Raw genomic sequence first — 288,358 nt, 5'->3', positions numbered from 1 at the left:
ATCAGTGTTTGTTTTAAAGGCAGTTTGTGGAGGGGTGCCTGGGTGGCTCAGTTGGTTAAGCCTCGACTTTGGAGACTGCTTCGGATTCTGTGTCTTCCTCTCTCTCTCTGCCCCTCCCTTGATCATGCTCTCTCTCTCTCAAAAATAAATAAACATTAAAAAAATAATAAAGGTAGTCTGTAGAGAGTTTGATTACTTGGGGTCAAATCTTAGAAATCCAAATAGTTAAGCAGTAAAGAGTACTAAATTTTCCAAGGTTTTATTTAAATATGTTCAAAACATATGGTGGTTTATAAAACTTATTTGTGAACCAAAAATAAGATTTTAAATATTATTGTTTTAAAGAGTTCAGAACAATTTTTGTGTGTTTTTTAATGTCCTGAAAAATCTTTAGCTTCGTGAGAATAAAATTCATCTCTTACTGGATTCTAATTATGTTTTACAAAAATAATATACATTTTTCTTAATTTGTAATATTTGGGGGCTGTTAATCTGGGTGACTATTATATAAAATACATTATTTTCAATCTAGATAAAAACTACCTGTGTAACATTATAGATTTTTAAAATAATAATCTGAGTGTTAAATTTATTTCTTGGCTGATGAACAAAGTAAAATTACTTTGTTCTTGAAGTGGGTATTTTATTTTAACCATACTTTTAGGTGTTTCTTTTCCTTCCAATGACTTTTCTTTTGCATAGGATGGCAAAAAATGTTTAGAAAATTAGTGAAAAGTCTTCCCATCAGCTATTTTTTTAATACCATCCACCCAAGTTTATTTTTTCAGTCACTTAACATGTTTGCATTGTGAAAATACACTTCATTTTCTTTCTTTCTTTTTTAAAGTTTATTTATTTATTTGGAGAACAAGTGAGCATGGGATAGGGGCAGACAGGGAGAATCTAAAGCAGATGTGGGTCTTTGGCTTGAACTCATGAAACTGTGAGATCATGACTTGAGCTGAAATCGAGAGTTTGATGCTTATGACTGAGCAACCCAGGTGCTCCAGTGTGGTTTATTTTCTTATGCAGGACTGTTTACTCAGATAAAATATTTTCTGTCAGGCAGCCACTATAATTGACAATATACACCTGTGACCTATGAAGCAGAATTAATTTCAGAGTTTCTCCCCCTCTGCATGTTTTGTTTGGTTTAATTTTGACATTTTTTTCTTTGACTTTCTTCTTCATTTTGATTTGCTTTATATTGGTCAACATGACTTATTTGGGGATTAAACTAGAATGACTCTAAGTTAGGCAACATGTAGATAAAAAAAGAGCATCTAGTGTTTCTAATTTTATGAAAGTGGACCATCTCTACTAGTAAACTTAGTTTAGGGGGGACTCGAGGGGAGACTTAGTTTTAGTGAGATACTAAATTAATTCTTAGGTTTTTCAGAGGGGCCTAATTTTATAACCAGGGGATAGTTTAGAAACAGGAAGCATTGAGTGAAGAGGACATTTATACTTCATTCAGTTACCCTGAATGAATTTTTATCTGGCACAATATTTCATGTGATTTTTCTGCCCAGTAATTTCCCAATGGTGAGAAAATTGCCCCTGGAATTGAAGTATAATTTGTATTGCTGGTTTTCTACCAATTATAATAGTAAAATTCATGAAGTACAAAGTTTTTTTTCTTTTTTAATTTACCTATGCATTAGGTAAATGTGGAATAAGCCTGTCTCTCTCTTTCTCCCTTTAATGTGAATTTAATCAGTGAAACTCCAGGTAAAATTTGAGAGGTTTCCTCTTTCCCAGGAGTTAGTTACGAAACTAGACACAGTTTAATATGCCTCATAGCATCTTGGCATTCTATGAAAGTAATAAGGCAAACCCAAGCATACCATGAATACAGTTATTTAAAGTAATTATCAAAATTTGTTAAAAAAGATAAATTATTATATAGTATTATTTTAAAATTATATTGAGAAGAGAAATATTTTCTAGCTGAACTTACCTAATACAATCGTAATTGTCATGGAGCATTATTTTGAATAATAGTAAAGAGATAAAAAATATATATATACCATCTATCAAATAGACCATAAGATGCTTCACATATATTTTCCCTAATTATCTTAACAATTTAATACTAATAAAAAGATACATTTATGCTCAAGTTTATGCAAATGGTAGAGATACAATAGAGGAATGTACACAAAATATTGAAATCCTTTCCTTTGTATCAGGATGATAAATGCAAACTAATGTTTCACTAACATATAGATTTTTGCTTATAATTAATAACTTAATACATTTTCAAGTGTTAAATATTAATTTTATATTTTTAACATTACTTACATTTGAAATATTTTCAGCAATTTGAGCAGATAGATAAGCTAATTAGATCATCAATTCAATTTAGTCCTTTATAAATTACCATATATTATCAATTCAGCTTACTCCTTTACATGAGCATCTGGTCAAGTACCTTTGCTTGTGCCCTTTAAAATAAAGTTTAAATCTATATATCATCTCACATATTTTAAGTTGTCAGTTGTTTTCATTATACTTAAAAAATAATACAAAGTAATATACGTTTTGTGTGTTATAAGAGATTAAAATAAAACTGTTGGTCATACCTTTGAAAGATGTAATGGAATATAAATATAATAAATTGATTCCCACCATCCCTCATTTAAAAAGCACATGAACTAATTAAAAGAAATTTTATATTGTTCCTTTTATACTTTGAGCTCATATTCACTTTCTGTTCGCCCCCACAAATTTTACTATACCGTATTTTAGTTCTAGAAATGTATTACTGATCATTTTAATCATGCTTCTCTATGACAAAAACAAGAAAATAAAGTGAATTTTAAATATATTTTCTGTAACTAAAAGACTTAGTGCTGATCATTTCTCTTCTGGATACAGATGTTACTACAATTATTATTGTAAGATATTGTAAGGCAGAAGTTTTCTGCTTTAGAAAAGTAAGCGACCTTGGGAAAAATATTCCAAAAGTTTACCAACGTGAATGATTAGTAATTATACTTAATTCTTTTCTTATTTAGAGACACCTTTTAAACTTGATTTTAAAAGATTTACAGAAATGGAAATAATATGCATTTTATTATGCCTTTGTCTACATAGCATTTTTTTACACAGTACTTTTAATTAACATTTGATTTATTTTTGCCAAAAATATGGAACTACGTATATATCTCTTCAATTTAATGAAAAAACTTCAGGGGTGCCTGGGTAGTTTAGTTGGTTAAGCATCCAACTTTTGATTTTTGCTCAGGTCATGATCTCATGGTTCATGGGATTGAGCCCCACCTCTGTGCTGACAGCACAGAGCCTGCTTGGAATTCTTTCTCTCCCTCTCTCTCTCTGTGCCTCCCCTGCTTGTGCTTTCTCTCTCTCTCTATCAAAATAAATAAATAACTTTAAAAAAAAAAGAAAAATGTTCACGTAAACTATTTGGTTAAGGGGCACCTGGGTGGCTCAGTTGGTTAAATGTTTGACTGGCTCAGGTTGTGATCTCGCGGTTCATGAGTTCGAGCACCGCATCTGGCCCTGTGCTGACAGCTCAGAGCCTGGAGCCTGCTTCAGACTCTGTGTCTCCCTGTCTCTCTGCCCCTTCCCTGCTCCTGCTGTTTCTCTTTGTCTCTCAAAAATCAATAAATATTAAAAAAAAAAACAACAAACAACAAAAACCTATTTGGTTAAGAGAGTCTGTAGTGTCATGCTAATTAGTCACAAAAGCACTAAGTTGATAACTAACATAGTTTTTCAGCTCAAGAATACACAATAATACATACCCTGTAGGAAGCATAACATATTTGAAATTTAATTCTAAGGAAGAATCAAAAAGATCTGTAACCTTGCTGCCGGTTTGTTGTCTGGACACAATAAGGCTGAATAGACTCTCTATTTCTTCTTATGAATCCTTTTGCTTTGCTTTCCTGGTGCTCTCCCTTCAAGTGATATATTCTTTGTGGTGGAGGCAGAAATTTTCCAGAATTATCTGTTTGCTTGGTACCCAGAAGATTTTTATACTCAAGAGCAAGACATCAAAGTAAGATTCTGAAGGGCTGAGAGTGTATGCCTTTCTTTTGTAAAGTGGGAGAAAAGCCATTGCGAAGCTAGGTGAAAGTGGAGATCCTCTGGGAAGCTAAGGACATGACAATTAGTTCTCTGCACACCTCTAAGAGAGTTTTCATGTACTCCAGTGATACTGTATCTCAATCTGAATATCACTGATATATAAGAAGAACTTAAGTGCTTTACAAATTTATTCAATAACTTCCATAACCCAGTCCCAAATTATTCTTTAAATGTTTCTTCTTATTATAAAATATACATAGCATAAAATGTACTATTTTAAGCATTTTTAAGTATGCAGGTCACTGACATTAAATCCATTCACATGGTTGTGCCAGCATCCCACTGTTTATCTTCAGTACTTTTTCATCATACAAAACCGAGACTGTACTGGTTAAACAGTACTCATAGTTACTTCCTCCCCCGACCCACTGCTAACCACTATACTACTTCTGTCTTTATGCCTTTGACTATTCTAGCTAACTCCTATAAGTGGAATTATATAACATTTGCTCTTTTTCGTCTAATTTATTTCACTTAACATACTGGTTTCAAGGTTTATCCATGTTGTAGCATTTATTAGAATTTCATTCTTACAGCTGAATAATATTCCATTATGTGTAAACACCACATTTTTTATCCATTCATCTATTGATAGTCATTTGCATTATTTCCACCTTTTGGTTACTGTAAATAATGCTGCTTCAAACATTGAAGCTGCATTCAAACATATTTATAAATCCAAATTACTTTTTGAATTATTTCTTCTAATATACCCACACAAAACTTTTCTGTCTATATTTATCCTTTCATGGTATTACTAAATCTGCAATTTTCTTTCTTCATTCATGTTTTCCAATGAAATCTCTCTCTCTTTTTTTCTCAATTTATATTGTTTTTGTTGTTATTCTCCAAAATCTACTTTAATTGAACGACTGTCCACATGTATGGGTGTATGTCAGGTTTAAGGAGAGAGGTTATGTATTTTCACATGTCTTATATCTTTTGTTCCTTTATCCCCTTCAACATCTAGGAGAGTTTAACAAAATGTAGATTATTTAGAGGTGATTTTTGTGACGTTTGATAAGTCTAATTAGTTCATCACCTTGACTTAAGCATTATGAAAATTTCCTTCTCTGATATCTTTTAAGTTCTTACAACTACACTGCGACATTTCCAATCAGTCCAAATTGATGTGTGTCTAGACATCAATTGGAAATTTAATCTGTGTTTATGTATTTACTAATTATTTATTGAATATTCAGGCCATATGGAAATTAGGCTCACAATGCAAATTTTGAAGCACAAATTACCAATATGCACAATGAGTTGTATAAGTTGAGAACTGAATAAATGAATTTATCGGGTAATTGATTAAATTAAGTTTAAGAGACAAAAAAAAAATTGCAATATTTCAAGGACTTAGGAAAAAATTAAAATTTCCAAACAAAATAAATATCTATGTTTGTGTATTTATATGTGTATATGCCTCAAAGAGGCACTGTCATATTGTTTTCAAAATTAAAAGAAAAAGAATAGATTCATTATATTTAAAAGAAAAAAGAGGCCCCCCAGGGTGGCTCAGTCGGTTAAGTGTCTGACTTCAGCTTAGATCATGATCTTGCGGTTCATGAGTTTGAACCCCGTGTCGGGCTATGTGCTGACAGCTCAGAGCCTGGAGCCTACTTTGGATGCCGTGTCTCTCTCTCTTTCTTTCTCTCTCTCTCTCTGCCCCTCCCCTGCTCATGCTGTCTCTCTCTCTCTCTCTCTCTCTCAAAAAGAAACATTAAAAAAGAAGAAAGAAAACAGAAAAACTGAAGACTTCTGCTTCCATCTTGTAGAAATTGCCTTCCATCTGTAAATAATTAGAAAACTAGGGAAAAAAATATGAGGAACAGTTGTTTTTAGGGCACAGGTAACAGCATAGGGGAGTGATCCCTAAAATAAGGGAAACAAATGAGGTCATTCTTCTAGTTGCCCCAGCTTGTAGCCTAAAGATAGTTACCAGGTGTCACTAGAAAGAACAGAATTAGACACAGAACTCTATGCTCTCAGATGGAGAAAAAAGAGATCATTTTAAAGAGGGTACAGATGGCTATATTTTGTGGCAGAATAACAGAGAGAAGAGAGCTGTACCAGAGAGAATATTTTAGAAATCTACAAAAGGAACCCTTTAAGTCTTTTGGCTAAATATTGATATGCACATAGATTAGAAGAAATTGCCCAGGGCTAAGGAAAGATCCACTGATAGCAATTGCTTGCAATACTAATGAGCACTCCCTCATACTATGTTACCAGCAGTGAGAATGGAAACATCTAGTTAGGTTACATTGGTTATTGAGAAGAATCCTCATAAGGACCATACTTAGTAATGGGCACGTTGAGTCCTAGAGTAGAAGTTGCTCTGGAGTCATCACTGTAAAATTTAAAAGCAAATAAATAAAGATGATCCACAAGCAACTGTTCACAAACCAAAAACTCAGTATTTCCAAAAGTCATTCAATTATATGCACCATTCAAAGTCATTCATCTACTAAAAAAAGACTGATCAGAAGAAAAAGCAGGGAAATATGAGCCATAATGAAGAGGGAGAAAAAAATCAGTTAACAGGTACTAACACACAAATGACAAAAATACCAAAATTAGCAGACAAGGACCTTAAGTGTCAATTAAACATACCTATGTTCAAGCATGTGAAGGAAACTAAGAAATATAAAAAGGATTTCTAAAAGACCCAAATTGAACTTCCATTGATGAATAATACACAATTTAAAATAAAAATTACATGGAATGGAGTTAAATAAGATTTAGAAATAGACGTAAAGATCAACAAACTTGAATCCATTGCAAGGAAACTATCCAAGATTAAGTGCAGAGAGAAAAAAGACTGAAAGAAACTGAACAGAGCCTCCATGAGTAGTGAGAAATCACAGATGTTCATCGTACGTATAATTGAAGCTCCAGAAAGAGAGAAGGAATGAAGAGGAAAAAAAAAGAAAAGTATATAAAGAAATAATGGCTGAAATGGTTATAAAATATGTAAGCCCACAAATCCAAAAGTCTCAATGAAGGCCAAACAAAAGAAACAAATCGATACCCACCATGACACATTGTAATCCAATTGTTGAAGAAGAAGAAAGTCCTAAAAGTAAGCAGAGAAAAAGGATACATTGTCCAGAGGAACAAAGATAAGAAAGAGAGCAGACTTCTTGTCAAAAGCTCTGTAGGGCAGAGATAATGACATCTCTAAGTTCTGAAACAAACAAAAACAACAGCTTAGAATTCTATGCCCATAAATAATGTATTTCAAGAGAAAAATAAAGGGGTTTAAGACCATTTCTTCCTGCAACCCAGAATTTGAAAAGATTCTTTGCCAACTGACCCAGACACAAACAAACAAAGAAACAAAAAATAAGTTTTTCAGGATATGATAGAAGTCATAAGACACATGTTTGAAGATAGAAATTTGAATTTATATAAAAGAGAAGAACAATGGAAATGGTGATTATATGGATAAATGTAACAGGCATTTTCCTCAATTTTTTTAAATATGAAATTTATTGTCAAATTGGTTTCCATACAACAGCCAGTGCTCATCCCAACAGGTGCTCTCTTCAATGCCCATCACCCACTTTCCCCTCCCTCCCAGGCATCTTCCTCAATTTTGAAATCATTTTAAAAGATAATTGAATTTTTAAGACAAAAATAATAATTTATTACCTATAACATATGCACCAGTCAAATGTATGGCAATAATAGCACAAATAATTATAATGCTATGAAACTATAAATCAATTACAAAAAAAATATCTAGAAAATTCCTAAATATTTGGAAATTAAATAGCATACTTCTAATAACCCATGCTTCAAAGAAGTAGCCACAAGAGAAATTAGAAAATAAAAGCATAAAACATGAACATGAAAATATAGAATATCAAAGATACCAAAATGTGTGCAAAAATAGCTATCATGGTATTTAAAACATAATCTAGGAACACCTGGGTGGCTCAGTCTGGTAGGCCTTTTACTTTGGCTCAGGTTGTCATCTCACTGTTCATGAGTTCAGGCCCCACATTGGACTCTCTGTTGTTAGTGCAGAGTCCTCGTGGGATCGTCTGTCTCCTTCTCTTTCTGCCCCTCCCCTGCTCACTCACTCGCTCTCACTCTCTCTCTCTCAAAAATAGCATAAAAAAAGAAGCCTAATCAATCCCTTAAAAAAAAAATCTATAGCTTTGAACACATATAAGGAAAGAAGAAAGAACTTACAATATTAAAGATTTACCTTAAGAAATTAGAGAATGTAAAGAAACTTAAAGCCAAAGGAGGCAGAAATAAAGATATAATAAAATTAAGAGCAGGAACCAATAAAATATAATACAGAAAAACAGAGAAAAATCAATAAAACCAAAACTGTGATAAATAATCAAAAAATCAAAAGAATAAAGATGAAAGAGAGCAATTATAAATATTAGTAAAGAGACACATCAGCACTAAATGCACACCTTATGCCTGACCCTGATAATGGATCTGGACCTGGTAAGCATTCTTCCTTTTCTTGCCTCCAACCAACAATGTTAAACCTTGTCATCAGAGGGCACTGGAGGGCGAGGGATTTTCTCCTCAGGGTTTTGGTGAGGTTGCCACCACAGACCCTTACTCAGTACTTTTTCCTCACTGCTATTTCACACAGTTTCTCTAATAATATGTTCCAGAAGAACACAGCTTTCTCCAGAATTTGCTACCCTCCACCCCACCCATCCCAGTGCTTTCTCTAGCTCTCTATTCCAACATTGTCCACAGTGTAGCTGGGAGCTGAGGGCAGTCTGGGTATGTGCTCAGCCCCAGCCCCTCTCCTTAGTCCAATGTCTATGCACCCACACAGAAGGCCGTATGAGGCTGGAGGTGTAACAAGTCCTAGTCGGACCTTCTCCTGGGCCACACTGGCTGGAGTTCTGCACATAAGTACATTGTGTTTTTGCACACAGCAGCCTCTCCAGCAGCCAGTGCCACCCAGTGCCCAACAACTTCCCAGCTTCCCAGTACCAAGTAAGTTTTAAGACACTGGGCCTTTTAGTGAGTGGTCTCCCTTGACTTCCTAGAGGGCAGATTTCCAGCAAGTCTCACCACTGAGGCAGTGAGCAGGCTCCCTACCCAGTGAGCCAAGATGGTGCCATTTCCAACGAGGTGTGGATCTTGGGATCTATGCGCTTTCTAGTAAGTGGTTGCCCTTGATTTCAGCTATGCCTGCATTCTTTAGAATTTTCATTAAATCTCATTAGCCAATTCCCTGTCATTTCACTCCTCTGTTAATTCTTTTTATTAAACTTGAACCTAATACAATCCCATTATATTTAAAACTTGCTAAATTGTATAACCTTAAACAGGCTTATCAGAAGTAAATAATTACCCAGTAAAAATACCTATTGATTGCATGAGAGATCAGAGGTAAATGTTTCACTTCTGGATAACAAAACTTAGAGGACTATGAGTCCACTCTGCCATAGTTTTAGATCAACAGTAAGATTTGTGGACAGTATATTTAATTTCCGTGGGTCTTACTTTCCCGTACATAAAGAAAGAAAATAAGACTAATTGATATCTAAGTTCTACTTCACTTCTAATATGATTCTAAATCACAATAATTCCAAAATTTATCATGTAACCATCTTTTTCACTGGCATTATGAATAGATTTTTAAAAAATACAATATTCTTGATTTTGGATGTAGAATATTAACATCAGGCACATTTTAAACAACCATGAATTCGGTAGTGTATTTAGCTTAATATTTAGTTTGAAACGCATAAATATAAATCAATTATTTTAAGCAGATAGCCTATATAAAAATTGTGTTGAAAATGAAAGGATGGTGATATATTATATCTAACTTTTTAAAATTTGTTAGAGTCCTTAAATGGGTTTTCAGAATACTAATTTGTAACTAGCACTGTGAGGCAGCTATGTGTGGAGGGAGGATATTCTATTTTTATCATAAAGGAAGTGCTCATTCCCTAAATATTCCTGTCTTATAAGACAATATCTGTATATCTCTATCTCCATTTTTATCTCCAATCTACCCATCTGTTCCATCCATCCTGCCTTAGGGAGAAGGCATATATGTATAACTTTAGGTATTAATATACACTTTAAGATTTTATTTTTAAGTAATCTCTACACCCAATGGTGGGGCTCAAACTCAGAACCCTGAGACCAAGAGCCGCATGCTTTTCTGAGCCAGCCAGGCACCCCCTCATATACACTTTTTTTAAAAACCTCTTATTTTCCACAAGATACTCAGTTTGTGGGAGGAGAAAAAGAAGACCGATAAACCACCAGAATTAACTATAAATTATTCACACAAATCTAGTGTCTATCAACATATTTAATATGCATAGGTTACAATGTTAGAATACTTTCATGACTTTTATGGCTTACCCCATCTTGCTGCCATAAGTTTCCTTATTTACAAGATAGGTTAAGATAGATTTCTCTTATTTTACAGATAAGGGCACTAATATACATATAAACATGGCATATCCTTGGGAGTATTCTCTAAAGTTTTCTGAAAGTCAGGTCTCTTTTGTGCTAATTCCTTTTCCATCAAATAGTCCCCATAGCATCCTGGTGCTCTGAGGTTCAAGAAAAATGTGAGTTTAACAGCTTGAAAGCACAGGGATGGGCCTGGGTCAGTCTACCACCTCAGTTTAGATCATGTGTTTTGCACCCACTTAATAACTACAAAATTGGAAGAGCCTCCCAGATTGAATGAAAAATGTCCTAGAGAATTTTTTATTCATTTATTTGAATAATAAATCATTCATGTATTGACAATATTTTAGAAGATCCAATGCCACTATCATGGGACTCAAAATTGAGTAAATATGGGGACTCCTGGGTGGTTCAGTCAGTTAAGCGTCCAACTCTTGGTTTGGGCTTAGGTTATGAACTCACAGTTTGTGAGTTTGAGCCCCACATCAGACTCAGCACTGACAGTATGGAGCCTGCTTGGAATTTTCTGTCTCCCTCTCTCTCTGCCCCTCCCCTACTTGCTCTCTCTCTCTCTCTCAAAATTAAAAAAAAAAATTTTTTTTTAATAAATATGTAGTGTCTATCTTGGAAAAGTGTAAATTCCAGGAGAAGGAACAAGTATGGAATTGATAAATGCTATAGGATCTTGTATCCTCAACATAAAGTTACCATGACATTTGACAGTTTGGCCAGCTCTGTTAAAGTATACAGGCAAGAGGGAAGCAGGGTCCAGCCAAGGCAGGGCCTTGTGTATTTATATTGAGCTTTATTCTTTATGAAGCTGTCATTGGAGGATTTTATTCAGGGAAGGAAAAGGATCTGAAGGCCATTAAAAGAACAAGAAGAAGAAAAAAGAGAGAAAAAAAAAAAAAAACCTGCCTGGCAGCAATGTAGAGAATACATTGGAGGTGGTAATCTTTGATGAAGGAAGAGGTTTCAGGAGATTATAGCAATGGTGCAGAAAAGAGATAACGAGGAACTATATTTAGCAATGGCAGTGGGAATTTTAAAACAATAGGCTAGTTAGGAAACATATTAATGTAGTGAAATGTATGTGGTCCCATGAAATGTTCGGTTAGAAATGGTTTTTTAAACAGTGGTTTGAAGGATGACTTTAAGGCTTCTGGCTCTCCTGGTATCACCATGGAGAAGGATAGAATTAATTAGATTTGTCAAGGAAGAAGATTGCCTTTTACATTTTGACTGTCTGAAATGTTGAATTTTTAGTATTCATTGGCCTGTGAAAAATCCAAATTCATGTTATCCCTGAATCAGACCAAAGTGCTGAAATCAATAAAAACCCTTCAGGGTTGTATGTAAATGTTTAAAAACTCTAAGTGGACATCCCCACAGGCTTTTTATATTTATAGCTAAATTCAGAAGAGTAACTGCTTTAACATTTATGTGTGACACATAGAAAAAAGAAATTTATCTTTGCATATAGTGGTATTTTATCACTGAGTAATTTCACTTACTCTAGCAGAAACTAAGTATGTATTATTCTGAGCATTTATGTCTATATTTTGCCTCAGCAGCACAATCATATTTGGGAAATGATACAATATGATGAAGAAAACATATACATCTTCTAATAAAACTAAAGAAATTCCAGAGGTCTCATATGCCATAAAACTTCATGTGTCTTTCTCTGTTGTGAATGGCACATAAAAATAATTTGTTCTGTTCCAGACTTTATTGCAGATATTATGCCACATATCTTTCAAAATGAAAGGGAAGAATTATAAGTTATGAATTAGATCAACTACAGCACTGGTTGTATAAAATAGTTTTGTTTTTGAAAAATAATAAAATGCAAAGTCTGAGGAGGCAAAGATACATTGTATCTTTGTATAAGCAGGATAATGTGATTCATATTTTAATGCCACTTAAGTGCAAATAAAGTTAACTTAGCCCTATATTCCTAATATAAATTAAAAAGTGAAAACAAAAAGTTTAAAGGCCAACACTGAAAAACATAGCCATTCTCTATATTTTACACTTATAAAATGCAAATATTGGGAAAGCAACAAACAGTCGTAATATTTACATTTTTAAAGCATTTCTTTTTAAATTTACAGCTGTCCTTCTGAAATACCATTTCTTTGAAATCTAGTATCAGATGACAAATACTGCTCAAAGTTATGCCTTGGAGCACATCTATTGAGGGGCAAAGCTGCACCAAACACAGAGTTCTGGTGCCTGTTCCTGTTCGGCTTCCACTGCAGAGAGCTGCCCAATTCCGATACTTATTAGTTGTCTTTACTCCATGCCAGTGGAATGTTGGCTCTGATTCTAGGATTCTTGCACTCCTGGAAGTTATGAATTTGCCCTTTTTTCAGCTACTCTGGTTGACTCTTTAATCCCCTTTTGCTGTAGCTTCTCAACCATTCTGAAATAGCCACATCTCCATTTACTGTCCCATCTTTAGCACACTGCAGAAAGGGCTTTTCCAGTATCTGGCCCTGTCCATTTAGACTGTTCTCTCTTCATCAGAGCAAAATTTTCTATTTCACAGAGGAAAAAAACTGTAGGTAGATAATCAAGAACTATCACACATTAGAATTGTAGCACACTAGTGGAGCTTATTAATATATAAAATACAACTTCCCATAATCACACATATCCTTCATACAGCCTCTCAAATGACAAATTGAACACATTCATTATCACAATCCAAAGCAACAGCCTCTGTACAGCATATTAAAAAAGAAGCAAAACTGTATGAACTTAAATTTATGTGTCCTAATCAATGTTTTGGTATCCTATCATACTTAAAAATTGTCTGCATATCCAGTAATTATCAATTAATTAATTCAATTTATCATTCCTATTCGATTACATTTCAGGATATGACTTTAAGTTACTTAGAGATAAGAAAATGATCTTCAGCCAAAACGATTACTATTGAAATAAAAAGTTTTAAGAATAATGACGGTTTAGGGGTGCCTGGGTAGCTTAGTCAGTTGAGCATCCGGCTTCAGCTCAGGTCATGATCTCGGGGTTTGTGAGTCCGAGCACCGCGTCGGGCTCTGTGCTGACAGCTCAGAGCCTGGAGCCTGCTTCTGCTTCTGTGTCTCCCTCTCTCTCTGTCCCTTCCCCCACTCACATGCTCTCTCTCAAAAATAAACAAACACTAAAAAAATTGTTTTAAAGAATAATGACAGTTTATATATTAGGAAATTTATAATTTTTATAATATTAAACATAATGGAGTAGCATTAACTTGTTTTGATTATTAAACAGTTTAGGAAAAACAGTCAAGTATAAAATCTATGACTTTTATATTTACAACCGGTAACTAACAGAGCTGTTTTCTTTTAAACCTAAATTATTTAATATTCTCATCTGTCAATAATTCAATTAATTATGTGGACCTGGATTCTTAAAATGGCCCTGGTTAGCTTCTATAAGAATTTTATTTTAGTCTGGGCCACCTAGGTGACTCCATTAAGTGTCCAGACCTTGATTTCGGTTCAGGTCATTCTCTCGCAGTTTGTGGGATCACGCCCCACATCTGTCTCTGCGCTGACAGTGCGGAGCCTGTTTGGGATTCTCTGTCTCCCTCTCTCTGTCTCTGTCTCAAATAAATAAATATTTTTAAAAATTCATTTTAGTCTAGTAAACTTAAAATATGAGAAATTTAAGATTCTTTATTTTGGGGGAATTTTAACAATATTCAATTTATATAAGACTTATTCCTATAAAGCAATCAAAGCAGCTGTCCTTTATTTTGACACTTTATCAACCAAAATTATTAATACTGTCTAAGAGATGGGAAAGTATCTCATACTCACATACAAGAGTTAACACCCTAGGGATTTATAGACACATAGTCCTATAGATGCAGAGAGAGCTCGTAGGTCCAATTCTGAACACAAGAACACAGACATCATCAGTCCAGTTATCAAAGTGCTGTTTTCCTTTTTGATAGACCTGAAATTCTTAACTGGTTTGACCCCAGATTTATCAGATATATAAAAAATGAACAAAATGATTAACACACTATTCTCTTTTGGCTCTTTCCCAATAGTTAATAAATATTAATGGTAATAGATTAACTGTAAATCCATTACATCGGTTGATTATCAGATAGAACATAAAACCAAACTCCAGTTATTGTTGCCATAATTGGGTATAACATCAGATGTCTGAGCAAACCATATCCTAAAGGAAACACAGCATTAGCAGAGAGGGGAGAAAATGAAAGGAAAGGAAAGGAAAGGAAAGAAATAAAAACTGGAAAAATATTAAAGTACTTTTATCCCTTAGTTTTCACCCCTGTGAACCAAGAAAATAGATGCCTAGTCTAAGCTTCTCCTAAGAAACATTTCTCTGACAACACATTTGCCTGTTCCTGTCAAGTGAATTTATCAGGCATCTTGGTGGATGATTTCCAAAAACAACATGCAATAATTTTTTAAACAAATGCCTGTTAAATATTTAACTTAAGTTATGAATTAATAAGAGAACTAGTAAGACATTACAACTGGTTCAAAGGAAAATTAAAAGAAATACATGTATAGGCAAATAAGGTAAACTGAAATTTATAAATAAATGAAAAATAGGTTTATCTCTAGGGAGACAAGCAATTAAATTTTGCTGATAAAATTAATTTCTATGGAGAAGAGTCATTTGCCTTGCTATCAGTGTCTACACTTACAGAGTTTGTAAAATGTCTCATTAACAGTGAGAGAATGAGATAACCTGTTAGGGTGACCTACATAGGACATCCATGATCTTTTTGGTTCATTTAAATTTTTCCACTTTTTGTTTTTTCCTACACCTCTGGTAACATAGAGTACAGTACCTACTTCTAAGTAGTTAAGAGTCATTTTGAGGTTTCCTATTATAAACTAAAAAGAAAATGAATAAATGAGATAAATAATTATAAAACTTGAAGTCATATCCTAAATTTTCCTGTTTGAAAGTTCTCTGGAACCTCTAAACATATGGCTCTTTCCCCATCGCCTAACACATTTTAGATTCTTTTCTGGCTCTTCACTCCAACGTTTTGTTTCCCACTCTGAAGATATTATGAGAAACTGAAAAAGAGAAAAAAGAAAACACAAACACATACATAGTAAACATCTGGGATCTTTGGAGAAAAGACATTTACTTGGCTTGTTGACTAGTGTAGCCAGTTAAAGAAGAACCAAAGGTTATCATGAGCTATTGCTTGGAGAATTACTTTGATTAGACCATATAAAGTCTGTATAACCTATATGAATTTTTACTCATACTTAAATCAGATGTACTATTAAGATTTAAGTCTAAATAGTATTAACTGATACATACTAATTTTTGTTTTAGTTAGGAACAGAAGTATATAAACTGTTAGCAAATACTATCAGGTAGATGTAAACGAGAGAGATTGAGTATCAAGGGTACATAAAAACAGCAAATGTAAACTTCAGTGCATGTCTTCCTGACTGCATTTTCCTTCATGACTTTTAAAAGGAAGTTTAGATGTTCTCATGGAAATCTTGTGATGAAATATTAATAAGAAAATTGCAGTAATTTTCATATAGTGATTATGATACATTTTTCCTCAAATACAAATATGCTACAATCCCAATGAAATTTTGGACACAGTCACATCATAATGTCACTGCTGAATTTAGGGAACTTGCAAGGGTAACATGTCAAGAGAACTAAAAGTCAACGTGTGGATATTATGATTTAATACCCTTTGCCTCTGGGAATTCCTGGAGCTCAAAGTAATACGGTCTTCCACATGCTGCATTAATCTTCATAGAAAGTGCAGTTCTTTTGAGAGGAGAAGGAGATAATATCACTGTATATTAATATAAGAAAATTATTAGGTAACATTAGATCATATTATATACATGTTTAATATTGTATATTTGCCATTTTTCGCTATTTTACACTGTTGTAAACTAAAAAATGTTGATTGACTTTCAGTTTAACATTAAATTTTTAAATGACATTTTCCTTTTTTATAATCCAGAATTTAAATATATATGTTTATAAAATCTTTTTAAGTATATGGTTATATTTTATTGTCACATATTTTTGGGGTAATTTGTTGGTTTAATTTGTTTTGGTTTAATTTGTTTTGATATCAAATTAGAATATATAGATAAATATTAACACTTTACATTTTAAAATTGCTTTTATGTGCTCTAAATTATAATTTAAGTTTTAATTTCAGCGCTTTATGGTTATTTGTAATGGTGTCTTTCTGCTTGCAAATATCTCTTTCTTAGGGGAGGATATCAAGTTAAAGATTATCATTTCAAAACTCACAGCAAAAAAGAAATAGAAGCATAAATATATACTCCATGGGATTTTTCTATTGAGCCCTTAAACTGTCCTGTGTCCTAGGTTTAAATCTTAGAGGTAAAGAAGACATTTGGTCTGTTGTAAGTGTAGTTGTAAGAGGTATCTGTACTTAACCTCCTTATCTTAGAGACACTAGAAGTTGGAATTTTCTTGATAAGAGGATTTACAAATAATTCATTTCCACTTGACAATTAAGTTACAGAATAATCTTAAATTTATCATACCTACAGCAGTTGCTTGAAATGGAATTCTGTTCTACCTCAAAACTAATTATAGGGATTTTTAACTTCAAAACTAATGATAGGGATTTTTAACTGCAAGCAAAATACTGAAACTACGTAATTAGTTACCATCCAAGAAAATCTTATAGAATCTGGTTTTTGCTCTTCTAAAATGATTATTTTTATGTGGGACAAATTAGGATCAGTAAAAACATTTTTTAAATCGTGAGACATTGCTCTATTATCAGATATTCTTGAATTTTACTTTAATATATTTTTTCTTTTTTCTCAACATTTAATATTTCCAAAACCTTTCTTGTTTTAGGCACTTAACTGATTCTGGATAATATTAATCATCATGCTTAAATAATTTTAATTATTTTTTTTATAATTTTGCTGCTATTTATGAAGAGAAAAATGCCTAATGATACCACTGAGGTTAAATTAGTCTTATGAAAACAGTTTATAATTCTAGCAACCTTGTGTGGGATTTTTAGTGATGTGCTCAGAATAATATGATGGTTTGTAATACAGATTTTGCAATTTGCTGTGTGTGTGTGTGTGTGTGTGTGTGTGTGTATGTGTGTGTGTTTTAATGTTGTAAAATTATAATGAGTTGTCAACTAGCTCTATGGAGGGGCCCCTGTGGAAAGGAATTAAGGCCTCCTTTCAGCAGCTGGTGAGGAACTGGAACCTCCTTCCAAAAGCTGTGTGAGAGCTCTGGGTTCAATTTTGTTTCCTCTTCCAAAATTCATTGTTGGTATCTTAACCCCCAGTACCTGAGAATGTGATCTTATTTGGAAATCACTGTAGATGTAATTAGTTAACATGAGGTCATCAGAATGAGCTACAATCCAATATGACTGATGTCCATGTAAAAGGAGAAATTTGAACACAGAGACAGATGCACAAGGAGGGAAGACAATGTGGAGAGACACAGGGAGAAGAAGCTACCTATAAACCCTGGAGAGAGGCACTGAACCAGTGCCAATACTGCCAACAACCCACTTGTGAATTTCTAGCCTCTGGAACTGTAACAATAAATTTGTTGCGCTAGTCAGTTTGTTCCAGGAGCCCTAGGAAACTGAAACACATTAAGTGAGGCAATAGTTTCAAGGTGAAATGATAAATTTACTTCAATGCACAAATCTATACATTCAGCATTTTCCATATGGATACATTGGTCATTTTGAAAATAACTTTAACATCCAAATGAGAGTCTCAGAATAAAAATATATTTACTCTGCTCTAGCTTACATTTTGTGATACAGTTGGTGCAAAAAAAATCCTTATGCCTTAACCTCTGCTTATTTGTGATTCTTATTTTGCACAGAAGGGAATAATTGTAAACAAATGACATTCAGAATATACAAAAAGTTGAGGAAAGTACTTTCCAAGTCCTTGTGCATGAAATACTTGCGTTCAGTAAGTAGAATTAAATCTTCCTTAAAGGAAAAATATTAGGCAACGGTAGCATTCGACAGTAGTAATTTATACTCAGCAATTTATGAGTTCCTTACTGACTTCATTATTCGGTGAACAAAATCCATACTTAGTATAGGAGCCTTTATATTCCCTTTATTTAATACATTTAGAAGAGAGAGCACATCAATGCAATGTGATATCAACCAGGAAGGATCTTTTAAGTAGATTTTATTCTAAAATATATATCACACATATTTTAATTCAATTCAGTAAGCATTTCTTGAGGATAAAACTTGGCCAGATTTTTCCCCCACTTTCAATTTCAGGTATAACTAGATAATATGTTAGTAATATTACTTTTTTGAGTGTTTCTTATTTAAGTTGGCCTTCTTCCTATTCGTGAAGCAACTAAGCTATTTAACATCTCTTGTCTTAAAAGGGGGATTTATTAGCAGAAAACGGGAGGTGGGGAAGCCTCTTCCTCCATTAAGCTTTGACTTGCAGAAGACTAGGTTCTTGAATAAGAAAAAAGGTACCCTGACTTAGACAATGTGTTTGAAAGGATAATGAGCACATTTAAACCATACCCTCCTCTCTTTCCCCTCACCTAAATTTAGATAAGAAAAGAATTCTCCCATATTTGACATGAGACAGGTGCTTTTGAAGAACTATCAGGGCAAGCTTAAATGCTGGTATGCCACTAAAGAAAAATGTTCCTGCTTCTTGTTCCTTACCATCAACCAAATCCAAGGGTAAGGAATTTAACATGGAGTTTGAGGAATTAACTGTGGTTGTTGATTTTATATTCAAATTGTAGATCTGTTACTATTAAGAGCTATTCCACTAAACAATCCATCTCCCCCAAGATTGATTGACCTAACTTAATGTCTTAAAGCTAACCCTACTTTCTCATATTGCAAAGTTTTTCTTCAGTGGTACATGATAAATGATTGATAGCCCTGACTCACCATGGGGAAGTATCTCATGTTAATAAATCAGGGTTCAGTGATCCTAATACTTGATCATGTTTGTTTGGGGGAAAATGGACATGATGATGAAGATGTAGGAATTTAATAATTAATAAATACCCAGATAGGACAGGATCATTAACCTAAATGAGAGTCCTTGATTTTCAATTAGAAGTTCTTGCAAATATTTCCTTGTGGTTAGTTTTTGAAAAGAAAACAACTAAGCATGTATTAAACTTCAAGTAATTTTAAAAAATCGTTTGGCAGATAGGACGCTTCAGGAAAAATCAATATTAATTTTCAAAATATTCACCACCTGAATACATCTTTCAAATATATAGCCCTTTATATATCTTTCAAGCTTTAGAATTCAAATGTGCTGATATGCATTATCCCACTTAGCTCTTGAGATGACTCCACAAAATATGACTATTAATATTTTCATTCTGCATGATAGGAAAGCTGAGACTTACTGAAGTTGTTAATAGGCTTGAAAATTGTACAGGAAATAGTTCTTTTTATTCTATGAGCCATTTCCAGAGTACCTTCTTTGTGCTGGGCACTAGGATGCAGAAGTTAATAAGTGGTGGTTTCTTGTCATCTTGTACCTCAGACCATACTCTCAAGTACTTGAAAGATTGCATCTTTTCTAGAATCTAGGAGAGCAAGACAGGTGACGGTGAACAGTATAAAGTGGGGCAGCATTAATGCACTAATTCAGAAAGGTCAAAAGCAAGGGCACTCAACTATTCTGCTCTTTGCTCTTTGCTGACTACTGGGGCCTGGAGGCCCTAGCCTGCTATAAACGTCATAATGGCAGGGTACAAGCATTTTCCTGTCCATCTTCTCTAATAATATCTAATTCTATCAAGCTCCCTAGATCCCCATATAGAGCTAGTATACTTGGGAACAGTGGTTCTAAAAGTGTCCTTCTCCTCACAGGCTGTTCCAGGTCTTCCCACCCACGCACCAATCCCGCTCAGAAGCTGCATCCAAAATTAAACCACAGATTTTAACTTCTTCATCTTTTTTTCCCCCAAATCATAAACATTTGCTTCCTGGTGCATTTGGAAGAAAGGAATCTGAGTCTGTGGATATACAAGTCAGTTTCCACTGGAGGAACGGAACACTAAGCACAAATAGGGAGAAAGTTCCTCCGATGCTTTCTGAAATAGCTAAGCACTTTAGACATTGCTGTGCTTGCCTAGAGACCTCCAGAGACCATCTGATTGAGTCAGTATTGATGGAAACTTGTCAAAATCACTTTCCACTTCACTGTGTACAACCATCCTCCTATGCTGTCTGTGTGTGTGTGTGTGTGTGTGTGTGTGTGTATGTATGTAAAAGCAGCAGAAAACAAAAATATGTGGACATTTTAAATTCTTTCAAGTAGTCAGCCAACAGTTTCCTTTCATCTTGCACTGATGCATATTGCTTCATTCTTGTGAAAAACAAAACAAACAAACAACAAACAAACAAACAAAAAAACATGGTCTTGGCAAAGAGGGCTCTAGAACTGCTCACATCCCTAATGAAAATGTAGGATAAGATAGTAAGCTTTTTCTTCAGAAAACTGTGTTTGAGGGTGCCTTGGTGGCTCAGTTGGTTAAGCGTCCAACTTTGGCTCAGGTCATGATCTCACAGTTTGTGAGTTCGAGTCCTGCGTTGGGCTCTGTGCTGACAGTTCAGAGCCTGGAGCCTGTTTCGGATTCTGTGTCTCCCTCTCTCTCTGCCCCTCCCCTGCTTGTGCTTTCTCTCTCAAAAATCAATAAATATTAAAAAAAAGAAGAAGAAAACTATGTTTGAGCCCCAATGGAGATCACATAGGAAGACACAGATGGTCTATATATTTCGAATCTTTGTAGTTATAACCTGTAATGAAAGATAAGAGACAGAGAGAGAAGAGGAGAAAGAAATTTAAGTGACTACACTCTGCAAAACTGCTTGAAGCCAAATGGTTTTCGTGATGGCGAAAGGCAAAATAGCTAATCTAATTTAGGTCCTTCAGCAGCCTTTGATCTAATATTGAACAAGGTGATGACAGACCATTATAGGAGTATCGGCACAGCATTTGGCTGACTTTGTAGCATAAAAGACAGCCAGGACCATTTTAGATCTAAGTATTTCGGAAGCAATAGTGTGATCTTCATCCTTATACATGGTAGAAGACTGGGAAAATAGCCAGGAGACGATGCATCTTCCTGCACACAAAACATCTCCGAGCCATGCATCACCCCTTCAGTGGGAGGATGTGACAAAAAGTGAAATCTTCTTTGAACTGTGGAAGAAGAGTAGGCATTGAGAAATCAATTAATTGCTTAAAAGTAATAATGAAACTCATCCTGCAGTAGTCAACTACAGATTTAATCAGTCTTGAAAGAATGGCAGCCACGGAAAATGTTATACTTTTCTGCAAAGTTTGGTTTTAGCACGTAAAGTGAATTACCAAGGTGCAAATGTTTAAGAATAGGTAATAACATAACTACTGGGCTTCATTGCTTATTGTGAAGGTGAAGGAGTCACTTCTAGAGTATTGGTTTTCTTATGAGTCAGCATAGGATGAGAAGGGGAATGGATTGCTTCTTTTCATTTTCTTCTTTGAACTTACTTTCCCCCATCCCTGGTAAAATCTTGGCTGGAATCTATCCAATTTAGATTTATGTCAAGGATATCTCTCTGAAATTAACCAAACTTTAACCAAACCCACACAGACAATTTATATTTGAGAGAATAGCAAGCCAACTATTAGGTTAAAGATCATTTATGATTCAGTTTAGATACCATCACATATTTTATTATAAAATCACTGTATATTATTATTTTATAATTTCTATATTTACCATAAAGTTATAAATATTACTAAGAGAATCTAAATTGGTAATCAGCCTTCTGCATTTTTGTTATTGTTGTTCTTTTTGAATTTAGCACATATCTTTATGCCTTCGAAATAAAAATACAAATATATAAAAGTGAAATAAGCAGAGTCATTATGATACTTTCAAATACTTACAGAATATTATCTTAGCCTCTTAAGCATATTAGTCAGCATCAATCTTTTCTAAAGTGGAAAAAATGTTGACTCTGCTTTCATGCTGTGTTAAAAATTACTTTGCACCTAGCAGACTTGCAGATATATATATTACAATTATTTTTAAAAATTTCAGTAAATGAAAACTACTTACTCAAATAATGTTTTCTTAGTTCTTCCCCTTGTGAAGCTACCTCTTGGATATCAATGGCTGGCTTCCAATGCTCTTTTCTTTTGTAATATTCATTTAATTTTTTTTCTTCCTTTTCTCATGAGAGTTAGGTAAGTCTTCAAAAGCCTTCATGAGGACTTGCACCCTGAACAAGTCCCTGACATGAGTTCTATGCTCTTTATGAGACTTCCTACAATTTTCCTTAAGCCTGACTCCTATCACCTCTATAGGGCCCAACCCTAGCTAATGCCTGCTGTGTCCATCTGGCCATTGAGACCTCAGCTGCCCTTGCAATGCTAAAAACTAGAAGTATAGGCTTTCTCCATTAACCTTCTTCTCCAAGCTGCTATCAGTAGTGGCTCTGTACTGTATCCCAATTTCAGAATCCTCCAGGCAAGAAAAACATACCAGTCGCTATGTTTATATATATCTGTAAGTTCCAGAATCCAAATATTAAGCTTTTATAAACACTCTTATAAATGCCCTACTCTTATGATGACACCAGGCCTATGAGATTTTGGATGAAATACTTATCTCCCCATTTTATGTATTCCTTTAATCTCTCAACAACTGGGCTTCAAAAGGGTCATTCCTTCCTTGTTTCATGAGGAAAGGTACAGAAATTCTATAGCATTGTTTATAAGACCAAAAATTCAGTAATCCTTAACATGTTTTCACATAACCATTTGCTTACATAAACTGGACTGGGTTATCAAGTAAATATCACGTGACAACAAGTTTGCCAGTTCTAGGAGGAATATCTGACTTAATTTGGAAGAATAAAATTTTTTTTTAAGATTTTTATTCATTTTTAATTTTTGTTTTATTTTAAGGAGGGGGAGGGATAGAGGGGAGAGAGAGAGTCTTAAGCAGGCTCCACACTCACCGTAGAGCCCAACGTGGGGCTCCATCCTATGACCCTGGGATCATTACCTGAGCCAGAATTGAGAGTCAGACACTCAACTGATTGAGCCATCCAGGTACCCCAGGAGAAGATATTTAGTTCCCAAGTTTCCCATTTGTTTCTCTAGCTAAACATTAGAATCGACATGAAGAATCTCAACCAAAATTATTTTATATGTCAATGGAATAAAATTCATTTTAAATTATCATTCAGGTAATTACTATAATTTAGCTCCAACATCTTAATGATAACTTACTCAAATGATTAGGCTTTTACAATGTTTTAGTGTGATAGTATGTTCAGTGCAAAAGTATAACATGGTGACTCTCCAGAGGGAGAGTCAATATTTACACATATAACATTGCAATTACAGAAAAAACAAAGACAAGCGTTACCACTGTAGACATACTAACTATGAGATTGAGTGTTTGAAGAAGGATGAGATAGGTGTAGACTGGTGAAATCACAGAAACATTGAAGTTAGCCTATGCTTTGAAGGATGCAGAGGACATGGGCCAGTATAAGGGAAGTGTTCGTTCTTGAGCTGTAACAATATATGGATAGTGGAATCAGCAGGCATGGCATATGGAGGACAGAGGGGAAAGTAGTTTGCCTAGATTGCAAGAAGAATGTTGAAAAACAGTGGGAGATAGCTTTGAAGATAAAAGAGTAAGACATATTGGGAAAGATATTAATCAGCACAAAAATATCTTAATAGAGCCATTATATTACTTGTGGGAAATATAGCAAATGATAGTTGAAGGAATGCTCTGCTAATTTCTAGGTATATTCTCGCTAAATTAGTAAAAGAAACTAAGCAATTAAAATCAAAATTACCACATCCTATTGAGCACAATGAGTAAAAACCTAGTGACAGATAATGTGAGACATAATGAAAAATATAAGGTAATGGCTGTGCTTTCAGTATGCTTATATATTTAAGTGAATGGTTGATAAATAAGTATATCTCTGCTAATGTGAAAAAACCTAGAGATTCCTAGAAATAATACTTTTGTACTGTTTAATTGTTAGGGGAAGAAAAATAACTGAATATCATACAGAGTACAAGGTGTTTTTACAAATAGTTCAATATGAATTTATTTATCACACAATTGTTGTGTACCCACATTATGCCAGGAAGTGTTCTAGGAAGACGGAAGGGAGGCAGGAATAAAAGCAACTTCTGTACCCAATAGTGCCTACACTCTATTGTGAGTGGCTGGCACAGAAGACACACAACAAGTATATCATGATATACTTGATATCAGGATAAAGAGGAGCAGGAATACCAAAGAGGGGAAAGGGAAGGTTGCTGTTGTTGTTTTTATTTAGAATACTCAGGAAGATGCTAAGATCAAATTTAAGCAGAGGCCTTAAAGAGGTATGGTAATGAATACTATAGATATATAGAATAATTATATTCTAAATAGAAAGGATACCAACAGATGAACATAGGAGAAGGGGAAACAGAGGGACGGAGAGAGAGAGAGAGAGGGAGGGAGGGAGAGAGAGACAACCATAAGAGACTCTTAACTATAAAGACAGAAGGTTGATGGAGGGAGGGAGGTGGGGGATGTGCTAAATAGGGGATGGGTATTAAGGAGGGCACTTGTCATGTTGAGCACTGGGCGTCATATGTAAGTGGTGAATCACTAAATTCTACACCTGAAACCAAAACAGGCAAACAAACTAAAAAAAAAAAAAAAAGAAAGAAAGAAAGGAAAGGAAGAAAGAAGGAAACCAAATGCAGAAGCCCTAATACAGGAGCTTGCTCAATATGTGTGAAGAATAAAAAAATCATGAAAATCATTGTGGCTGGATTAGAATGAGTGAGAGAGAAGTAGAGAATGAAAGCAGAGAGAAAAGTGGCAGGATACTGGCTGCTGTGTATGTGTGAGGAGTCTGGGGCAAAATTTATTATCTAGAGTCTTGTAAGTCATGGTGAAGTCTTTTGCTTTTATTCTGAATGAGATGGCAGGATATTGCTAGATTTTGCTCAAAAGCATGACCACAGGGAGATCATTCAGGATACTTACTAACAGATTTTGCAAAGTGAAGTCATCAATAATCTTGACAAGTACTACTGAGAGTGGGAGGGAAAAAACACTCCACCTTACTGGGATATATTTGGGTAAGAGAAAGACAAGAGGAACAGGAAAGAACAAGAATAGCTGACTCAAAGAGTTTAACTTATTGAAGATCAAAAAAACAGGTGAATAGCTCAAGAGAATGTGTCTTCAAGACAGGCTTTTTTTTTTTTGGTATATTACTCTAATTTAAAGGATAGGCATTTATTATAGCAAGTTTAAATGCTGACATAAATATAGAAAAGAGTGGGAGATAACTAGGTTGGTGTTGAGTTGGCAAGCAGAGGGATTTATGGGACAAATTGTGATGATGGCTTTAGAAAGGAACATTGAAGTCTCTTTTATAGGGTTCAGAGGATATTCAGAATATATTCTCACTGATGCGGACTGGTTAGTAAATGTGGGAACATGTGGCAGTTTTCTGATGATCATTTCCATTTCTCAAATGAAGCAGGAAAAAACTGAGGATGGAAAAGTGGTTGAAGGAGAGAAAAGCAAGTGTGAAATGCTTGCGTTGGATTGAAGGAGAGGAATGGATTTAGACACATTTAGTAGAATTGCTGGGCAATACTGTCTCTGTTAGAGGTGGTCATCAACTTAAAGTGAGGTCGGTCAGTATGGTTGTGTGTTTGCTTCCTGCCACATTCAACTGCCATGGATGTAGGTGAAGGAGAGAACAGAGGGTCTGACTACTGTGGTGCTGATGTCTGTCTCTAGAGAAAAGGGAGGATAAAGGAGTTCAGAATATGTGCATCAGAGGGGCGCTTGGGTGGTTAAGCATCTGACTTCAGCTCAGTTTATGATCTCGTGGTTCGTGAGTTTGAGCCCCAGGTACTGTGCTGACTGCTCAGAGCCTGGGGCTTGCTTCAGATTCTGTGTCTCCTCTCTCTGACCCTCCCCTGCTTTCTTGCTCTCTCTCTCTCAAAAAAAAAAAAAAAAAATTAAAGGAAAGAATATATGCATTGGAATAGTTTTACTGAAAAGCCATGGAATCAAAGCTTGATAACCAGGATGGTGAGAGTACGGTGGGGAAGGAGGTAGGTCCCGATGGAGATAAAGATGCCTTGCATTTGGAGTACTCCAAAGGAAGGAGTTGGAAAATTAAAGGTGATTGCTGGGCAAAGAATGCTCAATGTTGAAATTATGTGGGATTTACAGTTAGGTAAGTATGAAAATGAAGCTATCAGTCCAGGAATGGAGAGCTGAAGTAGTTGGGGATACTGAGAAAAATCACAGGTATTGGAAAAAATATCTGTACCGTTAATACTAATAAAAATTAAAAATAAGGTGCTTAATTCTCCCTGTTGAAAATAAGGGAAGAGACTCCCTCTCCCTTTTCTTAAAGCATTTACTTTAGAAAACTTGTAAATGTAAATGATTTCTCAGTCTCTTTCGCACGTAGATAAATCTTTTTGGAAACCACACGAGGCTCTTGCCAGTTTTAGGACACAAGACTGTCTTTCTCAAGGACCGAGGAGCCATCTCTTTGAAATGTGAACATCTGTGGGAGGTTAGGAACCTAACTTCAAGGGATGTCTTTCCTGCTCCAAGTTGTAAAAAGATCTGTCATAAAGATATGAGAGGTTGGGTTTTCCTCTGGATGAAGTCAATTAGCTAACACAGATGGTCACCCCAGTTACCAGGTGAATTTAGAGTAAACTATGTGTGACAAATAGTGCTGTCAAGTCTTCTTACCCGAGGACTAGTTACTGTTTATCTTGAGAACACATCTGTATGGGGTTATATAAAAGGGAGAGATTTGTGTTCTTGGAATCTCTTAGCTGATTGCCTGTGATGCACATCACATTCTGGTTTAACACTTATTCAGTAATAAAACTGTTTTCTTATTCTATTACCTTTGTAAAGAAGTTTCCTGGATTGGGAAAAGACAGATACTGTTTTTAATTTTATGTTTCCAACCGCATGAATATTAAGGCCCTGGAGAGTCATGGCAATTAACCATAATCCAAAATCTAGGAATGAGGAGTAACAAAATAGTCTGTAGGTGAGGGCAACAGAAAGATTAGGGGCAAGTACAAATGGGAGACCTGATCTTCAAAGCCCTCCTTATGCTAGGGCTAAAGTGTGATAGCAAAATGGGTATTTCTGTGGTTATTATATATATATATATAAAGATAGTTAGGATTCACTGCCTGTAGCTTTGATAGCATGGCTTGGTGTGGTTCAAAATGCATAGATACACATTAGGAAATAATGAGACAGGAAATTTCCTTACATGAAGGAATAAATATCAATAAAACAGTTCAAGAAATGTCAAAAGCCAGTTCTTGAGTGATTGCCACATGCATTGTACAGACAATTTGTGCTGTAAGTTGAGAAAAGCAAGAGGTCAGAAATTAAATGAGTTGGAAAGATTTTTTAAAATTAATATGCATGGAGGATTCTCTGTATCAAATCAAAGGATCACGTCTAAACTAGCTTTCAAGTAGCACCTAGGATGGGACATATACCCATGGGGGCTCAGTAAATGCTAATTATCATAATATCAAAGGGCGAGAGGCACCTCATCTAATCTAGCCCTCAGGCATCAGGTTTAAGCCATCCTGGATAGATGAGAGGCTGTCTAAATTTGAAACGCTTCCTTAAGAAACCTATTTATAATCATTGCTGTTTGAAACCTTTTCTTGTTTTAAACCTACTCCCATTCTCTGTGCAGTTGCTTTCATTATATATTTTTAGACATTCAAATCATAAAGATTAGATAATACTATTTCCTAGCTACTTAGGATTCTCCAACCAATTATGTTTTTTCTCATGTAATAGATATCAGAATTAGATTAGATACAGTACTCAGATAAAGCCCTGATAACCATTCATTCATCCCTTCATCCATCCATTCATCTGTTCAGTATGTATTTTTGAGTCAAGTATTTTATTATTTGTTGCTATATACAAATTATCTCAAACTTAGAAGCTGAAAGTAGCATCTTTATTATCTCATAGTTTCAGTGGGTCAGGAATCTGGGAGCAGTTTTTTTGGAGGGCTCTGGCTCAGGATCTCTCAAGAGGGCTCAGAGAAGATACTGGCTAGTACTGTAGTCCCTTCAAAGCTTAAGTAGGAAAGGTTCTGATTCCAGCCTCACCCGCTCCTCCTTGAGCAGATCTCAAAATATCCTTCTTCTAAATTTACTCATGAGGGTATCTCCATTGGGCTGCCTTATGACATGTAGCTGTTTTCTTCCAAAAGCATGCAATTCAAAAGAAAGGGGGAACAAACATCTAAGACAAAAGCCACAGTCTTTTTTTTTATAACCTAATATTGGAAATGACAGCCTATCACTTCTTCCATGCTCTATTTTTAGAAAAGTATCCATAAAGCCCAGGCTGCACTCAAGAAGGTAGACATCATTAAGAGGCCACAAAACCACAAGAATTGTTCTGTGGCTTATCTAATCAAGAGTGCAACACAGGTGGGGTGCCTGGGTGTCTCAGCTGGTTAAGCATTCTCTTGATATTAACTCAGGGCATGGTCTCAGGGTTCTTGGGTTCAAGCCCCGTGTGGGGCTCTGTGCTATCAGCACAGAGTCTGTTTGGGATTCCCTCCCTCCCCCTCTCTCTGCTCCTCCACCACTCATGCTCTCTCTCTAAAACATAAATAAAGGGATGCCTGGGTGGCTCAGTGGATTAGGCTTCTGACTTTGGCTTAGGTCATGATCTCATGGTTCATGGGTTCAAGCTTCTCAGCGGGCTCTGTGCTGTTAGCTCAGAGCCTGGAACCTGCTTTGGATTCTGTGTCTCCCTCTCTGTCTGACCCTCCCTGGCTTGTGCGCGGGCTCTCTCTCTCTCTCTCTCTCTCTCTCAAAAATAAATAAGCATTAAAACTTTTTAAAAAATAAATAAGAATCTTAAAAAAAAAAAAGTACAGCCTAGGCAATGTGGTGTAGTGAAACAACAGTAGGCTTTGGTTCAGAGAGACCCAAGTTGGAATTCTGTGCTGTCCTTGTTTCCTTATATGGGGGCACTTAATCTCTTAGATAGCTTTTTCATCTATAAAATAACAAGAATTATAGCTACCTTAAGTGTCCTTGTATGGTTGAAATCACATATCTTAGAAGCTCCATAAATGTATTTGTTTTTGAAGTAAACTGCTTACTGTAGTAAGTTTTCAATAAATGCTAAAGGGCAAAAAGATAAATGTAGAGTTTTCCAAATGAATAAAAATCATATAGGCAATTACAGACTATAGGAGAAATGACTGATTTTTAGAGGACAGTTTGGGAAAAGGTGGTAGTGAAAAATCACTCTGAAAGACACAGCAGAAGATAAGATTTGGAAAAGTGAAAAGCATATCTTCATCAGTTGAACATTTCCCCAGGGGAGACCGAAGAAAGTATTGATGGCTACTTAGAGATTTAGTTACTTTCATGGCTTTAAGGGATAGTCATAAAGAATATATAAAGGTTTCCTTTTCCTTGTCAAATATAGTCACAAATCAGACATGGATTCACACCAAAAGTTGAGATTTTGCATTCAGCCACGGCTCCTCAGTGCTGCAGATCTCACTTTAGGAATGTGAAATTGGTTCTAGGTGAAATTGGATTCCAGTGGTGGGAAACCCAGTGGCATAGAAAGAAAGCTGTAAATATTTTCTAGTGTATGATTAACATACAACGGGTTAGTTAATGTGCAATTGAATCTGAAGTAGAGTTACATAGGTTTAAAAATATATTTAGTCATTTACAAATTGCATCCAGTTTTGGGAAAAATATGTGAGGGAAAGTTAATTTGTTTTATTTCAGGTATTTTCTTTTATATCTTGGTGAGTAGGATTTTGTTTTGTTTTGGTTTGGTTTTGCTTGTATAAGTCAACTAAAAAAATAAACAGAAAGAATTATAGAATTAAAAAACATTTTTGCTTAAAAACTCATAGCAAATTAAATAAAGTATATTTAAACTTTGTTGAGAAAAAATAAATTAATCATGCCACTAATTATTATGATTATTATTATTGACTATTTCTCTCATGAAAAATTAATTTAGAAAACTTTTCTTAAAAAATCAAAACAATAACCTAGCCTTAACAATATGCTAGGAAGAGAATTGAACATTTTTTACTTCATATGCTTGTTTTTAATCATCTACTCAACTGTATTTCAAACCATTGTATCTATTTTTTTCAAAGAGAAATTAATCCAAACCCAGTCATAACTTTGTAATCAAATTATTCCTTTCGGAAACCCATTTGTTTTATGACTATACCAGTGAAATCAGATAAATTTGTAGGACAAAAGTCTCTGAAACTCTGAGTTGTTATAAAACAGAAGAGTTTTTCAGGGCATGTAGGATGCAAACAAAAATGAAAAAGCAACAGAGAAGTTGAAAGAGTTTATCTTGTCATAGACTGTGTATACACAAACCAGGTCAAAACTCGATCTGACATTCAGTAGTATGATTAAAATACTTGGGGTGCCTGCATGGCTCAGTCAATTGAGCACCCAACTCTTGAGTTTGGCTCAGGTAATGATCACAGGGGTGGTCAGATTGAGTGAGTACCACATTGGGCTCCACTCTGAGCATGGAGCCTGCTTAAGATTCTCTCTCTCTCCCTCTGCCCCTCTCCCCTACTGGCACTCTCTCTCTATATATAAAATTAAAAAAAATACCTTTTAAGCCTTCTATGCTCTAGTTATTGAAATTGGGAGTAACTAATAGTACATAATCCATAGGATTGCTATGAATATCGAGTGTGATATTATATGGGTTATCCTAAATTACTGACCTGTCATGTAGTTGATGGTCAAAAATGTAAGCTATTATATTTATCATTATTATTATGACAACTTGAACTTGAAGCAAAAATATGGTTTTACAAATAATGATAAAACAGGGACACCTGGGTGGCTCAGTTGGTTGAATGTCCAACTCTTGATTTCGACTCAAGTCATGATCTAGCAGTTTGTGGGATCGAGCCCCACATCAGACTCTGCACTGACAGTGTGGAACCTGCTTGGGATGATCTCTCCCTCTCTCTCTGCCCCTCCCCCACTCATGCTCTCTGTCTCTCAAAAATAATAAGTAAATAAACATTAAAAAAACCTTTACAAATTAAAAAAATAATGAAAAAATAAATGCATTTTTCAGCAAACTGTAGGGAGAAGGAACTGTATAAAATGATTAAAACCTTAAGAATTGATTAATTCATTAAATAAAAATGTATAATGAGAAGCATAAAGTGAATATCATCGATAAATTGTACCTCATCAAAATTAAAAACTTTTCCTCTGTGAAAGGTCCTATTGAAAGGATAAAGATATACCAGAGATTGAGAGAAGTATTTTCCAATGCTATAAATGACAAAAGATTCAAATCTAGAATATATAAAGAACATTCCAATCTCAAGAGCTAAAAAAAAAATAAACAATCCAATTAGAAAATGTTCAAAGGACATGAAGAGGCATTTTACCAAAGAGGTATGGATGGGACATAAGTAGATATTAAAAAGATGTTAAACACCATTAGCCATTAGAGAAATGTAATTGAAAATAATTACTATATACCCATCAGAATGGCTGCAAATAGAAATAAAATATCAACAATATCAAATGCTGACAAGGATTCAGGAAAACTAGATCTCTTGTTCATTGCTTATAAGAATGTAATATGATATGGCTGCTCTGAGAAATAGTTCATCAATTTCCTTTAAAAAACACAACAAAAAAAATGAAACCTACCCTTGCCTGACAATCCATGAATTGTACGCCTGGGTATTTATCCAGAATACTGAAAACTTATGTCCACACAAAAACTGGTACACAATTGTTTACAGCAACTTTATTTGTAATAGCTAGAAACTAGAAACAACGGGAGTGTCCCTCCATGGGTGAGTGGTTAAACAAATGGTGGTGCATTTATACCATGGAATACTACACATCAATAAAAAGGATGAATTACTGGTACACACAAGTTGGTTGGATCTCAAAGCTATTATGCTAAGAGAAAAAAAGCTGATCTCAAAAAGGTTACAAACTGTATGATTCCATTGATATGACATTCTCAAAATGGCAACATTATAGAGATGGAAAACATATTAGTGGTTACCAGGGGTTAAGAACAGTGAGGAGAGGGACGTGACTGATGAGTTAACATAGTGAGGTCTTTGTGCTGATGCAGTGGTTGTATATCTTGATTGCAGTGGTGGTTATGTGAATCTTCACATAGGAATGACACAGAACTGTATACACCCATTGTTCCATTGTCAATCTCCTGGGTTTTGACATTGTACTGTAAATATGTCAGATGCAACCATTTGGAGGGACCTGAGTGAAGAATAAAGTACACAGAACCTCTTTATGCTGTCTTTGCAACTTCCTGTGAATCTATAATTATTTCAAAATTATTTTTTAAGTGGGTGAAAAACTTAAGCATCTCTAATTAATCAACTCCTTAAAAATGTCATCAGAGGGGCGCCTGGGTGGCTCAGTCGGTTAAGCAGCCGACTTCGGCTCGGGTCGTGATCTCGCGGTCTGTGGGTTCGAGCCCCGCGTCGGGCTCTGTGCTGACGGCTCGGGGCCTGGAGCCTGTTTCGGATTCTGTGTCTCCCTCTCTCTGCCCCTCCCCCGTTCATGCTCTGTCTCTCTCTGTCTCAAAAATAAATAAACGTTAAAAAAAAAAATGTCATCAGAGAAACTTCTCAAAATCTTCCTGAAGAAGTCTTTCTAAGAAAGAAGATACTATTGAAAGTGGTTTTTCAACTTTCACTGTATCGCACACAAAAAATTAGGAGTTATAACAAATGGTATGAATGTTGTATAGTGCATTGTGACACTGTAACATGTTAAACTCTATATATTATTGGTTATTTTGAAATCCAATTTTAGAAAATATTTAAGATTCACTGTGTCCTAGAATATTTCAGGCAAACTGCTAGGTACATTTATCTGAATAATTTACCCTCATTTTGCATGTAACTGGAAAATCCAAGATACCATATAAATATTCCTATATCAGTGAACAGATATGTCATGCTTATGAAGTTCAGTCTAGGTTTGTCTTACTCCAAAGCCTATGTTATTTCCAATACAGATTGTCCTTAATTTGCAATGCAGTTATATCCAGATAAACCCATCATAAGATGAGAATATTGTAAGTCAAAAATGCATTTAATACACCTAATCTACAAAACATCATTGCTTAGCCTAGCCTACCTTAAACGTGCTCAGAACACTTACATTAGCCTACAGTTGGTCAAAATCATGTCACACAAAGCCTAGTTTATACTACAGTGATGAGTATCTCAAGTAATTTATTGAATACCGTACCGAAAGTGAGAAACAATAGTTGTATGGGTACAGAATGGTACAGAATGGTTGTGTTTACACTGTTGACCATGTAATGGTTGTTTACCCTCTTAATTATATGGCCAATTGGGAGCTGCTGCAGCTGCTGGTGCCCAGCATCATAAGAGAGCATCATACCAATATCCCTGGCCTGGAAATGATCCAAATTCAAACTGCAGATACAGTTGCTACTGAATGCGTACTGCTTTCAACCATCATAAAGTTAAAAAATCTTAAGTCAAAGAATCATTAAGTTGGGAATCTTTTGCCTAATAAACCATAGACTCTTTTCTGTTTTATACTTTATGGCTATGTGGTTTACAGTTGCCTAAATATGGTACTTTCAGCCATTTCTAGAAAAAAAAATGAACATCAAACTCTAAGTCAGATTTTCCAACAAATTTTCCCTTAACCAACTCCTATCTCATTGCTTTTGTTTGAAAAGCAGTTTGTCTGATTCTCAGTAACTTCTCTAGGAATTGAAGACAATGTAAGAAAGTGCTGCAGGCTGGATTTTTTTTTTTTTTTTTTTTTTTTTTTTTTTTTTTTGAGGCTGTTGGTTCTTACAGTAGAATGCTTAGACCTCATTAACAGTGGAATCAAACCTCCCTCTCAACTCCCCACAGAGAGACTGATATTCCACTGCAGCGCCCTGGAGCAGCTGTTATTTCTCACTCAGGTGAACTTCAAGCAAGTAGCTAACCTTGCCCAAGAGGGCCAGGATCTCTGGAAGATCATAACAATTTCTTAACAACATTTCTTTTTCTGTCCTCAGTAAAGTTTTCAAAGTGTATACTGTGTCAGTTATCTAAAAAACCCGGGTTGACGTTTTCACCAGTACTTGACAAAAAATTATTATCATCTGTTGAGAAATTTAGACAAATAAATTCCACCATGTATTATATATTTGTGTCTAGTTTTTTGGTGACAGCCAAAAGTAAAATGGGGTTACATCCAGTCTGGGGTTACCGATCTCTGACTTAGTCTAAATTCCGTATGTTTTGGTATTTTCTTTCTCTTCCTAGGTCCAGCCAAACTCCTTCCATCCCTTTCCCCACTATTCTCTACAGAACCTCCATTCCGTGGGCTACCCTCCACCCCCCTCCCATACATCCTCAATAACATTCTCCAACAATCTTTTGTCTTTAACTGGAATCTAAATTTTCTCTAATATTAGTCCATCCCTGCATTCTTCTTGAGTGCTCAATCTACTATTCTCTATTCAGTTCAAGAATAATTACTCAGAGTTGAATTTTCCATAAGTTTCCACTCTTGCTTTCATCCTATATAAATGCCTTCCATCTCTGAAAGCTCATGGTATCTAGCCAGTGTAGCCTGTGTCACTCTTTGCCCTGTTCATCTACCTATCTTCCAATGTATCTCCTATAAACTTTAATGATTAGAATCTCTTCTGGCCTCCTCTTAGGTACTTCTCCATATAAATGAATGGCCCAGGTATAAACCATAAATTATTTGTCAGTTTTCATATCATAGCTTTGTATCTCTAACCTTCTTGTACCACTAATTTCTATCACTATACCCTGGTTACAATCACCATTTTATCTGTGACCATATAGTCTTTCTTTCAAAGTTATTCTCTTTTCCAGCCAAACTATCATCTCCTGTCTTTATCAGTATTTTCAGTCTCTTGCGCACTGCTCCCCCTTCTTTCATCAACTGTATTAGGTGCTGGTTGGATTTGGTAACATTCCTCACCAGCTTAATCCTCATGATCTGTCATCCTTTCCACCATTCATCACCTAATACCACCACCAAGCTTTTCCTTGTTTTTTTCTTAATCAATAAATACAGTGTGGGTGATCAATCCATATATTTACATGTTCAGTTCTTACACATGGGTCATTCATCCAATGTTTAGGTAGAAATCATCCAAATTAGCAATTTGCTCCATTCACACATATGGTCTCCGGGCTCAGTAAGATTTTATTATTAATTGGAGATCTTGGTATGTGTATGTGTCACTGGTCACCTTCTTCTCTCATTCCTAAATCAGCTCCATAATAGCTTTGATGACATTTTTTAGCCGCCTGATCTACCATTTTCCTCATTAATCTAGTCTATGACCAGATTTTTCTTACCCTACTCTCACCAATTTCAGTGGGAGATTTGATTCCTCCCTACCACATTAAAGATAAGTACTTCAACACATACTTGGTTTGCATTTGCTCTCATCTCCTCTGAGACTTCAATCCATTATTCTGTTTTCTCCTCTTTCTTTATTTTCAACTTCTCTTTCTTCTCTTTCAGAATATTTTTGCAAAATCATTCACCTTGCCTATCATGCAGTAGGTTCTATACTAGATGTTTATTTTACATATTCTTTTAACTAATTTTCTATTGTGCTTGTTTCCAATCCCATTGCATTCCAAAAAGGAGTCTCTGCTCTAGTTTTCTCCAAATTCTCCCTCTTTATTTTCAATTTAAGCCATTACATTTTGTTGTTGTGTATCTTCCCCTCTTTGTCAAAACCACTACTGCAAAAGTCATTAGTGGCTTTCCATTAATGGAAACTATTTTATCTTACTCAGTTCTAGCATTAGTGTAGTTAACTTCTTGACTTACTCTTCTTTTGGTTTCTTTGATACCTTCTATTGGGCCAGTCTTTCTCCAGCCTCTTTCCAAGTTCCCCATCTTCTGCTCATCTCTTAAACACTGTATTCTACAAGGATCTCCTCTTCTGCCTTTTTTACCTTCTCTTATAGTAAGAGACCCTCTTAAATGACCTCATTCCTTTAATATGGTTTGAATTACCCTGTGTACACTGATGACACAAATATCAATATTTTCCACTCAAGAATTCCTCTGAAATACATTTAATGTATTTATCAAAAATTGTGTCTCCAAGGAGTATACTATGGTGGATAAGAGCCAAACTTCCTGAGTGTAATTCCAGACTACCATTTTCTGCTGCGTGTGGTTAGACAAGTTACTTAACTTACCTGCATTTAAATTTTCTCACCATTAAAATTTGAGTTAAAACAAGACCTCATTAGTACTGTTGTTTGTAGGGTTACATATATTAGCATATGTAGAACACTTAGAACAAATAATACCTTGCATAGTAAGCCTTCAATAATGGATTTAGGGTTTTAGGGGAAAAAGAACATTTGGATTTACATGTCTATTTACTGTAGGAGTTTTATGCAAGGAGTGATTTATTACAAGAGATTCAGTGCTTATAAACCTTTGGAAGTGCCGATGAGTATTCTGTATGAAGCCTCTAAATAGCCCCTAGAGCAAAACTGTGAGGCTAACACTGAAATCATGCCAGAATCAAGGACCTAAAGAAGCCACCACTGCAGCTACCGCTTGATACCCAAGGATATGGAGACTGGACATTCATAGATACAATCCCAGGATTATAAAGTTAGATAAGATCCTGCCACAACCACGACTGCTTCTGGGCACACAGTAAATGTGGCAAATGGACTCTGGAAAATGACTGCAGGGAAACCTCACATTTTCATGACTGATCATCTGCAAAATAGACAATTAGGTCAGGAAAGCGACTTTGACTTCATTTTTGCCTTTCAAATTTCGCATGAGTACATATAATTGGTAAAATTGAATTTCTGCCTCAACCTTAACCTCAAGCAATTTTTAGGAGTGCACCGTTTGGCTTTCCAGCCTTTCCAATAGAAGGATTGTGAGATAAAATCGAATGAGTAAATGTTCAATAACCCCATAGGGGCATCTGTATTTGGATGTGCCACATGTACTTCAAAGTCAGTTCATAACCAAACTCTTCCTCCTCTTACATACCACAAGTTTGCTCTTTTTTGTTGTTTATTAAATTGTCTCTCTTTTTTTAAGTTCATTTATTTATTTTGAGAGGGAGAGAGGGAGGGAGGGAGGGGGAGAGCGCACACAGTGGGGAAGGGGCAGAGAGAGAGAGAGAGAGAGAGAGAATCCCAATCAGGCTCCACACAGTCAGCATGGAGCCCAATGAGGGGCTCAAACTCACAAACTGAGATCATGACCTGAGCCAAAGTCAGACACTTAACCAACTGAGCCAGACAGGTGCCCCTTGAATTGTATATCTTAATGAAGAATGTCATTGCTAATCTTTTCTAACCTATAATTAGATTTCAGTTGAAATGACTTCTTTGACCTCACTAGTCTTGTCTGGGTTCTAAGTCTAGTGCCCTGGCTTAGATTGGGCCTTCTAGTATTTTACTGGGACTATTAAAATAAGCTGTAAATTTCTCTTTATCATTTATCTTGGCTCCCTCCTAATCTGTTTTCCATACATTGTGCTGATTGCTGTTTCTAAACACAACACAATTAGTGTTGTCATTCTTCTTTAAAGATCTTTCCAAGGATCCTCACTACCTTCAGAAAAATAGACCAAATTCTTATCAAAGCATAGTTCCTCTAGCCTCTCTTCTCAGTACTACTCACTCATGCTCCATGGAATAGTCATACTGAAGCTTTTAAAGTGTCTAATTGGTGCCTTCATAAACATATCTCTGCAGGACTGAAATATTCTGACCTCCCTATTCAGGTCTCTGCCCTTCAGATTTTCCCACCTCTAGCAAGTCTTCTGATAGATTACCTATTCCTATTCAAGATGAGGTACCATTTCTGTTGTTCTTCTGTACACCTCTATCTTACCAGTTATGTTGTGTGTAATCATCCCCAGTAAGCTTCAGGCTTTTGGTATCTGTATTTTACCACTGTATCTCTGGTACCTAACACAGAGCTTAGATCATAGGGAATAGTTTTTATAAATGCCTGTGCAGGGAATGTGATTAAATATACTTTATATATTATCATAGAACTTTATTCTTTACCTTTAATATTCCTGACCATCACATCTAACTGCACTAGAAAATTAATCTGTGCAAAAGACCATTCTTCTATACACTGTGTGAGTATCTGATAGCTGTTTTTCTCTTGGATGAAAGCAAAGATTCTAAAGGAGTGTTTCTGTCTTTTCCTGAACTGACCTCAGCATTTTATAGTTTCAGAAACTTCAATTTCCCAGTGAAGCTTAACAACAGTATTTATATTTACACAATTCCAGAATAGAAGACAGATTTGGACTATAAGAAAGATATTCTGACAAACTCCAGATTATAGTGGTGACTGCTTCTTTATACACTAATCCATTTCCCCTATTTAGGACATCTCTATCCTGAGCAGTGACTGAGCAGATCTGCTTTAATAGCACTATTAAATGTAATCTATGCACTGATCAGATAAGGCCGAACTACATACATGTAAATATAGCTACATTTATCAAATCAGTCAGTAGTTTTAGAGGTTTTATTATTTTTTCCCCATGAGGGATGATCTGACAATGGCAACTGATAATGGCTCAGAATTGCAAGTTTATTGACTTCCCTTCACAGTGTTATTCTTCTCAGAGGAAAACTTTCTGATACCTTTCTTTCCTTGTTCTTATCTCCAAAACTCCATTACAGTACCTATCAAGAATTATTCAGTGCAAAGTCTGATCTTCACTGTTGTGTAAGATGTAAGGTTCAGGGTGATACATCCTTAATTCTGGGCTCCCTATCCCATTGTCCCAAATTATGAATCTTCCAGAGTTTCTTCATGAAATATTCCCAATTACGTGGAACACATGAATCTCGGAATAGAATGTTAAGGGAAAGATGCCAGACATAAAATGGTATATCCTGCATGATTCCATAAATGTTATTATGAGGCACAGAGTAGATAAGGCTAGTCTATACTCTTAGACATCAGGATGGTGGTTACTTCGGAACATAGTGACAGGAAAGGAACACAGGAGGATGACTGTAGCCAAGAACTGTTCTGTCTCATGAGCAAAGTGCTGGTTACATGGGTTCAGTTTGTAAACATTTGCTGTATCTAAAAAAACTAAAACAGTTTTATGAGAAAATAGTTGTTATTATTTCCATTCACATATAGGGAGTCCAAGCTTCTGAGAGGCTGATGCCAGGGTCAAGATTGCACATTCCTTACATAGCAAAGCCAGACTGGATCCAGACTGCCTACCTCCAGGGCCCAGGTACATAACTATTCTGAGGAACCATATCTGCCTGGAAATTATGGCTCCCTCCGGCCTCAGTAAAAGAGCTTGATACTAGGTCTTTCAAATAGCCTATGATATTATAGCAGGTTTTCTTGTATCTTTTACATTTAGTCTTTAATGGAAGTATTTTACTTAGATCCTAATCATGGAGTTTAATGTGTAAAAGTGAGAAACCAACCACACAGAAAGACTGCATTCAAAGTGGCGAATGTATCATACAACATTAAAGAAAGAATCTATATACATAAAAGAGGTTAATAAGACACAAATCTAAAATACATAGAAATATAATGTGACACAAACTGTTTTAAAAAAAACACCTTATTTAAGTGTTCTGTACCATCAACATATCTCAAATACATTAATTTTGATGAAATTATGTCACTATTGTGAATATCATGTACATTTGTTCAGCAAATATTAAAAATACATTTTAGGGGAATGTAACCAAAGAGGGAACATTTATCATTACTTTTGAGACCACAGTTTGCCATAAATACTCCATTGGATTATGTTTAATAACCTGAGTTAGAAACAAGTCATTTAATTATTTTAATTTTTTATAAATGTATATATGACATACATGTACATATATGTCTTATAAATAGATTGAGAAAAGTACCAATTTACTAACTGGTATAAACAATTGTCATAGATTAATATACCATCTCTTTTAACTGGCTGTCTTGTCAACTCTTTCTCATTGAGTTGGGAAATGAAATGTATTATCAGGGTGCACACGGAATAAGTCCTTTTGACTTCCTGGAAAGAAACCTTTGATAAAGTTCTACATGACAGGATGATGAATAAGCTGAAAGCTTCAAAAACTCTAGGCATCTTATCCAAAACACTTAAACTAGCTCAAATGGATAATGGAGATTACTTTCAAAGTGGTTTATGACCACATTCTTTGCTAAGTGTTAAGTGGAGTTTTATAAGGTCATTCTTTTGAACTCCATTACTTTAAAGGCATAGAAACACTTACATTCTTAAATGTAAAAGTAGAAGAAACTTATTCATCATTGTGATATATTTAATAAAGCAACCTTTTAAAATTTATATCAAGAAATAATATTATAAAAATATCCAAATTATAAATTTGCTTTCACTGAATTTAGAATCAGCACATGGACTTTATGTGCTATTGCTTTTTATATACTTAATGACATTAAATTATCATTTATTGAATACTCATGAAAGACTAACTTTATACAAACGTTATTGATTGGAATGTAAGGGCACTACAATCCAATTGGAAAATGTGGGAACTATCAAAATGATACTGAATGTAATTAATTTAAATCCTACTCCTCTCCCTCCAATCTCATAAGAAGTATTAAAGAAGTAAAAAACTCCATCTTCAGGGAAGCTGGGTCATGGGGACAATTCCAAAGCACAAGGTGTGAGAACTCTGTCCACCAAGATAAGGGGAGATGTGGAACAAACTGGAAAAGCCTATGGAGGTATAATAACCACCTCTCAGGACAGGTGCCCCTCGCCTGAAACTACTCTTTCTCTAGAGCATTGCCATTAAAGGTATGAAGCAGCCATAGGAAAGCCAATAATCTAGAAAGATAATTTCACAGAATGACAAAGGAAGAGAGGCTGAGAGAAGGCACCTGTTAATGTGCCATTTTTATTGTTAGATACCCAGACTACTTGAGGATCGCCTATTGGAGGAAGTGGTATTTATTCTGAGAAGGAAAGAAAAAACAGAAATTAGGTGGTAAAAAATGAAGTATTAGGGAATAAAAGGTCACTAGTGGAGAGGGTGTTTGAACTGTGAATTCATTAAGAACAGTCTTACAAAGGTTTTCTAAATAAATTGAATGTGTCCCCTGTTCGACTGGGTGTGTTAAAATCCTCTGTTAGTTTCTTATTGGGTGAAAGCTCTCTTAAGCTTCCCAAAGTAAGGTTGCAAGCTTGTGGTTGTTGCCTTGCGATTCAAGGGAAATTGGCAGTTCTCTGTTGAAAAGACATCATTAGGCAGTAATTCGAGGTGGTAAATAATGAAAGTGACTCAGTTTTAAGTAATGATCTAACTAAATTTGGAACATATTCATCTGTAAATATGGTTGGTTATTGACTACTGTAATCTAGATAATCACAGCAGCTCCTATATACTAAAGGGCTAAGAGTATGCCAGACACAGAGAATAACTGCAAGGCCCAAGGAATAGTTAGGGGGGGAAATGCAAAATAAAGAGATATCGGAAAAATGAAGAGATATTGGATATTTGCCAAACATACTTGGCAAAATTCAACACTCTTTCATGATTTAAAAAAAACACTCAACAAATTAAGAATAAAAAATAATTTTCTTACCCTGATTAATGGATACGTATGAAAATCCCACAGCTAATATCATATTTAATGATGAAAGGCTAAAAGCTTTCTTCCTAAGATCAGAAACAAGACAAAGATGTCTGTTGTCACCATTTCTCTTCAGCATTGTACTTGATCTAATAACCAGTGAAATTATGCAGATGACATACTCTCGCCCATAGAAAATCAAAAGAAATGCACTAATGATCTATTAGAATAAATTATAATAAATGAGTTTAGCAAACTGATAGGACACAGATTCAGTATAAAAAAATTAATTGTATTTTTACATGCTAATATTGAACAATCTGAAAACAAAATTAAGCTGAAAAGAATAAAAGACATAGGAATCTGGAGGTTTTTTTAATTGCAAAATATTTACAGTGAAAACTAAAAACATGCCAAGGAGTTTACAAGATTTAGATAAATGGAAAGATATCTCCTTGCCATGGATAAGAAGACTTAACATTGTTAACATTGTGCTACTCGCCAATTAATCTATATATTATTCAATATAGTTCCCATCCAAATCACAGCTGATTTTTGTTTGCTTGTTTGCTTGCTTAAAAAAATAACAAGATGATTCCTATAATACTTACAGAAATGTAAGAAATCCAAATAGTCAAAACAATCTTATAAAAAAAGAAGTTGGAGGTGTTAGAGTTCATGATTTTATTTTTATTTTTTTTTAAAGTTCATTTATTTTTTTGAGTGGGGAGAGGCAGAGAAGGAGGAGGGGGAGAGAGAATCCCAAGCAGGATTCCAATGTGGAGCCCAATGTGAGGCTTGAACTCACAAATAGTAAGATCATGACCTGAGCTGAAATAGAGTTGGAGAATTAATCAACTGAGCCACTCAGGGCCCCCACACTTCATGATTTTAAAAAACTACTGTAGGGGTGCCTGGGTGACTCAGTTGTTTAAGCCTCTGACTGCTGGTTTGGCTCAGGTCATGATCTCATGGTTCCTGAGTTTCAGTTTGTGTCAGGCTTTGTGCTGGTAGTGTGGAGCCTGCTTGAGATTCTCTCTCTCCCCTCTCTCTCTGCCCCTCCCCTGCTTGTGCACACGTGTACTCTCCCTCTTGCTTTCTCTCTCTCTCAAAAATAAGCATTTAAAAAAAATAAAAGCCTACTGTAAGCTCTAATAATCAAGAATGTGAGACTAAAAGGATAGGCTTAGATGTAGTAGAATTAAGAATCCAGAAATAAACTGATTTATTGAGTCAGTTTGATTGAGTCAATTAATTTCAACAATGTTACTTAGACAATTCAATGAGAGAAAAAGTAATCTTTTCAATAAGTGATACTAGAACAACTGCATATCTACATTCAAAGATTGAATTTGGACCCCTATTTGACATCACCTACAAAAATCAGCTGAAGTGGGTCATAGGTCTAAATGCAAGAACCACAACTATAAAATTCCTAAAAGAAAACATTGGACTAGATCTTTGTAACCCTGGATTAGGCAATGGTTTCTTAGATGTGGCACCAAAAGCACAAATCACGGGAAAAACTATGTAAAGTAGACTTTATCAAAATAAAAACTTTGCACTTCAAAGCACACCGTGAAAGTGAAAAGCCAACCCACAGAATGGGCCAAAATATTTGCAAGTCACATATTTGAGAAAAGACTTACATCCAGAATATAAAGAACTCTTACAACTCAATGATAAAAGACAACCTAACTAAAAAAGAAAACAAACAAAATGAAACGTGGGACAAATCATATGAATAGTATTTCTGTAAAGATATACAAATGGACAACAAGCAAATGAAAAGATGCCTATATCTTTAGTTTCTAGGGAAATGCAAATCAAAACCACATGTGATGCCACTCACAACCATCAGGATGGCTAAAATTAAGACATTAACAAGGGAAGGTAATGATGTGGAGAAAGGGGCAGCTGGATCACTCAGTAGATTAAATGTCTGACTGATTTCGGCTCAGACAGACCATGATCTTGCGGTTTCATGAGTTCAATCCCCACCTTGGGCCCTGTGCTGGCAGCATGGAGCCTGTTTGGAATTCTGTCTCCCTCTCTCTCTGTGCCCCTCCCCAACTCATGCTGTCTCTCTCTCTCTCTCAAAATAAACTTAGGAACAATTTTTTTCTTCAAAGTTAAAAAAAAGATGTGGAAAAATTAGAACCTTCATATGTTGCTGACAGGAATGTAAAATGCAGCTACATGGAAACAGTTTGGTAGTTCCTCAAAATGCTAAACTTTGAGTTATCGTATAGTACAGCAATTCCAGTCTTCAGCATACATTCAAAAGAAATGAAAATATAAGTCCCAACAGAAATTTGTACACTAATGTTCACAGCAACATTATTTCTAAGAGCAAAAATGTGGAAATAATCTAACTGTCCATCAACTAATGAATGGATAAATTAAATCTGCATATCTACACAATGAGTTATTATTTGGCAGTATAAAAGAATGAAGTACTGATACATAAGGGTCAGTCTTCAGAACATGATTTTAGGGCACCTGGGTGGCTCAGTCAGTTAAGCATCTAACTTCAGCTCAGGTCATGATCTCACGGTTTGTGAGTCCGTGAGTTCAAGCACCACATCACACTGTGTGCTTTCAGCCCAGAGCCTACTTCGGATCCTCTGTCTCCCTCTCTCTCTGCCTTTACTCGACTTGTGCTCTCTCTCTCTCTCTCTCAAAAATAAATAAACATTGAAAAACAAAAAACCAAAACAAAACATGTTTTTATCCGTGAAAGGAACCTATTACAAACAGCATATATTGTATAATGACATTTATATGAAATGTCCAGTGTAGAAAAATCCATAGATATAGAAAGTGGATTAATGGTTGCTTGTGACTAGGGTGAAGGAGAAGGAGTAGATACGGGAAACGACTATAATGTGTATGGGGTTTCCTTTTGAGGTGTTGAAATTATTCTAAAATTGTGTGATGGTTGTACAATTCTTTGAATATACAAAAAAAAACCCTGAACTATAAATGTTAAATTGGCTAATTTTGTGGTATGTGAAAGATATCTCAGTTTAAAAATAAAAACCAAAGTGGATTCATTTCCTGATTCATGTGGAATTTTATGGTCCAGGAAAAACCTGATTTAAAAAAAAAATAAAAATAAATTTTTGAAGATTTTCAAAGATAAAGCATCAGTCTGAGTTTGACAGAATAAGATCCTACTTTATGTACACCCTCTGCCTGGGGAAAAAGCTTTTCAACCTAGATGTAGTATAAAAAGCAACTACTTAAATATAAAGAAGACTGAACTTAAAGAGACAGACTTAGACTCTGACGAGAAGTTTATACACACTCAAGAAGGCTCAAGTAAACCATTTCATCTCTCTGGCTAAGAGAACCAAAAAAGTGAAGTCAGAAGTCATGAATGTCCAAGAAAGTGGGGAGATCCTCAGAGAGAAAAAAAGCCAAGAGAGTTATTTAGTCCTGTATGCTTACAGCTCTGATTTACCCTGCAAGCATGCATGCACCCAATAGTCTCTAAGTAGCTCAAAGACAAATAATCTGAAAAGAACTATGATCCATTCATGTAAACACTGGGAAGTTCAGAAGCAGAAAGATTGCATGTGTATATGATGGAGGGGTGCCCTCTTACTTGGTGAAGAAGAGACAGGAGCTCTACAGATAAGTTCCCATCCATCTGGCTTGTTTTTAGTCTGTAGGTAAACAGCAGGGGTAAGGTTTTGAGAGTACATACAGAAACACATTTGCTGGTCTGGGGAATGAGAAAAGAGAAGCTGGGAAACTATGAACCCTGAAGACAGTGAAGGAATCCTAGAAGTCAGGGAAATCCTCAAAATCTGTGTCCCACATCACTATTCTTGGGGGGAAAGTAGTTTGATTTACTGGTATTTTATTTATGAATTTATTTTTTAAAGGGAGAGAGAGAGAATGAGTTGGGGAGGGGCAGAGAGAGAGGGAGACAGAATCTGAAGCAGGCTCCAGGCTCTGAGCTGTCAACACAGAGCCCAGTGCGGGGTGGAACCTACAAACCGTAAAATCATGACCTGAGCTGAAGTCGGACACAATCGACTAAGCCACCCAGATGCCCTTATTTGTGAGTTTTTGACGTATATTCAAGAATGACATGTGCCTTTTAAATTTTCTTTTTAATACTGGTTTATCTGCTTTCACTATCAAGATGTTATTAGCCTCATGAAATTATTTAGGGAGCTTTCCTTCTTTTGTGGTTTTCTGAACAGTTGATACAGCACAAAAACTGTCTATTCCTGGAAGGTTTGATAGGTCTCTTTAGGAAAATTATGTTGGCTGGTTCTTTTTTATAACAAGAAAATTTTGGATGTAGATTAAATTTAATAAATTTATTTTAATAAATAAATCTCATGTATCTAGTTTTTCTTTAGTCATTTATAGTAATTTATGTGTGTAGACTATTCATTTTTATTTCTTTCTGGTTTATTGGCTATGCTATTTAAAATACCACTTTATATTTGAAAATATGTTCTATGTCTGTTATCTATTTTTTCAACTTCTAAATTATGTTTATTTGTGTCTTCTCTTTATACTTAGTCATGCTAAAGAATGAGTTTATTAACCTTTTTGATAGAATAGCTTTTGATTTTATTCTTTTTCTTTTTTTATTAATGTTTTCTTTATCATATCCTTCTTTCTACCTATTGTAGGTTTATAATTTTGTTCCATTCCTAGCTTTTTTGTTTTTTGCCTTTTTTGTTTTCCCATTCTTTCAAAACATTCTTTATTGATGTATAATTGATCCAGCTTTATTGATGTATAATTGATATATTATACATTGTGTAAGTTTAAAATGTATAACATGATTTAATACATGTCACTACTGTAAATACTGTGAAATGATTACCACAGTAAGGTTGGTCAACACCTGCATTATCTCACATAATTACCGTGTGTGTGTGTGTGTGTGTGTGTGTGTGTGTGTGTGTGTGTCTGTCTCTCTGTCTGTCTGTCTCTCTGTCTGTGTGGTAAGAACACACAGCAGCTTTCAAGTATATAACATAGTATTGTTAACTACAGTCACTGTGCTGTACGTTAGATCCACAGAACTTATTTATGTTATAACTGGAAGTATGTACCCTTTGATCAACTGACTCCTGAACCACATGTGTACAGAAGTGACTTAGAGCAGCCCAGCTGAAGGTAAAACATCTGACCAAAGGCCAGAGTAGCAAATAGTTTGCCATTGAAGCTCATCCGAGAAAAATATTTGTTAAAACAAACAAAACAAAACAACATTTGTCACAGAAAAGACACAGAATCCAGAATGTCCACAACCTAACTTTCACAGAGTTCAGTATGCAATCCAAAATTTAGCCAACCAACCAAGAGCCAAGAAATTGAATTACACTTTCAAGAGAAAAGAAAGTCAATTGAGTTTGAGCCATAGATGAACCAGATGTTGAAACTAATTTTAAAAACATTAAAGTAGATATTATTATATCTATCCTCAGTGATGTAAAACAAAATGTGTTTTCTATGCATAAAGCTTTCACAGAGAAATTGGAAGTGTCAGCAGAAATAAAAACAATAAAAAAAGAACCAAATAGAAATTCTAAAACTGAAAATACAATGTTAAAATCAAAACAAACCTGAATGGACTTAACAGCTTGATGGAATTGACTGAGGCAAAAGTAAGTGAAGCTGAATTCAGAAGAAGAGAAATTATTTTGTGTTAGCAGTGGACAGAGCCCCAGGCCCTGTTAAATAATATTGAATGAGAGAGGGAGAGATTTCAAGAACACTGGGGAATCCTGTATGTGAGATGATATCTGAACATCAAGCAAAATAAACACAAAGACACTCCTGCCAAGGCACATCAAAATCAAACCAAAGATAAAGAAAAAATATTGGAAGCAGAGAGAGAAATATGACATATTACATATAGAGAAACAAGGTTAGGATCAAAGACTGCCCTTTCATCAGATAGCAAGGAAGTCAGAGGAGAGTGAAACATTTTTAAAATGATAGAAACAAACAAACAAACAACAAGGGGAAAAAGGTTAACTCAGATTCTATCTCCAGAAAAAATATATTTCAAGATGAAAAATGAAATACAGCATTTTTAGGAAAAGGGAAAATAGAATTTGCAGCCAAAATACCTGTGCTATACAAAATGCTAAATGAATTTATTCAGGCTACAGGGGAATTATATCAAGTGGAAATGCAGATATCCTCAGAAGAGAATACAAAAGCATTGCAACTAGTATCTGGGGAAAAACAAAAGATTACATGTTTTGGCCTTTTCTTTCTTAATTCATTTGTAAAACTGTTTAAAATGAAAATCATAACATTGTCTTATGGGGTTTGTGACATATTTAAATATAATACATATAACTATAACATAAAGGATGAATGAGTATATGGGACTATAAATTTACTAGATGTCTACTTTTTGCACGAAGTTTGACTTTATTTCTTGTAAGTAGACTATGGAAATCTAAATATTTCAGTTTTAATCCCTAGGGCAAAAATTACAGCACCAACAGAAAAATTAAAGTGAAGTTCTAAAAATCTAAAAAAAAAACTAAAATAGAAATAGGAGGATCCAAAAAACGAGAGATATAGAAAAGTAGAGCTTCAAAATCCATAAAGCAATAATTGACAGAATTAAAAAGAAATAAAAATGGACAATACCATAACCACTGTTGAGATTTGAATACCTTCTTCAGTACTTGATAAAACAACTGGACACAAAAATCTGCAAAGACATAGATCTTACAAATAGTATGGACTACCTTGACGTAACTGATACTTACAGAACACTACCCCCAAAATGATAGAATACCCATGCTTTTCAGATGCACATGGTGTGTTTACAAAGGTAGATTACAATTTGCACTTTAAAAATTCCGTATCGATTTTTATATACTAAAATCATACTGAATATGTTTTCTGAGCACAACAGAACGTCATTAGAAATCTGCAAATAAGATAACCAGGACATGCTCAAGTATTTGGAAATTTAACAGCACACATACATTTTAATTGGGTAAAAGAAATTACAAAATATCTTGAACCAAATGACATCTAAATTAACATACTTTTGTTATAGTAAACTTACATTATTTAATGATTTAGTCGTTACAATTAATTACTTCCACTACCACACAGAGAATCTGATCTCTTTTCATCAGTTGTCTTTCACCCGCTCCTTGCTCTCTCACACTCAAGCATATTGACAATGAAATCTTTGTATAGGTATACACTTCATTCACTTGGTCAGACTGTGTGACCTGCGATGAGGATCATGTGAAGTGCTTTTTAAAAGGCCTCTTGTGTTAAAAACTCATATCCTCGGAGAGTCTAATCAAGGAAATTTACAACTTTATTTTTCCACTAAATTTATTTTCAGTGGTCAGCCTAAGAAGAACTTTAATATACTGCACACCTAACTTACATTGTACATACTGACCCTTTCAAATCAGTAACAAGCATAGAATAAACTGGGGACAATTAGTGAAGGGCCTAGTATTTTCTTATAAGTTGAGAAGAAACTAATTATAATGATATTCATGAAATAGCCAGAAAAACTAACTCACAGCTTTTGAATAAGCTGCTTTAGTGTGAGTGATGGACATGAAGAATAGCCTCCACATTTTCCTTCCAAATATTAAGAAGTAGGGGGTTGAAGATTATGAAAAAATAGACTCCTGTGGCCAGGGAAGCGTTGATTTCCAAGTACACTCTAATGTACAGTTTTGTAGCAGATGTTTGTACAGTTTTAGAGCAGATAGAACTATGTTTGACAAGTGCTGCAACCCCAAACATTCGCTGCTGGTCCATTAGAATTCTTTTCTATAATATTTTATATTTACCTTCTAAGATCTAAACACACACAACTGTCAGAAGCACTGGGCCCACTTTGTTCCCTTGGGCATTCCAACACACTCCAAGATGCTGCCAACACCTCAGTACCTGTGGAGGAGACTTCCACTCTGAGTATTCTAGATATGCACACACTTGTCAAAGGAGCCACTGGCTACATATTTCTCATAAGGGCTAAAAGCTACACAATGGGCAAGTTGCTGATGTTTGGTTAGCATGTGGATTCAAATGTCTCGCTCCACAACCCACAGTTGAACCATGGAATTAAACGAAGCACTTGCTAGCATGATGTTGGAATTTGGGTGGCTGGTGGCTGGCCCAGTGGGACTTCACCTTATGGTGTATATTTCCATGCTGTGAGCCTGAAGGTCAAACATACACAGCCATACCAAAGGGGGAAAGGGTGATTTCCACCCAGAACATTCAGCCTGGGAAGCACAACGCCACCAGCTAGATGGTACCTGGTTTGGTTTCCATACTGAACAGGCTCTGATAGCTGAGAAGAGAAAAGAAGGAAAACAACACAAAACAAAACTTTAAAAAAAAAGCTGTGTCAAAAAGGAAACTGCCATGATAACCCAAAAGGGGATAAGGGGACTCTTATCCATGTGGTGGGTTTGTTTTTTTTCCTTAACAATGTGGACACTATAGTTGCTCTCACAAAGGATCTTCAAAGAGCAGTTTATATGGATGAAATGGGCAATTTTGTAATCCCAACACTTGCTATCTTCTAGAATCTTCTTTGTCAGTAGTTTTTCTATTGGCTGGAATCCTGTTGTTTGTGGTCCTTCCCATTGTCTGCCCTCTTCACCTTTCTCCTTCTTTCAGTTGGTCTTGATTTGTAGTATACCCTCAGTAGATGCAGCCTCATAGACACCATGACAAAATCTTTGATGGACAGCTTTCTTGCCCTTCTCTCCTCCCCACTGCCTTCCTCTGCCCCATCACCTCTTGCTCACTGTCTGTCTCTTTCTCATAGTTGCTTTGGGTCTTAGGTCTTTAGGGCACTTTCAGCACATAATAAGTACTTTATGTAATAATGCAAGGCAGGGAAACTTCTTACAGGACAAAAAAAAATACAAGAGAAAAAGCCTGGAGTATTTTTGGAAAATAATATATATCTTTTTTTAAGTTTTAAAAGCAGGGGGTGGGGAGGGGCAGAGAGAGAGAGAGAGAGAGAGAGAGAGAGAGAGAGAGAGAAGCCCAAGCAGGCTTCACACTCATCACAGGGTCTGACTCAGGGACAGATCTTACAGACAGTGAGGTTATGACCTGAGCCACCCAGGTGCCCCCCCTCCACTTTTTTGGAAAAGCATATTTTTATGTTAAAACAATTTTAAAATACTAAAATGGCCATCAGACATAGAGAGCTTTGTATGATTCATATTTTAAACATACTTTAGGAAGATATGGGGAGGGTCTGATGTAGCTTTTCCTTTCCTATCAGCTTCATGAAAGGTGGTTGGAACTCTGCATGGAAAAGGTCAGTCCTGTGGATGGACAACGGGTTTCTGCAGCCAGAGAGAAAAATCCCAGTGCTTTTTGGTTCCAAGCAGAGCATTGCATCTTTTAGGGTGTGTTTACCTATTAGCCGGCAGGAGAGAAATGAAGAACAGTGTCCTCTGACCCCGAGAAGCATTCCTCAAACCAAATGGTATTGAAGAAGCCATTAAAACTGACAGCTGGGCTCGATGTCACCTATTAATGACATCTTATTCACGGGGCTATAACTATCAATGATCACTTCACGGAGAGCAGGTTGACGAGTCCTTGCAAAGCTGTAATAAAAGGCTCCATGATCTCACTTGGTCTAAAATGGATAAGGATAGGAAGACTTTCAGTCCTGAAGGTGAATTACATATGCAGAATGTCATCAGTAATTTCTGCCATCTTCATAATTTCTCTCACAGGAGACTAGGAGAAAGATTTTTTTTAATGATAAATCTTTTTACTAGTTTTAAAAATTAAACATGGCTTTGCCATGTTTAATTTCTTCTTTGAAGAAGAAGAAGAAGAAGAAGAAGAAGAAGAAGAAGAGGAGGAGGGGGAGGGGGAGAGGGAGAGGGAGAAGGAGAAGACATTTCTGAGATGGTACAGGTATTGATGTTGTAAAAGAATAAATCCCATAAGTATCTAGGGTGCACAAATTCTCCAAGCAAAAAGAACAGTAATTGCAAAGCCTTATGGTAGGAGTAAGTAGGGTATTTTACAGAAATGGTAAAGAGGTCAGTTTGATTAGAGCACAGGAAATAAGGGATAATACTAGAAAAGGGTACAGATCATATATTTGCTTGTAGGATATAGTGATTACTTTGGATTTATTCTAAATGTGAATATGAAGCCATTGGAAGATTTGGAACAGAAAAGTGACATAATATGACACACTTTTTAAAGAGATTTAAAAAAAAATTAAGTTTATTTATTTTGAGAGAGAGAGAGCAAGTAGAGGAGGGGCAGAGAGAGAGAGGGAGAGAGAGAATCCCAAGCAAGCTCCACACTTCCAGCATGGAACCTGATGTGGGGCTCAAACCCATGAACTGTGAGATGACAACCTGAGCTGAAATCAAGACTCGGACACCTAACCGACTGAGCCACACAGGTACCCCTATGACACACTTTTTAATGGTTATTCTGGCTACTCTTTGTAGAATACACTCTCCAAGTTGTTCAAGACAGATCAATTGACATTATCCAAGTAAATAATGATGACTTTAACTAGAGTGAGTTCTGGGCAAGCAGTGAATTCCAGTAGAATTTGAAATATATTTTGATTGTACAGTCAATAGGATTTACAAATTAATTGGCATTTTGGTTCTCTCGCGAGCAAATGAGTGAATGCTGATGACGTTTATTGATAGGGGTAATGCTGAAGATGAGAGCCCATTTTAGATGATGAAAACATGGAATTAAATTTTTGTTATATTGAATTTAAAACACTATTTTCCAATGAATTTGTCACATCAGTTATTGGCTATATCAATCTGCAGCTCAGGAGTGAGGTCAGGGATGGTTATATGCATTTGAGATTGATTAGTACTAAGATAATACTTCAAGCCATCATACCACATGAAGCCACCTGTAGAATAAGCATAAATGGAAGGCAGAAAGGATCACAGACCTACCATTAAGGCTTTCCAAACAGTCATCATTTAGAAAAATGTGCAAAAGCTGTAGTTGTGACTTTGTCTTCTGAAAACAAAAGCAAAAATAAAACTTTCATTGGGCATGAGAAGCATCCAGTATGATAGGAAGAAAACTAGGAGAGTGTTTTGTCTTGAAAATTTAGTAAACAAGCATGCCTAGGTGGCTCAGTTAGTTGAGCATCTGACTCTTGATTTCAGCTCAGGTCAGGATCCCAGGGTCTGTGATCAAGTCCCATGTCAGCTCTGAACTGAGTGTGGAGCCTGCTTAAGATTCTCTCTCTCTCTCTCTCTCTCTCTCTCTCTCTCTCTCTCTTGCCCTTTCTCTCTCTCTCTCTCTTTGCCTTCTTTCCTGTTTACTCTCTTTCTCTCTCTCTCTCTCTCTCTCAAATTAAAAAAAAAAGAAACAGGGTGCCTGGGTGGCTCAGTCAGTTAAGCATCTGACTTCAGCTCAGGTCATGATCTCACGGTTTGTGAGTTTGAGCCCCACGTCAGGCTCTGTGCTGACAGCTCAGAGCCTGGAGCCTGCTTGCGATTCTGTGTCTCCTTCTCTCTCTGCCCCTACCCAACTCTCACTCTGTTTCTGTCTGTCTCAAAAATAAATAAATGTAAAAAAAAATTAAAAAGAAAAAAAAAGTTTAGTGAACAAGTATTTGTAGAAGGAGGCAGTAATAAACTGAGGAATTATGCTGAATATTCAGGTGAGATGAAGACTATAAATGACTACAAATTAGATAGAAGTACTTGGTAACTTTGATTAGAGTGCTTTCAAAAGAGTAATGGGAATAAAACACATGAATCAATGAATTTTGTGTGGGATTTACCCCAGTGTTAGTTCCAGAGCAACACCTACTTGCCTTTATCAATAGTACAATCTATTTTCCTAGCCATAATAAATGGCTCCAGGAAGGAAGCAAGACATTCAGGGTAAAAAACAAGCAAAGTGACATTTATTCCAATTTCTCTGAAAGAGCATCTGAGTGTCTTACTCTCAGTATCATGTTACGATCATTGAAGGGCTGCAATAATTTGTTTTAATTATGGATTTTTAATTTTTTATTTTAATTCCAGTATAGTTAACATAAAGTATTATGTTAGTTTCAGGTATACAATATGGTGATTCAGCAATTCTATACATTACTCAGTGCTCATCGTAAGTGTACTCTTTCATCCCTTTCACCTATTTTACCCATTCCTCCTACCCACCTCCTCGTGGGAACTATGTTTGGCTGCAATCATTGTTATGCAATGAGGGAACATCCTGAAGTCACCATGTAGATTGGGGATGGTGTGTGGTGGTGGGAGGTAGGGAAGTACCGTATCTAATATAAAAAGTAGGCCTATCCTAGGAAGGCAGAGGTGAAAGATAAAGAGATCCTGGGCCCTTATTGATATCATTTGAACCAGATAAAGCTGTGTCTAATGATGATCCTGTTTCTGAACTTTCATTTCTCAACGTCAACAAATTCTTTCTTGGTTTAAGCCCATTCAAATTTACCTTTTGTGTCTTTGGAGACATAAAAAAAGTCTTAAGTGTCACAAGCATCTCATACTTTATTATTCATTTTTATTTGAGTGTATTTGACACGGTATTATATTAGCTTCAGGTATACAACATAATGATTAACTTCTCTGTATGTTATTTTTGTTCACCACAAGTGTAGCTACCTTCTGTCACCACACAACCCTATTACAATATCATTGAATATATCCCGTATGTTGTACCTTTTATTTCTATGACTTATTCATTCCATAACTGGAAGTCTGTGTCTCCCTCTCCCCTTTACCCATTTTGTCCATTTTCCTACCCTCTTCCCCTCTGGCAACCATCAGTTCTCTGAATTTATAGGTCTAATTCTATTTTGTTCTGTGTTTTCTTGAATCAAACGTATATTGATGTATTCTTTAATATATGTTATAATGTTATAATGTTTAATATATGTAATATATGTTTACTAGAGGGTAATAATGTATTTTTCCATAAAAGTAAATGACAAATGTGAGTTGGCTAGCAGAAACCTTAAACATTGCACTATGTAAAATTAATTTTAATTTATGCAGTCATACATATGAAAAATATATGTCCTAAAGTCAATTAAATATGATATACAGTCAACACTTGTCATATACTGTATACTTAAATCATAACATCATTTAAATACATCTATTTTTATCTTCATTTAATAGATAAGAATATTTCCCTAAACTTCCATAGCTCATACATAGTGAAGATAATCAATGATTCCATGAGCTGTAGAGACCATTTTGTGTATCTTCTTAGCAAAGTAAGTAAGGAATTAGAGAGGAGACGTTGAAAAGGCAGCAAGGAGAAACAAGAGACTGCTTAAATTAATTTAGACAAGTGGGCTCCTTTTGAAATATACAACTACCAAATGAGCTAGGTAAGCTTCAATTATACCTTGATATAAAATGCACTGATATAAACTGGGGCAGGTATTATCAGAGAATAAAAATTTGAAAGAGCATAGACCAGATGTGGAAGTTTTATTAGCAGAAAATGCATAGAAAATTCAGGGGCAAAAGGAGGACATAGCAAATTTAGAGACAGTTAAAGTGTGAAAATAAATGAATGCTTATGATAATTCACCAGTTAGGAATCTTTGGTATGCAAAGATGTTTTCTATGACTAATGTTTAACCAGGCCAGTTGTTAAAAAAACTAGCGGATAACTGCTTCTATTGGGACGAGAAAGATGTAAAGGACCTTCACACTTGTAGTAATAACTAGAAAAAGTTGATGAAGCAAAATTTGTATGGGAAAGGAGAATACTCAAGCATTTTAAGGATTTTGAACACAAGATCTGAGTTGACATTGATACATCGATACCTGAAACATCATACCCCTTCAGTTTATAGTGGGGGTGGATGGATATAAGGGTAAAGGTGAATTTCTGTAAAATTCTTTTTACAGTGAGGCCCAAAGACTCCACAGAACTACCAGCGAATCATATCCCTGTTGTGTAAGGATACAACTGGGAGTGACATAATTGGCTGTTGGAGGAAGCCCTATGTAGGGACCGTGGCCAATAGTATCATCCATTTCTTCATGTTTTATCATCCCCAAAAGTTCCCTGTGTCCTTTGGAGTCAATGTTCTTACCCCGGCACAAGGCAACTAGTAATAAGTTATGCTTTTAAAAAATGTTCCAAATGTTGATATAGTTTTAGAATTATACAATGTTGCAATCGTAATACTGAGTTTTTGCATATCCCCCATCCAACTTCTTAACATGTTAACTTCTTTAACATCTTAAATAGTCATAGAACAACGATCATAACCAGGAGATTAACATGGGTATAGTAGTGCTAATTAAACAACAAAATTTATTGGAACTTCACCATTTTTTCCGCCAGTGACCCTTCTTTATTCCAGGGTCAAAATTCCAGTATCACTTTGCATCTAGTCACCATGTCTCATGGGAGGAATCTTCGAGGCATAGATGTTTGAGACAAGCATTCTGCTTTTGCTCAAACTTCTGCACACTAATTTTAGCAACCAGCGGTAACCCTAGTTCAAGGCAATAATTACGATGTGTTCTGATGATGATTTTCTGTTTTCCTTATTCTTTCCCTGCACTCAGAGATTCAGTGAGAAATATATATTTCAATTTCATTAGCTTTACCCAAGTAAGAAATACCTCATTTTATATACTTATGTAATTACTCATTTAACTTTATAATGCATGCAGGTGATCAGAGTATAAAACGCCAATGAATTCAAAGCTCTAAATTGAGAACGGCTCAACCTTTCGCAAATAGGTGAGCAGAATAATCTGCCATGTTGTTGTCAGTACTGTCAATCTTCCATGCTTCCAAAGGAGGTAGGGACTGATGTCTTGCAAGCCCTAATTTTTACTAATCACTTATAAAAATAAAAACATTTCCCACTCATTGAATGTATATTAAATGCCAAGCATTGAATGTACCTTAAGTATATTTTTCTGTGTCACTCTCACAAATAATAGCTGTGAGTAAAAAATATAAGGCTTATACATAATGAAAGGATTGTAACATGTCTTCCCATAAAATTTAATAATTATAATAACACCTCACAGATTGTAATACTACAATGGCATTCTGATACTAATCACCTACATTTACTGCAGAGTACACAAATTGAGTCCCCCGCAGATTATCCTCGCTTCAGATGCCAGCCACAAGTTTGAGAGTCCCTAGATCACCCACACAAACTGGCTATGATAGTTGGTTCCCACAACCTATGCAGGTTTAAGAATTTGCTACCATACCTCATAAAACTCAGAAACATTCCTATATTCACAACTGTAGTTGTATTCTTAAGGCTACAAATCAAAACTAGACAAATGAAGAGACACCGGGAAGGTCCAGAATTCAGAATTTCTGCTCTCTTGCCCCATCAAATCAGTATGAGTCACCCTCCCAGCGATTGTGTTTACTAACCAAGAAGTTCACCTAAACTTCAGAGTCCAGGGTTTTTATTGGGGCTTCATTATGTTTATATGATTGTTTGAATCACTAGTCAGGTGACTGAACTCAATCTCCAGCCCTCCTTCTCTCCCTGGGCGTATTTAGGTTGATATCAAATGGCTTACCTGTGGTTGGTCTTTCTGGCCTGCCACCATCCTGAGTGAACTCATTAGCATTAACTCAGATGTGGTGGATCAGTGATGGCCTAAGAGTTCTATCACTCAGAAATGTCCAAGGCTGTAGAGGTTATCTCCCAAGGTACTTGGGAAAAAGACCAAATTATTTAACATGCAGCAAGGTTAACAGACATTAGCAGCTGAGAGAGTGATGTGAGAAGAAGGCTTAATAATAGCATTGAAATGAATTACTATGAAGATCAGGAGCTACTAACAAACAGGTAATTTGCCGTTGCACATTGTGGGTAGAGAGGGAAGAAAGTAGGGGAACCGTAAAAATTACACAGCATCTTTAGATGAAGGAATTACAAACAAGATTGAACTAGTGTTCTAGAGAATAAATGCCATGGTTTTCTCCTTATCTGAAAATTACATAGACCCAAACTGAAATCTAGGCTCTCTGATGACATAAAAGAAATGTGTCTCCAACTCACCAACATCCAGAGATTTTGAAAAAGTTTTAAGTATCTTTAGAAGAAATGAAAAAAAAAATGATAAAGTAATTCAGTTTTTTTAAAATATTAGAAGAAGGTTACAAAGAATGTGGGTGTCCCTCTCAATCAGATGGGGGCCCCCAAATGCAGGACAATGATAGGGCGGAAGCCAGTGGTCCAGAAGGTGAAAGGATTCACCCAAGGCAGGAAAAGGTGATGGAAGTTTATCAATGCACCACAAGGGAACAGCAGGTAGGACAGCAAAGCAGGTAACTGTCCGCCAGGGGGCAGTGGATATTGCATACACTGCAAGGGAAGGGCAGGCAGGCAGGATAGCAAAGGAAAGGCTGTCTGCAAGACAGTGAGTGGGGGCTGTTTTTAGAGGGGGGAAGTGAGGAGGTATGGCGACATACAGAATTTTACCTTTTTTGGTAAGTGTGTGTGGTTGTAAGCAGCCCATTTGTCGGTGAGGGCCTATGGATATGTTGAGGTGGGTCACCTGATGGACCTGTCTATATTCGGCCAGGGGGTCACTGTGGGCCCTTTCTACATTGCATTATGCAAGCCTGTTTGCCTAAAAGAGGCCTCTACAAAGAGGACTCTAAGTAGAGGTTGATATTGAAAGTGTATGCAGCTAAAAAATAAAAAGTGACTTTATAGTATGATACCAGAATGAGCACCTTACCTTGGATATAAACAGTCTACGTTTTTTCAAAAGGTAGGAGCTTCAATTTGTAAGAAATTCTAAACGAATTTGAGCTGGGGTAGTAAATTAGTAAAAGTAACAAAGTTTGTTTATATAGGCTTCTTTGGCCCTAGGTTCCCATCTCTGGTGATAAGGATGGCTCCTCTCAGTCTCCAGATGCCCCGGAGGGAGAAGCACCCTTCACAGGGGAGATTGATTTCCCGCGTTCAGGGGAGGAAGGGTCAAGATGCCCTTCTTGCACTGGCTGCTTTTTGTGTGACTTTAAATCAAAATAATATACCACTGTGGCATATCTTGGGGCAGGCTGCCCTGAGCCCCTACAGATATCTTAAATGATGTGTTTTGTTTCTGTAATACTGTTTTGAAAACTGTATGTTCATCCTGCCCTGTGGGCATGGTTACATAGTAATATAAGTTTTAATAGCAAAAGGGTTTTAAGCATATTGTGTCAAATGACAAAAATATCACAACTTAGTAATAAGTCTCATGTCCTTTCTGAGAGGAAAACAACCCATGGATCATGGAGTACAGTGCCTCACAAGTACTAGAACACTCTTTGGAGAGATTTGGGGCAAGATGGGGGTGTATAGAGCATTAGAAGCACAGGACATGATTAGCTAAGGTGTCAGCATTTCCTGGTAAGACTAGCAGGTCCTGTTTTACAGAAGAAGGTAAGCTAGCTGAGGATTGTGATTGTTTCTGTTAGGCTTCCTGGACAGTGAGGTGTTTCCCATTAAGTGCCATCGGATTAGGTTTAGATTTGTGATATAGGCCCTACCACTGGGGCACTCTCCATTTTGTGGGTCCCAATATGCAAGTTCCCCGTATCAATTGAAAAGATGCTTCAATATACTTTGAGAGTTTCTTTTTTTTTTTTTAATTTTTTTTTTCTTAACGTTTATTTATTTTTGAGACAAAGAGAGACAGAGCATGAACGGGGGAGGGTCAGAGAGAGGGAGACACAGAATCAGAAACAGGCTCCAGGCTCCGAGCTGTCAGCACAGAGCCCGACACGGGGCTTGAACTCACGGACCGTGAGATCATGACCTGAGCCGAAGTCGGCTGCTCAACTGACTGAGCCACCCAGGGGCCCCAAGAGAGTTTCTAATGTCTTTGAATATTGGGAAATTTTTAGTCTCCTCACATTCTCATCATTAAATTACTAATTATCAAAGCAGAAGCTGTGATCTGAAAATATCATACCTAAATGATAGGAATCTGGCATTTATGGTAGCCATCAAATTCTTGCCTGTGTTAATTGCTTTTTAAAATGCATCAGACAGGGGCACCTGGGTGTCTAAGTCAGCTAAGCACTGGACTCTTGATTTTGGCTCAGATCATGATTTTAGGGTCATGAGAACAAGCCATGCACAGAACCTGCTTGGGATTCTCTCTCTCCCTCTCTCTCTGCCCCTCCCCCACTGACATTTGTATGCACATGTGGTCTCTCTCAAAATAAACTTTATTTATTTCTAAAAAAACTTTAGTATGCATCATACATTCATATCATTTTTAGAGAAACTTTCAGTTATAAAATTTCCTGTTTTGTTACAAAACTTTGAAACCTTGAATTCCTGTTAGAGAAATTGACTGGATAAACTTGTAGAATAGTAAGATGAAAGCTTTTCTTTGGAATAAAAGAGGCTTGTCACACATGGGCAACAGTTTGACCCCTGAAACCAAATGTCTTGATTCGTTAGCATTCTCAAAGGAAGTATAAAGATTAAGTAATCAATCCATTAAACCAACTGACACAATGCAATTATTTTTCTAAAATGCGATTGAATTTTGCGTGGTATCTTCTTTAAAAAGTAGCTGAGTAATTTCCCTGTTTCATTGACAATAAACTCCTTTATATTTTAAAAACAAAACAAAGCAAAATGAAAGGCATTATTATTTCTAAGGATAAACAAATTCCAAAGTAATAAAAGATCCTATATCTGTGCTAGCAGTTTATATAATCTACATGTTAAAAATCCTTCCCCAGCAAATTTAATGTAAAACAGGAGTGTAAATGCAGCTGCGCTTTATTCTTGTAATTAACATAAGAAGAGCAGTAAAGATCAGTATTCATAGAGAACACCTGCTTTTTTCACTGTCCATAGAAACTAGCATTTTGTATCCTTGCTAGTTAAAGTAGTGGTATAAGACACTACTATACAATGGAAAAGAAATCTTTGGAAATGCATGCCTCATTTATCTAGTGCACATCCTTTAAAATTCACTTTTCTAACTGAGTTTTAGAACATTTGGTTCCTTTTGCACAACATTTCATCATGTGGTGTTCTCATTGTACCATTTCCAGTGAATGAATATTGAATAGCAGTTGCAAAGCTATTTTGAGGAAGTTCTAGTTTTGAACAGACAATGGAATCCCTAGAAAAATGTGCTATTACAATCTCAGAGTGAATTGAAATGGCAATATCTTCCACATTTATGTGTATTTAGACAATCTTTATAATGGTATGTTACTTGTGTAGAGCTTAGGTGGTATGAGAAATGATTATAAAGCAAAAAAGTTAGAAGACACGGTAAAAAAAAATCTTTAGCATATTAAAGGGAAATCCATTGCCTTTGAAATAAATGTAGAAATCACTTTAAAATTCCCTGTAGTAATTTTAAACTCTTTTATATTTGTATTCTATGAAGGTGAACAATTTTGAATTATTATCTCCAATGAGATTTATGAAATGATGTACCAATTCAATGCCTATATATAAAGATATGGGCAGAAAAACAAGTTTGCTTTTTCTTTTTGGAAAAAAAAATCTATAGAAATATGATCATCTGGATATCTGAAAATGCATCTTGGATATGTACTTTATGCTGTTGGGGAGCAAAAATGCCTTGTCTCCTTGGGGAGCAAGAGCTCCTGTCTTCTTCTAGGTCCTTCTATCTAGACTGAAGATCAAAATGACACAAGACAGATTAACAGAAGAAAATCAAATTTAATAGGCATACATGTGGGAATCCACATAGACAAGGAAATTCCAGACAGTCAGGCAAAATGAAGTATATATGTGATTCTGAACCAAGGACAAGGGACCTCAGGGGAAAGGAATGCCCTTCACAGGGCAGTAAGAAGAGTAGATGTTTGGTTATTAGATGTTTACCCCCCTTAGAGATGGGTCCCTCAGATAAAATTTATCTCTGCTAATAAACCATAGTCTGGGACTGACCCCCAGTTTAGATTCTTCTGTGTACTTAGTTTCTCTGGGCGCACACAGTCTCAAGTGCCTTCAGCTCAAAATAATGTACATGCCAAAGTGGCACACTCTGGGCTCCTGTCCTGAACCCCTTCAATGGTATCATTTATTACTATTACTATAAGCAAATTTTTAAAGCAATAAGTAACCATATATTGTCAATTTTTAATTGCACTGTAAAATTGTGGTTTTAGTTACAACTTTTACCAAATTTGGTTATCAGTTTGTTGCATGAATTTCTGGAGGCTTATCTGGGGGAAAAATCAGCATCAAAATATCCAAACTAGGATGACAGCAAGTAATGTTTATAAAATTTCTGATATGCTCAATTTAATTAGGTAAAATAATAGGGCAAGAGCCTTAGACTACACACAATAATAAATGACACAAATACTAATAGTATAACCGAAGTTCAGAGTAAGCTAAGATTAACTGTGGGATTGAAAACTTAAATGCATTAAATTGAAGTTCCTTGAGAGAAATTTGATAATTCATAGATAACATGTATTTGTGCAGGGGAGTATTATAGGCACAGGAACCTCCATAAGCCTCAATGGAGAACTAGAAATCTATGTCTAACTGAAGGAAGAAATAGAACCTTTTTGACGATTGTATAAAATTCATGTAAAGTCAAGTTGTGAGCATTGCATGCCACTACAGTTTCATTATTTTAGCCTTTTGGGCAAACACAGACTTCAAAATTAGTAATACTTTGGCAGTAGAAGGTATACTAGATAAAAAGTTGTAGAACATGGGTGTACAAACATGTTATTGGTACATATTACCAACCAAATTCTAGTTTTATTCTGAAACTCCATCTTAATTCTTGTTAATTCCTGCTTAATATTTTATTTATCTGTTACTTGTCTGAATTCCCTTAACACTGGGTCACCAATCTTACATTTGTGCTGTTATTTCATGCATATTCTTATTTTCAAAATTAAATGGAAACTCACTGGTGTCATAGTCCTTGATTAAAGTGGGGCGGGGGAAGGTGACAGAAAAGCATGGTGGAAAGAACGGCATAAAAAAAAAAAAACCCAAATACCTAGATTTAGGTCCCAGGTTTGCCTTCTCCTATCAGTGGTGTGAGAAAGTGTTACTTCACATCTTTGAGCCTCCTTTCTCTTCTTTGTAAAATGGCTTCATATCACTGATTCTCAAGCAGTTTTCAAGAATGCCTACGTTTCAAAAGAAATACTTTCAAGGCAAATCTTTAGACAGGGGTGGCTGTAAAGAGATGGTGGGCTCTGTTTCCTCCTGCACGTTTTAAATTTTTCCAACTTAAAGAAGCAGCGTTTTAAAGCATCAAGGTCCTGCAAATATTGATCAAGAACAAGACAACTTAAAAATGATTGGAGGGGCACCTGGGTGACTCAGTCAGTTAAACATCTGACTCTTGGTCACTGCTCCTGGGCTTGCTCGAGCCCCGCGTCAGGTTCTGTGCTAATAGCACAGAACCTGCTTGGAATTCTCTCTCTCTCCCTCTCTCTCTGCCCGTCCCCTGCTCACACTCTCTCTCTCAAAAGAAATAAATAAACTTAAAAAAAAGTCATTGGAGGGGTGCCTGGGTGGCTCAGTCAGTTAAGCATCCAACTTCAGCCCAGGTCATGATCCCGTGCTTCGTGGGTTCCAGCCCCGTGTCGGGCTCTGTGCTGACAGCTCGGAGCCTGCTTGAGATTCTGTGTGTGTGTGTGTGTGTGTGTGTGTGTGTGTGTCCCCTCGCCTGTTTGCACTCTCTCTGTCTCCAAAAAATAAATATTTAAAAATTAAAAAAAAATAATAAAAGAGTTGTTGGAAAGCATTACAGCATTTTTACCTGTCATCACTCTGCCACCCTCCCTGGTTTGCTGTAGTCTTGAATCCCAGCCTACATTTCCAGACTGGGACACAGTTCCCTGTATCTGCAGGGAGCGGAGCAGGTCTTATTACCAAAGAATTGTTTTTATAGGCACATGAATGATTCAGGGAAGGGACTTGTCTTTGTTTTGCCTAACTCAGAACATACTCAGGGTAGAAAAATGTCATGGTCACTCTCTACTGCCTTTAAAGAATGTTTATTTTTAATTTTTATTCAGCTTTTCTAGTTGTTCTTGATGGAATGGTTGGTCTGAAATGAGCAACTCTATCATAGTCAGAAGCAGAAGGTTGCCATCTCCCAAATGTGGGATTTTAAAATGAGAATATAGTATCAGGATTTTTAAGATGTTATACCACAATGTCTAATTTGTAATTGAGTGTTAGTAAAATATTCTTTTTCTCTTATTTTTCACTAAACACATATTTTTTAATGTACAAAAAGTGGACAGATCATAGAATGTTTTTTGAAGCATGGGAAGTGATTGTCGAATGGTTATAACATACTGATCCTATGATAGATACCTTTTGATATTTCCACCAAAGATTGCTCATATTATTGTGTATGTCTAATAAAGTCATACATATGTAATTTTTACAAGGTCTCTGTACCCAGATCACTGTTTTAATTAACATTATTAACAAAGTTTTTCTGACCTGATAAAGTTAAAATTGTGATCATACATTTGGCAGAGAAATTATTTTAATTGGAGCACGTGATTCATATTAATGGGATCATGGCAGTTGCTTAAATTGGTTAAATATATAAGACTGAAATAAAGAGAGAAAAATACAATAAAACAAGGTGAGGGACCATAGAACGCAAAATTGTTTGCAGAAGAAATACCGTGTATTACAAGATAGCCATCAGCATTAACATCACTTAACATGTATTGGCTTTTCCAGAAATTTAGTGCTTCACATTCTTCATGTGATTTATATAACAAACATAGATGTTAATTATTAGTAGCATAGATTTATTTATAAATGAGAAAGCAATCTCAGACTGCACGGCAAAGCTGGTACCTAAACACAATTGACTATGTTGGCTTTAAGATGTAGCCAGGGTGCAGGGCCTAAGAGCACCTGAGGTTCCAAACAGACCAGATTAAGGTAATTGCCAATGACAAAACCCAAGGGCAGAAAGACAAGCGGTGGTGAAACAAGAAAGGGATTTATTTCAGCGAGGCCAACGTCAGGAAGACATAGGACTAGTGTCCCAAAGTCTGTCTCCAAAGTGCTGAAAATACTTCCAGGTTTGTAAGGAAAATGTGGGACAAAGGTCAGTGTGCAGCTGGGCAATAAAGTCAGGTTGATCATTGTCTTGGGGTCAGTCAAGTGAGGTCTTGGCTGTTATCAGGAGGATCACTATTGCTTGAGGGGCAGTTTCTGTTCCCATCTCAGGATGCTTTGCCTGCTGGGTCTTTTGCCTGAGTTAAGAGATAAGCTGGAAAAAAGAACTTAATCGCTTAAAAGTACAGATAGAGGTCAAAATGGAAGCAGTTAAGGGGAAAAATGGAGTCCTCTTTCAAGGGCATGTATTCTTTTGTTTTTTTGTTTTCTTTTTAGTAGTAAAATGAATACTTACCTGCAACAACTCCCTATAAAAGTAACCTAAGAGAGTGGGTTTAAATGAATCCTAAGGAGTTTGAGTAATGTGAAAATCACAACCAAAGATACTGGGTGAGATGTTGTCTCCGAAAGGTAGGGCTGGACCATAATTGCAACTGAGAAATTTTAAACACCGTCCATTTACTTATTCAGTAGTGTTAATGAGTGTTCCTTGCTATGTAAGGCATGCACTCCTTTTTTAAAGTTTATTTATTCATTGAGAGAGAGAGAGAGAGAGTAAGTGCGAGTGGGGAAGGAACAAAGAGGGAGAGAGAGAATCCCAAGCAGGCTCTGCTCTGTCAGTGCAAAGCAGGGTGAAGAATTCTATCTCACAAACTGAGAGATCATGACCTGAGCCAAAATCAAAGGTTGGATGCTTACACGACTGAGCCACCCAGGTGCCTGGTAAGGCCTGTTCTCTTAACCATTAAACGAAACAGTCATTATTTAGGTACTTAAAGGGAATGTTTTCCAAACTTGCAGTAAAGTCAGTAGAATTTGGGGAGATGTGAGATCTTAGTGATTCTTGACTGTTCTTAATGAAATATGATAGAATGGTATTATTAATGAAAATGATAGAATAGATCAAATAGCATAGGATAGATTATATACAAGCTTATTTCACCTAGTAAGTTAATTGTTTGTGTGTGTGTGTGTGTGTGTGTAAACTTTTGTTTATGCATACACATACACACTCATACATAAATGCTGTATCACAATGTAAAATGTTTTTTTTTTCCTTGTGTTTCTCAGTCAAGAAGTTTGAAAGACCATTTTCTAAGGAGCAGCAGAGATTATTTACTCAGCGATAAGATTCTTTAAAATGTAACACTCAAGTACTTTATGTTACATTATAGAATATTTGGAAAATTAGTACCATAGAGAGTAACCAGTGATCTGACATGATGAAATTTTCCCTGTTATAGTCTAAAAAAGGAATTTGATCATATTATTTCACTTGTTTTAATAATCTGGCCTCAAAAATAGATACTTTACAACCCACTTCCCAGTTTTGCCTCTGTTTTTGTATTTGCTAAAACAAATATTTGTTATTTTTTGTTGGAATCCATCCTAATCAGCCAGTCATTCCTGTGTTCAGCCTCCTTCCAAGAAGCCAAGGACAAACTATTATAGATGGAAAGGCTTAAAGTAAATGTATCTCTTGTATCTCTTTAAAAAAAATAAACCTTACTTTGTGTTTGTTTGTTTGTTTGTTTTAAGGAATCAATAAAAGAAAAAGCCCCCTCTATTCCAAAGCTTCTAATTCACATTATTTTTTTTTTCATACCAGTGATTTGGAATATTTAGGATTTCAGCCATTTCTGATTAAAATTCTTCTAGTAATCAAGGTTGGCTTCCAAGCTTGATGGCTTGCATATTCTTTTACAAGCTGGTAACATTTCTCTAATGAGCTGTGAGTCTTGGGACATTAATGTATTTATTGGGACCAGAGTCACATAGTCACATCATGAAAGTATTCATGTAGTATTCATGAAAGTAGCATGTAGTATTCATTACATGCTATTTATGGTGCTGTGAACTTTTATTATTATTATTTTTTAGCTTTTAAAGTAGGAAATAGTGGTCTATAGCAGGATATTGAAGTAATATGGCTTTCATGTAAGACACACTGGCTGTGTTATGTACATTATTTCATCTACATATGAAATATTCAACATTTTAAAAAAACCTGTCCTGAGTCACAGACAGAATTCATGATAGTCAAAGGAAACCTTAGCAAAATAAATTACAATACAATATAGTTAATGATACTAGACTCTTTAAAAAAGAAAGATGAAAGTGAAACAGGGTGGGCTATTGGACTAAAAAGAAATTGTTGAAAATAGTAAAAACATAAAAAGACTTAGTAAAACATTTAATAATACAGATCTCTCATCAGAACACAGGAGTTAAATAGACTGAAGTTTTCGGTTGGTATGTTTAAAAATAAACAATTTCATGTATATTTATTTAAAAATATTATATATACATATATTTTTTTAGTTGTCAAATTAGTAGTGGCTTAAAAAGTATCTTTGGGGTGCCTGAGTGGCTCAGTTGGTTAAGCCTCCTCCGACTTCGGGTGGAGTCATGATCTCGTGCTTCGTGTGTTCCAGCCCCATATCATGCTCTGCGCTGCCCGCTCAGAGCCTGGAGCCTGTTTCAGATTCTTTGTCTCTCTCTCTCTCTCTCTCTCTCTCTCTCTCTCTCTGCCCCTCCCCTGCTCACACTCTGTCTCTCTTTCTCAAAAATTAATAAACTTTAAAAAAACTTTTAAAAAGTCATCTTAAAATAGTTATTGAGCCTGGATTCTCTTGTCCTTGGGGTGACTGAGAAATAGGAAAGCTGAAAGGACTCCGTTTTAGAAAGGCTCCATTTCTGCTCTTTTCCTGCTAGGCCCTATTTACTTGTGTTCTAGTTTTTACCTTACATTTGAGTCAAAACTAAAGAAGCTATGTTCCAAGTCCAAGGGGGAAGTAATAAAGTTAATCATTCTCTGAGTTTTGTCTTAAGCCCCCAAATACCTGATAATATCTAAGAGCTGGATCCCAAACACATTCCAGGACATTAGCTTTGAACAAACCTGGCATCAATACCCCCTACCTTCAGTGATTTACTGAATAACACCTATTGTTCACCTGACACTTGCCTTTGATTAGACCCTACTCTGGATTTCTGGAGAAACATGTAACTAGAAGAACTCTTTCCAATATAATCGCTAACCCCAAGCGATGGGGCGATTCCTTCTTCCCACTCTATCGGCTGTTCTCGGTCATCCACACTATTCAGTAAACTCTGCTTTCACTTTCTCTGGCTTGTATTTGATTTCTGTCCTGTGAGAAGCCAAGGACCCTCTTGGCCGGTCCTGCGGGACCCCCCCTCTGCGTTCTTGGACCAGTCTGCTTGCATCAAATTCATGTAGTTTTGCAGACTGCATATTTTACAAGGCACCTAGGTTGGGGGGATGGGTGGTGACGCAGAGGAATGAAGCCATGCTTCTCTTTGATTAAAAAGAATTACCTGTAGGTTGACATAGGCCTTGAACAACTTCTTTTTACTGGTCTATATGTTCTTCTATTCCTCTTCTTAAATAATCTATTGCCAGAAACAATTGGGTTGAATGGAAAGGCATTACTCTTAGCATGAACGCTTTTGCAGGAAGGCTCCATCAAAAGTCTTAGGGTAGATTTATTATAATTCAAGTGAAAAAGGTCATGTTCTTAAAAATAATGCATATTATCATATATAAAATGTTAACAAGTTTTCTTGTGTTTTTAGCAAATAATTTTATTTTAAAAAACATTTGTTAAAATATCCATTTTGATATCCCACAATGTATAGTAAAACCAATTATTTCAATTTCAATTTCAATTATTTGAAATTGCTTCAAAAATATATTTCAATTATTACTCAGCACATCTTATCACTGTCAAACTATATGATTAGGGGGCGCCTGGGTGGCTCAGTCAGTTAAGCGTCCGACTTCGGCTCAGGTCATGATCTCACGGTCCGTGAATTCAAGCCCCATGTCGGGCTCTGTGCTGACAGCTCAGAGCCTGGAGCCCATTTCAGATTCTGTGTCTCCCTCTCTCTCTGCCCCTCCCCTGTTCATGCTCTGTCTCTCTCTGTCTCAAAAATAAATAAACGTTGGGGCGCCTGGGTGGCTCAGTCGGTTGAGCGTCTGACTTCGGCGCAGGTCATGATCTCACGGTCCCTGAGTTCAAGCCCCGCGTCAGGCTCTGGGCTGATGGCTCAGAGACTGGAGCCTGCTTTGGATTCTGTGTCTTCCTCCCTCTCTCTGCTCCTCCCCTGTTCATGCTCTGTCTCTCTCTGTCCCAAAAATAAATAAACATTAAAAAAAATTAAAAAAAAAAATAAATACACATTAAAAAAATTTAAAAAAAAACTATATGATTAAGACAACTATAGTCTAGATAATCACAGACAATTGTAATTGTTTCATTGGGTTATAAATACTTATGAAATTTACATCTTATATTCACTCTTAAAATATAGATCTTCCCTACCAGTAGCCTAGCTAACAAATTTCACATACAATAGATTTTTCTTGTAACTTTTTTTATATTGATGAAACAACCCGATCTTTACCTATATAATATATTTATACAGACATATTCCCAGATCTTTCTTCTTTTACCAATCAGAACTGCCATTCATGCCATTTCCTGTTATGCATTCCACCCAAGATAGGCCATTCCATCTGTTGATTCACAGAACTTGCTTGCTTTGTCTCATGTGACTCTACAACCTAAGAAACTTGTACAAACAACCTTTAAGACATCCTTCTACTATGCAGTAGGGACAACTACAGAAGGTATTTAGAGTCAGTGTGCACTCTTGGTTTGCATGGTCTGTTTTGGTTTGTTTGTTTATTGTTGATGTTTCTTGGAGAGAGAAAAAAAACACAGCATAAAAGTAGAAAATAAAACCAAGGCTCATTTTTCTCCATCTGAAGCTACAAATGCTAATTTTTGCCATTTACACTTTTAATCTAATTTTTGAAAAACAAAAACAGTACAAATATATTAAATTCCATTTAATCAGTTCTCAAAGGCAATTGACATTTTGAGTTTGTATTTTCTGTTTTTAACCCATTTTTTTTTCATTTGAGACATTTATTCAAACCCATCAGAGAAATGGACAGCTTATGTCTGTAACAAAGCATCATGTCTTAAAGCTTAGGTCCGTAATTGTATGAGAGTATATACTGTTACCTACAAACTAACTGATCACAGCACGTTTCAACGTTTAAAACAGAATAGGCTTCCCTGTAAAAGCAGCACCTTTGTGACATTTTTAACTTTAGTATTCCTATTCTTCTTCTTGATCCTCTCCTTCAACAGAATCCACACCAACTTCTTCATAATCCTTCTCAAGGGCAGCCATGTCTTCACGGGCCTCAGAAAACTGTCCTTTCCCCATGCCCTCACCCACATACCAGTGAACAAAGGCTCACTGGGCACGCATCAGGTCAAACCTGTGGTCCAGGCGAGCCCAGGTCTCAGCAATGGCTGTGGTGGTGCTCAGCATACACACAGCTCGCTGTACTTTGACCAGGTCTCCACCAGGTACCACAGTGGGATTCTGGTAGTTAGCCAGTGGGATGCTGGCTCCAACTGTGAAGCCGATGGGGCACTAGCCCACAAACTGGATGGTACGCCTGGTCCTGATGGTAGCACTGGCAGCGTTGACATTTTTGGGAACCACATCACCACAGTACAACAGGCAGAAAGCCATGTATTTATCATGGTAAGGGTCATATTTCACCATTTGGTTGTTTGTCTCAAAGCATGCCTTGGTGATCTCTACTACATAAAGCTGTTTGTGGTAGGCTTTCTCAGCAGAGATGACAGGAGCATATGTGACCAGAGGGAAGCGGATGTGGGGATAGGGTACCAAGTTGGTCTGGAATTCTATCCGAAAACATTTTGGGCTCCATCAAATCTGAGGGAAGCAGTGACGGAGGACACAATTTGACATGTTATCTTATTCAGGTTAGTGTAGATTGGGCATTCAGTGAGGTTTCTACCATAGATATCATACATGGCCTCATCGTCTCCAATGAAGGCAATCAGAGTGCTCCAGTCTGGTGTGAGTAGTGAGAATGGAGTGGTAAGACTTAACTACAGCTGTGGAAACCTGGGGGGCTGACTAAATGGAAAACTCCAGCTAGGACTTGTCACAATCGACAAGAAAGATGTTCCATTACCAGGGAGGTGAACCCAGGACCAATTCCCCCTCCAAGGCCATGGAAAACCAAGAAGTCCTGGAGACCTTGTGCACTGGTCAGACATTTCCAAATTCATTCCAAGACATTGTCAATGATCTCCTTGCCAATGGTGTAATGCCCTTGGGCATAGTTGTTGGCTGTATCTTACTTGCCTGTCATGAGCTGCTCAGGGTGGAAAAGCTGATGATAGGTGCCAGTGCGAACTTCATCAATGACTGTGGGTTCCAGGTCTACAAACACTGCATTGAACACATGCTTGCCAATACATGTTTTACTGAAGAAGGTATTAAAAGGGTCATCTTCTCTGCCAATGGTATTGTCACTTGGCATCTGACCATCAGACTCATGCCGTGTTCCAGGCAATAAAGCTCCCAATAGGCATTGCCAATCTGGACACCAGCCTGGCCAACATGGATGGAGATGAATTCACACATGGTTGCTGCTTTGTGGCTGCCAAGCAGATGGCAGAGAAGAAGAGACATTGTTATAGTGGTCGATATAATATAAACTGTTTTCTTTAACTTAGGGTATGTAATACATATATAGAAGAGTATAAAATAAAACATGTGCACTTAAATGCATTATTACAAAGTGAACACTGTGTAAACATCTCCCAGGTCAAAATATTAACATTGTTAGAATCTCAGAAATTATTCCCAACTGTCCCTTTCCCATAGTATCTTTCTTACTCCCTGTAAAATACCACTGCTCTGACTCCTGTGACAGTCATTCATATCCTTGCTTTGTTAAGTTTAGTCTCCACCTATGCATTCCAAATAATCTAGTTTTGTCCATTTTTGAAGTATATATCAATGAAATCATACACTTTATATTTTACATGTCTGGCTTTCACTTGATGTGATACCATTAGATTCAAACACATAGTTTGCACACTTCCTTGCTGTATTGTGTGCCATTTCCTGACTATACAATTTAATTCTTTATTATTGACAAAGATATGAATTGTTTCATTTTTCTCAGTATGACCAACATATGTATCCTAGGGTAACTGAGCATGTATTGTCTAGAGTATATTCTTGGAGTAGAATCATATTTGATAGGACATGTGAATTTCTAACTTGACCAGACAGTTCCAAACTCCTTCAGAAAGTCAGTGTACTAGTTTATACTCCTACTAGTAGTCTATAAAAATTTATTTGCTCTATGGTTTTGGAGAAATAGAATTATTTATGATATTAATGTAATAAAGTATATGTAATACTCATTACAGTGAGTGTAAATGGTACCTATTAGAGTGTTATTTTGAATTTACTTGATTTTAATGAGATGAACTGAATTTTCATGTTTCCCCTATACTTAGGAATTTTTTCTGAGAATTATGTAAGATTTTTATTCATTTTCTATTGGATTATTTCTCTTTTATCATTGATTTATAGGATTTCTTTATATAACCTAGATATTAATTCTATATTTTTGTTATGTACTACAGATATCTTCTGCTAGTTTGCACCTTTGCTTTTAATAATGTCTATAGTTTTTTCTTTTTAGTTTCTTTTAAATGTTTTTATTTATTTTTGAGAGAGAGAGAGAGGGAGACAGAGCACAAGTGGGGGAGGGGCAGAGAGGGAGACACAGAATCCGAAGCAGGATGCAGGCTCTGAGCTGTCAGCACAGAGCCCCATGTGGAGCTAGAACTCATGAACCACAACATCATGATCTGAGCCAGCGTTGGGCACCCAACCGACTGAGCCACCCAGGTGACCCTATAGTTTGTTTTCTTTACACATTTACTTACCTTAGGTTTTCCATCAATGGCAGATGTCCCTGATTCCCAAACTTTCCTGAGGTACTCCAAGATCCCTCACTGAATTCACAAGGGTTCTCCAGGACACTTTAAATTTTCAAAGGAAATTCAGCAACACTGAATACTGTGTAAAATACTTTCTTGAAGAAGTTTACAGTTTCATTATTAGATTGTTCTTCATTCTTTTGAATGATAACATGTTTGCTAAGCTAGGTTTCTGGTATTTTTTGTGGTCAATATAGACACAGATGACACACTCTTCACAAAATTAACTCAAAATATGTTATAGACATAAATGTAAAATTCAAAACTATAAAACTCCTAGAAGATATCATAGGAGGAAACCTAGATGGCCTTGGTATGGTGATGACTTTTCAAACACAACACTGAAGGCATGACCCATGAAAGAAAGAATCGATATGTTGGACTTCATTAAAATTAAAAACTTCTGCTCTGCAAAAAATAATATCAAGAGAATTAGAAAAGACTGGGAGAAAGTTTTGCAAAGACACATCTGATAAAGGACTGTTATTCAAAATATACAAATAACTCTTAAAACTCAGCATTAAGAAAATAAGCCATCTAAGTTAAAAAATGGTCCAAAATCCTTAACAGACATCTCAGCCAAGAAGATATACAGATGGTAAATAAGCATATGAAAAGATGTTTCACATCATATACCATTAGAGAAATGCAACTTAAGACAAGGACATACCTCTATACACCCATTGTAATGGCCCAAATCCAGTACACTGACAAAACCAAATGCTGGTGAGAATATGGAGCAACAGGAAGTCCTATTTATTCCTGGTGGGAATGCATACAATCATGTAGCCACCTGGAAAACAATTTAGTGCCTTCTGATAAAACTACTTGACATATGATATAGCAATCACACCTTGGTGTGCTAGCAACCAAGGTGTCCTTCAGCAGGTGAATGAATAAATACTGTATATCTACACAACAGAATCTTACTGAGAACTAAAAAGAAATGAGCTATCAAGTCATGAAAAGACGTGGAAGAAATGTAAATGCATATTACTAAGTGGAGAAAGCAACTTAAAAAGGCTGCTGACTGTGTTATTTCAACTGTATGAAATTTTTGAACAGGCAAAATTATAAAGACAAGAAGATTAGTGGTTGCCAGGAATTAGAGGAGGGAAGAGGGATGAATGGATGGAGCATAGATGACTTTGGGGGCAGTGGAAATACTCTGTCTGATACCATAATGATGGATACATGTTATTATACATCAGTCCAAACCCATAAAGTGTAAAACATCGAGAGTAAACCTAAATGTAAATATGGACTTTGGGTGATTGCAATCTGTTGACATAGCTTCATCAATTGTAATAAATGTACTACTCTGGCGAGAGATGTTGATAATAGGGCAGTCTATGCAGGTGTGGGGTATGGGGGCTTTGGGAAATCTCTGGCTCTGAAATTTGCTGTGAATCTGAAACAGCTCTAAAAAAAGTCTTAGAATAATTTTTAAAAATTTAAAAAGCAATTGCCACTCACAAATGAATTTGAAAAAGAAAATGAGGGTGGCAACCATCTAATCTAATTCAAAGGTTAAGAAGTTGTGCAGCACTCAGCAGGCACTCCATCCCATTAGTAAGTTAGTGAGGTTATTTAAGAATGAAATAAAAATATTTTTTTTTCAATTTATGCACATTTATTTTTCAAATAGCTACTACACTTTTAGGATATAAATATTATGTTTTTAGAAACTGTTAAACAGAATACTTGAGTGTTTCTTTTGGCCTATGAATATAATTAAAAAAAATTGAGACCCCCAAGGATGTCAGGAACAGACAAAATTTAAGAACTTCTGGAATAGTGTTGCATAAAGGAAGGTTCTAATTGATTGATTTGGGGAAATGTATAGGCATACCTCAGAGATATTGTGGGTTCAGTTTCAGACCACGTCAGTAAAGCAAATATTGCAATAAAGTAAGTCAAATCATTCTTTTGGTTTCCCAATGCATATGAAAGTTACGTTTCCATTATATAATAGTCTTTTAAGTGTGCAATAGCGTTATGCCTAAAAAATACATGCCTTAACTAAACATACTTTATTGCTAAAAAATGCTAACCATCATCTGAACTTTCAGTACACTGTAATATTTTTGCTGGTGGGGGATCTTGTCTCACTTATGGCTTCTGACTCATCAAGGTGGTGGTTATTGAAGACTGTGGTGGCTGTGGCAATTCCTTGGAATAAGGCAACAGTGAAGTTGGACTCTTCCTTTTGTGCACGATTTCTCTGTAGCTTGCAATGCCCTTTGATAGTATTTTACCCACAGTAGAACTTCTTTCAAAAGGGGAGTCAGTCCTCTCAAACACTGCTGCTTTATCACTAGGTTGGTATGATATTCTAAATTCCTTATTGACATTGCAACAGTCTTCACAGCATCTTCACCAGGAGTACAGGAGTAGATGCCATCTCAAGAAATCACTTCCTTTGCTCACCCATGAAAAGCAACTCCTCAGCCGTTAAAGTTTCATCATGAAATTGCAGCCATTCAGTCACATCTTTAGGCTCCACCTCTAATTCTAGTTCTCTTGCTATTTCCACCACACCTGCAGTTACTTCCTCCGTTGAAATCCTGTGCTCCTCAAAGTCATCCATGGGGGTTGGAATCAACCTTTGTTTTTCTTTGTTTTTTAGTTTTTACTTGACTTCCAGTTAGTTAAGATACAGTGTAATAGTAGTTTCAGATATACAATATAGTGAGTCAACATATTTATGACACTTGGGGCTCATCACAAGAGCACTCCTTAATCCCCATCACCTACTTAACCCATCCTCCCACCCACCTCCCCCCTGGTAACCATCAGTTTGTTCTCTATAGTTAAGGGTCTGTTTCTTGGTTTGTGTCTCTCTCTCTCTTTTTCCCTTTGCTCATTTGTTTTGTTTCTTAAATTCTACATATAAGTGAAATCATATAGTATTAGTCTTTCTCTGACTGACTTATTTTGCCAAATATAATACTCTCTAGCTTCATTCATGTCATGACAAATGGCATGATTTCATTCTTTTTTTGTGGCTGAGTAATCTTCCATTATACATGTATACATGTATACATATATATTCCATTGTGTGTGTGTATATGTGTATATATATTAATATATATGTATAATTGAATTATATATATTATATATATTAATATATATAATTCCATTATACACTTTATATATATATATACTTTTATATATATATATATATATTTATATATATATATATATATATATATATATATATATCCTTTCATCAATCAATGGACACTTGCACTGTTTCCATAATTTGGCTATTGTAGATAATGTTGCTATAAACATTGGGTTGCATGTATCCCTTCAAATTAGTATTTTTTATCTTTTGGTAAATACCTAGTAGTACTGAGGGTAGTTCTGTTTTTAACTTCTTTAGGAACCTTCATACTGTTTTCCAGAGTGGCTGCACCAGTTTGCATTACCACTAACAGTGCAAGAGGATTCCTCTTCTTAAACATCCTTGCCAACACCTGTTGTTTCTTGTGTTTTTTATTTTAGCCATTCTGACAGGTGTGAGGTCATATCTCATTGCCATTTTGATTTGTATTTCCCTGATAATGAGTGATGTTGAGCATCTTTTCATGTGTCTGTTGGCCATCTGGTTGTCTTCTTTGGAAAAATACCTGTTCTAGTCTTCTGCCCGTTTTTTAATTGAATTATTTGTTTGGGGGTGTTGAATTTTTTAAGTTCTTTATATATTTTGGATACCATCCCTTTATCATATATGTCATTTGCAAATATCTTCTCTCATTCTGTAGGTTGCCTTTTAGTTTTGTTGATTGTTTCCTTTGCTTAGCAGGTTTTTATTTTGATGAAGTCCCAATAGTTGATTTTTGCTTTTGTTTCCCTTGCCTCGGGAGACATATCTAGAAAGAAGGTGCAACTCCAGTGTAAAAAAAGTTACTGCCTATGTTCTTCTCTAGGATTTTTATTGTTTAAAATCTCAAATTTAGGTGTTTAATCCATTTTGAATTTATTTTTGCTTATGGTGTAAGAAAGTGGTCCAGTTTCATTCTTTTGCACGTTGTTGTCCAGTTTTCCCAGCACCATTTGTTGAAGAGATTGTATTTTCCCCATTAGATATTCTTTTCTGCTTTGTCAGAGGTGAATTGATCATATAGTTGTGGGTTCATTTCTGGGTTTTCTATTCTGTTGTACTGATCTATGTGTCTACTTTTGTGTCATTACCATACTGTTTTGATGATTACAGCTTTGTAACATAACTTGAAGTCTGAATTGCGATGCCTCCAGCTTTGCTTGTGTTTTTCAATGTGCTTTGACTACTTGGGGTCTTTTGTGGTTCCATACAAATTTTAGAATTGTTCACTCTAGCTCTGTGAAAAATGCTGTTGGTATTTTGATACAGATTTCATGAAATGTGTAGGTTGTTTTAGGTAGTATAGGCTTTTAACAATATTTGATCTTCCAATCCATGAGCCTGGAATGTTTTTCCATTTCTTTTTGTCCTCTTCAATTTCTTTTATCAGTGTTTTATAATTTTCAGAGTATAGGTCTTTTCACTTCTTTGGTTAAGTTTATTACTAGGTATCTTACTGTTTTGGGTGCAAATGTAAATGGGATTGGTTCCTTAATTTCTGTTTCTGCTGCTTCATTATTGGTGTATAGAAATGCAACAAAATCTCTATGGTGATTCTGTATCCTGTGACTTTACTGAATTAGTGTATCAGTTCTAGCTGTTTTTTGGTCAAGTCTTTTGGGTTTTCTATATAGGGTATCATGTCATATGCAAATATAGAATCAACTTCTTACAAGTTCCTGTAAATATTGATATTTTGACCACTTCCCATGAATCACAAATGTTCTTAATGGCATCTAAAATAGTGAATCCTTTCCAGAAAGTTCTCAATTTACTTTGTCCAGATCTATCAGAGAAATCACTATTTATGGCAGCAATAGCCTTCTGAAATATGTTTCTTAAATAATAAGACTTTAAATTCACGACTCCTTGATCCATGGGCTGCAGAATGGATGTTGTGTTAGCAGGCATGAAAACAACATGAATCTTTTTTTTATCATTTAAAAAAAATGTTTATTTTTTTTGAGAGAAAGAGAGAGAGTGTGTGTAGGGGGAGGGGCAGAGAGAGAGGGAGAGAAAGAATCCCAAGCAGGCTCCATGTTCAGCACCAATCCTGATGTGAGGCTCGATCCCACAACCCTGGGATCATGACTTGAGCTGAAATCAAGAGTTGGACACTCAACCAATTGAACCACCCTCGCCCCCCAACATGAATCTTGTACATCTCCATTAGAACTCTTAGGTAACCAGGTGTTTTTTCAACGAGCAGTAGTATTTTGAAGGGAATCTTTTTTTTCTGACCAGTAAGTCTCAATAGTGGGCTTAAAATATTCAGCAAACCATGTTGTGAAAAGACGTGCTGTCATCCGGGCTTTGTTATTCCATTTAGAGAGCACATGCATAGGTAGAATTAGCACCGTTCTTAAGGGCCTTTGAATTTTTAGAATAATAAATGAGCACTGGCTTCAACTTAAAGTTGTCAGCTGCATTAGCCCCTAACAAGACTCAGTCTGTCCTTTGAAGCTTTGAACCAGGAATTAACTTCTCTACAACTATGAAAGTCCCAGATGATATTTTATTTTAGTATAAGGCTATCTCATCTACATTGAAAATGTATTATTATAGCCACCTTCATTAATGATCTTAGCTAGATCTTCTGGATAACTTGCTGCTTCAGCTTACACTTTTATGTTATGGAAATGGTTTGTTTTTTTAAATCTCATGAACCTCTTCTGGTTTCAACCTTTTCTTCTGCAGCTGCCTCACATATCTTACCTTCATAGAATTGAATAAAGTTAGAGGCTTGCTCTGGATTAGGCTTTGGCTTACGGGGGTGTTGTGGCTGATTTGATTTTCTATCCAGACCACTCAAAGTTTCTCCATTTCAGTAATAAGGCTGTTTCACTTTCTTATCATTTGTGTGTTCACCAGAGTAGCACTTTTGATTTACTTCAAGAATGTTTATTTTGCATTCTTACCTTGGCTGTTTGGTGAGAGGCCTCCCTTTCAGTTTATCTTGGCTTTCGACCTGCCTTCCTCACTAAACTTAATAATTTCTAGCTTTTGACTTAAAGTGAGAGATGTGCAGCTCTTCCTTTCACTTCGAGGACCTTGTACAGTTTTTATTGGCGTAATTTCAATAGTGTTGTGTCTCAAGAATAGGAAGGCCTGAGGAGATGGAGAGAAACAAGGAACCGCCAGTTGGTGGACATATTCAGAACACACACACTTATCAATCAAACCTACTGTCTTCTACAGGCATGGTTTATGGCATTCCAAAAGTTATGATAGTAACATCAAAGATCACTGATCAGATCATCATACAAATATAATAATGCAAAAATTTAAAACATTTTGAGAATTACCAAAATGTGACACAGAGACACAAAGTGAGCAAATGCTGTTGGAAAAATGGCACCCGTGGACTTCCTTGATGCAGGGTTGCTACAAACCTTCAACTTATAAAAAAAATACAGTATCTACAAAGCATATCAAGAGTTGGATGAAATCAAGAGTTGGACGCTTAACTGACTAAGCCACACTGGTACCCCAATAACCTGGGTATTGCCTCCAAAATCTTATAATAGGAGAAAGAAATAACATTTATTTTGTCTCTGATTTTCTTTGTGATGACTACTCACTGTTTTTTTTATTGAAGTATAGTTGACATACAATGTTATATTAGTTTATTAGTAATATTAGTTATATTAGTAAAACAAAGTACAATAAAATGAGGTCCAACTGTACAAATTCTATAGTTGAACATATAACTAATAAGCTGGGAGACTGAGTTGGAACCGAAATATCCCTTCATATTGTGCCTGGATAAGCTTTAGTCTCATTAACTGAATAGCAATTTCAACATGGCTGTTTCTCTGCTTAAATTGACTCAAATTTGTCATCATGAAATTTTGTTCCTCATGATTAAGTAATCTTTAATAGGTCATTTAAAATGTGTCTTTAAATAAAATAATAGGCCCAATATACCTGACTGTTACCTCTTAATTTCCTGCTTTAATTATTGTAATTAGTAGTTCTTTATTCCATTTAATGCTACACAGCTATAACAAGTAACCTTTAGCTATTTTGATGATCTCTATAAAATTTTAATGTTTAAAACTTGTTATGATACTTTATTACTTTTCTGAGCATTCTGATTTTGTAGAATAATAATACCACTAACTTTAAAAAAAAACCCATCTGAAGTTATAGCTATTGATGTTGGAGAGAAAGAAAAACCAAAAAATCTTGTTATGTGTACAACTTCACTGCTTTTCTCTGATATTTCTTTTTCTTTTCTTTATGTAGGAAATGAATGAGCAGAGGTTTGGGGTGGGACAAATACCAATAATTTCATTAGGTTAAGCTGTTTTTCCATTCATTTTTGTGCATGATGGACAGAAATGTTCTTAGGCCCAATTCTACTCGTTTTGAATTTTATTTACTATATACCTTTACATCAGTTCTTTTTTTTTTTTTTTACAAGTTGTCTATTAATTTGCAAATGATACATTTTCCAAAATAAGCAAACCAAATAAAATAATAAAAATGTCTTTGGAACAACCTTTGAATAAAACTTCTTTCATAAAAGCTGTTATTCTATACAAAATATATTTAAATTATTATTTCATTTGAAGTTAACAACTACTCTGTATTTATCAAGACAAAAGAAAAAAACAAACTTAAATAGATAAGATGATGTTCCAATTCTCACCTATATATTAGTGGATATAATTCATTTTTTAAAAGTATATATTTTAACTCAATATCAAATGTCCATTCAAATGTACTATGCTAAATCACTTTTTTTATAGAAATTAAAAAGTAACAAAAATATTGTTGACAGATTCTCTTGTGTTTTGTTTTTCTCAGGGAAAAAAAAGAAAGTTTGAAAGAAAATCCTAAGTATTCTGAATAATATTATTTGCCTCTCCTTTTCATTGTAATTATGATTTCCCCACCTCCTCCTTGAATTTATGTTAACTGATTGGAGTGTCTTTCTCAACATATGTGGAGTTATTCTATACTGTGAAATATTCCAGCCATACTGTATGAGCCTAACCTGGCTTGTTATCTGTTTTTGATAACCAACAAATTTTTTAAACACCACTATACCCATTTGTTTATGTACTATTAATGTCTGCATTAATGGTACAAGGGTAAAATTGAATGATGTGACAGAGACTGTATTGGCCTGCAATGCATAAAACACTATCTGGCCCTTTAAAAGAATTTGTCAATCACTGTTCTCTAGTAACAATATGAACAAGAAAAGTCTACTGCACTTTTAAGCATTAAGACCAGATTGAATGAACAAGCTAAGAGAAAACATTTAATATGAAGCTATGACTTGCAGGTGTCATAATATATTTTGTATGTTAAGAAGAGTAAATTCACAGGCCTAATATTATACTCTTAACTTTTTATTCCTTTTATTTTCTTGTTTGCTTTCTCATAAATTTTATAATTTCATTAGTAGATGTAATAGTATTTACCGTTAAACCCAGGTCTTTCAGGATAAATTAGGTCAGAAAGGAAGGAAAAAGAAAAAATGTATGCCAGGCAGAGGAAATAGCCTATGCAAACACCTGTAGAAATGAGGGAATATATAGTTGAGATTGTTGGAGTAAAAGGTGTGTAGAGAAATATTTAAGGTTATAGCACATACATTAGTGTATAATCCCTCTGTATGCTGTAAATTAAAGATGATGACAATTTTTTGACAACTCTCCACATGAGAGGTATGAGCTATATCTTTCCCTTTGTAATATGGACAGGCTATTGACTTCCGTGGCTGATAGAATATAGAAGAAATGACACCGTTTAAGGTTCTGGACCTATCTTTAAGAGACTGTCACATTCCATTTCTTGTCTCTTGGAATTGTTATTCTGAGAATCAGCTGCCATGCTGTGAGAAGCCCAAGCCACATGGAAAAACACATGGGATTACTCTAGTCAGCAGCCTTAGTTGAGCTCCTGGCCAGTGACCTCAGTATCAACTTCTAGTTATGAGAATAAGACATATAAGACATGCAGCTTAGTTGAACCCAGTCTTTAAAAATGACTTCTACCTCAGCTGCTACTTGACTACAATCACATGGGACCCCTGAGCAAGAACTATTCCACTGCACCCAGAGAGCCCATAGAATTGTAAACAACAATAATAAACTGTGATTTTAAGATTTGATGTAATTTGTTGTGTAGCAACACATCATCAGATCATTGTTTCTCAAAATATTCGTAAGCAGCATGTCTATGGATCTAAATATTTTTTAGTTTATTGAAGATATGACCAAAAGAGATACTGTTAAATTTGGCATAACGGCTATTACTTAAGCTGTGCCGATTCACAAGCTCTGAAGTCTTGGGTTGTTTTTGTTTTTGTTTTGTTTGAAGTTCATTGATTTATTTTGAAAGAAACAGTATGAGTGGGGGAGGGGCAGAGAGAGAGGGATACAAAGAATCCCAAGCAGGCTCCACACTGTCAGCCCACACCCCGACACGGCACTTGAACCCGTGAAACTATGAAATCGTGACCTGAGCCGAAATCAAGAGTTGGACGCTTAACTGACTAAGCCACCCTGGTGCCCCAATAAGCTCCAAAATCTTATAATAGGAGAAAGAAATAACTTATATTTTGTCTCTGATTTTCTTTGTGATGACTACTCACTGTTTTTTTATTGAAGTATAGTTGACATACAATGTTATATTAGTTTTAGGTATGTACACATAGTGATCTGACAATTCCACACATTACATAATGCTCAGTACAGTAAGTGTAGTTACTGTCTGTCACCAATGTTATTGCAATGTTATTATTATTATTTTGTTATTACAGTATTATTGAGCATATACTCTATGTTGTGACTTTTCATCCCTGTGACTTATTTATTTTATAAATGGAAGTTTGTACTCACTTCTACATGATTTTAAAATACTCACATTATAAATTGAATTATACTTTTTTTTTCCTACCATGAGATTAGTGTTGTTATGGATTTAAAAAGTGAGACAAAAAGCTTTTTGGCAAGGCTTAAGCAGAAGCCTTTTTTCTCATTTTGCTGCAAAATTAGTTACCTTCTTGTTTTTAAGTGGATTATTTTTTAAAAATGCTTCAGTAGAGGTCCTATTTTCTTCTCTCAAGTAGGTAACATACACAGCAGAGGTACTGACAGAAAACGGTGCAGCATTTGCATTTATAAGACCACAGTTAGAACAGCTAAACACAAAACGATTTGATGACATCAGCAGCTCCTCCCCAAACTATACATTTCAAATTGACAGGAAAAAACGTTTTTGTTCTCCGTGATATATATGTTAAATTTCTGAGGCTTTGTAGGTCCTCAATAAATGTTTGTTGAATGGATGAAAGGAAAAACAAAAACAAAAACAAAAACAAAACACAGTCTCTCCCAGACAGAGGCTTTTAGCCTTTATTCCTAACTGAACTCCCTGATGCTTCATTCAGATCCCACTGTAAGCCCGACCTGCTTGCTGTAGAGAACTGCATCATACACCTTCTCATTTCCAGATCCCACCTACAGTGAGAGCTGCATGCAGTTTATTTGAATTCCATGCTTTTTATCCAGGAGAGCAGTAAGTGTTGGCCCTAAAGGTAACTGAATAGAAGAATGTCATTCTCTATGATTGCATCATTATCTGAATTATAGGCTATTTGTTCTATCTCTGCTAAGTCCATACCCTTCATATCCTAGGAAGTGAGACAAATTGGTTGGTTAATTAACAGGATTTTCTCTAATGATACAGAGGGCATGGATTCCTGGGGAAATCTGTTCATTTCTTTGAACCTCATTTTTATTATCAACAATATGGAATCCTATCCTGCAACGTTATTATGAGGATTACTGTCCATACTGTCATATTGTCCATTACAATGTTAAAGTATAATAAAATTACAATGTTTTAGATATGTATGATAAATGTCTGTTTAGATATTTGGATAAATGTGTGTTATTATTAATTTGTCTGCTAACATTTATGGGCCTTTCCTACATTACTTTATCCATATGGCAAGATAATTCTTCTAAAGATTGGTACAGCTTTCTGAAATTATGCCCAAATGATAGGTTAGTCCTAATACTATAAATGTAAATGTTTGGGTGTCTCTAATACAATGGACTTTTAAAAAATTTAACAATATCAAGGTTCCTAGGTGGCTCAGTCAGTTAAGCGTCCTTCAGCTCAAGTCATGATCTCACGGTCCATGAATTCGAGCCCTGTGTTGGGCTCTGTGCTGACAGCTCGGAACCAGGAGCCTGGTTCAGATTCTGTGTCTCCTTCTCTCTCTGCCCCTTCCCCACTCATGCTGTGTTTTTTTTCACTCTCAAAAATGAATAAATGTTAAAAAAATCTAAAAATTTAACAATATCTAAATATATTTATTTTATATGCCAGATATTTAAGGTAACTAAGTTCTGAAATTGGCGTTAGGTCTATTTCATCTATAACATGTGTAGATTAAGAAGATTTATTTCATGTGATCCATTTCCCTAGGAACAAATTGACAATATCACTTATCAATATATCCTTATGATGTTAAATATCATCCCCTTGCATTGGCAGAGGACACATTTCATCCACCATCTCTAACAGCACTATTAACTTTTAATAAGCAGTTTCTCTTCAATTGGCTATGCTAAACAAGACTGAAAATGATGTTTTACATCCTCAGTGAAATTTTTGTTCTTCAAATAACTGTCTTTCCAGCTGGTTATAGAATCATACGAGCTAAATAACTATCCCACATGTAGCAGCAGCTATGTGTTAGATCTTGTTCTGAATCCTTCACATTAGTAAGTCATTTATTTCCTGCAACATGTAAGATCTGTACCATCATTATTCCATCCTCTGGAGAAGAAACTTAGGTAAGGAGATAGATAGCAAGTAGTCTGCTCAAAGTCACAGAACTAAGAAGTAGTAAAGCTGCAATTTGAATCCAGGCAGGCTATCTCTAAAGTTTGTGGTTATATAACTGTATTATGCTGCCTTTTGAGATCCCAAATATCTGAATGCAGAACTAATAAGAATGAATAAATTAGATATGGGAATAGATTTTCCTGGCATCTCTATAAGAGTAGGAAATTCATGGCCTACTAATTGCATTGCATCTGGTAGAAGGCCCCACTTAAAGGACGGGTATTCGTTTTTTAAGGCTGCTGCAATGAATTACCACAAGGTTTGTAGCTTAAAATGACAGAAATGTATTATTTTATAATTCCAGGGAGCAGAAGGCTGTAGAGGAGATTTCTTCCTTGTCTCCTGTAGCTGCTGGTGTTGCCAGGCATTCTGTGGCTTATGGCAGTATGACTACAATCTCTGCCTATACGTTCACATGGCTTTCTTGCCTACATCTCTTCTGTGACTGCATCATAGGGCCTTTGCTTCTTGTATAAAAACACAGGGTGATCTCGTGTCTAGAGTCTTAATCACAAATACAAAGTCCCTTTTTCCAAATCATGTCACCTTTATAGGTTCCAGGGGTTCGGACTTAAGGCCTATTTTTTTGAGGCCACTATTTAACCCACCACAGTATATATCTCTAGATCATAGATAAAAAATCACCTGCCTTCTTTTTGACCAATCTCTGGGCAATTGAAGGACTGCATTTATCTGATATAAAACAAAAACAAATCTTGGAAAACCACTTAAAATATTTTTTCAAAAAAAATTCAGCAGAAACCAAAAGCTATTTAAGTCTAAATATTTCTACAAAATAGTGAAAGTTACCTGTTGAGCTTTTAAACTAAGCCTGTATAAAGGTTAAAGTAGGTGTAAGCTTAACAGGAAGCCTCCTGAGATAAAATAATCCTAAGTGTTGCTTCAAGGAAAACTAGAAAGGAGAATGTTGAGGTATTTCATTTTATTAACCATTTTTAATTTAAAGAAGATAAGCTCTTCCTTCCCAGCACTTGAGAAAGAAGATGGGTTGGCAAAACCCAGAAACATTTCCCTAATGCTCATGGGAATGTCCCTGAAAAATCTATTTTTTTTATTTTTATTTTTTTTAAGTTTATTTATTTGTTTTGAGAGAGAGAGAGAGAGAGAGAGAGTGAGTGAGCAGGAGAGAGAGAGGGCAGAGAGATAGGGAGAGAGAAAATCCCAAGTAGGCTCCCTCCTGTCAGTGAGCCCGATGTGGGGCTTGATCCCAGAGATCCTGACCTGACCCCAAACCAAGAGTCCAATGCTTAACCGACTGAGCCACTGAGGCGTCCTGAAGAATCTCTTATTATCTATATACCAAACTATCTCAGCAGAGGCAGAAGGAACTATAGCTGTTAAAAACTTTTATCTTTCTTGTCTGAGTAAAGGCAGAGAGAGAAAAATGCACTTTTCATAACCACAGAGAGCTAATTCTTTCCACAAGAAATAATAATTGAAAAGGACTGTGGACAAGAGAAAGTAAATGTACTGGGATCCCCAGAGAGAATAGGAGTATGAAACAAGGAGACATATTGAGAACTCCAGGTGAAATTCTCCATTCCTGCAATGTACTAATGAAAACTGTGTAAAAACCAGTGGGTGCCCTAAGCTTTTCATTCTTTGAACTTGTAATGATGGGTGAGAGAAATGAGGTGGTGCTGAATAGTGATGACAAACTCTAAGGTAGGCATTGGCTACAAAGCTTCATGCCACATTAAGAAATTACCTCAGGCTGAAGAGTATCAATCCATTGTGTTAGAATATCTCCAAATAAATGAAATGACACCTAGTGTATAACACAGAGAAAACATCTCAAAAGAGAGATCAAAGTCAGGTCCTCAAGAAGTCCTTTATGCTCCTGGACTCTAAAAGTGTAGACTTAATACAATTTCCAGCCCTCATACTGTATTGAGAACACAGAAATAGAATAATCTAACTAGGAAGATTAGATAGGGCATGCCACTTTAAACAAAAACAAAATTAAGAAGAATAGCTTTAAAACTATTCAAATACACAAAAGTAACAAAGTGGCAAAAACTAACATGTTTGCACAGATAGATAGATGGAAAATTCCAGTTACAGGGAAATGTAATCCAAAGAATAAGAAGCAGAGATAATAAAAACCCTAGTTTTTACAATAAGTGTTATATGTTATAGAAATAAATTACTAAAATCATGGAATCAACAAAATAAAAGCTCAAAGATGTAATATTTAAGCAAAGTAGAATTAGAGTTGAAAAGAGAAATTGACAAGCTAAGTAAACAATTTGAGGATTATAAACTAGTAGAATTATTATTTAAAGTGTGATAAATAAAGCAGAAAGATATGAGGCACCTGATGGCTCAGTCAGTTGAGCGTTGGACTTCAGCTCAGGTCATGATCTCATGGTACTTGAGTTCAAGCCCCACATTGGGCTCACTGCTGTCAGCGCAGAGTCTGCTTCAGATCCTCTGTCCCCCTCTCTTTCTGCCCTTCTTCTGCTCATGCTCATGCTCTCTCTCTCTCTCCCAAAAATAACCATTTAAAAAAAATAAGGCAGAAAAATAGACTTCAATTTAAATACTAACAATTAATGCAAAGGGAAAAAGCAAAGAAGTTATACAAGTAGATAATCAAAATGGAGGATAAAGGAAATGCAACTTAAAAGTGATTGTTCTCTAAATAGAAAACTCAAAAAATGGAACAGAATTTTCTTCAGCCTGGCAGCTTCTGCCTGATTTGGTTTATGCCAAGCATCTCTGCCATCTCATGATCCCTGATGTTGACTTTGTTATCTTCTTGGCCTGAGAGAGCCAAGTAGAGGCAATGAGGAATCAATAGATGATAGAGATGTCATTGAAGGAAAATCCCCATTCCCTCCCACACCATTTGCTGCAGAAGGCTCACCACACCGGCTCCTTTTATGCTTGTATCTTCAGGACCATCTGCACCCACTAGTTCAAGCCAAAACCCTCAGACTGAATATCAGTGCTTTTTTTATTCTTATTATTATTCCCCCTCCCCAGCATTATTGAGAGACAATTGACATATAGTGTTATGTAAGTTTAAGGTGTACAGTGTGTTGATTTGATACATGCATCTGTTGTGAAATTATTACCACAACAGTATTCGTTAGGATCAGTTAACATTTCCATAACCTTATATAATTACCTTTTGTGTATGTGTATGTGTGTGTGTGGTAAGAATATGTAAGATTTACTCTTTTAGCAACTTTCAAGTATACAATACAGTATAGACACCTTGATGAGTATTCAATTTCCAGAACTTACTCATTTGATAACTAGAAGTTTGTACATTTTGACTAACATCTCGCATTTCCCCCACCCCTTGGCCTGATAAACACTGCTCTAACTCTCCTCTGTTTCTATGAGTTAGAGTTTTTTTTTTTTTTTTTAATTTCATATATAAGTAAACTCATGCAATGGTTTTTTTCACTTGAAAAGATTATTTTTATTTTTATTATTAAAGTAGAGTTGACATATACTTATAGACTAGTTTCATGTATACAACACAGTGATTCAACAGTTCTATGCATTACTCAATGCTCACCATGATAAGTAGATCATACAATATTTTTCTTTCTCTATTCAACTATTTCACTTAGCATAATACCCTCAAGGTCTAGCCATATTGTCTCAAAAGGCAGGATATCTTTTTTTTTTAATATAGCTAAGTTATATTCCTTTGTATGTACAAATTTTGATATATTACATGTTTGTTATCCATTCATCTGTTCATGGACACTTAGGATGTTTCCAAAGGTCGTGTCTTCATGAATAATGCTGCAATGAACATGGTGGTACAGATATCTCTTTGAGATAGTGATTTAATTTCCTTTAGGTATAAACTGGGATTGTTGTATCAAATATTACCTATACTGTTAGTTTTTTGAGGAAACTTCATTCTCCAGTTTTTCACAGGGGTTGTACCAATTTCCACCTCCACCCACAGTGAACAAGTGTTTCCTTATCTCTACATCTTCACCAACGTGTTATCTCTTGTCTTTTTGTTAATAGCCATTCTAACAGACCTGAGGTGGTATCTTATTGTGGTTTTGACTTGCATTTCCCTGATAGTGATGTTGCATGTCTTTTCATGTACCTTTTGGCCATTTCTGTCTTCTTTGGAAAAATGTCTATTCAGGTCATTTGCCCATTTTTAACTGGATTATTTGGATTTTTTTTTTTTTCTTTTTGGTATTGAGTTGTAGGAGTTCCTTATGTATTTTGGATGTTAACTCCTTATCTGATACATAGTTTGCAAATATTTTCTCCTAGTTTGCCTCTTAATGCTATTGATTGTTTCTTTTGTTGTACAGAAGCTTTTTAGGATTCTCTGGGGCACAGACATGAGTGTCTCCCATCTGGTCCCGGTGCCAGCAAGCCTGTTTGTGACCTGTGGCTGGAAGAGGGCTGTGCAAATTATAGGGCCCTTTCAGGATCTCTGGGGGCTCAGGCAGGAGTATCCCCCGCTGGGTCCCTGTGCCAACAGGCCTCTTCATGAGCTCTGGCTGGGAAGAGCCTGGAGTTGAGTGTAGAAACCTTTCAGGGTCTCTGGAAACGCAGAAAGGAGTGCTTTTCACTGGAACCCTGGACCCTTAGGGTTGCTGGCAGACTAGCCAACTGTGGCTGTGAGGAACCTGGAGCCCTATATAGACCCCTTTCAGGATCTTCAGGGTCATAGTACTGTCTCCTTCAGGAACCCTGTGCCAGAAAAACTGTTTATGGACTGTAATTGGGACAGGAGCCCAGTTGCAGGGGCCTATCAGGGGCCTGTCAGGGGCCTATCATCTTCATAACTGAAGTTGGTGAGCTTACCTCCAGGGGCTCTGGAACTGTGGCCAAGAGGGGCTGGAGCCGGTTTATAGACCACTTCAGGGTCCACGGCCTGAATTCTGTATGCCCATCACTGATGCATAAATGAGCACAACTGCTCTCAGGTCCTTTGGCATATGGTGCTGGTGACAGGACCAAGCCAGACCTGTCTCTGAGTCCTCAGGGGTATCAAGCTTTTTCTTGGTCTGTAGCAGAGACTGCAGTTGGTGTGTCAGCTGCCTGGATACGAGCCAGTGTTCTCCGAATGGCTTTCCTAGGTCTTGGACTGCCCTGGGGTTTCACAATCTCCTCTATGTATCTCACAAATGCCACAAAAACACTTTATCCTTGGATAGATGCCAAGTTGTTGTTGAAGGGGGGATAAGCGAGGGAAGGGACATCTTAGCCATATTACTGACATCACTTCTCCATTGATCCTTTCTGTATTCCATCCAGCTGGTTGTGTATCTTGTTGATTCTGAACAGAAAAAAATCTTATCCCAATTAACATTTCTATCATTACTTCCCTGTACCAAACTTATTTGGCCATCTTTTAGGCAATAAAGCATTCACCAGTATCTCCCATGAATGATATATGCATGTTCAATAAAAGACTATGAAGTAAATTATTTAAGGCCTATCAATATCCTGGCCCTGGAAATATTAGGGACACAATTGAGTCCATGCCATGATTATTTTAAGGAACTTGAAAGTTAGTTGTTAATATTTTTCTAGCAAAGAAAAAATTCCATTTGGTAAGACACTGAAATCTGGAATTTCAGTTAAACATGTGTATAGGTATATAAGAAAAATCAGATCTGTTTATCTCAGGGGGAAGGTGTTTTGATTGGCCATTGTTTTTAAATGAGCATATCCCTATGTGAATCAATGTCACACAGATCTTTTTATTATGATATAAACTCCACACTGTTATTTTTACTTTTTAAATCCAATTTAACAGTATTACTTTCCTGCTTAGAAAACATAAGTGATCACTCTTAGAACACTTCCTTAACACATTTTCTTGCATATATCAAACATTTAAATACTCAGTAAAATATAACCTTATTTATCTTAATATGGGACATACAGGGAAGACTGGGTGACTCCATTAGTTGAGCATCCGACTTCATCTAGGGTCATGATCTCACGATGCATGGGTTTGATCACCACATCAGGCTCTGTGCTAACAACTCAGAGCCTGGAGCCTGCTTTGGATTCTGTGTCTCCTTCTATCTCTGCCCCTCCCCAGCTCATACTCTGTTTCCCTCTCTCTCTCTCTCTCTCAAATAAATAAACATAAAAAAATTAAAATATGGGTCATAAAACATATAAAACTCTTACCAATCAAAAACATAGACCTCCAGCATTTCAAATGTTTTTCGGAGACCTCAACCATTAATTTAATCAACTTAGCATTTGCCAAATACTTATTTGAGTTAATTTAATATTTGAGATAGAGATTATGGTAAACATGTGTCTTTGTTTGGGCTGCTATAACCAACTTAGTAGCTTATAAACAACAGAAAGGTTTTTTTCTCACAGTTCTGGAGTCTGGGAAGTCTGAGATCAAGGTACCAGCATGGTTGGATTCTGGTGAGGGCTCTCTTGCTGGTTCATAACCATCACCTTCCTCTGTCCTCACATGTAGAATGGGTCTCTGTGATATCTTTTTATAATGGCACTAATTCTATTCATGATGGTTCCACCCCCTTAACCTAGCCACCTCCCAAAGGCCCCACCCCCTAATACCATCACCTTGGGCATTTGGTTTTCAACTTTTCCTTTTGGGAAGACATAAACATTCAGAACATTGCAGCATGTTAACTAGTTATTACACTAGATTATCCAAAATCTCTGTATTAAGTTTTAAAAAGTACTTAGTTATAGTGCATTTACTTCTCATCAGAAATATTTTATTAAAATTAAAATGAATATTGTCTTCAACTTTTATTTCACTAAAAGAAATGTCATTTCAAGAATGTTACAATGTGACAATGTTGAATTTTAACCAAGCCCTATGATCCTAGAGGACAGCAAAGGTTAAGAAAGCCTCCTACCATTTGTATTCTGTGAAATGGCTTATTGCCGTGAGCTACCCTTCCCCGTATGGCTTAGATAAGAATCACATATGGCCCTTCTTCATTGCTTATGACAAGCCAAAGACTCCAAATTCCCAGTCCTTGTTTCATGAATGATTAGCTGAATTGCTTGTCTCCACTTGATCAATGGGAAGAAAACTCTTGTTAATTGAGTTGTGTTTATGCTTCTCTTCCCACAAATTCCTGGATTTAAGCCAGCATTTAGCCCTTCTTAAGAATAGGCTGGTCTCTGGGTAAAAATTCTCTAACTGGCTATCCATTCACTCCATTGTTTTATTCTTCACACCTGTTTCTTTCTAGCTTTGTTTAATCCTCTCTGGTAAATTAAAACAAACAAACAAATGAAAAAACCTCTAACTTCAGAGGCTTGCAGCATTTATGGTCGCAGTATTCCTCCTATTACAAAAGTCCCTCTTCTTCCTTGCAGTTATCCTTTTGAATAAAGTCTCCACTAAGTCTAGATTTGTTTTTATTTGACAGATGTTTCTGGATAAACATTACTTATACAAGTGAAAATAGTTAAGGTCAACTTCTTTTACCATAAAAATATCTTTACTAAAGAATTTCTGTACAATGGCAACACTGTGTAAACTAAATAAACCTATGAATTCCCATTATTTATCAGGAAATCACACCAAAACGTAGTGCCTTGCATGAACATATACCTTTTAATAGCTTCTATATTTTATTTTTCAGTTTTTAAAATTTTATAAACAATAAAGCTTTTTTTTTGAAAAATTTTGGAGAATGAGAAGATCTACAAACTGTAAGAAAGAAACCTTTAATATTAAGGATTTTATAGTGAAGTTAATTATTTTGTGTAAGCCTGTATGTGCATGTTATGTGTATTGCCAAAATGTTGAAAATAATTGCAGATCCATTTAAACCGTAAACACTTTATGAGTGATTAGTAATTGATTTCATCATTTTAGTGGCAGCTTGGCATTGTTAGATGAGTTGGTGCTCAATTAAAATGACTGGAAGAAGTGCATTGATTTGGAAAGCAGTTGACATTGTTGCTCCTTCTGAAACCAGACTCATTTCTTTTTTTTTTTTTTTTTTAACATTTTAAAGAAATATGCAACTACTGGGAAACTAGCAAGAATAGAATTTACATTGCATTAGGCTCTCAACTTTAGGCAACTTCAAGTACATTCATATAAAATGATATCATTTTGGGAATTCACTTTACCTGTGACTGATAAAATAACATATGGTTTGTCGATGTTATTTTCACAAATAAATATTCAATCAGTGAGGATGGTTCTGATAGACTAAGAGATTCAGTAAGGGAGAGAGGAGCATCTGATTAGTCAGTGCTTAATTATGACCAAATATATTACCTCCTGTTGGAGCAACACTGAAGAGCTATTCTGTGTTCTGAACTCTACAGGTCTATCCATTCCTATGCCCAAGTCTTGTTCCTAAAGTTCCAGCCAGACACCAAGGATTATTGATTATTTGGAATCATAACTAACACATAAAGCTAGAAGTTCTTTTAATTCAATTCATTAAAAAAAATTAGTTACATACACTAGGCCATTGGCTATCATATTTTGAGGATCCCAATGTTTTTTTAATTTTTTTTAATGTTTATTTATTATTGAGAGACAGAGACAGAGCATGAGCATGGGAGGGGCTGAAAGATTGGGAGACACAGAATCTGAAGCAGGCTCCAGGCTCTGAACTGTCAGCACAGAGCCCGACGTGGGGCTTGAACTCACAAACTTCGAGATCATGACCTGAGCTGCAGTCGGATGCGTAACTGACTGAGCCACCCAAGTCCCCCTGCCCCCGCAGTGATTTTTTTAAAGTTTTTATTTAAATTCCAGTTAGTTAACATACAGTGTAATATTAGTTTCAGGTGTAGAGTATAGTGATTCAACACTTCCATACATCACCCAGTGCTGATCACAAGTGCTCTCCTTAATCCCCATCACCTATTAATCCATCTCCGTACCCACCTCCCTTCTGGTAACCATCAGTTTATTCTTTGTAGTTAAGAGTCTTATTCTTGGTTTGCCTCACTCTCTTTTTTTCCCCCTTTGCTCATTTGTTTTGTTTCTTAAATTCCACATGTAAGTGAAATCATATGGTACTTGTCTTTCTCTGCTTTATTTCACTTAGCATAATATAATCTAGTTCCATCTATGGTGTTGCACATGGCAAGATTTCATTCTTTTTATGGTTGAGTAATATTCCAGTGTGTGTACGTGTGTGTGTGTGTGTGTGTGTGTGTGTGTGTGTGTATACCACTTCTTTATCCATTCATCCATCAATGGACACTTGGGCTGTTTCCATAATTTGGCTATTGTAGATAATACTTATGCACAGTGAGGGAAATAGTCTATAAAACTAAAAGGCAGTCTCTGGAGTGGTAGAAGATATTTGCAAATGATGTAACTGATAAAGTGTTAGTATCCAAAATATATAAAGAACTTACAAAACCCAACATCCAAAAACAAATAATCTAATTAAGAAATGGGCAGAAGACTAGAACAGACATTTTTCCAAAGAAGTACAGATGGCCAACAGGCACATGAAAAGACATGCAACATTACTCATCATCAGGGAAATACAAATCAACAATGAGCTATCACCTCATACCTGTCAGAATGGCTAAAATCAACTGCACAAAAAACAACAGGAGTTGGCAAGGATGTGTCGAAGAGGGAACTCTCTTGCACTGTTGGTGGGAATGGAAATTGGTGTAGCCACTCTGAAAAAAGGAAGGAGCTTCCTCAAAAAGTTAAAAATAGAACTATCCTACAACCCAGAAATTGCACTACTAGGTATTTACCCAAAGAATACAAAATACCAACCTAGTGATTTTTGTTCATAGTAAATGTTCATTGATTTCTAACAATTGAGACCTTTTGTTAATACTAGGATCTATCATGTTTAGAAAATTATAGCTCTTTTCTGTGTTATGGTATGTCCAAATATTTTGCTCAATACTAGGCTACTGCTTTCTAAGCCACATATTAAATCATTAAAATGATATTTCAGGAATGTCAGTACTACTTTTTTTAAAAGTGTTATTTATTTATTTTGAGAGAAAGAGAGAGAGAGAATATCCCAAGCAGGCTCTGTGCTGTCAGTTCAGAGCCCAATATTGGGCTTAATCTCATGAACCATGAAATCATGACCTGAGCTGAAATCAAGAGTCATATGCTTAACCAACTGAGCCACCCAGGTGCCCAACAATGTCAGTACTATTGCATTATGTGGTATTGATGACTATTAACTTATAACGCAGTCCACATTATCTCAAAAAGACACATATAATCAAAAGGATTTATTTTTATTTTCTTTATTAAAGTAGCTATAAACTTTCTTGCCATGTATGTACCTAGAAGAGATTTTATAATTTGCCACTTTTTTAACCCAAGTATATAGCAAAAACTTCATGAAAAGTTAGCACCTGAGTTAGCACCTCAATGATTTAAATGGTATTTTTACAATTATTCACCTTGACAAACAATCTAAATGAAGTGTGTAGCAGTTAAAAGTTGTTTACTTTAATATAAGTACAGGTGTATTATTCACAGTGTTTACTTGTTGTCTTTATTCTCTGAATCTTCAACACTACCATTTATTTTTTTCCATCCTACCATAGCAACATATAGGTCCATTTACATCCATGAAGCTATAGCTTTTAGTAAGTACATTTTAGTTTTTTCCTACCTCTAGAAAGAGCTCCACATAACACTTCATTATAAGATGTCTTTGTAGTTGGTAAGGGCTTTGGGAAAAGAAAACTGTCAGCTTTTCATTTCTTTTGTTGTGGTTTACAGTCCTTTGAGATAGGAGAATTTTCTCTTTTAAGGATGCAAACAGTCCCTAAGTATGAGAAACCCACTGTCCATTATAAAGCCCACAGTGATCAACAGGGATTGTATTCATAAGGGCCAAACTTGATAGGAATATAAGAATATTATACTAATAGATCTAAGACTTGATTACTAATAATGTCAATGAAATTCCTATAAAGCAGTTTTGTTATTTTCCTATCTAGCAAAGACAGAACTTTCTTTAAAATGCTTTAATTGTGTTTAATGCATGGACCAGTTTTTACCCACTTCCTGAAATACATATAATATCTTAACTTTTCTTTTCTTTTTTAAATTTTAACACTTAAAAACTTTTCCCTCAAAAATGAGCCCTCCTTCTTTTGCTTTTTGTAGTTTTATCTTTTTTCCTTCATATTACTTTCCTCAAGTCTCTCCTTTCCTTGGACAAGTCAGTAAACTTAGTAAAATAGAATCCAGGAGCCAAACAGAAGGAAGTAGAAAAAGCTATTTTAGGACAATACTTCTACGGCATTTGGAATGATGTACTTTTTATTCTTTTGCAATTTTATATTCTTAGGCTACTGGGAAGTAAGCAATTATAGAGGGACCAAAGTAAATTAGAAATTATTTCAATAACAGTTGACTTTCTACCAGATATCTGAATTTGATTAAAAATTACTTAATTGACAAAAGAGAAGAGATCGAAAAAAGGATTATGTTTTTAAGCTCTATCATTCAGAGCTCTCTGACCTTCAATGCATTATTTAACCATTAATTATTTTTTTAATTTGTACATCCAAAGATAGTATCATAATTTTATAAGTATCAAATAGGAAATTCCTTGCATATTAGTTGGCACATATTGAATATTGACTGCAGCTAACACTTTTTTCAATCTGTGATTTTCCCACCCACCCCCATTTTCTTCAAGTATTTGGTCTATCAGTTACATCTCTCTCTTTTTTTATTTTTAACACTTTGTCCTTACTGACATTGCTTTTAAGTCAGTCTATAAATGTATCCATGACATCTCCATTTGGAAAAAAAAAGTTATTGGAATACTACATTCCCTTCCAGCTTCCCTATTTCTTCTTTCAGTCCACTTCTTGGAAACAAAGTAGTGCACACACATACCCAATAAATATAAAAGAAGGAAAATGTGGGGCTCCTGGGTGGCTCAGTTGATTAAGCATCTGACTCTTGGTTTAGGCTCAGGTCATGATCTCACGCTTCCTGAAATCAAGCCCCGCATTCAGCTCTGCACTGGCAGCATGAAGCCTGCTTGGCATTCTCCCTCTATCCTTCTCTCTCTGCCCTTCCCCACTTGTGATTTCCCTCTCTCTCTCTTTCAAAAATAAATAAACTTAAAAATAAAAAAAAAATAAAATAAAAAACCAAGTTTAAAAATAAGGAAAATGTAGAATTTGAGATTATTTAATATGTGTCATAAATCATATACATGTATATACATCATTTCAAATTTTTCATTTTCATTATTTTTACATTTTTCCATCTCCATGTCTTCATTTCTAAACCATTCCTTAATCCATCTCTACCACACAATCCAAAATTTCTCCCTCTTCCTGCACTGAAACATTTCTAACAAGAACCAACACCATGTCTTAATTACCAAACCCTGTCATTTTTAAAAAAAATGTTTATTATTTTTAAGGTGGGGGATGAGGGGAGAGTGCGAGCAGGGGAGGGGCAGAGAGAGGGAGACAGGGGATCTGAAGTGAGCTTCATGCTGACAGCAGAGAGCTAGATGCAGGGCTAGAACTCACGAACTGCAAGATCATGACCAAAGTCCAACACTTAATTGACTGAGCCATCCAGGTGCACTGTCAAACCCTGTCTCAATGAGAGTTTCTCTCTGACATGATGCATCTTATTCATTTTTTCTCACTATTTGAATCATTCAGTTTTACTATCAGTAGTAAGTTATTTTTTCCTCAAGTAATGATGTTAAAAATTAGGATGTTTCGTTATCCTGACTTTCTGGCCATTCTGTCTACACATCCACCTAAGTAAGATGGCTCCTAAATATTTTTCTCTAGCTATGGCTTCTCTATTAATTTTCAGGCTCATATAATCAAACATCTTTTAGAAAAATTGATTCTATATACCAGAATAAACCCAAAGTAGAACCTATGTTCACAGATTCATACCTTTCAAGTCTGTTTATTCTTCTATAGTTTTCTATGTTTGTTAATCCAAAAAATCTTCACATGAACAACAAATACTATCAGCACTATTCTCAAAATATATCCTGATCCTAATTCATTCTAACTTCATCTTTCCCCATATACCTTTCTTTAATTTGAAGTGCTATTTGAAGAGCCTCTAGACACAATGAATTATGAGTAGGATCTGAAATTAATCAAAGTGACACTGACCTAATATTTGTGATCTTGTTTCAAAAGCAATATTCTATTTATATCATGCTAGCCAAAATCTTTTGCATGGAATTCACAGTTTCAAGGGGTGAGGGTAAATAGATACCACCTCTTGATGTGAGGAACTAAACTATAAAATCACATTTCAATAGACATGGATATAGGTAGAAAATTGGGGCAAGATTTGTAACCAATTCATCATAAATCCTAGTGTCTCCAAGAAATGTACTGTTACGCCTCTGGAAGGAAAAGCCCAATATATGTACTAAGCAAACATAACGACTTTTGAAGTAATATAAGATAGTGAATGCTGGTGTCAAACTGCCTGGATTCTAGTCCTGGTCCTACCACCTACTACCTGAGCATATTTAAGAGTTATTTATCTTTAGCCTGGGTTATTCCATCCTTTAAATGGGGCTAATTTTAGAACATGCCACAGAACTTTGCTTAGTTCAGACAAATAAACCATTTGGAATGGCACTGGGAACATAATACTCTTTCCATATATTTTAATAGTATTGTGCAGGAAACAGGATCACAATATATTAGATCGATAGCAATTTGATTAATTTCAGATAATACCCAGAACTCATTGCCTGTACAACTCTTAATATAATATTTCAAATTAAAGAATTCTATCTAGACCCTTTTTTTTCCTGTTATACAGTGTCCCTTGAGAATCTCAACCAGTGCCATGAATTCATACTGATTTGTGCCATGACTCCAGTCCTGTGATCCAATCACCCCCTGACAACTACACTGTATAACCATCATATTAAAGTTAATGGCTGCAAAATTAAGTCTTTCATCACTTTCCAACACTTCATGCTTCCTTTTCAGTCTCTTTCACAATTAGAATTAGATGTTCAAGTTAAAGCCCTAGTGATTATCTTTGTTTTTCTCTTTTTACTCTCACTTTCTAAATCCAGTTCCTCAGCAAGTCATTTGATTCAACACCAAAGTGTATTCCATTGCTTCCTCTCTTCCTTTCTCTATCCCCACTGAAATAATGTGAAAATAAACCAGTATTATCTGTCATCTGTACTTCTGCAGGAGCATCTCCTGTCTCTCTATATTAACTCCTCTCTATACCTCCTTCTCCTGCAGCTGATCTTTAGTAATATAAATCAGATCATCTTACTACCCAACATAACTTTCAATGACTTGTCATAACACTTAGAATTAAATTCAAATTGTTTATCATGACATAAACATATGTATCTCCTACCTAGCTTTCTAGTCTGGCTCTCCACTCTCACCTCATGTCTCCCTCCCCTTGCACACCATGTTTCACAGTGTCCTCCTCTATGAACCCTAAATCTGCTGAGGTACTCCCAATTAAGAATGTTTTCAAATATTATTCCTTTTGTCTGGAAGTTTTTTGCCCAGATTCTTTAATGGATAGTTTCTTTCTATTATTCTGTTCTCTTATCAATGTTACCTTTTCAGAAGATCCTTTCGTAACTGCCCATCTAAAGTAACCTCACCCCATCCCACGTTACTTTCCACCATATTGTCATGTTTTGTTTGTGATATGTATTTCCATCTGACTTTACTTCATGTATTTGCTTTCTTATTATCTGTCTACTCTCAATATGTTGAAGACACTTGGTTTCCACAACTGTATTCTCAGAAGTTTGACAGTGCCTGGAGTATAGGAGCTTTACAAATGATCCTTGAGCCGGGTCTATTAAAAAGCCATGTCAAATCATATGGATATTGAATCTAAAATGTCTTCAAAATATAGGACCTATGGTTCAAATCAATATCCATGATACACATTTTTTAAAAATAAATATTCCAATGAATTGATCTATATATCAATTTTGTTATATAGGTAGCTATTTAAACATGCCATCATAACTGTAACATAATACAAGCAAGTAGTGTTCAAAGTAAGAGTCACACAGAATGCCATTGGAGTGTTAATTGGTTAGTACTAAAACCATCTTATTCCTTAAAGAAATGAAACTATGAAAATGATAAATAACATTAAACAAAATATTAGTAATATAATTTCCAGATAGCAAAATCTTAAGTCTTAAAATACATAAAGGGGTCAGTTAAATGGCAATGAACAGTATTACACATGCTTAAGGACGGTGCCAACGTTGCTTATGAAGACAGTATTATGTCTACATTTTCAGCACTTTACACTGTTGCTCTATACCTAGTTTATGTAATAAATATTGGTGGAATTAATTGATCAATTAAATTCTATACATCATAATACTTAGGCCATTCATCCTTGTTAGAAAAACTACTACTCCTTCTGTTTATTCCTTTGAAAGCCATCTGTTTATTTTCTGATTTTTCCTAAATGTAAGTGGAAAGGACATGGCCATTCATTTTTGTATTAGTATAAGATGATGGTATATACTTCAACATCAAATCTAAGCAAAACAGACAGACAAAACCACCTCTATTCAGGAAGATTTATTAATGTCTAGTTATTTTCAAGGCATACAATTTGAACCTACACATTTGATTCCATTTGCTACTTCAAGCCAAATCTAGAGTGGAAACTGAAGAATTACTGAGTTGCCAGAAACTTTGAGACATTCGTACTCAGTTCAAATGGAACTTTGCGTGAAGTACTAGTACAATCACTTGCTAAAGGTATATTTGCCTGGGAATTGAGAAGATGAGATTTCTCCCAAAAAGAACGACCCCCTCCACCAGTATCCCCACCAAAACCATAGGCTCTGGGACACAGAGGATTAGGCCAATGCTGAAATGAGGACATTTGATGGCAGGTAAAGCAAATGTCATCAGTATCTGCACCATTGCTTGCGCACTCTGCAGCTGCCTGCTGACGCCATCCCATTCTCTATACTCCACTTCCATAGCATGAAGTGATAGTCAAAGTGTATTACTAAAGATTTCAAACTTGGGGAATGGCTCTTTGTGAAGAAAGATCACATACTCCTTAAGAGAATCTATTACAATAAGTAATGTTGAATAAATCAGGTGGATGCCATACAAAAGAAAGCAACACTATATTAAATGTGCTTAATAAATGTTTAGTGTTTAGTTCTCCAAAGCATGGAGAGTTGAAAAAGATGTGCAAAAATATAAAATATATGAAGAGAGTGGAGAAATCTCAGTTACTTATACAAATACTTAAATGACAAGAAAATATATAAGCATAAAAAGCATATTAAGAAGCTATAGAAGAAAATTTCTCCAATATAAAAAAACTCAAAATGTACCACAAATTATCAACCAACATGTTTTAAAAACAAATATATTCCTTTTTTTTCAGAATTAAAGAGAAACTACTTACTTTAAGGATCCCAGTGGAAAATAATATGCAACTTTCCTCCCCCGCACACTAAAAATAATATGTCCACACCTCCCTCCCACATATCTAAAATTTCTCCTTTTAAACAAAAATACAAGAATAAATAATCCATGACAATTCCTTTTTTTTCTTTTTTAAATACCAGTTAGGGGATACAAGTGAAACTCCCAGGAAATTTTACTAATCTCAAATTCCCTATGATATCTAATGAATTCCCTTATATGTAGAAATTTAACATTAGAAACCACCACTGTTTCATACCACTATTATTGTTTTTAGGGAAAGTAATATACCTTTCAAGTGTGCAGGGAATCAAGATGGTGAGTGAAAGAGTTAATACAAGGAGCAGAAAAGCAGTACATTTCTGATAAATAAATTTGTCAAATAAGTATTCTAGCATTTTGAGAAAGGAATCACACAAAGAACTCAGGAGTGATAAATGTGAAGTTTGAAGGGTGGGGAACATTAAAAAAAACAGTAACACTTAAGAGTTAATATTTAAGTTACTATCTGTAATGTGATCATAAATACAGCATGTGTTAAGAAACATAACTTATTTAAAGTAAACTATAAATTTTTTAAAAAACAAATTGATTATGATATTCTGCATCTAATGTTGTAGGGTTCTCCAACAAAAGCAAAAAGTAACAAACTAATATCAGTATTTTAATTTAGGCACCAGAGAAAAACATATACTTTCAAATATATAATTACTAGTAGAATAATAAAGTATAAGAAACACCCAAATCACAAGAAAATATTGAGAAAAATTAAAACAAACAATATAGCAAAATACCTCTTAAGTGATTTAGTGAGAAAGTACCAAAAATCTATAAGGTGCCAGGTAGTGTAAAACTTTCTTATGAATATAAATGCAACTAAAAGAAGTCGAAAACATGCTTAAGTGTTTTGAGAAATGATTTATAAGCATGTTATAAATTTGTTGAATTTGCAAGTAAATAATAAATAGCAGCACAAAAACATTTTAAAAATAATCTCATTATTTCCTATCTTCAAGAAAAATCTGTCTCTGTCTCTCTCTTGTCTATGGATATTAGGAAATGAAAATAAATTTGAAAGTGCTTTTACTTTTAGGCAGGTTGGAGTGGCTTGCATCAGACCAATGCATCCACTTAAAATGACTGGAAAAAATGGGAAAATACTATTTATCTGTTTAAAGGCATAAGAGGGATTCTAAAACATAAAGAAAGAATGGACCAAGAGTCTGCAGAGGAAAGAATATGAAGAGTTAAGCTGCCACAGTGTAGACACTTTTCCTTAGAAGTTTCCATTTCTGGGCATAGGACACAATGCTGAGAACCTGGGATTCTCAGATCCAGAATTTATTGAAACAAAGGCCATTCCTGGAATGACAAGGAAACCAGAAGAGCTTTAATATTCCCTAAGAAGGGTTGGAAACTTAAGAGACCTCAAATCTGTGCCCGTTTTTTCATCTGTATGTATTTTAATTTTGAAGCTAAATGAACCAAGTGTCTAAAATACAGCAGAAAGCATTCCAAAGCAGAATAGTATTCTCAGAAGGCAGAGAAGATAATGATGCTAAAGTCTTCATAGGGAAAGGATTCCTGGTGACCACAAGGGCTGTGGTTCTTTACACAGCCCTAGAGGGCTGCATCCTAGGAGCAGAATCTAACAGAAAGTAGAGTGAACTTACTAATATTCTAACTGAGGCTTGACTCAGATCAGTCCATGTTGGGATTAAAGTAACCAGGTTCCCATCTCTCTGCCTGCTAGAAAAAGTGTTGAACTCTTTCTAGTAGAGGATAACATCATCTGGATCCTCTACAATATTCGTTTTATAAACATATTCTACATTTTTAAAAGTTTAGCACACATTCAAAGATGTAGGATCATCTGGCACAAAATCCAAGAAAGCATTCAATACAAGGACTATAAGCAACCCAGACATGAGATTTAGCCTAAAATAACTTTTAAATATTGTGATTAACATGTTGACAAAATAGGAAATCAAAAAATAATCAAATAGTGGAGAATTGTAGCAATTCAATTGGCATCTGGGTTTGCAGTGTCATCAGAGGCTCAACTGAGCAAAGATGTTTTCCAGCTCCCTAGTTGTTGACCGGATGCCTTTCCTTATGGTTGCAGGACTAAGGGTCTCAGTTTTGTTCTGGAAGTCACCCTTAAGACCTAGAGATTCCTTAAGTTTTGTTGTCACATGGGCATCTAAGCGTGGGTGCTACCTCCTTCATGAGATCTTGCTTTTTTTAAAACCAGCAGAGCAAAAAAAGAGAGAACATGAGTTGGCTAGGAAGACGGATTACATATATAGTAATACAATGATAGGGGTGACATTCCATCATCTTTGCTTCTATTTTATAATTGGGAACAAATCGAAGTTCCCACACACATAGGGAGATGATTACACAGAATCAGGAGGTGGAAATTACTGTGGATCACCTTAGGATATGTCTTCTACACTTATGAATAATAAAATTATATATAATGTAATTTTAATTATGTCTGTGTTTAAAAATAATACTCAAGTATACGCACACACACAGCTTATGGGTGATCCAACTTTTTCATTTTTCAATTGGAAACAATAGCTTACTGAACAGTGCATCACATGATAGATATAGTCATAATGGACTACTAAAAGTCAGGGCATTCAGGACTGCATTGACTATTGCAGCAAAAGTCTTAATATTTTGCACTACTCAAATGGGCTTTGCAGCACATTTCTGTTTAATCACAATAACCGCCTATGCTGACACCTCATTCATTGTTTGATGTGAATTGCTATGACTCTTGAAATAAAAAAAAAAAACTTCACAACTGAAAACTAATATGTAGAAAGATAAGAACATTCTTGCTTTTTCCTCTTGCTGTTCATTCTAATTCAGAAAGTTAACTGTTAAAACAAAACAAAACAAAAAAACCTACTCACTGAGCCAAATGTCCACTTTCACATCAAGAACAGGGAGGGTGGCTTATGAATTAGCATACTTACTCATACATCACTTCCTCTGATGCCAGCTTTGAATAGATGTCTTGTCACATAACATACTACATTTGAATAAGAGGTACTTTGGAGTATACTTGGAAACATTCCAAAGAAGGGAGCTCATCATTGAGTTAGTTAGTTTATCTAAGCTCAACTACAGTGTTCTGATTTCTCTTGATTTGTATCTGCATCTGGGCTTCAACAACTAAATATTAACTTTGTGATATCCCAGTGGTCATTATTTCTACTTTGTGGCATTTTTAAAAATTTATTTATTTATTTTTGAGGAAGAGAGAATGAGAGAGAGAGAGGAAGGGGTAGAGAGACAGGGAAAGAGAGAATCCCAAGCAGGCTCCGCACAGCCAGTGCGGAGTCCAACACTGGGCTCAGACTCAAAGCATGAGATCGTGACCTTAGCTGAAATCAAGAGTCGGATGCTTAACCAACTGAGCCATCCAGGTGCCCCGCAATTTTGAAATATTGATTTTAATACACAATTTTCCATTGGTTTAAGATCATGTGTAATCAGCTTCGTTGCTATTTTGTTTTACTAATTTATTTACAACTGCAAAGCAGAAATATACCTGAACATTCTATTACTTCTACTTACCCAAACTACAGTGCTAACAACAGTTCTATTTTTTGTTAAATGTGAATAAATAAAACATGCTTGAGAGGATTAACTGTGTGGTCACTTTTCCTACCAAATAGCAAAGAACTGATCATGACCAGCAGTTAATGGTGCTTTAGCCTGGGATTTCTTAGAGTTTGAACTACTCTTCCCAAGAGAAGGAGCCCAGAGTTCAGGGGGAAGAAATGCCAATATATGAAGATATTCTGGGAGTATAAGTTAGCCTTATTTTGACAAAGAGAAGAACTCACTTTTCTGTAACACTGACCAAAGTGGTGTAAAAGCATAAACAAAACAGAAACAAGAACAAATTTTGTTTTACTTTCCCACTTCCATTGATCAGATGATTCTGGCAAACTCCCTTCATGCACCAAATGAACATTCATACTTTAAAATTTATCTGTCCTAGCTCTGAGTTGTGTTGTCCTCCCAAGCATTGAGAAAATTGTACTAAAGCCAAGAAATTCATCTAAGTAGAATGCTTCCTTCATGGAGTATGTTGGGGAGTTCCCAAGTTCTATCACAAAGATCATTTTAAGTAAATCACCTTTCTGATGCACATTGCTACCTCACACTTTTCTGTTTGCACAAATGTCTGTTTTCATTATTTCTTTTTAACTTTCTCTTGTGTATCTGACTCCTGAAATATATTGTTCTGTTCTGCTTCATTACTGCAGGGAGTAATGGGAATAATCATTCCTCAAATATCATTCTGTAAGAAATGTACTTTTGTGGTCTGCTTAACCTGAACTCACTTTAAAAATTGATTCTGAATTCCAGTCAAAAAGGTGGCATAGACCTATTTCTCCCTGACCTTCTTCACTAATTACAAGTATAAGCCAAAGTAATAACTCAAAGAAAATTGATAAAGAATTATGAGATGCTGTAAAAAGAGAGGAACTGATAGAGAAAGATCTGGAAGACTGGGGAAAACAAGATGGCTAGTTAAAACTGAAAGAAAATGTAAATTGACTATTATAATTGAAGATTTCAGCAACCCCTGTCAATAACTGATAATGCAAGTAGACAGAAAATTAGTAAGCATAAGTTCTGTTAAACTCTAATTCACATGTATAAAACATTACTATCAACACCACTAGAATACATACACTTATCAAATGTACATGGATTATTTACCAAGAAAATCATATTCTGAGCCATAAACAAGTCTCAATATATGTAAAAGAATTTAAATCATACAACTATGTCCTCTCATTACAATGTAATTATACTGCTGTAGGTAAAAGGAGAAAATACGAATCACCAATATCAGAAATGAGAGACAAGATATCACTAGAGATTCACCAATATTAAGAAAATAATAAGGCAATGCTTTTAAAACCTTTATGTCAACAAATTTGACAATTTATTAGATGCATTCTATAAAAGATGCAAACTGCCCAGTTTACTCAGGAAACAGTAATAAATTATGAAAACGTTGTCACAAATGTGAATAAATAAGTAGTATAATAAAATTTAGCTAGAAACCTTTCCACAAAGAGAAATTCACGCCCAGGTGTTTTCCCATGTGAATCCTAGTAAACTTTCATGGAAGAAATTATGCTAATGCTACACAAACTCAGGAAATTGAAGAGGAGAGTATATTTTCAAATTCATCTTATGAGGTCTGCATTGCTCTACTACTGAAACCAGAAAAAAATCGTTAAAAGAAAACTGCAGCGCAATATGTCTTTTAAACATTGTTGCCAAACTAATTTTTTTAAATTTAGTAAATTGAATCCAACATATATAAAAGAATCATTAATCATGACCACATTGGGTTTATGCCAGGAATCAAGGTTGCTTTAATATATAAAAATCAAAAAATGTAATTTTCCATATACAGAAAGAAATATAAATGCATAACAACTTCAGCAGATGTAGAAAAGACATATGACCAAAAAAAGCCATTCATGATAAAGACTTTTTACAAGGTGGGAATAGAAGGATGTTTCCTGCTATTAATTAAAGGAATTTATGGAAACTTCGGCTAATGATACAATTAAAGATAAAAGCTGAATGCTTTCCAATTAATAAAAAGTCAAAGATATCAACTTTTACTACTTCTATTTCCCACTTTACTGGAGTTTTGAATGGATATAAGTAGGAAAGAAAAATAAATAAAAAGTATCTACTTTGGAAATAAAGAATAAAAACAGTTGTTATTTCCAGATTGTATAATCAAATCACTTACATAAAAAGTATCTAATTTCAAAAAATCTACTAAAACTAATTAGTGAGTTTAGCAAGCTTGCATGATACAGAAATTCAATTTTATTTTTACATCTAGGAAGACAGTAAGAAATTGAAAAATAAATATATTAAGTAGTGCAAAAATATGAAATAGTAAATCTAATGAGTGAGTTGTAAGACTGAGACATTGAAAATTATAAAACATTCATTCCTAAGAGAAATTAAAGAATTGCTTATTAAATGGAGATATATATACCATACTTATGGATCAAAAGTATCAATATTGTTAATATCTTAATTCTGTACAAACTGATCAATAATTATAATAAAAATCAGGCCTTTTTAAATTTTTTTGTAGAAATTGCCAAGCTGATCCTCAGTTTCATATGAAAATGCAAAAGTCACATTAGGCAGAACAATAGAAGACAAAGTTGGAGGAGTTTTATTATCTGACTTCAAGATTTATTACAAAGATACAGTAATCAGAAGAATGTGTTATTAGCATCAAGATATACAAATACACCAACAGAAACAGAACAGAATAGAAAGTCCAAACAGACAGACACACATGCACATGCATGCGCGCGTGCACACACACACACACACACACACACACACACACAGTCAGTTGATCTTCAACAACGGTGCATATGCAATTAAATGAGTAAAGGATAATTTTTTCGAACAAAATATATACTAGGCCAATCATATTATAAGCAAAGGTGGTGTAGACCTATTTCAATGCATACATCGTATGCCAAAATTAAGTCAAATGAATGGAACTTCATATGGAACTTCAATGCATACATCATATGCCAAAATTAGTCAAATGAATCATGGGCCTAAATGTAAAAACCTAAAATAAAACTTGTAGAGAATACCTAGGAGAGGATATTTGTGACTCTGTGTTAGGCAAAGATTTCTTATACAAAACACCAAAACCATGACCTATATAAGGAAAAAATAATAAACTATAACAAAATTAAGAACTTCTGTTTGAAAGACATGGTTATGAACATAAAAAACAAACCATGGGTTGAAAAAAAATTGGTAAATATCATATATGTTAAAGGGCTTGTACCCATAATATGTAAAGAACTCTCACACCTAATAATAACACTTTTTAAAAATTCAATAAAGAATTGACAAAGATTGAAACAAAAAAATTTACTATGGATGGTACAACAATAGCAAAGAAGCAAATGGAGAGAAGATGGATATCATTGGATGTTTGGAGAATGCAAATAAAGCCACATTGTCATACATCTATACAACCATTAGACAATTTAAAATTAGAAGATCCACTATACCACCTTCTGGCACAGGTGTGGGACAACTAGAACTCTCATACTCTGGTGGTAGAAGAGTAAAATTTACAAACACTTTGAAAAAAATTGGCAGTTCCTACCATTTTAATACCTATCTCACTATGAGGTATTTACTCAAGAGAAATGAAAGCTTTACCCATAAATGAATGTTCATAAATAAATGTAGATTAACTTGTACTAGCCAGAAAAACAGGGAATAACCCAAATGATCATTAAAAGAGGAATAGTAAAACTTTGTGGTATATCTATGAAATGAAATACTACTCAGAAATAAGAAGGAACAAACAACTGAAACATGTAACATCTTGGATGAATCTTAAAATAATCATGGTAGGTGAAAGAAACTAAACCATAAAGCTTATATACTATGATTCCATTTAGATAGAATTTTAGAAAACTAAGCTATTCTCAAGTGACAAGAAGCCATTTGATATATTCCTGGAGTGAGGAGACTCAGGGAGGTGCATGAGGGAGGGATTATCAAGGGGACTAAATAAACTCTTGGGGTAATGTTTATTACCTTGTGTTTATTATCTTGATAGGTTTATATTTGTGTACATATGTCACAGCTTATCAAACTGTACAAGTCATGTCCTATTTATTGTATATCCTCTATTTGTCAATACATTTGTTAAAAATGAAAAAAGAAACTTTATTTTAGGCAAAGACAGGAGGGAATAGCTCTTAGTGTCATTGAATTTTAGATTATTTATAACATTGCTTAAGTGAATCATTTGTATATTCATGTCTGTGATTATTGTTACAGCAAAAGTCTGTGCATTGTCATTCTTAAACTTGTCCTATTGGTCTAGAAGCAGAGTATATTACATAAATATATTTAATTTATTTTTCAAAAGCAATTTAAAAAATACTATCAAAAAATACCACAGGAGCAGAGATGAGAGCTGTTACATTTTTCTGGATAAAATAACCTAAACAAGTAAGAGTTCTATCAATCAATGCCATCTCATCTAAGGTCTTAAAACTCTAGATAGTTTTTTTTTTTTATCAAATTCAGTCATTTTCTCTTTAGTTCTGGACATATTTTTTTCATAATTTTCAAATGAGTCAATACATTTCAAAATTAAGTAGGACTTTCTAGAAAGCTAAATTATATACCTAATGTTTGAAAATTCATATTCATCATAATTTGTTAAAAGTCTTGTGATAAATGAATGAAACAAATTATGAAATATAGAGAAATCCTCCATTCTGCAGTATTTTTGGGATTATTAATAGAGGGATATAAATACCAGTGACAATAAAATATTTAGGAAATGCTCACAAAGCCTACAACATTTATACACGTATGCAAGTGAATTTCTAAAGAAAAAAATCATAAAAATTCCAAATTCTGGAATGAAGTAGACATATATTTAACTAAAGTCAGTATATTTCAATGAAAACTTTTTTTTAAAAGTTTATTTATTTATTTCGAGAGAGACAGAGACAGTGTGAGCAGGGTAGGGGCAAACTGAGGGAGAAAGAGAGAATCCCAAGTAGGCTCCATGCTGCCAGCACAGAGCTGGACGTAGGGCTTGAACTCACGAAACCATGAGATCATGACCTGACCTGAAACTAAAAGTCGGACACTTAACCGACTGAGCCCCTCAGGCGCCCCTCAATGAAAATTTTTAAGTAAATTTTGCCTCAATAAAAATAAATGACCAAAAAATTTTAAAGCAAGGTACTATGTAAAACTATACTCAAGACTTTTGAAAAGTTCAATTAAATAACCAAATATTAAGAATACTATGGAAATATATGCCACTACTGAACTGTGTACTGGTTAATGATTAATGATGGTAGATTTTATATTGTGTGTTTTTACTACAATTAAATATATTTTTAAAAGAAATACTATAAAAATTAAAATAAAACAAAATATAAAATGATACATCATTATGAAAGAAAAAGGCCACAGCCTTCAGAAATGTATAAATTAAAAGAGACTGCTATGTAAAATTCTATATTAATACATTTTAATGTCTCTATTAGTTGTATCGTATTCTGGGAAAATAGAACATGTTTCAGGAAGATGTGGAAAACTTTGAAAATACTAGCAAGTTGACTCCATCATCACATTGGAAGATAGCACTCTAGAACTGAGATTTAATTTAGTGCTGATATAACCACCACATTGCTGTAAGATAATTTAAATAACTTGAAACCCCTAGTAAGTAGATGGCAAATTTCTGTTTTCGTTTCCTAGGACAGCCATAACAACATGCTGCAAACTGGGCGGTTTATCACAATAGAAATTTATTGTCTCACAGTTCTGGAGGCTAGAAGTTCAAACTCAGGCAGTTGGCTGAGCCAAGCTCTCTCTGAAGCTTCTAGAGGAGAATCCTTCCTTCTTCCAGCTTCCAGCAGTCCCAGACATCCCTTACCTTATGACAGCATACTTGAATCTTCACGTGACCTTCTTCCTACCCTCTGTGCCTCTTCTCCTTGTTTCCAAAAAAGATCATATTCTGAGATACTCAAGGTTAGGACTTCAAAGTGCCTTTTAGGAGACAAAATCCAACCATAAACACGTCCCCATGGCTAAAATGCATGGATCCAGTGACCAGGAAAGGAAAAGGCTATTACTATTACCTAAAATAACCCACTGAAATCATTTGTGCTTCCTATTTGGTAAATTTGAATGTAGTGGATTGTATTCCTTATTCCCCAGAAAGAAAACTACATAACCCCCTCAATAGCTCCATCAGGTAGGCAATGATATTATTCCTAACTTAATGAGGGGGGAAACGAAGGCACAGAGAAGTTAAGTGAATTGTTCAACCCATACAATTAGGAAGTGGTAGAGCCAGGATTCTAACCAAATGGAATTGATCATGGATCAATTTCTTGGTCCCAGAAAGTAATAATTCTCAGCACTCTCTGTTAATAATTGTGCTAGTTAACAAGAACATCAAAACTGGTTTCACCTGACACCCTTCTATAGTTCACTACAGACTCAGATTGTAAAGTGCCCTATACCTGGGCTGAGATAATAGACATTCCATGTCCCAAGGATGGTTTTCCCCTTTGCATGCACATCTTAGGCTGCTTTTGTCTGTTCAACTGTTGTTACTTATCCATGAGACCATGTTCCTTGTATGCATATGTATAAACCATAGAAATTAGCCCAGGGCTCTCATGTGCATAGAGATGTGCTAAGCAAGAGAAGAATAGAATACAGAATAAGGAATGAGCTTTGTCAGTAAAAGTTTAAGTTACTTAAACATCCATCTCTGCTCCAAGCTGTTTTTCAATAGTCTGAGATTTTTTTTTTTTTTTTTTGTCAATGTGAATTTTAAGGCCCTGTTCGGGACATATTTGTATACATACATATAACCCCCACACTTTATAGCTCTGATCTGGTAACCAAGCTGAGGCTCCTTTGAAAACCACATTCCTTCCTGAATCACACTGTGACAGGTTAATGCCTCTGTTCCACTCCTGTTGCTGTGCCAGGATGATGGATGATATAATGTGCAGGCTTCCAACTGAAAAAAGCCACTGAGCTTTGGTGTGAATTTAGGTGTTGATGAAAGATGAGCTCTTGCTTAAAAGAACATATGTTGTTCATGAAACCGGAGAAACTATTAAAAATGCACTACTCATTTTTAAGAGAGATTTAATTACTGGTTAGATACCATATAGCAGTATTCCTAGAATCTCCTCTTTGCAGTCATTGCTGTGAATGATTGGATTGTGAAATATTCTGTATGTGATTTCAGAAAGCCGGAAGTTAGCAAGGATAACAGCATCACTAATATGTCATCAGAAACTCTATCTGGAGGCCTGAAATAGTATGAAGGCTACTCTGTTGGGCATTTAAGAAAGTCACAAATATCATTTTGGGTACCTAACATTAATTTTTGAATTAAAAGACAATGTAAATACATGGATAAGATTTTGCTTATCAAAGCTATACAGTTAGCTATTGTGGCCAATAGAATGTCAGTCAACTGGAATAAAATGTAGCCAATATAGACAAGCTAAAACTGGCCAAGAAATGATACTTCTTTGGGTCTGCTTCTTAGTAGTATTAGACTCCACTGAAATATAGTAAAAGTCCATATAGTCCAATTAATAGAAACTATGCTACAGGAATTATTTAATTTTAGAGAACCCAAGAACTGATTGAAAAATTGCTAACAAAAAGGGAGAGCTCCTATATTTCTTTGCCTCCAAACCATCATCAATTTTAAGACACACCATTACTTTATAAATTTCAAGGGAAATTAATTCAACATATTTGTATATATTAAAATTTGTAACTAATAATAACATACATTTATCCTTAAAATATCATGTTTCTGTCTCTTTGGTGTCGTATTCAATGTTTGAATTTAATCATTCTTTCCATTCGGGTATTAAAGATTTCTTTGTATTACCACTGGCCACTTGAACTTGTATGTGGCATCACACTGGTGTGTTTTTTTTGTATCATCCATGCTTATAACCTCTAACATCTAACATCTAACATGACCTCTAACATCTTTAAAATTGACAGAATAATTTCAAGGATATTAAATAGTCTTAAAATTTTGTTTGCATTTTATATTTGAAACTGTCTACTTGACTCACATTATTTTTTGTCTCTTATGTAAATCTGGCAGGATTGTATTATCGGTTATTAGAAAGACTATTCTATATTCCAAATGCTAAATGATGTTGATGCTAAAATTGGATTCTTTGAGAGAACTAAATATGAAGAAAACCTATTAATAGATTCCTAGGGTACTCAGTTATTATTTTGGTAGTCTTTTTCCACATTGGTTTTTAAATCAGCTACATATTTAGGATTTTTAAATACTTTTAAACTGACTGACATGCTTCCATCACAATGTTGAAGTACCTAGAGGGATAGCACCATTTTAGTTATTTGTTTTAATTGAAGCTTGACTGTTAAACTGTATCGAATTATGTCAGGTCTGACTGAGGGAAGTGCAATTTCCCAGCCCAAGATATCTTTTCTATTCAAAGCTTAAGGAGTGACTCCCCTCTAAATTCACTGTTTATCTTGTGATTTTAAAACGTTTAAATGCAAATATTTCTTGCAAAATTAGGATTATAAGCTTATATCAATCATTTGTATTGTTTGATACTGCTTTTTAGTTCTTGAATTGAGAATATGGTTGGACAAAAAAAGGACAAAAATTAAACCACAATGCAAGTTGCTTAGGTATAAAGCAGGGATCACTAATGCACAAGAAAGGGAAGTAAGTTAAAGGCTAGAGACATTATAAGAAAACAGAAAACTCCTTTTATTTAATGATTTAGCTCAGGGCTTACACAGTTTAAGATTCTATAAAAATGACTCATAGGAACATCTGAAACAGCCTCCCATATCCTTAAGCAGAGAAAGTACAGGTAAAGAGTGTGTGTGTGGGGGGGGGGGGGGGCACTGTGGATATTTACGAGCATATCCTCAGATGCTTTTATTTTTTTAATTTTTTTAAAGAGTACCTTTTTTTAATTTGAGAGAGAGCAGGTGAGATGGAGAGGGGCAGAGGGAGAGAGAGAGAGAATCTTAAGCAGGCTCCACTCTAAGCACAGAACCCTATGTGTGGCTCGATCCCACAACCCTGAGTTTGTGACCTGAGCCAAAATCAAGAGCTGGTCACTCAACCAACTGAGCCACTCTGGCATCCCTCCTTAGCTGCTTTTCTCTAACAGATAGAGACTAGGTTTTGGAATTAGTTCTGAATTCCATTCTTGCCATTCACTTTCTTTGTAACCTTGGATGAGTAACTTAAGCCTTGGTTTCCATCTTTATAAAATGGGAGAATAATACTTATAAAATAGGACTGTCTTGTGAGTTTAATGATGCAATGGAAGCAGATGGCAAGACAAAGTGTAGATTCTTTGCTCCAGCTTTGAGGTCGGATATACTAGGATGAAGTGCAGCTTAGCGGAACACCTGAGTGAGTGCATGTTTCCTGCTCTTACGTACACAGCAGAGTCCCACAGGGGTCACTGGCCTGACAGAATGGATTCCTCTGCCAATACTCCTAGTACAAAAATCCCTGCCTCTTCTCCTGACTTCATTCTCAGATATGGGCCTTAGGACACATGTCTAGACTTTCTTTTGTATCAAAAATTTAACTTTTTCTATATAAAAATTTCTTCATCATATTTGTCTTCTGAAGGGGTGTTAGAAGCCCAATAAACTGCTGTCCAAATATCACTTAATGTATTATGGCATTTTCTACAGACTCAATGTAAAACAAACTTAAAAACATTACATAAAGTATAATTCATATCATTTTCAAAATCTAAGTTGGTTTCACTTTTGACTTTTTATTTAAGATATAAATATTACTTGGGGCACCTGGGTGGCTCAGTAGGTTAAGTGACCAAGTTAGTCACTCTTGGTTTTAGCTCAGGTCATGATCTCACGGGTTGTGGGATCGACCCCCACATGGGGCTCTGTGCTGACAGCATGGAGCCTGCTTGGTATTTTCTCTCCCTCTCTCCCTCTGCCTCTCCCTGGCTCTCTCTCTCTCAAAATAAATAAACATAAAAAAACTTTTAAAAAAGGTATAAATATTACACATATAAATATTACACATAAATATAAATATTACATATTATATAGATATATATATATTACATATTTAAAGTTTTAGCATAAAAATTACATACTGTAATAATTTTTAAAGTATAATTCTGGAGCTCAGTTGACAAAATAACTTTTAATCTTATAAAATGACCACTTTTTCCCCATCTTCTTTCCTATTGTTAATTCATATAACAAGTTTCTCTTGTTTTATTCTGTCATTAATCTCTTACGATAATATTTAAGGCCTCTGTTCATCATTATTCCAAATGTAATTCTTTTAAAATATTATTATCCAGGGGTGCCTGGGTAGCTCAGTCAGTTAAGCGTCTGACCTCGGCTCAGATCATGATCTCATGGTTTGCGAGTTTGAGCCCCACATCAGGCTCTGTGCTAACAGCTGGAGCCTGGAGCCTGCTTTGGATTCTGTGTCTCTCTCTGCCCCTCCCATGCTCATGCTCTGTCTCTCTCTCTCAATAATAAATAAACGTTAAAAAATTTTTTTAAATATTATTGTCCAATGCCATATCTAATAGAATACACAACACTATACTGAGAGTTTAGCTGAAATATTGCATATATTGCTTCCTTGATGTTCATTTTGTGTGACCAAGAGGCCTGCAAAGGCCTTGATTGGCCCCCACCTTGAGCTTATGTTCTAGATAACAGCCCACAGAGTCACAAGTAAATGTAAGTTCCTTATTCAACTCCCCTGACCGCTCCTGTCATAACATTCTCCCCTTGCTCCCAGGGCCTTCCCCTTGTGCCTTAGATAAGAACCTCTCAGAGCTTACCAAAGCTCTGCTGTTTTTGGTTTGAATTAACCAACCTGGCCTTAGCCTGAGAACCCCAAAGCACTTTACCCCTCGACCTTAATAAAGGCATGTGGTCCAGGTCCTGCTCTGTCTCCACCTGCATCCTGCCTTGACCTCCCCAGGCCCTTTGAGACCTGCCACATACCTCCTCCAGGACTTTCTCTATTTCAATTTCCTGCTTTCTTTTGTTGAACCAAGGTTCACCATCCTGCACCCCAGGGCTCTACTTATCAAATGTTAATTTAAAAAATCATAGCAACACAGAATTACTAAATAATAAAATAATTGTTAGTTGCAATCCAAGGATATGTTACCAAAATTAAGTAAACATATTTAAATAAGGTTTTAAAAGTGTTTTTAATTAATAGTATTGATGATACTTATATTTTCTCTTTTCTAATATCTTTTTATGTTTATTTTTTAATATGCTTTCCAAATTAAAAACTAGAATGCATGGTCTCAGCTCTCATGGTTTTAGAGAAGTGGGGTAACCTACTCCATGGCCCTAAATTCCCTGATTTATTCATGACCATTGCTAAGCTACTAATGAACCTGAAAATCCACTTCTAAGTGTGTGGGAATTAACTGGCATCTTGGTCTCATTGAGAGCCAATTTTATTCCAAATTTGTTCTCCACAAACTTGACATTACTGCCAATTTGTTTTGCTTTAGAAAATCTGTTTTTCTCTTCCAAGAGGGACATGAAGGTACGGCCCATACCATCACACAAATAGATTTTGTATTTACGCGAGCTTCAGTTTTCCTCCCCTGTAAAATGTAAATTTAATGGCAATTTCTCAAAATTATTGTAACCTATTTCAAAAACTATTTATGAGGAAGTGTACTGTAAATAGCTGTCTTAGTCTGCTGGGTTTGCCATAATGATACACTATAGACTGAGTGGCTTAAACAATAGAAATTCTTTCTCTTACATTCAGTCTATAAATTTCAGGTCAAAACAAAATTCAGTCCTTAACAGTAGTTTATAAATATCGTTAATAAGAGTAACCATGATATTTTAAAGGTAGTTTTCCATAAACAATTTAGTTGGTATATAGGGAGCTTTTTCATAGAAATTGATTTATTGGCAAACTGAAGATTAATTTTAAATAAATAAAATTTTTCATGGCATTTTCATAAAATGTGAATAGATAATGAAGTCCAGGGTTTGCTCAAGTTCACTCATTTCAAAACAACCTTTATGAATTTGTCACATTTATATATTTCCCCTACCATTATATTGCTAATATTTTCTTTCTTCTAATTTTTTTAATGTTTATTTTTGAGAGAGAGAGAGAGAGAGAGAGAGAGAGAAAGAGTGTGGGGGAGGGGCAGGGAGAGAGGGAGACCAGAATCCAAAGCAGACTCCAGGCTCTGAGCCCTCAGCACAGAGCCCAACGTGGGGCTCGAACTCACGAACTGTGAGATCATGACCTCAGCTGGAATTGGACTTTTAACAGACTGAGCCACCCAGGTGTCCCATACTTTCTTTATATAAACTTTTATTAAAGTAAGTTTGACTTAGACTCATTCTAAAAAATAATGTCCATGATATTAAGAATTTGTTTTGATGTGTATATATTTTGTACTTTATAGTTAAACTTCATAGTTAATTAAAAAAAAAAAAAAAAACTGCTACTTTATCGGTCAGGGTCCAGTCAGGAAAGAGAAATCAGAGTAGCAATTCGAATTGAAAATATTTAATCTGAAGAATTATAAACTAGTGCTTTTGGTTAACTACTAACTATTATTAACTACTATTAACTAACTATTACTAACTACTATTTTGGCAATTTCCAAGCCAAAGAGATGGAAATAAAGACAGAAGAATGGAGTTAGAAGAGGAATTTTCCACTGTGGCTGAGCTTTATACTCCATTGAAGAGAGTGTGACTGCACAGAAACGGGCACCAGCTGTTAGCAAAGAAACTTGACCAAGGCCCTGGATGTAACCACTAGGCAGCAATGTCTCACGAGGCAATAGAAAAATGCACAGGAAATGCCAACAGACTGATCCATTGACGTCTGTGCCAAAGAAATGAAAGCACAAATGCTTGCTGAATCAGGACACGAAGTCTTTTCCTCTTGGTCTGGCCTTATAGCATCCTTCCATCACCCTCTGTAACAAAACCCAACATTGAACCGGCTGGCAGAGGAAAAATACAAATACAATATAAACATAAATGCAAATAAGCATTAAATCTGTGCACACATTAGCCTAACTCTTTAATACAGCTCTTACATACAGTTTGAGATTACCACAGGTGACTTTATTTTTCTTTTCTTTCTCCGTTTCCAATTTTGTATTCCTAGAGTGAGGTTTGTTGCTGATACCTGTGGATGCCAAGGACCCCTGTAAAACTGTTGTATTGTTGCTACAAATGATGGTGTAGGCTCTGGCACCAGATCCTTCCACATTTATATCAATGTTTCACTGAACTGAGCTACTAATAACAATGGTAGTGCTAATAATGAGTCGTTATATACTCTTCTTAGACCAAGCAGAGGCAATCCGTGTACTCTATCTTATCTATCTTATATTTTAGTGTGTGTTTTCCATATAGGTAGACTATTTAAATGTACTTATAGCTCATATTCTTTGCCATCATGCAAAATCCTGGGGCTTGGCCAGACAACTGAATTGTTTGGTGAAAATTCAACACATAATATACTGACTAGAGCTCAGTTTAAAGGTAAATCTCATTTTCTCCTACCCTTTCATGCATCACTTTAAGTACTAAGCCAAGAATCATTTTCGCTTACATTAGAACAGACTCCTGAATGGCCTGTCCCAATCAGTTGTTGAGACATGTCTAGAAATATCTTAATCCTATAGAGAATATAGCTTTGGCTCAAGCTGAAAAGTTACATTAATAATTTGTGCACACCTATTATATACCAAGCACCAAAGTTGTAGAGAGAAATCAGACAACAGCTTCATTCTAAAGTCCTATGGTCTAATTATGAAGTCATATGAATAAACATATGCAATAAAATAACATGTGATATGACTGAGATATAAAGTATAGCAGAAACATAAAAGAATCACTGGTCATTTCTTTTTGGTTAGAAAGGAATCACAGAAAACTTAAAAAAAATAGTGATTTGATAGGGTAGGAGAGGGAAGAAGGATATTTTACGTATGAGGAGCAGATGGGCAATTTATGAAGGTGTAAACAGCCGATTGCCTTTAATAGAATCCTGGGTAGCCTGATACCATTTGGGGGTTTTGAGGTAAGTGTAATGAGAAATAAATGCAAAGATAGAGGTAGGGGTTGGATAGGAAAGATCATTTGAGCAGAATTACTTGAAAACTAGCATGTGTTTATATATGCTGTTTTCAATTCTCCTTTGCCTGCCCAAATGTTGTAACTGAATAAGGCATGAAGAAAACTACTCATAGATGAAAGAAGTCCTATATATTTATATATGTATATTCTAAAGAAAAAATTAAAATTGGCTTTGCCCCAAGATTTTATTGCTAGTCTAATATAAATTAGTGTCAAACTTGATTTTCATCCTTAGGATATAAATAGATGGTGATGGATTTGTCTCAATGATCACACTGCAGGCTCATTTGGGTTTCCTGACTTGCTCCATATATGAACATTTCTTGAAGAGGGACACTAATTTTTATTTATTTTTGCCAGGTCCATTAATTTGCCAGGGTTCAGGCCTATTAAAATATTCTTTTCTCCCCGGTCTCTCTATGTTAAAAGAACATTTGCCTATGGCTGATAATTCCCCAAGTAGGAAACATTCAAAGCACGAAATTATCTTTCAAATATTTTCTGTTAATATAGGATTAGAGAGCTGTGAAAATATTAGAAAAGTTGACAGATCTAAGCAATATCCTTACAAGATTATGTTGATCAATACAAAACTCTTTTGATCCATGACCTTGAGCAAAAATATTATCATTGTATAAACCCTATACATTAATATGGGACATTTCTGAAAACATGCCAAGAATAGATTTGGCCTATCACTGAGGGATGCTCTAGCAAGTTTAGGCATTCTGGTCTTTAATGTGAGAATAGTTTATTTTGATGCATGTATATGATACGAGAAGATTATCCAGAGCATATAAATAACTAACATTTCAGTAAGAAAAAGACAACCCAACAGAAATACAAAGTTTTAATGGGCACTTCACCAGAAAGGAAACTAAAATGGCTATTATCTATCTGAGAAAGGGTTCTTCCTTATTAATTGTCAAAAAAATATAGATTAAAACTGTACGAGATAACTATCACAATGGCTAAAAGGGAAAAAGTAGACCATGCCAAGTGTTAACGATGATGTAGAGCAACTGGGATTTTCAGCGCCGCTAGTGGGAGTGTAAACTGTTATAACCACTTTCAAAAAAGGCTGAGCATACTTCACTATTGTATATCCACAGAATTTCATACATTTGTCTGTCAAAGTAAATGTACCAGAGTGTTCACAACAGCTTTATTTATATAGGGCAAATATCGAAACATTCACAGCAATCATCAGCAATAAAATGATTTTTAAAATTGTAGTATATTCATATAATAGAATATTTTATGGCCATGTGAAAGAAAGAAATATAACACCAAAACAGTGTTTAGCAAAATAAACCAGACAGAAGCATATATGCTGTATGATTCTATCCTACAGAGAATACAAAAATATGCAAAACTAATTGATACTATTTAAATTCAGGATGATGGTTACCTTTAATTGTGATAACTTGGGGTGTCCTGGGATTTTGAGAGTATATATTTTTTTAATATCTTGGTGTTAATACAGTGAGTGTGTTTACATTGTAAAAATTCATCAATCAACAGGCTTGTGTGCACCTTTATTATTTTATACTTCAGTAAGAGTTTTACTTACAAAAACTACAGAATTTTTCCTAGGAACTGGTAAGCAGATACTAAAACTTACATAGATGAGTACAAAGCCTATAATGACATTCCTCAAGAAGTATTGACACGGAATAGTTGTTGCTGTCTTAGTTTGTGTTGTCCGTATTACTTCAGATGGTGTGGAACTGGTGCACAAATAGACCAGTAACAGGTAAAACATCACACACTTATGAGGATTGCAGAGGACTCTGCCCATCACTGTTATCTACTTGTTATTACTTAACCATCTATTAATAAATAGAGTTGCAAAAGTGACAACAAAAAATAATATTAAATTCTGGATTCACCTCTTATCCCAAATCAAGTCCAGGCCAATTAAGGTTTAATCCATAAAGCAAAAATTAAAAAGTTCTAAGAAACTATTTGAGAATATCTTTGGTAAAGTAAAATAAGGAAGAATTTCCTAAATAAGATGCAAAAAACTAAATTAAAAATAGAAATCACTGTTATTTTTTCACAACATTAAAACTAATAATTTGTTCCTGCTTATTAAAAGATACATTAAAAACAGTCATAAAATATCCAATTTGACAAGATATCGCAATAAAATAAGAAACAAAATTTAGTGTTCTCAATACATAAAGAACTCCTCTAATTCTGTAGGTGAAAAGTCATAAAGCAAGATAAATGAGAGAAAACACATGCAGAGTACCTTTACAAAAAATGAAACATAATTGTATACTTTTCCATTAAAAAATTTCATTTGTAATTTGACATTATTTTTGTCTAACTAGGGAAATAAAAACATTGCTAGTAAAATCAAATTACACATATATTCAACATAATTTGTTATTATCTAGTAGGCCCATGACATAAAATTATATCCCCTCTAAAGTCAAAGAATGTTTTGCTGCACCTGCATAGTTGCATGAGCTTCTCCTCCTACTCTTTCACATGTTTTTATCTGACAAATAGATATGAGGTACCTGATGTCATTACTATGTCATTCTTCTTGTGAACTACTAGCATGATGAACTCTGAGGTGGCAGAAAAAATCAACATCCCTGTGGACTAAATTTTGACACAGGACCAACAAGCTCACTCAATTATGTTGTAAGAAAGCAATAAAGTAGAGTATTTTTGCTTGCTGGACAAAGTACTCAAATGCCTTCCGTGTTTATTGACTTACAGAATAATAGCAGTTCAGTAGTTACATTTCTAGTACCAGTTGGTTGTGCTGATTTGCTTACCTAAAAATGACCAAACCTAGAAAAGCAGCTGTAATTGGAGTCATCACCTGATTAAGATTTCAATAATTCATTTTCCTTGTGCTACATCAATCTATTTTTAATAATTGCAAAACTGGCAAGTTAAGGGAGATTTGATAAGAATCACCAACCCTGATTCTTCCAAGCCTTTGATGTTGGTAGCTAACTTTATAATTCTTTCAGAGATGTGGTATTGTTTTTGTTTCCTTCTTTGACAGGGAAAGATAATTCTATGACCTTCTGCTTAGACCTTCTTGCAAAAATACAGTCTTTAGGGAGCAATTACCGATATAATTATTCTGCCATTACATTCTGGAACTGAAGAAAGTTTTCTTCCCACTGATCTACCGTGAAGCAAATTTTGGTAAAATATACATCTCCATTTATTTCTTGGCTACTCTATTACTTATTTTGATCAGCAGAGGTGATGTCATGTTTCTCAGGAAAAAAATGTAAACATAGAGCCAGTGCATATTAACCTCTACATCGTCTGAGGCTTTTCCTTTTCTACTGCACAGTTATCTTGGTGAATGATACCAAGTAACATTTAGGAAAGGCTAGAAGGGAAATTTACACTGTTCACTTATAACGCTTGTAGGACTTCTCTTCAAGAGAAAAATCTGTATTTCTTTAAACGGTTTTTATGTATGAACTGACCCTGGTCAGGTTGAATGACGGCATTGGTTCTGTATCCTGGGACTCACATCAGACTTCTCTCCACCTTGAATTTTTTCCTTAACTTTAGTGTACTGCTTGTCTGGAACTTTATGAGTATTTAGGTGCAACCAATCTTCCTGCTAATGAACCTATTTTGATTTTTGTATCTCCTACCCAATTTTTGTATCAAGTCCAGTGATATCAAGCTGGACTTGAGTTCTGCTCCTTTGCCTCTATCACAACATTCAGATATGTATTCTGGAACCTTGTGGTCCATTTCAATTGCAGCGCCCTACTAGCATTCTCAGACTACCAAGAACAGCCAGTGCAAGGCTTTTCAAAACACAGGTGCTTACTTCTGTGATTAATTTCAGTTACTTGTTAAAAGAAACATCTCATGTGTCCTTCCAGAGAAAATAAGAGCAAGAATTATTTGAATTACATTTGATAATATCAGTCCATATTCCTGTCTCCCTAGTTTACATTTCTACCTATTTATGATATCTTACCTTCATTTATTATGGGTCACAGTTAAGTACAGATATCAAGAAAGCAACTAAGCAAGCAATTACATCTTCTCCCAGCTACTCAACCTGGTAAATTTAGTTGAAAGTCCCTGATATCTTGCACTTATATTTACAACTTGAATCCAGTTAAACTTTGGTTCTTCCTGCATTTATCTATCAAGGGTATATTTTCTCCATATATATTTACCAGAATATTTTTAGATATAAATCACTACTTCCATAGTTTGTATTTTATTGTTTGTTTTTTTCTCCTGGGGTTTGTTAATATAATTTTATAATTAGACATATCTGTACTCTAGATAAATGGGACAAAGGAAGAGTGTCAGGGTGGACAGTAGGATGACATGGTTTTCCTTGCAAAGTGACTCTCCAAGACAAGTATTTATGGGGTCATTAAACAATGGAGGATAGGCTTATACATGGAAAGAAAGACTGTTTCAACCTCAAAGAGTCATTCGGTGGTTGGGAATTCAGTAGATGCTGATTCATCTTCCACATTTTCTTTTAAATACCACCCAAATTGTCAATATTCCACTATCCCAGTTGCTACCTTAACATTCACATTAAAGGTATGGCAGGGAAATCAATTCAATAGAGTTTGTAATTCATCCACCTAGGAGAATAAAAATTACACTTGATTTTGAAAACAAAGATTTTTTTTTTTTTAATTTGGCAGAAGACCCTGAACTTCAGTGTATGATTTGAATTGTCAAGCTATTTATGTTCTCCATTTCATCTTTTCTACAATCTTTGAGTTATTTATGCAAATGTTTGTTGAGTCTTTGATGTTTTCAGTATAAACTTAGGCTTCATAAATGACCACAGGAGCAGTGGAATATATGATTCTTGCAAATATACTTAAAGTAAGGAGGCTTACTTCTTTTTTCTCAGACTGACTTTTTGGTCAATAATTATGTAAATAAATTTAATGTTGTATTTTTAAAAACTATGAGAATATTTTTTCTTTCCATTTTTTTTATTCATAAATCTCAGCAAGAAGGACATAGAGAAGACAGTATGGTTTTTGATTTACATAAATGGTGTAGAGTATGTTTATCAATGACGTTCATGCCTGGGCATGTTTGGAAAACCAATAGCGTGGATCATACAAAAACCTATTTCTATTTACGGAGAAAGGGGCAGCGGAGGGTTGTGTGAAGTTCCCTCTATATGATAATATTAAGATAAAAGTAAGCTATATTGAGTTTGAAAAAACATAGAAGATCATCAAAATGTAGGGGTAATTCTAAATAAAATATAAGACCCATCCCCTTGACTAGTGTTTTTACCTAGCTTTAACTTCAGAGTTCAACTGAGAAGTATATGATTAAAATTTAAAGGGCAGAAATTTAAAGAGTTACCTCAATGATAAACTACTTCAAGAATTTAAAGCAAAAGGACTACTGCTTTGGAAACCCTGTAAAAGCTTTGTGTGTGTGTGTGTGTGTGTGTGTGTGTGTGTGTGTGTGTGTGATATGATGGATTCAATGAAAGTGATTCTTCTTGGATCTTTTTTTTTCACTAATTGGTCATTCTCAAAGCACAGCAACAAACTCTAGGGCCCAATCACCTTCTAATGGCTTTACCATGTTTCCCTCAGCCAAAGTTCTTGATCCTTCCTAACTAACCCCACCTAAATTTGCCATAACAGAAATGTGTGATTGTGAATTGATGTGTGTGCCTATGGAGGTGGTTATTTATAAAACTTCTTTATTTCTTATTATATAAACATAATATCCCAGGAGACTGCAAAAAAGACTTGAGCACTTGAAAAGGGGTTGATTCATGTGTCAGTAAGTGAGGGGTACAGCTAGTGGAAATTGTCTTACACCAGTTGAGGTCCTAGGACACTTAGATTACATCTCTGTATATTATTTCCATCCCTGCCATGGGCTCACATAACTTTGTTAAAATTAGAAAAAGATGTCCTATATATGAGTGAAATCATATGCTATTTCTCTTTCTCAGTCTGACTTACTTCATTGAGCATAATAATCTCTAGCTCCATTCATATCATCACAAATGGCATTATCTCATCTTTTTTATGGTTGTATAATATAATATTATATATAATATACATATGAATATATTAAATATACCAATTATATAATTTATACCAATTATATACACCATTATTTTATATATGTATATCACATCTTCCTTATCTATTTGTTGATGGACACAGGGTTGCTTCCATATCTTGGCTATTGTATGTAATGCTGCCATAAACATAGGGGTACATACATCTTTTAGAATGTGTTTTGGTTTTCTTTGGGTAAATATCTAGTAGTGGGATTATTGTACATATGGTATTTCTATTTTTTTTTTTATTTTTTTAGGTTTATTTCTTTTAAGAGAGAGAGATTGTGTGCACAAATGGAGAGGGGCAGAGAGAAGGAAAGACAGAATCCCAAGCAGGCTCCACACCATCAGTGTAGAGCCTGATGTGGGGCTTGAACTAACTGTGAGATCATGCCCTGAGCCAAGATCAAGTGTCTGATGCTTAACCAACTGCACCACCCAGGTGCCCCTGTGGTATTTCTATTTTTAGTTTTTTGAGGAAACTCCATACTGTTTTCCACAGTGATTATACTAATTCATGTGCCCACTAACAGTACATGAGGGTTCTTTTTTCCCCCCATATCTTTGTCTGTATGTGGAATCTAAAAAGAAAACATCCCATTTACAATTGCACCAAAACTAGTAAGATACCTAAGAATAAACCTAACCAAAGACCTGTACCATGAACACTATAAAACACTGATGAAAGAAATGGAAGAGGGCACAAAGAAATATAGAGAGACATTCCATGATCATGAATTGGAAGAACAAAAATTGTTAAAAAGTCTATACTACCCAAAGCAATGTACACATTTCATAAAATCCCTGTCAAAATACCTACAGCATTTTTCACAGAGCTAGAGCAAACAGTTCTAAAATGTGTTTGGAATGGAACCACAGAAGAACTTGAATACCTGAAGCAATCTTTAAAAAGAAAAGCAAAGCTGGAGGCATCACAGTTCCAGTCTTCAAGTTATTACAAAGTTGTAGTAATCAAAACAGTATGATACTGGCACAAAAATAGACACATAAATCAATAAAACAGAATAGAAAACTCAGAAATAAACTCACAACTATATGGTCAGTTAATCTTCAACAGAGCAGGAAGGTACATCCAGGAGGAAAAAGACAGTCTCTTCAACAAACGGCATGGGAAAACCGGACAGCAACAGAAACTAGACCACTTTATGACACCAAACACAAAAATAAAATCAAAGTAGATCAAAGACTTAAATGTGAGACCTGAAACCATAAAAATTCCTAGAGTGGAACACAGCCAGTAACTCTTTGACGTCAGCTGTAGCAACTTTTTTCCAGATAGGTCTCTGAGGCATGGGAAACAAAAGCAACAATAAACTATTGGGACTACATCAAAATAAAAGTTTTCTGCACAGAAAAGGAAACAATCAACAAAACTAAAAGGCAACCTACTGACTGACAGAAAATATTTGCAAATGACATATCTGATAAAGGATTAGTGTTTATATAAAGGGGTGCCTGGGTGGCTCCGTCAGTTAAGTGTTTGACTTTGGCCTAGGTCATGATCTCAAGGTTCATGAGTTTGATCCCCATGTCGGGCTCTGTGCTGATAGCTCAGAGCCTGGAGCCTGCTTTGGATTCTCTGTCTTCCTCTCTCTTTGCCTCTCTCCCGCTCATGCTCTGTCCCTGAAAAATAAATAAATGCTAAAATATGCATAAAGAACTTATAAAACTCAACACCCAAAAACAACCCAATTAAAAAATGGACAAAAGACATGAATAGACATTTCTCCAAAGAGGACATTCAGATGGCCAACAGACACTTGAAAAGTTGTTCATCATCAGTTGCCATCAGGGAAATGAAAGTCAAAACTACCATGAGATATGATTCCCACCTGTCAGAATGGCTAAAATCAACAATATGAGAAACAACAAGTGTTGGTGACAATATGAAGAAAGTGGAACCCTCTTGCCCTGTTGGTGGGAATGCAAAGTGCTGCAGCCACTCTGGAAAACAGTATGGAGGTTCCTCAAAAAGTTAAAAATAGAGCTACCATATGGTCAAGCAATCACACTAGTGGGTATTTACACAAAGAATGGAAGAACACTAATTCGAGGGGATACATGCACCCCTATGTTTATAGCAGCACTATTTACAATAGCCAAGATATGGAAGCAGACTGTGTCCAGAGATTAATGAATGGATAAACAAGATGTAAGATTTGATACACACACACACACACACACACACACACACACACACATTATTCACCATAAAAAAGAATGAAATTTTGTCATTTGCAATGACATGGATGGAACTAGACAGGATAATGCTAAGCAAAATAAGTCAGTCAGAAAGACAAATACCATATGATTTCATTTATATGTGGAATTTAAGAAACAAATGAGCCAAATTAAAAAGAGAGAAATCAAGAAACAGACTCTTAATTATAGAGACCAAATTGATAGTTGCAAGAGGGAAGAGAAATGGGGGAATGGGCAAAATGGGTAAAGGGGAGTGGGGGATATAGGCATTCCAGTTATGAAATTAATAAGTCATGGGGTTAAAAGGTACATCATAAGGAATACAGTCAGTGGTATCCAATAGTGTTTCATGGTGACAGATGGTAGCTATACTTGTGGTAGGCATAGCATAACATATAGAGAAGCTAGATCACTATGTTGTACACCAGAAAATAATGTAATATTGTTGTCAACTATACTCAAAAATGTTATAAGGAAAAATAATAAAAAAATGAAACAATAAAATTTTGATAAAAAAAAGTGTCCTTCCTCAAGAAATAATTTTTATGTTGGAAATTTCTCAATTCTCTATGATGATAATTAAAATAAGCACAAATTTATTATATATAGATTATAAAATCTTTAAACATAAGATAATAGAAAATTTACATTTTAATTGGGATATTTAAAAATTCATTTTTAATAAACATTTGTTATAAAAAGTTTTACCTCCTACTTGCTTTTATAAAATAAAATTTTATGACTGCTTCAATGTTATTTAGTGACTATTTCATTTTCTATAGAAGAGTTGCTGTATTTAATACAATATCTCATATAACTAACTCACCAAAAATTAGAGAAATGGATATTGTACATTCAACATTAGTATAAATAACATTTTCCTCAATTTCATATGCTCTCTGTTGTGCAGCACCATTAGTCATACATAATTTATATATTTATTTTTTAAATGTATTCTTTTTTCTTTAGTTTACTTATTTATTTTGAGAGAGAGTGAGAGCATGGTAGGGACAGAGAGAAAGGGAGAGAGAAAATCCCAAGAAGGCTCTGCACTGCCAGCACACAGCCTGGTGTTGGGCTCGAACCTATAAACCGGCAGATCATGACATGAGCCGAAATCAAGAGTCAGATAGACTGAGCCATCCAGGTATCCCTCTTCATATATAATTTAAATTTTTATTTCAATTTTAGATTAAAATGTTATTGTTGATATGCTAAGCATTTACATTCTTTGTGCTTTCTATCGAGATGTGATAAATGCTGCCAAACCCTGTAACCTCTAATATTTCCTCATTTATACCTTCCATCCCCAGTAAATTTATGATAAGGAAATAATACCAAATTATTAAAATTGGAATAAATATTGACATCAACCTTTTTTCACCATTTCAAGTAAATGGTGAACTGAATAAGTTTTAGGCAACTTCCTACTTGTACTATTCTTTGGAAAGTTAAAATGTCTTCAGGGATGGAAAATTTTCAACAAGAGTGCAGTGTTCAATATTCAAATTATAAGGCAAAGTATCTAAATTGTCATAAAATTCACTTGATTAAACTAATTCCTTCAGGTTTTTTATTTCCTATGTGTGTTTTTAAACAAATTCAGGCTGACCTGAAAAAAGAAGTGAAATTCATATTCTGCTCCATAAATGCTTCATTCTGCTGAAATGAATAGAACTGAAGCATTCTTAATTATAGTTTTTTGGTGCCTTTTTCATTTTCTAAAGAATAGGCAATGACTAAATATTTTTCTCCTATCTTTCACTATTTTCTCATTTTCTAATACTGATAATATTTGTTAAACAAAGGTTTTGTAACACTTGGGAGAAATATATAAAACACTATGTTAGAATTTGTAGCATTTTAACTTACTATGTAACAAACTTTTAAAATGTAAAAAATGAATACATTTAATCACAAAATCCATTAAAATTAAATAATCTTGGTATAATTAGCAGATAATAACATGGAAATCTCAATTTTTTTTTTTTAATTTTTCATGGTAAATGTCTGTTAGCTACTGTGTCTAGTGTCATAATGAAACTTTTGGTATGTTGAAATAGGAAGTAAACTATATTATTTTGATAAGTAAACATCAAAAGAAAATAAATTATAAGTGTGATATAACAAAATAATTCAGTAACTAATATATTTAGTGATCCACATGGTTAGTAAAGTAGATCCTTGCCTATTTCATTTCAGATGGTGCTTAATCAGTATTGGAATTTTTTTAAATTTTTAATTCATACTTTTAAATTTACATCCAAGTTAGCATATAGTGCAATAATGATTTCAGGAGTAGAATCCAGTGATTCATCCCCTAATATTGGGATTTTTTTTTAGTTTATTTATTTATTTTTAGGCAGAGAGAGCATGCATGTGCATGGGGGAAGGACAGAGGGTAGAGCCTGACTCAGCACTCAATCCCAGGACCCTGAGATCATGACCTGAGCTGCAACCAAGAGTCAGATGCTTAAGCGACTGGGCCACCCAGGTGCCCCAATATTGGAATTTCGATTGTTAAACTCATCCTTTCAGTGTTCCTGAACCAAAAATAACAACACTTTCCTATTTTATAAAATTATTTCAACATACTGATTTTATTAACACAAGATAGTTCGGGCCCATCTACCGAAAAGTTTTTGTAATAAATGTATGAAATGCTCTTGCCTGGGCATACTTTTACACTGAAATGAAAGAACATTTAAAAAATTCAGATCTGTATTGTGAGAATTGTGCCCCTTAGATGCAACACTCTTCCCAAGACACAGTATGAATGAATATCTGCCACATCTTTAATATGTATGTTAATCATCACAAAAATTCCTTTAAATGCTTATGACATAGAGACACAGAGAGGGTAGATATTTCTCCCACCTTAGAATTAATAAGAAACAAATTTGAAGGACTTTTTAAAAATTTTAATTCTGGTATTAAAGGACTTTTAATCTAAAGAAAAATTGTAACATTAGCCATCAAACTAAGAGAAAAACAATAATATTTCGTGGACTTAAGTTTCATAAAATTAATTAAATGATAAGTATATTCTGTCTAATTATCCTAATATATTTTGGTAATTTTTTAAAATTATTTTTTAATGTTTATTTATTTTTGAGGGAGAGACAGAGTGTGAGCAGGGAGGGGCAGAGAGAGAGGGAGACACAGAATCTGAAGCAGGCTCCAGGATCCAAGCTGTCAGCACAGAGCCTGATGTGGGGCTGGAACTCTCAAACTGCGAGATCATAACCTGAGCCGAAGCCGGACATTTAACTGACTGAGCCACCCAGGCGCCCCTATTTTGATAATTTTCTTAAACACACATATGTACACATACCTACACAGTGTAGGAGGAACAGTAACTCCTGGCATTCACTCCTCTGTGTACTCCCCTTCCATACTGATCCTCGGCTTGGCCAAGAGACTTGTTTGGCTAATGAGAGATTAGCAAGTGTGTTGAAAGCAATATTTAATATAAATACACATCGAGGCTTACCCTCTCGGAAAGCTCTCCTTGGAAGCCAGCCACTATACTATAAAGAAGTTCAGATGCGATTACTAAATGTGGGATACTATGTGGAGAGAGATCTTTGAAGAAGGGAGGTCATCTTGGATGCCCCAGTCCTCACTGAGGTCTCATGTGAATGCCGTTGCATAAGTGAGCTCAGATAGGACATGGGAGGAGAACAGTCCCGCTGACTGATCAACCAGAGCATTGTGAGAAATAATAAATCATCCCTGTGTTAAGCCACTAGATTTTTGAGTGCACTGTTACACAGCAATAGATCAATAGATAAGTGAAATACACATTTTGAAAAAGATTTTCCCAAATTCTGCATGTGCTTATTTTAGAGGATTGTCTTGCCTGAGCTTATTCCATGGAAGATGCAAAAACGTGTTGTTCTTCAACAGGTTTCATCTAGGATGCCTCATAGTGGATTTTGTATCTAATACATAACATTTTATTGCTCCTTGGAGACTTGTTTAGAAATGATAAGTCCTGCAGGGGTTCCATAGTTAATTTTTTTTAAAGCATGTGGCTATAAATAGCAGGGAAGAGTAAACCAGCAGTGTGATGAGACTCTTAAGGCAATTTTAAACAATCCTTAAGTAATTTCCCACAAGACACAATAGAAATCCAGGTTTTCAAAGATGTTAAACTGATTAAAACTTCATCAAATTCTTAAAGGAATAAACAGACTATAGGTCTAAAGAAATTGAGACTTTATGCATGGATTAAAGGTACTTATTGACTTAAATGGGTTTAATGTTATCTTCTCTTTCAGAAAGAGAACCACATTTTTGGACTTTGAAGACATAGACTTATATTTTACAAAAGTCAAAACAAATATAGGGATTGTGTTTTTATGCATTCATGTAATTTATACATATTTTTATACCTTAGAAATTTGCTTTGCTTCACATATATTTAAATAGAAATAGAAAATTGAAGTAGAAAATGAATGAGAGTGAATTAAGCATACAGAAAACACCATAGCTTTTTTCTAGGAATCTTGCATTGGTACCTTCCTTAATATTTGTGGTATACATGTTTTCTATATGAGGCCACAATGTGATGTTTTCATCTCACAAGGTAAAATCCCCCAAGACCAATTCCTAAATCTTGCTGTTATCTTCCCCTTGGGAAGGGGGGGGGGAATCTTTTTCCTAATTTGAAACATTTTTTTCTGCAATCAATGAAATTTAGGTAAAGCTTCAGAGACTAGAAATTGCTTTAAGGCTAAGAAATTTTTTAAAAAGTCTTTGGCCTTTTCCTGAAGTATCTGATCTGCTTCTTCCAAAGAATTCCTCTGCTAATCTGAGGAACTTTGAACAAATCCACATAAATACAAGACCTACTATTCCAATCAATGTTATTATGATTTAGGTGTGGTATATATTGAATGCACTGTATTGCTCAAAGAGAGAATATGTGGTTTAAGGAAATAGCAAATGGCTAAAATTGAATATAAATAGAAAAGTATATTTAGCATATCTAGGAGAAACTGTGAAGGAGTAAGAAAAAGGCACTTTGGATGGAAAGAAACAAAAGACTAAAACTAAGCATAACTGAATTTGTTTGAATTATGTCAACCTTAAGAGTGATAGTGTCAATGGCACAAGATGTCAAAATCATATGCTTAATAATTCCACTCCAGTTAACCCAGAAATAATGCTTTCTTATAGAGATAATGACATAGAAATGAAAAATTCTACATGTAAACATAATGTAACAATTAATATGCTCTAATTAGGCCTACTTATAGAAGTACCTATGGAAATGCTTAAGAGAGGTTTACGCTACGGAGAACGAGGTTACCAGAAGGAATATCACATGTATAAAGGAATTAATTTGAAGTTTGGGGTATTTCTGGTATGTTTATTTTCCCCAAAATTTGGTTAAATTCAGTAATAACCACTAAAGTAGGTATTCGTATAGCTACACTAAATTGCCTGATCTTACATTATCATTGATGTTTGGAAGGAAACACCATATCCTGGAATATCCAACTTAGGAAGGAAAAAAAGAAGTTTATTCTCCAAATATCCTCTGTAAGGATGTGGGATTCACAGTAATCTAGGCACTCTGCTCTTTACCATTACTTCCAAAATTGGAGTTTTCCTGAGACAATTTGGAGGAATAGGAGAGTCAGTATTATATTGTAAAGAACAATAGTTTTTAAAAAAATTTTTTTTAATTTTTATTTATTTTTGAGACAGAGAGAGACACAGCATGAGCAGGGAAGGGGCAGGGAGAGAGAGGGAGACACAGAATGTTAAGCAGGCTCCAGGCTCTGAGCTGTCAGCACAGAGCCCGACGCGGGGCTCGAACTCACGAACTGTGAGATCGTGACCTGAGCTGAAGTCGGACGCCCAACCAACTGAGCCACCCAGGCGCCCCATAAAGAACAATAGTTTTATAATGACACATATCCATAGTTATATAATATTGGGTTCATGAAATTTGCCATTCCAAAGAAAGAGGATAGAAATTCCTATGTTCAACAGATGTTTAAAAAATAAATGGAAGTTTTCTGGAAGGATGGCTGTGGGGAGAGCGTGTTTACCAGCCTTTCCAGAACCCCACATAAAAAGGGACAGAACAACCAGAAAACAAAACCACGAAGCCCATGGAATATATTTACAACAAAGCTAAGTAACAAGGCATCCCCATAAACCTCCAAATATAAGAAGGTATGGACAGACTTCCAACAGCTACAAGACTACATGATAATCATTTCCTATGTGGGAGGATGAAAGAAGAAGTATGGTAGCATGTGTTGTTATCAACATACTTTTTGACAGCAATGATTCATGATAGAAAAAAAATGGAATAATATATTCAAAATATCAAAAAAGGTGTGATCCAAATATTTTTTATCCAGAAAAACATGCTTTCAGTAAATAGCAATCAACAAGGCAGAACTCTGGACATATTGTTTTCATGAACATATTTTTGAGGAAACAGAGTACAATATTAAGATTCCTACTGGACCAAAAGGGAATACATTGAACTATAATAATACTCATAATAAAACCTATCAAATATGTGTATATCTATGGTTCACAATTATATTAACATAAGATTCACATTCTAATTATAACTAATTTTATAATATTAGATTAATAATATTCAGAGATTTATATGAAAATAAGTTATTACTTTTAAATTTAGTAAATGAAGAATTCAGGTATTGATCTCATTTTACCCATGTTAACTGTAACACTGAATTACCAAGTATTCTCTTTTTACCTGGGAAAGCATTTTTATAAATTACCACCACTAAAAGTTGAATAGAAAGTGATAGAGTTTGAAAAAAGTGATGAGTTAGAATATTAACACCTTTAAACCATTAATGAGTTGATATAGACATTAAACATCAATGTTTCTAACATCACAAAAATATAGGCATCCAATCACCCACTTAGTCCTTGGAAAGAGAGTAAACCTTAAGTCTCATACATTCATTGAATCCAGCTTCTTATTTACAGGGACCACAAAACATCTTTGAACATGTTTGGTTTCACCATAAGTATGCAGTCAGTGAAACTCAGACCAGGTTCTTTACAGGTCAAATGTAAGGAAAAGGAAAGAGGAAATAAAAACTAGATTACAAAAGGCTTAAGAGACATATGCATATATTTATATATATTTTTAATGTGAATAATATACTGTGGTGTCTAGGGATACACATTGGGATATTAAAACCATAAAAATTTCATTTAAATTCATATTTGAAAAGATAAGATGCTAGTTATTTATAGGATCTGAAAGTGATTTTGATAGAGGAGGACTTAAAACAACATGAGACAAATTTATGATAAATAGTAAGGGAATGACAAATATTAATTTTTATAGCCAAGGGATATTAGCTAGGAAAAGGACATGCATGAGACAAAGCATAATGAATGAGAACAATTTTGTGAGGCACTTATTTTCAGTTTTATATCATTATTTATTAACTTGAGTCAATAAATGAATAAGAAAAAGATATGAGACAATTCAAACAAACTAGCATTATCCTAACCACAGTTGCATTAGGTGTTAAATATTATTTAAGCCATAAAATACTTGGAGGTTATCATGGTGTTATTTTAATAGATTTCTAGACAAGCCATGAAGAAGAAATATTTCAGACATTGCCACAAAGCTAGAAAGCATAATATAAAGATATTCAATGATTAAGGAGACTTAAGAAAGCCAATTAAAAAAAAAAAACAACAACAAAAACTTCCTTCTCAAGATTCTTCTCAAGATTCTATTGGGTAATTTTAGGTATGTTGTTGTGTCAACCTGAAATTAAGTAAAAAGAGTATTTATATTTGAAAATTTATCTGACGTGTTCACGATCACCATGGAATGGTTTTGTTGTGGTTATTGAATTGATTTTGAGAAGGAAACACTCTGAGAATGGGAAACACCCCAAAGTGACTTTTCTAGGTAAAAATTAAAACTGAAATATTCATGGAACTAGCTACTATAGATTATATACTTCATTTACCATACTGTATTAAATGATATAAATCAGATACTTTTAAGGCTCCCACAATTGGTGATTTGGGCATATTTAATAATGGCAATAATAATTATAATTCTTTGTGAAGGTATAGGTAGTTCCTTCTCTTGGATCAGCTGGGGTTTTTAGAAGAATCATGCACGCCAGTCACCTGGGTGGCTCAGTCAGTTGAGTGTCTGACTTCAGCTTATGATCTCTGGGTTCATGAGTTCAAGCCCCACATCAGGCTGACAGCTGGCAGCGCAGAGCCTGCTTCAGATCCTCTGTGCCTCTCTCTCTGCTCCCCCTCCACTTGCAATCTCTCAAAAATAATTAAAACATTAAAAAAATAGAACAGTCATGCATGCCTTCTACTCTACTAGACTATAGCTGGGGGAATGTCCACAAAATAGAAAAAAAAATGACTATGAAAATTAGACAATAAAAATTGTAAGATGTGTTTATTAACTAATCAGTCATGAAAGTATTGATTCCATTAAGAGTTTTCTAGGCATAAATGGTCATAAGGCTGTTGAAATATATATATATATGTATATATGCATATTTTTTACTTTATATCTACATTTTTGATAGTAGTTTGCAAAGGCTAAAGTCTTCAGATTGAACAATATATAATAATCAATAATGTCAATAGCAATTGTGAAAACTGATGAGTAATGCAGAGTATAAATTGTACAAGCATTGGCTTTCTTGTTTGTTTTGTTTTGTTGTGGATTAGGACTTTAGATTCTCAGAGAAATTGCTTGATTATCATTCAAATATATGATACAGAGGAATCAGTGGTCTCTACTATTAATTTAGTTAACTTCATGAGAATAGACCAAACTATGTTATTTTACTTGGGTTGACTGAATTATTTGGATAGACTATAAGAAGAGACTTGTAGAACACAATGACATAAAGAAGTAGCTTGCAAAGCTATCTTTTAAATTTAATTACAGATGAAAAACAAATAAGAAAATCATTAAAAGGTGTTCTCAAATTAACAGATACAAATTAATTCCAAATAAGACACCAAAATTATCTATATGTGTAAATTGTGCTATATTAAATCAAAAGACAATTTACATGTGTACCAAGAGAATTAAGAAACTCCCACTCTGTAACCTCCCAAAATAGAGCAACAATCCAGTGACTAATATGCTATTTTACTATGTATATTTGGCCCAGCTAGTTCAACAAAGCATCAGAATATATTAACCAACATGCTAAAGAAAAACTGACTCACTCTTCTGAGCCACTCAGAAATAACAGAACTGAACACCTTCTAATTTTTGGATAATTCTGATGGAAGACTTATAACAGCAAACAAAATTAAAGAAGGTTGAAACATCATACAAAATGCTCTTATTTCTTGTTTCTTCTCTCATATTAATGTTTGGATTGGTGCTAATGCTGGAAAAGACATGATCTGGAGATAATTGAAATTGTGTTATACCTTCCATACTTTCATTTACAAATGTGGTAAAAAAATGATTTGGGCTAAGCAGGGCCATTATGATATCGCCTCCTAGAATGCTCTCTCTCTAGTCATATATATTAAAGAATCTATAAAAGGTAATGAGGTTTGCTGAATAAATGAAAATATGAGGTGGATGTTTTATTGATAAGAAATTGGAATATATTCAGCAAAAGAGTAGCATAAACAATGGTAAATCAGAAATCTACATTAAATGTAAGCCAAATAGATAAGGAAGGCAAAATGTTGATATTAAAATATGAAAATATAAAGCCGATAGTATAAAGGGTAGAAAAACAAGATAATCAAGTGGCTTAAAAAGCTTTAGCTTAATTAATATTTATTTATGTCAAGCACTATTCTAAACACTGAAGATACAGTGGTAAACAAAGAAACCTCTTCTCGTTTAGGGCTTATATTCAACTGGATGAGCTAGACAATATAAACATATACAGGTAGGCTGGGGAAAATATCTCTTGTGACATTTCACCAGAATTCTGAGTAAAATAAAGGGGAAAGTCACATGAATACTTGGAGAAAGAACACTTTAGGTAGGGAGATGTAAGAGCACATTATTTAAGTCCAGTTCATGACTAACACTTTCCAGTATTTGCAAGTAGGCCAGTATGGCCGGAGTATGGTGGACAAAAGAAAACTGAATGGTGGCAGAAGCCAGATCACATAGGGCCTCACAAGCTTTGCTTAAAAATTTTGCCTTATATTCTTAAAGGCCATTTCATCAAGGAACACTTAACATGTAAGCAAGGAGTAACACAACCTGGTATATATATAATATAATATAATATAATATAATATAATATAATATAATATAATATAATATAATATAATATATATGACTGAAGTTATATATAATATATATGTTATATATAACATATATATTAAGTTATATATAATATATATTATATAACACATTATATAATATATATTATATATATTTTTTAAGTTTATTATTTTTTGAGAGAGAAAGGGAGCATAAGAGTGAGCGGGGGAGGGGCAGAGAGAGAGGGAGAGAGAGAATCCCAAGCAAGTTCTGCTTCTGTCGGCATGGAGCCCAATGTGGGGTTCAAACTCATCAACTGTGAGATCATGACCTGAGCCAAAACCAATGGTTGGATGCTTAACCAATTAAGCCACTCAGGTGCCCCACAACTTGGTTTGTTTTTAAAATGTCTCTTTGCTATGTGAAAAATTAATGTTGGGAGGAAGAGCAAGTTTAGAAACAAAGAAACCCATTGGTGGACTACTGCAATAGTCCAGATGAGAGGACCTCATGGCTTAAACTAGGCTGATAAAATAGAGGTCATGAAAAGTCATCAGATTCTGGATTTATCTTGAAAGGATTTGCTATTAAACTGACTGTGCAGTCTGAGAGAAAGTAGGGACATACATAATTCTGAAGACTTTTTCCCTGAATAATTCTGTAAATGGCAGTGTGACGTACTGAATTGAGAAACACTAGCGTAAGAGCACAGTTTGGGGGGAAAAATGAAAAGGTCAGTTTAGATTTTCTTTGAGGTGTCTCTTTGATATTCACATGGAGTATGTGAAGACTGTATCAGGATCTAGGCTGAAATTCAGAAATAAATGATTGTTGCAGATATGCATTGAGGAATCATCAGTATATATTAACATTCAAAAGCATGGGAGGAGACCAAATGATCCAAATATTTAGAAAAGTAAGCTGAGGAGTCAACTGGGGACACATGGGCACATGGAGATCCAGAAGAAGTGGAGCCAGCAGGAAAGACTGAGAAAACTTAGAGTTCAGAATAGTAGGAATAAATGCTATCCAGCAAGCGAAGTGAAGAAAGTGTTTCAAAAAAGAAATGACCATTGTTTCAAATGTAGCTGAGAACCAGCAAGATAAGGATTGAGAAATAAGCATTGGATTTTGAAGCCTGGAAGTTTGTGGTGACCCTTGTAAGAACTTCTGTTAGAGTGGTAGGAACAAAAGCCTGCCTGGCATAAGTTTGAAAGACCATGGGGAATGAGGACATGGAACAGTATAAAAGTTCCCTTTTAGAAGGTAATTGCAAGGTGCTATGTCATAACAAAGAATACGTTTTTGAAAAAGAATTATGTGGAGTGTTTTATTCTGATGTGGATGAAAACAGAGGAGAAAAATTGTGTGTCTAGAGCCACAGCAATTGTAAAAGCAAAGCCCAAAGCCCTTCACTAGGTGATAGTGGGGGTTCCTATAGCTGTTCCTTTTTGACTTTTTTTCTCATTCCCCTGACTTCTAAATATTACAGGGCTTCAGAATTATATCTCTGGACTTCTCTAACTCACATTGTTAACCAATTTATTTAATCTCATGATCTTAAGTATCACCTAAAACATGAACTCTAGGTTTCTATATTTAAGTGGCCAATGCAACATTGACACTTGGATGTTTGATATGCATCTTTAATGAAAGTATCTTAACACTAACTCATGATTTTCTTAGATGCCTGCTTGGTCCCCAGGCTTTCTCACCTCAGTCTAGGGCAGTTCTACCCTGACAATTTCTCAGATCTAAAACATTTATTTTCTCTTCCTCAAACATTTTAATTCCAGCTTTTCAACATATGTTGATTCAACCATTAAAATATATTCATATTCTGACTAATCACCAGCTGTACAACATTTGATTCTCATTATTTGTAGTAGTTGTGTTCTTTAAAGTCACTATGAGCACTGAGTTAGAGAACACTGAGTAATTACTCCTAAAGAAAATACAGCGTTAGATTTCTTGGAACCTCTGTGACAACATATCCATCAATTGATCAATACATAATTTTGTTTTATGTTTCTGTTTAAAGACAACTCATTTATGCTATATTATTGATTAATTAACACTCAACTAGCGGTGGCTAGCAATATAAGTCATGTTTGAACATGCTTATCTAACACTCTTTTCTCCATAAGGTACATCACAACCTTCCTGTGCTTAGAAACACTAGACGGAAATTCAACAATACACTTGGGGACCATTTTAAACAGTGAAATCACAAAAACACAAAATGTGAAAAATATGGCACTAAATAAATAATGAAAGGACTCTTGTTTACTGTATGAAAGTTGAAACAAGACAGTATAATGGGGCGCCTGAGTGGCTCACTTTGGCTCAGGTCATGATCTCATGGTTTGAGAGTTTGAGCCTCATGCTAGGTTCTGTACTGACAGCCCAGAGCCTGGAGTTTGCTTCAGATTCTCTGTCTCCCTCTCTGTCTCTGCTCCTCCCTCGCTTGTGTGCTCTCTCTCTCTCTCTCAAAAATAAATAAATATTAAAAAAAAAATAAGAAGGTATAACACTACCCTATTGACTTCAACTGGGAATGTGTACATTGGGGGAGGCTCATGGTTTTTACCACATGATTGAGAATGACCTTGAAAACATTGTGAGTATTGATTTTGGCTTTAGAAATAATTTTAGTAAGTAGGCAAATTTGCAAATATAGAATCTGCAAATAATGAGGATCGATTTATTATCATTTCCTATCCTTTCCTCTACTTGAATTTTCTCCATAACAGTTATCACAACCAAATATACTGTATATTTTCCTTATTTTTTTTATTTATTGTTGTCTTAGCATGAAGAAATAGAATTTTAAAAATTTTGTTTATGCTGAATCCTGATCCTTTATATTAGGACTGGGCACATATTAGGTACTTAATAAATATTTATCAGATAAAAAGAATTCAATAGTTATAGACAGATGGTTATAAAAGCGAGGCAGTGATAGACATATTTATCTAAATTGAGTTTATTTTTTATGAGTTAATATATTCATATGGTTTAAAATTTTTTAAGTATAAAGGGGTGTGCCATGGAAAACCTCCCTGTACTATAAATGAAATTCCAAATTTACCATATTTTACATTTCCACATAAAATGAAATCTACAAAAAAGCAGATTAAGAACATATGACAAAAAAATTAATCTGAGGAAACCATATGAACTTGAAAATCAAAGTTCCTTGTGAAAAGTGTCTCCAACAAAAATGAAAATATTAAGAAGATTCAAAGTGAGAATATCTTTACAGTAGTCAGAAAAGGAGTGCAGGAGAAAAATTAAATAATTATACAAACTGAAAGCAGTGCAGTTATGGAGGTGGCTAGTAAGAGCTGATGTTCAGATTTGTAGGAATTATGTGAACTAGTTTTTAAACACAGGCATTGTTAAAAATTAAACCACATACTTATAATTAGGTGAGTATATTAAAATTACATGAAAAAAAGATAAAACTTAAAATACATCACTTCCTAACTGTTTTATGATGCTTTACTATTTCTGTTATCTTGAGGTTATTTAAATCTTTTGTATTTGCTAGGAAATACAACTTGCCATGGTGCAAGTATTTATATCATGTAATTGGCCAATACTATAAATTAGAGTTTAATTATTTTGTTCATTATTTGGTCTAAACTTAAGAAAGTAATAGAAAGATATTGATGATGCAATTAAGTTTAAAAAGTGTGTCAAGTCTATAACATGTCATATGTTATGAATAGCAACAAAAAAATTCTGTTTGAAAATTATTATGTGATTCAGCAAAGAACTGCTAATGCCACTGACAAACAAATCAAGTTCTGAGGTACTTTTTTGTTCTTCACTTTTATCTTTCTTATTAATAAAACTAAAATATCATCCAACGTTCATGTCAGAGCTTGACATAGTCAGCTGTTAAATTTAACCAGCATGTCACCAAATAAAACCCACATTATTTAAAATTAAAGTTGAATGAACATGTCTGCAATAAGCAAGGAATGTAAGTGTGAGATTGAGAAAAATCATGCTACATTAAATGGAATAATTCCACAATGTAAAAGTGATTAGAGGGAAGGGATATTTATGGAAAGCAGGAAATAAAGATCTAATACCTGAGGGACATTAATGGTGTTCTTCAAAAAGAGAACAAACAAAACAAGTAAAAATATTATCATTCTTGGGAATGACATTTGAGATATTTGACATCCTGTAAGCTGCTGGCAGTCACTACCTCTGCTAATACTGGCTCTCAGGATCCCATACCAGACCAGGTGTTGACCATGGAAGTTCTAGGATCTGTAAGCTACAAGACAGGGGCTCTGGAGGAAAGGGACACCATGAGGAGGCTGCAATTCAACAATGCTGTTCAGACATCGCAAATGTGTGCACAGTGGCCTTGTCTTTATTTCGTATGTCTTAGAAAGTCTCAGATCTTAGTTTTGCTGTCATTTCCTTGATCACTGAAACAAGTTCAAATATTCTTATCATGCACTGTAATAAATCCATGTATCTTGTTTAAAGGGCCCTTATCTCAGGTCTAATTTTACATGTATTTGCCTGATTAGAAAATAAGTTTTATCTCCTCCTGAATTAGAGCGAAGGGAAGTAAACTGTATCCTCAGAGGCATCAATTGACAATTGTCTCAAATATCCTTTTGTGTTTTCTAACACGACACACCTTTTATCTCACGTTTTATTGATTCTTTCTGCGGAGAAGATGATCAATGTACTGCACAAAGCACCTCGTTAAGGCAGAAGTATTCAATCTGATAATCTGGTGCTTGCCTCTTCTTCCTCCTTCTTTTATCTGCCTCATGTCAGAGCTTTCTACCAGGGGAAAATAGGAAATTTTTAAATAATGGGAGCATTTGGTATTGTTGGGTTTTTTTTTTTTATTTTTTTTTAACCTTTACTTATTTTTGAGACGTAGAGAGACAGAGCATGAACGGGGGAGGGTCAGAGAGAGGGCGGCACAGAATCTGAAACAGGCTCCAGGCTCTGAGCTGTCAGCACAGAGCCCGATGCGGGGCTTGAACTAACGGACTGCAAGATCATGACCTGAGCCGAAGTCGGCCCGCTTAACTGACTGAGCCACCCAGGCGCCCCTTTTTGGTATTGTTTATTAAGGTTCTGGGAAGGAAGGATAGGGTCTCCAGGCCTGGGTTACTTAAACCCTGTACATAGCAGAGAAATGTCTGTCTGCAGGATTAGCCATTGAGTGACCCCCTCAGATTAAATCTCCAAACTCTTGGAATATTCCACCTGAGAAGAGTGTTTTTGTATGCCCAACGTCATGGAACAGTAGATACTTTATCAGTGTGGACTGCTGAGTTATCTTTCTTTAGATGAAGAAACATCCTACAGTCCCCAGTATGGGCCTTTAGTGAAGTAAGTCAGTCAGTCTCAACAAATATTGATGGATAATGCTAGAGTGGAGCTTTGGGACAGAGCTTTTACCCTGGCAACAGGAGCTCTTGACAATTTTAGTACAGACAGAGGCCAAAAAGCCATGGGGCAATGGCTCTCCATCCTAACTGCTGAGAATCAAGGGGCACACTTAATGGGAATCTTACGGTCTTCTACACTTGAGGTTCTCTGGGAACACCTGTAACTTATATTAATGCACCATGACTGTCATTTCCTGGAGAAAAGATCAGAATAAGACATATTCTATGGTATAGTTGGCAAAGATAGAGACTACTTTGAGCCACACCCATGTCTTCCCATAGCAGGGAGGTGGACCCTGCTGTGTAGCAGTACACAATGAAAACTAGTCTTACTCTAAGCTTGTAAACTAAGGCAAGGTGTCTGATTTTGTCCTTAATTTATTTGGAATCAAAAATAACCAAATTTGGTCAACTGTAATGATTCCTATTCTTAATATCATATGGTGTATCAGCAAAGGCCAATTCTGTGGGAAGACATAGCAAGTATCTCTGTGATTCTTACTGATTTGCTCTGTATTGAAACTGAACTGTGCCAGGACAATACTGCGGTGCGGTATCACATTGTCAAGTTGGTAAGATTCAACTACCTTAGGTAACGAAGTCATATGATAATACTGATAGTGTTATCAAATATATTAGAAGATCAAGTTAAAGGCTCTTCATGAAATATTACCAATAGGAATGTCTGGCCCGAGGAAAAATTGGGTTTATCTAGCTATCAGTCAAATTCTGTGCTAAAAAATTTGGTCAAGTTTATCACAAGGTAGATATAACACCAGACCAAGTGAATAAATGAATGATCAAATTTGTACAAAAATGTAAAAATGTATATAACGGCTTTTTAAATCTATCTGTACCCTGAACTGACTTCTCTTGATTTTAGGCTATTTATGCATATAATATTGCTTTATTTATTATACAAATGCTAAACTAAATGTATATGCTGAGAAAAATACGATAATTTTTTTCTGTTAGGGCCTGGACCAAATGCGGGAGGGGAGGTAGAGCAGGAAAGGGTTAATTCAGCAGGCCAGGGTTGCTCAAATCTTACGCATCCCAGAAAAACTGTCTGACTTTAAGACTGGCTCTTGGCTGACTCCTGGGATGTAGCTTCTTAACCCTTGGAATATTCTGCCTAACAGAGCATTTTTGTGTGTCTGAGGTCTTAGTCCATGCTCAAGTTTGACCAGTTTGATCAGACAAATTTATCCTAACAACGTAATTTATGAGGCCAACTTTCCTGGCTGGCAACATTTTAGAAATATCATCACACATTATTGCTGGGAGAATTCAGCATGTCCCCAGGCAACTCCACTGGGAGGGGACAGCTGGAAGCTTGAGTCTGGTTTCTCCTGGACCTCACACAATGTACTCTTTTCCTTTACTGATTTTGATACGTAGTCATTCATTATATAAATGGTAACTGTGATATGGCAGCTTTTTTGAGTCCTGTTAAGTCCTTCTAGCAAATCATGAAGCCTCAGGGAGATTAGCATAGCTCCCTTTCCTGCTTTCTTGCCCTCTGCAAGTAGACTTTTAAAATGATGTTTTGGGGTGCCTGGGTGGTTCAGTGGGTTAAACATCTGACTTTTGCTTTCTGCTCAGGTTCCTAAGTTTTAGCCCCATGTTGTGCACTGCGCTGGCAATGTGGAGCCTGCTTGGGATTTTCTCTGTCTCCATCTCTCTCTGCCCCTCCTCTCTCTCTCTTTCTCTGTCTCTTTCTCCCTCTCTTTCTCTCTCTCTCAAATAAATAAATAAACTAAAAAAAAATGATGTTTTAACATCTTCCCAGACCTGGTCCCATTCTCTAGACATCTCTAACTAAAGAGTAGTTCCTTTATGACTACTGAAACTACTTGTATAGAAGTCCGTATCCTATAAGGTGGCATCTAAATCCATATTCATATGTATACCTAATCATATTTATCTCTGTATCTATCCTCACAAAAAGGGAAAATGGGAGTGTAGATAGGTAGATGATAGAGAGAGAGTGATACATGATAGATAATAGAGCTATGCGTATAAATATGGAAATCAGTATACAGATACATATCCATTGTGGGTTTTTCCCTCCATTTGGCCCAGATTTTGCTTTATTTTTTAGATAGTTTTGGTTAGTTTGTGTTTTCAGCTTTTAGTCCTTTTCTTCTTTCATTGAAGACTATGTTTTTTATTTTCATTTCATCATTATTTGTGTTATTTTAAGTGGATTTCAAAAGAAATACAAAATGACTTTATTCCTGGATTTTTAACTGGATATTGATGACTATTTTATAGTACGGAAGAGTGTAAAATGCTTTGGATTGAATCATTGGTAAAGAACAGTACCAGGCATCAATCAGGTACTAAGTAAACTGGAGCTATTACAACCATTTCCCTTTATTTTATTCAGATATATATTTTCTTTTTTTCTTGTATAAAAGAATTATGAATTCTTTCAAGAAGATACTGAATAATTCATATAAAAATGGCATACAAATCATTATTTGCCTGATTTTGTAGGATTCTAAGATCTTTTAGTAAAAAGCATATCATGAGACAGTGTTCTATAAATTATTAATTTGATTAGTGAAGATCCAGTAATCATGTATTTTTGTAGTATTAATAAGCTTCAAAAAACTTGTAACAAATACTATCTGATTTTAGGATCACAGGAAATTAGATACACTATCAGACATGTAGTACTTACTCAAAATCTACCACTGAATAAATAGATATTATTTTGAGTGAGAACCCAGAAAACTCTTGGAGAATGAACAAAGGTACTGAATTATGAGGTTTATTGTCAGTTTAAAACAAACTAGTTCTATTTCAAACAGAAGTCATAAAGTCATATAATTAAAAAACAAACAAACAATAAACATACAGATTATTTTAAACATGTTGTGGAAATCATAACTATTAACTGTGAGTTCCTTTGTACAACTTATTATAACTGGGAACTTATTTTCTCTATACTAAAAATGTTAACACCCAGTCCTCAGGTACGTTCTTGAAAATGTATTTGATGCAATTCCAGTGCCTAAAGTGGGGGGGGGGATTATTTTCTTTCTAGAGACTTTGATTTTAAATTAGAGCAAGTTTCAATCAATGGGACAACTTTTAACTTGACTCTGAATTGCTAATGTCTCTATTACAGTTCTCTGCAAATTAAGAATAAGAAAAAAGTAAGACCAGCATAACTCATATTCCTTGAGATTCAAATTAAACAAGAAAATCTGTTTCTCTATTAAAATATATTGAAATATATTACAAAATATAAATTTTGAGAAAAATTATTATACATATTACTTGACTTGAAGAGATCAGCATTTTTTTCCATTACCCTAGGTTGCATTCCCAGCTAGCAGACTCTGTGACAGGATTAGTGTGCAGGTAATTTATTAGGGAAAGCTCAGTGGATCAGCACCTATGGGAAAGGAAGGGAGGGATCAACATCTGTCATTGGAATGGGAGAAAACAAGATAGAACACCAGCTGAAGTTGAAGCACCATGTAGCTTAGGTGGTGACCTTAGCAACCCTGTGGGAGTTCTGAAGTTAGGATGACTCTTCAGAGTTGCCTTAAATTGACGCGAGGGGGCCAGACCTTCATATACATATTCTGTGGATTTGGGTTGTGCCAAGTCCTGTAGAGGACTGTCTGCTCAGTGATTCCCAAGACAATGTTAAATTTTACCTGAGCCCTGTGCTCCCATAAAACAGCTACCATGAAGAAATCTCCCCACACTTTGTGTTCCTACAAGTGACTTACCGCAAAGAGCCAGTTTTCCACATGTGACTTCTATAAGAATTGTAGATGATGCCCTTGTTGACCTAGGAAAAGACTAGGCATGATCCTTCCAAATTTCTATTCTTTGTCCTATAAATGGTTTATCTCTTTATGTCTACTGCCAATCTGAGCAAATATCTGCTAACTTGACATGTCCAAACGTTACTCAGGCTTTTCTCCTTTCCCCAGACCCCTGAAATTTTAGTCACTTAAACTGAAAGAAATACTGGAATGCAGAACAAATCTTCCTTAATGGGCCCCTCCAAGAACTCCCCTCCAAGAACACCCAGTTCTTTCTAGATTTGTTTACTCCCCCAGGAAAGTCCTTTTCTTTCTTTTTTTTTTTTATTTTAAAAACTATGTTTTATTTACTGTATTCATAAAATGTGATGAAGGAAAGTCCTTTTCACCTGGCTTTTGGAACATGTTTAGATCAAATGGTTGGAGCATTCTCTCTACTGTAATAGTCTCTGTTGCCCTTCCCCCTTTCCAATTGCTCTCCTCCTCTCCTTATCACAATAGTCTTTCTAAATTAATATTCTACCTTAACCTAAATCTGGATTTATTTATTATTTGACACTTGTTAGCACCCTGAACTGATAGCAGCTGGAGAAACCTTTTGTTTCTGAAAAGGGTCTGGAGGTGTCAAAAAATTTGAAAAGGGTCTAAATAGCACATCATAGCATCTACCACATACCCTCAATTATATTATTTCAAAGAAAATAAAATTATTCTTTAAAAATGTTTTAATGTTTATTTATTTTGGAGAGACAGAGCACGAGCAGGGGAGGGGCAGAAGGAGAGGGAGACACAGAATTGGAAGCAGGCTCCAGGCTCTCAGCTGTCAGAACAGAGCCTGACACAGTGCTCAAACTCATGAACCCTGAGATCATGACCTGAGCCAAAGTCAGATTCTTAACTGACTGAGCCACTCAGGTGCCCCAAAAATAAAATTATTCTTAAAGCAGGTATTTTGAAAGGTCAAATAGAGTGTTAGGTTGACCAAATACATTATACGCCTCCTTTAAAATAGCAGAGAATATACATTAAAAAAAAGGAATACAAAAAAGAATGATAGAAAATGAGAGTAGTAGCCAATGGTGGAAAGTTTGAGAAATTTGAGAAAGAAAATTTGAGAATTCCAGAGGATAGAAAAAGTGATATTTTCAGTTAAGCATCAGAGTTTGGCCACAGATGTTTATCCCCATCCTTTTATGAAATTTTATTTAAAAATTCGAGAAAGGAATAAAAAATATATACCTACCTTTAAAGGCAAAGAGAATGGGAGAGGGCAGAATAGCAGCTGACGTCAAGAGACGTCAACAGCCTTTTCAAAGATGGAAAGTGAAAAAGGGAAGATTATCAGAATTAGCAGAGAAGAAGAAAATGAAATCTACATGTTTCCTGAGGGAGATAATAAGAAGTAAGCAATTTTCCTCAAAAAGTCTTATAAAGTCTTGACTGCTAGAAGTAGAGAAACAACTTCAGAGTTCAGAACTGAAAGAAGGAAGTATTTTTAATTTACAAATTTGTTTCCAGGCAGAGGAATGGGAGATATTTGAACATTAACTCAAGACACATTTTGACTTGAGTTTACCCACATTGAATAAAGTTTAAAGAAATGATGCAAGAGGAACATAGAATTACATTTTGAAGATAAATTTGATACTTTTTACATATTGGATTTATTTGCTATTGAAAGAAAGCAAAAATCACAAACAATCCAAATGAATGATGAATAAATAAATTGTAGCACATTTATACAATTGTAATGTTATACAACAATGAAAATGAATGAACCACAAATACAGAACCACAAAAACAACATTGGGGAGAAAAAGCTAATAGCAGGGAAATGTATTCCTATGTTACAATTTATAAAATATTCAAGACTGGGAAATTAAACATATTGATTTAGACTGTCATAATATGTACGAGGTAAAGCTATAAATGAAATCACTGAAATATCGTGATAGTAGTTATATATGGTTGAAATAAAGAAGATACAAAAGAGAAAAACAAAGCTTACAAGAGTGTTGGTAATATTTAATCTGTTAAAATGGATGATGTGTTATACAGTAACGTGTATGTTGCACATTAGCGTGTATTAGTTTTTAACCTTATACACATGATACAAACCTTATAATAGATCAATATTTCATAAAATAAGAGGAAAATAGCAAGAAATAGAACAGAGAATGTGGCTACGATATCGGTGATGTAGTTTTGGTCAGGTCCAACAAATTTGCTTATAAAAATAGAACAGGTAAAAAAGACTCCATTAGTTCTTGACTCTAATTCATTTGATTAGATATTACATTTATTACCTAACTGCACATTTAATGCTTTTCAGAATTGAAAATGCATGTACTTTACAAAGGAAAAGATTACTTATAGTTATTTGAATGAGTAGTTAAGTTAAAGAGACTCTCATTTTTGAAAAGATGACATTTCACAATTGAGAAAACATGTTACAACAACCTCCAGTTAAGCTAGGTTGTAGATTACTTAGTCATTGTGCCTCTCATTATATACTATAGTATTGCTATTTTCCTATTTCATTGCTCTGTATAACTATTTCCAGGAGGATGTGGAAAAGAAGGTAAAGGAGGTGGAACCTGAATTTATCAGATTTAAAAATTAATAATGAATCTATCATTAGCACTTAATTCCAAACCAGAAAATGATTTAGACTCTTCTTATCTGGAAAGAGAAAAAAAAAAAAAAAGAACCTTTATTTCTGGACTACTGCCAGGCATCTATTTGTAACTGCATAACCACTTGCAATGATTTCTATGCCATTGCAGTTTTGAAAATCATTCCCACAGATGTTGATTCCTGCTTTCACAGACATTTAAACCAAACTATGTCTTCCTAATTTGCATATGTTGTCAACAAGCGGTGCTTTGGTGTAATCCCTGCCAGAGCTTTCCCTCCAGTAAATGGAACAGTGGGAATGGGGTTTTATTTCAAGTGATTGTGTGACTCAAGAGCTTAACTAATTACGCTATAATTTAAAATAAATCTTTGATGTGCTATCTTAAAGAATTAATATAGTATGAAGGAAAATCACTTTGAGCAAGATGGCTTCATTTCATTCAGCAAGGCTCTGAAATCTGATGTGCAATAAACTGGCGGACAAACCATTAGAGAGCTAGCAGGGATGACATTCAAAGCAAGCATTCCACGGCCTCATCTAAAATGTGCTGAAATGACAACAGTGAATATGTATTAGAAGTTTAATTTAGTCTCCTAAGTGACCTTGATCATTTGATTGGGTGGTATCTGAGATAGTGTTTTCAAGTATATTTATGAATGCCTAAAGCAGGAGATGGAAAAAAAAAATCCTTCAAACAGCTACCCTGAAGATTTCTTGGATTAGGAAAGAAAATGAAAAAGACCAGTTTGGCTCATTAATAATTCAACATCTTTCTGATTTTAAAATCCCCTCCAGTCAAAATCTTGACTTTCTTTTTTTCAGAAAATTCTTATTAGTGAAAGCTCTAAGGCATTAATGGAATGTTTATAAAGACTGTTTCCTTTCTTTGCGTTAAAGTTGTGCCCTTCCATTGTGCCCTCCTAAACTGTCTGGAAAATCTGAACAGCCTGAAACTTGTGTGTACTAGATCTTTCCATCGTTGGTTTTTCTCTCACTTCCTGCTGCATTGTTGGTTTTCTGATGCATATTAAGTGGCTCAGCTAAAAAACATATGTATATAACCTATAGAGAAATCTTTCAATTTTTAAAATCTTTTTCTATTAATAAAACCGTCACCAGATATATCTTAAATAAAATTTTATTTTCCTAAACTTGTAAGAAGAGTAAACTCCTATATTAAAACCAACTTACAATACCACAAAAATTCTTATATTGAAAATCCTGAGTACAACCCTTCATTTACACGGAGTCTCTGAGCACAGGTGTTAACCTTATTTTCAGATACATAAGGTGTGTAGTACTCACAAATATTTGAATAGTCAAGGGTTTGTATGTCTTATATACATGTCCTTGTAAATAATTGGAAAGTTGCTCTTATTTAAAAATTATTTATTGAGCACTTATTATGTGTCAGGAACTGTGCTATGCACTAAATATTCTTTAATGAACAGAAAATAGTTTCTGACAAGAAAAAGCTTATTATCCAGTGGTATTTGACAGACAAATAAATAAGCAACCATGGTAGAACATAAGTGTTATTATATGGACAAATACAGGGTGTTATGTGAGCATAGGTGGAATTTAATCCAGTCTTGAGGAATGAGAACAGACCTCCCAGAAGATGCAATGTCTACACCGAATTCTGAAAAATAATTAGAATTAGATCCAACAGTATTATGGGATCAGAGTGACTTGGGAACAGAGTGACTTTATCCTGGGAATAGACTTCTGAAAAGAAAGAATATATATATTTTAAAAGTCATAAGAGATTGTTTTGCATGTGAGGACCTTCCTAGCATTAGTACTATATAATTTTATTTATGTATAAATATACAAGCCTAAAAAGATTAATAGTGCATTACCAAAACTTGATAAACATGAATGTAGTTCAACATACAGTGACGGAGGAGAGGCTTTTAACCTGAAGCACATATAACTGCTATGTAAGACTTTAAGTCTCACTCAAGGAACTTCATCCAAAACTTGCTGGTAGTTCTCGCTTTCATTTTGTACATCCATACTTTGTGTGATTGTGCCTTCCCTCCCAGATTGCAAGCCTTCTGAGGGTACAATTTGTATCTACTTCTTTTTTTCTGGTCTTCCTTCCCAGCCCAGAGTCCTATAAGCAGCATAGGGAGACATTTATATAAGCAGGTGATTTTTGGCAAGTATTTACATGTATACAACTTAGGTATTTCATATTTTTTAAGTTTGTTTGTTTATTTATTTATAGCACACGCGGGGGAGGGATAAAGAGGGAGGGAGGGAGGGAGGGAGAGAGAGAGAGAGAGAGAGAATCCGAAGCAGCCTCTGCACTGTCAGCCTGTAACCTGATAAGGGGCTCGAACTCACAAACCTCAAGATTATGACCTGAGCCAAAGTTGGATGCTTAACCAACTGAGCCACCCAGGTGCCCCAGGTATTTAATATTTTTAAAGAAAAAGAAGGTTATTAGGAAATACATTTTCAGATGAAACTGCCATTTTTGCCTTAATTTCCAAAAGTTGCAGTAATACATATTTGAAAAATACTCTTTCAATTTATTTTTTTCTCCTTTTCTATTACTCAATATTAAGTTCTACCTAGTTCCAAAGGAAGAAGCATACATCAATAGCATATCAACAATAACCCTTTCTAATTCACAGTTTCCCTCCACATTGGATATTATCCTCTCTTTTACAGGTACTCAATTCAGAACCATTCTCAGACAAGTCCAGGCTTACAGCAATGGCAGATTCCGATTTGTTTTCCTGAGCCAACTGGCCGTCCATCTATGTTTATATTAGGGCACAGATAGACCTTATATCTGAGAGGAAGTAATCTAAATCTTCTGAAATGCTCTCTTTATCTGTCAGCACTCAGGTATACACACAAATGAAAAACCACAAATAATCACATATATCACAAAGTAATACATAAACTGACAGTTCTGTAAAAATTGGTATTTAAACAACCTTCAAATGGGTATCTTGATGATTCCATAATATTTCTAGATCAGTATACACTGTTGAACTACCTGAAGAGGTGATTTTTTTTCTTGTAAATACTTGACTATGCAAAAGAAAAATCACAATTCCTTTAAATGTAAACTACATATAAGAGCCTTTTAAAGAAATTTTAATATGTTTTGAAATATTTTAATGCATAATTGGAAATGTCAAATCTAAAAGCTTTTGGAAAAAAAGCCCCAAAGCTTGTAAAATTAAAAACAATTCTAAATGTATTATAGATATTGGTATTTTTAAAATGAAACTATTTTAAAATGCTTTTATTTTATATTACTTGACAACACAACTAATTACACTTTTAAGTTGCTTGGAGTTTTCTACATTCACTCTCAGATTTTAATTCTCAAATAAAAAGATAAAAAACTGACAGCATAATTTTATAGAAAACAAATTTTCAGGGAATTCCCAGGAGATGGTAAAGATTCAGCCTAATTTCTTACACCTCCATCTACAACCTAGAGTAATAAATATTGATGCTGTGGATGATAGCATGAAATTACCAAAACTCGGTCAATAAATACGTATTGCTCATGAGTGTGCCGTACATACTAAGGAGAACATTTCAGTTTCTAGTTTCCAGTAGGAAGCAACTCCTGAACCTAACTGGCTTAGTTAGGGATGTCTACAAACTCACAGAGCAGAAATTTGCAAACTCTTCTATCATAATGCCTAGTACATTACATTCAATTATGCATTCGTGTACTCATTTTTCTCTTGCTTGAAATTTCCTTTTATTTTAAGGGTTTTCATTTACAGTGCCTAGCATAGTGGTGGATATAAGAGTTCAGGAAATGCTTGTGGTGTGCATGCCTGAATGAATGAAAAAATAAAAATGTTTAGAAAGATTGAAACTAAAAAAACCCAGCAGTTGACTAGAATATTTTCATACTCCAAAGAAAGAGGTATTTTATTAAGCTTTTCACCTGGGAATGTGATATCATCATCTTATTCCATCTTATTATTGGAGCTTTTATTTTTTCAGCCACAAAATATGATACAAGACAAAAAATGAACTGTGGTGTTTTTTTTTAAATTTATATTTTCATGTTTCATTATTATTTATTTATTTTTTTTTTTAATTTTAGAGAGAGGGCAGAAGCAGAGGAGAGAGGCAGAGGGAGAGAGAGAGAATCTTAAGCAGGCTCCACGCTAAGCATGGAACCCGATGTAGGAGTTGATGTCACAGCTCTGGGACCATGACCTGAGCCAAAATCAAGAGTCAGAGAGGCTCAATCGACTGAGCCACCTGAACACCCCAAACCATGGTGCTTTTTAAAATTTATTTTAAGGTACTGGTCGTCTAAGACATACTATATCAGAAGTAAATTTTAATTCTGGGTTAATGTTTTTCATTATTATAGTCACTTCGACATGACATTGATGGTGTTTATATTTGCTAGTCTTCTAAATCTAAAGAATGTCCTGGGGCGGTTGGGTGGCTCAGTCGGTTGGGCGTTGGACTTCGGCTCAGGTCATGATCTCATCATTTGTGAGTTCGAGCCCCACATCGGGCTCTGTGCTGACAGCTGAGAGCCTGGAGCCTGCTTCGGTTTCTGTGTCTCCCTCTTTCTCTGCCCCTCCTCCACTCACACTCTGTCTGTCTCTCTCTCTCTCTCAAAAAGTGAATAAACATAAAAAAAATAATAATAATTTAAAGAATATCCTAATACACACTTAGCCTCCGCAGGGCTAAAAATATAACACAGGGCAATGAATAGGAGTACTAATAACAATTCCTTTCTAGGCATTATTATTTTATGAAACTCATTTGATATTGATAGATACCTATACATCATCCAGTAAATAAATAAAATATCTTCATATATTACCCACCCCCTCTTTCTTCTCCTTTTTGGGATTTCCATTATGTATATGTTAGTATGTTAAAGGTGTCCATAGGCGTCTTAAGCTCTGTTCATTTTTCTTCATTCTTTTCCTCCCCCTTTCTGCTCCTCAGACTGGATAATTTCGATTGATCTACTGTTTTAATTTTTTTTTAACGTTTATTCATTTTTGAGACAGAGAGAGACAGAGCATGAACAGGGGAGGGGCAGAGAGAGAGGGAGACACAGAATCTGAAACAGGCTCCAGGCTCTGAGCTGTCAGCACAGAGCCGGACACAGGGCTCGAACTCACGGACAGTGACATCATGACCTGAGCCGAAGTCGGACGCTTAACTAACTGAGCCACCCAGGTGCCCCTGATCTACTGTTTTAAAAGTTGACAGATTCTTCTGCCTGCTCGAATATACTTAATTTTTTTTTTTAAGTTACTGTACTTCTTAGCTTGGTTCTGTTTGGTTCCTTTTATAACTTCACCCTCTTTATTGGTACTCTCTATTTATTCATACATCATTCTCTGGTTTCTTTCAGCTCCTTGTCAGTAGTTTCCTTTACTTCTTTGAGTATATTCAACTCAGTTAAATTGAAATCTTTGTCTATTAAGTCCAGTAATTGTGCTTCCTCAGGGACAGCCTTTTTTTTTTTTTTTTTAATTTCTTCTGTAAATGGACCATACTCTTGTTCCTTTGTATATTTCATAATTTTGTTGTTGTTGTTATTGTTGTTGTTGAAAACTAGCTATTTTGAATATCATAATGTGGTAACTTTAGAAATAAGTGTCTTGCCTCCAACCCTCCTAGATTTGTTTTTGTTGCTTAATGTAGGCTGTAGATGTTTGTTTACTGAATTTTCTAAGCTATTTTTGTAAAGTCTGTATTCTTTGTCATGTGTGTTTTCTAAACATACATGACAAACTTGTGTTCCAAGTTGTAGTCCAACTTGTATTCAGTTCACTAGTTGAATCTTGACAGTGATTAGCTTCAATGCCAGGAGCCAAAAGATAATAGATAGATACATAGATACATAGATAGATGATAGGAGCCTGATTATCTACAACTCTGCCTTAGCCTTCTCTTTCTACTCACGCTGAACCTAGAGATTAGCCAAAGGTGAAAGCTTAGGGTGTTCTTAGCTCTTTTCTGTTCATGTGTGTGTGGCTTTCTAAATTCCTCGGTATATAATATACACAGTTACTTTGGAATGCCCTAATTTTTCTAAGAAACTCTTTTCTTCATCTTTCATCCCATACTTTCAATAGTCTGTTGTATGCCTCAACCATAACCTTTGTCCCTATTTCCTGGATATTTTCTTTCCACCTTACAACATTTTCAAGAAATGTCCTTTGCTTTTCTGCTATGAGTGAGTTCTGATTTATGTAAAATAAAGACAAGCACCTGTGCCAATACTTTATGTAGACCCGTGCTAGAGCAGACATGCACACGTATTTGCAAGTAAGTTTTGCTCTTCTCCCTTCAGAACAGGGACGAAGGTCCCACATTGGGAACATAGGTTGCTGTCTTCAAGACCACCATTGATCTTGGGGCTGGGGTGGAGTTGGAAGGCATGCAAAAATGCCACATACCTTTTCTACCATTTTAAGTTGCCTTTTTCTGGATTTATCATATGCTTGATTTTTTTTTTACCAGTTCTCTGGAGGGATGTGCCCATGGAGCTTCCAGCTCTGCCATTTTCCCAGCTATTTATCTTCTTCTGTTTTTTTCAGTTAGATAAGAGTAATTTTATCAATTGAAAAAATAAGTAAAATGAAGTTTTGGAGGCTTGGGGTCATGGTATCAAGTGTGAAGTGGAATCTTGAAGACTAAGAGGGTCAATATAATGGAAAGAAATACAATTGCCTGAAACCATTAGAACCCTGTCAGGTTCATTGTCACATGTTTAGAGCGAACCCTGTTAGTATAATAGTGTTATGTTCTTAAGTCACAGATACCATGCATGGTGTAGGCAGATAGAAAAATTTGAGTCAGGATTGGGTTTTCATAAAAAGAGTGTAATAAAGCAAGTAGAGATAAAGAATTTGATGTTACATCCAAGGACATAACTGTAATGAATGATTAATCCTGGAATTTAAGTTGGGCAAAGAAAAAACTGAGTACATGAGAGGTCAGAAAGAAAGAGTAAAAATGTTAAGGATCAATGAATTTAATATTCCAATAGGGCCATAGGATTGGTGACTTCAGGTTTTAAGAAAGATAAACATGGGAGATTGGAGGGTAGTTGGAAAGAGTGATATTTGCAGTAAGATTATGGAGGGACTACAGTTATTAGAAACACCATCACTTGTTTTTTGGACAATAGGCCATAGCTTCCAAACAGCCTGTACATACTATTTCAACCTCATCATGTATCATTCACCCTCCAATCTACTTACTGTGCTTCAGCTACACTGGCTAATTATTTTCTTCCTTGAATTACACAATATTCTTATCTCTGATAGGTGTGACCTTACTTTCTATTCATCATGGAGTGCTCTGTGTCCAAATCTTTAAATAACTAGCTCAAAGAAAATCACAGACAAATTTCTCTGACCATCCAACCTAAAGTTGTCTCCACCCAATTCTCCTTCTTACATTTTTGTGTATGCATACACACATGTGCATGCACGTGTATATACACACACACACACACACACACACTTTTTTTATGTCATTCTCTTTTACTTTATTTGAAACACTTATAATAATCAAAGTTTATTTGGGATATTTATTTACTTCTGACTTTCTGTCTTTCTTTCTATAAACTTCTGTAAACAAAATATTAGCCTTTGGTTAGTAAAAGTTCTGTCTATTTGAGTTTTCTTCTATGCAAGGCAGAAGAAATAGGACACATGGAAATGCATAAAAACATGAAAGAATGCAAATTTTGAAAAAAAATTTATACTTCTGCTCAGAGCAAAGAAGTATGCCCTTTCATCACATCCTTGATGTAGTTTTCCATTTTCATTAAAAAATTGTGGCTAACTTAGTAATATTTAAATACTGTCATATTATTTTTATATTTAATATATTTTTTAGGTTGGCAAAAATGTGAGCTGTCACCAGAAATCCAGTTGCAGTCTGAGTTATCTGAAATGTTCTTTCATATATGCATACATGCTTATTGTATTTCATCAGTGAGAAGTCAAGCTTACTGCATGATTCTTCTATAGCTATTTTGTATTACTTGTGGAATTGCTGTCTTTAAAATGTGTTATAAGTTACATAATTGAGGTAATACCTAGGATACATTTGTAGTTTACTTTTTTTCTTAAAGCAGAAGTATTATATAATATGAATCTGGTTGAATTCATAGACTTCTTTCTCCTAAGAAGAAAACATTTATTTTTGTAAATATCATTTTGCTTATTGCCTTGTGATGCATTGTTTTAGGGGGAAAAAAGGGCTCCTTTGTAGTCATTATTCACAAGGATAGATGAGTTTGAAAGTACGATTTTATTGCCCACTTGAACTTAATGGATTCTAGCACATAGAATGAAATAGAGTTTACACTGTGTCATTTACATTGGCATTAAATTGGTAAGACTCACAGAACTCTCATCTGATGGCTTTGCTTGCCAATATAAAATATGATCTTTGGATTATGTCTGGCCTATTACGGATCGTGCCTAGATGGAAAATCAGTCTTTAAACTAATAAAATCTCATGGTCTGGACATTAATGTCTCATGTCAAACTGATAATGAGAGCTCTGAAGTACCTTCTAAAAAATCCTTGGTTTTCATTCAGACCTGGTAAATGTTGGGTCAGATTGCCTACTACTCCAAGTTATTTTAGTTGTTTTCTGATTCAGACTCTTACTCTGCTAGAATTTTAGGCAGATGACTGCATGATCATCAACTATATTTATATGAGGAAATTAAAATGTCTCTATTTTATCAATATAGAAATTATTTTAATATGCCACCATAATTATAAACACCAGTATGTAACCACATAATTTCAGATTGATTATAAAAAGAACTTGTTCAATAAAAATTACAGGATCATAATCTTAGAACTACAAGAATATTTGGGGTAAGAACTCTAAAGTCATACCAAGTGCATGAAATGATAGATCATTGTGAAGCCAGCAATTTATCATCACAAACTTATTTCAGAAATTTGTTGAATATATTTAAAAGGTGATCCTAACACTGTTGATTTATATTATACCCTTCCTTATTTTATGATTTGGGCTACATACTATTACAGAAATAGACTATTTCAATAAATTGTATATATAGCTCAAGAGAGCATTTTTTTTAATAAACTGTTCTTGAGGTTCTGTGAAGAATGATAACAATAGGTTTTTAATGAATCAAAGATAAGAAGCTATACAAGATGTAAGACTGAGTTGAAGGAGCCATAGGTTTCAAATGAATGGATTGAAAAAAGGGTTAGTACACAGAACATTACATAAAATAATCAAAATTCAATAAAGTCATAGGCATTGAGCCATCATTGTTAATACAAAGATAAATTAGATTTGCTTTTTTTTTTTTCAGAACTCAATCTAGTACAAGACAAAGGAACGTGACTAGATAATTATAATGCAATGTTAGACTTCGGTACAGGATGGCAGACTGGCCACTTGAAAGTATTTACTCTATTTCCTGAGTTCACATTTAAATGATAGCAATAGTATCATGTTTTAATGTATAAATATTTTATTCTGGGGACAATGAAGGGGAAGTACCATGGGATGATATGTATCTACACAATTCGGGGGGAAAAGGAGAAGCAATATGGTTCTATAAAAAATTTAACAGAATTCACATGTTACGATTATGGAAATATTCCTCATCCGATTTACATGCCTTTATACATTTATTGCTAATATTTTTAATTGCTCCAGTAAATCTGTCAATAAGTAACAATTATTATTCCAAAATCCAAACATAATTTAGTAATTCTCCTTTATGTTTTCCTGGAGATCTCCCTCCTACTGCCTTCTTTCTTCTTCCAACACACTTATCACTATAAATAAATTGGTAGACACCCCCCAAAACTGGTAGAACAGACACTCCACAGCTAACTGTAGAGAAGAGGCCACATGGAAAAGGGTAGGGAGGGCAGAGTTGCAATCGGGAGAAGCCAAACTAACTGTCCACAGGAGAGAGGGATGCTGCAAGGCAAGGTGAGGGGAGAGGAGTAAACACCACCCTAGGCACCCCAAGCATGGGGACCCACACCAGGAAGATGTCTCCAGAATACTTGCTTTGAAAGCCAGAAGGGCTTAACTTTAGGAATCCTTACAATCAGCGGGGCTTAACACCTGGAACTTTAAACATCAGCAGGCTTGGCTTTGGAGAGCTGAACAGTGATAGGAAACTGAGTCTCCACCCTTAAAGAGACAGTATACCAAAGAGCCCTTCTGAGATACAGCACTGAAGCAGCAGTTTGAAAAATGCTCGAGGTACAAGGGAAGATTTATTTACTAATCTCAACACATGTGCTGAAGAGGCAGGGATCCTTGGCAGATTACTCCAAGAACAAAGAGCTAGCAGTTGCCATTTCCTTTCCCTGCTCCTCAGCTTAGAATCACAGACACCTGCAGGAACCAGTGCAGCATGAACACTCTCCACCTAGCTTGCTAACAGTGTGCCCCAACTCCACATTCTCCTTTGTACCTGCCCACTCCAACCTGGCCTCGGGAGAAGTCCATCTAAAGAGGTACCAGAAGCATGGGTGTGTGTAAGCAGACCCAACAAAGGTCAGCACCACCCAAAAGTGACTCCTGTCCAGAGGAGAGGGAAAGAAAACAATACACACAACTTTCACTTTGGCCACAGCACTGGGCTGGGGCAGACATCTGGTCTGACTACAAGACCCACCCACCCACAAATGCTATTCAGGGAACAACACAGGGAGAGCTCCCTGCAGTTCAGTGCCTACTGAAACTCTGGAAAATGCCATGTCTGACCCAACTAAAGCCCAAGGTGTCCCCAGACTAGCCCGCTAACAACACAGGGACAAACCTCTGCCCACAATAGGCAAAGAGAGCCATTGCAAATGACTGTACTAGAAAGAAAAAAGAATAGTGAAAAATAAAAATAGATTAAGGGAAATCAGTGACACTATCAAGCATAATAACATTCAAATTACAGGGATCCCAGAAGGAGAAGACAGAGAAAAGGGGGCAAAAAATGTATTTGAAGAAATAATAGCTGAAAACTTCCCAAATCTGGGGAAGGAAACAGAAACCCATAGCTGAGAGGTAGAGAGCCCCCAACATGATTAACCCAAGGAGGACCACACTAAGACACATAGTAATTAAAATGACAAAAAGTAGTGATAAAGAGATAATTTTATTTTTTTTTATTTTTTATTTTTTTAAATTTTTTTTTCAACGTTTTTTATTTATTTTTGGGACAGAGAGAGACAGAGCATGAACGGGGGAGGGGCAGAGAGAGAGGGAGACACAGAATTGGAAACAGGCTCCAGGCTCCGAGCCATCAGCCCAGAGCCTGACGCGGGGCTCGAACTCACGGACCGCGAGATCGTGACCTGGCTGAAGTCGGACGCTTAACCGACTGCGCCACCCAGGCGCCCCAAGAGATAATTTTAAAAGTAGCAAGAGAAAGGAAAACATTTACGTATAAGGGAAACTCCATAATGCTATCAGCTGATTTTCAGCAGAACTTTGCAGGGAAGAAGGGAATGGCATGATACATTCAAAGTGCTGAAAAAAACAAACTGTAACCAAGAATACTCTATCCAGCAAGTCTATCATTCAGAGTATGAGGAGAGATGAAGATTTTCCCAGACAAATAAATGTTAAAGGAATTCATTACCACTAAACCAGCCCTACAACAAATGTTAAAAGGGATTCTTTGAGTGGAAAGGAAAGACCATAAGCAGGAGTAAGAAAAGTAGGAAGCACAAAAGCAATAAAATTAAGTATATCTATAAAAATCAGTCAAGGGATTCACAAATTAAAGATATGTAAAATATGACACTATATACCTAAAACGAAGAAGAAATGAGTAACAATTTAGTACTTTTAGAATTAGTTCAAATTTAAACAACCATCAATTTAATATAGACTGCTATATGCATAAGATGTTATATATAGGGGCGCCTGGGTGGCTCAGTCGGTTGAGGGTCCAACTTCGGCTCAGGTCCTGATCTCGCAGTCTGTGGATTCGAGCCCCATGTTGGGCTCTGCGCTGACCACTCAGAGCCTGGAGCCTGCTTCAGATTCTGTGTCTCCCTCTCTCTCTGCCCCTCCCCCCACTCATGCTCTGTCTCTCTCTCTCTGTCCAAAATAAACATTAAAAAAATTTAATAAAAAAAGAAAGATGTTATATATAAACCTAATGGTAACCGCAAATCGAAAACCAGTAATAGATATGCAAAAACTAAAGAGAAGAGAATCCAAGTTTATCAATAAAGAAAGCCAGCAAACAATGAGGGAAGAGAGCAAGAGATGGGGGAAAAAAAAAAGAGAACTACAAAAATAACTATAAAACAAGTAATAAAATGACAATAAGTACATACCTATGAATGATTACTTTAAATATAAATGGATTCATGCTCCAATCAAAAGACCTAGGGTGATGGAATGGATAAAAAAGCAAGACTCATCTATGTACTGCCTACAAGAGACTCATTTCAGACCTACAGACACATACAGATTGAAAGCAAAAGGATGAACAGCATTTATCAAGCAAATGGAAGTGAAAAAAATATATAAGGTAAAAATGCTTATATCACACAAAATAGAGTTTAAAACAAAGACTGTAACAAGAGACAAAGGACACTTCATAAACAGAAAAGAGAAAACCTAACAAGATACAACAATTGTAAATATTTGTGCACCCAACAGAGAAGCACCTGAATACATGAAGCAGCTAATAACAAACATGAAGAAAGTAATCAATTGTAATTTAATAATAGTAGAGGACTTTAACACCCCATTTACATCAATGAATAGATCATGCAAACAGAAAATCAATAAGAGTGGCTTTGAAAAACACATTGGACTAAATGGATCTAACAGATATATTCAGAACATTTCATCCTAAATACCAGAATACACATTCTTTTCAAGTGCACATGGAACATTCCCCAGAATAGATCACATATTAGGCCACAAGACAAGTCTCAACAAATTAAAAAAGATTTAAGTCACACCATGCATCTTTGTCAACCACAACACTATGAAACAAATCTACCACAAGTAAAAATCTGGAAAGACTGCAAATACATGAAGGTCAAATAACATGCTAGTAAACAATGAGTGGGTCAACCGGAAATCAAAGAGGAAATTTTAAAAAAATACATGGAGACAAATGAAAATGAAAACATAATGGTCCAAAATCTTTAGGATGCAGCAAAAGCTGTTCTAAGAGGGAAGTTTTATAGCAATAGAAGCCTACCTTAAGAAACAACATAAATCTCAAATAAACAATCTTTCTAGCCCTAAAAGAGCTAGAAAAAGAAATAAGAAAACAAAACTCAAAACCAATAAAGGGAAGGAAATATTAAAGATTAGAGCAGAAAGAAATTAAATATAAACTAAAAACGCAACTGGAATAGATAAATAAAACCAGGAGCTAGTTCTTTGAAAATATCAATGAAACTGATAAACCTTTAGCCAAACTCATCAAAGAGAGAGAGACAGAGACAAAGACAGAGAGAGATACAGAGAGGACACAAATACAAAATATTGGGAATAAAAAGGAGGATTAACAACTGACACTACAGAAATACAAAGCATTGTAAGAGAATATTATGAAAACTTACATGCCAACAAGTTGGACAACCTAGAAGAAATGCATACATTTCTAGAAACATATAACCTACCAAAACTGAAGCAGGAAGAAATAGAAAATTTGAACAGACTGAGTACCAGTGATGAAATTGAATCAGTAATCAAAAAACTCCCAACAAACATAAGTCCAGGGCCAGATGGCTTCACAAGGTGAATTTTGCCAAACATTTAAAGAAGAGTTAATACCTATTCTTCTGAACCTAACAAAAAATAGAAGAGGAAGAAAAGCTCCCAAATTCATTCTATGAGGCCAGCATTACCCCAATAACCAAAACCAGATAAATACACTACAGAGAGAGGGGGGGAACTATAGGTCAACATCTCTAGCAAACATAGATACTATAATCCCCAACAAGATGTTAGCAAACCAAATCCAACAGTACATTAAAAGACATTCACCATGATCAAGTGGGATTTATTCCTGGGTAGCAAAAGTGGTTCAGTGTTCACAAATGAATCATCGTGGTATATGACATCAAGAAAAAAAGTTAAAAAATTATTTCAATATATGAAGAAAAAGCATTTGACAAAGTACAACATTCATTTATGATAACAACTTTCAATAAAATGGGATTAGAGGGAATATACCTCAACATAATAAAAGCCTTATAAGGAAAGCCCACAGTTAACATCATACTCAATGGTATAAAACAGAGTTTTTCCTATAAGATCAGGAACAAGACAAGGATGTCCACTCTCAGCACTTTTATTCAACATAGTACTAGAAACCCTAGCCATGGCAATCAGAAAGCAAAAAGAAATAAAAGCATCCAAATTGGTAAGCAGGAGGTAAAACTTTCACTATTTGAAGATGACATGATATTATATATAGGAAACCCTAAAAACTCTACCAAAAAACTGCTAGAACTGAAAAATGAATTTAGTAAGTTTTCTTCATTTCTATATGCTAAAAGTTAAGTAGCAGAAAACAATCCCGTTTAAAACTGAACAAAAATAATAAAATACCTGGGAATAAACTTAATCAAGGAGATGAAAACTATAGTTTCAAGTATTCTGAAACTATAAGACATTGATGAAAGACATTGAAGATGACACAAACAAATGGAAAGATGTTAAATGCTCATGGATTAGAAGAACAAATATTATTAAAATGTCCATACTACCAAAGCAATCTACAGATTTAATGTAATGTGTATCAAAATACCAAAATCATTTTTCACAGCACTAGGACAAACAATCCTAAAGTTTCTATGGAACTACAAAAGACCTCGAATAGCCAAAGGAATCTTGGGAAAAAACAAAACAAAACAAAACAAAACTTGAGGTATCACAATCCCAGATTTTAAGATATACTACAAACCTGTAGTAATCAAAACAATATCATAGTGGCAAAAAATACACATGTAGATCAACAGAATAGAATAGAGAGCCCAGAGGCTAATCAATGATTATATGGTTAAGTAATCTTTGATATTGGAGGCAAGAATATATAATGGGAAAAGACAGTCTCTTCAACAAATGGTGATGGGAAAACTAGACAGCTACATGTAAAAGAATGAAACTAGACCACTACCACTTTTCTTTCACTGTACAGAAAATTGAACTCAAACTGGATTAAAGAAAGAGTTAAATGTGAGACCTGAAGCCATTAAAATCCTAGAAGAGAACACAGGCACTAATTTCTATAGGCCATAGCAACATTTTTTCTAGATATATTTCCTAAGGCAATGAAATAAAAGTAAAAATAAACTATTGGGACTATATCAAAATAAAAAACTTCTACACAGCCAAGGAAACAATCAACAAAACAAGAAGACAACCTGCTCAATGGGAGAGGATATTTGCAAATGACATATTCAGTAGGGTGTTAGGATTCAAAATATGTGAAGAACTTACATAATTCTACACCCAACAACCAAGTAATCCAATTTAAAAATGGGCAGAAGACTACAACAAACATTTCTCCAAAGAAGACATCCAGGTGGCCAACAGACATATGAAAAAATGCTCGACATCACTCATCATCAGGCAAATGCAAACCAAAACCACAATGAAATATTACCTCACACTGGTCAGAATGGCTAAAATCAAAACCTCAAGAAAAATAAGTGTGGCCAGGATGTGGAGACAAAGGAACTCTCATGCACTATTGGTGGGAATATAAACTGGTGCATCCACTGTGAAAGAGTATGGAGGTTTCTCAAAAAATTAAAAATAAAATTACCATATGATCCAGTAATTCCACTACTGGTATTTACCAAAAATATACAAAAACACCTATTTAAAAAGATATATGCACCCCTATGTTTATTGCAGCTTTATATACAATTGCCAAATTATGGAAGCAAACCAATTGTCCACTGACAGATGAAAGATAAAGAAGTGGTGTATGTATACAATGGAATATTACTCCACCACAGAAAAGAATGAAATCTTACCATTTGCAGCAGCATGGTTGGTCTAGAGGATCCAGATCCAGGATCTCTAAATAATTCAGAGAAAGACGAATACCGTATATCACCCATATGTGAAATTTAAGAAACAAAACGAACAAAGGAAAAAAACGACAAAAAAAAAAACCCAGACTCTTAAATATAGACAACAAACCAATGGTTACTAGAAGGGAAGTGAGTGGGAAGATGGGTGAAATAGGTGAAGGGGATTAAGAGTATACCGATGGTGATTAGCACTTAGCAATCAATAAAATTGTTGAATCTCTATATTGTACAGCTGAAACTAATATAACATTTCATGTTAATTACACTGGCATTAAAATTTAAAAAGCAAGTGCTTCTCATAAAAAACTAAATATGATGATTAACTTCCTTGAAAAATAAGTGGGATGATTAATTCCTTTAAAAACATGAGGATGTGGTGAAATGAATATAGGAAATTCATTCAGCCATGACTATGATAACATTCTCTTTGAGTTGTACATGGCCCTGATATTTTCTCTATTGTGAAGGAAATATAAACATAATATACTGTTTTAGTGTTCACTAAAAAATATGTAGATTGAATCAATGTATATGAGTTATAAGGATTAATGCTGATTAAGTAATGGAATGTAAATCTGGTCAGCAGAGAAAAAATGCAAGTTGTAGGTATAAATTAGAGAGGGTGAGAGATACAATTGATTAAGGAGGATGAGGAGGACATGTGGGAGCACTAGTGTCCTCATCTCATAAAAGTAGAAGATAAAAGATATGGTCTATGGTTGGTGCAATAAAAAACAATTCTAGTGTGCTATTTGTATTTCCTGGGGAAATCAATGTAGTTACTAAGAGTACTGTTATAAATAGATTGTCTAAAACAGTAATATCCGGTTAGCACTCTTTCTTACAATAGTGTACAGATTCAAACAATACATAATTTGATACTTTGGTTATAAATAAACTGAAATAAATAGATAAGTAAATGGCAAAATGTTTTATATAAACAGTATAGTCATAGCAAATTTAAGTAGCACCAGATAACTGACAATCAAAAGCATGGAGAGCATAAAAAATGTAATTGTTGGTAGGGATGTTTTTTATTTCATTATAAAATATAATTTTTGCCATTTCTGTTGCTATTTTTGCTATGTTTTTTATTTGCTATTTTACTTTTTATCCACTGTAATTTTTCATATGATAAAAAATGTATTATGGTAATTGTCAAGGATATGAACCAAACGGAACTCTCAGATACTGTTGATGGAAGTATAAAATGGTATAATCATTTTGAAAAATGTTTGTTTAGTTTCTGCTAAAGAGGAATATAAATAGTTGCTATTCCTCAGAAATTCCATTCCTAGATATAGAAGACAGCTGAAATAGTATGGTACATGGACAAAAATATTTATGGGAACAAATGTTTAATAGCACAGAACTTGGAAGAAGCAACAGTCTACCAACTTCAGAATAGAAAATAAATTTGTATTTATCCATTTTAGCATAATAAAGCAAGAGAAAGATCGAGCTAGAACTATAGTTTATAGTATGGATGGGGGCACCTGGGTGGTTCAGTTGGTTAAGCATCCAACTTAAATTCAGATTATGATCTCATAGTTCGTGGGTTTGACCCCTGTGTCGGGCTCTATGCTGACAGCTCAGAGCCTGGAGCCTGCTTCACATTCTGTCTCCCTCTCCCTCTCTCTGCCCCTTCCCAACTCACGCTTGCTAGCGCTCTCTCTCTCTCTCTGGCTCTATCTCAAAAATAAATGAAAAAAGCATTAAAATTCTTTTTTAAAGTATGGATGAATATGGAAGACAATGTTGAATGAAAAAAACTAGACACAAAAGATTACCTAATTTGTTACTCCATTTCATTGTTCAAATAGGGAAAACTAATGGTGTTAGACATCAGGAACATGGTTACTTTTGGGGAGAAGGTAATAATGACTGGAAAGGGACCAAAAAATGAGTGCTTTTGCAGTGCCGATAGTATTTTATTTCTTTATTTGTATACATTTACATGGATATTTTATGATGTAATCACCATACACTGATGATTTGCATACTTTATATATGTTAAACTTCAATAAAATATTTATCAAAAATATAGTAATTTATGCATGGAAGGATGAACAAACTTTTGAAATAGAATAATAAATAGCTGTCTACAAGAATGAGTGAATAAAAAGTAGAAGTGTTCAAGCAGAAAAAGAGAATAAAGAATGAGAAATTAAATAGAGGGAATCTTGTTCAAAGAGGGGTCATTGAGAAGAAATGACTTTTAAATTCATTTTAGGGTATCAGTAGCTAAACTGTGGTCAGAAAGCAGATGGTCTTCAAAAAAAAAAAAACTTTAAAGAAGTATGTTAACTGGAACTTTTTCAGAAAATATTTGGTTCAATAATTTGATACGTCTTATTTATTTTTTTATTTTATTTTGCCTTTGAAAAACCAGAGATGGGCCTTCAAACTCTTCTGCAGTGTATCAGTACTGAGACCGAAATGTATTACTGTCAAATCAGAGTTAGTGTTCTTCATGATTAGCCTTTCAATGGGTCAGAAGTCTGTGGGGAATGAAGTTGAGAGAGTTCAGGAGCTCCATTTTTCACTTGCCTAATGAGGTGAATGATAGACTCTGAAAGAGACCAGTCAACTGATTTCTTGGCAAGCAGCCATTATGAACTCCTCATTAGTGTCTCCCTCAGTCTTTCCTAAAATGAGATGATCCAAATTTTCAGTCTGACCACTTACAAGTAATCTAGTCATGGCTTGCTCACAACTAATGTGTCTCTCCTTCTTCTCTTCCTGGTAGATTACTATAATTATGAGGTACAGATGTTTATATTTTCTAAAAATAACAGTTTCCTCCCAGATAAGTTTAATATGCAATATTTGTACCAGCAAAATAATGACCCCACAGCATTCTCTTTGCAGATCATTTCTGAAATTTTGAATATTAGAAATGAAATCCTGTGGTGAGGCATGTGAACTGAGATATTGGAAAGGCGTAATTCTTACCTTCTCTTAATTGGTAGTAGTGTTCAGCTTGTTTATTCCCTAAATGGTGCTGTAATCCTCTTCAGTCTGATAAACGAGATTTAAAGGTATATAAGGGATTATTTTGGTGAGAATTTCTTATAGAACTGATGGGTTAACTTAAGACTTTAATCATTTAAAGCCATCTAGCCAATACCTTCTTTTTTTAATAACTTATTTTTAATTTACATCCAAATTAGTTAGCATATAGTGCAACAGTGATTTCAGGAGTAGATTGCTTAGTGCTCCTTACCCATTTAGCCCATTCCCCCTCCCACAACCCCTCCAGTAACCCTCAGTTGCATATTTATGAGTCTCTTCTGTTTTGTCCCCCTCCCTGTTTTTATATTATTTTTGTTTCCCTTCCCTTATGTTCATCTGTTTTGTCTCTTAAAGTCCTCACATGAGTGAAGTCATAGGATTTTTGTCTTTCTCTGAATGACTAATTTCACTTAGCATAATACCCTCCAGTTCCATCCACGTAGTTGCAAATGGCAAGATTTCATTCTTTTTGATTGCCAAGTAATTCTCCATTGTATATATATACCACACCTTCTTTATCCATTCATCCATCGATGGACATTTGGGCTCTTTCCATACTTTGGCTATTGTTGATAGTGCTGCTATAAACATGGCGGTGCATGTGTCCCTTAGAAACAGCACACCTGTATCCCGTGGATAAATGCCTAGTACTGCAATTGCTGGGTTACAGGGTAGTTGTATTTTTAGTTTTTTTGAGGAACTTCCATACTGTTTTCCAGAGTGGCTACATCAGCTTGCATTCCCACCAACAATGCAAAAGAGATCCTCTTTCTCTGCATCCTCGCCAACATCTATTGTTGCCTGAGTTGTTCATGTTAGCCATTCTGACAGGTGTAAGGTGGTATCTCATTGTGGTTTTGATTTGTATTTGCCTGATCATGAGCGATGTTGAGCATTATTTCAGGTGTCGGTTGGCCATCTGGATGTCTTCTTTGGAGAAGTGTCTATTCATGTCTTTTGCCCATTTATTTACTGGATTCTTTGTTTTTTGGGTGTTGAGTTTGATATGTTCTTTATAGATTTTGGATACTAACCCTTTATCTGATATGTCATTTGCAAATATCTTCTCCCATTCTGTCTGTTGCCTTTTAGTTTTGCTGATTGTTTCCTTTGCTGTGCAGAAGCTTTTTATTTTGATGAGGTCCCAGTAGTTCCTTTTTGCTTTTGTTTCCCTTGCCTACAGAGATGTGTTGAGTAAGAAGTTGCTGCGGCCAAGGTCAAAGAGGTTTTTGCTTGCTTTCTCCTCAAAGATTTTCATGGCTTCCTGTCTTACATTTAGGTCTTTCATCCATTTTGAGTTTATTTTAGTGTATGGTGTAAGAAAGTGGTCCAGCTTCATTCTTCTGCATGTTTCTCAGCATCACTTGCTGAAGAGACTGTCTTTATTCCATTGGATATTCTTTCCTGCTTTGTCCAAGATTAGTTGGTCATACGTTTGTGGGTCCATTTCTGGGTTCTCTATTCTGTTCCATTGATCTGAGTGTCTGTTCTTGTGCCAGTACCATACCATCTTGATGATTACAGCTGTGTAGTATAGCTTGAAGTCTGGGATTGTGATGCCTCCTGCTTTGGTTTTCTTTTTCAAGATTGCTTTGGCTATTCGGGGTCTTTTCTGGTTCCATACAAATTTTAGGATTATTTGTTCTAGTTCAGTGAAGAATGCTCGTGTTACTTTGATAGGGATTGCATTGAATATGTAGATTGCTTTGAGTAGTATCGACATTTTAACAATATTTGTTCTTTCTATCCAAGAGCATGGAATCTTTTTCCAGTTTTTGGTGTCTTCAATTTCTTTCATAAGCTTTCTATAGTTTTCAGCATATAGATTTTTCACCTCTTTGGTTAGATTTATTCCTAGGTATTTTATGGTTGTTTTTTTGTGCAACTGTAAATAGGATCTATTCCTTGATTTCTCTTTCTGTCACTTCATTGTTGGTGTATAGGAATGCAATCAAGTTTTCTGCATTGATTTTATATCCTGCAACCTTGCTGAATTCATGAATCAATTCTAGCAGGTTTTTTTGGTGCAATCTTTTGGGTTTTCCATATAGAGTACCATGCCATCTGTGAAGAGTGAAGGTTTGACCTCCTCCTGACCGATTTGGATGCTATTTATTTCTTTGTGTTGTCAGATTCCAGACGCTAAGACTTCCAATACTATGTTGAATAACAGCCAATGCCTTCTTACTTCTGATTAAATCTGGTGACCATGAACTCACTCAAATTCATGTCCTAACAAGAGCAAAATTGTTTTAATGTAGTTTCTGATTTTTATAACAGAATAGTCTCTTTTAACAACTCTCGTCCCACCCCAGATGGCTAAGGCAGTGGGAAGAAGAGAGGTCAAGATGTATGGATGTTTTCCTTTTACTGGCCTGGTTTCTCTATAGCTACTTCCTTGTTACTGAGAGAATCAATGATTTTTTTTTTCTTTTAAGTACTATCTTCTCTGTCAAATAATGCAGGTTCACTTTGGTTGGAACCAATTCTTCCCTAAGATTCACTAGCCCTGTGGTAACTTCTCCTAGAAGTTTTAATGAAGTTTGACCTTCTCTTTTATTTTCTGTACTAAAGTATTTTGTAGTGCTGCCAGAGGCCGTTTAATAACAGGTGAGTTTCACCCCTAGGCTGATTGTATTTCAGTAGAGGTTGAAGTGATCTCTGTATGTCAGGTTGTTAAATCTGTAAAAAGCTATGTGATCTTTCAAAATGAAAGTCAGTACATCAAGGCAATATGGTTCTCCTTTTTCTTTTTACGGACCTTTTTTAAATCTTCTGGACATCTCTGAAATATCGAAAATGACTGCTTTTTTCCTCCTTACTCATGTATGGTCATTAAATATGCAAATACAAAACTTATCAAAATAAAATATTCTTGTCCTCAGCTTTGCAACCTTTCCAAGCAACTCCATAATTTAGTGCCTCCATATGGACCTACGGGGGGTTATTAAACTGTGATTTCAGTACTTTAATATATATTCAGTTAGCAATGTTCTTTAGGTCTTATTCTAATTTGTTTCTTCAACATTCACCACAATTCAAGGTACTTTTATATGTTATCAGGTATATATATATATATATATATATATATATATATATATTATATATATATAATATATATGTATATATATTAGCAGATTATATGTTAGCAGATAATATATGCAGATTATGTATGTTAGATATAGCAGATTATACATATGTGTGTGTGTCTATGCATACATATATAATATCCAAATTCTTTTCCTGAATCTGAATCATTTCAGACTTCCTTCCTCAGAAACCTACTTAATATAACTGAGCATTTCAAGAAAATTTGTACTTAATTTGGTTATATTTTATATTTAAATTCATAATACACTTTGCTCAATTATTTGAGGTTTATTAAATACAAACTATATTCCTACTATGTAATCAGTTGAAAATTGAAAAAATTGATTACAAAATTACCTTGGAATGTACAGTTTCTGTTTTGTTGAATTGTGTTCCTATTTTCTAATTGCACCATTCCTGGAATGTATGAGATCACTACACCATATTATATATTTGATAGGGTCTCCAATTCCTAAAATCTATGAATATCAATTGATTGTCTGGCTTTGTAAGTTATGATTCTGTATTTCAGAGTAGCTTAAAAATTTTCCGTATTATTGATTCCATATATTAATTCCATATCATAGGTTAGTTCTGAATCATTTTATAACCGAATTATTGCAGTACTCCCTTAAAATATTTTTCTAATTCCATTATTTGCATACTGGTGCAATGGACAACATTAGATTGGAGGACCAGATGTGTTATTCTGACAGCTTCCTCCCTCACCCACAGGGCTGGACCCTAAGGAGCCATGCTTCTGCTTAATAGCCCAGTCCACGGTTGGTCCAGCAGTGAACACATGACATAAGATTGCCCTATCAGATGCTCTTTCCCCAGCATTTTGAAATGTGGAGGCTTGGTACCTTAATAATTTTGACAGTATATTAGAAAGTCATATTCATTAACACTCACAGTTGAGTTCTTCACAAATGTCCTAATTTCTACACTTTCCAAGGCTTAGTTATTTCACATCATTCTTTGATTATATAAGATACCCCAATAGTTGGACAGTGTATCCTTTTGCTTGACCCAACAGGCATTAACTTCTGTTAGACACAAAAAAATAAAATAAAAATAAAAACACTTGACTCAAATGTAGTCGCCTGATGTTGCCATCGGCATGATATAGTGAAGGTAGTATTTCTCAACCAAGACTGCACTTAAAATATGATTGGATAACTGTTTTCAAAGTAGTATACTTTGATTCTATCTTTAGAGTTTATGATTAAGTAGGTGAAGAGGAAGATAGCAATTATTTTAATATGCACCTTGGGCTACCAACTACAACCTAAAATATAATTCTGATCATGTCACTCACTGCTTGTGGCTGATTTCAATAATGGACACATATTTTTGCAACCCCTCCCTTTGAGAATGGATCCACTTTCCCACCCCCTGAACCATATCTTGTCTGTAATTGAGATTTATTTTGACCAAGATACGTCAGTGTGCCATTATACATACATCATATACAGTGCTAAAAATATAAATTTTTAAAACTTTTTTTAAGCTTATTCATTTTGAGACAGAGAGAGAGAGTACAAGTGGAGGAGAGGCAGGGAGAGAGGGGGAAAGAGAATTCCAAGCAGGCTCCATACAGTCAGCATGGAGCCCCATGCAGAGCTCAAACTCACAAACTGTGAGATCATGACCTGAGCTGAAACCAAGAGTCTTTAACCGATGGAGCCACCCAAGCACTCCAAAAATCTAAGTTCTTTAACATAACATAAAATGAAGATTACTCATTATTTGCCTTCTGATTTTTTTCTTTAACTTTATATTGCTCATTATTGCTTGATTCTTACTTTATTTCCCAGTAATACCAGAACGTTTGCAATACAGCATGGTGTTTATAATTTATGTTGTTTCCTTTAAATTAATTTTCCTTCCAACATGTTACACATTCTTTAGACTCCTTGTTATTTCATTCAAAATAACTTCTTTGAAACAGATTACTGGTGTTCCTTATCAGTTCTCACATACTCGGCCATTTCCTTGTTAATACAATGCATTATATTATAATTATTTGTTTAGGTGTTGGAATCTCCAATTAGAATGTAGCTTCTTAGACAGGGGCCATATTTATTCATCTTTGTGCTTGGCACAAAGTGAAATATAATAAATGTTTGTGAAATGAAACTATTATAGAATTTGGTAGTCTGTAACAGAGTAAGACTGAAGGAAATGGAGGAATATCCTTACACTTACTGAGCCATTGGTATAATCCAGGAATATTTTTTTAATTCTTTCACATTATACCACATGTAGAATGAATATCCAAGCATCATCTATATACTATATGGCATAACTACCTAGCTTTTATTTCCCCTACATGTCTCATATACATAAACTATTATTTCCCACAGCCCTGCTGACTGGTAGCCTACTGTCTCATTGCATCTTATGGGTCAAGGCATGTTAAGGTATAATTGGTTAATATACCAAGAGGCTGGCAGAAATGTGGCATTGAATATTTCTCCACTGTACCGGAATCCTGGAAAAGTTAGCTCTCTCTAGATACTTGAGTTCTAAGGAACTTCATCAAGGGCCTACATGCTATTCTCAAAAGGATGATGAAAGTACCTTGAATTTGGGAAGGGTGGAGAAAAGACAAACCATTTATTGATGATCATTTTTCAGCTACATATTAAAGTAGGAACTATAGTTTCTGCGTATTTGTCATACACACCAAGAAATGAAACCTTATTAACTTCTGAAAGCACCAATTAGAAGTCTACTAAACTGTTTTTGGCTTATTTTATGACCGCTACTATTACTGCCACTACTAACAATAATAAATAGTAAGGCTGGGATAAAAGCTAACTGAGAAGACAGGCTGAGAAAAAAGCCTTATGCTAGGACTACTCCAGGTATGGTGCGTGTGGGTTAAAATATTTTTAAGAATCAATTTGTAGCAACAATACTGGTAAAATAGAGGAAATGGCTTAAAATACAATACTCATTGACTTATGATTCAAAATCTTTCTCGTATGCCCTGTCATAAATTTTGAAAGTACAAAATTCCCTAGAAAGGTAGTTCAAATAAATATATTGGCACCAATTATTTTAAAAATAAATATTCATTCACTTTCTAGTGAATGTACAAGACAGCAGACTGGTTGAAAGGCAATAAAATTCTAATCTTATAAATGTATGGTACCACAAATTACAATTCTATAAACATTTAATAAAAGTTCACCATTAAAATATTATTTTAGCCATAATTTATTTTATTTTTTTCTCAGCTGCTATGGTAAATTACAAATTCTTATATTATGTAAGGGATGAAAACTTGAGACTATTTTTCCTAAGAAACCGAATGCTAACCTTAAGCAATATGTATTTCCTCAGTGGTTATTTTGCTTATACTCCTTGAAGATGTTACAATTTTCTTTCTAAAGTAAATGCTATTATTGGATGCTTTGAATCTAAATGCTCCTGTTTGCTTTAGTTTATAAAAGCACCTTGTCTATGCAACCAGTGTCTTTACATGGGCATCAGCATTTTGTTCTTGGCCAGTCAATGAGTGTTTTAATAATGAAGTTTTAACATACTGGATATTGTTTTCTCCAACTCTGGAACTAAAGGACAAAAATGAATGGAAGTGCCTTTAAATCTTGCTTTTATGAAGATTAGGTAAAATATTTCTGTAATTTAATACTTGAATTGCCCAATTCATGAGAATCTAAACATATGTTCTGCCAAATTATAACTGGAAATATGAACTCTGTTTACATACATCAATTAAACATTAAACTGATATATGTATAATTTTTGTCTTATGAAATGAAGTATCACCAGTTTTAACAATGGTTTAAAGTGATTTTAGGGGTGCCTGGATGGCTCAGTCGGTTAAACATCTGACGTTGGCTCAGGTCATGATCTCATGGTTTGTGGGTTCAAGCCCTGTGTTGGGCTATGTGCTGATATCTCAGAGCCTGGAGCCTGCTTCAAATTATGTGTCTTCCTCTCTCTCTGCCCATCCTCCATGCATGCTCTATCTCTCTCTGTCTCTCAAAAATAAATAAACATTTAAAAAATTTAAATAACTTTAAATTTGTCCTTCCAGAATAATCTTTTAGTTTTTATGAAAATTTCAAGTGTGTGATGGGTGCAGTTTGTTACCATTAGTATATTAATCTGTAAATACAGAGATGATATCTTTAGAAAAGGAAATCTTTTCAATGTTTTTATAGGTCATAAAAGCCTAATTAAATATGCAACCATCCTTTGGAGAGAGTCTAATTGAGAATTCATGAATAATCTTTGTTAGTCGAGGTCCCTATATCTCTTCCCTCTCTTATTGCAGACAAAAGGTCATGGGTTCTATTTTTCAAACTGAAAAGCAATAATGATAAAAATGAGTGTCTAATAACCAGTAAGTTTGGAAATATGTAGCTATTTCCTTTCGAAAGGAAATATTTCCAACTTGCCTACAAATATTAATACTCTCTAAATTGCTTTTAAAGTCTGCATATGTGATTTAAGTCCTCAGGCTTCATGTTCTACAGCATAAACTTACGTATAAATTTATTTATGAGGCACTACAAGAGGATCCTACAAAAGTTTAACTGACTTTCAAGAAGCTTGGAAGGAAGTCTTATTGGTCAAGGAACTAAATCCTAGGCAGATCTCATGGGGAAAGAGAGAAGGGGCCTGGAGAATATATTTTGCAAGAGGGTAAGCAAGAATGATGAATCTGTCCCTTATCTAATGAAAATGGACCAATTTATGAATATGAGAGCAAATAATAAATGGGATCTGGATTCAAGCACTGGCTCCACATCTAAATTGGCTGTGTAATCTGAAGTACATATTTCGAGGTTCTGGAACTCAGTTTCCTAATACCTTCTATGTAAAATGAAGACATGGCATTTGATATCTAAACTCCCTTTTTAACATTAATATTGTCAGATCTGGGGGCGCCTGGGTGGCGCAGTCGGTTAAGCGTCCGACTTCAGCCGGGTCACGATCTCGCGGTCCGTGAGTTCGAGCCCCGCGTCAGGCTCTGGGTTGATGGCTCCGAGCCTGGAGCCTGTTTCCAATTCTGTGTCTCCCTCTCTCTCTGCCCCTCCCCCGTTCATGCTCTGTCTCTCTCTGTCCCAAAAATAAAATAAAAAACGTTGAAAAAAAAATTAAAAAAAAAATATTGTCAGATCTGTGAAACAAATATCCGTTCTTGCTACATAATTTTTGAAATTTTGTACATTTTGAGTTGAGATTTATTGACTATCCTTTGTGCTAACTTATCTGAATAGTCATAATGATAGTGAATATCTAAGGGTTAGATTAGATACATATTTCAACCAAACACCATGAGAACATTTTAACTCACCACTCCTAGTTTTATCAAAAAGAAAAATACCATCAAATCTTCATATTATGAAGTCTCTTGTTAAGTCAAAAGTTTTTGATATCTCTGTAAAAACCCTCCTTATGTTTCAAGTTCTCCAGTATGCTTCCTCCCCCTTTAGATTCCAGACCCCAGGCAGCTGGTCTCAGGAATAGCCAAAAGAAGCTTCCAACAAAGTGCACTGCTCCAGTATTCCTTCTGGGACCCCAGTATTTTATTTTATTTAACTTATGGATTCTGAGTTAAGGAAAGCAAAGCCTTGAAAAACTTTGTAGAGAGAATAAATGTGATGATAAACTTGACATAGCTAACTTCTTTGTGGGGAAGACATGCATAGAAAGGAATACTTGTAATACAAAGTTCTAAATGCTCTACGGGGTGTGGATCAGACAAAAAGTTCTGGAAGGGAGAAGCCTTCACAACAGAGTTGATAGTTGGCTGAATCTCAAAGCATGGTATTATCAAATGTTCTGTAGGAGGATATGTTGAAAGAAGGACAATCCAAAAAAAAAAAAAAAGGAAATAGAAATATCTAAAGGCACAATGGCATCAAAGAGAATGATACTTTGGGACACTGTTATTTTGGTTATGTTTAAAATAATGGACATACATAGCCAGAGGTAAACGTAGCTGGGATGAGAATATGAAGGCGCTAAGCAATCACACCGAGAAATTTGGACTTGATCCAGACATCTGAACGCCTTTGGATGTTTTTAAGCTCAGTTGCTATGTAATTGAATCTTCACTTTAGAAATAAAAAACACTGGCAGTATGGAAAATGGACTGACTGATGAAGGAATAGAGAGGAGTCTGGCCAACTAAAAGTGGTGACAGAAGTCCCAAGTGAGAGATGATGATAGTCTCAGGGTATGATGAAGAGAGTAGTGATTGGAGAGGCATTTTACAAACTAGAATTTAGGAACTAGTTCAGTTCAGTGTTGGGAGGTTGCGGATTTCATAATTCAATATTACCTAAAATTTTGAGGTTTGTTAGATACATGGATGCCTTTGCCTAGAATCAGTAAAAAGGAAGGAAGGGAAAGTCAAAATTCTAAGCAAGCTTTTTATATACTGATCTCCAAAATGAAGATTAAAATGTGCTATTTAAGTCAGCATGAAAGTCTGTTTTCGTCATTGAACTATAGTTGTAGCTTTAATTCACTAATGTATAATGATTTCTCTCTATTTTCCTATATAACTTGTCAAGACTAGCATTTCGGGGGGTAGGGACGGAGTCAATGGATTGCCATGTGTTAGTATGGCAGGTCTGGAATACATACTTGTATTCTTTATTCTTAAGGACAGAGTGTAGGAGTTACTCAAGAAGCATATCTCAAGTCCTGTTAGGCATTATTAGACAGTAAAGAATAGCAGTCCTGTCTTTTAAAAAAGAGTGTTTTCTTTGATTTTTAAGGACAGTTGAATGGACTTCCAGTGTCACAGTTCATTAACAGAAGCTCTAAATCTCTGGGATGGGGGAAACTGTTTACATTTTCCTGCTGGACACCCAAATTCTTTTCAGTAATGTTCCCCAAAGAAAAGAAAAACAGGTGGTGTGGAGAGGGAGAAAATTGGAAAGTAAAGAGTGAGGAAGAGCAGGAGAAAGAAAAGAAGGTACTGGTTGGGGTAGAGGAGATAAATGGAAGCTGTAATTTGGACATGTTAGCTACTCGTAATGAAGAAGGATTGTTCCTCAATCATTTTCACCAGCAATAGTTATCATGTTAGAATTAAAAAGAAATTTAAAAACCCTAGTTATTAACTTTAAAATAATGCAAACACATTTTAACATACATCACATGTTTTTTATGAAAAATAACCAAATTTTCCAGAATAAAAAAAATGTAGTAAAAACAAAGACTAGTTGTTAAAACAGGGTACTTTCTATCTGCTTGATTTTCTCATACATAATTATAAGCTGTACTGTTGTATCTGGCTCCATTTTAGCATCTACTTTAGCCCAGTAATTTTTGAAGAGTAAGTTTAATTCAACAGATTTTGAAAGCATTCACTTACTAATGTCTGCAAATCGTATTAGAATTTTACTATGTTGCAGCATTTCAATTTGAAATCCTTTTATAGAAATAAATGCAAAAAGTAATAATCTATTTTAATTATTTCCTTAGGATATATTTGTTAAATTGTAAAATACAGCAAATTTTCTTATGGGAGTTGGTTAAGCAGAATTGAAACAAAGCTAAATAGTTTCATTATGATATTTCCATTCGGGCTAATTCTCTAAGAAGATTCATAGCTTTCATTGACTTCAGGAAATTTCTCTTAAATTTTTTCTCTACTGGAGCTGAAAGCCTCTGAAAGGCAAAATGGCAGGATGAGTTGAGATATCTACATTTACCATTAGGTGACCTTCAGAATACCTTCACTGAGATTATCCTAGTCATCCACATCCACATCACAACACGCTGACAAGATTCACTTAGATCTATCTTAAGAAAGGTGTTCAAATAGAATAGCAGTTTGTGATTGAGGAGCATTATAGGGAAAATGTGTGATTGCTATGTGAGGTTTGCTCTACTTCACCTCAGAAGTCCAAAATTGCATTTATCTAGATGGGTTGAGAGAAAAGGCAGCTTTAATTTGCCAGAAGAAACCAACACATATTTTGAGTATACATCAAACCCTGAGAAATTGAAGTTCTTGTTTCAGCTCTTTATTTAATGGGCTATGGTTCAGAAAACTGTGTTTTTGTGGTTTTTTTTTTGTTTTTTGGCACCGCTTTTAAAGTTTTCTAAGATGATAGCTTTAACAAAAGGTATTTACTAAGGGTGCGAGGTAGGTGCTTTGCCTCATATGGACAGTCTTGTTTGGAAACAATTTCCTTTGATGTAATTCCAAAGGAAGATTTTTCTTTAATGGGAATGCTAGATCTATTTTTTGACACAGAAGCTGTTTTTCTCTTATAAGGATAACAACAATATGCAGTGTAAAGAGCTGAAATTTGGAGCTTACTACTTTACTGAGAGAAGGAGACTTTGGTTTATAGGTAAAAAATTCTAGGGAGTTCTTAAAACTAATTTCATGAGTTATTTTAGGCAATGTAGGTGTTCATTGTAGTGGGACAGTTTATATGTGCCTTGACTATTCTCACATAAATATTGGAAGTGTTTTCAATATAGAAAATCATTTTATATTTGAATATTTATATATATATATATAATTATGTATAATACACCAGTGCATGATATATTATATTTCCATATATATATATATATATATATATATATGCATGTATGTATGTATGGTACAGTATACTGTATATAGCTAAACCCATATTCTCTAATACTTTCCTGATCTTCTTTCTCTAAGCTACAGATATCTTCTATACACTCTCCTTGTAGTTTTTAATAGTAGCTCCTATGACTTTGTAGGATCTTTATTTATTTTGATGTAGAGTGACTTTAAGAGCCAATGTCTGCTCTCCTTTACCTTTGTGGACCCAGATCCCCTCCAGTGCTTTGCCATTTACTAGGTCTTCAATAATAGTTACTTGAATATATGAATACGCAAAGAATGAATGAATGTATAAACTTCCAGTTATAAAATAAATAAGTCATGGGGAGGCAATATATAGCATAGGGAATGTAGTTAATAATATTGTAATAACATTGTATAGTGAAAGTAACTAAATTTGTCATGGAGATCGTTTCATAATGTATAAAAATATTGAATCACTATGATGTACACCTGAAACCAATTGGATATTGTATATCAATTATACTTCAATTAAAAAAATGAATCAATATAAGGAGTTTGAATAGTTTTATATCAAAGTATGTGTGCATCTAGGGAGATAAATTCTTGTACACTTATACTTAAATACATATAAATGTGTGAAAATGAAGAGAAATGAACTTATGTACAAAATAATTTATATTTGGGGCGCCTGGGTGGCTTGGTCGGTTAAGCGTCCGACTTAGGCTCGGGTCATGATCTCACGGTCCGTGGGTTCGAGCCCCGCATCGGGCTCTGTGCTGACAGCTCAGAGCCTGGAGCCTGTTTCAGATTCTGTGTCTCCCTCTCTCTGTGACCTCCCCCGTTCATGCTCTGTCTCTGTCTCAAAAATAAGTAAACGTTAAAAAAAAAAATCAAAATAATTTATATTCGTTTATAAAATAGCTGTAATCAGAGACTAAAATGCATTATTTAATTATGTTTTTAGTCATTGATGCTTCTGTATCCAAGACACTATTAACATAGTGTATTGCCAAGTTTTAAAAAAATCCATTAAGGGTTATCAAGAAAGAAAAGCTCTTATATTGTAGCTGACCCATTATAGATCATCTTATTCTACAAGAAAGTTTAAGCTATATAAAAAGACTAGTGTAGTCAAATGAGTTTCAACAAGTATGCTAAGACCATTCAATAGGTAAAGGACAGTCTTTTCAATAAATGATGCAGGAAAAAATGGATATCCATATACAAAAATGAACTTGGAATTTGGCCCCTTACCTAACACTTTATATGAAAAGTAGTTCAAAATGGATCAAAGACATAAACATAAAAGCTAAAATCTATAAAACTCTTGAAAGAAAACATAGGCAATCAGCTTCACAACACTGGAATGGGCAATGATTTCTTGGATGTGACAACAAAAACACAAACAACAACAACAAATGGACTTCATGAAAATTAAAAACTTTTGTGCATCAAACACACTATCAACATAATAAATTATAATACAGAATGGGAGAAAATATTTGCAAATTATATATCTGATAAGTGATTAATATCCAGAATATAGAGAGAACTCCTAAAACTCACAACAACAAATCCCAATTCAAAAATGGGCAATGGACTTGAAGAGACATTTCTCCAAAGAAGATATACAAATGGCCACAAGCATATGAAAGCATGTTCAATATGTCTAATCATTAGGAAAATGCAAATCAAAATCACAATGAGATCTCACCTAACACCCACTAGGATGGCTACTATTAAAAATATAATAAAATAACATGTTGACAAGATGTGGGGAAATTGGAATGCTTATGCACCGCTGGAGGGAATGTAAAATGATGCAAACACTGTTGAAAGTAGTATTGCACTTCCTCAAAAAATTAAAAGTAGAATAACCACATGATCCAACAATTCCATGTTTGGATACATACCCAAAATAATTGAAAACAGTGTCAAAGAGATATTTGTAAACACATGTTGATAGCAGCATTATTCATAATAGCTAAAAGGCAGAAGCAATGCAAATGTCCATTGACAGCTGAATAGGTAAGCAAGATATGGTATATATATCCAACAGAAGATTTATTACTCAACCTTAAAAAGGAGGGTAATTCTGACACATGTTGCAATATGAATGAACCTTGAGTACATTATACTAATTAAAATAAGCCAAACCCAGAAAGACACATACTCTATGATTCCACTTGTATGAAAAATAAGAATAGTCTATTTTGTAGAGACAGAAAATAAAATAGTGTTTTCCAGGGGCTTGGGAAGAATGGAATGAAGAGATAGTGTTTACTGAGTATAGAGTTTCAGTTCTGCAAGATGAGAAGATTTCTAGAGATGAAAATTGTGAAGATTGCACAGCATCGTGGATATACTTATTATCATTGAACAGTAGAGTAAATGATTTAGATGGTAAATTTTATGTTATATGTATTTTGCCATAATTTAAAAAAATTGGGAGAGGCGCTATACTATACTTTTGTAAAATATTTCTTTGAGTTTGAAAGCTGGTTTGAAAGCTGAGTCTCCTTTAAAATGTGTTATGCCCAATCATTTCTTTCTTGATATAATGAAGAATATAGTGTTTTGCCAAGAATTGCAGATCATGATGGAAAAAGTACTGGATTAGAAGTCAGAAAATGTGCACTTTCTGTATGACTCTACCTGGTCATTTAGTACCTCTGACTCCATTGAGTAATTAATGGTAAGTTTCGATTTGAATGAACTTTACTACCTCCTTTCAGAAACATATTACTAAGTCATATATAGTTTTTTTGTTAGAATAGGTTAAACCTGAGATAACGAAGAGATTTATTAAGAAGAAAATAAGTCATAGCAACACAAAACAGGAAGCAATGAGCAGAATGATCATTTTATGCACATTTCCCATTCAATCCACTTGCAGCTTACACAGAAACCAATATACAAGAGGTATTCTCACATGTGAAAGTCTAGGTGCAAAAAAAGGAAAAGGGATACCTGAATTTCTTCTGTACTTTCTAGCCCAGTCATTACCACCCTTAACTATCATTCCTGCCTATCATAAATTTTTTTCTGCCCCAGGGTTTATATCAGTGAGTTAAAATCAACTAGACAGAGAAAGATAGAATTTTATCTTCAGACCTAACTAGAATAGACTTTACTTGGCAGATCTTACCACCTTCTGCTTGATTTAAAATTTAAAAATAAAAAGGCTCCTTAGGTTAACAGTATAATATGTTCCTCTGCGATTCACTGTACACCCAATCATTGTGCAATTTCTTTCATTTGTTTAACCATTACATTATCTTTTCAGTAAATTAGCCTTTACATTCTCAAATTCACACATGAATACTCTTTGAAGGTTTATTAAGTTGACTCATTGTCTCTGTGATCTTGATAATCACTGCAAATTAAGGCTTTGCAAACTCTCTCTCTGACATTACCTTTCTCTCTGAAGCTACATGAGAGATCAGCCATAATATGATCCACATGCAACTCTGGGCTTTTGCAGCATTTTTTTTTTTCAATCCTGGAATGGTAACCACTTCCCCAATTCTTCTCTAGCTTAAACTTTTGTTTGAAAATTGGGCATTTATTTAGAAATTGTATATATGTAATTTGTATATACACATACCTGTATGTATGTCTAAATGTACTTATACACATATATGAAGACATATGTTACACACATACATATGATAAGTGATGTTGACTTGTGATTAGATGGTGAAGATAACTCATTTTTAGTTCATTTTTATATTTTTGTCTATTGTCTGATCACGCAAGACAGTCTTCAGAACTCTTGTCTCTATCCCTTCTGCCCCGTCCGTCCCAGTTTGCCTCCTCTCTATGTACATTTATAGGATCATATCTGGAACACTGTTCTATGTGTGTTTTATGAATATTCAGTAGCATTTAGTCAAAACATGGCACAGTACCAAAAACATTTGTATTTATCATATTAAATCCATCCTTTCTCTTCTCTTTGAACGTCTTTAATTCAAAATAGTCCTACTATATAACCACTTTCAGAGCTAAGAACTAAGACAATTCTATTGGAAAAGAAAGCCAACAATGTACAGACCTATTCAGAATGTGATATGTGCTATAAAAATTATGATAGAAGGTATTTACAGAAATTATAAAATAACAAATTCTAGGCAAATATAAAAAAAGACGAAAAAGAAATTCTAAGAAAAAAATTGTTTTACTTTGAAAATTTGTTTAAAAATATAAGACATTAAATTGACTCCTAAAACAAAATAAGGAATTCCTTGAGGTACTTCTCAAGGAAGTACTTTAAAAGAGACAGAGAGAGAGAGAGGACAAGTTATAATAGTTTCTAATATACCAATGATAGTGCACAATGTTTTACACAAAATTAATTAGGATATAAAATTAATATTTGCATTTATACAATATCTGCTATAAAATACAAGATACAAGAAAATACAAGAAAATAGGGGTGCCTGGGTGGCTCAGTTGGTTAAATATCTGACTGGCTCAGGTCATGATCTCACTCACGGTTCATGGGTTCGAGCCCCACATTGCTCTCTGTGCAGACAGCTCAGAGCTGGGAGCCTGCTTCGGATTCTGTGTCTGCCTCTCTCTCTGCCCCTCCACCCCCCCCCAATAATAAATAAACATTACATTTTTTTAAATACAAGAAAATAAAAATCATATATTATGCCTACTGTGATGCTGTCTAATGTAAATTTATCTCCAAAATATTTCATGAGGGGGCGCCTGGGTGGCTCAGTCAGTTTAGCTACCGACTGTTGATTTTGGCTCAGGTCCTGATCTCACAATGGTGGGGGGAGCCCTGAGTCAGGCTCTGCAGACAGTGTAGAGTCTGCTTGGGATTCTCTGTCTCTGTCTCTGTCTCTCTCTCTCTGTTCTCCCTGCTTGCGCACATGTGCTATCTCTCTAAAAATTAAATACACATTAAAAAAATAAAATATTTCATAAGGAGAAACCAAATATTTCAGTTCATATAGTTATTAAAATTTTCAGCCGCTTATACTACACATTCTTAGTAATAGAAAATAAAATTTATCATTAAATTTTAGAGCTGAATTGTTCATATCAAGATGATCATTTTAATTGCTGTTTTTCAGACTGAGTATTTAAGAATAAAGTTCATAGTCTAAAATCTGTTGTATATGATATTCTGTTGGGAGGATGCTTTTGGAGGACATTTTTTATACTTCTGAAATACAGTAATAATTTCTCCTAATAATAACTTCAGATTTTGCAATATCTAATTTTTTTTTCAAAACTTTAATCACAAATTGAATTATGTTTGGTAAGGCTTTAGTGTTATGCACATTTTATTACTTTGTAATTCTTGAAAACTTGTGATCACATATATGGAAAATGTTTATTAGTGTTTTACTGCTGGGGCTGCCATAACAAAACACCATAGACTAGGTGGCTTAAACAACAGAAATCTCTTTCTCACAGTCTAAGATTTCATTCTGAGGACCCTCCCCTTGCCTTGTGGATGGCTGCCTCTCTCTCTATCCTCACAGGTTTATTCTGTGCATGCAGCCCCTCAGGTGTTTTCATGTGTCCTAATCTCCTTTTCATATAAGGACACCAGTCAGATTGGATTAGGCTTCTTGGTAAAAGCCTCATTTTTTATTTAATTATCTCTTTAAAGACCCTGTGTTCAAATACAGTCACATTCTGGGACACCTGGGTGGCTCAGTTAAGCATCTGACTTCAGCTCAGGTCATGATCTTAAGATTCATGGGTTCGAACCCCTCATTATGCTCTGTGCTGAGAGTTTGAAGCTGGCTTCTGATTCTGTATCTCCCCCTCTCTCTAACCCTCCCCCATTCACGCTCGCTCTCTTTCTCTCTCAAAAATAAATAATAAACATTAAAAAAAATACAGCCACATTCTGAGGTACTGGGGATTAGGACTTCAACTCATAAATTTGGGGCCAACACAATTCAACTCATAACAATTAGGCACAATATTTTATTTATAGATCATTTTATTCTATTATTAAAATAGATGAAACTATTTTTCTTATTGTGTCAAAGCCATAACTTTAGGTACTTAAGAAATGTTTCTGTCATTAGATCCTAAGCTTATAGGGTTGTTGTTGTTTTTTTTTTTAATTTGAATAGAACTATTTGTTTTCTAATATGCATACTTAATTTACTTTTGTGTCTGCAAATTATATGAACCCATATAAAATATAAACAACAAAAAAAAATCTGATCATATCATTCTACTGCTTTTCCCCATGTTAATTTTTTAATGTGCCATGTCAGGAGCTTAAGTTGTGGTAGCATTTTCAAGCACATAAAAGAAACTTTTATTGGCTGCATTGGAACATTGCTATATTACTATACATAGGGTCCATTCAGTGTTCAGTATAAACATGTCTTAGGTCTTGCTGGTAACTTCTAATCATGTAGTGACTTGAATGAATTCTAAACAAATTCTAAATTTGTTGCTGGAATGGGCTAAGGCATAAAAGACTGTTAAGATGGGGTGAATGTATGTTTCACATATAATAAATGAATTATTGGAGGTCAGACAGTGGACTGTTATGAGTTGAATATTGTATTCCTAAAATTCATGCCCACCTGGAACCTTGGAATATGCCTATTATGGATTGAATTGCAACCCCCCCAAAAAAATATATGTTAAAACCCCCGCACCTGTGAATGTGGATTTATTTGGAGATAGTGTCTTTGCAGATAAAAATAGTGCAGAAAAGGTCATACTGGATTACAGTAGGCTCTAGTTCGTGACTGGTATCCTTATGAGAAAATAAAACAAAAATAACAGTGAGATACACAGAGGATAGCTATGTGAAAATAGAGGTAGAAATTGGGGTATTTTTACCTCAAACCAAAGGATGCCAAAGGTTGCTGGCAAACATCCAAATATAGCAAGCGACAAGGAAAGGTGTAGGGGACAATTGGAAAGAGTGTGGCCCTCCTAATACCTTGATTTCAGATTTCCAGAGCTGTGAGACAATAGCTTTTGTTGTTTTAAGCCACCAAGTTTGTGGTACTTTTTACAGCAGCCCTAGGAAACTAAGCACATCTATGTCTTTATCTTATGCTATCCTCTACATCATTCACTTTATTACAACTACACAGGCCCCCTTGCTGTTCTGAGGACATATTTCTGCCACAGAGTTTTTGCATATGTGCTATGCCTCTGTGCACCATTCTTTCCACAGATCTAGAAACGACTCACTCATATTTCAAGCCTTTACTAAATATCCCAATATATCTAAGGCCTTACCTGACCATTTAAATAAAACCTTCATCTCTAATACCCATATCTCCCTTCTAATCTTTTCTGAGACATTTTAAAATATCACACACCATATTTATATATTTTTTCATATATTTACCTTGTAACTTGTCAGCTTCCACAACTAAAATGTAATCTTCTTGAAGACAAGGGAATTCTTGCTTCCATTTTGTTCAGATGTCTGCCATATGATTGTTTCCCAATGACTATTTACCTAATAAATGAATTATTCTGCAAAACTGTATTTGCCACTTAAAATAGAGTTTGCTGATATGAAGGCATTTGTCTTGAAGATGTAGGTGAAAAATTTTAATTATTTCATTGGGTTATTGAATGGGTTAAATGACAGAGTATGTGTAAAGTCTATAACGGTCACTCAAAATATGGTAGCTATTTTCAATAAAGTGTACATTTGAATATAGTAGCATTTTTAAAAATTTTGGTTCACTCAGAAATACTTAGAACTTGATTTTCTTCATATCAGATTCTCCAAAAACATTTGTTGAACCAACATCCACTATGAAATAAATGAAAACAAACCTTGGCTTGCCAAAGTGAACATTTTAAAGAAGTATTCAAATTCATTAAAAAGCTTTAAGGAGCAAAGTGACATAATACACTTTAAGTTTTATTTTTTTTAATTTTTAAGATTTATTCATTCATTGAGAGAGTGTGAGTGGGGGAGGAAGAGAGAGAGGGAGACACAGAATCTGAAAGAAGGCTCCAGGCTCTGAGCTGTCAGCCCGACACAGGCTTGAACTATGGACCGTGAGATCGTGACCAGAGCTGAAGTCGGACGCTTAACTGACTGAGCCACCCAGGCTCCCCACAATTCACTTTAAGTTTTAGAAAAGAGCTTTTTATGGCTACTATTGCAGGAGATCATGAATGAAACAGGAAGATAAATTAAGAAATTGTTAGAGTAGCCCAAGTGAAAATTAAAGGTTTCGACTGAGGAAGTGTATTTTGAGAGAAGTAGGAAAAAAAATAGTATTTTGGCGGCATAATAAAAATGATTGTATGTGGAGTGAAGAAGACAAAGATTTCTCTTCAAGAAGGTATCCCATTTTTCTGGCTTGAGGAGCTGGATGGATGATGAAGATTCACTGATGTGGAAGACTGAGATATGTATACTTTTGATATGAAAAATTGATTTTAATTTTGTACATCTTAAGATGCCTAAGAAGCATCTGAGTGAAGATATAAAGAAAACAGCTGGGAAGTCAAGTTTAGAGGTCAGAAGTGGTTTTTCACTGAAGATAAAAATTTGTGAGTCTGTGATATATAGGTAAATACTAAAGCCAAGATAGAAAAGAGAAATGAGATAAAAGCTTAGGAATTCAATATGTTAGAAAAATATGGAACTACTACCAAAAGTAAAATGGAGAAGAAGCAGCTGCTGGAGATGTGGAGACAAAACCAGAAGATATACTGTTATGGAAGTCAGGAGTCTTAAAATAGTATCAAGAGTCAACTAATTTTTCAACTCTTTTTTTGTCCTGGCGCTCAGAGATGACAAAACCATAGGGCCCTACTGAATTGCTTATGGCTTATTTATTACCTGTTTTGTCACTCTTTGCCCGGAAATACTATGTCCATTTCTATGGCCAACCTGATCTGGTCCACATTCTCAATCTAGGCATAATAGTAATTTAAGGGCCCTGTCTAATTTTACCAAAGCACCCATTTTCATTTGACTTTTTGTCTCCTATACCCATCCACAAAAGCTTTTTAGTTGTTCCCATCAAAGCTTACTATTTATATTCTAATTGTCTTATTATTTCTTTGTACTGCATGCACTTAAATTTAAACAAAAAAATACGAGGCAGTGAATACAAAGAAAACAAGAGACAGAGATTCAGATTACAAAATAAGGCAGTTTGACTTACCTTATGATTTTCATTGCATTGTTGCTTATTGTACATGACAACTCAGATGCTAATAGCACAGCCTAAACTAATGTATTAGACTTGTTTTATGACATTTTATAGAAAATAAAGGATAATAATTGATTGAAATGAAAACTTGGGCATTTAAATGTCTTGAAATTGTTAATATATAGACCATTGCTTTTATGCAAGGACTCCAAAAAAATTAATACATAGCACAATGGTTCTTATTCATGAACTCAGACTGATTTAATTGATTGACTGATTAAAACTCTGAGGAATAACTGTCTGCCTTAGAGACAGCCCTGCAGATTCTTTGTAATACATTTCAGAGAAACATTGTATTTGAACCAGTTGTTGAACTCTGCTTTTTCTCATGAAAACAATGAATATTCTGAAAGGTGAATTTCCTCTGAGATTATTTGCATTGAAAGGTTTTGTGACTCTGGGAAGGCCCAATTCTTTTTTTTTTCATTTATTTTTATTTTTAATTTTTTAAATATAATTTATTGTCAAGTTAGCTAACATACAGTGCATACAGTTTGCTCTTGGCTTCGGGAGTAGATTCCCATGATTCATCGCTTACATACAACACCCATTACTTATCCCAACAAGTGCCCTCCTCAATGCCCATCATCCATTTTTCCCTCTTCCTTGCAACTCTCCATCAACTCTCAGTTCATTCCCTGTATTAAGTCTCTTATGGTTTGCTTCCCTCTCTGTTTGAAATTATTTTTTCCTCTTCCTTTCCCCCATGGTCTTGTGTTAAGTTTCTCAAATTCCACATATGAATGAAAACATATGATATCTGGCTTTCTCTGACTGACTCTATTTCACTTAGGATAATACCCTCCAGTTCCATCCAAATTGTTACAAAAGGCAGGATTTCATTCTTTCTCTTCTTTCTCATTGCCAAGTAGTATTCCAGTGTGTGTGTGTGTGTGTGTGTGTGTGTGTGTGTGCCACTTCTTTATCCATTCATCAGTTGATGGAGTTTTGGGCTCTTTCCATACTTTAGCTATTGTTAATAGTGCTGCTATAAACATTGGGGTACATATGCCCCTACGAATCAGCACTCCTGTATCCTTTGGATAAATTCCTAGTAGTGCTATTGCTGGGTCATAGGGTCAGTCATTTTTAATTTTTTTGAGGAACCTCCACAATGTTTTCCAGAGCTACCTCATCAGTTTGCATTCCCACCAACAGTGTACGAGGGTTCCTGTTTCTCCACAACCTCACCAACATCTGTTGTTTCCTGAGTTGTTAACTCTAAACACTGACCAGTGTGAGGTGGTATCTCAATTTGGTTTTGATTTGTATTTCTTTGATTATGAGTGATGTTGAGCATCTTTTCATGTGTCTGTTGGCCATCTGGATGTCTTCTTTGGAAAAGTGTCTATTTATGACTTCTGCCCATTTCTTCACTGGATTATTTGTTTTTTGGGTGTTGACTTTGGTAAGTTCTTTATAGATTTTGGATGCTAACCCTTTATCTGATATGTCATTTGCAAATATCTTTTACCATTCCATTGGTTGCTTTTTAGTTTTGTTGATTGTTTCCTTTGCAGTGCAGAAGTTTCATATCTTGGTGAGGTCCCAATGGTTAATTTTTGCTTTTATTTCCCTGATATATTCAGAACTTGTCATCCAAAAGCATAAGAATACACATTCTTCTCGAGTGCGCAAGGAACATTCTCTAAGATAGATTACATACCGGGTCACAAAATAGCCCTCAATAAATATAAAAGAATCGAGCTTATACCATGCATATTTTCAGATCACAAGACTACGAAATGTGAAATCAACCACAAGAAAAAATTTATAAAGCCCCCAAATGCATGGAGGTTAAAGAACATCATAGTAAAGAATGAATGGGTCAACCAGGCAATTAAAGAAGAAATTTAAAAATATATGGAAGCAAATTAAAATGAAAACACAACAGTCCAAACCCTTTGGGATGCAGCAAAGGCAATCATAAGAAGACAATATATTGCTATCTAGGCTTGTCTCAAGAAACAAGAAAAATCCCAAATATAAAACCTAACCTCACTCCTAAAGGAACTAGAAACATAACAGCAAAGAAACTCCAAAGCCAGCAGAAGAAGAGAAATAATAATGATTAGAGCAGAAATAAACAATATAGAATAAAAAAAAAAACAAACAGTAGAACAGATCAATGAACCTAAGCTGTCTTTTTTGTTTGATTTGTTTTAAATTTTTTTTATTGTTTATTTATTTTTGAGAGAGAGAGAGAGACAGAGTGCAAACAAGGGAGGAGCAGACAGAGAGGGAGACACAGAATCTGAAGCATGATCCAGGCTCTGAGCCTTCAGCACAGAGCCTGACATGGGGCTCAAACTCATGATCCATGAGATCATGACCTGAGCCAAAGTCAGACACCTAACCGACAGAGCCACCCAGGAGCCCCAGACCTGGTTTTTTAAAAGAATAAACAAAATTGATAAACCCCTAGCCAGACTTCTCAAAAAGAAAACAGAGAGAACCCAAATAGATAAAATCACAAGTGAAAGAGAAGAGATCACAACCAACACCACAGAAATACAAACAATTATTAGAGATTACTTGAAAAATTATATGTCAACAAACTGGACAACCTGGAAGAAATGGACAAATTCCTAAACACCGACACACTACCAAAACTCAAACAGGAAGAAATAGAAAATTTGAACAGACCCATAACCAGCGAAGACTGTTTTGACTCAGTTATCAAAAATCTCCCAACAAATAAGAGTCTTGGGCTAGATGGCTTCCCAGGGGAATTCTACCAAACATTTAAAGCAGAGTTAATACCTATTCTTCTCAAGCTGTTCCAAAAATAAAAATGGAAGGAAAGTTTTTGGACTCATTCTATGAAGCCACCATTACCTTGATTCCCAAACCAGACAGAGACCTCACTAAAAAGAATTACAGGTCAATATCCCTGATGAACATGAAAGAAAAAATTCTCAACAAGATACTAGCAAGTCGAATTCAATAGTTTTATTAAAAGAATTACCATGATCCAGTAGGATTCATTCCTGGGCTGCAGGGCTGGTTCATTATTCACATCAATCAGTGTGATGCATCACATTAATAGAAGAAAGGGTAAGAACCATCCTGTCAAGAGATGCAGGAAAAGCATTTGACAAAATACAGTATCCTTTCTTAACAAAAATGCTCAAGAAAGTTGGTATAGAAGGAACACACCTTAACATTAGAAAATCCATATATGAAAAGCCCACAGATAATATCATCCTCAATGGGGAAAAACTGAGAGCTTTTCCCCGAGATCAAGAACACAACAGAGATGTCCACTGTCACCACTGTTGTTTAACATAGTGTTGGAAGTCCTAGCCTCAGCAATCAGACAACAAAATGAAACAAAAGGCATCCAAATTGGCAAAGAGGAAGTCAAACTTTCAGTATTCATAGATGACATGATAGTCTACATGGGAAACCCAAAAGACTCCACCAAAAAGCTACTAGAACTGATAAATGAATTCAGTAAAGTTGCAGGATACAAAATCAATGCACAGAAATCGGTTGCATTTCTATACACCAATAATAAAGCAACAGAAAAATAAATCAAGAAATCAGTCCCATTGACAATTGCACCAAGAACCATAAAATGCATAGGAATAAACCTAACCAAGGATACAAAAGATCTGTATGCTGAAAACTATAAAAAGCTTATGAAGGAAATTGAAGGATATAAAGAAATGGAAAAACATTCTGTGCTCATGGATTGGAAGAATAAATATTGTTAAAATGTCGATACTACCCAAAGCAATCTACACATTCAATGCAATCCCAATCAAAATTGTAATGGCATTCTTCTCAGAGTTCGAACAAACAATCCTAAAATGTGTACGGAACCACAAAAGACCCCAAATAGCCAAAGTAATGTTGAAAAAGAAAACCAAAGCAGGAGGCCTCATAATCCCAAACTTTAGCCTCTGCTACAAAGCTGTAATCATCAAGATAGTATGGTACTGGCACAAAAACAGACATACAGACCAATGGAATAGAATAGAGAACCCAAAATTGGACCTACAAATGTATGGCCAACTAATCTTTGACCAAACAGGAAAGAGCATCCGATGGAAAAAAGACAGTCTCTTTAACAAATGGTGCTGGGCAGGAACCATTCTGGACAGCAACATGCAGAAGAATGAAACTAGACCACCTTCTTACACCAAAAATAAACTCAAAATGGTTGAAAGACATAAATGTGAGACAGGAAACCATCAAAACCCTAAAGGAGAAAACAGGCAACAACCTCTTCGACCTCAGCTGCAGCAACTTCTTACTCAACACGTCTCCAAAGGCATGAGAAGGCCCAGTTCTAATAACTGTGTTAGCTCCTGTAGCAGAGTTTCTCAAAACTCTCTCTTCAAGTGCCTGTGAGCAGAGAAAGGAGAGTTCATGTCTGGAGATTCTAGGAACATGGACAATCACAAACATCCTTTGAAGTTTTTGTGTTTCTTTAGAAAACAGAAGTAAATTTTTAACTTTATTATATAATATGAGTTTATCTTATTATAAAGTGATGTTTCCTTTCCTACCCTAATGCAACAAAATCTAGGCTCCTGGAAGATGTTCAGTGTTTATGACAGAATGAGCTCAGTATACTACTGGAATATTCACTTGTAGGCCCAGAAACATCAGTTTGTGAAAATGAAAGAAACTTGATAAAGGAGAACTGAAGAAAGTAGAGGGGGGAAATATCATAGAAAAGCAAGAGGGAAGGATATTCCAAAAGAGATCACAGCAAAATTTATTTCTCAGGTATTCTTCCTCAGAAATATACTAGAAAACAAGTCCCAGAAAAAAAAAAGAGTAAGCCAACAAAAAAGAGGACATAGAATTGGGAAAACATATGATCCTACAGAGGACAGAAATCAAAAGGCATCCCAGGATAATATTGAAAAGGCTTCCATAGTGAGAGATATGGAGAAGCCTGTAGAACAATATGCCCACATTCCAGAACAGAGACACTATGAGGGAAGTCTCCAAGGGGGCTGACAAATTCCTTGATATGTTTGTCCATGTCAAGTTTTATAATAAAGGAAAGGAGTTTTATAAGTTTTGCATTTCATTTATCTTTTAATTATATGTATGCATTATTTTGATAAAAGTGAATGTTACCATCAATATGATGTTGCTTTTTAAAAAGCAGAAATACAGGCAGCAAAAATACTATGTATGATACTACAATGGTGGCCAGCTGTCATCATACATTTGTTCAAATTTGGAGTGTACAACAACAGTGAACTCTATGTTATAGACTGGATGATAATGATGTGTCAATGTAGATTTTTCAGTTGTAACAAATGCACCACTCTGGTGGGGATATATAGATAATAGGAGAGATTATTCATGAGTGGGGCAGAGAATATATGGGAATCTCTGGCAAACCATAAAGCCAACTCAACTACAGAGAACAAACTGAGGGTTGTGGAGGGGTAGTGGGTGGGAGGGATGGGTTAAATGACTGATGGGGATTAAGGAGGGTACTTGTAATGAGGATTAGGTGTTGTATGGAAGTGATTAATTACTAAAACCTACAGTGAAACTAATATTACACTGTGTTAACTAGCTGAATTAAAATAAAAACTTGGGGGCAAAAAAGGAAAGAACATTATCTCTCAAAAAAATAGAATAAAATGTAGAATATACCTACTATAAGGAAATCTGCACTTTCTACTCAATTTTGCTATGAACCTAAAACTGCTCTAAACAGTAAAACTTCTCCAAAACTGCTCTTAAAAAAACTTAGAGAATTTAAATTAAGAACTGAAAAATCAGAAATAACATGAGAAAGCATAAGAAACTCACATTTGTCTTTTTAAAATAACTTTTTATTTAAAACAGTTTAGTTTTATACAAAATTTCAGCAAATAGGGACACCTGGGTTGTTCAGTCAGTTAAGCATCTGACTTCAGTTCAGGTCATGATCTCATGGTTTTGTAAATTTGGGCCCCATGTCGGGCTCTGTGCTGACAGCTCAGAGCCTGGAACCTGCTTCTGATTCTGTGTCTCCCTCTCTGCTCCTCCCCTGCTCACGATCTCTCTCTCTGTCTCTGTGTCTCTCTCAAAAGTGAATAAATATTAAAAGAAGGAAAGAAGGAAGAAAAGAAAAGAAAAAAAAAAAGAAGAGAAAATTCAGCAAATAATAGAGTTCTGGCATACTCCACACCCAGATTCCCCTATTAACATCTTGCAATAGTGTGGCACATTTGTCACAATAAATAATCCAATATTGATACATTATGTTAACTAAAGTTTATACTTTATTCACATCTTCTTAGTGTTTACATAATGTTCTTTCCACTCTTGGATCTCATCCAGGATACCACATTGCATTGGTTCACAATGTTTCCTTAGGCTCCTCTTAGTTGTGAGTTTTCTCAGACTTCCCTTGCATTTGATGACCTTGACAGTTTTAAGAAGTATTTTGTAGACTTTCCCTTAGTCTTTCTTTGTCTCATGGTCTTCTCATGATTACACTGGGATCATGGAGAAGACCACAGAGGTAAAATGCTATTATCATCACATCACATCAAGGCTACATACTGTTAATATTACTTGCCACTGTTGATGCTCACTTTGATCACTTGGTTGAGCTAGTTTTTTTTTGGTTTCTCTAATGTAACATTATTATTTTTTTTGTCCCTCTTTTCCCACCTTACTCATTGGAAGGGAGTCACTATGCACACCCTACACTTAAGGAGTAGAAAGTTATGCTCTATTCCTTGCTTCCTTTCAATGGAACACTTTTATTTGATACTTAGAGTAAGGAAGTCTTATTCATAGTGGGTATTTTAGAAGACAAAACTCTCTTTATTTGAGTGATGAAAATCATTTTTTTGTTAAACACAAAGATATGTGACAAATAATTATAAAAATGATCAGGGAATAATCTTGCTTTTAATTGAACATTATTTTTTGCTTTTTTCCTAAACATCACATTAATTATTTTTGACTGTGCTGTCAATTTTATTTCACATTTCTTTAAATATTTTGAAGTCTGGGGCACCTGACTGGCTCAGTCGGAAGAGCATGCAATTCTTGATCTTGTGGTCATGAGTTCGAGTCCCACATCCCACAGGGGGTGTAGAGATTACATACATACATACATACATGCATAACTTAAATAAATAATAAACGGATACTTCTTAGTCCATTCCTCAACACTTCTCTGCTTTTATCAACCTTACTACTCCATTCATTTCTGTCTTCTTCTTAGAGAGTCAGGAATTATATAGGGCATGAACGCCTTAAATGTCCTTTTTCTCTCAGCCTACAAGGAGGCCACCATATAGAATGTTCATGAAGCTAAACCCTCCAGCATATTATTAATGTCAAAGTCTCAGTCTCTTCTAGGATTATTCCTGATTAATTACTCTTCTTTCTGTTTCATATTTAATACACCTTCTCTACTGGACTTTTCTCCTTGCCTTATGACTATGCTTATGACCATTTATGGATTTAACAGATTAATTAAGGGTCTACTAAAAGAGCACAGAGAATGTCTGTTAGTTTAAAGGACTGGAAGCTAAGATGCTTATAGGAGGATGTCAGAAGCTAATTTTGGAAAGACAGGTGGGATAAGGACACAAAGTGTCATCTATGCATTGTAGGACATCCAGGAATGGATAAAAGGAGGAAGCTGAGCTATACGACCAGATAAACATTTGCCAGCGATCATGTACAAAGTTTTCCTAGTGATCATGGACAGAGTTTTCCTACTTGTTCAACCTTTTTTTGGTTTTCAATCTATTCTAGGAACAGCTAAATTCTTAGCTCATTTTAATCTAGTGCCATTTGCTCTATCCATGTGCTTTTTGTTCTCCACAAATTGGAGCGATACTTTTAATTTTAGCTACAATTATCAAATAAAATTTTCTACACTTCTAGTGAATTTTTTTGGGAAACTGGAGGTTCCTCCTATTCTTAATATTATCAGAGCCCTGTTGTCTTTGTTACACACATGCTTGACTGATTCTTCATGGTCTGGTGTAATAAGGTGGCTTTGTCCACTTGCTCATCTTTTGGAGCTCATTAAATTGATTGTCATTTGTTTTATTCAGTTGTGTTGTAGAGGATTTTTAATTTTTATATTATAGTTATTCTTTTGTTTCTGTGCGCAAATTTGGGAAATCATAAAACCTATCTACTGCTGCTGTCATCTTCCCAAAATGTTTATCATTTTATCATTAAACAAGTGGCTTTACGAACTCATTTTAACTTACGGTCACAAAATATAAAATGTTTTCATTTTGTATTCAAGATACTGGATTTTTTTGCATGTTTGAATACTGGAATGACATGCATTTGTTTTGGGCTGAAAGGTCAACAAATAATAATATTCCAGAATAAGAATAAAAATTTCAAAGCAGCTTACAAATTTCCAAAATAACATTAAAAAATTATTTCCTGTCTAATGCGAAGTAGAATAAATCAGCCTCTTCTCTGAATATTGTACTTATGCAAGACTTAATCTTGACTCCATCATTAATATTCCTAATATGAACAAGATTGAGTGGCACTTCCTCCTTGCTCCCCACCCCCCCCAAAAAGTATGTACTCCAAAAGCTTATTCATATGACATTATTTGAAAAAAATCATTACAGGTATGATTGTGAATAATTCCAAGATGAGATCATCCTGGACTAAGTTGAATCCTAAATCCAAAGACAAGTTTCCTTATAAGAGAAGAAAAGGGAGATCACACAGAGGACAAGGCAATATAAGACAGAAATATAAACTGGAGGGGTGCATCAGTAAGCCAAGAAAGGTCAAGGATTGCTGGCAAAATGCTAGGGGAGAAGTATGGAATGGATTTTCCCTCAGAGGCTGTAGAAGGAGCCAACCCTATCTACACCTTCATTTTGTAATTCTGGCCTGTGCCTACAGAACTGTGAGATAATAAGTTTCTGTTGTCTTAGCACTCCATTTGTAATAATTTGTTATCGAAGAACACTAATACATATCTCATAAAACATTAGTTTTTTTTTCTGCTTCTAAAGAGCCTTTGCAATTTATTAAAAACATAACTTTAGCAAATCAATTGAGAAGGGATAAGGTTTCTGTTTTTGTTTTTGTTTTTCATAAATTGTCCTGGATCACTTGACATCCATATGTTTAAAAAATAGATCCTAAAAACATCTCACATCTGAGACAAAGTTAATTCAGAATGGATCATAGACTTAAATGTAAAGCAATATCATAATACTTTAAGAAGAAAATATAGAAGAACATATGCATGATGTTGGGTTTGATGGTCAGTTTTTAGATACAAACCAAAAGCACAATTATGAAAGAAAAAATTGACAAATTGAACTTTATGAAAATGAAAACATTTTGCTTTTTGTAAAGAAAAGCAACAAAGAAAATATTTCAAATCCCATATTTGATAAAAGACTTATATATACAATATATAATCATGTTGTAAAGCACAACAGTTGGAAAAAAAATTAAAAACAAGTTAAAGATCTGTACACTTTACCAAAGGAGATATATAGATACCAAATAGACTCATGAAATGAGGCTTAACATCATTTGTCATTAGGGAAAAGCATATTAAAACTGCAATGAGATTCCACCAAATGACAATTCAAATGTCAAAAACTTTAAAAATTGACAATAACAAATGCTGGCAGTGATGTGGAACAACAGGAATTCATTACAGGTGGGAATACCAATGGTGCAGCCACCATGAAAGACAGTTTGGCAGTTTTTTATAAATTAAACATAGACTTAACATATGTCCCAGCAATAGCATTCCTAGGAAACTATTCAAGTGAATTGAACACTTATGTTTATACAAAAACCTGTTTAAGAATGTTTATGGAATGGGGCGCCTGGGTGGCTCAGTCAGTTAAGCGTCCGACTTCAGCTCAGGTCACGAACTCGCGGTCCGTGGGTTCGAGCCCCGCGTCAGGCTCTGGGCTGATGGCTCGGAGCCTGGAGCCTGCTTCCGATTCTGTGTCTCCCTCTCTCTCTGCCCCTCCCCTGTTCATGCTCTGTCTCTCTCTGTCTCAAAAATAAATAAAACGTTTAAAAAAAAAAAAAGAATGTTTATGGCAACCTATTCTTAACTGCAAAAAGCTAGAAGCAACCAAAATACTGTTCTAATCAGAAAAGTGGCTAAACCAACTGGTTCACCCATATAGTGGAATACTATTTGATGATATAAAGGAACAACCTATTGATTCATTAAACATCATGTATTAATCATAAATGGATATTGCTAAGTGATTAAAAAAACTCGAAATGCTACATATTGTATGATTCGATTCATACAATCTGGAGTCTGGAAAAGGGAAAACTATAGTGGTAAAAAACAGACCAGAGTTTGCAAGGAATTGGTAGAAGACAGAGTAGTTGATTGAAATAGAGATATATCAAGGACATTTAAGGTGGTAGATCTGTTCTGTATGATACTGGGGTGGTCAAAACCCATAGAAAAATACATTTACAGAGTGAACTTAAATGTATGAAAAGTTTTTAAAAAAACTCCAGTGAATATATTTGGGGAAGCCAAGATATAGTGCAAACCATGTAATGGAGTAACGTGATTGCATTGAAGGGAGTCGATTGACCTACTAACTTTAGAACTGATTTTGAGTCAGACATCAGTATGAACTTATGTTTAGCTTAACATATACACTAATGAATAGATTCGGAAACAGTAATAGACAAATATGTATTTGTTGTGTATTAGTATTCATAAAAATATTCTACTTTTGTCTGCCTAGAGGATCTAGAAACAATGACACATAAGTAGTAACTATAAGGACAATAAGAGATCTTGAGACAGAACTACCTAGTCAGATTTCTGTCAAGTTCCTGAAACAGAAAAATGGTGTTCTTCTAAGCTGCTAAATTTTGAGCTGCTAAATTGTTATGTAGCAATGGATAACTAATGCATACCCAAGTAATGCCTTTCTGTTTCTTCTCACTGCAGGATACAATCTAAGATTATGCATTGGAAGTAGTCATCATGTCTCTTTAGTCTCCTGAACAATGGAAGGTTCCCAAACCCGTTTTTACCTTTGTTTATATTGACATTTTTGAATAACACAGTTCAGTCATTTTATAAAATATTGTTTAGCTTGGGTTTGTCTGATGTTGCCTCATAATTAAATTTAGGTTATGAATTTGGGGCTGGGATGTTTATAATTCATGCATACTTCAGGATTGTGTATAGCAACAAATAATTTTAACAATCTAAATGAATGAAAATAAGACACTGGTTAAGCAAATTATAGTTATTCTGATCAACAGAATATATTAACAGCATTAAAAATTATAATACTACTGCATTTTTTACACAGTTAAGATAAAGTGTCACCTGGAAAAAAGAAAAACAAATTTCAGGGCTGAAGGGATGATTTACTGTCATTAATTAGATTCCAGTTTCTGAATATTGGTTTTATTTGTGTTGGGACAAAGATATAAATATATAATATATATTCTTTCTTGGGAAGTATAAGTTAATCATAGGTAATTTTCTGAAATCTAAATGAATTTCTACTGTGTATCTGAGTCCAATACGTATGATCTGAGATCAAAAGGCTTGTTTTATAACCCCATCATATGATCAATTTCTACAATAAAACTTTACTATACACTTTTCCCAAATAATTTTATAGACTTTTCCCATATCTGTTAATAGATAAATAATATGATGAGGGAAAATACCGATGGCATCATTCAATTAAACAATTGATATTTATATGTCAATGTTGTATTCTATCCCAAACGCCACCCCATGCCAAATAGAACGAATACTAAGAAAACACAGAATATACAGGAAAAAATAATCATAAATTTTGCCTCCACAATGAAATCCTGGTTGAACCATCTAGGTAAAGCCATTAGACTTCTCCTAACATTGAATTATTCCTATATCAATCGGAACAACACTTTCTATTCAAACTTACTGATATTACTTATTTATGTAAAAGTGTTGATTGGCTTTTCCTTGGGATTAGTTTGAGAGAATTTACTTAAAATTGAATGTTTGAAAAAATTACATTTGTTCTTATTAAATATATAGTTTTAGTCATTTCTGTACTAAAAGGGAAAATATGTGACAGTACTTCTTTGGATTTTTACCCATAAACTTTTTTTTAATTTTATTTTTTATTTTTTAAAATTTACATCAAAACTAGTTAGCATATAATGCAACAATGATTTCAGGGGTAGATTCCTTAGTGTCCCTTACCCATTTAGCCCATCCCCCCTCCCACAACCCCTCAAGTAACCCTCTGTTCTCCATATTTGTGAGTCTCTTCTGTTTTGTCCCCCTCCCTGTTTTTATATTATTTTTGTTTCCCTTCCCTTATGTTCATCTGTTTTGTCTCTTAAAGTCCTCACATGAGTGAAGTCATAGGATTTTTGTCTTTCTCTGAATGACTAATTTCACTTAGCATAATACCCTCCAGTTCCATCCACGTAGTTGCAAATGGCAAGATTTCATTCTTTTTGATTGCCAAGTAATACTCCATTGTATATATATACCACACCTTCTTTATCCATTCATCCATCGATGGACATTTGGGCTCTTTCCATACTTTGGCTATTGTTGATAGTGCTGCTATAAACATGGAGGTGCATGTGTCCCTTAGAAACAGCACACCTGTATCCCGTGGATAAATGCCTAGTACTGCAATTGCTGGGTTATAGGGTAGTTGTATTTTTAGTTTTTTGAGGAACTTCCATACTGTTTTCCAGAGTAGCTACATCAGCTTGCACTCCCACCAACAATGCAAAAGAGATCCTCTTTCTCTGCATCCTCGCCAACATCTATTGTTGCCTGAGTTGTTCATGTTAGCCATTCTGAAAGGTGTAAGGTGGTATCTCATTGTGGTTTTGATTTGTATTTCCCTGATGATGAGCGATGTTGAGCATTATTTCATGTGTCGGTTGGCCATCTGGATGTCTTCTTTGGAGAAGTGTCTATTCATGTCTTTTGCCCATTTCTTCACTGGATTCTGTGTTTTTTGGGTGTTGAGTTTGATATGTTCTTTATAGATTTTGGATACTAACCCTTTATCTGATATGTCATTTGCAAATATCTTCTCCCATTCTGTCTGTTGCCTTTTAGTTTTGCTGATTGTTTCCTTCGCTGTGCAGAAGCTTTTTATTTTGATGAGGTCCCAGTAGTTCATTTTTGCTTTTGTTTCCCTTGCCTACGGAGACATGTTGAGTAAGAAGTTGCTCCGGCCAAGGTCAAAGAGGTTTTTGCCTGCTTTCTCCTCGAAGATTTTCATGGCTTCTTGTCTTACATTTACATCTTTCATCCATTTTGAGTTTATTTTTGTGTATGGTGTAAGAAAGTGGTCCAGGTTCATTCTTCTGCATGTCGCTGTCCAGTTTCCCAGCACCACTTTCTGAAGAGACTGTCTTTATTCCATTGGATGTTCTTTCCTACTTTGTCCAAGATTAATTGCCCATATGCTTGTGGGTCCATTTCTGGGTTCTCTATTCTGTTCCGTTGATCTGAGTGTCTATTCTTGTGCCAGTACCATACCATCTTGATGATTACAGCTTTGTAGTATAGCTTGAAGTCTAGGATTGTGATGCCTCCTGCTTTGGTTTTCTTTTTCAAGATCACTTTGGCTATTTGGGGTCTTTTCTGGTTCCACACAAATTTTAGGATTGTTTGTTCTAGCTCACTGAAGAATGATGATGATACTTTGATAGGGATTGAATTGAATATGTAGATTACTTTGGGTAGTATCGACATTTTAACAATATTTGTTCTTCCTATCCAGGAGCATGGAATCTTTTTCCATTTCTTTGTGTCTTCTTCAATTTCTTTCATAAGCTTTCTATAGTTTTCAGCATATAGATTATTCACCTCTTTGGTTAGATTTATTCCTAGGTATTTTATGATTTTTGGTGCAATTGTAAATGGGATTGATTCCTTGATTTCTCTTTCTGTCGCTTCATTGTTGGTGTATAGGAATGCAACCAATTTCTGTGTATCGATTTTATATCCTGCAACCTTGCTGAATTCATGGATCAGTTCTAGCAGTTTTTTGGTGGAATCTTTAGGGTTTTCCATATAGTGTATCATGTCATTGGCAAAGAGTGAAAGTTAGGTCTCCTGCTGGCCAATTTGGATGACTTTTATTTCTTTGTGTTGTCAGATTTCAGAGGCTAAGACTTCCAATACTATGTTGAATAACAGTGGTGAGAGTGGACATCCCTGTCTTATTCCTGACCTTAGGGGGAGAGCTGTCAGTTTTTCCCCATTGAGAATGATATTAGCATTGGGTCATTCTTATATGGCTTTTATGATCTCGAGGTATGCTCCTTCTATCCCTACTTTCTTGAGGGTTTTTATCAAGAAAAGATGCTGTATTTTGTCAAATGCTTTCTCTGCATCTGTTGAGAGGATCATATGGTTCTTGTACTTTCTTTTATTGATATGATGAGTCACGTTAATTGTTTTGAGGATATTTAACCAGCCCTGCATCCCAGATATAAATCCCACTTGGTCGTGGTGAATAATTTTTTTAATGTATTGTTGGATCCGGTTGGCTAAAATCTTGTTGAGGACTTTTGCATCCATGTTCATCAGGGAAATTGGTCTATAGTTCTCCTTTTTCGTGGGGTCTCTGTCTGGTTTTGGAATCAAGGCAATGTTGGCTTCATAGAAAGAGTTTGGAAGTTTTCCTTCCATTTCTATTTTTGAAACACCTTCAAGAGAATAGGTATTAACTCTTCCCTAAATGTTTGGTAGATTTCCCCTGGAAAGCCATCTGGCCCTGGACTCTTGTTTTATGGCAGATTTTTGATTACTAATTCGATTTCCTTACTGGTTATGGGTGTGTTCAAATTTTCTATTTCTTCCTGTTTTAGTTTTGGTAGTGTATATGATTCTAGGAATTTGTCCATTTCTTCCAGATTGCCTATTTTATTGGCATATAATTGCTCATAATATTCTCTTATTATTGTTTTTATTTCTGCTGTGTTGGTTGTGATCTCTCCTCTTTTATTCTTTATTTTATTTATTTGGGTCCTTTCCTTTTGCTTTTTGATCAAAATGGCTAGTGGTTTATCAATTTTGTTAATTCTTTCCAAGAACCAGCTTCTGGTTTCATTGATCTGTTCTATTTTTTTTTTTTTTTTTTGGTTTTGATAGCATTAATTTCTGCTCTAATCTTTATTACTACCTGTCTTCTGCTGGTTTTGGGGTTTTATTTGCTGTTCTTTTTTCAACTCCTTAAGGCGTAAGGTTAGGTTGTGTATCTGAGATCTTTCTTTCTTCTTTAGGAAGGCCTGGATTGCTATATACTTTCCACTTATGACCACCTTTGCTGCGTCCCAGAGGTTTTGGGTTGTGGTGTTATCATTTTAATTGGCTTTCATATAGTTTTTAATTTCCTCTTTAACTGCTTGGTTAGCCCATTCATTCTTTAGTAGGATGTTCTTCACTTTCCAAGTATTTGTTACCTTTCCAAATTTTTTCTTGTGGTTGATTTCTAGTTTCATAGCGCTGTGGTCTGAAAATAAACACGGTATGATCTAAATCTTTTTGTACTTGCTGAGGGCTGATTTGTGTCCCAGTATGTGCTCTGTTGTGGGGAATGTTCCATGTGCACTGGAGAAGAATGTATATTCTGCTGCTTTAGGATGAATTGTTTTGAATATATCTGTTAAGTCCATCTGGTGCAGTGTGTCATTCAAAGCCATTGTTTCTTTGTTGAATTTTTGATTAGATGATCTGTCCATTGCTGTGAGTGGGGTGCTGAAGTCTCCTACTATTATGGTATTACTATCAATGAGTTTCTTTACATTTGTGATTAATTGATTTATATATTTGGGTGTTGCGACATTTGGTGCATAAATGTTTGCAATTGTTAGGTCTTCTTGGTGGATAGACCCCTTGATTATGATATAATGCCCTCCTGCATCCCTTGATACCATCTTTATTTTAAAGACTAGATTGTTATAAGTATGGCTACTCCGACTTTCTTTTGTTGACCATTAGCATGATGGATGGTTCTCCATCCCTTTATTTTCAATCTGAAGGTGTCTTTAGGTCTAAAGTGGGTCTCTTGTAAACAGCATATACATGGATCTTGTTTTCTTATCCATTCTGTTACCCTAGGTTTTTTGATTGGAGCATTGACTCCATTGACATTTAGAGTGAGTACTGAAAGGTATGAATTTCTTGCCATTATGATGCTTGTAGAGTTGGAGTTTCTGCTGGTGTTCTCTGGTCCTTTCTAATCTTTGTTGCTTTTGATATATATATACATATATATATATATATATATATATATATATATATATATACACACACACACACACACACACATAGAGAGAGAGAGGGAGAATTGCCTCTCCTCAATAAAGGGAGAATTGCCCTTAAAATTTCTTGCAGGGCTGGATTAGTGGTCACAAACTCCTTTAATTTGTGTTTGTCTGGGAAACTTTTTATCTCTCCTTCTATTTTGAATGACAGCCTTGCTGGATAAAGAATTCTTGGCTGCATATTTTTCTGATTCAGCACATTGAATACCTCCTGCTACTTCTTTCCGTCCTGCCAAGTTTCTGTGGATAGGTCTCCTGCAAACCTAATCTGTCTTCCCTTGTAGGTTAGGGACTTTTTTCCCTTGTTCCTTCATGATTCTCTCCTTGCCGGAGTGTTTTGTGAATTGGACTATGATATACCTTGTTGATGGTAGGTTTTGTTGAATCTAATGGGGGTCTTCTGTGCTTCCTGGATTTTGATGTCTGTGTCTTTCCCCAGGTTAGGAAAGTTTTCTGCTATTATTTGCTCACATAACCCTTCTACCCCTATTTCTCTCTCTTCCTCTCCTGGGACCCTTATGATTCTGATGTCTTTCCTTTTTAATGAGTCACTGATTTCTCTAATTCTTAAATTGTGCTCTTTTGCCTTAATCTGTCTCTTTTCTGCTTCATTATTCTCTATAAGTTTGTCCTCTATATAGCTGATTCTCTGTTCTGCCTCATCCATCCTTACTGCTGCTGCATCCATCCATGATTGCAGTTCAGTTATAGTATTTTTAATTTTGTTCTAGATATGCTTTACTTCTTTTATCTCTGCAGAAAGGGATTCTAATCTATTTTTGACTCCAGCTAATATTCTTATTATTGTGATTCTAAATTCTGGTTCAGACATCTTGCTTGTATCTGTGTTGGTTAAATCCCTGGCTGTCGTTTCTTTGTACTCTTTCTTTTGGGGTGAATTCCTTCATTTTGTCATTTTGAAGGGAGGAAAACGAATTAATAAGGTAGTAAAATTAAAATTAAAAAAATAAAATTAAAAAAATATTAAAATTAAAAAATTAAACACACACACACATACACACACACACACACACACACACACAAATCTATTAAACAATGCTAGATCCTAGGCATGTTTTGGTCTGGGTGTTGAAAGTGGTTTGACAGATTAGAAAATAAAAAGCGGGGAGAAGGAAATCATTTGAGAATTTTAAAAAATGGATATACTGAAATAGACTAAAATGAGATGATGGGAGTAAAATAGAATTTGAAAAGATTTACACAATAGTAAAGAATATAGTAGAGAAAATTTAACAAAAATATTTTTAATAAAAATTAAAATAAAAATGAATTTTTCTTTATTCAAGAAAAAGAAAAGTAATGAAAAAGAGAAAAAAAGAGAAAGAAAAAATAAATCGTTTAAAAATTTGAAAAAGTGAATACACTGTAGTAGACTAAAATAAAATGATGGAAGTAAAATAGAATGTGAAAAAATGTACATAAAAACAAAATTTATAGTAAAAGAAATAAAGAAAAATATTTTTAATAGAAATTGAAAATAAAAATGAGGTTTTTCTGCATTCAAGAAAAAGAAAAGAAACGAAAAAGAAAAAAGAAAAAAGAAAAAAAGGAAATCCTTTGAAAATTTGAAAAGGTGAATACACTGAAGTAGAATAAAATAAAATGATAGAAGTAAGATAGAATTTGAAAAAAATTTACACAAAAGTAAAATATATAGTAAAAAATTAAAAATATTTTTAATAAAAATTGAAAATCAAAATGAATTTTTTCTCTTTCTGTATTCAAGAAAAAGAAAAGAAGTGTAAAAGAGAAAAATAAAAAAAAAAGAAAGAAAATTGAATAGATGAACCTGCTAACAGATTGAAGTAGGACTGAAATTACTTCGTTTACCCCTAGAAGTCAGTCTATGTAGTGCTTTATAGTCCATAAACTATGCGGCAGTGTGACTGTGTTCTTGAAGAGCAAAGTTGGCCCAGTTGGGTGGGGCTCAGTGTAACAGCTGCGTTCTCCACTAGATGGCGCTGCTAGCCTACTGGGGTGGATTGTTGCGGTGCTTGTAGGTGCATATGGGCATGCGCAGGAGGGGTGACAATGGTACCACCCAGCTACCCAGTCTGTTCTCCTCAGTCAGCATCACGCACAGGTTCTCTGTCTTCAGCTTTCGTCCACTCCCCGCTTTTTCACTCTCCGTGACCAGGCCCCAGGCAGTACCTCTCTCCCGAGTTTTGTCTCAGATGCAGCCGTTTTCCCCGGCCCCTTAATTCTGAAGGACTGTTGCTTTGACCCGTTCCGCCCCTCTGTGGGAGGGTCTTACTGAGCAATGGCCAAATGTCAGCTGCACCCAGGAACACTTGCTGAACCCTGCTGCTGCCGGTGCCCTGGGACTGTGACCAGGTGCCAGCCCGCCCCAGAAAAAGTTCACGAGATAGTGTAGCAGCAGCATTTAGGGACTATGGAAAATCACAACACGCATCGGGCACCAGGCTTCACCTTTAAGGACCTTGTTTCAGCACCAGCGAATGTGGCCTTTTTCTGGGTCTGCTGGGACCAGGTGGCTTCAACAGTCTCTACCAAATGTCCTTCCTGCAGTGGAACCGCTTTTCCCCATGTGGCCTGAGAACCTCCCGGACCCCACTCTGTTCCTGGGGATTAGCCCTTCCCACCAGAGCACCACCAGGTATGTAGCTGCGGAGTTGCAGCCTTTGTGCTCCCTTTGTTTACAGTTTTAGTGGAATTTAAACCCTCTCCTTTCTCCTTTCTCCCTTTTTAGTTTAGTCCCTGCGGCTGTTTCCAATTTTCCACTTTCTCTCCAGCTGCTTTTGGGGAAAGGTGCTTTTCCTGTATTTTCCCCCCCTCCCTAGTCTCCATCCTCTTTCCATCCACAAAAGAGGTTCCCTACCCTCTGTGGCTTCTTGCTCTCCAAATTCACCTCTACACACCATGTACCTGCTGAATTCTGTGGTTCAGGTTGTGCAAATTGTTGTGTTAATCCTCCAATCAGTTTTCTAGGTGTGTAGGATGGTTTAGTGTTGGTCTGGCTGTATTTCATGGACGTGAGACACAAAAAAAACTTCCATGCTGTTCCGCCATCTTCCCTCCACCCCCATAAACTATTTTTAACTAACTATAAACATACTAGGAGGAACCAAAATATGCAAGCATAGACTGTAATAGTTTGGAATGTTTGGAGTTGTTTCATGAGAAAAGCTACAGAAAATTTTTATATCAAGGCAAATAATGTAGCTGCTGAAATATATAGATAATTGTGACTCAGAGAACTCTTTTGAGGTTGACATAAGATAAGGTGTATGAAGGTCCAAGAAATATATGTGATCCATGGCAAAATGTCAGGGATATTCATTTTCTACTTTCCTGTTAAAAAAGCAATTAACTGTTACTAGCTGAGACTCATTTTGCTCCTTCTATCTAAATAGGGCATTGGGAGCTTGACAGATTTTCATGAGAGAAGAAAAGTGAAATCTCAAAAGAAATTACTATGTAAGAAAGCCTCAGTGTTGCAAAAACAAAAACTTGGAATTTCTGATTTAGATTTTTAGTGTCAAATGATACAGTACTTAGGAACAGTGTTCTCAGAACGTCCATTTGTGGCTGGATGTATTTGACTCATTTTTCTTTCCTCTTTTCTTTTTATCCATTTCCTTCCATCTTTTTTTTTTTTTTCTTAAAATGTTTTGGTCACTAACTTTTTTTATATTGAATGTCATACTTTCCAAGTAGATATATATCTAACACAATACCATTTATTTCTTTACATCCAATATCTGATGCTTTACTGTAATCTTTTCTTTCAGCCTCTTCTTGAAAACTTCCACTTATAAGCATTCCATACTTTTCTGACTATTTGACAGTATCCGTTTATCTCTGTTTGTAAATGCTCAGGTCTTTGTATCTTTGATGCACAAGTTCAATCGACTTTTCTTAAGTCATAGACACAGCTTAGATTTAGCTGAACACTCCATCACAATGTAATCATTCCTTTTGCATTATATTCTTTTTTCTGTCTTTTCTTTGAAATGCCTGTCTTTCATCTCTTTGTTCTTAATTTATTAATAATGAGGTGAGGCTCTACTTTTTTCCTTTGAACTAATTTTATAATCAATTCAATTAAATTAGTTTAATTAAAATGACATATATACATAGTGATGAGGTGAGAGAGAAAGATGAGAAAAATAGTGAAAACAAGCCAAGCATAATAGCATTTTTTAAATAATTTTTTTGAATGTTTATTTATTTTTGAGAGAGAAGGAGACAGAGCATGAGCAGAGGAGGGGCAGAGAGAGAGAGGGACATGCAGAGTCCAAAGCAGGCTCTAGGTTCTGAGCTGTTAGCACAGAGCCCGATGTAGGACTAGAACTAGCAAACTGTGAGACCATGACCTGAGCTGAAGTCAGATGCTCAACCAATTGAGCTACCCAGGTGCCCCAGTGGCATTTTTATTTTACTCAGTGTAAAGATTAATAATTCTTTACCTGGGCACATACAGCATTTGAGGTTCAGGTGGGTATATACTCTTTCTGAGAAAAAAATACACATATGATTGTATATACATAGTCTTGCATAAAATTGTGAGAGACAGATCTCTGAAGAATATCCCTAGCTATTGCCCTTGTGTTGATAAGGTCACGACTCAGTGGCCAAAAAATGAGTGGCTATTTTGTCTCTCAAAAAATATACAAACATTAAAAAAAATTTTTTTTAAGTACAAAAGAATATAATAGCTACTTTACATGGAAATGCAAGTAAACTCTTCTCCACATATCTACCAAGGAGTAAATATGTGATTGTGACTGTGATCTGAGAAGTTAACATTTAAGATGGGTCCTAGAAAACAGGCAAGAGAAATTGAGAAGAATCATCCCTGACAGTGAACAAGAAAGACAGAAAAGTACATTCACACTATATGATTGGTAATAACATCAGACTCTAAGTTAGCACTTGCCATGTTCTAAGTGTTGTATACATATTAACTAATATAATCCTTATAAAAATCTTCTCCAATTTATGCTAGAATTGTCATTTTTTTGATGAGGAACTGAGGCAGAGACATTGACTAACTGGCTTGAATTCAGCAAAACTAGCAAATGATGGAGCCAGATTTTGGATTCAGACAGTATTAGAGAAAGTCACCACCTAGAGGACATGACCTCTGGTTGAGAGAGCTGGACCCGTCCATCAAAGGCTCCTCAACCCCTCCCTTGAGACTATGTGGACTGTACACGTGACTGACTTTAGTTAAAACCTTTATGTAAACTTTTAGGATTCTGATGGGTGGATACAGAGATGTACTCATCTTGCAGCCACTCAGGACAAACCTTGTATGTAAATTTCTTTTAGCTTAAACCTTCCACCTACCAATCTGGAATGGCCTGCCTCTTTCTTTGATCTCTTCTTGCCCTCTGTGTACAGGGTCCAGTTTCAAATTTCACCTAGGCGAATTTGCAAGGTTGAGAAACAACAGAAAAACTGGCTCCATGGCTATATTCTTTACCATTATGCTTTTCTACCTCCACAAGGCAGAACTGTACCATGATCAGATCCTTGGATGAGAATGGAAAGCATTACTCTGAATGTTCTCCCTCTGCACAGGGCTACTATTGACAGACTTTGGCAATCAGTATTAGCAAACCTTCCCACTCAGCCTCAAGTTGCTTGAGTTAGCATACTGACAACCATTCCCAGTAAATAAGAACTGACTTGGGAGTTGAAAACTATGTGGTGTGCCTGCTAAAGCAGCAAATTCTCTCTTAGTATGAAAATAAAATAGAAGTCTTAAGAGCTGCAGATTGGGAGAATAATAATAATAATAATAATATATTTTTGTAATAGTCTGGGATAAACACACAAAATAAAACAAAGTGGGGCTAAGAGAATTTCAGTAAAATAGAAAAACACGTCATACAGGCATTTTATAATTAAACTAGAAGCTCTCAGAAGGCAGGGCCTGAACCTTGCACATATGTCATAATCCTTTCTCAGAGAAAGAACTTTTTACTCTTGTTTAGGAGTAAAAATTCCACAGATTCTAATTTGGTCTGAGCTTCATAATGTATCATAATAGAAGGGGGGGGGGCTTATTTTTTTACCCAGATGGAGAACATGAAAATATCAAGTGTATTAGGAAGGATTAGAATTAATGAGAAGGAAATGACTGTTCAAAATATTAGTAGTTTTAGAATGGCTTGCCCTACGCATAACCTCCTATGGAATTTTGATAGACGAACCCAAGCTTTGCATAGAATTAGGACAGTAATCCTTTCTGGGTCTTCATATTATATAGGGTCTCTACAGACAAGTTGTGCAGTCTATCAATGTTATAATTTCACGTTCTTTAATCAGTGTATGTAATGTGCTTTTTATCAGTTTAGGTAAATTTTGTAGTTGCTTTGTATATTTGCTTTATTTGATATCATTTTGCCATTTAAGCCTTGAATATTTAGTAAAGATATATTTTACATTTTTTTTACTGAATGTGGTATGATTTTCTGTACTCAAGCACACATCTTCAATTATTTCACATATTAATAACAGCCTTTAATGAACACTGTGTACCCACAGTACAGGGTATAAGCCTTATAGTTCAGCGTATAAATATTTGGATTCTGGAGTAAGGAAGAACAGAGCATGTATCAATCTCTACCTCTTTAAGAATTCAGCATCAATAAGAAACAAAAATCCAATTTAGATGTTTCACAGAAAAGGAAGTTGAGGAAGAGATTACCTGTAGAATACAGGCAGGTTTAAGGACAACAGCAAGGGATGTTGAAGCATCCTAGACCGGCATTAGCAGAAGTCATTAATTTCCTGGGAGCTGGAACGAAGGAAGGAGGAGGAAGAAGAACTGGGGAAGGAAAGGGAAGAGTTGAAGGAAGGGCCAACTGGAAGCATCTATAGTCATAGAGCGATACAACTCCTCCAAAGCCTCTAGAAGAAAGGGATAGTAAACAAACGCCTAAAACATTTTGTCCTCTTTTATTCTAATATATCCATGGCTTTCATTGATGAAACCCAACCAAAAGGCAATGGTAATGCAGGTGCATTCCATAGAGTTCAACTTCTTGAAGCATAAAGCAGGGTAAAAAAGGTGGACAAAAGGTATGGGTGGGAAAAGGCAAACACATCATTAATTTACAATCAGTTACTCTCTATTAATCTCACTGAACCTCAGTTACCACATCTGTAAAACAAGTACAAAATAGTACCTGTATACCAGATATATGATGATTATATACAACTGAAGTAAGGGGCGCAGAGACTATTCATGTTAGGTGTTCAGTGAAAGAGAGCAGAAAATGAAATAGCTGAAAATGACAGCTTGGTGCATATTTATACTTATTCTCATACTTGGGCTCCAACTGAAATTATTGTAATAAATAAAAATTTAATACATTTGTAAGTGCAAAGAGAAAGAGCTAAGGTTCATTATACAAATTTCAAGAATTTTTTTTGCAAAGTAGGTCAAGTGGTAACTGACGTGGCTAAGAAAACCAATGAGTTGATAAAGGCACATGTCAAGTACAGAGCTCAAAACAGAGGAATCATTTGTTTGTTTTTAAGTTTATTTATTTTGAGAGAGAGAGTCGGAAAGGGGCAGAGAGAGAGAGAGAGAGAGAGAGATTGAGAATCTTAAATCTAAGTGCAGAGCCGGCTGCCAGCTCAGACTCATGAACCATGAGATCATGACCTGAGCTGAAATCAAGAGTTGGATGCTTAACCAACTGAGCCACCCAGGTGCCCCTCGTTTGAAAGACTATAACCATCAAACTAGAACATCTTTGCTCTGAGAAATGACATCAGCAACATATATGCCTCTGAGATAGGGAACAGGAGGTGTATTCTCAGGATAATTGAACAGGATACATTCACAAATAAATATGGCAGATATGATGATTTGGAAGGTTGGAGAAAAGCAGATTCTAAAAATAAATAGAAAAAAATTGTCAGCAGATCACCAAATCCTCTCCTCTGCTTCAGGTGCTGAACACCAGGAATGGAGCATGAGACTATAGTGTTCATCTTTCAATAAAATAGATAGAAGCACAGAAGAGAACTCTATAAATTGATATTTGGAGTGCCTTTAAATAAATGGTTTACTCCTACACCTAAACTTTAATGAAACAATTTTCTCCCTCATCCTGAAATGCAGTCTATAAACCAACAAGGATACCCATAAGCACTTTCCAATCAGTGTTTTTTTTTTTTTAATACTCCTGAATATGAATAGACAAGAAAGATTCTCAGACTTACGGGAAAAATCCTTCACACCAAGCAGGGGAAGGGGAGAGAGGACAAAGAAAAGGGGAAAGACACCAATGTAAAAAGTAGAAAAAATAAATAGTTTCAGGGGCACCCTAGTGGCTCAGTCAGTTGAGTGTCCAAGTCTTGATTTTGGCTTAGATCATGATCCCAGGGTCATGAGATTGAGCTCCATATTGGGCTCTGTGCTAACAGTGTGGAGCCTGCTTGCAATTCTCTCTCTCCTCTCTCTCTGCCCCACCCCTGCTTGCAAGAATGCACACTGTCTCTCAAAATAAATAAATAAACATTTAAAAAAAAGTTTCAGAAGGAATAGAAATCATAGCAGGAGCATTAAAAAAACAGAAAAAAAAATCTACACTCAGATGTAAGAAGATGTAATAACCATATAACAAGAAAAGGGTGCTATGAATAAATAAAAAGAAACTCAGAAAATAAAAAACTTCTAGGGAAATATATATGCATATATACAAATATATACATATTTTTGGTAAATATGTATTTGGCTATTTGCAGTATATGTGATTATTTGAAATATTTAATTCTTCAAATAATCAAACTCAAGCTCACTAATAAGATAAACTTGCATGTTATGCTTCCTGTTGTAATGCATTAAGAGACATTCAATATCATCTGCCCAAACTGTTTAATTTCAGTTTAATTATGGGAAAATAGTCACATATACAAATTGAGGAACAGTCTATAAAACAACAATATTTAGTCTTTAAAAACAATCTTACAAGGAAGAGAATATGAAAAGTGTTATAGATTAAAAGAAGCTAAAGACTTTGGATCCCTCCCCCTCAAAGAAAGAAAGAAACAAAGAAAGAGAGGAATAAAGGGAAAAACAATCTTGTATTGAGGGATATGTGGAAAAATTTGAATATAGACTGTAGATTGAGAAATAGTATTATATTAGTGCTCTATTGAAGTCAAATTAACTTGCCTCCAGGGGAAAATATTTTTAACCTAAGTTCTACACCCAGCCAAACTATTAATAAATAGAAAATAATGGTAAAATTATTTTTAAACATATTTAGATATGGATTTAAATATCTATATAGACATAGATATTTTCCATGTTTTATTTCTTCGGGATATTCTGGAGGCCATGCATTCTAAAGCAGGAAGTGTGGGAAAGAATTCCCAAAAATAAAAAGGGGCAGAAAGGAACCTTTACTACATGTAAGCATTCATCCAAATGGCAGCAGGAATCCAGAAAAATCCTATAATGATCTTCAGGGAAAAAAAAAAAAAAAAACTGTGACATATTAGAAAAGATACATGAATTGAAGTCATAGAATATGTAGAAAGAATTATGGACGCGTATGTACAAAATTATGCAAATGAAAAAGGTGAATTAAATCAAGAGGGTAAAACAACTTTTTCAAGAAAGGATATATAAAATACAGCTTTGGAGTGAACAATATTAAATCATCATAAGGCTGCAAATGGTGATTTCTAACTTAACTAAAAATAGTGAAGTTGCCTAGTGAAGTGACTTTAAGAAGATGGGGAAGAGGAGTTGGAGTTGATTATGCAAGTGAGCTAAGTTTTCATTTCTGTTAAGTGGACCAATCAAAGAAAAAAAATAAGAATATCATTAGGGAAATGAAGATAACCATCAAAAAAGGAGGTTAAAAAGCTCAAACTTTTGCAACTGAGTAGCAGGACTGAAAACTATGCAGTTAAAAATATATATATACATATTATTTTGATGTTTGCCTTTTCTTGCTTCCACTAATAGCAGACCTGAGACAAAGGCTTGTATGTGAGTAACTTATCTGGGAATGAAGAACGAGGGTTAATGAAGAAGTAGAGTAGGAATAGAAAAACCAACTCAAGTATGTATTATCGTTAGTAGCTGTGACTGGTGGCTAAGTGCTCAGCAGATAACCCAGATGTAGAACAGTCAATATTTCTGTCAGAACTAAAATGAGAAGCCAAGGTTTTGAACTAATTTTGCTTGTTTACGTAATCAGAAAAGCCCATTAGTTAAACAAATAAATGAAGGTCAGAAATACTTGAGTAGAGACCATGAATCTCCCTGGGCATCCATTTTCCTGGGCCACTTCCAGAGTCAACTCTTCTCTCCATCTTAAATTGTACATTCTGCATATGAATTGCATATTTCGCCAATTCCTTTACACTTCCATTGGGGGAACAAAACAGAATGGAATCAAGAGACTAGGCTATTCACTTCATATTTGTTCGACTGTGATTTTTAAAATTAGCAAGGTCTTCCAGAGCTTCAATTTTCTTATCTGAAATATAAGGAGATTAGATCCCTTCTAATCTCCCACATGATATAATTCTATCAACTGAGCAAAGAGATTGCAAAATGACTTCATGAAAGGGTTCACAGCTATTAAGTCACCTGAGCTTCATGCAAAATTACCCAGTTGAGGGCGATCATACAGATAGGATTCGGCAACAGCTGAAGACACCCTGTCTGAAAACTGTGTTGAAGGCAATGCCAACTATCACTGACATCAGTTGTTCCTTTTCCCACTTATTTTCTTTCCAAGTATCACCAAAAATGACAATCCTAATTTGCATTATTTTTCTCCCCACTGGACGCTGCATCGGTGACATGAATTAGCTAAAAAGGAACACAAAGGGGCATTAAAAATTCTGACTTAATTTATGATTTGGATGGCATTCCATCAGTTTAGCCAACCATAGTAGGACACTTAGCATATTAATACCTCATAGTTTTGTTTGCATTTTCATTTTTAATAAATCTATAATGTGCAGCATTCTTGCTGCAGCTGTTTCCTTTTCATGTATAATTTATTGCAGTATACTTAAGTGTTGCTGGTGTGGCTTTTTATGTATTTTAATTAGTTTAATTGTGTTTTAGCCATTAGCATGGGGTAAAAAAAGTTTTGTCTCTTTAAGAAGTAAAGTTTAACAATGATTAAAGTGGATACAATGAGGAAAAATAATAAAATATTACATAAAATTCTGGCTAACAGAAAAAAGGAACCGTGAATAGGCTCAATCAAAAGTTCTTTATAAATGAAAACAACAATGAGATACAGCTATGCACATAGTAGAAGGAGCAAAATTATTATTATTTTTTAATTGGCAATACCAATTACAGTAGGTGAATAATTAGAACTCTCACTCACTGCTAGTGGGAATGCAAAATGTATAAACACTTTGGAACATAATTTGGTAATTTCTTAGAAAGAAAACTAAGCATAACCTTGCCATAGGATCCAAAAATCCTAGGTATTTACTCAATTTATCTGAAAAGTTATGTTTGCACAAAACTGAATATTTATAGTGAATTTATTTATAATCACTGAAAACTAGAAGCAGCCAAGATGTCCTTCAACAGTTGAATGAAAAGACAAATTATGATGCATCCATACAATGAAATGAAAAAAAAAAAGCCAGTCTGAAGGAGCTACATAATATGTTATTCCAATTGTATGACATTTTTTTTAATATGTGAAATTTATTGTCAGATTGGTTTCCATACAACACCCGGTGCTCATCCCAAAAGATGCCCTCTTCAATACCCATCACTCTATGACATTTTGGAAAAACAAAACTGTAGCTGAAGTGAAAAGACCAGTGTTTGCCAGGAATCCAGGGATGGGGCAGAGAGTTGATCAGGTGAAACACAGATGATTTTTTAGATAGGCAAAGTTATTCTGTGTTATACTTTAATTATTGATACATGGCATTCGGCATTTGCCAAAACTCAGAACTGTAGAGCACTGAGAGGAAACCTTAACATGCAAATTTGAAAAATCAATTAGGAGGTCAGTGGAACTTGGGATGTAGAATGAGACAAAACAATAACTTTTTTATGAATGTAAGAAACAACCACATGGAAGAAGTGGGGAGGAAATGGTGCTGACCTAATTAACCTTGGGAACTCCTGGGATCTGTAAGAGTAAGGCAAAAAGAGCTATGTATAAGCACTAGTTGATAAAATTATTTTCCACCAGTGGTTCAGGATTAACAATGTTGATATCATTATACTTATAAACAGGAAATTGATCAATGAAGTAAAGGGATGGTAGATGGTGGGAGCCAGGTTTCTTACACTTGGCATACAAAGTTACCAACAAGCAAGAGAGAAGTGGACAGTGATCTATGTGGTGATGAATTAGAGTTGGAGACATTAGTAGGAACTTGTGGTTGGCTTATTATAGATACAGATGTTTTCTTATAGAAATATTTATAGGTATGTGTCTATATATGGGTTAATATACACACATATATCTGCTCAGCTGAGATGTCAGCTGAGATGGCCTATAAACAATGACACTCCAGTAGCAACAAACAGATTTGAGTCCAGATCTTGATTTCTGATACTATTCTCCAAGAAAAGGAACCAGGGTTCTCTAGGGAGATGGGTGATTCCAGAATTGGGGCAGTAAATGTACAACATGAACCTAGAGCTTATTTCAGTAACATAAAGTAAGAAAGTGCTCAAAACCAAACCCAAACAAACAACACACTGGGGTATGTCAAGGGGACACAGGAGCCAACTCAAAGAGCTCCTAAATAGCTAAAATTCCAACAATTTGGGCCATTAAATAAGGCGATATTGGATTATATAATTCAAAATATAAAATAAATATCAATTAGCCCATATTCATATAAATTATTGAATAAACAAATAAATGGGGACAGAATAGACAAATATTCTATGAATAAGAATTCCAAATGATGTATGTAGGTATCCTCTTATCTTCCTCAAGCAGGTGGAGTATAACTCTCCCCTCCTTAAGTGGGAACTGCACATAGTAACTTCTTCCAAAGAGTACAGTATGGAAAGGGGGGAAAGATTAACTTTACAGTGGAGAAACCTCACAAACACTACCTCACTACCTCACAAACACTACCTTTGATCAAAATCAAAACCAACAAAACTAAGTCACACTGATAGTATTTAACCTTGGTATGATGTGATGAAAATGACACTTCACCTCTGGAGTCTTCCTGCCAAAAACACATAACCCCTTATCATTGAGAGAGAATATCAGACAAATTCCAACTGAAGGGCATTCCAAAAAATACCTGAGAAGTCCTTTTGAAAACTGTCAAGGCTATCAAAAGCAAGAGAAGTCTGAGAAACTGCTTCGGCCAAGTGGAGTCTGAGGAGGCATTACAACTAAAATCAATACAATATTCTGAATGAGATCTTGAAATAGAAAAAGGATATTAGAGAAAAAATAAGGAAATCTGAATCAAGTGGTGACTTTTAAAAAATATGTCAGTATTTGTTCATTAATTGTGACAAATGGACCATACTAACGTAAGATGTTAATAGAGGAAACAGTGCCTAGTGTATGCGAATTCTGCATTTTTGTTTTGTAATTCTAAAACTATTCTCAAAATACAATTTATTTTAAAAATTTAATGTTTGCTTGCAAATTGTCAATCAGTAAGCAAATACTTGTTGAGCCCCTTTGCTTGCAGAACTGTGTAGCCTTTGCCTCAGAGGGAAATTTAGAACCACTGAAGCCAGTCAGGAAAAAACAAACCATGGTTTGTATAAATGGCCAGGTAGAGATGAACACATTTAAAATCTACAGATACCAGCAATATCATTGAAAACTTTTAGATAAAGGAAAATAAAGTAGTAACAGATTAAAATGAGCACCTAACTGAGGGCTTGGTTGTAGGTAAGAATCCACATCCCCCTAACACTAGATTTGGAAGCAAGAAGGAATGTTTGTATTTTAAATAGAAAGCAAATTCTTAAGAATTCATGATTCCAAACCTCTGAGAATCAAACCTTCCCAAAACCTCTGCCTGCCTACACCCCTAGTTCTTATAAAGGCATTTCCCTAAGCTGTGTGCTGTGTGACAAAATCCAGAATTTTTTTAGAGTGCATTTGCAAACCTAAAGATACTGGAATATAGAGAGTGTTAAATTTAACAAAAAGATGACTTTATTCCTTAATTATACTTTTAAATCTTGACCCTGGGGGCACCTGACTGGCTCAGTAGGTTAAAGCATGTGAGTCTTGATCTCAAGAGTTGTGAGTTCAGGCCCTATGTTGGGCATACAGCTTACTTAAAAAAATAAAAAAATAAATAAAATAAGATGGATGGTATTCATGAACATAGAAACATGAGTTTCTTGCATTTTTTAAAAAGTCTTGCCCCTATGTCTCTGGGCTATCTGGCTTAATCCTACCCTAAATAACAATGGTGTATTTAAGGTGTACCTAAATCATTTCCCCCACTTTTATTTCATATCATTATTCATACTTCTAAAAACAATTCACTCCTTGGAGAAAGTTAATAATTAACCAAGCAAAATCTATTTATGAAAGTGGTATATTGATTTTCTCTTTGAAAAGTGTATCTGTTTGTATTAACATCTTCTATTATTGAGCAGACAGCTTGGGTCACAAGGTCTTTAACACACTGAGATCAGTTTGCTTTGAAACTCCATGTCATATTCTGGTCAGTCTAGTGATGTTCCTTTATTTATTCCTGTGACTCTGCTGTTATCCACATGATTACATCTGTTACCAGTGCTTTCCCACTGAATTTTTACTCTCTGCTCTGAGAACTGTATCTTCCATTTGCTACCTTTTTCTATGTCCAGAAATTGATATCAGTTTGCAACTCAGCTCCATTCCTTCCATTGAAAGAAAAACAAAATTCTCACACAATCTGCTATATCTGCTAGATATAGCAGATTCTACAGAAAGATTGGGGTGATAAAAGGGTTTACAAGTTACAAATGTAAAATTCAGTACTAACTATCTTTGGTGTAAAAGAATTTATTCAGTCACTCAGCTTTATCCTTCCATCAACCTTCCCCCCTTTCTTCCATCACCCTGTTCTCTGTATGTATAAATGAAACACAAAAAGGCAAAAATAGACATAAATATTTTCTAAAAGCAAATTCTTTCTCTTTTCTTATGTAGAACTGCATTTCTTTCAGGTTTCCTCCACACATTTGGCTTTGTTACAGTTTTTGTATAACCCACCATTTGCTGGATTATGTTTGTACTTACAAGCAAGACAGAGTTATTTATTTTTACTCCGGGATTTAATTGTCTAAAATTTCCCCATGAGCTGCTGCTCCAGATATTACAATGGAATTGTACCAAAGCCACAAACATGTAATTAACTTCATTTCAAACACATGGAAGAATGCCTCCTTTAATGTCCTACACATTGTTAAAATTTACAGTCAAAAATATTCTTTTTCTGATTTGAATTTTCAGAAGCATTTGACAGAGTTAATGACTTCCCCCTTGAAAGTTACTCTTCCGTAACCAGATAATCTTTATCAATCATTTTTTTTGCTGGTTATCTATCAGCTTTCTGGCTTCTGAATATTGGAGTGACCCAGGGCTCTGTCTTTAGTCCTCTTTTCCCTCTATTTTCACTCCCCAGATGGTATCACTTTAACTCATGAGATTTCTCTATTAACTACAAGTAATGAGCCCCAACTTTTATCTCTGTCTCTAATCTCTCATGTGAAGTCTGCACTTGACTGTCTAGCTGCCTACATAATGTCTTCTTTGTGAAGTCTAGATCCCCTCAAATTTAACATATCCTCATACTGAATGATTTTCCCCCAAATCTTCACCTCCTATATTCTTCTCTTTCTATGTAATTTAAAGCACGCCTCTTCCTATTAAACCCCATGTCTTATCTGTCAGTGGTGTAACAGTGTCTTCTTTTAAAATAAAACCAAAGCTTAACTGTCTCTCACCACCTCACTGCTACCATCTTATCCATACCATTATCATCTCTTCCATGGAGAAGTTCTTCTCTTATACTTGTCCTTTTACAGTGTGTTCTCCACGAAGCTGAGGGATCTTATTAAAATGTAAGAAAGTATTTTTCCTCACTTCAACACCCCTCCAATGGACCCAATCTCACATAGGGTAAATCCTAAATGTTTAACATAGCCAAAAATGTTTTGTGTAATTAGCACTATATATATATATATATATATATATATATATATATATATATACACACACACATACATACATATATACATACATATATATACATACATATATATAAAATATAATTAATACATACATATACATACATATACATACATACATATATACATGCATATATACATATATGTATATATATATACATACACATATATACACATATATACATATATATACATATATATACATATATATACACATACATATACATACATATATATGTATGTATACATACATATATGTACATACATACACACATATATACATACATACATATATATATACATATATATATATATATTATATAATTAATGTAATCTCTGACCTGATCTCTCATCCTCCTCTTGGTCTCACATAATCATACTGACTCTCATGCTGTTTGTGTAGTAAATCAATCACATTCAGTCGGCAGGGCCATTTTACTTGCTGTTCCTCCAATGTTTTTATTCCCTTAGTCCAATTAAATTGCTTTGAAAATGGAACCTTGCCAATGAGGCCTTTCCTGTCCACATTATCTAAAATTATACCCCTTCTCACAAGCAACCTATCCCTCATCCTTCCTTGCTTTATTTTTCTCCATAATACTTTAAACTGGCACATTATACATTTCTTTGTTATATTTTTCTTCCAATTTAAAAGTAAGCTCAGTATCTGGCATATAGAAGATAATGATGTTTATTTAATTTATGAGTCATTTCTCTTCAATGTTTAAAATTTTTCTGAAAGATTTTATAGATAACTTACCATTCAGTGAATCCGTGTGTAGTCCTAAACTGTCCTATAGATACAGAATCTATGCAGAAAGAGCGTGAGTAGATATTTTATGTCTGTTTACTCGTTTCTGAAGAGACATTAAAATACTGAGATCGTGTCACAGTTTGAACCATTTGTCTCAGTATGTAATGTTTAATATTGGCAGTAAAGGTATATTTAACTTGGATTGGGAAATACATGTTATCAGTAACCTGAGTCTGAAGTTAGGACTCTTTCAATCAAAGAAGCAAAGTGTTAAGATTTCTAAAATAATTTGAAGGATATAAAGGAAGTTATAGAGCAAGTATTTCTATTAGTAACCTCTATTACTGTCTCTTATTCCTATTCTTGGTATTTATATTGGGACCATTAACTCACTTCCTTTTTCACAGCCCCTGACATTTAACTCTAAGCTTAAGAAAGCTACAGTGTCCTCTCATTGATACTACTTTCATGTAGTCACATTATATGTGGCTTATCCCAGCCAATTTTAGCAATCCCAGCAAATTTTAGATAGACTCAATCACAAGATTTTCTTCGATGCTACCGCAAGGAGTCAATGGAGCGGCCAAAATCTAGATTCAATTTTATGTAGATAGAATTGCTCTGGAAGAGTCATCAGTGAAAAGAATCCACCTAAGGAAATTATAAACCAAAAGAAACAAGTTCTTCCAATGAATATACCTACATCTCTCCAACTAAAGTATTATGGAAAACATAAAAACTAAGATTCCCAGAAAGAAAGAAAAAAAAAAAACACTATGAATATTCTTTCCTCTTTTCTGTAGAAAGCAATTTCCTTATAAGACGAAGTTACTTATCTTTTGGGAAAGACACAATAAAACTGTTTCTCAGAAGTCTTAAATATTCATGGAATGATACATATGACTAATGTAATAATTTAGAGGGTTTTTTTTTTTTGGTGATGATCTTTGTCCAAATAGTAATTTATTCAACAAATCCAAGCCCTATTCATAAAACATGAAATAGAATTATCTGCTAAATATTCCCAAAGTAATGGTTTGAGTAGATTCACACAGATAATATAGAGCTATGGGAAAATTGGGTGAGGGAAAGTGAGGTGAGGCTTTTTTCATGAACTTTAGGGCTATATGTATAGGGTTTCAAACCTGGCCAATTCAATTTAGACCATACAAATATTCATTGATACAAAACAATACACATATTTTGGGATGAGCACTGGGTATTGTATGGGAAACAATTTGACAATAAATTTCATATATTAAAAAAGATAATAAAAAGAAAAAAATAAATAAAAACCAATACACAAATAAAAGCAAAAATAAATGTGATGTAACTCCAGTCTTCAGATAGCTTATAATTTTAATAGATACTACTAGATATGCAAATTAGAATAATATCAAGGAAAATAAGGTAAGCACCATTAAATATGGAGAATATATCGTGGTAGCTCAAAGTAGTGTAAGATTATATAGATAGACATGTTTTTTTCACATGTCATCTTTCTAACGATCATTTCTTTTTTTTTTTTAATGTTTATTTATTTTTGAGACAGAGAGAGACAGAGCATGAATGGGGGAGGGTCAGAGAGAGAGGGAGACACAGAATCTGAAGCAGGCTCCAGGCCCTGAGCTGCCAGCACAGAGCCTGACGCAGGGCTCAAAGTCATGGACCGTGAGATCATGACGTGAGCGGAAGTCGGACGCTCAACCGACTGAGCCACCCAGGTGCCCCCTAACGATCATTTCTATTTCTACTTATTTCCAAACAGGGAGCACCTACTTATATTGAAGAACTGCCAAAAGAGTAACAAGTATTAGTGAAATAGCTAAACTTTAATATGTATGTTCATATATTCTTAAAAGTAAACATGACATTTCTTGATCAAGGAAAATTATTTCCTACAGCAATAATTGCATTGGTTGCCCTTGCCTTTATCTTCCCTTCCTCTGATTCTACCCATGACAGCCAGATGGACATCTCCATGCATACAACAGGGTCTGCATCACAGTAGATGAACTTCCAAATATGAATATGGCAGCTTATACATGTTGCACCTCTACTCTTGAGAGAGAGAGAGAGAGAGAGAGAGAGAGAGAGATCTCCCTATTGTAAACAAATTATCCTTGGGAAGAGAAGGAAAAGAATCCTGGGTCCTTACTCACTGAAAGATAAATAAATGTCTACAAGGGCGAGATAAGACAAGAATCTCTGGGCTCACACACGTTGCAGTATTTTTATGGTTCTTGGTTTTATTCCCTTTTGAATATAAGCATGTTCTACGTTGAGACAAAACTCCCAGAGTTCTCAAAACCTATAGAATCATCTTTTAATTTCCAAGCCTTGTTTATTTTTTTTTTAAGTTTATTTATTTGTTTTGAGAGAAGGGGGGAGGGGCAGAGAGAGAGAGGGAAAGATAGAATCCCAAGAGAGAATCCCAACACAGGGCTCAGACTCCTGAACCTTGAGATCATGACCTGAGCCAAAGTCAGGCGCTTAACCGACTGAGCCACCCAGATGCCCTCCAAGCCTTGTTTATTAACCCCAACTTCCAATAAAATTTACTTATAAAGCCCTAACCATACAGAAACATAAAAATTATATCCTCTATAGAACCACCAATATTTTAAATGAAAAAGAATATCATTTTTCATAGTGATTAAATGATAATTGATTTTTATCAAATATCTTCAAGACATTTGTATTATAAACCAATTTGAGTCACAAAGAGAAAAATAATGGCATGATGTTCTCCTAGTCCTCATCATGGGATCATTCATTTTTCTGTACTCATCTATTAATAGTTGGAGTTTCTTAAAGTGCATTTTATCCTCCTTTTTTCATTCAGATTCTTTCCCTAAGCTGTCTCACACACACCCATGCCTTGTACAATTCATAAAATTATATTTCTAAAATTAGATCTTTAACCCAGAGCTCTCTTCTGACCCCACATTAGTGCTTCCTTGATACCTTCTTTGAATATCTCCAAGAAACCTGAAACATAAAAAGCCCATTATTGAAATCATGGTCCTCATGACCACGAGGTGCCATTTTCCATGTTTCTCCCTTCAGTGAATGATGTCACTGTGAATCCAACTACAGAAGCAAGAAACCAAGTCATCCTGATTCTTCCCATTCTTTCATCTTCATATTTAAGCCATAGCCAAAATCTCTGAAATTTTATCTCATAAATTTTCTAATCTTTCTGTTTCTTTCCATCCCCACTGTCACAAGTGTAATCTGACCTGCTCTCATCTCCTGCTTGAATTATTGCAATAGCTTTTTTACACTGTTCAATATGGTAGCCACTAGTCACACATAGCTATTTAAGTTTAAATTTAAATTAGCTAAAATTTGAAATTCAATCACTTTTCAGGGTGCCTGGATGGCTCAGTCAGGTACGTGTCCAACTTTTGTTGTTGGCTCAGATCATGATCTGACAGTTCTGTGAGTTCGAACCTGATGTCAGACTCTGTGCTGACAGAGCAGAGCCTGCCTGAGATACTCCCTCTCTCTCTCTGCCCCTCCTTCGCTCACATTCTCTCTGTCTTTCTCAAAGTAAATAAAGCTTAAAAAATTTTCAGTCACATTTCAAGTGAACAGCCTGGCTATATAACATTTCTATCACATTTGTAACAAGTTTCTGTTAGATTTCACTATATCTAAAGTGCTCTATATAAATCTACTTTACTCCCATCTAGTTAATTATTCGCATTGGACACAAATTTAGATATTTAAAATACAATAAAAAAAAACTTAAGCCATTCACAGACAGAATTTAAATATTTCATTGGCTTTCTTTCTGCTTTTAGGCTTTCACCTTCCACTAAATGAAAGTGATTACTTTGACTAAAAAATTCTGCACCAAACCCAATGGCTCCTGATTATTCTGCACACTATTTATCTAGACTCACTCTATAATTATCTATAATCTAACTATGTTGAATTTTCCCCCAATTTTTAAATGACCTTCCCCATCCTTCTTCCCACTTTAAGGAATTTGAAGTAGCAGTACCCAGATCATGAAATACTTTTGCCTAATACTTCCTGCCTTTTTTTGGTTAACCATTCAACCATTAATTTCAAATCACTTGTCAAAACCTCAGGAAAATCTGCTTTAGCATCCTTGATCAGGTCAAATCCTCCTGCTTTAAATAATCATGTATAATGTACCTCTTCTTGAAAAAATTTATTATAGCTGCAATTTTAAATGTATATGTGTAACATTTGATTAAAGAGGGCAGAGATGATACCTGGTTTTGCTCAGTTATAGTGATTAGTTCAGAGAAGCTACTTATATATTTTTGTTGGGTGAATTAAAGTCTCCTTGTAACTTCACTCTTGTAGCTATGCTATAATGACAGCAATTTGACTATCATCAAAGGCATGCCAGTTAATGTGCTTCGTTGAAAACAAAGAGACTCTGACTACAGTGAAAGTCCTTTGGAAGGATATCTAGGAAGTCCAATAACCATGAAAAAGAGCTGCAACTAGCAAATAACACATCCTATGTCATGTCCTTGTCATTCACAGAGTGCTGCCAGTAGCCCGGGCACATTGAACTCCCACTACTGCTGGCACCACTGGACTCTTAACTCCACTGGGCACTGAGTGAATAATCCTCAGCTCTTACTGCTCTATTGGTCCCTATTGAAAGCATCTGACTGGGAGAACCTCAGTCACAGTCCATTACGGGCCCAATGCCCAGATGGGATGTATAACCACTAATCACAAGATAAGAGTCATTTCCCTAAGCCTAGTGTCAGTCATTCCTTTGGCCGGAATTGAGACACACAGTTCAGTTTGAGACACACAACCACTGGTAGAGACAAGCAACCCATGGCCACGGTAAGAAGGGCTCCAAGCCCATATTCCTGTCATCAAAATTTCTGACTTTGGTCAGTTAAATTTGTAACAGTTCATGAGAGGCAGCACACAGCGCACAAGGGAACACAGGTCAAAATTCAGGCTTACTAACAGACAGCTACACAGCTCAATGAGCACTCTAGCCACAGAGTGCAGGTTCTCCAGGAGACAGCGGAGCCAGTTAACAGACCAAATCCAGAGAAGAAAGACTTCCAGTAACACCTAGAGTCCCTCTCACATAATGCTATGTTAGGGTTCAGCCCATATCCATGGGGTGACTACACACTGTGCTTTTTCTCTTGTGGTTTCTACCGTCTCTAATACCCAGCCATCAAAATCCAAGTTTCAATGGCCTTTCATGAAACCTTTGTGAAACCCAATTGGTGAATGATTTTCACTCTAGTGAAGTAGCATAATACTTTGTATATGATATAATATGCCATTAATAATGGGCTGTAATAGATGCAGTGATCACGTCGATGATGCTAGAAGTTCCTTTCCTGCAGAACAAGGGGCAAAATATTTTATAATAATCATTACCACTCTTGATACATATCCCACTCCTCCTGACTAGATCTCAATAACATTTGTTAAACTAATGACTACTTACCAATTGGATTAGCAAATGTTTATTTGTTTGTTTTATTAACAATGTCCAGAGTCATGTGTATACTTTATAGAAAATATTGACGTTGATACATTAGCAATAAAAAGAAGAATCAAGTTCGGTGGTTTCCCAAAACTTTATTATAGTTTTTGGATTCCTGTATTCAAAAAAAGAAAAAAAAGCCTACTTGTGAACCATGAGAAAGCTAACCTTTCCAAAGGTGGCACGATTTTGACATAGGCAATTTTTTATTTTTACCTTTCTGCCTCTGGTAATGACAAAAAGCACAGTCTTCTAACAGTGAAGCAAGATTTTGAAACTAGCTCCTTGGAAAAATTCAGTAGGCTCAGTTCTATTCTCAGTTGTGTTAAAAGGTTGACTGACCTGGGGCAGTGCAGCTCATCTGTGCCTTATTCTTAGTCCCTGGGAGAAAAACAGTGGTAGTCGTCTCTTAAATTTCCCTTCAAAGTTGTATTGAAATGACAAACATCTCTGAAAGGCTTTGAGTTGCTTAGAGAATGAGTATTTATGATATGATCCACTGTTAACTACATTTAAGCCAGACTTCAAACAGATAATGCTTAACTTTTTCAAAACTGTATCCCGTGATGACAATGAATCATTTTGGCACCCTTGATAGGAAGTTATCAATTACATATAACAAAAAACTTACGTTCTGACTCTAACTTAATAACAAAGAAAAAGTTTTGATATATACTCATCACACATAGTTAATATTATTTTATTATTCAATGTTGCAATTCTATGCAGAAATGATTAAATTAAATGATTAAATTTCAATCCTGCAGCTTTAGGATGGAGTCTCCTCTCTGTAAGAAACACTGTGCTTTAGATATAAATAACTCTGTCATATATTTCCAAAACAAGATAAGTGGATATTCATGAGTCCTGAGTATTCTCCCATTTGAACTTAGACATCAGACTAGAATTGAGAATCTTAGAAGCATCAAAGCTCTGATTATAATAAAAAAGCCTCCACTAAACCTATAATAGCAGACATTGTTGCTCAACCACAAAGGTATAAACCAGCGTCTGAAATGAACAGACTACATATCACCTCATCACCTTCAGATTTCTGATCAAAATTCACTTTTACAGAGAAACTGTGCTTTGTTGTATTAAATAGAGCAATAGCTTCGTCTTCTCCATCTCTCTCAATCTTACCTTGCTTCATTTTTTTTCTTCATAAGCCCTCACCACACCTGACATCATGGGGGTTTTGTATTTGTTTTTCCCACCAAAATGGAAGATATGTAAGAGTAGGGACCCATCTGCAAATTTTGTTCTTTTTACTATTTACCCCCAGTGCCCATAACAGCATATCAAAGGTGCTTAACAAGTGTGGCTGAATGGATGACCATGTTATTTCTGGTCCCCCAACCTACCCCAAACACATCTTTGAACTTAGTTGGAACACTAGGCTTATATAAGTGGTAAATTATCAAAGTATTTTTATGTTTTTGACATTTTTATATTCTGTAGTTGATCAGTCAATACTAGAATTTAGTGAGACTAAATATTATAGAAAAGACATTTTATTTTTTTAAAAAATTTTAATGTTTATTTATTTTTGAGACAGAGAGAGAGTGAGTGGAGGAGGGGCAGAGAGGGAGACTCTAAGCTGTCAGCACAGAGCCGGATGCAAGGCTCGAAACTGAGCCAAAGTTGGACACTTAAGCGACTGAACCACCCAGGCACCCCTATACAAAAGACATTTGAAAACTCACATACACCAGAGGCCATCTTTCTGAAAGCAATGGAAATTGGTGGGCACTGCTACCCCAACCCATTTCAATGAGAGCAGTTACTTTGTATTTTTCTTGCTTAAATATAAGTTCCATTTTATCAAATAGTTTTGTGGCTTTAGAAAGTTTGAAACTACTTATATGAAGCTGTGTAAGATATCATTTTTCAAATGACTGTAGTTGAATTTAAACATAAAAATAGTTACTTATTCAGAAGATATTATATTTTCAATATCGTTCTAGGATTTTAAAAAAATAGAGTATTGATTAAATAATGAAAACTATTGGGGCACCTGGGTGGCTCAGTCTGTTAAGCATCCAACTTCAGCTCAGGCCATGATCTCGCGGTCCGTGGGTTCCAGCCCTGTGTTGGGCTCTGTGCTGACAGCTCGGCAGCTCGGAGCCTGGAGCCTGCTTCGGATTCTGTGTCTCCATCTCTCTCTCTGACCATCCCCTGCTCACACTCTGTCTCTGTCTCTCTCTCTCTTTACAAAAATAAATAGACATTAAAAATAATGAAAACTATTACCTTTGCTTTTAAATGGTATGTGGTGTAGTTGTATGTTGGAGAGTCAAAATTAATATGCATAAGATACTGTAAGCAATACAAAATGTCATTGAATTAAATACAAAATTTAATGTGTCACATATGCTAAATGACTTTGAGAAGAGGGAAGGCGGACACAGGGAGATGAATAAGGAAAATTATACATGATGTTGCAGTTAATCATTTAGTTCTAAATTAAATTATGGCAATGAGAATGAAGGTTATTAAAAAAAAGATGTTTCAAAAAAAAATGGAAAATCTTAAACTATGTTTAACATACTTTTTAAAATAGGTATTGAAATATCTGAGAAAAAAATTAAATAGTACTTAAAATGGGAATAGTTAGATTATTTTGCACTTGAAAAGAATAAATTATTTTATCTGTAAAGTTATGCAGAATTTATAATTCTACCATGATGCTAAATAAATGAGATTCCTTTCCACTTTCTCATGTATTAGAATGTCAAATTGAACATTACATATTATGCATTAGAGGCATGTTTATTTTTGTGTGTGCAAATTATGAAGAAAAAATTGTTTTTACATTTACTTATTTCAGAATAAATATGTAATCATTTCACTATGAAGTATATTTCAAAGGACATTATTCAGTTTGATTATGGAGCTGAGATGTTAAGGATTTGAAATTGAGGATTTCAGGATTCTGTAAAACTGTGGGTTGCCATGATGCAATCCTCAGAGAGGTTTAGATAATCATTTGCCTTTCATTACATAACTGCAGAAATACTGAAAGCCATATAATTATCATTTGTTTTGCATCCTTTTTCATCCCTTGATCTTTTTGCTGTTGCCCACCTCTTCTTTCTTGCCAATGTACCTGCTTCCCACCATGTGCTCGCTATCCCGCCAATGCGCTCCCTTCAACCTATTTCTAATTGACTCTGAATTTCTGGGTGACAGAACTTGAAAATACACAAACTCATTAGATTTATGACCTATGACTAATTCTCATATAGTAAAATATATTAGCTCTATTTGCACATTGTAATATGAGGCTATTAAGAGATGTTTTTGTTTCTTTCTACATGTTGTTTTTATTTTATCGTTTGGGACAATGGAACTTCCTGGGTATGTGACCTCACATAGAAAATACAAAAAGATATATAGGCTAAAATTCAAGTTCCATAGTAATATTTTTTAATATAAGAAAACAATAACTATAAAATGCTAATAATCATTTTTAGTGGTAACCCACTTGTGAGATTAATCTTTAGACCTTAAATATGCCTCAGGACAATGAACAAACAACCAAGACATAATAAAGAATAAACTAAAGCAGTGCTAAGAATATATCTGATTTTAAGTTGGACAAAATTTGTACTAGATCGATCACAAATATTTGTTAATAATCTTTGAAATTAATTATTACATAGACTTCAGACTGCATGTGGGCTGTGTATCTAAAGAAATATAAACATATTTTACAAAAAGAAGTTAATAAGATATCTACAACTCTTAATTTCCTGTTCCTGAATTACAATTTCATATATTGGATCAGGTCCATTAAAAAGCTTCTAAGGACACACTCTCCCTTGTGTGTGTGTGTGTGTGTGTGTGTGTGTGTGTGTGTAGATACACAAGCTTTCTGGAGATACACATGCACTTTAGTATTATATGATTAAGCGTTATGAAAGTCTGGGCCATCTAATTGTGTAGTTCTACTTATGCCTTCTGGATCTGATCAAATCCAATCTCATTATTCTATTTCCATTGTACAAGGGCTTGCTTTTTTGTTCTTGTGGCTTTACATTCAGTGAATCTAATAATATCCAACTCAAAATGGAGAATGTAGGTCCAATGGAGAGGAACCCAGAACACTGTGAGTTATTTTACAAAAAGAGAATGTGTTTTTTTTGTTTTATTTGTTTTTTTGTCACAAATGGCATTGCCTTTCCCTGTAACTTTCCTGGAAATCTGCTGTTGGGTTTACCAGACACTCCACACAGCATCCTTATGCAAATGTGGTATCTCTAACAGCACTGGTTTCCTGGGATATATGGCAATGATAGAGGCATCTTGCATTGCAACCTGAACCTGTTGCAATGTTTTCTTTTTCTCTGTGTCCAACTTGAGAATTATTAGTCATGAGATTGGTAGGTTGGAACAGTATCCCCTAGTTTGGTATATGTTGCCTCCAAAATCTAAAGAAACAAACTGGAAGTTTTTTAATGATAGGCAGTGCAATTCATGGTCACTTTTTTTCTACCATATACTCCTGGACATAGACCCCTAAAAAATTTAAACAGTCCATTATTTGGCACACTTATAGAGGTCTAAGTTATCTACCAACTTCTGTTCACCAAATTCAACTAACATAATGCCATTCCTAGAGTGTACCAGTGGGATGCAGAACCTGACAGCTGAATATAGTCCCAGGGCAAAAAAGTGAATTATACTCCTGTTCTTCCCATGCAAAATCAAAATACTTTTGATTCTCTGTAGTGATTAGTAAAACTTTAAAATAAATTGAGGGGCACGTGGGGGGCTCAGATGGTTAAGTGGCTGACTCTTGATATCCATTCAGGTCATGATCTCACGGTGTGAAATCAAGCCCTGCATCAGGCTCTGTGCTGAGCTGAGCATGGAGCCTGCTTGGGATTCTCTCTCTCCCTTTCTCTCTGCCCCTCCCCCGCTTACACTCACACACATGCATGCACGTGCATGTGCTCATTCTCTCTCTCTCTCTCTCTCTCTCTCTCTCTCTCTTTCTCTAAATAAGTAAATAAACAAAATAAAATATAAAATATATTGAATTTTAGTAGTACAGGCACCAGTATGTAATCTTTTCCCTTCAGGAAGTATTGGCTATTTTGAGGCCTTTTCCACTATATAAAAACATTAAAATCAAGTTGAAAACTTCCTCACAAAATCCTTTTTGATTTTGTTTGGAAATGTCCTCATCCTAAACTACATTGGAAGAGAATTGACATCTTGTCAATATTTACTCTTCATATCCATGAATATTTATGTTTTATAAAAGTCTTTCAATATTTTTTAAATTTTTATTTATTTATTTTGAGAGAGAGAGAGCTCAAGAGAGGAGAGGCAGAAAGAGAGGGAGATAGAAAATCTCAAGTGTGCTCTGTGCTGGCAGCATAGTGCTCAATGTGGGGCTCGAACCCACGAACCATGAGATCATGACCAGAGTGGAAACCAGAAGGTGGATGACTAACCGGTTGAGCCAACCAGGCACCCCTTTCAGTAATTTTTTAAGTTATGTACATATAGGTCTTGAAAATATGTTACTTTTATTCCTGATCAGTTTTTGTAATTCATTATAAATGATATTTTAAAAATATATTTAAATTTCTGTTTATGATGGTACATATAAATGAAGTTGAATATGCAGTATTGACTTTAAATCCATATCACCTGCAAATAACTATACAGTTGTTTCTTTCCAATCCTTATGCATTTTAATTTCTTTTTTAATTTTTCTTACTCTGCTGGGTAGTACCTATTGTACAATGTTGAATAGAAGTGGTAGTGTATACTTTTGACTTGTTCTTGATTTTAAAAATCACATATTTTCCTTTGTTTCTAATATACTTGTGAGGTATAGAAATTTAGAGTAGAATTTGTGACTTAAACCACAGATTGAAAGAGAGTTAAAAAAGCAAATAATTATATAGTGTTAATTGTATACCAGGAAATGTTCCAAGTATTTTTTATATATTTTCATTTATCTTTATTAAAAAAAAGAAACATACAAGGTAGATACTTTTATTCCTTCCATTTTAAGAAGAAAGAAACATGGCATTGAGAGTATTATGCAAATCACATATTTAACAGGGGGCTAAGCAGGGTTTAGCAATTGGGTAGTTCATCTCCTGAATTCATATTCTTAAAACTATGTTATGTTTTATTAGAATGTTAATCAGGAATTGGGGCACCTGGGTAGCGCATTCAGGTCAGCATCAGACTCTTGATTTCTGCTTAGGTCATGATCTCATGGTTTGTAAGATTGAGCCCCACATTGGGCTCTGCGCTGACAATATGGAGCTTGCTTAAGATTCTCTTTTCTTCTTTCTCACTCTCTCTGCCTCTCTCTCTCTTTCTGTCTGTCTGTCTCTCTCTCAAAAATAAACAAGTAAACTTAAAAAACTAATGTAATCAGAAATCTAGTTTTTGCTTATCTACAAAGCTCCAAATTACAGGGATTTTCCTTGAGTTTATTTCATCTCTACATATGCAAGATGAAGCAACACAGGAATTTATGTATTTTTAAGAAAATTAGCACACATATACATATTCTATATGTAAAACTTTCATATATTTCAAGACAATTATTTATTTCATTTTTTAAAACCAGAAGCTTCATAACCATAAACAGTAAGTTTTCAATCTAGATCTACTTTTTAATGGTTTCATCATAGTCTTAATATATATATATATATATATATATATATATATATATATATATATATACACACATACATACATGTATTTTTTGAAAAAAAGAACAATCTAATAGCACTAAATTTTTCAAACTTCAATCTGATAAACACAAATTCAATCATCCAGTGTTCTCTGGGAGCTCAAAACCAGAAGTCATAGTCACACATGGCTGCACACTGCACTGGGAGCCTCAACTGCTTGCTAGAGCAGGCTCAAATTGATGTTTAATCATTCTTTCACATGCTCTGAGTGGCACATAATTTTTAGAAATACATAAATGAAACCATGAAGTTTAAGGTGAATCCTAAAATGTTCAATATACAAATACTTTGTATAAATGTGATAACATTAAAAACCACAAATCACTGACAACTTCTCAAGGATTTACCTTCAAGGGTAAATCAGTGTTTAACAGTAAGTATCAAAAGAAGTCTATAATATGATATTTGCACCTGGAGAATGCATCAGTATTACCTCAAAATGTAAGTGGAATAAGAGTAAGGAGGTATTGGGGTGCCTGGGTGGATCAGTCAGTTAAGCATCTGACTTTGGCTCAGGTAGTGATCTCATGATTCATGAGTTCGAACCTCACATCTAGCTCACTGCTGTCAGCGCAGAGCCTGCTTTGGATCCTCTGTCTCACTCTCTCTCTGCCCCCCCTCCCACTTCCATTCTGTTTTTCTCTCTCTCTCTCAAAAATAAGTAAACATTTAAAAAGGAGGATACGTAGAGGTATTAACTTTTTTTGATAGATGCATAATATTTTCTCTACTACAATTTCATAGTGAAGGGAAAGGATAAAATAGTTAAAAGGCAATGATTATTCTTGGAATTTACATCCTATAATACCAGTTATGTTTTCCTCTGAAGAAGTTCAGAGAGCAATGATGGTTGAATGGCAATCTCAGTGGAGTTGTTTTTTTTTTTTTAAGGATAGAAACCTGTGACCTTTTGGCATGTAGTAGAAAGACTGAAGCCAGATTCAAAATACTGAGTTCATGTCTCAGCAATGCCACTTAGTAGCTGCACGCTTTTAGAAAATTTTCCTAAACATTCTAAGACTCAGGCTTTTTATCTGTAAAGTGAGGAAAATGCTTTTTGACTTCAGATATTTTGAATATGATTTACAATATTGTAAATACCTCAAAGATTTGTAAGAATGGGGCGCCTGGGTGGCTCAGTCGGTTAAGCGTCCGACTTCAGCTCAGGTCACGATCTTTCGGTCCGTGAGTTTGAGCCCCGCGTCCGGCTCTGGGTTGATGGCTCAGTGCCTGGAGCCTGCTTCCGATTCTGTGTCTCCCTCTCTCTCTGGCCCTCCCCCGTTCATGCTCTGTCTCTCTCTGTCTCAAAAATAAATAAACGTTAAAAAAAATTAAAAAAAAAAAAAGATTTGTAAGAATATGTAGTTATCACTGGGTTTTAATACTCAGGTAATAGCACCTTGAGTAGCAGTAACATGTACTCAAAATGCATTTTGATTTTAAAGTAAATAATGTAATGGTAAGAATTAAAAGAGATCATTTCTGTGAAAGTATTATATAAATCTGTTGATAATGATACAAATTTTTGCAATCATTATGTTTGTCATAGGGACATAATTAAGAAGAGTGATTAAGATCACAAGTTCTCAAAACTCCCAAAACAGTCACTGATCTTTGCTAATAGAGCAAGTTATGCTAATTTTCTGTGCCTCAGTTTCTACATCTGTGTAACAAGAGGAAAAAGACATCTACATCACAGGGTTGCTGTGAAGATGAAACACTTAGAATGGACCTGCCACTCAGTATGATATGGGTATTAGTTATTTTGGTTACAGATACAGATTTGCAAAGGATTTATTAATTTCAAGAGAATTTATAAGATACATAATTTAATTCACTGAACCTTTATAGATAAGTGCATTCATCTGACACAATACTCAAAGCAAATAGAATAAGCATATTTGTATTTCTATTTGTTATATATAAGTATACTATATACTATACTATAGTATACTATACTATAAAGTACTAACTTTATATACGGCCTATAAGCTGGCATCTCTCTGGATTTTATTATGAAGAATGCGTATTATAACATGATTATGTAGTAAAAATACAAGAAAACAAAGCAAAAAGAAAACCCTATAAAGCCAACATTAAGGAAAATCAGTGTTGGGAAATGATCTTTTGTTCTTTTTCAGTGTGAGTGTATTTATGTTTTTTTTTTACAATATTAAGTGACATAATTTGATGTAATTTGAAGTCTGGTATAAATTATATGCAAATTATCAGTGTTACTATTGTAAAGAATTTTTTTTCAGATAACTCTGATTAAGCAACTAGCAACATAATGAACCTTTCTACAACTTCCTGACAAACTTCCTTCAAAGAGAGCTTCATACATATTTTAATCACTACCATTATTTTGTTACTTCATACATTGACCCAAATTTCATCAATATCTAACTTTTCTGGAGTATTCGTAGCTCTGCTTTCTGTGATTCAAACTGCACTGTTTGTGCATGCCAGCCACTGGCACCAGGCTGTCACCCCATATTCTAAGATTTACGGGCTGACTTGAAGAAGGAGAGGGGTACATGCGTATAGACCAAGGGCGGGTTGCCACTCACCTTGTAACAGGCTACAGTGAGAGGTCCCGCTGGCAATTTGAGGTTCTCTGAGATGAGGCGATCCTGACCCCGATGGCAGATGAAGGAGCCCCGGAGGCCTCCTAAGCTCAAGGAGGAGAGGCTCTGTAAACAGCTAGCATGACTCTGTTCCTATCTCTCTTGAATGTGCTGTTAAGACAGTGTTATTCTGGGCCTTCTCCAGACCCCAACCCTTGGGTTGGACGGGGAAAGCATTATTTAAAGTGACTAAATGCAAAGATGTTTCTATTCCTGCCTCTTCTCAGACTCCTAAGGAGTTGGCTATCCTGCTGGAGTGCTCCAGCTGGGAGACTTGTGTTAGACCCTGCTCAACATGGCAAGGGCACCTCCCAGGGATGAGAATGGAGTCCAAACTCCTGGGGCAGAGGAGACAGAGGGGAGGAACAAGTGGAGGGGAGGACCTTGGAGAAGAGAGTAGTGTCGCCAAGTACTGGGGTCATTTACCTTCTCTGCTGTGACCACACACAGAATAATCAAAACAGAAAAAGCAAAAAAGCCAAGAGGCTAGTTCTCCCTTGAGAGAGAAAACATATATCCTCTCTTTTATCCTGAGGTCCAGGCTATCCTTAAGGATCTAGCCCAAAAACGACATGAAAAAGGAGTTTGTGCACCTTTGACACTTCTTGCTTCACATGGGTAGATAACAATCCCCAAGTTTCATAAGTAGCCAGGGCCACGCACCAAAGGGGCCCCCATATCACTCTGCTTACTAAACAGATGGGACGGATCAAAATCCCTTCCTTTTCTTATCTATTCTCCTGGCTGTCCCCACAGAAAGGACAGACTGGCTGTGACTGAATTTTGAAATCCTCGCTTGTGCTTTTCTAGGATTCTGGATACTAGAAATGCTTTATCACCGGCTTCACATTCAGGCACTACAAAGCAACATACACTTTAGATTATAAGACACCTTGGGACCAGGGATGGGTTATTAGATAAATAAGGCAAAAAGATGGTTTCTGTATATTGGCCCCTAGGTTGTTTATTTCTTCACTGCAGGCTGCAACCCATTAGCTCAAAAGCCATCCAGTGCCAAACTAAAATATTTACATATCAAGTTGCTTCTGAAATAACCCAAACAAGCAGATTTTCAGCTATTTGGAGCCTGCTTTCTTTGCATACTCATGAAACCTCACCAACATCTGGTAGCAGTAGATAGGATAAGCCCTGGGCTATAAAGACCCCAAGCCACTGCTGCCCTTCTGCAGCTCTCTGACATGCCATCATCCAGACACATAGGCCCCTTCTCTCCTGAGAGTTCCCCGGCCTGCCCCTTCTGAGGAGCAACCCCACATAAGCCTCCCTGGACAGACTACTGTTGAGGGCTTCCTACCCCCATACAATACACACCTGTCAGAATGTCACCCAATAAATCTGCCACCTCATGGCCATATCTTTTTCCTTGATCAGCCCCCAAATCCCTCAAATGCCTCAAAATATGTCATGTACATGCTAATTAAAAAAAAAAAAGCTGGAAAACCTCTGCTAATATAAGATGAAGCAGACTTCAGAACAAGGAAGATTATCAAGGATAAAGAGGGACATTGCATTATGAAAAAGTAGTCAATTCTCTAAGATAATTTAAGGATCCTGAATGCATTTGCATACAAAAGCTGAGCATCAAAACATATGAAGAATATCTGATAGAAGAAAAAGGAAAAATCAAAGAAATATCCACCATCACAACTGAAGCCTTCAATATTCCTCTTTACTGATTCTCTGGTCAGATATAGCAGACCTGAAAAACCTATCTACAAACTTGACCAAAATTATACAACACTCCGCCTAACGGCAATAAAGCAAGAATTCTTATCAAGTGTACACGAAATATGCACCAAGGTAAACCATATTCTGGGCCACAAAGCAAAATAAGTTTAAAGAAATAGAAATCACACAAAGGACTTTCTCAGATAACAATGGATTAAGCTAAAATAAATAACAGAAAAACAGATTAAGCTAAAATGAATAACCTGGAACCCCCCCCCCCCCCCCGCCAAATGTTTAACAATTATTTAACACACTTCTATGTAATGTGTGGGCCAAAAAAGCAGTCCCAGGAGAAATTTTAAAAATATTTACTTAATTAAAAAAAAGACATATCAAGATTTATGGAATGAAACTAAAGCAGTGTTTATAAGGAAAATTGTTACTATTATTTTTTAATGTTTATTTATCTTGGAGAGAGAGGGAGAGACAGAGTGCCAGCAGGGGAGGGGCACACACACACACACACACACACACACACACACACGATCCAAAGCAAGCTCCGGGCTCTGAGCTGTCAGCACAGAGCCCAGAAACCAACATGGGGCTTGAATTCACAAACCACAAGATCATGACCTGAGCCAAAGTTGGACATTTAACTGACTGAGTCACCCAGGCAACCCTATAAGGAAAATATAGTGTTAATTGCTTATATTAGAAGATCCTTCTAATTATTCACCTGCCTCCTATATTAAATTATCAAGCCAAAAGAAGATTTTCTACATGGAATTAGACTATATCTCTGGCTGTCCATCTCACACAGAATGAAATCCAAAAAGCTTAGCGTGGCCTTCAAAGCTGTGTATGATATGGCACCATGATACGTCTCTGACCTCATTTCCTCCCACCTGAGGCCAGTGCTTCAGCAACACTAGTCTCTTTACTTTTCCTCAAAACCAACAAAAATACCCCTGCCTCTAGTTCTTTGCAATTATTTCTTTTCTTTTTAAAGTTTATTTATCCATTTTGGGAGAGAGAAAGAGGGGGAGAGAGAGAGGGAGAGAGGGACAGCACAAGCCCATGAGAGGCAGAGAGAAAGGAAGGGAGAGAGAATCCCAAGTAGGCTCCACACTGTTAGCTCAGAGCTGTCACAGGGCTTGAACCATGAACCGTGAGATCATGACCTGAGCCAAAACCAAGAGTCCGTCGCTTAACCACCTGAGCCACCCAGGTGTCCCACCTTTGCAATTATTTCTTGCTTTGACACTTACACTCTGCTTTTCATGGACACATGACTTGGGCTGTCAGCCCTACTTTATTAGGCTTCTCTAACCAGCCTGTGTGAAATACCACTCTGCTGCTGTGGGTAACTGCAGTGGTATGGCACCTAGACCCGAATACAATAGAAGTTTATGATTTGCTCACTTGACATGAGCATGCCACTATACCCATGGTATGACTTTCCTCCACAGCTTTGCTCAGATTCACAGGCTGAGTGGAACTAGGCTACCATTTTCAACACCTAGCTTGCAAGCTTGCTGAAGTCATTGCCATCCCTGCCAGTGAGAATGCAAAAGAGCATGAAAACAGTAAGAGCAAAGCAGCTTTTTGTTTTGTTTTGTTTTGTTTTGTTTTGTTTTGTTGTTTTTTATGGGCCAGACCTGAAGGCTATACACATAATTTCTGCTCACATTTCTGTGAATGAAGCTCCATCACATGACTATATTTTACTCAGCTGGAGGCCGGTTGATACCGCTAGCCACTTCCTCAGGTAAAGGAGTGACTTGTGAATTTTGGTGAAAATTAGGAGTCTTTATTAACCTCCGCCTTATTTTTGTCACAGCATTTACTAACGCCTTGTACGCTATGCGTCTGTTTGTGGTCTGTTTTACTGAATAGAATGAAAGCATCATGAGAATAGGTGTTTTGGGTATTTTTCCCTTTGCCTGAGAAGTGATCACAAATGCCTTATTATTTACACATTGAGATCCTCAAATAGGCTTAGATACTGAGACTTTCACAATTAAACTATGGAGATATTGAATGGTAGTGAAAATAATTAGTAACATCAAAGATCTAAAATCTTTTGGGGAAACAGAAGGTGGATGCTGAAAGTATTCTTAATTCTGAGGCACTTTTGGTATATTCTGTCATTTTGGTTTCTTATTAATGAACATGTATAACTCAAGTCATAGTTCTTTATCCAGTATGAGGATTCTACATATACTTCCTGCTATTTACTCTCACAGAGCAGGGAAAAAAAAATTTCCTTGACCTTCTTAGGGTCTCTGGCTGGGTCTGAAAATTAAACTGACAAAGACAGGAGAAAAGCATACAGATTTATTTACTGTAAATTTTACATGACATGGGAGCCTTCATAAGGAAACGAAGACTAAAGGAATGGTTGGACCTGTGTGTTTTTACTCTCAGTTTGATGAGGGATACATGTGGAGGTTGTGATAGACTAAGGAGTATGGAGCAATTGTAATAAACTGGGGGATGCTTAACAAGGCAAAGCTTGTTAGGATTCTTCTTGGCATCGCTTTATCTTCAAAGAGACAGATGCTCGTTCTCTCTGGGTATGGGAAGAGGGCATCTCTCACATGAGGGTTTTTATAACCTGTTTCAGAAAAGAAAAGTGGGTAGGGGAGAGGTCAGTGACTTTCCTGTGTCTCCTGTTATCTCAAACTCCTTAGCTTAAAATATGCAATACACCAGGGTGTCATACTTTGGGGATACGTTGTCCTGAACCCCATGACACTGAAATATCCAGAACAATAAAAACTAATTCCAGAGAAGTTTTCAAACCACAATTAAAATCATTATACCTGGTTTCAGGCTTTCAGTAAGTGAGGCTAGTCCTCCATTTCTGTCCCTACCATAGTAGAAAACATAAGCACCACTTCATGGATGACATGGCAACTAGATGTTGTAACACAGGGATGCAAGGAATAGAGGAACATAAATCATACGAGGTCAACTGCATAAGAGATTTTCAGAAGTACATTTTGTATTATTTGTATCATAAGAATATGGTAACTTTACATATGTCCTTTACAAGTCTATCCAGATGAGAAAAGAAAACTACAGATTTTAGAAATGCCAGTCATTAGCAGGTACCCAAGGTAGGTAAAGTGGTGGATGGTAGGAAAGGGATAGCATGGGAAAAGGACAGTAAGGCTTTAAAATGAGACATTTCAGTAATGCCTCACTCCTGGTTTTCCCAGAGGCATTAAAAATTAATGTATACCTTAACAGTAAATACCTTGCTTGTACAGTAACATAAGAATAATTATTTTTTCTGCTGGCATCACTCTTATGTCATCATATTTATCTGATTTGGGGAAAAAAGCTACAAAGAAAATTAATGTGCTTTTAACAGGGAAGAAGAGTGTAGAGTTGAAATAGAATTGCATGAAACAAAGCACTTATCTTTATTTTTCTTCTTAGGCATCAGTTTACAGGTACATATACAATTATAAAATTTAAATTATAAAAGTATGTATTTTGTCTTATTTCATACTATCCTAAAAAACATTTTTCATCAAAATCATGTTATATTTTTATCCTCAGAATGTAGCTATATTTTTTGTATGTGTTATTTATCAGAGTAGACTGCTGTTGAGTCTTGTGGTCCTCCAATTGATTACATAACAATATCCATTATGTTGTAGAAACTTTTTGTTAGCATATTAAAGGTTTTCATTAGTGTGTGTTGCTTTATTGTATCACTTACCTATGTCTCCTGTAACAAATTACTTAAAACAACACAAATGCATTCCTTTAGAGTCTTCAGGTCAGAAGTCTAAGCTCAGTTTCAATGGGCCAAAATCAAGGTGCCAGCAGGGCCACACTCCCTCCAAAGGATCTAGGGGACAATCCATTTTGTTGTTAGGCTTTTGAAGTTATATCACTTGCATTTCTTGATTCAGGTCCCTCTTCCATCACCAAAGCAAGCAGAGTGCCATCTCTCTCTGCCTCTGCTTGCTTGCTTTCTTTCTTTCTTTCTTTCTTTCTTTCTTTCTTTCTTTCTTTCAATTCTCAAGTTAACACACAGTGTAGTCTTGACTTCAGGAGTAGAATCTAGTGATTTGTCACTTACATATAACACATAACACCCAGTGCTCATCCCAGCAAGTGTCCTTCTTAATGCCCATCACCAATTTTCCCCACCCCACCCCCCCGTTGACCCTCAGTTTGTTCTGTAATTTAAGAGTCTCTTATGGTTTGCCTCCCTCTCTGTTTTTATCTTATTTTTCTTCTCCTTCCCCTCTGATCTGCCTCTGCTTCCTTCTGCCTCCCTCTGCTTCCACCTACTTTGGTCACAAGGTCTTCTTTTCTTTCCCGAATGTCTCTTTTCTTCCCTCTAATAAGGACACTGATGATTGCATTTAGTGCCCAGCCACATAGTACAGGATAACCTCTCATTCTGGAGATCATTAACCTTCACACCTGGCGTCTCTTTTTGTCACATAAGGTAACATTCCAGGCTGCAGGGATTAAAACCTTTGGAGGTATTGTCCAACTTCCCACACGATCCAAGGAAGTTTAGGTTAAGAATTGTAGCCAAGGACCAACCCACTAGTCAATTACATTTGAGTCGGTCCTTCAGTTCTCCTAGTGGCAATTTAATTAACCTGAGATTATCAAAATTAACATTTTTCCTGAAGCTCAATGATGATCCTAAATCTGATTTATGTATTTTCCAAAAAAAGTTTCATTTATTTCAACTACCACTTACTTAAGTATCCTGCAGTTGATGTCTTACAGTTCTGGTGACTGGAACTGATCCATCTTTAGGAACGAAAAACAAACAAACAAACAAACAAACAAACTTCTTAATAATTTTTTTCTACATTCTAGAAAGCAACTAGCCATCAAAGCTACTTTAATTAATGAAATGGTAAAATGTACTAGAGAAAATATTACCAGCTTCCCCTCCTTTGTCATGAAGAGGGTATTATTTAGGGGTCTTCTTATATTGCCTTTCGAAATTGGATACCATTTTCAGTTTGTGCAGGAAGAAGTTGCTACTAAAAAGGATGAACATTTCCTAAGGTTTTAGAAAATATGTGTTTTTCTGCACGTTGCATCAAGAATTTTAAGACTGACAAGAAAAAATAAGGTGTTAGCTGAATCACCTAGGTGAACACAACTGAATTATTTTCAATTTGTAGAAAGATACTGGAACACTTGTTGCTAATTTCATACCTTTTAGGGTAGCCATTGAGGTTTTAATTAGTAATATGGAAAGAAATTTACAAAATGAATGTGAAATTATGTTAAACATAAATCAAACTTCTACTAGCTATTTACCCCCCCCCCATAATATGTGGATATGTAATGGAGGAATCTACATGCATAAGCTTAACAAAGTTAAACTTCCGGGAATACTGAGACTTGTATACTCTAGGTATTATATCTGTAATAATGGTTTGTACTGCGGTGAACATTGTGTAACAAAGTAAATTGCTGCAGTTTGCTATGGAAGATAGATAATACTCTTTTTGTTTTAAAAACAAACTTCCTTTGCTTCCAAGAGCTTGTTAAAATTCTAATAGAGCAATTACAGCAAATCATCTTACCTAGAAAAGAACATACATACATTTTATTTCACAATATTATCTCTCCTTTTTGAAAATAGCCTGAGAATGAATTAAATCATTTCATCTCATTATCCAATCTCTATTATAGAAAATTTGATATCCAGAGTCGCAAGTTCTTCTTGTTCAATCTCACTATTATACTTATAATACATGAATAGGTGGTAATAATATTTTAATAAAAGCACAACAACATACAACAAATACTGCAGGACAGATATTTTCACAATTAAGCATCCAATGAAATTAAATTTGCCCAAGGCTAGATTGGAAAGAAATATATATACGTGGTTTTAGTATTGACTCCTTCATTTAGGAGTTGTTTCAACTTTGGGAAAACACTTGACTTGAAAATCCTCAAAAATATCTAGAAGGGGAAAGGCACATTACATTAATGCCAAGACTGTTCGTGCTGTTGCATTTGTTCATTCATTTCTTGAACATATTTTTTCATGTTACTTCTATGAATCAAGCATTGTGCTTGGAACTGACAATACCTCAGTGAAAAAAATTATAGACAATGGTACCTGGAGCTCACATTCTATCTGAGAGGGTAGGGAAGAGAAAACAGTAGATAAACAAAATGAATAAAATCATGGTATATTAGAAAGTCACAACTGTTATGGAAGAAAATCCAGCAGAGCCTGGAGGCAGGGAGAATAGGAAAGCCAAGGGTGAGGAAGGAGTACTGCAATATTTAAAAAGGGGAAAGAGCAGGCCGTAAGGAAGTACCATGTTTGTCAAGTCTTGTAGAAAGAAAGGAGTAACCTTTATAGATACCTGGGGAAAATGCATTCAATTTAAAGGACCTCAGGCAGACCAGCTGGGACCAGAGTAAGGGGACAATTGGATTTAACCAGCTTGACGTTAAAAGAACGTGAGAGAGGTGCAGAAGAATTGAAGACACATGCAAGGGAATGGTTACCATATTTGTGATTTCCTGTGGAATTTACCCTAGTAAGGAGAGTGTTAAATATATGAGGAGGCTGTAGGAGCTTGAAAGGTTGGTATGATTAATGGATTGGAAGTCTGTGGGGTTAAACGATTGGCAGAATCTTGTGCCAGAAACAGTTAGCATGTAAGAAAGGATGTGGTGGTCAGAGAAGGGGATAATTGAAATTGAGTGCATGGAAGGGTTATAGATTGGGTAATGGCAAGATCTAGGACTCCATTCAGTGATGACTGGCTGAAGTAGGTGTGAAGATGAGAAACAGGAAAAGAACATTAGAGGAAAGAAGTTCAAGGAAATATGACACCAGGGTGTTGATGTAATGCTAACTGTGGATATAGTACTCATTAGGCATTAAGAGAGGACTGGTGTTGAAGAATATGATAACAATATAGGAGTTAAAACCTTGAAAAATGAGAGAGATGATGTGAGGTGTATGTAGACGACTAAAAAAAAAAAGAAAAGAAAGGCAATGGCTGTATGGTCAAATCAGCAAAGACTCAGTGCTGAGAGTATTTGTAGAAGAGAGGAAAAACATTTTGGAAATGGAAATGTGAAGCAAGAAAGACACCTAACTCATCTCAAGGCTCATGGCCATGGAGAAAAAAAAATGACCTCAATCTAAAAGGTTACAGGGAAATTAATGTCATCAAGGAGAAATCAAGTCTCAGGCTTGTTCAAGAAAGCAAAGTTTCAGAGAAAAGGATAAGTATAAAGGGCTTTCTGCTGTTGCCTAACTATTGGCTTAAAAAGGTAATAGGCAGCTTCTAGAAATGTTATGGAAGATGAGGACTGAATAAAGGATGGAAAGAATCAGGAGGAAATTAGAATGCAGTATCCTAGGAATGTGTCTCCTCTTCTGGTGCGTGACAGAATTAGGAATGAAAGAGATAGTAAAATCATTTATGCCAGTTTCACGGTAGAGAGTATTGGCACAGCTCTGAATGTTAGAGGTAGAGACGGAAGCTTGACTTCCAACGTAAGAGCTGTGTGAGTAATACTGTAAACAGTGTATGTAAGGTTCTAGCTAGTCTGTTAGGAGTTAGAGTTTTGAGGTCTGGAAAAAGATAGTCTAATGTGCTTACAGGGCCACCTTCTCGTATGTGGTGGAGGCACCTCATAAAATATGAAACAGAAGCAACAGATTAGATATATGCATGGTATTATGAGTAGGTACTAAAACTGGAGTATTTCCTGAAATATAAGAATGGAATAAAATATTAGATAATACTATTTCTGTAAATTAAAAACACATATTTGCAAGACAACAATATAGAGAAGTAAACATAGGAAAAAAATTTTGTGACTTTGAGGTAAGTAAAGAAATCTTAGCAATGACATAAGAAACATTAAAAACAATAATAAATCAGGCTTCATCAAAAGAGAAATTTCTCCTTTTCAAAAAATCTTATAAGAAAATAAAAAAAGTAAACGAATTTATTAGAAATAGATACATGTGATATAGGACTTTCATACAAAATAAATAATGAGCTATTACATCTCAATAAAAAAAGACTAATTATTTTTAAAAATGGACAAAAGACTGAACAGAGATGTCACAAAAGAAGATATATGAATAACCAATAAGTACATGAAAGATGCTCAGATCAAAGTCATCAGGTAAATGCAAATGAAAATAATCAGATATCACTGCATACCCACTAGAATGGCTACATTAAAAAAACTGAAATACCAGTACGGGGCCCTCATACATTGCTGCTAAGAATCTAATATAGTTCAACCACTTGATATTCTCTTAGAAAGTTAAAATATACTTACTATATGACACAGATTTGCACCCCTAGATATTTAGCTAAAAGAAATAAAAAGATATGTACATAATAAGACTTCTACATTAATGTTCTTAGAACTTTTATTCACAATAGTTAGAATTTAGAAAGAAACCAAATGTCTATTAATAAGTGAATGGATAAACAAATTTTGGTCTATTAATATAAAGGAATACTACTAAGCAATAAGATGTTACAACAAAAACAAAAAATAAAACAAAAGCCTATTGATACATACAATAAGATGAATAAATCTTAAAAGCATTATGTTGATCAAAGGAAGCCAAACATAAAAGAGTACATTTAGTATGATTCCATTTATATAATATTCTAGAACAGGCAAAACTAATCTATAATGACAGAAAGATGGTTATCCAGAGTAAGAGATAGGCCTATCTCTGAAAAGGACAAAAAAGAACTTTCTGGAGTGATTAAAATGTTCTACACCCTGATTATTGTGATGATTATATATTTGATAAAAACTCATTCAACAAAAAATAGATTTATTTTAAGTATATCTTGATATAGTTGATTTAAAAAAACCCAAACCTAACCCTTTATAATAGCAAAATAAACATAAGCAAAATATAGATATACAAATGGGAAAAATGTTTGCAACTCGTATCAAAAGCACTAATCTTTCTAATGTATAAAGTCCCACTAGAAATCAAAAAGAAAAGTCCAATAAGGAAAACAAAAAATAAGCAAAGAAAATAAAGGAATGATTCACCAAATAAAAAAAAGGAAAGAAAGAAAAGAAGAAGATGAAAAGAAGTGTGTGGTTAGGATTAGAATTGGCTTTTAAACATTTACAAATTCATCCTCACTGATAATTAGAAAATGTATTTTTAAAGTATCTGGAGAGAACACTGTTGAATATAGCAAATTGTCACAAATCCAAGTTAGTAAACATTTTGTCTGGGAAGACTTTGGGTAAAGTAAGTAATCTGATGCGTTGCTAGTGGGAGTGTAATTGGTGCATGACTTTTGTAGCACTTTGAAAATATCTATCAGAAATAAAAATGTAGATGCTTTTTGAACCAGAAATTATACTCTGGGGGCTTTTTCTTACAGATATATCACATATGTGTAAAATAATATATGTAAGGTTATTTTTGAACATTAATTATTATTACTATCGTTAATAAAATTAAAACACAATATAGGAAATTAGAATTTGTTAATAGAGCACTGGTTATATAAGTTTTGGTGTATCTATAAAATATTCAAAGAAAGGGGAGCCTACGTGGCTCAGTAGGTTAAGTCTCTGACTTCTGCTTAGGTCATGATCTGGCAGTTTGTGAGTTGGAGCCCCGCATCTGGCTCTCTGCTCTCAGCACAGAGCCTGCTTTGGATCCTCTGTCCGCCTCTCTCTCTGCCCTTCCCCAGCTCATGCTCTCTCTCTTTCTCAAAAATAAATAAACATTTTAAAAAATGCAAAGAAAATCAGGAAACCCTTATGCGAACTAGAACGTTCTCTTAAATATACATTGACATGAATAAAAGAAAGCATATTACAGTGTGTTTCCTTGCCTTACTCAGATGAAAATATTTGAAGATGAAAGATGGAGGAGTATCTTTCACATTTTTCACAATATGAAGTATTATTTCATAATTTTTATCCTTTTCAGTTTTTGAGTCACATATATGTTGAAGCATTTTAAAATTAGTATAGTAACTTAAAATTTAAAATTAATTGTCAAGGAGTGCCTGAGTAGCTCAGTTGGTTAAGTGTCTGATTTTGGCTCAGGTCATGATCTCACGGTTCTTTACTTTAAGCCCTGCATTAGGCTCAGTGCTGACAGTGCAAAGCCTGCTTGGGATTCTCTCTCTCTCTGCCTCTCTCTCTCGGTCACCATCTCTGTCTCTCTCAAAATAAATAAACTTTTTTGAAAAAAGAAAGAAAATAAATAAAATGTCAAAATCACTGTTTTTAATTATCCAAATTAATTATTTTTATAGGTGGACAAATTCAATTGTACTTCATCGCATGTCTTATTTCAACAAAATATCTACATAATCTGTGTAACAATTCTTAAAGATTTGCTCACTTCCCCCATTTAACTAAGCTATGGCTGTTATGAATCCAATTTACAATTGTGTTTTGGTTTTCCATAAATTGTAAGAGTATTTTCGCATAGACTTCAGGTAAAGTAAATGGACAATTTCACACACAAAAAAGATATTGGAAGGATTAGTACAGGAAAACAATTTGTGAAAAAGGTATAATTTTACTTCATTATGGAGTAATTGAAAAAATAGCGAAAATGTGTACACAATATTATCCAAGACCAGAAAATATATTAAGCAAATATGTTATTATGTATGAAGACATTTCTGCCTATATTGTTACTATTCTTTTCCCCTGTTGACAGATGGTCTTATTATTCTGAAATATTGTGGAAACAACAAGCTAAGACATCAGCAATCAGCTGAGAATATAAACAAGCTTCTTCTCATTGGTCTCAATCTGCACTTGAAAGCCAGGTGGTTCGTTCCCCTTCAGTTCAGGATTTTAATATTTCGGGTTTTAAATTCATCTCATGTGGTATATGCTGAACAGGCCATTTGTAACAGTAAAAGGTTAGGGGGGAATTGTCAACAAGCAGAATTATATTTGAGCAATATTTTTGAAAAAATTCAGTATCTCTTTAAAAATACTAACTGATTTAATATTTGTCAGTCATCTTTTCTAAAGACTGATGTTTGTTTTGCACGAGAAGTCATTAAAACTTACAAATTAATTGCCCATAACCTAAATTCATATTATGTCCCAGATGGCATGATAAACAGAATTTTCAAACAATTTTTTTTAACCTCTATGGTAGTAAGACTTACTAACTAAGTGTTATTGATTGAAAACAGGTCAGTGTCACCAACCATAGCATGCTATCTATCATAGTGGGAAAGAATGATCTACAACACAGCAGTCGTGAGCAATCAATGCAGAAGGTTATAAATTTACATCATTGGCTTCTAAAACACAATTAATTCGTGCATGTTTTCCTAGCAGCAATTAGCAGCAGGCAGGAGTTTTAATGAAATAAAGTCGTGATTCCCACAGGGACTATTTATAATGAACATTACAAAACAAGAACTTCAAACTGTTTACATTAAGAATTGATTAATAACAAAGCCATTAAGCTACATATTAGGTTACATATTGTGCCAATTTAAGGGGTACTGCTAATTAAGTAATCATAATCGTTTGCATGTGGCATATCTAATTAACTTTTTATATCTCTTTAAGTTTTTCCTTCAGGACCAACAACATTCAAGTGGCATTAGCAAAAGGAACATTTAGGCCATTTCTTGGAATATTGTTTTCCAATAAAGTAGATTTCTATGAAAACACTTAGTTTAATCAGAGTAAGTGGCTTTTCATGACAATTATTTTGAGCTGCACCAAGTTTACTCTTGAGGGAATGAATTAACATTAGGCTAGGGTTAAGTAGGATTTTAAAATGTTGCTATGTAAATTAAGTTTGGAAAGCAGTTTTAAAACTTCTGAAAAACATTAACCCAAGAGTTGTAATGTCCAAAAAGGATTCTATTGATCTGTTTTTTATGTGTGTTATTTACAGACTACTATATATGCATCCGGGAAGATTCCTAAAGATTGTTGACCTTGGTAATAAGAGAAGGCTTAATAGACTTCTTCATAGGAAATGATATCTCTGAACTAGTTCCACTTTCACAAATAGACTTTATGATCTATTCAAACTAATTTTAAATTATTATTTTATCACCAAACAGTAGCCTCTATAATTAGCTTAAATTTTTTCTTTTATTTTAATTAAACATTTATTTCAATTCCAGTTAATATATAGTGTAATATTTGTTTGAGGTGTAAAATATACTTATTCAACATCTCCATACATCATTTGTGCTCATCACAAGTGCACTCCCTTAATCCCCATCATCTGTTTCACCATCCCCCATCCACCCCCCCTCTGCTAACCACCAGTTTGTTCTCTGTAGTTAAAACAGTATGTTTCTTGGCTTGCCTCTCTCTCTTTTTCTCCCCTATGATCCTTCGTTTTGTTTCTTAAGTTACACATATGAATGAAATCATACGATATTTGTCTTTCTCTACCTTATTTTATATAATAAGCTTAATTTTTAACGGCCTCAAAATTTCTTTTTACTAGTTCTTATATGTATTAATTATAGATATTTTACACTGAATAACATATTCTGGTGTACTGTTTACCATAAACTAGAAGGGTAGATTTGATTTATCATATTATCAATTACAAGATAAAATACAGGTTGTTGTTCTTGATGGTGCTTTCTTCTCATGCTGCCCTGCTGCCCTGAATTGCCGGGAATTTCACTACCAATCTACCAGTTGTTCAGTGATAATAGCTGCAAGGTATTGAATGTTTGCTATGTTCACAGCACTGAGCTATGTCTTAACACAGATTGTTCTAATGCTTAATCTTATAAAATAGGTTTTATCATCTTCATTTTGTAGATGAGAAAACAGAAAGTGAAATATTAAGTAACTTTTCTATCTCCAAGAACTAACAAATGGCAAAACCAGGATACAAACCCAGACCTATCTAGCTCCTCTCTAGATACCTCAAACTACCTCTCCAGGTAACCTATTGCTTCAATTCTTAAAGGGCCTGCATCCATTACCTTCTTACTTATTGATGATATTGAAGATTTTTTTGAGTATTTAACTGTAACTGTATCTTTTTTTAAGTTTATTGATTTATTTTGAGAGAGAGAGAGGGAAATGGTGAGCAGGGTAGGGACAGAGAGAGAGGAGAGAGAGAATCCCAAGGAGGCTCTGTGCTGTCAGCACAGAGATCATGACCTGATCTGAAAACAAGAGTCCTATGCTTAACCGACTGAGTCATCCAGGCGCCCCAAACCATATTTTTTATATGAATGAGTGGCTGATTAAAAATGTTCATAAAATTACTTGGCACTCATTTTGAACCCACATGGGCTCTGTTTTGGTCAACCGGTTTCTGGGACCACTTACTATCTTTTGGAATCACTCTTTGAGAGTTATGGACTGACCTTTAACAATTCCAAGTACCTTGAGACACCATGCTAGATGGGTCAAAATAAGCCCACCACTCAACTCTTCTAACAGAGCCCAGGCTTTCTGCTATTACTATGAAGGGTTCACATAAGAGATTGATGCTGTTTCAGACCCTCCATACCAGCCCATCTAAATGTTTAATTCTACCAAGTGACCCTAGTGCATACCAGGTGGAGGAGAAAAAAACACTTTGCTATGCTCTGTCCAAATTCCTGATGTACACAATTGTGAGATATCATAAACTATACTTGATTTGGTTGGAAAGATCTGAGCTGGATATAGCTGGATGCTATAATGATATGACACTCTGGGGGGCCAGTTGGGGTGAGTTTATTTTGCATGCAGGAGAGTTGCTTATTGAAAGGATCCACTAATTACAGTTCTTATTAAGAACTCTTCCCTCTCTTTCATTCCAAAAGTAATGATTGGTGATGTTACAATATTCCCATAGAGTAAAATGGTTAACAAAGATTCACTAGGAAAACTGTCTTTGTTTTTTTGTTTTGTTTTGAGTTTTGGTTTGTTTTGGTTTGTTTTTAACACATTCAGACCCTTGGAAAGGGCTCAAATATGTAGACTTCAATTGTAAAATAGCTCTGAGATCCCCTGGAGGAGATAGTCAAGGCAAAAGAACACAAAGAAAGAAAAATAAAGCAAAGCGTATTTTATCTTTTATACATTGGAATATTTCCCACATTTTATGATGAGTTTCTGCATTTCTCTACAATAATAAGGCAATTTGCATTAAATCGTGTCAGTGTGCCAAAAATAAAGTCACGACACAAGTACCAAGAAAAAAGTATCTAAAAGTATAGCTTGCTATTCTTAATTTTATATTATATTTGCCTGTGATCTTCAATGAGAAAATTAATATTTATCATTTGATTTTATTTTATTTTTTTTTTATTTTTTATTTTTTTTTTAATATATGAAATTTACTGTCAAATTGGTTTCCATACAACACCCAGTGCTCATCCCAAAAGGTGCCCTCCTCAATACCCATCACCCACCCTGCCCTCCCTCCCACTCTGCCCTCCCTCCCACCCCCCATCAACCCTCAGTTTGTTCTCAGTTTTTAACAGTCTCTAATGCTTTGGCTCTCTCCCACTCTAACCTCTTTTTTTTTTTTTTTTCCTTCCCCTCCCCCATGGGTTTCTGTTATGTTTCTCAGGATCCACATAAGAGTGAAACCATATGGTATCTGTCTTTCTCTGTATGGCTTATTTCACTTAGCATCACACTCTCCAGTTCCATCCATGTTGCTACAAAAGGCCATATTTCATTTTTTCTCATTGCCACGTAGTATTCCATTGTGTATATAAACCACAATTTCTTTATCCATTCATCAGTTGATGGACATTTAGGCTCTTTCCATAATTTGGCTATTGTTGAGAGTGCCGCTATAAACATTGGGGTACAGGTGCCCCTATGCATCAGTACTCCTGTATCCCTTGGATAAATTCCTAGCAGTGCTATTGCTGGGTCATAGGGTAGGTCTATTTTTAATTTTCTGAGGAACCTCCACACTGCTTTCCAGAGCGGCTGCACCAATTTGCATTCCCACCAACAGTGCAAGAGGGTTCCTGTTTCTCCACATCCTCTCCAGCATCTATAGTCTCCTGATTTCTTCACTTTGGCCACTCTGACTGGCGTGAGGTGGTATCTGAGTGTGGTTTTGATTTGTATTTCCCTGATAAGGAGCGACGTTGAACATCTTTTCATGTGCCTGTTGGCCATCCGGATGTCTTCTTTAGAGAAGTGTCTATTCATGTTTTCTGCCCATTTCTTCACTGGGTTATTTGTTTTTCGGGTGTGGAGTTTGATGAGCTCTTTATAGATTTTGGATACTAGCCCTTTGTCCGATGTGTCATTTGCAAATATCTTTTCCCATTCCGTTGGTTGCCTTTTAGTTTTGTTGGTTGTTTCCTTTGCTGTGCAGAAGCTTTTTATCTTCATAAGGTCCCAGTAATTCACTTTTGCTTTTAATTCCCTTGCCTTTGGGGATGTGCCGAGTAAGAGATTGCTACGGCTGAGGTCAGAGAGGTCTTTTCCTTCTTTCTCCTCTAAGGTTTTGATGGTTTCCTGTCTCACATTCAGGTCCTTTATCCATTTTGAGTTTATTTTTGTGAATGGTGTGAGAAAGTGGTCTAGTTTCAACCTTCTGCATGTTGCTGTCCAGTTCTCCCAGCACCATTTGTTAAAGAGACTGTCTTTTTTCCATTGGATGTTCTTTCCTGCTTTGTCAAAGATGAGTTGGCCATACGTTTGTGGGTCTAGTTCTGGGGTTTCTATTCTATTCCATTGGTCTATGTGTCTGTTTTTATGCCAATACCATGCTGTCTTGATGATGACAGCTTTGTAGTAGAGGCTAAAGTCTGGGATTGTGATGCCTCCTGCTTTGGTCTTCTTCTTCAAAATTACTTTGGCTATTCGGGGCCTTTTGTGGTTCCCTATGAATTTTAGGATTGCTTGTTCTAGTTTTGAGAAGAATGCTGGTGCAATTTTGATTGGGATTGCATTGAATGTGTAGATAGCTTTGGGTAGTATTGACATTTTGACAATATTTATTCTTCCAATCCATGAGCAGGGAATGTCTTTCCATTTCTTTATATCTTCTTCAATTACCTGCATAAGCTTTCTATAGTTTTCAGCATACAGATCTTTTACATCTTTGGTTAGATTTATTCCTAGGTATTTTATGCTTCTTGGTGCAATTGTGAATGGGATCAGTTTCTTCATTTGTCTTTCTGTTGCTTCATTGTTAGTGTATAAGAATGCAACTGATTTCTGCACATTGATTTTGTATCCTGCAACTTTGCTGAATTCATGTATCAGTTCTAGCAGACTTTTGGTGGAGTCTATCGGATTTTCCATGTATAATATCATGTCATCTGCAAAAAGCGAAAGCTTGACTTCATCTTTGCCAATTTTGATGCCTTTGATTTCCTTTTGTTGTCTGATTGCTGATGCTAGAACTTCCAGCACTATATTAAACAGCAGCGGTGACAGTGGGCATCCCTGTCGTGTTCCTGATCTCAGGGAAAAAGCTCTCAGTTTTTCCCCGTTGAGGATGATGTTAGCTGTGGGCTTTTCATAAATGGCCTTTATGATCTTTAAGTATGTTCCTTCTATCCCGACTTTCTCAAGGGTTTTTATTAAGAAAGGGTGCTGGATTTTGTCAAAGGCCTTTTCTGCATCGATTGACAGGATCATATGGTTCTTCTCTTTTTTTTTGTTAATGTGATGTATCACGTTGATCGATTTGCGAATGTTGAACCAGCCCTGCATCCCAGGAATGAATCCCACTTGATCATGGTGAATAATTCTTTTTATATGCTGTTGAATTCGATTTGCTAGTATCTTATTAAGAATTTTTGCATCCATATTCATCAGGGATATTGGCCTGTAGTTCTCTTTTTTTACTGGGTCTCTGTCTGGTTTAGGAATCAAAGTAATACTGGCTTCATAGAATGAGTCTGGAAGTTTTCCTTCCCTTTCTATTTCTTGGAATAGCTTGAGAAGGATAGGTATTATCTCTGCTTTAAACGTCTGGTAGAACTCCCCTGGGAAGCCATCTGGTCCTGGACTCTTATTTGTTGGGAGATTTTTGATAACCGATTCAATTTCTTCGCTGGTTATGGGTCTGTTCAAGCTTTCTATTTCCTCCTGATTGAGTTTTGGAAGAGTGTGGGTGTTTAGAAATTTGTCCATTTCTTCCAGGTTGTCCAATTTGCTGGCATATAATTTTTCATAGTATTCCCTGATAATTGTTTGTATCTCTGAGGGATTGGTTGTAATCATTCCATTTTCATTCATGATTTTATCTATTTGGGTCATCTCCCTTTTCTTTTTGAGAAGCCTGGCTAGAGGTTTGTCAATTTTGTTTATTTTTTCAAAAAACCAACTCTTGGTTTCGTTGATCTGCTCTACAGTTTTTTTAGATTCTATATTGTTTATTTCTGCTCTGATCTTTATGATTTCTCTTCTTCTGCTGGGTTTAGGCTGCCTTTGCTGTTCTGCTTCTATTTCCTTTAGGTGTGCTGTTAGATTTTGTATTTGGGATTTTTCTTGTTTCTTGAGATAGGCCTGGATTGCAATGTATTTTCCTCTCAGGACTGCCTTCGCTGCATCCCAGAGCGTTTGGATTGTTGTATTTTCATTTTGGTTTGTTTCCATATATGTTTTAATTTCTTCTCTAATTGCCTGATTGACCCACTCATTCGTTAGTAGGGTGTTCTTTAACCTCCATGCTTTTGGAGGTTTTCCAGACTTTTTCCTGTGGTTGATTTCAAGCTTCATAGCATTGTGGTCTGAAAGTATGCATGGTATAATTTCAATTCTTGTAAACTTATGAAGGGCTGTTTTGTGACCCAGTATATGATCTATCTTGGAGAATGTTCCATGTGCACTCGAGAAGAAAGTATATTCTGTTGCTTTGGGATGCAGAGTTCTAAATATATCTGTCAAGTCCATCTGATCCAATGTATCATTCAGGGCCCTTGTTTCTTTATTGACTGTGTGTCTAGATGATCTATCCATTTCTGTAAGTGGGGTGTTAAAGTCCCCTGCAATGACCACATTCTTATCAATAAGGTTGCTTATGTTTATGAGTAATTGTTTTATATATCTGGGGGCTCGGGTATTTGGCGCATAGACATTTATAATAGTTAGCTCTTCCTGGTGGATAGACCCTGTGATTATTATATAATGCCCTTCTTCATCTCTTGTTACAGCCTTTAATTTAAAGTCTAGTTTGTCTGATATAAGTATGGCTACTCCAGCTTTCTTTTGGCTTCCAGGAGCATGATAAATAGTTCTCCATCCCCTCACTCTCAATCTAAAGGTGTCCTCAGATCTAAAATGAGTCTCTTGTAGACAGAAAATAGATGGGTCTTGTTTTTTTATCCATTCTGATACCCTATGTCTTTTAGTTGGCGCATTTAATCCATTTACATTCAGTGTTATTATAGAAAGATATGGGTTTAGAGTCATTGTGATGTCTGTATGTTTTATGCTTGTAGTGATGTCTCTGGTACTTTGTCTCACAGGATCCCCCTTAGGATCTCTTGTAGGGCTGGTTTCGTGGTGACAAATTCCTTCAGTTTTTGTTTGTTTGGGAAGACCTTTATCTCTCCTTCTATTCTAAATGACAGACTTGCTGGATAAAGGATTCTCGGCTGCATATTTTTTCTGTTTAGCACACTGTAGATATCGTGCCAAGCCTTTCTGGCCTGCCAAGTTTCAAAGGAGAGATCAGTCACGAGTCTTATAGGTCTCCCTTTATATGTGAGGGCACGTTTATCCCTTGCTGCTTTCAGAATTTTCTCTTTATCCTTGTATTTTGCCAGTTTCACTATGATATGTCGTGCAGAAGATCGATTCAAGTTACGTCTGAAGGGAGTTCTCTGTGCCTCTTGGATTTCAATGCCTTTTTCCTTCCCCAGTTCAGGGAAGTTCTCAGCTATAATTTGTTCAAGTACCCCTTCAGCACCCTTCCCTCTCTCTTCCTCCTCTGGGATACCAATTATGCGTATATTTTTTTTTTTTAGTGTATCACTTAGTTCTCTAATTTTCCCCTCATACTCCTGGATTTTTTTATCTCTCTTTCTTTCAGCTTCCTCTTTCTCCATAACTTTATCTTCTAGTTCACCTATTCTCTCCTCTGCCTCTTCAAGCCGAGCCATCGTGGATTCCATTTTGTTTTGCAATTCGTTTAAAGCGTTTTTCAACTCCTCGTGACTGTTCCTTAGTCCCTCGATCTTTGTGGCAAGAGATTCTCTGCTGTCCTGTATACTGTTTTCAAGCCCAGCGATTAATTTTATGACTATTATTCTAAATTCACTTTCTGTTATATTATTTAAATCCTTTTTGATCAGTTCATTAGCTGTTGTTATTTCCTGGAGATTCTTCTGAGGGGAATTCTTCCGTTTGGTCATTTTGGAGAGTCCCTGGCGTGGTGAGGACCTGCAGTGCACTTCCCCTGTGCTGTGGTGTATAACTGGAGTTAGTGGGCGGGGCCGCAGTCCGACCCGATGTCTGCCCCCAGCCCACCGCTGGGGCCACAGTCAGACTGGTGTGTGCCTTCTCTTCCCCTCTCGTAGGGGCGGGATTCACTGTGGGGAGGCGTGTCCCGTCTGGGCTACTTGCACACTGCCAGGCTTGTGTTGCTGGGGATCTGGCGTATTAGCTGGGGTGGGTAGGCAAGGTGCACGGGGGCTGGAGGGGCAGGCTTAGCTCGCTTCTCCTTAGGTGATCCACTTCGGGAGGAGCCCTGTGGCAGCGGGAGGGAGTCAGATCCGCTGCCGGAGGTTTGGCTCCGCAGAAGCACAGAGTTGGGTGTTTGCGCGGAGCGAGCAAGTTCCCTGGCAGGAACTGGTTCCCTTTGGGATTTTGGCTGGGGGATGGGCGGGGGAGATGGCGCTGGCGCCTTTGTTCCCCGCCAAGCTGAGCTCTGCCGTCCGGGGGCTCAGCAGCTCTCCCTCCCTTTGTCCTCCAGCCTTCCCGCTTTCCGAGCAGAGCTGTTAACTTATGACCTCCCAGACGCTAAGTCGCGCTTGCTGTCGGAACACAGTCTGTCCGGCCCCTCCGCTTTTGCCAGCCAGACTCGGGGGCTCTGCTTGGCCGGCGAGCCGCCCCTCCGCCCCGGCTCCCTCCCGCCAGTCCGTGGAGCGCGCACCGCCTCGCCGCCCTTCCTACCCTCTTCCGTGGGCCTCTAGTCTGCACTTGACTCCGGAGACTCCGTTCTGCTAATCCTCTGGCGGTTTTCTGGGTTCTTTAGGCAGGTGTAGGTGGAATCTAAGTGATCGGCAGGACGCGCTGTGAGCCCCGCGTCCTCCTACGCCGCCATCTTCCGGAACCCCCTATCATTTGATTTTAACAACTACCTAGAAAACATTAAATAAAGCTTGTCATTCATTTTAGCATAAAATTAATATCAAAATTTTGTGTTAAGTAATATTTTCAAGATAGAAGTATTTATTTCTTCATGTTGAAATTATCATAGGAAAAATTTTCATTACCACATTGCTATTGCTTACACGGATTTATTTTTTACATTTTTTCCCCAGATATATAAAATGTGCAAGAAGTCAAGAAAAATCTGAGAAAAGTCATGAACATCAGAATTTCCACATGTACTAAAATGTTCAGAATGTCAGTTGTATGAGCCAAAGTTTAAGTAATTAAGTACAAAAGTAGTAAGTCATAAGACTGCTCATTATGAGTATTATATTTCCCGCCGTTTAAATTTTCTATGTATATGTAGTTAAGAAACCATGATTTCTGATTGCCCATTTTCCACTAGATACATATTCAGGTGCATAATTACTACATTTAAGAAAATTCTGAAAAATGCAGAGGGCCTTTTTAATAGGTTCTGGTACCAATTACAATGTGGGTAGTGGTGTAGAGGTGGTTTCCCATACCAACAAGCAATTCTCAGACACCGAGTGTCCTATGATTTAACTCAATTCTGACACTATCTACCCTGAGAGAGGACCAGATTCCACAGGTTAAATGTTTAGTCCTACAAATCTGTGTACCACACCCCATGGTCCCTGCCCAAACTTCAGACAGCGGCCAAAAGCCTGGGGTGATACCTGTGCTTCTGACCACTGGCTTTCTAATTTTTTTTTAATTTTAATTTTTTTAAATGTACATCCAAATTAGTTAGCATATAGTGCAACAATGATTTCAGGAGTAGATTCCTTAGTGCCTCTTATCCATTTGGCCCATCCCCCCTCCCAAACCCCTTCCAGTAACTCTCTGTTTGTTCTCCATATTTATGGGTCTATTCTGTTTTGTCCCACTCCCTGTTTTTATATTATTTTTGTTTCCCTTATGTTCATCTGTTTTGTCTCTTAAAGTCCTCATATGAGTGAAGTCATATATTTGTCTTTCTCTAATTTTGCTTAGCATAATACCCTCCAGTTCCATCCACATAGTTGCAAATAGCAAGATTTCATTCTTTTTGGTTGCTGAGTAATACTCCATTGTGTGTGTGTGTGTGTGTGTGTGTGTGTGTGTGTGTGTGTATGCACGCACACACACACACACACACACACACACACACACACCCCACATCTTCTTTATCCATTCATCCATCCAAGGACATTTGGGCTCTTTCCATACTTTGGCTATTGTTGATAGTGCTGCTTTAAACATAGGGGTGCATGTGTCCCTTTGAAACAGCACACCTGTATCCCGTGGATAAATATCAAGTAGTGCCATTGCTGGGTCATAGGGTAGTTCTATTTTTAGTTTTTTGAGGAACCTCCATACTGTTTTCCAGAGTGGCTGCACCAGCTTGCATTCCCACTAACAATGCAAAAGAGATCCTCTTGTCCACATCCTCGCCAACATCTCTTGTTGCCTGAGTTGTTCATGTTACCATTCTGACGGGTGTAAGGTGGTATCTCATTGTGGTTTTGATTTGTATTTGCCTGATGATGAGTGATGTTGAGCATTTTTTCATGTGTCAGTTGGCCATCTGGATGTCTTCTTTGGAGAAGTGACTATTCATGTCTTTTGTCCATTTCTTCACTGGATTCTTTCTTTTTTGGGTGTTGAGTTTGATATGTTCTTTATAGATTTTGGATGCTAACCCTTTATCTGATATGTCATTTGCAAATATCTTTTCCCATTCTGTTGGTTGCCTTTTAGTTTTGCTGATTATTTCCTTCACTGTGCAGAAGCTTTTTATTTTGATGAGGTCCCAGTAGTTCCTTTTTGCTTTTGTTTCCCTTGCCTCCAGAGACATGTTGAATAAGAAGTTGCTGCAGCCAAGATCAAAGAGGTTTTTGCCTGCTTTCTCCTCGAGGATTTTGATGGCTCCTTGTCCTACATTTAGGTCTTTCATCCATTTTGAGTTTATTTTTGTGTATGGTGTAAGAAAGTGGTCCAGGATCATTCTTCTGCACGTCACTGTCCAGTTTTCCCAGCACCACTAGCTGAAGAGACTGTCTTTATTCCATTGGATATTCTTTCCTGCTTTGTCCAAGATTAGTTGGCCATACGTTTGTGGGTCCATTTCTGGGTTCTCTATTCTGTTCCGTTGATCTGAGTGTCTGTTCCTGTGCCAGTACCATACTGTCCTGATGATTACAACGTTGTAGTGTAGCTTGATGTCTGGGATTGTGATGCCTCCTGCTTTGGTTTTCTTTTTCAAGATTGCTTTGTCTATTTGGGATCTCTTCTGGTTCCGTACAAATTTTGGGATTATTTGTTCTATCTCTGTGAAGTTTGCTGGTGTTATTTTGATGGGGATTGCTTTGAATATATAGATTGCTTTGGGTAGTATTGGCATTTTAACAATATTTGTTCTTCCTATCCAGGAGCATGGAATCTTTTTCTTTTTCTTTCTTTCTTTCTTTCTTTCTTTCTTTCTTTCTTTCTTTCTTTTTTTCATGGTGTGTGTGTGTGTGTGTGTGTGTGTGTGTGTGTGTGTGTCTTCTTCAGTTTCTTTCAGAAGCTTTCTATAATTGTCAGTGTACAGATTTTTCACCTCTTTGGTTAGATTTATTCCTAGGTATTTCATGGGTTTTGGTGCAGATGTAAATGGGATCAATTCCTTGATTTCTCTTTCTGTTTCATTATTAGTGTATAGGAATGCAACTGATTTCTCTGTGTTGATTTTATATCCTGCAACTTTGCTGAATTTGTGAATCAATTCTAGCAGTTTTTTTTGGTGGAATCCTTTGGGTTTTCCATATAGAGAATCATGTCATCTGAGAAGAGTGTAAGTTTGACCTCATCCTGGCCGATTTGGATGCCTTTTATTTCTCTGTGTTGTCTGATTGCATAGGCTAAGACTTCCAATACTATGCTGAGTAACAGTGGCCAGAGTGGACATCCCTGACTTGTTCCTGACCTTAGGGGAAACGCTCAGTTTTTCCCCATTGAGGATGATATTAGCATTGGGTAGTTCATATATGGTTTTTATGATCTCGAGGTATGCTCCTTCTATCCCTACCTTCTTGAAGCTTTTTATCAAGAAAAGATGCTATATTTTGTCAAATATAGATGCTTTCTCTGCATCTATTGAGAGGATCATATGGTTCTTGTCCTTTCTTTTATTGATGTGATGAATCATGTTAACTGTTTTGTGGATATTGAACCAGCGCTGCCTCCCAGGTATAAATCCACTTGGTCATGGTGAATAATTTTTTTAATGTATTGTTGGATCCAGTTGGCTAATATCTTGTTGAGGACTTTTGCATCTATGTTCGTCAGGGAAATTGGTCTATAGTTCTCCTTTTTAGTAGGGTCTCTGTCTGGTTTTAGAATCAAGGTAATGCTGGCTTCATAGAAAGAGTTTGGAAGTTTTCCTTCCGTTTTTATTTTTTGGAACAGCTTCAAGAGAATAGATATTAACTCTTCCTTAAATGTTTGGTAGAATTCCCCTGGAAAGCCATCTGGCCATGGACTTTGTTTTTTGGGAGATTTTTGATTACTAAATCAATTTCCTTACTAGTTATGGGTCTGTTCAAATTTTCTATTTCTTCCTGTTTCAGTTTTGATAGTGTATATGTTTCTAGAGATTTGTCCATTTCTTCAAGATTGCCCATTTTACTGGCATATAATTGCTCATAATAGCCTCTTATTATTGTTTTTATTTCTGCTGTGTTGGTTGTGATCTCTCCTCTTTCATTCTGGATTTTATTTATTTGGGTCCTTTCCTTTTTCTTTTTGATCAGACTGGCTAGTGGTTTATCAGTTTTGTTAATTCTTTCAAGGAACCAGCAGGAACCAGGATGAAATGTTCTGAATGTCTGTTAAACCATCTGGTCCAGTGTGTCATTCAAAGCCATTGTTTCCTGGTTGATTTTTTGATTAGATGATCTGTTCATTGCTGTGAGTGGGGTGTTGAAGTATCCTACTATTATGGTACTAGTATCGATGAGTTTCTTTATATTTGTGAGTGATTGATTTATATATTTGGGTGCTCACACACTTGGCACATAAATGTTTGCAATTGTTAGGTCTTCTTGGTGGATAGACCCCTTAATTATGATATGTCCTTCTGCATCTCTTGATACAGTCTTTTTTAAAGTCTAGATTGTCTGATATAAGTATGGCTACTCTGGCTTTCTTTTGTTGACCATTAGCATAATAGATGGTTCTCCATCTATATATATATATAAATATAAATATATATATATATATATATATATATATATATATATATAAAGATATATAATTATCTTTATATATATATATATATATATATATATATATATATATATATATATATATCTTTTCTCCCCTTAAAATTTCTTGAAGTGCTGGTTTAGGTGGTCAAAACTCCTTTAGTTTTTATTTGTTTGGGAAACTTTTTATCTCTCCTTCTATTTTGAATGACAGCCCTTTCTGGATAAAGAATTCTTAGCTGCATATTTTTCTGATCCAGCACATTAAATACCTCCTGCCACTCTTTTCTGGCCTGCCAAGTTTCTGTGGATAGGTCTCCTGCAAACTTGATCTGTTTTCCCTTGTAGGTTAGGGACTGTGTTTCCCTTGCTGCTTCCATGATTCTCACCTTGCCTGAGTGTTTTGTGAATTGGACTATGATATGCCTTGTTGATGGTTGGTTTTATTGAATCTAATGGAGGTCCTCTGCACTTCCTGGATTTTGATATCTGTATCTTTCCCCAGGTTAGGAAAGTTTTCCGCTATGATTTGCTCACATAACCCTTCTACCCCTATTTCTCTGTCTTCCTCTCCTGGGACCCCCTGTGATTCTGATGTTGTTCCTTTTTAATGAGTCACTGATTTCTCTAATTCTTAAATAGTGCTCTTTTGCCTTCATCCCACTCTTGTTTTCTGCTTCATTATTCTCTATAAGTTTGTCCTCTATATCGCGGATTCTCTGTTCTGCCTCATCCATCCTTGCCGCCGCTGCATCCATCCGTGATTGCAGCTCAGTTATAGCATTTTTAATTTCATTCTGGCTGTTTTTTAATTCTGTTATCACTGCAGAAAGGGATTTTAGTCTATTTTTGGCTCCAGCTATTATTCTTATTATCGTGATTCTAAATTCTGGTTCAGACATCTTGCTTGTATCTGTGTTGGTTAAATCCCTAGCTGTCATTTCTTTGTGCCTTTTCTCTTGGGGGGAATTCCTTTGTTTTGTCATTTTGAAGGGAGAAAAGGAATTAATGAGGTAGAAAAAATTAACATTAAAATAAATTAAAATTAAAATGTTAAATTTAAAAAATTAAACACACACACACACACACACACACACAAATCGAATAAATGATGCTAGATCCTAGGTGTGTTTTGGTCTGGTGTTGAAAGTGGCTTCATAGATTAAAGAAAAAAGGGGCAAAAAAGAAAAAAAAAGGAAATCATTTCAATATTTGAACAAATGAATACACTGTAGTAGACTAAAGTGAGTGAAATGAAGGAAGTAAAATAGAATTTGGAAAAACTTACACAAAAGTAAAGAATGTAGTAGAAAAAATTAAAGAAAATATTTTTAATAAAAACTAAAAGTAAATATGAATTTTTCATGAAAAAGAAAAAAGGGAAAAAAGAAAAAAATGGAAATCCTTTGAAAATTTGAAAAAGTGAATACACTGTAGTAGACTAAAATAAAATGATGGAAGTAAAATAGAATTTGAAAAAAATTACATAAAAGCAAAATACGTAGTAAAAAAATTAAAAATATTTTTAATACAAATTGAAAATAAAAATGAATTTTTTCTCTGTCTTTATTCAAGAAAAAGAAAAATGAACAAGAGAAAAAAAAGAAAATTGAATAGATGGACCAGCAAACAGATTGAAATAAGACTGAAATTACTTCATTTTCCCCTAGATGTCAGACTATGAAGCGCTTTATATACAATAAAGGAAGCAGGCGTGAGACTTGTGTTCTTGAAGAGCAAGGTTGTCCCAGTTGGGTGGGGTATAGTATAATGGCTCCGTTCTCCACTAGATGGCGCTGCTAGCCTACTGGGGTGGATTTTGGTGCTTGTAGGTGCATATACACATGCGCAGGAGCAGTGAAAATGGTGTCACCCAGATACCCAGTCTCTAGTATCAGAACTCTGTTCTCCCTGATCAGCAATTGCGCACCCCTTTGTCTTCAGCTTTCATCCACTCCCCACTTTTACACTATCCGTGACCAAGCCCCAGGCAGTGGTCTCTCTCGAGTTTTGTCTCACATGTGGCTGTTTTTCCCAACCTCTTGCTTCTGAGGGAGTGTAGCTTTGACCTGTTCTGCCCCTCATTGGGAGGGTCTCACTGAGCAGTGGCTGAATGCCAGCCGCACTCAGGAGAGTTCGCGTTATTGTGTGCTGCTGCCGGTGCCCCAAGACTGCGGCCAGGTGCCAGCCCTCCCCAGAAAAAGTTCTCAAGATATTGTAGCAGCAGCGTTTCAGGGATTATGGAAAATCACAACAGGCATCTGGCACCAGGCTTCACCCTTAACGACTTTGTTCCAGCACCAGCGAATGTGGCTGTTCTCTGGGGTCTGCTGGGACCAGGTGGCCTCCACAATCTCTACAAAATGTCCTTCCAGCAGTGGAACCGCTTTTCTCCATGTGGCCTCAGAACCTCCCAGACCCCACTCTGTTCCTGGGGATTCGCCCTTCCCACCAGAGAGCCACCAGGTTTAAAGCTGAGGAGTTGCAGACTCCTCGCTCCCCTTGTTTACAGTCTGAATGGAATTTAAACCCTCTCCTTTCTCCTTTCTCCATTAAAAAAAAATTTTAAATGTTTTATTTATTTTTGAGACAGAGAGAGACAGAGCATGAACGGAGGAGGGTCAGAGAGAGAGGGAGACACAGAATCTGAAGCAGGCTCCAGGCTCTGAGCTGTCAGCACAGAGCCTGACACAGGGCTCAAACTCATGGACCGTGAGATCATGACCTGCGCCAAAGTTGGACGCTGAACCGACTGAGCCACCCAGGCGCCCCTCCTTTCTCCATTTTTAGTTTAGTCCCTGAGACTTTCAATTTCCCACTTTCTGTCCTGCTTTTGGGTAGGGATGCTTTTCCCGTATTTCCCCCCTTCCCCAGTCTCCATCCTCTTTCCCTGCAAAGGCGACTCCCTGCCCTTCGCACCTTCTCTCTCCCCAAGTTCATCTCTCCACACCGCGGACCTGGTGAATTCTGTGGTTCAGGTTGTGCAGATTGTTGTGTTAATCCTCAGATCAGTTTTCTAAGTGTGCAGGATGGTTTAGTGTTGGTCTGGCTGTATTTCATGGATGTGAGACACACAAAAAACTTCCATACTGTTCTGCCATCTTGGCTCCCCTTCCTGACCACTGGCTTTCAATCAGAGGTTCCCAAGACCCTCTCCTTGTCTTCCATTAATTTACTAGAGCGGTTCACAGAACTAAGAGAAATGTCTTACTTTCTAGATTACGGGTTTATTATTAAAAGATATCGCTTAGTGGCAGCCAGGAATTAGAGAAATGTAGGACGTCATGGGGAAAGGGTACAGAGCTCCAATGCCCTCTCCAGCTGTGCTGCTCCACGTGTTCACCAATCTGGATGTTCTCCAAACTTTGTCCTTTTGGGTTTTTATGGAAACTTCATTACATAGTCATGGCTGATAAAATTTTTGGCCACTGGTGATTGCTTTAACCTCCAGCCCTCATTCCCTACTTGGAAGTCAAGGGGGTAGTGAACGTTCCAACCCTCCAGTCACAGGATTGGTTCCAAGGGCAATTGGCCCCCCCATACTTAGGTTACCTCAGGGCTTTCCGGAAGTCACCTCATTAACATAAAATAAGACTTTTTCATCCCTCTTATCACATGGAATTCCAAGGGTTTTAGGATCTCTGTGCTGGAACAATGGAAGACTGAATATATATTTCTTATTATAAATCACAATATTACACTTTTTATTATGATTATGCATGGTATTCTGGGTTTTACATCATAATTCCATCACATCAAAAGAAAGTAGCAATAGATCTTTAGTAAAAACCCTCTATTTGCAATAGGTTGGGAGATGAGTAGTTATGATAATTAATTTTAGACTTTCTCTTGACTTTGTGACAAACCATGTTCCTACACAAACTCCAGAAAGGAGAGTTTACCTTAGGGGGAAAAAACATAAAGAAATATAACATTTAGTAACTAGCAACTGCTGGGGTTATGTCTTTAAGGGAAGCAAAATATACCACTTTGACATACTGATTATTTTGAATTAAAGTTAAGAAATAGCCAGTTTTAAGAAGGACACTCTGACCCCCTCTATGTCACTCTGAAAACAGGAAATAAATCTCTCATGTGAAAGTTACCCTCCTTGTACCAGAAAGGTAGAAGGCATCCTTGTCACCAGGGAGAGGAAATTCAGGGACTAGAAACTTGTATGAACAAAGCTTGTTACTTCTTCACTAATTTACTACCCCAAACCCAAACTTCTTTATCTTGTTAATTCTTCACAAATTTATTGTTTCTTTGTCAAAAAAGTATAAAAGCTACCTGCCTTGGTCATTTCTTTCAGTCTCATATTTTTATGGGCTCCTGTACATAGGAAATTAAATTTGTTTTTCTCCTGTTAATCTGTCTTACGTCAATTTAATTAATAGACCAGGCAAAGAACCCAGAAAATGGAAGAAGGAAAAAGTTTTCCTCTCTTACAATATATTATTAGACTTATGGCAAATATGAAGACTGCATTGCACAACTGCATTTTCAGGAAACACCTAATTATAATTTACTAGTGGGGAAGCAGGATGGGAGGGGATAACATTTCTGTCATTATAGAAAAAGTATTGGAAGGTCACTTTGTTATTGTTTGTTTTGTGTAGCAACAATTGGGAGATTCTATACTTTACAAAGACCTATTTCTTAGATTTTAGGTGTGCCTTATTATGTAATAAGTATATTTCTTAAAATTTGCATATGAAACAACTGAGAATTTTGTCACTTAAAACTTATTTTGGATATCCCAGAAGATATTACTAGTTACATAAACCCTTCTTTATAAGTTGGTAAGATTTTTATGCTTATATTGATGAAGTCATTATTTTTCCCCCTCTACACTTTAATGTTTTTTAATGTTTATTTACTTTTGAGAGAGAGAGAGAGAGAGAGTGAGAGGAAGCAGAGAGGGAGACACAGAATCCAAAGCATCTTTCAGGCTCTGAGCTGTCAGCAGAGTCCAACATAGGTCTCGAATCATGAATGGTGAGATCATGACCTAAGCCTTAGTCAGTTGCTTAACTGACTGAGCCCCCAGGTGCCCCTCTTTAAATTTCTAAGTTCAGGAACATTATTACAGAGTATAAACCTCTATTTCACATTTTTATTACTCCTTTTTTAATGTACCTTCAACTCAAAGTCTAAACAAAAATGTTATACTGAGTTTTTCCATAGCCTAGTTACAAACTTATGAATAATTTGGGCATCTTGTAACCCTCCCCGTTATATCACGGAGCCATTTCAATCAGTCCTGCGTGCTGATGATTTCCAAATCAGATCTCCAAATCCCATCTCCCCATAATATACAAATTTCTGTTTCCAGCTGGCTTCTATGCATCTTCATGGGAATATCTTGAAGCAAGCTGACATTCAGCATGTCCAATAGTAAACTCATTTTATCATCCCCATACCTCTTCTTGCTCTTCGTTTACATGTTCTCTTTCTCTCTATTACCGTCAACACTGACTTAGTCTACTGTATGGTAACTTATTGCCATCTGAGTGATAGCAATAGCTTTTTATCCCACCGTCCTGGTCCATCCATTATTGGTATCAAAATTCTGTTCTTGTATACCACATCCTTTAGCCACATTAGACACATTCTCAATCCTAAACAAGCTTCTGTGGCTTTAAGGAAAGATTTTTGGAATGCCCAATCCCTCCTTCCTTCCGGGAAGTGTCATCATTTAAGATTCAATTCATTTTTCATTTTTTGTATCAGTACAGAACTTCCTAAAAGGGAGCTAAATTAATCACCTATTTCATGGTAGTCTTAGAGAATTTAACATATATCATCTGTATAATACTTAGTGTCTGTTAGGTGGTAAGGGCTCAAAAGTGGTAGTTGTTTTATGAATTTTATTAAAATGATCGTTCCCTGTATTTGTCTTTTAACGTCCTGAGAGCATAAGCTTTATTCTGCTATTTATTTTATTATAATTCCAAGCCTATTACTTGGCATTTAGTAGCAGACGCTGTGCATCTACATTCAATAAGTATTACCCTGATGAGGACTGTAATTTAGAGTTAAAAATGCTAGTCACTATTATTATTAGTAAGAAAATACTTTCTCATAGTAGTTTGAAACTATTGAGTGATATGTTTTAATAATATTACTATTACAAACAGGAGAAATATAATTCTGAAAGTTTTTTTAAGTCATGAGTGGACATATGGATTTTATTTCTATATGGAGTGATATTAATAAAAATATTTTAGAATGTAAGAATACATACACAAAGTGAAATAATGTCCCATCTCCGAGTTAAATATGATGAATTATCTTTCAACAATTAGTCATTTTTCTCCCAGGGATGTCTGCAAAAATTATATTACTTTTGGGATCTCAACAGATTTGCTTTCAACAAAATATGCTTATAGCTTCTCCAGAAGTATTAGAACAAAACATATTTAAATGATTGTTACAGAATTGCCCTTGGTTACATCTTTTATCTAGGATATCTGATTTTATTCTGTAGGCCTGCGGCTGAACTGTAAATTGTTTCTGTTCTCCTATGAGAGTATCTCACCAGTCTGTCAACGATTCAGTTCTGCGTGCAGATTAAGAGGGAAATAGGATATAATCAAATGCCCTTAGGGGAAAATTATAGGTATACTGTAGGTCCGTAGTTGTTCAATATTCTATAGATACAGCACATTTAAATACATTATCCCAGTCCTTTAGGTGTGAACAACATTCCATGGGTGAGGGAATACACATGAAAATGAGAAATGTTCTCATTAATGGTATAACCACTAAATTTTAAAGTGGTTACAATATACAACAGTATTTGACTAGATGTTGACATGTGTTAGCAGAACTACTTATGAAATACAGAGAATCAGAATGTAAGGGCTTCTAAAGGCAGTTTTAATATCATGATTTTGGTTCCTTCACTCTGCAGTGTATTTAGGTCAACAGGAGATACTCATATGTCACTGGAGAGAGGGGAAGTAGTGTTAGAGTACCCTCTTTGTGTTCTATAAGAATGTTATATCTCTTAGTGAGGACACATTAATTCGCTGTTTACAAAATTATAATCAGTCCCCATCATGATCAGCTTCATCATCATTAGAGCACATATATTCCATGTTGCTGTTCTGGGCATTGTACAAATTAGGTTAAAAGTCAACTTGTAAGTTTTTTTGTAAATGTACATTTTACATCATCTGTTGGTTGAATGATATCCAGTGGCTACTTATCTGTCTACATATCCATCTATCTATATTTTTTATGTTTTATTTAAGCACTCAATGCCCAGGTATTTTAAGATCACAAGAGTTATATTAATCTAAAGGGACTCACATATAAGAGAATTTTAATTGAGTGCTCTGAAGAAAACTGGATGAAATATTACTGTGTAAGTAATAAGATTTGCAAACTCATTTTTATGATACTCTGTGTTCAGTTTACATTATGGACTACTAAGGAAGTTAGAGCCACACTGAACAACAAGGAAGCTACTAACTAGTACATGTGGCTACTGAGCACTTGAAATCAGCCAATTTGATTTATAACATGCTATAAGTGTAAAATGTACACTGTATTTTATAGACTTGGTATGAAAAACAGAATATAACATAGGCCATTACTCATTTTTTTATATTGATTACATACTGAAATGGTAATATTTTGGATAAATGGTTAAAAGATAATTACTGAAAGCAATTTTATTTGTTTCTTTTTACTTATTTTGGCTACTGGAAATTTAAAAGTCTGCATGTAGTTCACATTACATGTATTGAACAGCACTGGGTTAGAATGTTTGAAATTCATGTAGCTAGGGTCAAGTAAATTTCAAAGAAAAATGGGGGAGATTTAGTAAAAGATATATATTAAATTAATTCTGTAATCTTCTAAATGGCATCTGCTGTGTGAAAACTACCTTAAGACTGGATTTAAGGAAGATGTTCAGATACTGTTATTTGTGATCAAATAAAAGTGTCAGGCACATTTCTCCTGTGTACTGGAGAAATGTGCCCATCACTTCTGAAGTTCAAATAAAGCCACATTCCCAGGCTGTGGAATTCTCCCTTATGCTGAAATATGCTTATGTTTACTGGAGTCCAAAACTTATTTGGAAAACTAAGCTTCAAAGATAAATAAGCACTCTATGCGGCCACATGATCTTGATAAATTGATTGTAGAATTCATTAATATTCTACCTTTAAAGGATGCCAGGAAATAAGATAACAATGAGGAACAGATGAACAGCGAGCTCTGTTATCTTTACTTTTCACACATTCCTTATTTCCAGACTGTTTTCCCATATCTGTTTATATATGTGGTTGTAATGAGAATTTATGACATATGAAGCTTTCTGTTTCTAATTTTCAAGCCATATATATATACACCATATATTTTCATATCCAGACTTAAGACATATATTACATATTGCTTTCTTGGTTACTTGTGGCAGAATGGTATTAGTCATGGTAATTCATTGTGATGATTCTAGATTATTTTTTTTATATTCTTTGTTGTACTTTGTTTTCTCATCTAAAAATAAAAACTAAATAACAAAAAATTCTACATAATACAGAATTCTAAAAATATTTCTTAAAGCATTTATTGTACTTTATCTGATTGAATAGAACACCATATCCAATCTAACATGATATGTGTAAATACTTATTAAAGATTGCAAACAGGGAAAATATTCATTACTTTTCAGTTACTAAGGGCATGATTGTTATTAGCAGAATGACTGCCTACAAGTTTTAAATTAAGAGGTTTAAAAAACAATTATTTGGCCTAAATAGAACTTACCAAATTAACCAGTTTTAACTACTGGGGCATATGATATGCCAGTCTTAAATCAAATAATCTCTGTTTTGTCCCAGCCAAATAAATGAAAAAAGAAATAGCATAGGACATTTCAAGGGAAAGAAATTGTAGTGACCTTCCCTAGGGCAGATCCTAGATGAAAATTGCAAAGTTAGTAAAGGTGTTTTGTTTAAACCTTTCTTGATTCCTTATGGTAAATCTCCAGCTGAGGGAGTGATTCCCAGCTCTGTCTGCACATTACAACCTACTGGGAAAGACTTGAGCACATAAGGCTGTTTGGCCCAACTTACACAGGATCAGTCAATACCTGGTCCAGAAGAAGGGCACACCTCTGTATTGTTTAAAAGCTCACCAGGTAGTTCTAGTGTGGACCAGTTAGAGAACCTCTAATCAAAAGGCAACCAGAAACCCCGTGTTCCTTCTCAGTTTTCCACCGTGCTGTTACTGAAGCCTGAATCCTAAACATTTCAAATGAAGCTAATACTCTGCACCTTGCCCTGCTGATTTCTTACTGCTAAATGTCACTACTAATTTGTTTTATATTTTCAAAGCCTCATTAGGTTAGTGGCCTGCTAATTACATATCCCAATTCATAATAAAACACTAATGGGTGAAAATGATTTAATGTGTGCTACCTTTCTAATTAATGAATTTACCTTTTAACCTAGTATTTAACATATCCTAAGGCATGAATGGATAAATAAAGTATGAATTTTAGTCATTCTCACATACCTATGTGGAAAGACTTTAACTCTGGTGGGACACTCAACTTTCCTTAAAAATTTCTACATAAGGATGATTTTAAAGGGAGCTCACTATCATGTCCCCTTTATTGCCACAAAACCACAGAGAAAGGACAGAGATTGCAGGATGAATATAGAGTAAGAATATGTAAGGAAAATATCATAAGAGGTAACTAAGTTGAAGATTCAGGTAATATAATATGGGAATCTGTGCTTGTCACTATGAGTATTTTCAAACCATGTTACCTGCTTTATTTGAAACCATTTTGATTTCTTGTTTCATGAATAGCACTGTGATGGAGAAAATTAGATAAAATGCAGTCTTTTTCCTTAAAGAGTATAGACTCTTTGTAGGAAAACATGAAAATTTTAAATAACTATATAAATTTATAAGACAGAGTGCTAGAAAAGTCAAAATGTACCACACAATCAAAGGTCATATAAATATTAGTCAATTGATTAGGTGGATAAAATTATTTAATCATGAAAAGGATTGTCTCCGAATTTGGACAATAGCATAGAAAGTGTCACCTTCATTAAAAATAGAAAAAATTCATACAAATAAATGAAATTTATCCTTTTTATAGGATTTTCTCATAGTTATTATATCATTAAAGTAGAATTGTATGATGCTACTTGCATAGTCATTAGAAAGACTTCATTTTAAAATTTAATGCATTTTAAAATTTCACTACTCCATGTTAGGAAGAATGATTGGATATTTCAAGGGGAATCAACGATGGTTCATGTAATGACAGAGGTTTTTGCTCACTGCTAAGAATGATTGAAAAAAGAAATATGGATATAATTAATTTGTTGGTATGTCTCCACCAGTGGTAAGGAAGGAGGTTGGCCATTAATTGTAGTCCCTGCTTTCAAATTCTGGTCAATCATTTATTTTCTGTTGACCTTGAGTAAGACACTATTCTATGCCTCAAGTTGTTTGGCCATAAAATGAGGATTGTGTTTATCTTTACCTTACTGGTTTGTATTTAAGAGAGAGGAGTTTAAATGAGTTTATGAAAGTAAAATCTTTAAAAAGCACATGGGACACAGTAAGCAATATATAGATATTGGTATTACTAAATAAATATGCAAAGCTACATATGTTTCTTTTTTATCTACAGTTAAAACTATACACATGTAGTTATGGTTTCAAATGACAATCTCTCACTCGAAATAATTTACAAGGTTTTACTGTTCAGAGTGTCCCATGCCTTTTTTCCCTGCCCTGTGATAAGACATTGTAATATTTTGTAAATTCAGTTTGAGTCATTGTGCTTTGTCCCATTGTATTGATCTGATATTTTCTGTTGATTTGTATCATAATGTCTCTGTCTCTCCAGATGACCTGTCAATCTTTGAAAGTCTTGTTACTATAATTTATTTCATGTCTAATCCATGAAATTAAGTGTTTATTGCCTATATTTTTATATCTACTCTATATTAATCCTTCAGAATATCCAGTTGGATGAGTATATTCTCCTTTTGTAGATGGGGAAGCTTGGCCTTAAATGTTAAGTAATTGATTGCAAATTACTCATTAAATGTCTGAGTCAGAATTCAAATTCAGACAGATCTTTCTAATCCCAAAGTTTATATTCTATTGGTCTGACCTCCCCAGGTTTCCTCTTGGTGCTCTAATTATCAACCATACTTCTCAGTTTGCTTTCTTTCTCATTCATATGTCTGACCCCTACGTTTCACATTTAATTGCAAGTATGAATTGATGTAAAAGTTTTAGCTAGACAAATATACAGGTTAAATGCAATTATCTTATTATTTATCTGTAATATGATATAGATCATGGAGCTATAGTTTCTGCCTAGCAATTTAGTCAACAAGAATTTTCATAGAGAACTGGGAAATCTTCTTAGAAAATAATTTTGATTAATAAATGTTTAGAGCAAGAAAAGAATACCTGTTCTATTGAAATAATATGAATGTATGAGGACTTATTTTCAAATTATCATTTTCCGTCTGCTTTTTAAAAATTATTTAAATTTTAGTTAATATATAGTGAAATATTGGTTTCAGAAGTAGAATTCAGTGATTCATCACTTACATACAACACCCAGTGCTTATCACAACAAGTGCCCTCCTTAGTACCCATCACCCATCTGGCCCATCCCCCACACACCTCCCTCCATCAACCCTCAGTTTGTTCTCTATTATTAAGAGTCTCCTGTGGTTTCTTTCCCTTTCTTCTGATTTCCTCCTCCTTCCCCTATGTTCATCTGTTTTCTTTCTTAAGTTCCACATATGAGTGAAATCATATGATATTTTTCTTTCTCTGATTGACTTATTTCCCTTAGCATAATACATTCTATCTCCATCCATGCCATTGCAAATGGCAAGTTGTCATTCTTTATAAGGGCTGATTAACATTACATTGTATATATATGCCATATCTTCTTATCCATTCATCAGTTGATGCACATTTGGACTCTCTCCAGTTTGGCTATTGTTGATAATGCTTCCATAAACATTGGGGGTGTATGTACCTCTTCTAATCTGTATTTCAGTATCCTTTGGGTAAATACTTAATAGTAAAATTGCTAGATCATAGGGTAGTGCTATTTTTAGTTTTTTTGAGGAGCCTCCATACTCTTCTCCAGTGTGATTGTACCAGTTTGCATCCCTACAAACAACATATCTGATAAAGGGTTAGTATCCAAAATCCATAAAGGACTTTTCAAACTCAATACCCAAAAATCAAACAACCCAGTTAAGACATGGGCAGAAGACAAGAATAATCACTTTTACAAAGACATCCCGATGGCTAACAGATACATGAAAAGATGCTCAACTTCACTCATCATCAGGAAACTACAAATCAAAACCACAAAGAAAACAAGATGCCACCAAATGCCATATAAGTCAGTAAAAATATTAAGCTAGACATTTTTAGTTAATTGAAAAAGGCTGAGTAGGGTTAGTGTGAAAGAAATTCCCCCACAGTCACAGACTAGGATAACATAGTCAAAGTTATGTCTTTGCAGAGTGTTTTCTCTAGGAACCCCACCAGGTGCTTGGGCAATATCAGGGAGAAATCCGAAACAAATCAACAAAACCAAAAAACAACTTTCTTCATGGTTCTTGCTGGGGTTGCAGAATGATAGCCACTGCCAAAACTCTACCCAGACCCTCTCTCTCTCTATCTCCATTGAAATAAAAGGTTTTTCTGCAGAGGATTTTGTGAGTAGGAAGACAACCAAATTCGTAGACCAGGTGCAGAGTGGAAATTCATTGCAACTGAAGGTGGGAACTGGTTGCTGTCATTCCCATCTGAGATGCATCCCAAAATTTTTAATCTTCAGGAGTTAGGGCCTCAAAATTGTAAACTAAGGGCACTAGTGGAGAAGCACTGCAGTTAATGAGGGAAACAAGGAATTTTTAAAAAATGTTTCTACTTTGAGAAGGAGCTAGAGAATGTGCTAGCCCTAGCTTTGCATCTGGAGAAGAGATCAGATACTTAAAAAGGGCACATGCCTGAGATCAAGGTTCATAGTGTCTGCTTAAGACTAAGGCTTATCAGAGCATCAAATACCCCTACCAACTCCCTATCAACAAGCTGACATTCATCTAGTACAACTAACAGTGGGAGACACCTGTGAGAACTGCAAGACACCCAGGCTTTCTCTGGGGGGAAGTGCAAAGGAAAATTCAAAACTAAGTGGAGAGACAAACAAAAGATATCACTAATGGAATCTAGACTCCGATGCACTGAGGATAACCAAAACAACAACAAACCCAGCCCTACATCACAACCAAGTGAGGTTCATCCCAGGAATGCAAGGCTTGTTCAATATTGAAAAAAAATGTTTTTTTTTTTTTTGTTTTTTTTTTTACCATGTTAACAGAGTAACTAAATAAGAAAAAAAAATTATTGTAGCAACGGATGAAGAAAAAAGCATTTGGAAAAATCAGACATCTGTTCCTGATAAAGGCTCTCAACAAACTAGAAGCAGGGTACTTTCTTAATCTCATAAAGAACATCAACAAATCCTCCAGCTAATATCATATTTAATAGTGAGAGACTACTTTCTGCCTCAGATCAAGAATAAGGCAAGGGTATCTCCTCCCCCTACTCATATTCAATGTTATGTTGGTTTGCTAATGAGATAGATTTTCAATAAGGCAAAAGGAAAAAGGAAAATAAAGAGCATATAAATTAGAAAAAGAGAAGAAGTAAAGCTACATCTATTTGCAGAAGATACGATAGGCAAAATATATGATTGTCTATACAGATAATCACAAAGAATCTAAAAAACGGCTCCTAAACTTTAAATATGTGCAATTCATTTTATGTCAATATTTTTTAAATGGCTTTAAAAATTGCAAGCCAACAAAGCATATTGATTTGCCATATGGAGTAATTTGATAATGACTCCTTAAATATTAAAATATGCTTCCTAAAGTCCCAGCCAGTTCCTACTGTAGTCACCTGCCTCCTCTTTCCTTTCAACATGACAGACAGCTCTATGTCCTTCACCAAGGACTTCCTAGAGGGTGGAGTGGCCGCAGTAGACCTCCAAGACATAGTAGAGCCCATCCATTGGGTCAAGCTGCTGCTGCAAGTGCACAGTGCCCACAGGCAAATCACTGCAGATAAGCAGTACAAGGGCATTATAAACTGCGTGGTTCATATCCCCATGGAGCAGGGAGTCCCGTGCTTCCAGCGTGGTAACCTGCCCAATGGCATCAATTACTTCCCCACCCAGGCTCTCAACTTTGCCTTCAAAGATACATACAAACAGAGCTTCCTGGGTGGTGTGGACAAGAGAACCCAGTTTTGGCACTACTTTGCAGGGAATCTGGCATCAAGTGGTGCTGCTGCAGCCCCATCCTTGTGTTTTGTGTATCCTCTTGATTTTGTCTATACCCATCTAACAGTTGATGTGGGCAAAGCTGGAGCTGAAAAGAAATCCCAAGGCCTCAGTGACTGCCAGGTTAAGGACTACAAATCTGGTGGGATGAGGGGCCCGTACTAGGTTTTAATGTATCTATTCAGGGTATTACCTACCAAGCTGCCTACTTCAGTGTCTAGGACACTGCAAAGGGAACACTTCCAAATCCCAAGGATATTCACATCTTCATCAGCTGGATAATAATACAATCCATCACAATGGATGCCGGGTTGATTTCCTGTCCATCTGACAATGTTCACTGCCATATGATGGTGCAGTCAGGGCACAAAGGAGGTGACATCGTGTACACAGGCAGGCTTGAAGGCTGGTGGGATATTTCTTGCAGTGAAGGAGCTGAAGCTTTTTTTGAGGGTGTATGGTCCAGTGTCCTCAGAGGCATGGGTGATGCTTTGGTGCCTAACTTGTATGATGAAATCAAGTTCACGGAAGTTAATTCCGAGTTTTTCCCCCTGTGAACAGGCATGTTGTATTATGTAACATACCTAGAGCATTCTTGACAGACTATTGGCTATCTATCAGTGGCAACTATTTACTGGTTGAAAATGGGGAGCAATAATATTCATCTGACAGGTTTTCTCTTAAAGCTATTTCTATGATGATGACGCTCAATTATATTTTTTATTTCAGTCGCTCCTGATAAGTAAATTTGAAGAAATAAAAAATACCTGAAATTTTAAAATACCTCTGAAAAACAACTACTTTTACTTTTTTCATAAAAAATATTGATCCATTTTTTTTTTTCAAACAAGGGACAGATTCCAAAATTCTTTGTAACTAATTCATTAAAATGGTATGATTAGGTCCCAGGAATATACTTATCTTATTTTCTTTTGAAAGGGCCTGGTATTTAACTAAAGACACTATCACCCTATGAAGGCAAACATTTAAAATGGAAAGTTCTCAACTATATTTCAATTCTTTTTTACACAATTTTATTTCAGTATAATCTTCCTTTTTAAATAATGGCCCTAAATTTCCTTATTAACTTTCTCAGAATGTCATTGATTTCAGTAATCTCGTATTTATTTGTGTACAGATTTTTCTTTGGCTTTATCTTACTATTAATTTTAACTATTACGTTACTTGCATACCACCTGTTATAATCGTTTCACTATGATTTAGTCCCTTTTCCATTTAGCACTGGGAGTAACTTTGTGTTTAGTGCTCTAACCTTTTAGTGAAACCTTCTACCATAATTCACCTACGGGTATGAAGTAGCTAAGAAATCAGTTTTATATTTAAATATCCAAATTACTTAAAAGAACATCAATGGGGTTGCTTTAGATCATGTGTCCCATATAGACATTGCCAATTTTCCTAACCAATAATATTAGTTTGTAAAGGTCTGCATTTCTTAAGAGAAATTGTTACTAAGTAATGTTTACATCTTCTTAAAACTATTTCAATACTACTACTTCGAATGTTTTCACTCAATAGCTCTCCTAGGGCTCTCTGAACTTTCTAGTGGAATATAGAAACACTTAATTTTTTTAAAAAAGTAGCTGAATAGGGGCACCTGGGTGGCTCAGTCAGTTAAGCATCTGACTTTGGCTCAAGTCATGATACCATGGTCAGTGGGTTCCAGCTCTGCATCGGGCTCTTGTGCTGACAGCTCAGAGCCTGGAGGCTGCTTTGGATTCTGTGTGTCCCTCTCTCTCTGCCCCTCCCCCCACCTCTCTCTCTCTCTGTCTTTCTCTTTCTTTCTCTCTCTCTCTCTCTCTCTCTCTCTCAAAGATTAATAAACATTAAACAGATTTTTTAAGTAGCTGAATATATGAGCAAATATCAGTATATTACAAGTAAAAGTGAGATGAAGGATGCATCCCTTCCTAATTGTATTGACATGTGCAAGAATTCAAGTGTTTTCCACAGATCGTCTAAACTTAATTCTGTAGAGAAATTGACCATCTATTGTTTTTTACATGAACACTTCCTTTTGGGTCACTGAAATTATTAGAATACTATTTCCTGGAGTGTCTGGGACCACTTTCTCACTTTGACTGTAACCTATGTAGAGAAGTGAGTACAATTGGTTATGTGTACGTAATAATTTTATAGACTCCATGCAACCTGACTTGAGATAAACTTTTGGGTTTAGAGGAACAAATTATTCATCATGTCTACTAAATTTTTACCTTATTTTTTGAGCTGTAGACATAGCTCATTCATATTCATATTCCCCCTCAGTACGTAAGACATTGTCTTTCATAGTAAGTGAACCCTGAATAAAAATTGTCAGGACCGGTCTTTCCTCCCACAGTTAGAGAACTCTACTAACTTTGTTTTTGAAGTACATTTGTCACCTAAGACCAGTGATTCAATAGCTGCTTCTCTCATCAAGAAAAATATCAGCAATTGTGAAACCATTTCCTCAGCCCACAGTAATGAGATAGTAAGTACATTTTACTAAAAGAGATGCAACACATTTATTCTCTAAATGTTTTAAGTTTTAAACTTCAGATAAGTCAGAGCACTAAAGATTTCAAATCTAAGTGTTTTATTCCTTTGTTAAATTAGTTTTATACAACTATGACAATATCTATTTAGCCTATAGTTAGGAATTATAAAGACTATGTTATATTTATTCTACACGTTTTAGCAAATCAGTGCTATAAACCAATACACATTCATTGAATAATGTCTACGGGCAGACAGTAATGCTATTCACCACATTTCATGGTGCCATATTCTAGGAAACTCCTGAGGGGATTTTTCTCGGGTGTTTTCAGGACCTGAAAAATATTCTTATATAGAATAAATGGTGAATTTTATGGCTGAATTAATCTGATTAAAATAGCTGACTTTGTCTCATTTTTTTCAGGTGATGCAATTTGTGACTTACCTCTGCCTAGTGTGAAGGATGTGACAGTGTATATTTGTATAGTGATCTTGCCCCCTGGCTTTATCTTCTTTTTGTCCTCTTGTTTTTCTTACATCATAAGTATCTTCATTCACACAGAGCCTAAGGCAGACTTGCCTGGTAATAGTGCTATTCCTGCACTTCAAAATGGCGACAGTAAAACTATGAGACAATGTCAATATGGAATGTATCAAGCCTGTGACAAGTATTTGTCTGAAGGAAACAAATAATGGAGGGGACTGGCAGATGCTCTGCTTCTGATTCTCATGAGCAGCATAAACACGTGAGCTTCCTTCTCCTGAGGTGGACAAGGGCTGTTGTCTGAAGCTAGATTTACTATATTTTTACCATTTTGCTGTCCATATTTTCAGTACAAGCTCATGTGGCCTGAGGAAAGAGGCCCTCTTAGAAAGTATGTGTCAAAAACCTAAAACTCTAATGACCTTATTTCCTACAATTAAATATAAACTCTCCAAAAAAGCTCTTAGTACATTTAACATTGCAATTAGGTGTTTCATCCATACTGTTCATCTTTATTTTTAGATACCTTGTAAATATATAGCTCATTTACTCCACCAATCCCTTATTTATCCATTTATTCAATTAACATGTTGATATTTATTAGTTTTATAAGGTAATGGTTATTTAAAAAACTACCATTATGTATATAATTTAATACTGCCAGCATTATCCCTCTTCTACATTATTATTTAAGATTAAAAATGTTAAGTTCCTGAGAAAACCAGTAATGCTTGACTCCCAGAGGAGTAACTGGTAGTAACTCCTAAGTCTAAATTAAAATACTTTACTTTTGTGCTAATGAGCTATTATAAAAGAAGAGACTAAGAAATGCCAATATATTTAATTTATAAAGATTTTATGATGTTTTATTTTATGTTTAATCTTTGTTTTATAATACTACTTAGAATGTATTTTAGTTCAAACAACTTTGAAGAATGGAAGTGAAAGTTCATTAAAATGTTACTCTGGGGAGACATTAATAAACAAGTTACAATAAACATTATCTATGTTATATTGAACTAGAAAGCCAGAACTCACACTTCCAGTAAGTTAGAGCATGCTATTCTATTATGTGAAGATGTATGAATCCTCATGTCAAGATGTTTGGAGGGAACCCAGATAAAAACAAAACAAAATGAAACAAAACCATCAATTAGCCTCACTAAGTCCAAGGTAAGACAGGACCAGCTGAGTGAGTGGAATGATTATTCATGCCAACAACTGGGTTTTATATATATATATATATATATATATATATATATATATATATATATATGGAGAGAGAGAGAGAGAGATAGTACTCTGCAACTCAAGATGTGGTGCATTATACTGACATCATTTGGAAGCATGCAAAATAGCAATACTCCTCCTCCTTACTGAATCCCAATGCATTCTTACCAAAATGCCCAAGTAGTATGCATGCACATTAAAGTTTGGGAAACACTGCCATAAATACTATGGAGACTAAGACAGAGATACAAAGATTGTTAGCCTCCCAGCGAGGACAAATGGACTCACAAAGAGTAATTAAAGAAATGTTATTGAAGGGACTTGCTATGGGCTGTTATTGTGTACCTCCCCTGCCCAGAAATTCCCATGGTAAAGCCCTAGTACTTCAGAATGTGTCTGTATTTGGAGATTGGGATTTTAAAGAGGTAATAAAGTTAAAATGAGGTCATAAGAGTAGGCCTTAATCCAATGTGACTGGTGTCCTTATAAGAAGAGGAAATATGGGCACTGATGGAAGACCATGAGAAGATATAGGGAGAAGACGTCCATCTAGAAGCCAAAGAGAGAAACCTCAGAATAAAGAAACACTGCCAACACTTTGATGTCATAGTTCTAGCCTTTCGAATTGTGAGCAAATAGATTTCTGTTGTTTAAGCCATTCAGTCTCTGGTACTTGTTCTGGCAGCCCAAGCAAACCAATACAGGTCTATTCGTGAATGTGTGGACAGAGATAGGAATGGTGGAGTACTCACAGAATAACAAATCCGAGAACTATCTCCACTCCTAGGTCCAAGGGCAGCTGTAATTGTAGGAAAAGATTGCCTTTGTAGAAGCTATGGCCTCAAGAAGTTGAATGCAGCTGCCAAAGAATTATAGGCTGGCAGGAAAGAAGCATGGAAAATAAATATCCATAACACTTACTACTTCTGTCCTTCAATTTTCTTGTTTGTCTTAATTGGCAGCCAGAGGGCAAGGGTGTTCTGATGATGCAGTTTGTGTAAGTTAGCCTCCTGGGGGAAAAACAGTAGACAATGATGTGAAGTAGACTGGAAGAGCAAATAGAAATTATGCAGCAGAATTGCTTATCTTTCTTCCTTCCTTTTAAGTAAATGATCCTCATATTACTTCAGAGTAGGAAAACACCCAGCTAAATGACTGCTTTTCTAGTCATTTAGACTAGTCTAGTTCCTCTGCATCTATCTGCATAACCACATGATTAACTTCTTTTTCAGATATGAATAGAAATTGTTGGGTGGAGCTTCAAGGCATGCTCCTTAAGAAGGGATATAGCTAGCTGGGATGAGCCGTTTGTCCTCTCTCCCTTCTTGCTGAAGCCTGTAACTGATCTGACTGATGCTCTGACAGCCATCTTGAACCATGGCATGACCTTGCAGCTGGAATTCAAGAGCAGATATATGGAAGGGATTTGGGTCTCTGATAACTGTAAAGCACCTCCAAATCCCCAAATATGCCACGTTGGCATAAGTAATATTTTGATCTGAAGAGTTCTCTGCCTTTTCTCTGCCCAAAACTGAGCATCAATTTCCCTTTGAAGAAATCCTGTATCAGAGAGAGAGGGAATCTTATCATCTCAGATGAGTTTATACCAAGATCAATTTGTAAAAGCTGCCTTTACTAAAATAGCTCCTCTCTTCCCTTAGTTCCCACGTATATTTTCTAGTTACTTCTCCATAAATTGTCATCCCTTGAAGCCCAACCCACATCCCTTTGTTAAAAAGGTATATAAGACCCCCAGTTTAACCACTTCTTTGGGTATCACTTCTTTTCTGTGAACTCCCTTGTACATAGATATTAATGAAAACTCTGTGCCTTTTCTTCTGTTAATTGGTCTTGTGTTAGTTTAATTCACAAGCCCCCAGGGGTGCTTTGGTGGCTCAGTTGGTTAAGCTCTCCGGATGTTGGCTCAGGTCATGATCTCACAGTTCAAGCCCTGCATCTGGCTCTCTGCTGTCAGTGCAGAGCCTGCTTGGGATTCTTTCTCCCTCTCTCTCTGCCCCTTTCCCACTTGTGCTCTCTATCTCAAAATAAATAAAACTTAAAAAAAAAAAGATGTAATTCACAAGCCCCCAGTTACTGAATCTAAGGTGGTAAGGAAAAGTTTTACTTTCTGGCAGTATAAAGCTGGACCTAATTCAAATTTATATAGAAGTAAAGGTGAAGGAAAGCTATATAAGAAGCTTCACAAAGTAATGAATATATCTTTTTTTTTTAAGAATTAAAGAATGTCTCATAAGGTTTTCTGAGGTGTTCCCTTCTGTGCAACCCAGATAAAATCAGAGAATCATTCTGAGTCGCATATTTCTTAACTGTAAAAGTAGTTTAATAATAGCATCCCTGGTACACTTAGATAATTATTCTGAAAATATATCTGACAGTACTTGATGAATAAATATGAAGAAAAGAGATTAAGGATCAGAATTTGATGATCTAGTCCTAGCTCTTCAGCTAACTGGACCTAAGTAGCCATTCCTTTTTGGTTGATAGTATTCTTTATCAGAGACTCAGTAGCATTAAATCATTTAAAACTCTTTTAGATTTTAACTAAGAATTTTTGGCAATTATATGATATTATTTTGATTTATTAAATCAGGATTTAAATCCAGTCAGAAATTTAAATCCAATCTCTGAACTTTAATATCTATACATAAGAGAATAGTGAATATAATGTGATAGATGTTAAATCCATATTAAATAAGCTATTTAAAAATGAGCTTCTACTATATCCCCACTGGATTTTCAATGCCAAAAGAAAACACTTATTTATGATTATTGTTCCTTTTTTTGGCCACTAAGTTATGGGTAGATATAACATGATTCTGAAGTATGGATTAAACTAGGGTTTAACTTTGTAAGAATACAAGAGCTACCTCCCATACCTCTCATTGACAATAATACTTTTTCCCATAAACTGTGGAAATATATTTTGGTCAAGATAAAAATATCATTATTAAATTATATCTTCTTCTATGCTATGTGCTATTCTACATATATTACATGCATTCTGATGGACTCAACTATATTCTAAAGAATGCAACTATTTTTTTTTCCTTAAAAGGCATGTGTGTTTATGTTTTATGTATGTGTGTGTACTTTTGAAAATTGAAAAGAGAAAAGAGGATCCAATTCAGGGAACTGTAATTAAACGATGGGGGAAATCAACACCGATTTTCAAAAGGAAAAATTTCCAATTATGTCAACAATTACATGAAAAACAGATAAGAAGGCTTAGTTTTCAGGAATTGTATCATGCCTCTAGTAATGGAAGGTAATTAAGAAGGAAGATTATATCAACTTCTGTTTGCATTAAAGAATGTTGGTAAGATACAAAAAAAATCACAAGTTTAGATAATAAGCAATAGTTCATCTTTGTGTTTAGGAATCATAAGAGTAAAGCTTCTGATAATTATCTGCTGAATTATTTTGTTTGCAGTTGATTGATAAATATTTTGCACTTACAATTTATAACCATATTCATTTACGAATATTTATTACTCAGATAATGGGTTAAGTCATTGAGCATAAAAATGTCAAATCTTAGTTACTGTAATCATTTGAATGATGTAGTTACTGTGTATACATAGCTTCTTTGTCCATTATAACATAAAAAGAAAACAGTAAAAATATAGAACAGAAAACAAACAAGAGCCAAAATATCCAGGGTAAAAAAAAAAAAAACGATGTTACTCTTACAACCTCCTTGAATACAAAGGTAGGTTTTGTACACTCCTCTTAGGAGGTAGGATACTAACATGCATGATTCATATTTTCCCTTTTTTCCCTCCCTCCAACTTTGCATAATGTTTTACAACCAATAGAACTGGAAAGATCTTTTGGAGTGCTCCAAGCTTATTTTTATTTTCTGTCCCCTGCTTATGTCCTTTGCTTACTTCTGATTCCCTCTGGAGAACACTTGACAAACCAGCAACACTTACCCTTTTCTTTACTTTAATGGAAAGATATTAAAATCATCAAATTACAGAAACTTGGATGTTGAAGAGATTTGGTTTATCCAGTAAGATTCCCAATTGTATGTTCAAATCCCCTCCTACGATATTTATGATGAAGCGTCATTGAACCACTAGTTATACTCTATTGTGATATTTTAATTATCAGCATTTCTTTAATTGGGCCAAAATCGGCCTTTGTTTACCTTTTGGAGACTCTATATCTTTCTGCTGTCCTGAATTATGAATAGGTCATCCGCCTGCTGGATGGCAAAGCAGTTCTCAGTGTGCGTGTGTGTGTGTGTATGTGTGTGTGCGCATACGCGTATGTGTGATACTTTGGGGTATTTTATACATTTGATACATTTATATATTTATACATTTTATACATTTGATTTTTTTGGCTTTCTGTATGTTTATTGAGGTATATAAATTACGTGAAAATACACCCATTTTAATGTGCAGTTCTATAATGTTAACAAATACATAGAGTTGTGTAAGTACTACTGCAATCCAGATACAAAACAATCCTATTACCCCAAATATTCCCTTCTGCTCCTTTGTACTCAACTACTTCTGCCATCCCTGCCACTTGACTGTGACAAAGACTCTCCTTGACCAAACTTTAGTCAGACTCCTCTGAACCGTTTTCTTGACTAGGCCTTGATCTGAGGGTTCTGTGTTCATCTTTTTGGAGTCCAGTTTTAGCAAGAATCCTGCTAATTCAGTTTAGAGAAAATCTCCCCACCTGTGATATCTGCTTTTCCTGGCCTGCCTTCAACATGAATCCTGTTAGGTCAGTTTAGCAAGAATTCCTCTTCCCCTGATGTCCCCTCTTAGTAACTTTCCTCCCAGTGATCCTTTCCCACAACTTATTCCCTGGCTATAGATCCCCCTTGTTTTTGTTGTATGTAGAGTCAAGCTTGATCTCTCCTTGAGTGCAATACTCTTGATACTTAGACCCATTACAACAGTCTTGAATAAAGTCTTCTTTACCATTTCAATAAAGGTCAGAATAATTTTTTTAACATCATGCAGAGCTAACTATTCTAAGCTTTTTTCTTTGGACTCTAACAAGTTTGTTTTTCAAAAGTACTCAAACACACACTAATTCTTTGTAAACTTTGTATCCTGCATTCCATGCCATTCCCTAACCAGCCTTTTCACTCTACTTTATATTGTAAATACAGTTCAGTAGCCAATATTCTTATCATTTTTGTTAGTAATTATTTCATATTCTCTAGAAGAATGAGTTCACTCTTTGTTTTATGATTCCATATGATTGTATTTCTTAATTTCATTTATCCAGTAATATAATTATTCACATGGTTGATTCTAATATTCAATTGTAAGCTCTTTGAAGACAAAGACTGAACATTTTCAACTTCATATTTCACAGACAGCTGAAAATGTAATAATGTGACTCAGTTTCAAAGAGTGAAATTAAAAATAATCTTCTTTTAACCCTCTACTGAAGCCTAATAGAATGTTTTTCTTAAAGAATGAAGATCACAAGGAAGTCTATTATTAAAACCAAAAGAAAAGTAGATTTTTTTCCCTGCATTCCAA

The 288,358-nt window shown here is 35.4% G+C and overlaps 3 pseudogenes; 1 reads left to right on the top strand and 2 right to left on the bottom strand.

The window, feature by feature from the left end:
• Nucleotides 1–70,539: 70,539 nt before the first annotated feature.
• Nucleotides 70,540–71,958, bottom strand: LOC109272179 (tubulin alpha-1A chain-like; annotated as a pseudogene).
• A 3,425-nt stretch (nt 71,959–75,383) lies between these two features.
• Nucleotides 75,384–239,212, bottom strand: LOC128775926 (tigger transposable element-derived protein 1-like; annotated as a pseudogene).
• A 39,039-nt stretch (nt 239,213–278,251) lies between these two features.
• Nucleotides 278,252–279,168, top strand: LOC109271844 (ADP/ATP translocase 2-like; annotated as a pseudogene).
• Nucleotides 279,169–288,358: the final 9,190 nt, after the last annotated feature.

Source organism: Panthera pardus, unplaced genomic scaffold (assembly GCF_024362965.1).
Source record: "Panthera pardus isolate Hobbes unplaced genomic scaffold, ASM2436296v1 HiC_scaffold_11, whole genome shotgun sequence".
NCBI lineage: Eukaryota > Metazoa > Chordata > Mammalia > Carnivora > Felidae > Panthera > Panthera pardus.
This window is presented reverse-complemented; position numbering and strand designations above follow the sequence as displayed.